The 288,358-nt window shown below is 39.8% G+C and overlaps 4 protein-coding genes and 1 long non-coding RNA gene across 26 annotated transcripts in view; 3 read left to right on the top strand and 2 right to left on the bottom strand.

Annotated features, from left to right (window-relative positions):
• Positions 1-79,900: 79,900 nt before the first annotated feature.
• Positions 79,901-101,737, bottom strand: LOC106036575 (uncharacterized). 5 transcript variants are annotated; one of them, XR_007168256.2, is made up of 8 exons: positions 101,597-101,737; positions 100,864-101,014; positions 100,536-100,773; positions 99,932-99,985; positions 94,223-94,352; positions 88,886-89,023; positions 84,441-84,641; positions 79,901-81,849 (listed from the first exon to the last, which is right to left on the bottom strand). It is a non-coding gene; the product is annotated as an uncharacterized lncRNA (long non-coding RNA). The 5 variants fall into 5 exon arrangements; XR_007168254.2 differs by lacking the exon at positions 88,886-89,023 and having other exon boundaries at positions 79,902-81,849; XR_007168253.2 differs by lacking the exon at positions 88,886-89,023 and having other exon boundaries at positions 79,902-81,849; positions 94,209-94,352.
• VWC2 (von Willebrand factor C domain containing 2) lies at positions 101,082-158,088 on the top strand. 6 transcript variants are annotated; one of them, XM_066992588.1, is made up of 4 exons: positions 101,082-101,405; positions 102,348-103,129; positions 110,488-110,617; positions 153,192-153,550. In XM_066992588.1, exons 2-4 carry the CDS (start codon positions 102,416-102,418, stop codon positions 153,410-153,412), a joined length of 1,065 nt encoding a protein of 354 aa, XP_066848689.1. In that variant the 5' UTR covers positions 101,082-101,405; positions 102,348-102,415; the 3' UTR covers positions 153,413-153,550. The 6 variants fall into 6 exon arrangements, with proteins under 6 accessions (XP_066848689.1, XP_047932363.1, XP_047932362.1 ...); XM_048076406.2 differs by lacking the exon at positions 153,192-153,550 and adding an exon at positions 136,724-138,313 and having other exon boundaries at positions 101,086-101,405; XM_048076405.2 differs by lacking the exon at positions 153,192-153,550 and adding an exon at positions 110,724-110,998 and having other exon boundaries at positions 101,086-101,405.
• A 5,160-nt stretch (positions 158,089-163,248) lies between these two features.
• Positions 163,249-195,371, bottom strand: ZPBP (zona pellucida binding protein). 2 transcript variants are annotated; one of them, XM_013182033.3, is made up of 8 exons: positions 195,235-195,371; positions 190,227-190,307; positions 185,804-185,929; positions 179,993-180,142; positions 177,613-177,831; positions 174,780-174,856; positions 171,854-172,031; positions 163,249-166,594 (listed from the first exon to the last, which is right to left on the bottom strand). In XM_013182033.3, the coding sequence occupies exons 1-8, from the start codon at positions 195,314-195,316 to the stop codon at positions 166,503-166,505; spliced, it is 1,005 nt and encodes a 334-aa protein (XP_013037487.3). In that variant the 5' UTR covers positions 195,317-195,371; the 3' UTR covers positions 163,249-166,502. The 2 variants fall into 2 exon arrangements, with proteins under 2 accessions (XP_013037487.3, XP_013037488.2); XM_013182034.3 differs by lacking the exon at positions 163,249-166,594 and adding an exon at positions 170,081-170,220.
• A 589-nt stretch (positions 195,372-195,960) lies between these two features.
• Positions 195,961-224,772, top strand: SPMIP7 (sperm microtubule inner protein 7). 3 transcript variants are annotated; one of them, XM_066992584.1, is made up of 11 exons: positions 195,961-196,098; positions 197,211-197,306; positions 197,504-198,093; positions 204,598-204,677; positions 206,387-206,457; positions 207,095-207,233; positions 207,727-207,794; positions 208,836-208,877; positions 209,420-209,527; positions 221,218-221,325; positions 224,512-224,771. In XM_066992584.1, the coding sequence occupies exons 3-11, from the start codon at positions 197,580-197,582 to the stop codon at positions 224,633-224,635; spliced, it is 1,254 nt and encodes a 417-aa protein (XP_066848685.1). In that variant the 5' UTR covers positions 195,961-196,098; positions 197,211-197,306; positions 197,504-197,579; the 3' UTR covers positions 224,636-224,771. The 3 variants fall into 3 exon arrangements, with proteins under 3 accessions (XP_066848685.1, XP_066848686.1, XP_066848688.1); XM_066992585.1 differs by lacking the exon at positions 208,836-208,877 and having other exon boundaries at positions 197,211-198,093; positions 224,512-224,772; XM_066992587.1 differs by lacking the exons at positions 221,218-221,325; positions 224,512-224,771 and adding an exon at positions 211,276-212,029 and having other exon boundaries at positions 197,211-198,093.
• A 52,899-nt stretch (positions 224,773-277,671) lies between these two features.
• Positions 277,672-288,358, top strand: part of IKZF1 (IKAROS family zinc finger 1) — a 74,507-nt gene continuing 63,820 nt past the window's right edge. For 2 of the 10 annotated variants that reach the window (XM_066992601.1, XM_048076395.2), the window contains exon 1: positions 278,209-278,516. The gene's annotated coding sequence lies outside the window, so the exon portion shown is untranslated. Of the gene's footprint in view, positions 277,688-278,208; positions 278,517-279,087; positions 279,301-282,977; positions 283,501-288,358 lie in introns of those variants that run through there. The other 8 variants (XM_048076389.2, XM_048076390.2, XM_048076394.2 and 5 more) reach the window with 8 other exon arrangements.

Raw genomic sequence — 288,358 nt, forward strand, 5'->3', positions numbered from 1 at the left:
TCTGGAAAAAATCTGTAGATGCTTAAGTGCAGTATATATACAGAAGAGAGGAAATGTGTCATCATTCCTGAGAGGAAACTCAGGAATGGACAGTTTGTTTAACTGAAAAATTACAATTTCTTTTTACTTCTTTTTGTTACCCTAGTGGCTGTTCCCTAGCGGCTTTAAAAATAAATAAATAAAATAAACAAACAAATAAATAAATAAATAAACAACTAATATTCTTGACAAGTGGTAGCTGAAGGAACAAAAATGTATTTTACAAATGAACATTGTTATTTTATGATTATTAATGTGAAATTATTTGCTGTCTATATAGAGAGTTGCATGTCTGGAATTGGCTGAATACACATTTTTTGAAGAAAATTCACATTCTCTGAAGATAAACCTCCTCAGTGTATCAGTTCAGTTACTTGTACATCAGTTTGAATTGTCTGTCAACAGCTATTTAAAAGTGTTTCTGAAAGTTGTTTTTTTTTTTTTTCCAAAATACAAAGCTAGATAGCAGTCAGATTTGTTAGATTAATCTGAGAGTTTAGATTATACTTTACTGTTTGTTTTGGTTACCCATAACTACCTTTGCATGACTTGAAATCTGTCTTTCCCAAAATCTGAGAGCAATTTTGCATCTTCTGCATCAGCCAGGAATTACCCTACTCCAGTCAGTTCATATTAAAAATATTTACAAAGTAATTACGCTGGGAGCTGGGGCTGTTATCACTGTCTTCATTCAATAATGAAAGGCACAGAAGTAACTAAATTCTGTTTACCTGGAATTTGTGATTCTAATTATCTGTCATTACTAGGTTCGGAATTCGGACTGCCCCAGAAGCTGTAGCAGTATTATTTTCTCTTTCTTTGAGATAATCTTCTACATTAAATAGCTTCTGTTTTCTTATTTTCCAGGTTCTGATTGAAATAAGATGTTATTTCACTGTACTCAGGAAAAGAACAGAGGTAGCCTTTCTGAGTTTGTGCTAAAAAGGAGTGGGAAAGCATTTAGTTCACAGCTTGCAAATGTAAAGAGCAATGTTTTTATTCTCTCCTCTCCTCTTTACTTTGTCATATGGCCAGCATAATTCTTGCATAACAGCAGTGAGACAAGGTAGCTAGAGCTGGTCTCATCTTTTCAGTTAAAGTTTATGTTCTCATTTTTGTTTTTGACAGGCATAGACAGAATCTCCACTGAACAGCTAAAATATACTTTCAAGCAATTTTGTGAAAAGAAAATACAAAGATTATGATAGTGATTTGACAAGATTTTTAATATTAGACCAGTCAATTTTGCTGTATAAATGAGCACAGGATAAGCTGCAAAGTTATTGCTTCAGGAAAGAGCATGATATGTTTTCATTACATGTGTAACGGCAGATCATCCAGGTTTTCCCCAGCTGCTCCTGGCATGGGAAACACTTGGCTCTGCATAGGCACTGAACAAAATACCTTAGTGCGCTTGCTTGAGTGGGCATAATACACTTAAGACAGTCTACTGATAGTGGCTCTCAGTGATTCCTCTTCTCTTCTATCATTAAAAGTTTCCAGGAGGTAAAGCTATTTGCGAAATTCCTGTGTGACTGACATTTATGCTTGTCCTTAAAATTGCATGGGTTATTATTTTTTCTTTCAGAGAGAGAGCTTGAATGTCACGTTATAGGGAGATGCTCATACCACATTCAGGAAAGGGTGTTGCAGATTTTGACATTTTTTAGTAAACAGGGAAAGGGTTCATCTGCTGGGAGAAGACAGAATAGAAAATATTGCATGTCAAATTCAGTTCACTGCTCTGTGATTTTAACACTGACACATCCTAGGGACCTTGGGATCAATAATATTCATAATCTGATTTCCCAGAATAATTTTTTCTCATATGCAAACATCACCAAATCGTTTGTCATTTACAATTCACCACTTCTGCATAATGCCAGAGAAGCTGAGCAATAATTAAGCAAACTCTCTCTCTCCTCATTTTTGACCTTGAGGACTGATGTGAGAGAATCTGGAATAGTGGATCTTTGTGGTGACTTCCTGTTTAGCAGCAAAAGAACAAATTGATCTCTGGTCTAAGGCTGTCAATCTCTCTCTTTGTTCAAGGACATTAACATTATTGGATCAGAACATCAGTGCAAGAGCAAATCTTGGTCTGGGGACATCGCAAAATCTGAATGATGATGCAGAAAAAGAAATAAAAAATCTGAGAAGAATGCAAGTTGATTGAAATAACCAAGGACTAAATCTGAGCACCATTCTCTGCCAAGAACACCTGCATTTTATTAGCTTTAAAAGGTTGTGATAATCTTCACTAGAGTAGTAACTGCATTTCAGACAAGTGCAAGATAGTGACATTGATATGTCTACTTATAAACTGTATAATAATACAAAATCACACTTATAAGTAGGCTAAAATGAATTCTAGACACATGCAAGGAGCAGATACTCTAACCTCTACTTTGACTTGACATTATCATTTTTAGATAATAATGTCATCCAAAGCAGTTTCCACATTTATGGGAAAATAAGGGTTTTCCAGTCTTTTAGAGACTTTTTTACTACCTTATATGTGATGTCCTATCTAGGTAATCTAGACAGAACTCAGAGCCTAACTAGGCTGCTTATTTGAGCTACCTTGACTTGCCAGGGCAGTAAGTTTTTTCAAGATGATGAAATAGTGCCTTCTGAAGATTGCTGCTGCTGCAGCTAAAGCTTCTCTAAACACAGAAGCCAACTTGTCTGCTTCTCTGCTGTTTTTATCTTGTTTTCTTCTGTCTGAAGGCTGTTCCTGAATCTCTTGCTTCTTAGAAAAGCTTTGTACAATTTCCAGAACTCAGAAATGACATCCTATTTAAAGCAAAACAAAACAAACAAGAAAACAACAACAACAAAAAACACTATGATCTAAAGAGTTCTATACCTGTCTTTTTTTGGCTTTAAACTCCATCTGTATCAATCAAAAAATAATAATAATAAAAATAGAACAAATACAGTCATGGAGAGCAGAAGCAGAGGGACAAATGTCTCTTGGCTTGACAAAGCTGAAATTATAAAAAAAATAAAAAAGTTGGATGTCAAATATATAATTGTTGCCCTGACAAAAGGAAGCAAAGAGGGAAAGTACTGTTCATTCAGTTTCATCTTGAGGTACTGCTAAGACATTAAGCAATATCTGGAGGTATGAAATACAAGTTACTTTAACAAGTACTGGGTTCACTACTATCATCCCATCCTCAAGAAAATGAGTCACTGTAGAATGTAATTGTTACCTTAGTCTGATTTCAGGCTGCAGAAAAGGACATTTGGTAGGGCAGTGGGAATTTTCAGCACCCGGATATCTAAGAAGAAAATACATTTTCTCCTTCTAGATCTTTAATTTGGAAATTAAAGCCAAGCCTGTAGAACAAGACTAAGGCTTAGCTTTCCAAAGCAATGACCTTTCTTGAAGGACAAATACCGTTTGTCTTTAGCGTATGTGTCTACATGGATCCCAACTTCAGACCAGCGAAGTTTTGAATACTTTCAGTCATTTCTTTTGAAGTAGTATGTGCATTCAGTCTGTATGCACCCTTCCAACAAGCATAAATCAGAGAATAATCTCTGTTGCTAATCAATTCATTTTTGTTGCCTCTGATGAGGAATTACTCACGGTCCATTAAATTACAAGACTTAGGTTTTATATGTATTTTTTCTCACTTATATTTATTTATTTATTTATTTATTTATTTATTTTTACTTCATATTCTATTTAGTTATTTGGTATGGTTTTTTTGTTTGGTTTTTTTTTTTGGTCTGTAACAATGGAGTATAAAATTATTTTTATCTAGGTAGCTACTGTTCAGGAATAATCCTTCAGCAAGTCTCTTGCTATCATGAAATCAAGATTTGTAAAGTGTATCTTATTTCAGAAGACGAGTAAGGAGAAATAAATCTTAAAAGAGCCCTCAGAAGGCAGTTTTCACTAGGAAAGCATACTGAAAAAGCAGGTTCTTGAGAATCTTACATCAGCAACTGATTAGTGACTGATTAATTTGGAAAAAGTTGTCACAGCTTCTTTTTGGGCAATACAGTCAGTTGCCAACTGTTTTCCTCAGCTGTTATCTAAGGAACTACAATAATAAATCCGATCTTATTTCGTCTCAGTCAGTGGAATTAACAGGAGTTTATTCTAGGCTCACAGGTGGCAAAAGCCACAGGAAAATTGTTTCATATCATCTTTCAGCTGAGAACAGAGCTTCAGAATTTGTATCTGGTCATTGGTCAAACTAAGCCTCAGGTTATTTGGACATTTGGTTCACAGATTTTCTCAACACTATTTATTCAAGAGGTCTGTAATGTGTTTACAAGCCCAGCTGGCAAAGGATGAGCCTTGGAGTGAGTTCTGGCAGGTATATTTTACCTCTCTTCGGTGGTGCACAGGTTTGTGAAATGCATGCCAAATAGTTCTATTCTCTATCCCAGTATCTAATGCTTCAAAGAACTAGTAGTCAGAGTGTGATTATGTGTGAAGAAAACATTGGATCACCATTAAGTACATACCTACTGATTTCACATGAATGCTGAAAATCACACAAAAGAGATATAGCACAGACTAAGAAAACAATGTTTAACATAAACTTACAGGGAAGAGTAAAATCAGACCATCTTGCCAAAAACTAAGTCTCAGTGTAGCTGCCAGTGATAGTCAAAGAATCAGTAGGCCAGCTAGGTACAAAGTCTGCATCTTTCTCATCATCTCATTTATGACCTCAAAAGAAGTCAGAGTTAATGCTTTCAGAAGTGGAAAGTTTCTAGGAACTCGCTGCACATGGTAAACACTAGCAAGAGGTTCAAGGACCACTCTGAAGGAGATATCAGTCAGAGCCCAGCACTGAAGTTTACTTAGTGATATACTAATGTTTACCTGCCATGTATTTTCCCACTGTTTTTAGCAATTCCAGTTAATACCAGACACTTCCATACCTAAAAGGATGAGCTATGTGATAAGCTCACAAGCCAATTCTTTCAGCTGAGGCATTTGTCCACCTTTAGCGACATGGTTTAGTTAGGGGCATGGTTTAGTGGTGGACTTGGTAGTGTTAGGTGACAGTTGGACTTCATCAAGATCTTATGGACCTTTTCCAACCTAAATGACTGTATGATTGTATGATGATTTGATAGCAGCTAGCACTTGTAAAAGAGGCCTATTCGTTACTGTAGTGCAACAGCTAAGAGTGTTTACTGATTCTGTGAAACCTATGCATCTGCATTAATTCCTCCAAAAGGGAAATTTCTTTGTAATAAGCTAAGGATCACAAAATGCTTTGCATGTAAAAACAGAGCTGTCTCTTTCCAAGAAATATTTCTTTGATTATGCTGTATTAATTGCATAATATGTGACAACTAGTACTAAATTAAACTATCAGTGTTACTGAAATCAGACTCCATTAGTCTCATCTGGCTCTGCTAGAACATAGCCCTCACTGTGTTAGAACACAAATGCAAAGAAACAGTCAGCTCCTCTTGTCAGTACCAGCAGCCTGATAAGTTGAGAATATAAGATTTTTCATTATGACTTTTAAAGTTGGTCTGAGCCTCGGGGTATGCAGACCAGAGATTTTCAGAAACATTTTCTGTATGACAAAATGAGCTCTGTGAAACTTCAGAAAGATGCTGTATCTGAGCGTGTCAGCAGGTAAAGAACCTATAGTTTGTCCAGTTCAGCAGCAAGATAGGCCTCTAATAGGTGTCCTGGAGAAACAGCAGAAAGGCTGGACAGACTTTATTTATTTATTTATTTTCAAAGGAGGGAGGAGCAAGGGACTTATTTCCAACCCCCCTACCTAATGTTCAAAAAAATTCCAAAAGAGATCAATGGTAAAATCAGTGGTGGAATGTGTGGATTAGGTCCTTATTAACTGTCTTTTTCTGTATAGGTGTGTACTTTACCTTAGAGAGGAACTTACCTAACCTGTTTTTCCGTTGTATAAATGGAGTTACCTGAGCTGTTTCAAGCCTTTTCCTAAAACAATTTTCAATCAATTTACTTGCATTTTATATCTACAGATGCAAAAGATTATACAGTAACTCTTTCTTATCTATTAGAAATCAGACAAATTTCAGATTATAGTTAGTATTTCTATAGACAAAAACACCCATACATGCAACATAATACATTTTGGTAGAGTTGTCGTTCAGTATCTGCATCAGTCTGGATCCCTGGAGAATCTGAACTACCTTTTGAAAGAAACAGGCTCATCAGTTCTGGAAGCACAGGATGAAAGTAATTGTCTGTTTGACAGTAAAGAGAATACCTTAGCTCTACACTACACCCTGAGAGCTGTCCTTCGAGAGAATTTAGATATTTGTTTCATCCAGAATTAAGAAGTCCCACCAGCAAGAATAAAAACTCTTATCTTTACAATCAACTGAATTATCACCAAGAAAATTAACAAGGAAAGTCTTACACCTGACTCATTAACTTCCTTTGTAGAATAATACAAAGCTTTTATTTACAACCTCATTGTGACTCTCAAAATATGCTTGTGTCTGCTTGGGAAAAGATGGTGTACTGTGTTGACATGAAAAGGTGTTGGCAGAGGGGCCATGAGGCGAGACAAAGCTCATCCGTCTAGGAGCATCGGTAATGTGAACAGAATTATTTCTTGCACTTGCTATGTGAAACACGGGAAAAGTTTTCTGTGATCTCTCACGACCTAGATTCATCCTTACTTAACATGAAGCACCTAATTGAGGTATCCAACTTAGAAACTTAGTCATCCTAGTCAATGAAAAGAAACAGGTGCCTTCAGAGGATGATTCAAATCTTAATTGGACGAAATGTCACTCTGGAGGTGTTGAGCTCTCACCATGGATTATAAAAGAAGCCAAGGACAAGTGCATGCTTAACAAGGTGGTTCCATTAAGTGTCTAAAGTTAAGTTGGATGGATCAGAGTATCTGTGGCTGAGGACTTAAAGCATTTGATCTTTCCTTTACAAAAGAACCTGGTAATAACATTTTATAATCTGTTTTTAATGTATTTCTGTGATTAGCCATGCAGTTTATTCTAACCTTTCATACATGATTGAAATGTCCCTTTCTCCTTAGTATATGACACTATTTTAACATTTGATATTTTTGCAGTCATGGTCTAATGTAGATACATATTTTATCGTTGCAGCTCTTTTTTACATGTGTGCCATGTTCTCCAAAATAATATTTCTTGCAGAAAAACATATTAACAAAGTGAACAAACGATCATTAAAAATGAACAGAAGATTTTCAGAGAATTAAGTGTAGGTGTGCATGGTAATAATAATAATAACAGTGTTCAAAATAAATAGTATACTACTGTGCAAGTATGTTACACTTAAAATCATCCATTTTGAATTTAACATTTATGTAAAATACCGATTTCATTTGTTTCCATGCCCTTTCTAGTAATTATTCCATAACACTAATCCAAAACTCAAAATTGATGGCAGAAAGTTGATTAATTTGTTTTTACAGTGATGTTAATCAAACTACAGATTTAATTATTTGTGAGTTCATAGAATCATTAAGGTTGAAAAAGACCTCCAAGAACATCTGGTCCAGCCATCATCCTACTAACAATGTCACCCACTAAACCATGCCCCTAAGCACCAGTCCAACCTTTCCTTAAGCACCCCCAGGGATGGTGAGTCCACCACCTTCCTGGGCAACCCCTTCCAGTGTCTAACTACTACTAATATCCTAATATCTTTCAAGAGTTTTCCTTCTGCCTTCCTAAACTGGTTGTTTCTGAGCTAACACTCTCCTTCTTGAGTGTACAACAAAGGAACACAATCAATTCCTGTTAGATAAAACTCTCCCTTCGGTTATTTTAGTGAATTGGTAAGTTGGTGAATTGTTAATTTGGTAATTTGTCTACCAATAAAAAATTGGTAGTTCTGACGAAGCTTAGCCATCATGCATGTTAGAGTCACTGCATAAATACAGTAATTGACATAATTGAGAAGAGAAATCTGGACAGCTGGAAAAATTTCTACAGGTCTCCAGTTAATTTGTAATGACATAGTTAACTGTATATGGGGTTTGGGTGGTCTAACACCCCCTCCCCCCCCCCCCCCAGCTATGTTTTTCATAAGCATTTTTTGGCTTTCTGTCTCCTGTTGCAAACTTCATTTCTCTACTTCTTGTTGAATTTCTCAGACACTTTATTTAGTTCTATTCCTGTGCATTCATACATTTTCTCCATCTTTGCCTGTTCTCAGTGTCATGCTAGAAGATGTTGCCTCAAGGTGCTGCATTTTCTGCATTTTCTTTAGTAGTAATATGTATTTTGAATTATCTTCATGCTATTTCAGTGTGCCAAGTTGATTTAACTGCTTAAATCTTCACATACAATCAATTTCTGCAGCAAATTATCTTGTGTGTGTTGTTTTTATTAATGGTGAAAACTGTATAAGAATATGTTAGAGGAAACAGTACAGTCTTTGTGACAGCTTGACCTCTTTCCAGTGGATGCTGTCTGTGGACTTGTCTCTAATTCATCTAAGATCTTTACAGGTTTTTCTCTAACCTAAACATTGGAATGGGAGATTTGCAACGGATATGCATAAGACAGACTTTGTACAAATACTGAAGAATCATCCCCTACCTGTCCTTCTCCAGAAAAAAAGAAATAAGGCTAGGTTGTCTGCTGGTAACTTTGTCAATATCTTTGACATATCAAAACTTCTACATGCAGCAAAGATAAAACCAAAAGATAGGATATCCAGAATGGTATTTCAAATTCAGTCTTACCGGGACCCATCTTTGTGCATGCCTATCAAGTGAAGAAAAGGATGTACTCAAAAAGAATCTGTAGTTATTAGTGCAGATAAATTTCTCAGTATGAGAAATATGAACTAAGACCTTTTTTGACACACAATCCTACCAAAAGTGCTCACATATTGTGGTTATATCTATCTGTTAATTGTGGGATTTACTTATATTTTGGCAACTTGGAAAACAATAGTGCTTATGAGCAGTCTCATTCTAATACAGTGAAGGAACAGATGGTAACTATCATTGCATTTTGTTTTACACTCTCACCAGGTGCTCACTTTGGACCATAAGTTCTTGAAAAAACTCCCTGTTCTGCTACCTGTGTTTAGTTCTAGTTGATAAAAAGAGGCAAATGGAATTGAGCTTATAAAGAAAGACATAATCACCTATTAGAAACATGCAAGTGTGTATGTTTGGCCTGCAAAATTCCTGTTCTCTGTTCTGTGTAACAGTTTTTTAATACCATTAAAGAACATAAAACCTGGTGACTTTTTTTACTTATTGACCTTTATGGAACTAAGATTTTTACACCATGCTTTGAGGATTATTTCTTTTGGCATCTTTACTGAATTGAGCTCCCCTGATTCTCTGATTCCATCCTTGATTAGCTGATATCTTGCAAAAAAGACCTTGGCTACATATTAAAGACAGGAGCCACAACTTGAAAAGAGCCACTTAATTCAGTTTGTGTCCCAGTTGTATACTCTGATAAAGTAATTTGCAATATGGATGATATTAAAATGAGTCAAATCAGCCCACTGAATCTGACAAACCAATATGTTGTTGAGAGCTGGTTGTGCCTCCAAAATTAGGTGCTAATCAGTTTTTCAGCAAATGTGCAAATGACGGTGGAATCCTGAGACCATTGAATCATTCTGATAGGTAAACAGCTGTGCAAGCAATTCTATACGAAGTTGCTCCAAACCATCAAAAGCTATAAACATGTCATGACAATGCCAAGACATTTCTGTCCTCTTGTTGCACAGGTACAAGACATTCATAATACTGCAGTGTGATCAGGCACATCTTATGAATGCTGCAGGTTGTTTGAAAAATGTATGTTTTCTTTTCCATGTTTTTTCTGATGTAGCTGTCTTGCACCAGGCAACATTGTGTTTTTACTCTACAGCTCACCTCTCAGTGAGGCTAATCAGCCACACACAATCTTCCAGCTGTCTGAAAACCCTTTCCTTCAGTATGTACTTGACTTATGCTGTTTACAGTTATTTTTTTTTTTAAACATTCATAAAATAAGAAGCAAAAATGAAAAAAAAAAAAGGCAAATTACAGCAGGAACAAGTTGTACCAGTACTAAAGCTTCATTGTAATATAATGAAATTCTATCATCAGACAAAGAAAAGCACAGGACTGACATGAAAAGCAGTTTAAAACTCATGTACCATCACTGCCCTTCCTCAAGTGATCACAGCATGAAAAGAGGTGTAAGAATAAATTTGCATTTTTTTGTGTGTTCTTATAACCAATTTCTGTTCTAAGAATGGCCTGATGAGGAACTAATAATTGACTTGGGGGCTTAAAGTAGCAAAACTTCTCTGCAGCTTCTCTCTCATCTTTAGATGAGGTTAAGGGTTAAGAATATCAATTACCTAATAAGGAGCAAAATTGTTACTGCTAAACTAGTTTCCTCCCTTCTGACACAAAGGAAGCTGAAAATGTTTAGGATCCTGTTAAGAGAAAATTCTCAACTATTTTAAAACACATTACTAACTCATGAAAATATCATGCGGTTTTCAACTTCTCATTGCACAGAACTGAGTTGTTCATGTTCATTTCATGCTGTACTTTCCCTCCTGGATGAGACCAACAGTCTACTTCTATCACTATGTTTCCTTTAACAGTGAAGAACAGATGTTTGGGGAGAAGTTTAAGATTCAGGCCTTTCCCCAGTGTAATATATTTCTAGCTTCTATGATGCAATGATATGAAGATCTCCTGAACCAGAGAATGTTACTGGATCACTGTGTTTAAAAGCATCAGTGACTTCACGTAATAATTTTCCAGCCTCGCTCTTTGAACCTTTTTGTATGTTTTCCCTCTAAAAAATTCTATGGCACAGTATATGTTGTATGAAAATATATGTCCCTCTGCCATAAATGCATAGTTTAAACCTGATAAGGTCACCATGTGCTTCCAACTGTCATATTATGTGTAATACTGAGTTACGAATATCGTAGGTAATCCCAGACTGTATAGACCTGTATTGTGTCCTTGCTCAGTTTATTTATTTCCAGAAGAGGTATCTTAATGTTTAGCTTCCCCTCATGTAAAGTGATTCCCTATAGGGGTCAAAGATGATCCCCTTCTATGCTTCTACCTTCATAGTGGAACAAAAGCAGCTAAAAAGAAAGACAATTCTGATATGACATTTACTTTAGTTTTCTGCTTACTTAAATAAAACAATGTTAACAAACAGTTATCAGCAATGACACTTCATCTTGAAATAGTAAAAAAAAATAATAAAATAAAATAAATTAAAAGATGAGCTTCTACTTGAAGCTGGTTCAATACTCCCAAAAATGTTTGCTACAAGCTTGACAGTAGGAGAACTTCATGGTCATGCTGTTGAAAGCAAGGTAAATAATGCAAGATGTTTGCTGTGAATATTCAGTAGAAATTCAAAGAAACTGCCCTCTACTTCATTTCGCCACCCATTGCTTCTTTGGTAGTCATTTAGCACAGTTATGCTAATTAATGTATTTGTTTCCTAAATCTTGTTAAAACAGGATGTGCCTAAGAAGAATTTGTGAAGTTTTGGAATGAAAATTTTGAATTCACATTTAAGAATTAACAACTGGATACATCGTGAAATAATTTCTGTCTGCTGACAGGTGGGATGATTTACTGAGGTTGGCTAATGTAATGTAATTCAACTATTTCATGTTCTTGGCAGGAATAAAGGAAGAAACCTTTTATTATTAATATCTCACACCTGCTAACTTACAAGTGATATTGGATTTTTTTCTTGGTGTTGGTGTTTCATTTTTGGCTCCTGTAAGCATGTGAGACTAGACTTAGCCAACAGGGAGAAGAGATTGTTACTGACTGAGTTGGAGCTATGCTATTCGTCTGTTCTTAAACGAAATTATGACATTTCATTAGAAGTATGGAAAATGTGAGAGTTGTGTATGAAGTTGCTCTTGTTTTGGCACATCAGCTACAACAAATGCAAAATTTTATTGAATGCTCTAAATTCACAATCACAGAGAAAGTAAATATCAGTGTTCAGCGAATATTAGCATCAAAATGTGAAGTACAGAGACAGAAAGGAGTCTGCAGAACGTCCTTTTGCAGAGGACAGGATGTTAATACCAATATATTCTTGCCATGGAAGGTTTTCTTGTTGCTGTCTCCCATCTGCTCCTTCTAATAACAATTCCGCAAGAAAACATTGTAGAAGCCATCCAGAAAGTGCTTATTGTGAGTATACTGATCACTCACGCAGGATCAATTGTAGGATGTATCAGACTTGCTGCTCGGGAACAATTGATGTGTTTTTGAATCCCTTTTTTTTTCTAGGTGTCTAAACAATGACAAAGCAAGAATGATATTTAAAAAACAAAACAAAACAAAAAAACAGTAACAAAGGCTACTCAAATAGATAGCCTAGCTGCCTCTGTTATCTGTTGGAGAGCAAATATTTGATCCTTTTATATGAGGATCCTACTCATTCGTTTCTTTTGTAGCTCTACAGTTCCTTCACTCTTTTTTCAAGTAAACATGATAAAGGAAAATGCACTTTGCTTCAGGGTACCTAAGTGGATGGATGAAAACCTTCATAGAAGCCAAGTTCTAAAAAAGATGTCAAAATTGGCTTTGTCCTGGCATGAAATGGGTCTTGTTTCTTTTGAAAGGATGTAAAATGTGATATGACATTTAATAAAATACTTGTGTCCTGTTGCATCTTTTTGTGTCTGAGACTAGCACCACCAATATAACTTAAAGGATTGTGGATATGTGAGCATCTCATGAAAGACTAAATCAGCATTCAAAGGAAATACAGCATTTGCTTTCCAGTCAGACATATAGCTTTGAGGATCGGACAGTCATGAGTCCAGAAGCTTGAGGAGCAGGAATAGCCATAAGACTATGACAAAGCAGAGTATAGAAATACTGCACGTCTTGAAATAATGTCTGAGAAGGGAGTTCTAAGCTAAAGATTACCATAAGAGAATTTCAACTTTGAAAAAAAGCGAGATGAATATGAAGGTTAAGAGCTTTTGCTTGTTGAGAATGTTTTGTTTGTTTATTATTTTTTTTTTCCCTTGGGTATGTTTTGGTTGTGGTTTCTGAAGTGAGACATAATCAAATACAGCTTAGAGCATTGCTGAGTTTGTTCGTCCTTGTTGGCTGGGAGGTAAAAATACATTTAGGAGTCTAAAATGCCTCCCTAGCTAAAAAGCAGAAGTCCTGTTAAAGTTTTTAGGGCTAATGCCCTGTTTTGAGTTGTTATTGAGTTGTTTGTTATTAAATAAACAAAATAATTCTATCAGAGACCTTGGGAAGATTTGTCCTTTTAAGAAAAACCGAAGTGTCTAGCTCATGATGCTTTACCAGCGCTGCAGTGGTTCCAGCTTCTTTGCAAGACGTGCACTATAACTTCCCACAGTTTTTTTACCAACAATTTCTCACTTGAAAAGCAGATTTCATTTTATTTTCCAGTAACCTGTCTTCTGTTTTTAGCTCTTCTTTTACCTACTTCTGTAGATCTCAAGAAAGACTGAAGCACATTTTGGCTGAATCTGAGGTCTATATACCAAGTGAGGTTGAGACCCTTTCTGTACTTTGAGGACAGATTAAATTCTGGTCATATTTTGGCAACACTTAGCTTATCAAAGAAATTGACATACAATTCATAAGTCCAAATGGCTAAAAAAAATCATGATTGCTATAGACCAGACCCCAAGATGAGGGGTCTGTTAATTGAAAGACTCTAATCTGCTTAGGATATGAGGTCTTAGATGCAGATTATTAAAAAAAAAAAAAAAAAAAAAAAAAAAGCTCAATGTTTTCTGAGCCAGTAAAACAGATTCTATATTTTTAAAAAAAAAAAAAAAAACAACCACCCCTGTCATTTCTCTTTCATCATTTACTACATTCAAATCTCCTTCCAAATTGTGGAGCATATGAGCAAGTAAAGGGCAAGAAAAAGCAAAAAATTCATTTGCCCAGTCTAGTATGTATGGTAGCTCAGGTCAGAGGGAGCATGTCTGCATTTGCTGATACATTTTTAAAATGCTTCAAAATCAACTAGAACAGCAATATAACATTCCAAAATGTTTTTTACGGAAGGTTCAAACACCATGTGTATTTTGTCAGAATTGCCTTGTTTTGTAGTCCCTCATGTTACTGGGTTACTAGTTTAAAAATTGTCAAAGAAATGAAAACTGGAAGAGCTGTCAAAATTCACAAAAATGCCTTGAGCAGAACTCTTTGTTTATCTGAAATACTATAACATAAAAAGTAGGAACTGCCAAAGAACTGCCAGCTTTTAAAGAAATTAAGGTGTCAGCAGAAATAAATGTTATCAATAAAATTTCCATACTAAAAACACAGAATATGTTTTCAAACAGTGTCACCTTAGATATTAATAAATTCAAGATAGTTCCTTCCTGAAAATATTGCCTGCTGTGGCTCATTTCATTGTCATAAACTCATTGATGTGCAGTCACTTCATTGTAGTTCTTGTCAGAAAGTTCAGCAGCTTACTGCTGCTCAGGTACCTGCTTGCCTGGCATCAGTGACAATTTCCACAGCCTCCTAAAAGTCCAATTAATAGCAGATAACTCAGCATCTTTGGCCCTAAACCAGAGGTTTACACCTCCGTAGTCAACAGAGAATTACAATTATGTGCAAAGATATTAGTTTAGTTTATCCAAAACTCTATATTTAACAATATGGTCACAAAAGACAAGCACTCATTAACTAAGTCGAAATCTTGGAAATAGGCAGTGATAGAATTAAGGTTGTTAGAGCAATAGAAATCTGTCTGCTTTTACATGGGCAATAAAAAGCTCTCTCTAATTGCATGATGGAGTCAACCTTCAGCTCATTCTGAAGGTTCTTCCAACAGGCTCCTAATCCAGCTTCCACATCCAGTCTTTTCCTGTGTAGGAAAGTTTTTTCAATGTCTAATATTCATGTGGCTTTTGCATTTCATTTCAGGGACTTCTTCCTCATTGACACTCAAACCAGGAAGAAAAATAGAGATTGAAAGAGGTACCTGATATGCCCACCACCAAACTCAGGAGCTGGAAGAAAAATCCTGATCTTCAGCAAAAGATGAGGCTTTCTTAATACAGATTTCATCTTTGATGAACTTGCCTGCCGAGTTTTGCTTCACTCCTGAGCTCTGGACAATCAAACATATTCCATGTTTATTTCTTGCAGGACATTTCTGTACCTGCATGTGATTTACATTTCTTTCCCTATTTCCCTTTCAGATCTACCAGTTTTACAGCTTTCTGTAATATTATCCTGTGAACTGAACACTAAAGTCGTTTTAATGCTTAAGACTGGTGTTTTGTGGTAGAGCACTACTCTGAAGAGCCAGATTTGGATGTTTTTTCCACATGTGGTATTTTTACTGACTCCAAAAACTTTCTTATTGAAATAAATATGCTATTCATGAGGTAAGCTATGATTCAGCAGCAGCTTTATAAACTAGCCTGTGTTTAAAAACCGTCACTTGTGCAGGTGCTAGTCTACCGCTTTTTCCTAGAGATCTGGCAACAGAGCACTCGAACAAGAGATATTTCTTACCAGTCCTACAAAGAAAGGCCAGCCTTAAACTTTGCCACCCTGAGGCAAAGGCTTCCATGAAGACAGAGTGGAGCAGGTGATTAAGTCTAGTCTCATTCTGGGACCTGCATAACCAGGCTCTCATATACATGGAGCTGTCAGAGGGTGGACTAAAAGTGTGCCAAGGAAACCTAACATAATAATGAAGTCAAGCGGACTGATAAGTTCTCATAAGCACAAAATTCCTTATAACTAAATATTTTCTGTTGAAATACCTGCTTCTTTTTTTCGTAACTTTTGTAATTTCCATTTTCATGCATTGAAATGTATGAATTATTCAAAAAAGAAAGAAAGAAGGAAAGAAATAGGAGGGAATTTATGATTTATATGATTATATCCACCTAGAAGATTATATTCAATCTCATAATCCTCAAAGGTAGTGTTCCCCCAAATGTACGCACACACTCAAAATACATAAAATATATAGAATAATCTGACGATCACCTTAGATGTTTTTTGGCAAATGATTCTATCAGCACATATGCAGCACTCCAAAGTTAGGAAAATGGCATTTTGGATTCTAGAAATAATTTCTGGAAATGTTTTGACCTGCAATACATAAATTTGATTAGAAAAGCAGATATTTTAGCAATTTCACTAACAGTGTATATTGAATATATTTCATCCATGCTGTGGAAAGTGATTTTTTTTGCCTTTTTGGGGGAGGTTTTACTTTTTTTTTTTTTTTTGCATAATTTTTGTTATGATACCAAAATGTTTTTTAATATGCCTTTTTTTAAAGGTCCAATGCATTTTGTCTTATTTATGAACAAACAGTTTTTCTGTATGTATTACACTCAGGGAAGTTTGGAAAGTTTACTGTACACCAGGTGCTCTTGAGAGTAGATAAGTCATTTCAGACTTATTTAAAATGTATCAAATAAGATGATTGCTTACCAACTGGAAATATTACAATTTCACTTCTAGGGCGCTGTACTTTTGTCAGGCCTGTCTGCCTGTCAACACTATACATCCTGATCACCACTTTCATTTTATCTTTGTAAGCACAACCAGCACTATCAGGTACTATGGCAGGGTCATGTAAAGAAAATTGGGAGAAAGTAAAAAGACCTGTCTTAAAAGCAGTAAAAGGCCTGTCTTAAAACCAGTATTTGATGTCACTTCAACAATAAATAAATAAGCAAACAAACAAACAAATGAATCTAGCTACTATCCTCATTTAACATTGTATTAGCAAGTTATTACTTGGTATAAAATCTATAGTGATTTTTACATCTTGCAATTTCCTCACTGTGAGTCCTCCAATAATATCTAGTTTTTCCTCTAGTTTAGTGTTAGTTACAGCCTTTCTGCTTTTTGCCAGTGATCATTACTAACTGAAGCAGGAAAAGAGAAGTGAATGCATAATGGTATGCTGTCCTAAACACTAAATATTCTGCATATTCCTTACTCTTTAAGTAATAAACAAAGTGTGCTATCAGTTCTTCTTGGTGTCTGTAATGGAAATGAATGGTTAAAGGAAAAATAAGGAACAACGATAGAAGGATGTTACACATGAGGTCTTGGATGTATCATAGAATCATAGAATGGCTCAGGTTGGAAGGGACCTTAAAGAACATCTAGTTCCAACCCCCCTGACATGGGCAGGGATACCATCCACTAGATCAGGTTGCCCGTGGCCTCATGTAACCTGGTCTTGAACACTTCCAGGGGTGGGGCATCCACAACTTCCAGTGCCTCACGGCACAGTTAAGTGAAGAATTTCCTCCTAACCTCTAATCTAAATCTCCCCTCTTTTGGTTTAAAACTATTTCCCCTTGTCCTGTCATTATCTGAATTAGCAAAAAGTCACTCTCCATCGTTTTTATAAGCCTTCTTTAAGTATTGAAAAGCTGCAATAAAGTCACTCCTGAGCCTTCTCTTCTCCAGGCTGAACAGCCCCAGTTCTTTCAGCCTTTCTTCATAGGAGAGGTGCTCCAGCCCTCTGATCAACTTTGTGGCCCTCCTCTGGACGTGTTCTAACAGATTCACATCTGTTCTTCTTTAAGATACTAGAGAAATTTATTGCCTAACAAGCTAGAGAAATGAGAAACAAAGAAAACAAACTGAAAACACCTTCCCCCCATCCACCTGCTTCCACCTCCTCCCCCTGCACAGTGCAGGGGAATGGGGAATGGAGGCTGCAGTCAGTCCATGGTGTTTCGTCTCCACTGCTCCTTCACAGTCACTCCCTGCCCCTGCTCCACGTGGGGTCCCTCCCACGGGATGCCGTCCTTCCTGAACTGAGCCTGCGGGGGCTGCCCACAGGCAGCAGCTCTTCCAGAACTGCTCCCACACGGCTCCGTACCACGGGGTCCATCCATCCCCCAGGAGAAAACTGCTCCAGCACGGGTCCCCCACGGGCGGCAGCTCCCCCCAGGCCCCCTGCTCCTGCGTGGGCTCCTCTCCACGGGCTGCAGCTCTGGCCCGGGGCCTGCTCCTGCGGGGGCTCTCCATGGGCCGCAGCCTCCTCCAGGCCACATCCACCTGCTCCACCGGGGGCTCCTCCACGGGCTGCAGCGTGGAGATCTGCTCCGTGTGGGACCCGTGGGCTGCAGGGGGACAGCCTGCTCCACCAGGGGCCTCTGCACAGCCCGCAGGGGAACTGCTGCTGCCTGCCTGGAGCACCTCCTGCCCTCCTGCTGCACTCACCTTGGGTTCTGCAGAGGTGTTTCTCCCTCCTCTCTCCCAGCTGCTGTTGCCCAGCATTATTTTTTCCCTTTCTAAAATATGCTCTCACGGAGCAAACAACATTGTTTATTGGCTCAGCTCTGGCCAGTGGTGGCTCCCTTTGGAGCTGGCTGAAACTGGCCCTTATCTAACATGGGGCAGCTGCTGGATTCTTCTCAAAGAAGCCACCCCTGCAACTCTCCCACTACCAAAACCTTGCCACGTAAACCCACTACAGTCAGACATGATTTGCCTTTGATGAAGCTATGTTGGCTGTCTTGGATCACCTCTTTGTCTTGCATGTGCCTTGACAATGCTGCAGGAGGATCTTTTCCATGATCTTGCCAAGCACAGAGGTGAGGCTCACTGGTCTGTAGTTCCCTGGGTCCTCTTTTCTACCCCTTTTAAAAATGGGAATGCTGTTTCCCTTTCTCCAGTCACTGGAGACTTTGCCTGACTGCCAGGACTTTTCAAATGTGATGGAGAGAGGCTTGGCTACTACATCAGCCAATTCCCTCAGGACCCTGGGGTGCATGTCATCAGGCCCCATAGACGTGTACTTGCTCAGTTCCATCAGGTGGTCTCAAACCTGTTCTTCACTTACAGTGGGAGGGACTTTGCTCACCCAGCCCTCATCTGCAGGTTCGGAGAAACAAAAGATGTGGGAAGCCTGACTGGCAGTGAAGACTAAGGCAAAGAAGTTGTTGAGTACCTCATCCTTCTTCATGTCTGCTGTTACCAGTTCACCCTTCTCATCCATCAGAAGGGGCACACTCTCCTTGGCCTTTCTTTTATGAGCAATGTACCTATAGAATCCCTTCTTGTTATTCTTTGCATCCCTTGCCAAGATCAATTTCATCCATGCCTGATCCCATCCTGATCCCATCCCTGCACATCCAGACATCATTCCGTACTCTTCCCAGGCCACATGTTCCTGCTTTCACTGCCTGTGCATTTCCTTCTTGTGCCTCAGTTTGACCAACAGGTATTTGCTCAGACATCCCAGTTTTCTGCCCTACCTGCCCGCTTTCTTACACAGGGGGATGGAGAGTTCTTGTGCTCTAAGGAAAACATCCTTAAAGAATTTCCAGCTCTGTCCAGGGGTTCTCATCTACTAGGTCTTTAAATAGCTTAAAGTTTGCTCTTTGGAAGGTGAGTGACCTGGCTTTGCTCTTCATCAGGCCCATATTCCTTGAATCATGAACTCAAACGGTGTAGTCGCTGCAGCCCAGACTGCCTCCAGTATTGACCTCTTTAATGAGTTTTTCCACACTGGTGAGCACCGTGTCCAATAACGCTTCCCCTCTGTTTGGTTTGTCTAATACCTGGACCAGGAAGATATCCTGAACACACTCTAGGAATCTCCTGGGTTGCTTAGTCTGCTGTGTAGCTTTTCCAGCAGATACCCATGTGTTTGAAGTCCCACATCAGGATGAGAGCCTGTAAATGTGATGCTTCTTGTAGTTGAAGCAAGAATGCCTCATCCACAGGCTCCCCTTGATCAGGTGGCCTGTAGTAGACCCCAGCCACAAGATGTCCTTCATTGGTGTGGTCCTTAACTTTCACTCACAAGCTTTCAACCTGCCCATGGTTGTTTCTCAGAGGCATCTCTTCACAATCAATCCCTTCCCTAACACAGATGGCAACACCCTCTCCCCTTCTTCCTTGCCTATCTCTTCTGAAGAGCTTGTAGCCCTCTGTTCCAGTGTTCTAGTAGTGTGATCCATCCCACCACATTTCCATTATAGCAATCAGGTCATATTTGTCTAATTGCAGCATGGGTTCCAACTCCTCCTTCTTGTGGAAGTGGTCAATTGTAGAAATGGTCAATTGTGGAACAGTGGTATGAAAGAGAAAAAATCCTTAAATCTGTAATCTTGAAGAAACTCTTGTATAGCTTATCTATAAGTTTTGCTGGTAGTGCTGCTTACAATAAACTTTACCTAGACTTCCTGTCTTTCATCTCATCACCGTCATTTGTTTTGTTTTCTGTAGCTATCACTTAGCCTTGTACTTCATGCACTACTGATCAATGGTTGGGATAAGTAATGTTTTACATTTAGTTTCTCTAATCAGGCCACTGTATTGATCTGTCTGTCATATCAATACAGTTTTAATCCTGAAAAAAAAGTGAGATATATCCCAAATAAGAAGACTAATTACAATACATACAATGAATAAAACTGGTTTTGTTCACTTCCTGGGCTATTAAGAATCTGAATGGTTCTGTTAAGCCACAAATTTTATTTATTTATTTATTTATTGTAATGTAGTTGTGGTTCTCTCACAAGAGGGTGTGAAGTGACCAGTTGAAAAGAAGCTGAAGAGCATTTCTTGTCCTTTCTACTAAACTAACTTGTGGCCTAAACCTTGTACTCTATACTGCAGCAAAATGTACCTTTTGTGATGATTTCTTCAAGTTTCTTTTAATTCTTTAGCTGTCTTTTAATTCTAATTCTTTTAATTGCCTTGCTTGCAATTGCTCTTATATATAGGTATACACACACACACGTGTGTATATTTATATACATATGTAGTACTTGTAGGGCTTATACAAGAGAAACTAGCAGAAGCTTCTCTCTGATGTCTGCTGTGTTTAATTCTTATTTTTTATTCCATTGTCTCCTGCTCTTAATGTATTACAGATTTCTGTTAGTCATGTATAACACCAACAAATAAGATTTTAAGAGACAAAGTTAGAGAGCAGTAGGGTTGTTCATAATATCTGACAAAACACAAGTTAATTTAGAAAGAACATAGATACTAATAGATAGAAAACAATGCATTGTACTCAATTCCTTCTGTAGTTAGTCAACAGTAGAGATATCTAAATTATCACGGGTGTAACTGCAGAGTTAACCACTTACTGAGATGAATGGTCACATTTTTCAGCTCAGCTTCTTCCAGGATGAAAATAATGTCATCATTTATACTTGATTCATATTTTTAAGGTTATCTATGTCATCATAAGGAGTAAGAACATTTTTTGCTTCAGTTAAAGTAATTTCTAGAGCATACTTAACATAGTAACATTTCCTGCTGGAGATTAAGGAGGTAGAAATGTACCACCACTTAGGTTTAGAAGAGATAATTTTAATAAGGATAATGTAACTGTGTATGAGTGCAAAATCAGAATTTAAGACCCTTTCCCTCAACAGATCTTTTTAGTGAATACTTTCAAAGGAAACAATAGAAATTCTATTTAAGGGTATTTCTTTACCATACAAAATAGTTGATATTATGCTGATTTCACTACTTTAAAGAAAAAAAAAAGTCAAATATTGGCATAATTTTCTGGTATAGACATCTGTCCAAACCAGTGGTAAGATTCTGGGTTCAGATATGTACGTAGTGAGTATGTTGTTTTAACTTGGTGTTAATCCTTAGATGACTGATCATTAACCGATACGTAAGATATGGTCACAACTAATATGATTTATATTATCTAATTAGTATTTTTTAATTTGAAATTCTCAGGCTTTTTTTCTGCATTACTTAACAGAGATGGTTTTGAGCTAAGACATATATATTTTTTTAACATATCATTTCTTTTTCAAGACATCTCTTTTCTCTAGTTAGTTCTTTTCAAAGCTTGTTATCTGGAAGGTTTGTGTGGTCCATGTCTATTTGTCGTATTAGATTCCCATAATCTCATCAGAACCATGTCAAATTACATCAATCCAAACAGTGTTCTGGGCTTCTAATAACATAATGCTAAAAGAAAAGCATGACTTGAAGGAATCTGAAAGACAAATAGTTTTATCATCATCAAAGAAATTCTCTAAGAGATGCAATAATTTATTGAATGTTCACAAAACATGATTTTGTTGTTGTTGTTCCAACATAGTAATCTGAAATTTTCACCTGACCTATGCTTTGCAAAAAAATGTACAGAAAACTGCACACATCCCACCACAGATATAGTAATGAGAGGAAAATTGTTGGTTAGAGTTATTTTTCCATTAAATTTTTCAAATATTTCCTTCAAATATTTCCTGTAATAAGAATGCTGTGCTTCATTTTATAGGGGTAGTTGTAAACTTTGCTAGTGGAAGGATTCTCTTTCTCCAGAGAAAGACAGTAATGAGGAAGAGATAGCTTTCATTCTGGCCCCAGAAAGGAGCCCAATGCTGAAATAGGAAATTAAAAGGGAGCTCCCTGAAGTTAAATATATTACAAGATATTGCTATCCTAGCTATAAAGGCTAGGAACATGGCAATTGCATCCTCAGGCTGGACGAGCTCTACCAGCAAAACTTCCATTACAGATGCAGATAGACCAGGCTGAGTACTTTTCCACTTCTACATTACGTACTACATGACAAACGATAGTCTATCAGAAAAAACAAAAAAAAGAAAAAAGTGAATTATCATAGGTTGCAGTGCCTCTAGGTTTTGGACAAGAACAGTCACACAGAGAATGAGCCTTTCTCATTTTATTCCTGGACTAGTGAAGTACAGAAACTAAGTCTGTTGGAACCAGAGAAGAATTGGCCTGTTTCTTGAAGAATGTTAAGGCTTTCTCTGGCACAGTTCATATCTTTCAGAGAAGACTGCTTAATTGTTTCAGTTATTTTTTATCCTTTTGTGGGTGATTGAAAAGATCTGGCAGGAGATTTCACACACTGCCCTAAATTTCTCTCCTGAGGAAGCAAGAGCTTTGAAGGGATGAGTCTATTTTTTCTGTCTACCCTCCCCCACCCCCCCCCCCCCCCACCCCTTTCTCCCTTACGGCCAGTTACTGTTGCACCAAGCTTAACTTGCATGAATCTCTTAAATCATCCTATATCCTTTTGGGACTGAGATTAGAGAAATTTTCAGGCTGCAATTAGCAGCTCATCGAGGGGCAGAAAAAAAGGAAAAAAAAAAGAAAAAGAAAAAGAAAAAGAAAAAGAAAAAAGAAAAACAGGACATGTTCCTGAAAGTTCTTTCACAGTGAAGGACAGCAATGCTATCTCCATCATTACTTTGCATTTGTTCAAGCAATTCCCTCTATGAGAATAGCGTTGTATCCACTGTGTATGGTCTTACTGTTCCTTTCCTGTTTGTATTGTCCTAATGAGGCAAAGAAATATCTAGAATTTATTGATTTTATTTTTAAATCATAAAACTTTTAGTCCAGTCATGATTTTAGTGGGGCATATTAATAGTTTCTGAAAAAATAAGTATCAACGATACTGGATTCCCAGCTAAGTGTTCTTTTGGACGAACACATTCCACTCTTAAATTTATCAAAGGGCCTCTGATTCCTGTGGATTTTGGCTTAGACGCATAAGGTAATGTGTATAATCATCGTGGAGCAAGAAACAACATATCATTCCTGGTTTGGGGCTCTGTCAGGTACAGCCTAGGTTTAACAAATCTATTCTTCCTATGTATCACCTATCTAGTGCCACCACTGCTGCCACATCTTTCAGTAAGGTTCGGCATTTCGGCTCTGGTCTCAAGCATCTTACAAGAAGTTGCAAACTCACTTGCTCCCGAGCCCTGTGGAATCAAAGAGCATAGAACAAACAGATGCCCAAACCCCAAAGTTTCCATAGAGCAGATCCTGTCCTAGAGCTGTGAATGACAATGGTGCACAAACTGGTGATGAATTCTTTGGGCACTTCAGCTTCTGAAGGGGAATGACATACCAGAGGTCTAGACTGGACAGCTGGGCCACCAGGTTCCCCCTTTGGCTACTTCTATAACAAGTGCAAATGACATTGTGCAGTGATGGGAGAATGGATGGGCACATCCTTCCGTCTCTCCTCTGAGTGCCCAAATCAGATTTATCATGCACACTGAAATGAACTTGGCTCTGTTCCCTAGAAGCCAGTAGTGTGAGCTGAATCACCTACTGCAAAACAAGCAAATAAGTACTCTCTCTAATCTGATGGCAAACATGAAAAACAGAAGCAAATTAAACTCAACCCACAGGGAGGATTTCTCACTTCTCAAATTATGTCTTTGAGGTTATGCCTTTTCTGACAAGTTAGCTTATGTTAACCACATTTAAGGTAATCTAGTCCAAATGGCTGCACCACTGTGAAATAATACTCGAACTACAATGTCCAAACTAGTGTCACTAGTTCACATACAGCTCTAAGACCTTTTGCTGACACATCTCATCATTTTTATTGCTGCAATAAGATGATTTACATTAGAAATTCATTTGTGCTAATATTGAGAAGAGGATTTTCTGTCCTGCTGGATACACATGGGAGGTGTGAGAGGGCACTAAGAATCTAACAGAATTTGATAATTTTAATCTGCATTGACACTGCATGGTGGTCTTTTTTAACTATGATGAGATCAAAATCTGCTGACCGTGGGACAGGCCAGCAGACTGAGGAGAACAGCAATAATATGTTAATGGTTTCAGGTGTGCATGGACTATAGCCAGAATCAGCCCCCAAGCTGTAACTTGGGTTGTTTTAAAGCAAAGACAAGACTTTGAGATGGGGATAGGTTGGTCAAGTTCTTCCTGTTCTGTTAGATTCCCGAAGTTTGCACGTTATTTCTGGCACACTGTATGTTATGCAATGTTGCCATCACATATACTGCATTGAGAAAGAAGGAAAAACATTGGGTGGGAAACAAACATGAGCATTTGGCTGATTCTGAGGAAACCCTAGATCTTTAGTGTGCACAGTGGGCTTTTTGTCAGTTGGTTATGATTTTGATTGCAAAGTGAAATCGTGAGGGACAGACTCCAGTGAAATCACTATCTCCAAATTGGCTCTGAAATAGCCAGAAACCCCTCAACCAGGGAACAAAATTCTCTTTCCCCAGTATAAATTTCAATAGCATGCTAAATAAATTATGAGCTGCATTGGCCCACAGTTTTCAGACTTCTGTGCAGCTTCTTCTGATACCAGGAAATTCATAAATAATTAGGAACTAGGGTTCCTCCCACTGTATGTTGGTGCCCAGATTTCTATTTATTTTACTGGGAACATAAGAAGGTCTTTTTCTCTCGACCTTGCTAGCTAGTGAGGAAAATCAAATTTCTTCTGAGGCCAAAAATGCACTAACAACTCCATAATTTTATGATAACAACAGTAAATAATGTTGCAGTTTTTCAATTTTGCAAAATTGTCATCTAAAGCAACAATAGGAATATAAGTCCAGTTTGTTCTGCCAACTTCTGAAGGTATCATAGAGGTTAAATAACAAATAACTAATGTTTCTGCTTTGGATGATGTTATAAAGGAAATTGGATAAACACAGGAACATAAATCAGGAAAAGGCACTAGAAAACGATGCCATCAGTTAGAAAAATGTGCCATACTAATACCTGATCTGTCCTCTTACTTGCTGAAAGTAGGAGAGAGAAAAACACTTAGTACCCTGAGTAGTCCAGGCACTGATTGATTGCATCCCATAACGCTTTCTGATGTATCTTCTAGAATACCTTATAAATCATATGTGTTTTTTTCCCATTAAATGCTCCTTTATCAATTCTAAATTGCTCAATTATCAAAACAAAGAAAGAAAATCAGTGTCTGAGTGGTTTGGGGTTTCTCTTCTTCCTGGGGGCCTTGATTCAGTTCTGTATTTAGGTGCACAGGTAGCCTGAATCAGGTGAGAAGTCCCATTAAAGTTGTGTGCTTAGGTACCTTCATGAATGAAGACCATTTTCAGTCTTGCAAAACACCATGACACATCATACCTGTTAGAAAATGGGTACAACAGGAAAAAAAAAAAAAAAAGGAAAAAAGAAATCATACAAATAAACACAGAAATATAGATGTTCTTTTCATGAATATAATTATGAGCTTGAGTTTCAAATCCATGATAGTTTTACATGGTTTTACATTTTGTGTGTGTGTGTTTTATACTTGTTCCTGTATGCAACTTGGCTAGAGTTGTAACCACCCTGATGAGCTCCAAATCACAAGAATGCTGTGAAACTCTTATCTGTGAAAATTGTGCATAGCACAAACTGGAGAAGGCAGTTGTGCATGTTTCACTGTGGTGGTTTTACTTGGGTGGGCGGCCAAGCTCCACCACAACTGCTCTCTCACTCCCCCTCCTCAAAGAGGAACGGGGAGAAAATACGATGAAAAGGGCTCAAGGGTTGAGATAAGGACAGGGAGATCGCACAGTAATTATCGTGATGGGCAAAACAGACTCAGCATAGGGAGACAGTAAGATTTATTGCCTATTACTAACAAGCTGGAGAAGCGAGAAACAAAGGAAAGAAACCAAAAGCACCTTCCCGCCCATCCACCCTCTTCCACCTCCTCCCCCCAAGTGGCGAAGGGGAACGGGGGAATGGGGGCTGTGGTCAGTCTATAGCGCTTCTTCTCCGCTGCTCCTTCTCGGTCACTCTCATCCCCTGTCCTGTGGGGTCGCTCCCACAGGATGCAGTCCTTGCTGAACTGATCCGGCGTGGGCTTCCCACAGGCAGCAGCTCTTCAAGAACTGCTCCCACATGGCTCCATACCACGGGGTCCATCCCCCAGGAGCAAACTGCTCCAGCATGGATCCCCCACAGGCAGCAGCTCCTGCCAGGTCACCTGCTCCTGCGTGGTCTCCTCTCCACGGGCTACAGGTCCGGCCCGGAATCTGCTCCAGCAGGGGTCTTCCACAGGCCGCAGCCTCCGTCGGTGGAGGTCCACCTGCTCCACCGTGGTCTCCTCCACGGGCTGCAGCGTGGAACCCTGCTCCACCGTGGTACTCCATGGGCTGCAGGGGGACAGCCTGCTTCACCATGGTCCTCACCACAGGCCACAGGGGACTTCTGCTCCGGTGCCTGGAGCACCTCTCCCCCTCCTTCTTCACTGACCTTGGCGCCTGCAAGGCTGTTCCTCACTCCTCTCACTCTCCCAGCTGCTGTGTGGCGCAGCGTTTTTTTTTTCCCCCGTCTTAAATATGCTCTCACAGAGGCGCAAAACAACATCACTTACTGGCTCAGCTCTGGTCAGCAGTGGGGCCCTTACCAAACATGGGGCAGCTTCTAGATCCTTCTCACAGAAGCCACCCCTATGGCCACCTGCTACCAAAACCTTGCCACGTAAACCCACTACATTCACCCTGCCTGTTTTACTCTTTGCAAATCCTTTGTTTGTCTAACTTAAGATGGGGTGATCCTGAGAGGTGTGGAAAGTAGATGCAGTGTTGGGGAGCACCTGAAGATCATGACAACCAGTGTCTGAATCTCTAATCGGTACTGATGAAAAATTCTTCATGGTAACAAATACGCCTAGAAGCATCCCGGTACAAATCTGATTTTCCTATCAAACAAACAAAAAATCAAGAAGTGAGAGAAGATGACAAAAGGTAGGTCACAGGAGAGAAAGAGGGAACACACTTAGAAAAAGATGAAAAGTAAATGGCATGGGTTTGGCTGCTCAAGCATTATCTACACTTCTAGGATGTTTGATTTATTTCAGGAACCTGGGCAATGCCATTCCTTCTCACAGCCATTAGTTGATTTCATTCCTATGTTTTCAGATCAGGAAGACTGTTCACACTTGGTTTTATTTCTAACTCCTTGTGGGGAATATCTTGTGAAGCCTTCTTTAGCTGAGAGTCACACCTTCTTTGAGCATCGATGCACATGGGGATTTTAAACAGATTTGGAAATATATAGTGACTGTGGAGAATGTTGTAAGTGGCAGAACGCGTGGTTCAGCAAAATGTTGATAATCATGGAGTTCTACTGAACCCATAAATCTCACTGAACAGAGATGAAATAACTGTGCTGGTTTTTTATTCACTCCTTTAACTGTCTTTTTAAAAGGATGTAGGAAATAAGGCCGAGGGGTTAGGTAAAACAACAATAGAGGAAGCCTGTATCTGAGCCAGGAAAGCAAGTTCAGGGTGCCTTCTACCATTACCTCCAACCTGCCAACGGAGGAAAACAGAGCACTACATTTAAGTTAGTACTTGATTCTATTTTAAATTGCAACTCTCTGATAAACTGTCTTTCTGAAATACACTAGTAGCAAAAAGTGCAGCTTTTTAAAGCACATCTGTCCAAAGTAAACTTCCCTGTGAAGTAACACCACCTTCCTGCTAAGTTATTATTGAAAGGATTTACATTTAATGGGAACAATGAATAATCCCTCTCGTTCTTCACTCATCCTGTCAATGAGCTCATGTACTATGCAGGACTTAAAGCTTATCACAAAATGCTAAGGATCAAGGGACTGCAGGGATAAAGTAACTGTCAAGTTCAGCTGAAATTAGAAAATAGCTGTACTAAGTTGCCAGGCCTGCTCCAATCTTATAGACTGAAGGCTGGTACCACACCTAGCACTGTGTCCTGTGTCCTCATAGCAAGACTCACCACCTCAGTTAGTATGTGTTCATGAGTGAGATCCTCATCTGAGAGTGAGGCTGGGAAGTGAGGGCGTAATTCCTTTTCAGATTAATCTGACATAAACCAAGATTTGTGGTTTATAAATCATTGGACTAACAATAATGTAAAATAGATTAGACCAAAAAAAAAAAAAAAAAAAGAGATCATTGCTTATTTTCTGTTATACAATGCTGTTCTCTCCTAACACTCCTCTGAAATGTCAACTTATTCGAGGATGAGGGTTACTGGACACATACAGTGCCAGTTTTCTCCAAGGTCAGAGCTGATGCATTATGTGGATATATTTTTCTTCTTCCAAAAACTGTTGGGTTAGCACCATGTGCCAGAAAGAAATACATGTGAAAATGTTAGGTAACAAAAAAGTGTTCTTTTTAGATGTTTCATAAAACAAATTAGTAAATACTTTTCATCAGGTACAGTAAAAGTACAGTGTGTTGATGCCTTGCTTTTTTCTCCAATAATTTGTTCCACATACAAGAATGATCGAAAGGACAGATTTCATTACTTTGTTAAACAAGGAGTTCAAGGAGCATGCACCAGTCTGCAAATCATTCCATCTGCACTGTTCTCATGACAGCATGCAATAGGAAATTTGTTATATAGTCAAAGCCACTTTTTGTTTTTCTTCAAGGACATTATGATCCATTACTTTTGCTATCCACATTTGGCCACAATGATATTAACCTCTGACATTGGCATACAAAATTGGATATACAAAGGTCTGTTGGCATTCTGGTAAAGAAACTGCCTTCTTTAAGGTCTGTGACTCAAATCACCCTCGCTGGGCAACATCTGACACATCTTTGCTGTTCTTGATGTTCTTGATGGTTTTCAGAGCAGTTCAGTGCAGGCAGATATCCTTGTGATAACTGACATGCTGGACAGCATGTTTAACAGAGAGACAAAAGATTACAAGAGCAGGACAGAGGATGAAATTCTGCCCCTTTTTCTGCTAGCTAACATTCTGCTGACATGAAATTCCAGATGAAATAATGGTGATGACTGATGATGATGATGATGATGATGATGATGATGATAAAATGAAGTGGTCTTTCCAAGAAAATTCTCCCATTGTGGACAGGAACCCAATGATCAGGGAACTACAGAGCCCTGTGAGAGCAGTAGCCCTCAGGGCTTCCTGGTGGTTACACGGACAGCACTCAGCTGCCCCACATTGCACAGTCAGCCTCTCCCACTGAGCATCAACACTAGGAGTGATTTACTGAACACAGCAGAATTACAGGAAGAAGTCAAGGAAAATAGAAATGAGGAAAGAGGACAAGAGAAATTTCAATAATCTCAGCAGCAATCCTCACTAAGAATCCTCAGTAAGAAGAATATCAGTTAGCTGTGAACACTAAGCTCTTCTGGAAGGAAAAAAAAAAAAGTCTTGTGAACTACTGTTCCAAAATGTCAGATCTTTCATACAGAAATGCTAAGTCTTATGAAGAAAAGTACTTCTAAAAATATGTTGGTTTGTGTAAACAGAAGAGCCTGAGAATCCCCTGCAAAGCAAATAAAAAATTTATAACTATAGTTCCACTTATGTATTAACTTCATCCATGAATTTAATCCTCTATGTATACACTTTATGTACAGAAAACTTAAAATTCTAAATGCATGTATTTATAATATTTTAAGCTCTGGAAAATGTTTGATATCTTTCAGCTAGAACATCCACTATATGTTCAGTTTGAAAAAATTGGTTTCCAATATTCAATCTCAAGATCTACATTTAAAACTTTCCTCAAGGATATGAAAAAAATTTCTAGTTTGAAAGAAACATTCTTCACAGAATGCACAGATTTTTTTCAAACAGGCATCTGATGTAAAGCAAGACTACAACACAAGAGTATTGTGATTTAGAAAATATATAGAAAAAAATCAAGTAAAATACACACAGAATTATCAAGTGACACAGAAAGAATTCAAAATATGGGTGACATCTCAGAAACAGAGATGAACAGATACCCAACTATAGATGTTACAAAAACCTTAACTACAGACAATTAACTTCTGGATTAATATTTTTAAGAAACATTACAAATTGTGTGTTATTAGAAGATTGAAGCATTTCAAGAATGAGGCACAGATATATTAAGTGTATTAGAAAAAAATAGCCCATGAGAATGTAAGTGGCTGGTTAAGAAAAAGTTAAATATGAGTCATTAAACTAGCAGAAAATATGAAGTGAAAAATTGTATGGACTCATGCTATTTTGAAATGGGAAAGCAACTTAACTTAGTTATTTTATTTTCCAGGTATTCTGAAAGACAGAATGAACCCTAAAGTAGAAAGCAAGAGAAATGCTGTAAGGCATGTAAGCGTGTAGGTTGTTTAAAATAGTAAATACGTATCACTTAGTTGTTTTCAGACCAGAGTCTGAAAGGTTAAAAGACTGCAAGATACCCCTCACTGCAGAGGATGAAGAGCAACACAGCTGTTCTGATCTACCAAGGTCCAGGTCGGCCTCCTCGGAGCTGGCGCAGTCACAGCACCCAACTACGAGTTACAGGGGGATCTCGGACCCTTGCTTTGCCAGGGGTCGCCCAGAACAGCAGTGCGACCAGGCAGCACCAGGCCTCCAGGAGGGCAGCAACACATGGTGCCCACCATGAGCAGGGAGGGGCCAGCAGTGTGTGCACACCGGTGTGCAGCTGGTGCGGCAGGGTGCGGGGCTCTGCACCAACTCTTGGCAGTCTGTGAGATCGCACACCTGCCGTGGTGTCCACTAGGCAGAGAGCTCACTCCAGAAAGACTGTGGTGACCCAGACAGAGGGCCTGCCCAGGGACGTGGCTGTTCAGGCCTCTGGTGCAGGGAGTGCCTGAGCCTGCTGCTGCCAGGGAAGGGCAGCAGGGCGACTGCCTGTTCTCAGGTGGAAGGTCTGCTCATCGTGGTGGCTGAGCTCAAGGAAGAAGTGGAGAGACTAAGGAGAATCAGAGTGTGTGAGCAGGAGATTGACTGGTGGAGTAACTCCCTGGCGTGCCAGTGAGAAGGGCGCCGGGGGATGCCCCCCCAGAGGGTGGTGGAGCCCCTGCCCTGTTGCCGTTGGGCAGAGAGAGGGGACCAAAAAGATGAGGAGGGTTGGAAGCGAATCCCAGTTCAGCGCTGCAGGCAACCCCCCTCCCTCCCTACCTTGCTTCCCCAGGTGCCCCTCCATAACACGTTTGAGGCCCTGGATCTTGAAGGAGAGGTAGGCAAGGATGTGGTGGAAGGCTCGTCTATGAGGTCACATCAGAAGAGGCAGCTGACACCATGTCTCAAGACTGCCTCCAAAAAGAAAGAAAGAAGGGTAACTGTAGTAGGAGATGCCCTTTTGAGAGGAACAGAGGGCCCAATATGCAGAGTTGACCCTCATCGAAGGGAAGTCTGTAGTCTACCTGCAGCCCAGATCAGGGATATCACCAGGACACTACCCAACCTAGTACGCTCGACAGACTGCTACCCGCTACTGATCTTCCAGATAGGTGGAGGAAGCTGCATCCCGTAGTCTGAGGGGAATGAAGAAAGACTTCAAGGCCTTGGGACAGTTGGTGAAAGAGTCTGGGGCACAAATCATTGTCTCTTCCCTCCTTCCATTCTGGGGTGATGATGTGGGGCAGAATAGAAGGATCCGGTCCATTAATGATTGGCTCTGTGACTGGTGCTACAGGCAGGGCTTTGGGTTCTTGGAAAATGGCTGGTTTTATTAGACACCAGGCCTGACAGTAATATGCAGGAAAGGTTTATCTCACAGGCGCAAAAGAGTTCTGGGACAGGAACTAGCAGAGCTCATTTGGAAAGCTTTAAACTAGATCTGAAGGGGGATGGGGTTGTAGCCAGGCTTGCACCGGTGGGGCAGTGCCCTAGTAGTGATTAAGACTGGGAGACCTCCCACCCCCCTAGGGTGAAATCATCATGCTCAGCTCGCTTCCTGAAGTACCTGTACACTAATGCACATACCATGGGGAATAAGCACGAGGAGTTAGAAATCCATGTTCGGTCAGGAGACTATGATCTGGTGGCAATTACAGAGATGTGGTGGGACAGCTTACATGACTGGAATGTGGTCGTGGATGGGTATGTCTTTCTCAGGACAGACAGGCCAGCAAGGCAAGGTGGCAGAGTTGCTCTTTACGTGAAAGAGCAACTACGTTGTATTGAGTACTGTCCGGGGTGAATGAGGAGCGAGTTGAGAGACTGTGGGTGAGGATTAAGGGGCAGGCTGGCATGGGGGATACTGTTGTGAGTGTCTATTACAGGCCGCCGGATCAGGATGAGGAAGTTGACGAGGCCATCTACAGGCAGCTGACAGCAGCGTCGCGATCACAGGCCCTGGTTATTGTGGGGGATTTCAACTACCCTGACATTTGCTGGAAGGCCTACTCAGCCAGCCATTCACAGTCCAGGAGGTTCCTTCAGTGTATTGATGATAACTTCCTGATGCAACTGGTGGATGTGTCAACTAGGAATGGAGCGCTGCTGGATCTTGTCCTCACTAACAAGGAGGGGCTGGTTGAAGCGGTGAAGGTTTAGGGCAGCCTTAGTTGCAGCGATGGTGGAGTTTAGGATCTCATGTGGCAGGAACAGAGTACCGAGCAGAACTGCAACCCTGGACTTCAGTAGGGCCGACTTTGGCCTTTTCAAGCTTTTTGCTAGGGGAAATCCCATGGAACAAGGTACTTGAAGGAAAAGGAGCCCAAGATAGCTGGTTAGCGTTTAAGCTCTTCTGAGCTCAAGAACAGAGCATCCCAAAGGCAGGAAGTCAGGAAAGAGAGCCAGGAGACCTGCATGGTTAAACAGGGAATTGCTGGGCAAACTCAAGTGGAATAGGAGAGTCTACACATCACAGAAGGAGGGAAACTGCAGAAATAAATAATTCTTTTGTTGATTGTTGAGGATTGTTGATTTTTGATTGTTGAGGGAGTCTGTTGGAGGGCCCACGACGTCCTCGGGGCCTGGAGAGGGGAGGCCCTCAGACTGAAGCTCCTTCCCATGGTAACACAGCCATGTTTGGCTACAGGTGTGGACCACCATCACAGTGGCCATCACAGTGGCCTGCTTATGTCACAACAGCCACCACCACCCCGCCTTTCCTTCTGGGCCCTATAAAAGCAGGAGCCTCGCAGCAGGCCCACCACTGCCAGGCTTCGAGGCTTTCGGACGCCAACCATGCGTGGAAGCAAGAGGAAGCAGAGCAGGGAGACGGAAGGCTGCCCATCTTGGATGGAGGTGATGAGGAGACTGGCGAGGTTGTCAGCATCCGACAGGACGAGGAGGCCACGTCAGAGGAAGACAAAGCAGAACGAGAGGAGCAAGAGACGCTTTGTCACAAGAGCGATGGCCAGCCTTCATGTCAGCAGTGGCATGCAGAGCACAGCTGTGTATCCTGGAGTGAGCAGCACAAGGCCGCGACATGTCCATTGGCAAAAGGGTGGTGTGAGACCATGGCATGTCAATCATCCTGCAAATGACCAGAGGCACAGGCATATCCACCTGCTGAACAACAGGGAGGAGCCCATGGAGGTGGATCCACCACGAGCTGAGGAACAACCCATGGAGCTGGATCCACCAGCAGCAGAGGAAGAACCCATGGAAGTGGATCCACTGCTGACAGGGCACCACTGACAGCTACCCTGGCATGTCTTTGCTGTCCACTATGAGGTCACAGCAAGTTTGTTGCAGGAATGCCCGGCCAGCTCCCTACGCGCAGCGTAGCCTCCACACCCACCATTTACTTGGGCAGAACCACCACACTGGACATCTTGTGGGCTTGCCTGCAAGACACTGCAGAAATAAATATTTCTTTTGTTGATTGTTGAGGGTTGTGCGAGCCTTTCTTTCCCAACCGCTGTTCCTCTTGAAGAAGTGGCATCTCTTCTTCGTGGAGCCCCAAGGGAGAGGGGAGGAGGGGACCTGGCTACTGTACTAGTGTCACAGGAGGAGTCCCTCAGAGGGCCACCATGGGCCTGGGGAGGGGGGGCGCTGGGAGGTGTCTTAGTCTGGGGATGAGAAGGCTAAAGAGAGGGTGCTTGAAGATGCAGCCAGAGCCTCTGTGGCAGTGCCCAAAGCATAGCAGCAGACTGAGCAAAGAAGAGAGAGGGGCAGCAGTTCCTCCGGAGAAGGAAAAGGCTTCAGGCCTGCCAGGAAGAAGTGCTGGAATTCAGTGTTGGGGTCCCTTTGAGATGCTTCATGAGGAGCTCTTCCCAAGACAGGGCAATAAACAAGAAAACAACCACCACCACTACCACCTGGTAAAAATGCTCTCCTCTCCTTTTGGCACTTTGGGGACTGTGTGCAGGCTCATCTCCCCTTCTGATTGTGGGAGCCCTGCTGTGCCATCTGCCAGCCCTCGTGAAGAAGTGCCATCTTGTCCTGGTTTTGGCTGGGATATCGGTAATTTTCTTCACAGTGGCTAGTGTGGTGCTGTGTTTCGGATGAGAATAATGCTGATAACACCCTGATGGCTTAGTTGTGGCAGAGCAGCACATACCCAGAGCCAAGGACTGTTCAGCTTCTCGTGCTGCCCTGCCAGCGAGGAGGTTTTGGGTGCAGCAGGAGCTGGGAGGGGACAGAGCCCGGACAGGTGACCCAGACTGGCCAAAGGGGTATACACTGCTAGGCCACTCTCCATCATCTTTGGTAAGTCATGGGCATTGGAAGAGGTGCCTGAGGAGTGCAGGAAAACAGATCCCACTCCGGTCTTCAAAAAGGGCAAGAAGAAGGACCCAGTTAACTATAGACTGGTCAGCCTCACCTCCATCCCTGGTAAGGTGATGGAACAACTTATCCTTGGCGTTGTCTCTAGTCATATCAAGGATGAGAGGGTCATTAGGGGCAGTCAACATGGCATCACCAAGGGGAAGTCGTGCTTGACCAAGCTGATAGCCTTTTAGGAGGATATAACCGGGTGGATAGATGATGGAAAAGCAGTGGAAGTGGTGTATCTTGATTTCAGTAAAGCCTTTGACACCGTCTCCCACAGCATCCTCACAGATAAACTGAGGAAGCGTGGTCTGGACAATTGGTTAGTGAGATGGACTGTAAACTGGCTGAAGGGAAGAAGCCAGAGGGTTGTGGTTAACGGGATGGAGTGGAATTGGTTTCCTCTATCTAGTGGAGTCCATCAAGGGTTGGTACGGGGACCAGTGTTGTTCAATATATTCATCGATGACTTGGATGAGGGAATGGATTGCACCATCAGCAAGTTTGCTGATGACACTCAACTGGGAGGAGTGGCTGACATGATGAACAAAATTTAACTTTCCTTAGGTATAAGTGAACTGTGATCTCCTGGATATAAAAACCAGCTTCTCATTTGTTTCTTATGTGGATGTACCCTTGAGCTCAGTTCAGCTGAAACTCTGCAATCCTGTCATAATTTACAGACCTGTGGTAGAGACACGTCTCTGCATTTTCAACTGTTATCAGGTATGATAGCAGCACCACTCTTGACAGCCTACTTTGGATATTCGCTTCCACTGTAGGTAGAGAGCTAAGATTAAGGAAAGCTATTGTTTGTGAGCTAGCAGTAATCAAATCCTTCATATGCCCTTAGTGAAGAAAAAATTGATTTTTAAATTCAAAGTTAGATAAGAAGAAATGAAAAAGGAACAAAAAATCATCCATGTTCACCGTCAGAAATTCAAATTTGTAATTGTTATTGTGTGTTTCCACTCTCCTAAGAAAGAGAAAAAACATAGTTATCATCAATAGCCACAACAGTAAATCCAAGGAATCATAGAATATCCTTCATCTAAAGACACAGAGCAGTTTATAATCACTAATTAATTAAGCCTTGCAGCATTTCTGGAAGGGATATGCAACTTGAACAATGCATTTCTCAAGGGACCTGCGTGGTAATCTTTTTACGTGACCCACAGGTTAGCAGGGAAATTCTGGATCCCACATTTTTCAAGACCTGAGATGTTAATATGTTTTTAAACTCTTTCAACTCCAGTAAAATAATCCCATTGTGATGCCTTCCCCACAGAGGAGGAGGAAGCAGAACACAAAGAAGGGTGTGCGATTATAAAGACTGCAAAATAATAGAGATGGAAAATGATGGGAATTTTGAACCAATTGCCCCTTACTCCATGTACTCAGAATTTCACTTAGGGTTTAGTGGTTGGGCATGTTCTTCTAGAGAATTTCTTATCATGCAAGGCATGCCTGTGAAAAAACGTACGATGATTGTATGTGTCCCACAATTATTAGTGCCTTCCATAGATACAAGATATAGCACAGCCACGTTTTATCTAAGTGCAACAAACACTTTTACAGATATGTTCCGCATATTGAAACCTAGTCTGTTGTAAAGTCATACTTACATGATCACTTACATGATCAGGAATGGGTTGCCAAGGGAAGTGGTGAAGTCACTGTTCTGGGGAGTGTTTAAGGAAAGATTGGACTTGGTACTTAGGGACATGGTTTAGTGGGTGACATTGGTAGCAGGATGGTGGTTGGATCAGATGATCTTGAAGGTCTTCTCCAAACTCAATGATTCTATGATCAGCGCTTATGAAGTCTAGTCAAAATATAAACTGACAATATCAAATAATAATGGTCTCTTAGAAAGGGGCAGAAAGAAAATATGAGTATTTGTGAATATTTGTACCAATGAAGGCTTTCAGTTAAGCACTTTCTAATGCCCACTCAACAATTGGATTTTTTGGTTTCAGACATATCCAAAGCACAAGACTGCCCCTAAGACTCCTCTAGTCTTTCAGTAAACCTAAATAATGGTGATGATTTCTAAAATACTTTCTTATAATTCACAGTACTTAAAGGATGATACATCCAAAAGTATAGGAAGAGGTTCTCTTAGCTGCTGTCCAGTAAAAGTAGACATCTCTTTTACTTAAAAAATTATCTGGTCTATCATCAGAATTTGCATTATAGAGCTAAATGTTATAATGATCAGTTTGTAGTATTGATTTATAAAAACGTGAACATCTCTCAGAGCGGACAGAAGGGAAGATTTATGTTGAAGTACTGATGCTCTAGTACAATGTGTACTAACTGAGAAGAAGAGAACCCACATTTTAAAGCATACATTGATTAATATAGTACAATTTAAAAAAGGGAAAAATACAGTAAGCAAGGAAACTACAGGAGTGATCGTGAATTCTTCTCAATCTAGAAACACGACACTTGAATGGGATTTTCTCCAGGTTAGGAGAAGAAAACTATTCTTATCTGTTTTAATAGCTGGACCTCACCAGAACTATTAACTTCAGGAGGGCTCTCGTATTCCAAGGAAATAGTGGAAAGTTTTGAGTGAAGTAAAAGTGAAGAAAAATAAAAGTACAGTCAAGCAAGGATAGTCCACCAGTATATAAGTAGGTCAGATAGATAATCAGTTGTATTTGTTCTGTTGCATATGTTCCCATTTTGCACTAATCCAGCCATGATCTGCAGATGTCTTGGATTCGCCTTGTGATAAAAGATTTGACTTTTTCTGTAATGCATGTGCTAGTTCATAATACATGACAATACTAGAAAGATTTGGCTGAAATTACCTTAATGCTAGCATGCATTCACATAAATTCATTTGAATACAATTACTGCATGCAGTCTGATCGCTCTGTTTAGCAATCTCCTTGTTGTCTTAGTTTTATTGTTCTCAAACCTCGATACCTTTCTCTGCATATCTACAATGATACCAGCAAGTCTTGGCAGGTGTTCAGTATGCTCCTGCTGCCCTCCTCAATTTTAAATTAAGAACAGGCAAAGAGACCCACACACATACATTTTGAAAAGGTCAAGTTCTGCTCTCAGTGACAGCGGCAAACCTGAAAATAGATGTAGGACCTAATGGCTGCTGTCTGTCAGGCTGTCAAAACTGAAAATGACAATAATTTTTCCTATTCTCTCTCCCTTTGAGTCGTTACTGAGTTATAGAAAATAAGATCAGAACAAGAAAAGTACTGTTGATGAATGAAGTTTTGATCTAAAGGACATTCTTCACTTATCGAAATATGAAAGTAGTAGAATAGTCATAGTGAGTATGTCAACAGAGATGGTAGCTATGGCTTGTATAGCAGATCTTCTGCAGGTATACCCTACAGCACTTTGGCATAAATAGAACAAATGCATAGCATTGTGGTACCAATTCATTCTGAAGTAGACCACTACAAGGGCAGCATGTTATGGCATGGCTATGACTGCTAAATCACCACCAACCTAAACCTGTGTAGGTCACTATGACTATCTCTGTGCAAATCTATTGACTGAATTGGTTGCAAAAAAATATGTATATGTGGTTTTTTTTTGGTGGTGGTGGTAGTTTGCAACTTTGAATATGATTTATTTATTTACCTCTCCTTAGCTGGTTGTCATCTTGCATTTTGAGACAGAATTAGGTTATTTTAATATCTTTGCTCTGAAGAAGTTTTCTTCTAAGCTAGTACATTTCCATAGGCCTCAGATCACGATCCAGACAAGAAAGTCAGCCATGCCCTCTGCTAAAATTAAATCATACAATTTGCCAGTGCTTTTTCAATTAAGGTCAAAATAAGCACAAAATAAAATTCGTGAATCCTTTCTTTCTAAAAAAAAATGAGACGATCCAGAGTATTGTTACAAGCTTCACAAGAATAGTGTAAGATTTTCACTGATCCTGGCATTTGTGCGAATTAGACTTGTAATCTGAAATTTAGAAGCTGTGAGATGAAACCAAGTGGAAAGAAGGGATGTACAGGTCTGATTTTGTTGGGGGTAAATTAATGAAGCTCCTTTGCTGTATACCTATAACAAAGGAGAGCAATGAGAAATGTAATGACAGGATGACATACAGGGTTTGTTATTTGAGTTCTTCCTATGCGTGCTTTTTCTATGGAATCTCTCTGTCACTTCGTATTCTTCTGTATTCTTCAAAAGAAATATACATATATTTTAAATGTGGTTTTGCCACTATTTATTTATTGACATTTTTGTCATTATTTGCATTATGTGCTACCACCAAGCCCCAAATGTGTTGGGACATCACTGGTTTCAGATACTTCAGGTGTCATAATCCTGAACTAATTGCCTTCATTCATAAGAGCTGAACAGACAAGAACTTTTTTGGGTTCTGGTAAAACTATTTAAGATCGAACAGAGTGAAAAGTATGGTGTCCTACAAGTCTAACACAAATGTCTTGATAGTGGATAGTTGTTATTTTAATTTCAGCTGAGACCAGACGTAAAGGACAGCAAAGGGTAAGTGACATAGACTGATGACAAGGGACCTTGGAGGAGAGAATTGAAATGAGACTGTTGACAGAACAAAGAATATCCAGAGTAAAAACTGCTTCTTGGCAATAGAAAGCGGACACTTCTTTCCTCATCTGATCCTTCCTGTTGCTATCCAGCCTCCTCACTTCTCTCTAATATTCTAACTGGCAGCTTCTATAAAGTTTTTTGGGCACGTGTAGAGTATCTGGAAAAGCAGACCGCACAGTTTGAAAGGGGGTTCTTGGATTTTTTTTTTCTGGTTCACTGAGAAGAACAGTACCACTTGTGATATCATAGTTATAAACACAGATTCCCAAGAGTATCTGTTTGTGATTAATGCCTTGTACTTTCCTCCTGACATCTATATGTTTCAAAACCATTGATTTCAAACAATCAGTGTTTCAAAGTTTCAAAATGCAGTCAGGATTCAGAAGTATATCAACCTGCAGGCAGTAGGATCAACCTGCCTGTGGATGCTCCTGCACCACTACGCCTTGACCCAGAGTGCACACACATGAGGCCACTGTACTGGCCTGTGTACTGTTGTAAGATTCTGAGGCATTGTTTACTAACAGGGGTTGTAAAATTCTTTAAAAATACGATTTTGAGAGTCTTCTAAAGTAAAAAAAAAAAAAAAAAAAAAAAAAAAAGAGATGTATCCTACTCATGAAGTCTTTGTTTCCTAATCTAAACGGGTATTTGAATTTGATACAAAAAGCTCTGGGAAAAAGAATGAATCTTGCTGCTTGAAATGGTGCATGATTTGGGCACCACATGTTCAAGGAACAAAGTGAATTCCATCCTTTAGAGCTTGTGTGTGCATCCTGGTGTGATTTTAGGTATTTCCAGTAAATCCACAGCACTGTTCAGATTCTCCTGTGTATTCACCAACAAGAATATTCTCCTGTTTCTGTTTTCATCAAACCTGGTGGGGTTTCTTCCACAGACTTCCACAGACCTTCACTGATCCTGGGACTTCCAATTTTTCAGACTACCTGACAACTCCTCTTTATATTGATACTGGAAAATTAAGAAGGATGTAGCCCCAGTATTAAAATGGCTTGGTGGTTCACACACTCTGCAAGACAGAGAGGAACTGCAACACACCCAGCGTCATGGCAAGATTCGGATTTTTTTTCAGAAAAAAATGATTGAGATTACTGAAATTGACAAAGCTGTGTTTTGTCACCCATAAGTAATTTAGCTTCTAGGAAAGTAGGATAGCTTTTGTTCAAACTTTGCTTGTGCTGAGAGCAACAGATAAAGATCAAACATGAAAAACTAAAATTATGCATGTATACTGTGATAAAGTTACAAGCAACTGAATGAAGGATAATAATGAAAAGTGTTGGTCCCTTAGCGAGTCTGTTGCTACCAGTTTCAGATACACACTGAAAAAAAACTATATAAACAGATAAAGGCACGCAGACAACTTTGGTGTCCATATGGGCTTCTTCCAAATTCTCTGAACTCTAATTGAGACAACATAGAGTGGTGCTCATTTCCAATGTGTCACTTATCTGAAGACACATTATCTTTACTCAGGAAAATGTGCTTTGCTTTTGAAAATCAGTTCACTGAACCAGACGACCTGCTGCTGGTAAAGCTATATGGAAAAGGATTTGATGTTCACAGTTTCTAGTTGTTTAAAATCACATATAAGCTCACTTATTTCTGTTGTTAAAACAGATGCAAATATTTCCAGTTCTCAGTAACAATTGAAATATGGAACAGAACACATAAAGCTTCAGCTTTTGCCAGTTTTTATAATTTTATGTAAATAAATATAATTTTATAATTTTATGTAAAACCCTGAATTGCTTTCCTCACTAAAAATAGAAAATACTGAAGTGATGTGCATAACAGCATCATGGATTTGTCAACAAGCCATGAAATCTTTCATTGACTTAAACACAGACAGATTATTTGGTATGTGTATCCTTTAGACACAGTACTATCTGCCTAAAATTGCACAAAGCCTGAAAAGCAATTCCAATAGAAACATAAAGAAGGAAAGTATTTTTAATCATGAAGATATGCCTCACAAGATGATCACTCCTTCAAGTGAGTTGCAAATTGGAAAAGGCAAATATAAGGATGTTATATGTGTTCTTTATTTATTTTCTTTAGAGTGATTATTAAGTCTTACATAAAATTGTTCCTTTAAAGTGTATTTGACAGTAGGAGATCATAGCTTTCATGGTTTCTTTTATAAACTAGTGTTTTTGACAAGGGATTGCCATAGCTGTTAAGAAGGAACATTGATAGGACCTTAGTATTCAAAGATAAATTTGACCCTGTTGTATGGAGTAACATAATCCATGTGAGAGAATGAGTAATCTATTTTTAGTTCAGCTATACTCCTAAGCAATACACCTTTTCTCCCACATTAAGAACTTATTGTACTTTCACACCTCAGTGGTCTGTTAGTAAAACATTTCAAGCAGAAAATCCAGTAAGATTCAGCCAAGTGTATTACAGACTTGAAAGTCACTCACTAAGATTTGCAAATGTTCTCTATGAGTTAGTTAAATCCAATTCCTCCTTGATTAGTACAAATACTCCGTCTCTTCCTGCTCATTGTTTGGTCGAATCCCTCATGTGCAGTATAAATCCCTTTTTAGTTTGTTTGTGTTTTGACTTGTTTATGACATATATAAAAAAAAAAATCATTGAAATTCTGATTATTTAGCAAGTTAAGCTTCCAACAGCATTCTGTAGATAATATGCTGCTTAAGCTAAGATTTCAAAAATCATGGTATATCTGATGAGTTTTATACAAAAGTTTTGCCACTGTTAGGAACAATATTCTGCCCACAGAATAAATAAGGTGGTTAGGCCTATCACTGGAAAAAATAAAAATTAAAAAAAATGACACGTCAAACACTTTTCATCACATAACCTCTTTCTCAGTTGTAATGGAATGATTAAACTATACTTGCAATATGCATAATGACTATCTAAAATGAAAATTTGTCATGATTGCATCAAGCTGATTTTTTGGGGGGATTGTATCACTGAAAGCAGTTAAGACATCCTGAAGTCTAAGTTTACAGGAATACAGCTCTGTCAAAACTTAAGATTTCCTTAGCTCTTTCTTTGAAGAAGAGAAATACTTTTGTGCTTTAGAAAATGTGTTTTTGAAGCCAGTACAAGCATAATCCTAGAGAGAGAGAGGTAACATAAACAAGATTTGGTCAGGTTGTACTTACAGGAAAAACATCCATTTGCACAAGTTTGTTACTTGCCAGTGTGTCCTTTTGTCCCTGCTAAAGTCTTCTGCAGGCCTACTCAAAGTCATCCAGTCTGAATGATTTTGCCTCTCCTGAAAATAACAACAGTACTAGAGTACATACCTGAGTACCAACATACAATCATCTGTGTTCTCTGATAACTCACACTCTTCTAACCAATTCCCAGGAATGGTTCAGAGTTTAGCACAGGTCAGGGATGAGTCATGGATATATAGATAAGTCATGGATGACCTTCCCCAGCCATACCCTGTCAGGCCTTGCCTATGCACATGCCCGTGCTATGCCCAATCGACCTGCAGGAACAGTGGAGCTGTACTTTCATTATTTTCTGTGACTTCCAAGGAGACAGGGAGCAGGTATAATGGAAGGACATCCCCTTCTCATCCTGGGGCATTTGCCACTGAGCTTGTTCCAGGAATTCACTGCCTGGCATGTACTGACTGGGGAGCTCAAAATGGCCTCACTCCTCCCTGCATGGTCTCACAAGGATCAAAAAGAGGTGAAGAATGAGCTCCCTCAAGTTTCTGTCTACACTGTAGATCTACACTGTGTCTGGGTATCCCTCATCATCACAGAGGTACACAGTTAATTTGCGATCAGCTGCTTCTCCACCAGGACCCAAAGATCTTTTTGCTGCAGAGCTAGTTTCTAATCAATCTGTCCCCAGCCCACGCTGTTGTATGAGATTTCTCCATGCCAGATGCAGGACACTGCTCTTGCCTTTGATAAATTTCATGAGGTTTCTGCTAGCCCATTTCTCCATTCTGTCAGAGCGCTTTTGAATGGCATCCCTGCCTCCAAATTATTCGCCACTGACCAACTTGTCACCCACAGACTTGCTAAGGGTTGCTAGTAGTGACATCACCCACAGTTGGTCCCAGTCTTGACCCATCAGGATACCACTAGTAACCACCTGTCAGTTTTGTACTGCTGATCACAGCCCTTAGTGTCTGGTGATCTCGCCAGCATTCAACCAACCTTGTACTCCATTTCTCCAGTCCATGTCTCACACATTTCTTCCAATATAAAGTCAAAGTAAACAACATTGTTTACCTTACTTACCTTACCCCCTTGTTCACCAAGCCAGTCTCACAAGTGCCAGGCAATGGAGGAAAAATCTTTTCCCTTTATCTGCTGACTACTTCTTGCCAACAGACACCATATATGATCAGCCTTCTTCCCTGTAGTGAAACACTGCTGATTCCTGTCCAGTCTTCCGTCCACAAGGACTTGTGGGAATTACTTTGCAAAACTGCTTTCTGAACAGCCAGCCCGCTGTTTATATTTTGTTGCTTGGACCCATAGCAGAAACCATTCATCCAGCACAGCTTGGTATAGATATCCTTTGAGCTACTTGTCTCCAGTAGAGGGCGTCTGGCCAAATGAGAAAGTATGGCCAAACTTCTCAAGTAGAGGATGTTTGGCCAAAGGGATCCTCTTTAGTGATCCATGTTCTGGAATTTCAATTTAGTGGATCCCCTGACCCACTTCAGAATTGGCCTCATTTGGCCCAGAACCATGGGATGAAGTGAGGATGCTGGGGAGAATTGTACTCTTGGCAACCTCTCTTCATTACTGTGATCACCTACGTCCATGGCAGAAGCAAGACCAATATTGGTAGTAATGGTTAAAGACAATGTTACACCTACTATGCATTTGAAGGTGATATGTGCTGTAGTAGAGTTTGTACTCCAGCCTCTTGATAAGAATGAGAGTTAGGAGCACAGGACAAAAGAGAATACTAAGCTCAATGTATCCAACATCCTGATATTTCTGGAAGCTGTGGTGATTATTTCCTTAATCTGTTGTTGATATCCATTAAATGAGTTTATCTCTTTTTTACTCTTGCTGGTTATCTAGCTTTGGTAATTTCCTGTGTCAGTAAGTTCCACAGTTCACAGAAGAGTTCACATTAATTTTCCAGTAATGAGTGGAACTCTTCTTGAATCAGTTTTTAAATCACAGCTTTTTATGTCATCATTTTTCTTTGCATTTGCATTACTAGACAAAGAGAACAGAAATATCTAATTTCTAATGCTTTTTTAATATAATGTACTTTTATCGTGCCAGTTTCTTCTGTTTCTTAAGTGATCAGTCCTAATTGCTCAGTCTCTTTTCATAAGCAAGCACTTCCAGTCCACTGATCATACTTTTCATCCTCCTAAGAGCTAATCTAAGTTCTGCAGTGTCACTTTCAAGGCAGGTGATATGCACTGCACACTCCAAATGAGGTCATATCATTGATTATAAAAAGGCATTATATGCCAACATTAATTACCCTATTAGTCTTCAAGTAACTTAACTTCTTGTTAGACTCCCATCTGCAGCTTCATATCAAACTACAGCAATTTCCAAGTCTGCTGTAAGAGTTACTTCCATAAACTCCTAGATGCTGGAGAAGTTTGAACTTTCCATTTCAATGTGAAATGCAACATTCATTACGTTGATGAATAAACTACTTGAATTAGGCCAAAGTTTCTTCAACACCTCCTAATTTAATGACGTAGTAATGTCTGCAAATTTTAATAAGCAGTACTATTCTACAGTACTTGTGAAACTACTGTTTTATGTCAAACAATAGAAGCTAGAATGCAGTAAGATGTTTGCTGTGTTTTTTTTTGTTTGGTTGGTTTGTTTTTAACTGAGCATTTCATTGTGCTCTTTGGCCTTTTTTTCATGACAATGTTGCCACTCCTCTCAAAATTATTTTCTTTTTTTCTATAGAGTCTTATGCGGAACCTTATCTAGGGCTATCTATTAGTTTTATTAAATTATGTTAACCAGTTTTCCATCACCCATCTCTTTATAGATACGTTCAAAGAAGTTTAAAAGAAAATAATTAAATGCAATTTTCCTTTGCAGAATCCATGTTAGTTATACTCTATCATGTGATATCCCAGATGCTTTATTTTTCTCCCTCAGTAACTGCAATTTCAACTAACTTGCTAGATACAGACTTAGTCATTATTTCTCTAAATATTTAAGAGCTTTTCAAGAAGTAAAATTCTTGCTATGACATGAGTCAGATGGCTAATCTAAGAATTCTTCTGAAAATAGCTCTACCAAAAGAAAAAAAAAATCTATTTTTTTCCTACAGAGTAGTATTAGTGATATGGCTTTACTTCATAATAAAAGACTAAATCTAATAGACTAGTAATAGTAGACGACTAGCGATAGCACTGTAAGTTTACTAACTCAGTTCTTACTCTGTCATATTGCTTGGAATAGTCATGCCCTAAGATTTTCACTACTTAAAATGTTATCTTTTTTCTGAAGAGGAAAAAATGGACATGTAACCCATTTTCTTGAAAACTGTTGATACCTTTTTCTGAAAATGAGAATGGATCATATCAAAGGTCTATTAAGCTGATCAGCTATGACCATGGTGAACAGAAAATATCCAAGGGAAAGTATGAGAACAGGACAGGTACAGTGGTATTTCCTGAAAATACTCTCCAGCCTTCAGAATTTGTTATTTAGAGTGGTGTTTTTTTCAGCTAGTTGCCATAACTACCTATTTAATGACACTTAAAGGAATTTTCTACAATATTGCCCAATCACTCTTGGTTTTAACTCTTCTCTCTGCTGGTGCGGCCTCACCTCGAGTGCTGTATGCAGTTTGGGCGCCACAGTATAAAAAGGGACATAAAATTAATTAGGGAGTGCCCAAAGGAGGGCTACTAAGATGGTGAAGGCTCTAGAGGCAAGACGTGTGAGGAGCAGCTGAGGTCCCTTGGTTTGCTCAGCCCAGAGCAGAGCAGGCTGAGGGGAGGCCTCATGGCGGCCTGCAGCTCCCTCACGAGGGGAGCGGAGGGGCAGGCGCTGAGCTCTGCTCTCTGGGGACAGCGACAGGACCCGAGGGAACGGCATCGAGCTGGAACAGGGGAGGGTCAGGCTGGGGTTAGGGAAAGGTTCTGCACCCAGAGGGTGGTCGGGCACTTGGACAGGCTCCCCAGGGCAGTGGTCACAGCACCGAGCCTGCAAGAGTTCAGGAAGCGTTTGGACAATGCTCTCAGACGTATGGCTTGATTTTGGGTGGTCCTGTGTAGAGCCAGGAGTTGGACTCAATGATCCTTTTGAGGGTCCCTTCTATGATTCTGTGATTCTGAAGCATTTTTCAGTTGTGTAATGAGAGCATTGATTGGCATCAAAGTTGGATTCCAGAATCTCTCCTTGTCCTTGCCTTTCAAGTAGACAAGCATATCAGGCAGTTCTAGATTTTCTGAAACTGAGCTCTGTGGAGTTCTGCCTGTTTGAGGACAAGAACATCAGCATGCAGCATGACTGGTGTGGTTGACCCCAGCAGACAGCTCAGCACCGCACAGCCATTTGCTCACACACCACTCCCCGCTAGTGGGATAGGGGAGAGAATCAGAAAAGAAAAAAAAAGTAAAAAAAGTAAAAAAAAAAAAAAATATGTAAAAGCCTGTGGGTTGAGATAAAGATAGTTTAATAGGACAGAAAAGGAAGAGATTAATAATAATAATAATAATAATAACAGTAACAGTAATAGTAATAGTAATAGTAATAACAATAACATCACAAAGCAAGTGAGACACAATGCAATTGCTCACCACCCACTGACTGATGCCCATCCCATCCCTGAGCAGTGATCCCCCGTCCCCAGCCAGCCACCCCATATAGTTGTTCAGCGAGACATATGTGGTATGGAATATTCCTTTGGACAGTTTTGGTCAGCTGTCCTAGTTCTGTCCCCTCCCAGCTCTTTGTGCACCCCCAGCCTCTTTGCTGGCAAGGTGGTGTGAAAAGCCGAAAAGCCCTTGGCTTAGTGTGAGCACTGCTCTGCAACAACTAAAACTTCAGCATGTTATCAACACTATTCTCATCCTAAACCCAAAACACAGCACCATACTGGCTGCTATGAGGAAAATTAACTATACCCTAGGTTAAACCAGGACAATGATATAAAAGATGTCAAACTTTAACCTAATATTTCTAAGATGGGACATGATTTTTGATAGAGAAAACAACAAAGGCAAACATTTATTTAAAAACAAAGTATTCTGACATGCGCTAGAGACGTGCTACCAACATGATGGCAAATCATTTCACTTCTTTTTCCTTTTAGTTAGAAACCTACAAATTGACCAAGCTGCTACTTAAGACATCTTTCCTTGTAAATTGCTTTAAGGTTTAAAACATTTAAAGATTCACAGAGAGATTAAATAGTAATTATCATTGCAGACGGCTCAAGCTGAAGAGAACTCTTCACTTCACAGCAGCAATTAAAGAAAGCAAACTTGGTAAGATGCATAATGAACAGGATATAAAGCACATAAGTATAATATTGGAAATCAATGGAACACTCCCTGCAGATTCGATCCCAAAAAGAATGAAGAAATAGAGCGTGTTCAGAAACAAGCAATGAGAATTATTTGGTGTATGGCATATAGAAAACTGTTTTATGAAGACATGTTATGAGATCAAGTTTGACTAATTTTGGAAGATGATTCATATAAGTTACAAGCTACCCATTTAAACACATACGGCAGAGAAACACAAAATAGTTTAGGGCTGAGGGGATCTTTGAAAATCGTCAGTCCAAACCCCCTGTTCAATCATAGTAACCATGACCATTGAGGGGAGGAGGGAGACATGTATAGATACAGTTCTGGTATGTAAATACATGCATATATACTTATCCTCATCCTACAATCCTGGTATGTGTGTACAGGTAAGATTAAGTTTATCTAGGAATTCCCACCTACTGAATTTTTGTTTCTTCCGTCATTTTATATGTGATATCAGGGAAACAGGTTATAAGCAGCTGTGCGTTAGCTAAGAAATTATTTTCAAGTTCCACTACCTATAAAGAAATATGATTTGTCAGAGGTGTATATTAATTAAATGAAAATATGATTGCTTGTTGAACTCATTCTCAGAAGATAACTGAGGTCAGAAGCATAGTAGGACACTAAGCAAAGTCATTGCTGATTTTATTATCATTTTGAATGGATGTTTAAATTGATAAAAGAACGTGTTTCAGAATCAGATTTAGAATTCTATTCTTTTAAGTTTGAAGATGAGTTCACATATTTTGAAGATAGTAGTAGTTTTTTCCTTAAAGCAGATCTCTCTGTGACTGATTACTGAAGGATTTCAGAATCTTCCCCTAAAATATCAGGTATACTTTACTACCAGAGGTTTGTCACTGGACTGTGAAAATGCTGTCTCTGCTCTGTTGCAGTCATTCCTAGAAAAGCACAAACATCATTGTTTTTTGTTGTGGTTTTTTTTTTTTCCAGAAAAATATTCTGAGATATGTTACCACTTCTCTTAATTTCTGTCTGTAAATAGTGAGTTTAAAAAATAAAACTATAAATTTTGCATAATGAGAAATGTCCAATGGCCACCTACCAGCATCTATTCTTAGTAAAGTATATGGAATTGGTTTAACAGAATAATAAAAAGTAAGTGTACCTTTTTCAGTATTAAAAAAAAAAATCTCTTGTTTTGTTTTATGTTTCTTATGTATCCAAATTTATCTGGCCCAAATTCATCTCTGCAACCTCTCCTATTATTCTCAGGTCCTCTTTCTGACTCAGGACACATGAACAGTTCCTTTAAAACAAATGTCCTGTTTGCAGTTCAGAAAGATGCAAAAGTATCCTGGGGTATTCCTTGCATATTAATTATACCTTTGGTTGGTTTCCAGGAACAGCTGTTTTAGAGACCTGCCTGTTGAAAATGACAATGGTGAAAGAATTTGTATTGAAAATACTACTTATAAAAAAAATCAGGTGGATTACTTTCTGAGAGAAAATAGAATAGTGGATGAAGGAATTCAGACATAATAGTAATGAAGAAAAAAGAAAGAAAGAAAGAAAGAAAGAAGAGAAGCACTTGATAAGTCTTTAGTGACATAACAGGAGATGGATAGATACAAAACATATACGTAAAAACACACATCCACTCACACAAACATATCCTTCTATTATTCTCTGGGTATTACTTATTATCTTGTCAAACATCACTGCAAAAATCATGCAATATATTGTGTAATAAACTATCCTCTAGTCTAGAACTGTGTCATCAAGCTTGGTTACATATTAAAATTTTTCCAGAACAGTCTCCAGTTTTTATGTTTGTCTCAGATTTTCAGTGTGCTCTTTGAATCTGATTTCAAAATATATATATATATTATTATCCGTGGGTAAAAAAAAAAAAAAAAAAAAAAAAAGTTGCAGAATCTTAGAAACAGACTTTTATTAGAGATCAAACACAGGCTGATAAGAGAAGAGCTTCTTGGCCCATGGAATCACCTTGCCATGCCAAGGTAACCCTAAAAACATAGACTCATCCAGAAGCTGTAGAGTGGATCTCAAGCAGTTTATGCTTCAGTCATGATTATTCAGGACTTCCCTCTGGGATTCAGAATAACCATAAGCCTTCATTTTAGGAAAAATTCCAAAACTACCACAACAGCTGGTTTCATCATTGTCAGACTAATGCTATTGGAGTGATTCTGCTGTAAGATCTTCATTAAGGAGTTCATGATACCACTGGTGACAGAAGGAGAATGACCACAAGTACAGTTATTGCAGCTTACTATAGTAGCTCTGCTGCAACAACATAACTATATGTTTTGGGTATGTGCACGTAGTGTGTATGTTCTTATGTTCTATATCTCCCATAGATTACAATGGAAATACCAACTTCCCAACACTTCTGTTTGATTTTTGTCTAATTTTTTTAAGAACGACAATCACCTTATGTAAGTAAAAAGTTATGTCCCTCTTTTGCTCAGTTTTCACGTCTGCTGTATGAAACAAAGAGCTCTTGTCTGCCTCTTTGAGGGAGGATGAAAAGTTATTTTAGTAATTAGTGTTTGCAAAGTTCAAAGAAGTGAGAGTCCTAAATTTCAGACACCATGATCAAAATAAAATTTTCTCTTCCAGAACTTCTTTAAATGTCCCCAAGTGTGCACAGCTTTTGATCAAACAGTCAAGATGGTTCTGACGCCTTTACTCATGTGCAGATTATTGCACAATATAAATAGTCCTGTAGAGATTCCACTGAAAGTACTTCTGGTTTGCAGTAGTATTTGATGCAAACAAGTTTCTACTACCAATTGATAATGAGTAAAGAGGGTCCACTTCAATTTTAATTAAATCAATAGGAGTGTTTTCATTTGTTTCAGTAGATAGACACTTCTCCATTTTTACAAGCTTTCTAATAGTCCATTTTAAAATATGTTTCTCTCTAGTGAGATTAAAATGCATCCTGTACTGCCATAACAGAGCACATTCCTACTGCCATTCTTTGGATCAAAAAGAATTTTCAATGCAGTAGCAGTCATTGTGCTATTTTACAGTGTAGCATTTACAGCGTTTGGCACTTCTTTGGTCATTTGTGTGCCACTCAAATAATGAGACAGCCACACAGTGTGACATGCAAATAGTAAAGAATGTTTTCCTAAGCTGTGGAACAGATAACAATATGGTCAACTCCCCTAAATAAAAAGCATCACCGTTTTTAACCATAAAAGAACAGGAAGAAGAAAAAAAATGTAATGATGTTAGGTAATGTAGAGGATGCAGTACCTCTACCCCCTAGAGAGTTCTTACAAACGGATAGCCCTTGTAGCTTGCCAGAGCTTCAAACTATTTCAGTACATGATGCTTTTTCTAACAACTGAAAAACCTTAGAACAGACTCATTAAAATTCATGCAAATATTCAAACAGAACCTTCACCTAGTAGAGCTTTCTCTTTAAAATGTAAATGCTTTGCTGCTCATGAGGTTAGCAGTTTAGAAAAACAAAACAAAACCCTTGAACATTTTTAATAAAGATCGATATTATCTGAAAGTGATTGAGATAGATAGTACTCAAAAGGAAAGACACTGATGGTGTGTATATATGCTAATACTTGTGCTATTTTAGCTCATACACATTCCTGCCAGCAAATCCTTATATTGTCTTTTCATATAATGCTTAAAATCATATTTAAAGGGAACTCATGTGTTGGCCTTTCAGACCCCATTGTGAAATACTGAACTCTATTAGGCCATCCGTGCAGCTTCATTCTGCTAGATAACAGCCTGGCAAACATTTTTAAAAATTACTATATTTTCATAGCCAACAGTTTCTCCATTTAAGGTTAATTATTTTGACCTAAAATTTGAGCTTGCAATATATGAAATACAAGTCTACTAGTAACCTACTATGGTTTGGACGTTTCCAATTTCAATAATGGCCTGATTTACTCTGCCACAAGTGCTGGAGTGAGTCACTCAGTGGCCCAGCGTCGCAAAAGTTGCATCCATGTAAAGAAAAGACAATCTGGCCTGACTTCTGGGCTTTGCAGCCTAGAGATATGCATGTTTTGTTAACACAAACCAATATTGCTTTCCTATTCCATAGCAGGCTACTTACTACTATAGTTATTCATTGTCTGTAGCAAGCAAATAATTTCCAGTTTCTTTAGAACAAATTCACACAGCAGACAGACTGCAGTTCTTCAGCATAAAATCTGAGGAGAAAGCTTGCAAATGAGTACATTTTGTATATGATCACTATGCAAGCAAAAATGCTGCAGGAAAGATGACTCTAGTTCCTTGAAAGTTACAGGAATTTTTCAGTATATTCCATGAATACTAGATTCAAGTTCTAAATCTGGCTGCCTGTATTATTTTGGTAATTTAATTTAAGGCTTTTTAGATAATATAAGACAAGATTCTACAAAGAGACAATCTTTAAGAATGTGAATACTTTGATTGAGCTCTAATGAAGTAGATTAGTGAAAATATTAACTACATATGTTTGCAGAACAAATAAAATAAAATAAAATAAATGAAATAAAAAAACCTCATTGACTAACTTGGTTATGAATGTACTTTTTCATAATTACAGCTCAAAAAATAGTCCTGATCACACACTCTAGCACTCTCATAAACTAATCCAGCATAGGTATTCCTTTAAAATGGACAGTGATAGTTCTCTTTTCTCAAGATAGAAAAGGTGAAGTCAATGTCAGCAATGTCACTGTAGAACTTCAGACCATTTATGAAATCCATTTGAAAACCCTGAGCAGACTCTCAGGTGAGTAATCCACACTGATCTCTGTTTTCTGCAAAAACACAGCTAACTGTTTTTAAGGTTAGTCCAGCTATATTTGCGTGTGCTGCAGGTGTGCAGTATAAAAATCTAGATCTAAAATATGTAAATGTGTGCGCAATATCATTTCAAATTACATGAAGAATTCTGAGATAGATTTTCAAAGCTACCCTGATTGATTTTGTGCAACTTAAACTACATCATTTACAAGAGAGCAGACAAGCACAACCCAAATTAATACAAACAGCTGTGGTAGTTTGGGGGGTTTGTAATATACCAAACCCTCTCCATAATTTGTGGGGCTTATAAAGAAGAACTCTCTTTCCTTAGACAGAGTGCTACTAACTCTTTCTTTTCCACTTCTCCTGGTAGTGACATTTGCTAGTTCTTGAAATTTAAAAGAGACTACCAGCTGCAGCCCACAGGGAGCTGCTACATACTCTTGCAATTTAGTGGTGGAGCCTGTGATTTCTTTTCTTTCTATCCCATAAATGCTTGGACTTTTGATTGTGGTGGGGGTTTCTTCTTGGTTCTTATTCCCAGCAGCTGGTAACTATTTATGTTTTGATATAGCTATTTGGAAGTTTTAGGAATGGATAAGATTTTCCCTAGGGTGGTTTGAAGGCTTCGTTACTCTGATACATTTGGGGTAAGTCTGATAGAGTCTTTGCTTCACTTCACTTCACTTTGCTATGCAGGGAATGTCTTCCTGACATTTATGCCTGTGGCTGTTCTTCTTAGAGGTGTTGGACACTTGCTCTTCATTTTAGTATGTGCATAATTTACGTTGGGTTAAAGTAAACCCCAGGTTACCTCATGTGTCTGCCTGTGGAGGGGGAAGCGTTTCACTGCTCACAGTTCTCTGCAAGACTTCCTACAGATTCAAACCAAGGAATAAACTGTATCTGGTCTTACTACTCAGCAAACTCTGTAGAAATCTTTATAGCCTTAAGGCTGAATATTTATGATTGAACTCCCTTTGTGCTGTACAAAAGTAAGAGTAGGATTAAAGGAGGCATGTTTAGTGTGATCGTTTCCTTCTACTGACTGCACCTCCTTTGTAGTTTCTCTTTCAGTTTAGTGTGGTTCCAGGTTGGCTTGGATTTTTGCTGTTGATTTTTTTGTCTTGATTTGGCAGGCACTTTTTTATTGTCTTAATTCTGTTGTGTAGGTTTGGGGGTTTTGATGTTACATGGTTTTGTTATTTTACTGATACCCTGCAATATATATAATATAAGCAGTCAAAAGAGAAAGAAAAACAGTAACATGGGCAGTAACAGAATATGCATATTTTATATTATCTTAACTTCTGTGGTAAATGCATAGAAGAAGGCTGTTTCATATATTCACTGATAAATAGCAGCAGCTACACAGGTTTAGGTTGTTTATAGAGCTTCTGAAAGGCCAGTTTGTTTGTTTATTTTCTGAAATTCATTGAAAAGTTATTTTTGAAATGAATGGGAATCTAATTTTTTAACACATATGAATAGGAATTTTAATTGATGGAGTTCTACTTACTACCTTCTGACAGGCCCAGCCATAGTCTTTTTTTTTTTTTCATCAAAGATGACATATTTATTAAGCCACTATAAATAATCAGAAAGCATCTGAAGACTTGATTTAAATTCCACGGTCACTTTAATCTGGCATCTGTTTGTGCTGCTGCTGAAAAGGTCATTCCTATTCTTCTCTTTATGATGGAGTTAATGTGAATGTGGCCACAACATAAACTGACTGAAACAGTGTAGGGTGAAAATTTAAGGGAGGGAGGGAGAAAAAAATGGAGCAGAAAAAAACCTGTTCAGAGTGAGCAGCAGTTTTCCAAAGTTTACTGTATGGCTGCACGAATGCTAGGCCTAGCACATGGGGGCGCAGAGAAAAAGTTGCAGGGCACAAAGGCTGTGACTGCTTGTTCAGGTACTCACTTTTCCAGGATGTAAACTGTAAAAATACTGAACCACTGAAAGGCTGCATTTAACCCTCAGTTTCTGTAGCCTGTGCTGTGTTACTCATTTACTCCTCTGCCTCAGAGATATGCCTAAGGTTCTTTACCACTTAAACATGAAAACAAACAGCAGCCTGCCAAGAAGCAATTTCTTTCAAAGAAACATAAAATGGAAGTTTTAATGTAGCACAGTATATTCCCCAAACCCTTAAGCTGGCTTTACTTGTGACCTACCAGACAGCACTCTGTGTAATTTTCATTAATTTATGTGGGTTTTGACCACATCAGTTTTGGTTCATGGTAATCTAAACATAATTTAACAGTCCTAAAAAGGGGAGGATCTGCAGAAACATAGCTGATACTGCTGTGAATCTTCATGAAACAGTGAAGATTATTTCTCCTAATGTATTTGGTACACTAATTTGAGATAACACCATCTCTGCCCTCTGTGCTTATTCTTCTTATAACAAGTATAACTGATTTTTTTAGCTCTAAACTATTTACAAATTACAGGAATCTTCCTTTATCTTCCTTTGACAAATGTGTTGTTGTTGTTTACATTTAGATGGAATGAATATGTGTTCTTTTTCTAAATCCTAATCCCACTCTTCTCTCCAAGACCCTGCATAGAAGTGGCATAGAAGTGTAGCGTTTCATACGTTAAGAAGTATTCCTTTATCTTTCGCCATGGTCTTCATAAGAATGAAGAAAAATGCCTGTTCTCTACACACTAAAATCCCTGGTGAGCTACATTTTTCCAGTTATAGTACAAATTTGGAATGATTTATGGTTTATGGTGCATGGGTGGAAACACACAAGCAAATGTGGCCCAAAAAAAAAAAAAAAAAAAAAACCAACACAGGCCTGTTCCAAAACCTGAGTAACATAAAAAGGACTCAATATGTATTGCATGTACCATGTGCTGTGGTCAATGTTTCATGTGATGTGTAACAAGAGCCATTAATTTATTACAGTCAACACAATGTGTCCTGACTCACAGAAGTAAGTTTGTGGATTTTTGTGCCCACTATTCCAATAAAAAATCTCTTTAAAGTCTTGCATCATGAACATACTTCTGGCTATGCTGGCAGTAGAGGCATCATCAATATAAATTTGTTTAAGCAGAATTTTTTGCATGATGAGGAAGCACATAGGTTTTTCTCCATGCCAGTGTCTCCCAGATGATCACTTACTCTTAGAGCCAACACAAGACACTGTAATGCCAGTGATGTAAAAACATGGTTCTGCTCCAGCATGTTTTGTGCTGCTCCTGTTAGCCATGGGAGAGCCTCTCACTGCTGTTTCTGAACAAACCAGCAACATGTTAAGTGCAACATTTTCATCACTTTCTTTTTCTTTAAAGCACTATGAATACTTAAATTTTTCTGATTATCTTTAAGAAACTGAAAGAGCCAAGCACGTGTACTTCCTTCTCTCACAGTTACTTATGACATATTCAATGAAAAGAAATGTATTTTGCACTTGGCTTGTAGAACTGATGGTTAAGGCTATGTCTGTGTTTTTAGTGTCAAAAGATAGTATGCCACATAGTCTTTCTTGCCTTACATGCTTTTTCTTTTTAATACAGTCTTGCTGAAAAGGACAAGTAGCACAATAGATGAATAACGAATCAATGACATCTGAAAGGTGTAAAAAGAAACAAACAGATCTTAATTCATCAATCAGTTTTAATCGATACTTATTCCCACAAAAGCTTGTTTACGTGATATATTAAAAAATAACAAATGACACATAGCCTCTGGATATTAACCACTTCTCCTAAAATACGGTGAAGTAGGATATACTGTAGTGCTGCAAGGCTAAAATCAGTGAGTACTTTTTAGTCTTCAAATAGGAGGTGCCATGCAAAAGCAGTATAGGATCTTAGATCTTATACCTTTGATGTACCTTTTAATGTTTATAATTTTGTGCTTCTATGGCCAATATAAGCAATCTGTGCTTACAGTTTGTTTCTGTGTCCACATACAGACACCTTGGGTCCAGTAGAAGCAATCTGTTGAAATGTACTCCTAAGAAATGGTAAGGAGCATTAATGAAGCTGGAGAATTCTGGTATTAAATACATGAACTGAACCTTCAGAGCTGTAGCTATTGCAAGCCTGTAATTGGTATTTCATTGATGATGCCATTTAGACAAGAGCTCAGAACAGAATGCACTTCCATACTGCTATCGGGAAACAGATTAAAGTGCCCATAGCTGAACCTTGATTTGGGCCCATTACAATTACATGTATCATTTGCTTTTGCTTTTTGAATACAGTTATCAAATTGCTCTGTACAGATGGGAGGGGTACGAGCGTGAGAAGGAATTACCCACATCATTCCAGCCCATGAAGATGATCTATATTAATTTAAAGGCAAACCATGCTCTCATATAAATGTTCTCAGAGCTTAGGAGTTTAACAGAGCCTCCGCACATACATCCAAGATTCACAGTTGGGTCCCTTGCTTCAAAATTATAGCCAGCTCATATGATTATAATTAAATTATTTTTATTTCTACATCAACAACAAAAAAAACCCTCCTGCCTTAACATATTTTTGATAAAGATTTCACTTCAGAAAAGCAGTGCTTCTTAAAGGCCTCAATGGCAGATGTTGCTGTTAATGAAATATCCCAAGGATACACGCGTTACGAAACAATCACCTGGAAAGGATATAAAATGAGCAAGGGAATTTCACTGCAGAGTCATAAATATCTCATTCTACATAGAATAGCTGCTTGTTACTGCTGTCTTTATAAAACTATGGCTGTAACACACAAAGAAAAACAAAAGTAAAACAAATTAGCCATAGACACCTCATCAATTAGAGGTATTGCTCTCAGGGCTAAAGCTAGTAAAGTAAAGCAGCAGGCAGGCCAAGAAACCTACCAACAGGCCAGACCAGACCTGACAAGCCTCGGTCTTGAGGCCTTGCAAGCTCAATACAAAGCTTTTGGCCTGCTACTAGCCTTGGCAATACCCTATTGCAGGGCTACCCAGTTACATATGTAAATTAATCATATTAATGGCTGATATTTAGAAGTGCGTCGGGAGACCATGGAAGGAGCACTGACTCTTTAATAAATTAAATGAACTGATGAATGTTTCAATACATAATTTTATTTCTTGTTAATGGTAAATGTGAGGTCTTAAACTGATGCACGGAATTCTGACTCTACCGTGATTATTACAGTTGATTAACTCCTTAATACAAGTCGTGGTCTTTCTTAAGTCTCTCTAGATGTGATTGAATGATTTTGCTCTTTTACATTTGCACTGCTAAAATATCTGGGGAGAAACAGAAGTCAACCCCATCTGTATTTCAGTGGATCTAAATAAATACATTGCAATTTTCTCCACTTGGCCTGTTTTATAGGTTTATATCCTGCAGAAAGAGTGGTGTTTCAAGGCCTTTACCAAGTCAGAGAGTACTGGGAAAGTAATAAAGAGACTAGTCCTAGTCAGCTGAAAGCAAATCATCTGAACAGGAACATTCATTTAATCTCATTAGCCTCCGTAAGCTCATGGGTCCTTCATGAGCTCGAGAGACTTCCTCTTATTCTGTAGAAATGAGTGACATTTATGTAAGGAAGCTCTACCTCTGTACAGTGTCTCCTTAAAAAGTGACTGAGTTGGCACTCTTGTGACACACCTTGTTGGCATGCAGTTGCAGGTTCATACCCTTCGTAGTTGGAATGAAGGAATTAAACTACGTAAAAGCTCTATGATGTGAGTTATTCTTTCACACCTGTCATTCTGCCTCTCTTTTCTGTACATGCTTCGTGGTCCAAGTTCATTAGCTTCTAATAAAAACCATTCTTATTAATTCTTTCAAAACTGCAGTTCAGTCAAATAGATACCAAATCTCCTCCTACATTTTGGCACATTGTAAGATACCAAGAAAATGCTATTGTTTTGGTGTTCTGTGGTCTGTTCTTCTGTATGAATAATTCCAGAGCTTAAATTAATTTTCTTAATAAACATCTAGTTCTTGGCCTCCATCTCTCACACCTCTCTGCTTTCAGGACTGTTTTTATTAATATTTCACCATCCCTTCCATTTGGATGTCAACACTCCAAATATAGAAGTGGCCCCAATTCTTGAGCATTCTTTTTTGCTGTGAGCTGAAAGTCTAAGTTCAGTATTACAGCAGAATCCCATACGCCAGAGCTATGATAGGTGCTTTAAAGTAACATGTTATGTCTCATGCATTAAGCAGGAGACTCACTCTTCCCCATACTGAGTTGTGCTCTCCCTCAGTGAGGCTTCCAGTGCAGTATCTCTGCCCATGCCTTCTCTGGGACTCCATGTGCTAGACGAAGTTAATCAGCAGATCTGTGAGGCACCAATCAAAGGAGGATGGTTCAGGGGACATGAAACAAAGCAGAAAAAAATGAAAGAATGTTTTAAAGAAAGCCACAGTAGCTTTACACAGTGAATCCTAGATGTGATGTACAAACTTTTTCTTTCTGTCTTTCTGCAGCAAGACACAGAACATTCCAAGGGAAGCCAGTTGATGTAATCTTTTTGGATTTCAGCAAAGCTTTCAATGCTGTTTCTCACAGTATCATTCTGGACAAAATGTCCAGCATACAGCTAGACAAAAACATAATGTGATGGGTAAACAATTAGCTGATGGATCAGGCCCAAAGGGTTATAGAAAATGGTGTTACATCAGGCTGGCAGCCAGTCACTAGTGGGGTTCCCCAAGGCTCCATTTTAGGGCAGTTATCTTTAATGTTTTCATAAATGACTTGGATACAGGACAAGAGCAAGTCCAGGATTCTGTACCTGGGATGGGGCAACCCAGGATATATATACAGACTAGGGGAAGAGAGGCAGGAGAGCAGCCCTGCAGAAAGAGAACTGGGGATTCTGGTTGTCAGCAAGTTGAACATGAGTCAGCCGTGTGCCCTGGCTGCCAAAAGGGCCAAACATACCCTGGGGTACATCAGACACAGCATGGCTAGCCGATCAAGGAAAGGGAATGTCCCTCTCTGCTCTGCACTGGTGTGGCCTTGCCTTGAGTGCTGTGTGCAGTTTGGGGCACCAGAATATAAGAACGACATAAAATTAATTAGAGAGTGCCCAAAGGAGGGCTACAAAGATCGTGAAGAGTCTAGAGGCAAGACGTATGAGGAGAGGCTGAGGTGCCTTGGTTTGTTCAGCCCAGAGCAGAGCAGGCTGAGGGGAGGCCTCATGGCGGCCTGCAGCTCCCTCACGAGGGGAGCGGAGGGGCAGGCGCTGAGCTCTGCTCTCTGGGGACAGCGACAGGACCCGAGGGAACGGCATGGAGCTGGGACAGGGGAGGGTCAGGGTGGGGGTTAGGGAAAGGTTCTGCACCCAGAGGGTGGTTGGGCTCTGGGACAAGCTCCCCAGGGCGGTAGTCTTAGCACTGAGCCTGCCAGAGTTCAGGAAGTGTTTGGACAACGCTCTCAGACATATGGTTTGATTTTGGGTGGTCCTGTGTGGAGCGAGGAGTTGGACTCAATGATCCCTGTTGGTCCCATGCAGCTGAAGATATTCTATGTTGATTCTGTGTTACTCTTCCAGTATTTCAAGAAGCATTGTCTTATATTCAATTCTGTAAATGGATCGGTAGTACCTTCATCACCATGAGAAATGATGAGTGCTTCTCTCATCTTTTATGAGACCAATTTAATCTCTCTTGTGTGGGGTTAACTCATCCTTTCTCCATATGAAGCTTTTGTGTTTGAAATAGGGAACTCCTCACTGAGCTCACTTGCAAAATAGAAAGATATGGAAAGTGGAAACAGGGACAATCTGCCCAGGAGCATTATGGAAACATTGCCTGAGCATGCTGAGGAGGTGGCATGAACCTATGTAACGTGGTCAATGTCATCATAAGGCTGCTGTCTGTCATCTTTCAAAAGTCCTGGCAACCAGGGAAAGATCCCAAAGACTGAAAGAAAACAGTTGTTACAAACATCTCCAAAAAGAACAAGAAAGATCCATGTCAGTTCCTGCAAAGAGCATGGAGTAAACCCTCCTTAAAGCCATTTTTAGCTATGTGAAGGACAAGATTGTTGTAAATGGCAATCATAGAATCTGTGAGAGTAAGTCATGTCTGACTAACCAGATTACCTTTTGCAATGAGTCCAGTGGCTCTGTGAAGAAGGGAAACAGTAGATATTGTATGCTTTGAATTTAGAAAGGCTATGGTTTTCCATATTGCCAAAGCTATGAACTATAGTTTGGATAAGTGCCAGTAAATGCCACTTGCATAAGTGGACAATAAGGCAGATGGAAAGTTGGCTGAACCATCAGGCTCAAAGGGTGTTCATTAGTGTCACAAAATTCAGCTGTGCCTTTTACAAGTGGCATCCCTCAGAGATCAATACTAATGCCAACACTGTTTAATGGCTTTATTAATGACTTGCATAATTTTGCAGATTTGTGAATTACATTAAAATGGGGGCGTCAGGTCGTTATCCTGAGGGCAGGACTGCTATTTAGTGTGTCCTCCAGAAGCTTGAAAAATACACTCATGAGAAGCTGTCAAAATTTGATAAAGGCAAGTGCAAAGTCCTGCCTTTGGAGATGAATGACTGCATACAATAGGATATGCTGAGGGCTGAATGGATAGAAAGCAGCTTTGCAGAAAATGACCTTTATGTCTTGGAGGACAAGTTAAGCCTGGGTCAGCAACATACTCTTTCAGCAAAGAAAGCCAACAATATCCTGGGCTGTGTTATGACAAGTGTAGTCAGTCTCGACCAGCAGGTCAGGGTGATTATTCCCCTTCAGTTTGGCACTTCTGAGACTGTGCTTGGTTGACTGTGTCCAGGTACTCAAATCCAACTCTATACAATCTGTTGTAATGGGATGTGCTTTGAGCAGGAGGTTGGACTGGATACCCCCCAACAGTCACTACCAGCCTATGTAAATCTCTAACCATAAGTCTGAGGTAATCTTTCTCTGCACATGTTAAAATGTGCTAACTGGAATATGCTTAGTCGAAATATAAAGTCCTTTGCACTTGTTTTTAATTTTCTAAAACATTTTGGCTGGGTCTTGATTTTCCAAAAGCAACTCACCAAAGAAGAGAAATTTGAGTATTTTACAGATAACAATAACAAGGGAAAACAGCACTGCAGTTTAGCAAGAGCTGACTCCAAAGTCAGCAGCAAAATCGATCCAGTTGTAATCCCTAAGGAACTGTAAGAAATTGTACCAGCAATTTTGGCCCTAGGAACGAAGAAAATATCCCCTACTTCCCTTCTTCTCTTGCAGACATGACTTACTATCTTTTCTTTACCTGATGATGTGATGGGAGAGAGAGGAGAGCAATAGTTTTCAAAGCTTCTTAATCCTGACCATTAGGGGAACTGGCTCAGCTCATTTCCTCCACTTCCCTACTCTTCTTCTTAGTCTCTGCTACCAATAATTTCTTAGACTGGGAAGACAAACAAAACAACAACAGCAACAAAAACAACAAAAACATAATGTCAGATGAAAAACCTCTGGAAAGACATGATCTACTATTAAGGCTCAGAATAACCAGTATTCCTGAGTTAAATTGGGGATGAGAATATGTTTTGCTACTTTTACCGTCTTATACATGATATCAGCTTTGCTTGGTTGCAATTAAATTTGATTATTTCTCTGATTATATTTATTCACAATGCAGGAAAAATACTTCTAAAAACTTTTGCTATAAAATTTAATCTTTAAACCAGAAGAAAACAGGTGCTATCATCCAGGGACTGTGTATTCATTTCTGTTCTAGGAGAAGAATGTCCAATTCATTACAGCATGTTTATGCAGATCTGAAACAATACCATTTGCAGCACAGTTTCATTACATGAATGATTTTGAGTAAATTATTATTTACTCTTGGAATGTGCCATTCAGCTGAAGGTTCTGAAGTCAGCCTCTGGAGAAATGCTGCCTCCATTCCACTTGCTTATGTTTAATTTAATCAGCTTGTAGCATGCACTGTGGTAAAAACAGCAGTAAAGGATTCATGACACACAATTGGGCAAAATTCCAGCAATGCTTAATATCAGCATAGTGATATATTTGGGGATCAGCATAGTCCCTGTGTACAGGGGACAAAGTCAACAAGTGATTAGTGGGATAAGTATACAAGGTCTGGGAGGAAAAGTTTTTAGATGTGAAAAGAATACATCTGCAGAAGAAAGAGAGTTATAGAGAATCTCTCTGAACTGATGATGACCATTGATTTAGAGATGGAGATTGCAATTTAAGAAATAAGTCTTAAGAGGAGTGGTTGAGAGAACTGGGGTTATTTAGCCTAGAGAAAAGGAGGCTCAGGGGAGACCTTATCACTCTCTACAACTACCTCAAAGGAGATTGTAACAGTGTGGGGGCCAGTCTCTTCTCCCAAGCAACAAGTGATAGGACAAGAGGAAATGGCCTCAATTTGTGCCAGGAGAGGTTTAGGTTGGATATTAGGAAAAACATCCTCACTGAAAGGGTTGTGAGGTATTGGAACAGGCTGCCCTGGGAAGTAGTTGAGTCACCATCCTTGGACATATTCAAAGGACATGTAGATGTGGTGCTTAAGGACATGGTCTAGTGGTAGACATGGCAGCGCTAGATTAATGGTTGGATTGATGATATTAGAGGTCTTTTCCAACCTAAATGGTAAATGAAATAAAAATAAAAATAAAGAAATTTAAAAAAAAAAAAGAAGAAGAAGAAGAAAAAAAGGAAATTAAATAGCAAACACAATGAGATTGTAAGGAAGATCCCCAAGGGACAGCATGGAGTAGTATACTTTTCCTAAGTAGTAGATGCAATTAGTATCATCCTAGCCAGAGCCTGCAGGTAAGCATGCGGTTACCAGGACAGTGTCAGTAGTGCAGCAGGACGATGCTCGTAGCAGCTAGAATGAATGTAGTTAGCTGTTCCTATAGACCTGGCTGTCGTGAACCTGTACAAAATGGTATGTGGTAAGAAAATATGGAACTCTTGGAGGTAGTAACTCCAGGGCTGTGCAGGTGCTTTGGCTCTGTCTTCATTCATGTGACTGTGTGTTGCAATGCAGTCTTCAGCTCTATGTGTGTATGTACTTGGAAAAATGTTAAACACTTTAAATTCAGAACAGCATTTGTCCTGTGTTGTACTTTTTCATTTACATCAATTTTGCTGTCATGGCATCATAGTGATTGAGTAATCTGACTTTCTCGATTCTTATGACCTAAACAGAAATTCAGTTACTCTTGTAAGTCAGGTTCTGTGTGGTATGGACACTTAGAGACCTCATTTACCTCAGCAGAAAACAAAAATGCTCATAATTTGTCAGAATTTGGACCTCTTATTGATTGTCTATATGGCTTTCTCCCTTCTGCCTTTGATTTTCTAGTATTTTTTAATGCATATTTGAACTCAAAAGGATACTTAATACACTTGGAAACATAATTTATGGAGTTAAAATTAAGGCACTGTCCCATTGTGCAATATGTATGTAGCGGGTAAACTTCAAGTATTTTCTATTTTAATGAATTCTTTTCATTCCGTCCAGACTTAGTTCAAAGTGCTAAATTTCTCCTCTTGGCTATGAGTACCTTCAGTCCTAATAGTTTCCCAACACTGATATAACATAGCAGTATTCAATTGCATTTTACTTAATTCAGCAAGCAGAATATATGTTTCATTATGTGAAAATGTTTGGGGGCAGAACACGCTCATATTTCTGTGATGACTGAGCTCAATAATATTTTCAGGTCAGGTATTCTTGATCTTTTGTCACCTTCTCAGAGATGTGCACTCCATACTCCTCGACCCTTTTCTATTAACAAGTGTTTACAGCGGCATGTTGTCAGGGACAGCGCCAAAGCTACTGTGGCTTGGAAGAGTCCCCATCACGCCTGTGTGTGCTTGTGCCTAAAAAACCTCCCTGAGAGCCAGGAGCTGCTGTCACACTCCCTGTAGCACACAGATAGCCCATGGGGAGCTCCTGCTGCAAGCTGCAATACAGACCGAGCATTTCTAGTAGAGCTGAATCATTCTGCAGATGATGAGAGCTCATCACTTCATGGGATGAGATTCCCTTTCCAGTGCTATCTTCTGCTTAAGTCGGAAACAGACTATGATGCTGTAAGCACTGAGCTGTGGTTGGAAGCACTTACCACATCTGTGCTCAAGGAGGAATGGCCAATATTTTAGAGCACGGTGCTGCTGTCCTGGGAAACAAACAGTGAGGAAGAGCAAGGAGCCTGGAACAGGTCCAAGGCAAAGAAGGTTGCAGTGGGCACAGCATTTCAAGGTGGAACAGGATGGACAATAGCAAGCTACTAGGAGTTAAATTAAAGAGGGGGAGGAAGATGAAGAGAAGGATGCCCAAAAACTGAAGAAAGGTGGAGAGTGTAAGTCAGCAGGGGATCTTCCTGGGAAATGCAAGCCCCCTTGGGGGGCTTTCTGACACAGAAAATATGTTAGTCACAATCCCAGTTCCACAGATCTGTATTACTCTGTTTTTTAAGGATTTGGCTAAACCTGCAAGGACATTAAGCAAGCTGAGAACAGTTCTTAAGATAAACACTGAGCGTGGAGATTAGAAAAATCAGTATTGACAGTAGCTGTGTTCCTGACACTCTCTAGTATGCTAAGTTATCTGTTCTCCCTCCCATCCCCCAGGCTTTAAACTTACTTCAACACTTATTGTAATGGGTTGAATTATATCAGAACAAGGAATATATGAAGATTTCAGGGATTTGGCTTTTTTTTTTTTTTTTGTTATCTTTCTTTAACAAGCCTCTCCTCATTGCTTGAAAATGTCATTCTAGCCAAAGATATTCTATAATTAAAGAGCAAAATTGTCTAACGAATTAGAAGTTTTCTCTTGCCCTGAGCATAGCTCTGGGCATAGAAACAGGGAATTTAAGGCAAACTGCACAGCAATAGCAGTAATTGAATTATTTAAAATGAATATCTACTTTCTGAACCATGTTCAGTGGGAAAAACAACAACAACAAAACAGGATCAGGAACAAGTGACAACATGGGATTTTCCTTAGCAAAGTTATCAAAGAAAAAAAGATACAAAAATCCTCCCAAAACTGCATTGATACAGTGGGATTTTGTCAAAGCCACTGGCTGTCATGCCCCTTGGGCTTCTGAGCTTGATTATGGAATTGCTGCACATGTGTGACTAGTTGCCAGCAGTGGCTTTCCTATGAAAATACTGCAATAAAATGCATCTTTAGGTGCTTTTAGTTCAAAAGATACTGCCTGTGGTAGAAATCCTTGAGTTCATCCTCGCTTTCTGTTGATGGAGGGAGAGAAGCACCTTGTCTAATTAGGTATATCTCATCCAAGATTCCTTCTTGCAAATCTCCCATCTCTGATAATGAGGTGTTCCTGCTCCCTCTGCAGGGGCTAAGCAGGCTGCAGTCATAAAGCAGGCAGCTTTTGCATGCCTGAGAACCAGGTGACTTCACAGCCTGGACCATAGCTGTCCTCTTGTTAGTGCAGCACTGAAAAATTTGTTCAACTGAATGTCTAGGGCAAGTATTATTCAGGGTTTTATAGTTGCTTTTTTTCAATGATTTTACAGTGTGGTAATGGTGAGAACATAATGTATTTTGTGTTTGTGCTGATTGCATTTTTGTTTTTTTCTAGGCTGGTTTTTAGGGTATGGGATGGTATGGCATCCTTGGGACCAGCAACCTACCTTCTCTCACTGCTGGAACATCAGTGCTATCAGTGCTGCTTGGTAGAAAGGATAATGTTAAATATTACAAGAACAAAGACAAGCAATATATAGGCACGTTTGTGCTAGCTGCAGCAAAATTTCCTCATAGCAAACTCCGAACAAAACTCTGCTTTGTGTGAAGAGTCCCGGACTACACCCATGCATTCCAATAGATTTTTGTTCCTATAATGAAGCTACACTTCAATTATTTACCTTAAGATGGCTGTCACCCAAGCGTTTGAGATAGAGGTAACACCTATTCCTCTTTCTTCTTCCTTGGAGAGAGAAGAAATGGCTCAATTAATTTATTACTGGTTTTTGTTTGCTTTATGTTTGTATGGAGGACTGGGCACAACGTGTTGGAGGCTGGTTATCATCAAATTATCAAAGGAGAGCTGTAGGAAAGCTGAAAAAAGGGGAGATCTGTGAATGTTCATTTCACCTGAGGATGCTTTCTGCAACCTGAAGTCCTTCTCCTAGTGAGTTCTGTTACTAACAGGATGTATTGCTGCATTTGCTAGCAATTTTGACTTTTCAGGCTCTCTGGCTTCAGGTCTAAATTTTGTTTCCTACCATCGGTCCTGGCACCCATCACGCATATTTTATTAGTTTATACTCTTCCTCACACTAATCACAATTTATTTGTTTTTTTGCCACTTTAATTCTTAGAGCAATCAATCATGTCGATATTCTCAGGGTTTTCATGAGAAAAGTCTTGCAATTAAATTCTTATTTTCTATGCTGTAAATATGGCTAAAAATGTGTCCTTTCTTGTAACACTTCAGCTGTAAGAATTGAAAGGGGAAAATAATTTCTTACTCTCCTTCATGGGAAAGGAAGAGGAGGTTTCCAGTAGAGAATGAAAATATGCCCATCTCCTAAGGGAATTTTTAGCTGGAAAAGGGAGATTTGAAACTGCTCGTTAAATGATACACCACAATTATTTGGACCCAAACTGGTAGAATTTAGTCAATAAACTCAGTGAAAACTTCAGCCATGGCTTTGAAGAAAACCTCTTCATCCAAATCTAATAAATCTCTTTCCAGTGGTGAACAGGCTGTAATGATGCCTCTAGGGCGAAGAGAAGTGTAAGCTGGCCAGAGAGGCCTTTCCGTATCGTTTTGGAATTGCAATGATAATGGGGGGAGATGGGCATGACCACAAACCACACTGCTGTGAGGGGGTATTCACTGCACTCAGAAAAAAAAAAAAATGTAAAAAATGGTTCTTGGCATTTCTGATGCCTTGTATGTGTGTACTGTTATCAGCCAGCTAGACACATGTGGCATGAGAGGCAAAAAGCCTAATCTGGCACTAGGAAGAGCCTGGAAGTGAATTTGTTAAAACACTGCTGAAAATTAATATTTGTGTCTCTTGGGGTTTCATAACGCTTTCACGTCCCAAAGAACATGCACCTAAATGTCTGCACTGGTGCAAGATTTTAATTGTTTTAATATTTTCCTAAAAGAAGAGGCAGAGAGAGGAACTGATAACTGTTCAATGAACTCTCTTGCCTGCTTTTTAAGATAGCAAAGATGAATGATTAGTATGAAATGGAATCCTGAAATCTTATTAAAAATTTAGGATTTTGTAGCATGGTTTATCTTTGTATTGCCCTTCAGATTAGCTTGTGAAATCCTTTAGTTCTATCCTGCATCATCGGTGTGCTTGTGTTCACTCTTGCTGTTGTTTTTTTTTCAACTCTCCTTGACCCTGATCCAATAGAATACAGAGCAATAAAACAAAAACTGTAAAATTTCAAAAATTACAAGACTAAGAAAAGAGGCAACCAATGAGTTAATGTGGAAGGATGAGGCAGAAAACAGTAAGACTGCAAAAAAGGAAGGAGAAACTAAAATCATATTTTATTGCTAAATATATATAACTCACCAGACAGAACTGGTTTTTTGTTTGTTTGTTTGTTTGTTTGTTTGTTTTACTTGGAAGCAAACAAACCTGCAGACTATGCTGGTAATTTTAGATGACCAACTGGAGACACCAGATAAGGACACAAGTTTTCAGAGACTATTGGCTAGGATCTTCTGAAAGGTTCAAATCTGATATCTGTATATAGAACCCCTAATTCGTTCTGAAAGTTTCAGGCCATGTATTTATGATAGGGTATTATTGCTATTATTTTTTCATGGGCTATAAGTGGATTGGGGAAAACTATTCTGGGACACATAAAGGTTCTGTGCTTTCTTTCAGCCTTTTGGAGCTCAGAGACACACTCCAAAATTCAGGATGCTCATTTAAACAGCCATATTGAAACAGCTTGTAGCAAAACAGTTGATGGAGTGAGAGAGAATGTGGCCAACAGCAGGTTTTGGAGAAGTCACTTTTCCTTATTTCTTTCACTGGGTCTGAAAGACATCATAACACAGCAAACTAGCCGAAGACATGACTGCATCAATCCTGAAGGATTATGAAAATGTAGATTCAGTTCCTCTTTTGTCTGTTTTACCTTTCCAGAGCAGTGTCTCCTTTGTGCTATGAATTGAATTCCCCTGAGAATACACTATGCACACCCCTATGAGGAGAAATTCCTGATTCTTAAATGCAGTTAATTTCCTAAAATTAATGTAGATTAGGCAGATAGCCTCCTGAAGTGCCTGTTTCTCTCTAGTGACTGCAAAGGGAACCTAAAGGAGAAGCTCTGATGTAGACCCATGTAACCTCATCTGTTCAACACTACGTGGGAGAATTCCCACCTGAGCAATTCATACATATCTCACATCAGATGACACCAAACCTGTTTGAGGTCAGTAAGTATTTGCACAATGGACCACCATTCTACCTTGTTTGTTAAGTATGCTGGAAATATTTTATTGTTGGTGGTGGTTTTAATCTTGTTCCATCTGTTGGCCTCATTTTGTTTCTTGATCTCAAAAAACTTGGGAATCTTGAGTAGCCTATGAGTTAGAGTTAGAGTTGCCTGTGATTTTCTGCCTGTGAGTTTTCAGATGTAATTCAGGCAGTAAGTGTTCAGTTAATCTTTCTCAAAGGAGTGGAGATCTGCATTAACTGTGCATTAGAACCCCTTTGTGGAGAATCGAGGCACTTTATTTCTGATACATTTATTTTTCCCCTTGAGGAGTCAAAAGAGATCTATAGATCTTTTGGAGAAGTGTCTGGATTTATAAATTACTGAGGCATAACTGCAATAATTAGCTGGCTTTTGTCAGCACCAGGCTCCATATATAGTAGACCTGCTAATCTCTTACTGTTTTTCAATGCTTTTGTCTCCTTATTAAATTACATCTCTATGATTGTTTTTGATCACTTTATAATGAATATTGTATTAGAGAGTGCTAAGTAGACTAGAATCAACATCTTACTTATTTCTTTAGGATTAAAATGTATTTTTTTTTTTCAGACACTCAAAGACTGGAAAAATCAAATGTTTTCCAAACAATTAGATTCTGCAGATTAGGACAGTCTTCGGTTTTACATGATACTACTCTGATGTTATTGGGCATAGTAGATCCGTGTGAAGCTGTTTCAGATCCAAATTTGCTCACAAAGACAATTCATCTCTGTCTTCTATCATCTATTGTTTGCTTCAGGGGATGGTAGCAAGTATTTTATTCCTGCTTTACAGATAAAGAAACTCAGCAATGAGAGTGGAACATATTTATCAGACATCATGGTACAGGCCAAGTGAAGCAAGAAATGTAGCTATAGGACACAGATATCATAACCATTAGAAGTGTGGAAAAAGTTGTGTAAAGGTGGATCTGCATTTTATTTAATTATCCAGACTTAGCTTTTGAGAACTTCTGGCTGAGAAACTAACCTTATTTTTGTCAGCATACGAATAGCTGCAAGTGTCTCACATGCAACTCACTACATCCACTCTCCTGGCTTTTCTCTGTTGCTTTTTGTGCTATTCAGTATTAGCTTGGTTTAGCATACTAAAAACTCCTAGGGCACGTGCAATTTCTTTTCTGTGGCAGATGGTGCTAGGTTTGCACGTTGCGGGGATGATCTTGCTGAGCATGGCTGTGTAACATTTTGGTGGTTTGTTCCTCCAGCCACCATGTTCCAACTGGCCTGAGGGTAAGCTGTGGGTAACCTGCTGGCCAACCCTCACGTGCTGAAGTATGGTAGAGGGTAAAGAGTCAAATGTCAGATATGATGCCCTGTAGCCCCCTAAAGCACCTGACAGATAAAGACGAGGCCCATGAAACATTGGTTAATGTGTGCTGAACTGATCCTCCAGCTTGGGTATCTGGTTTGGATGCTTTTCTACTGCGTTGAACAGACACTGAATCCCAAACAGCAGAGCCACTTGTCACTATCATCAGAGCCATTCTTTCAGTGCAGAAAGCCTGCAAAATGAATCAAAATGCTGCACTCAAACTCTTGAAAGCATTTCACACACCAAGCATTGCTCTGCTTAACACATTTCAAACTACAGTAACTGCTAATAGGATAAAAAGCAGTGACAAATCAGAGAGTATTGCCTCCAACAATCATGCATGACTTACCATGGCAAACAAATCCAATCTGAGGAAAGAGAAAGCTCAGCGTCCGTATTGGGCCTCCTGCTGCAGCCTTTTATGCTTTTTATTTTTATCCCGTTTGTCAAAATAACAGCCCTTTATCACCACTGATTGCAGAGATTTTGACTCCTTGCCTGCTGGGTTCTCCCTTTGCTCCATAGGGGTTTCCTAATTGAATATTTCCCCTGTGACTAGAAAAGCTTTGAATAGGAATAGGAAAGAAAATTATTAGCAGAGTCTTGAAAACTCCCCTGAACCTTCCACCCTGGTCTTGCTCACAAGTTGTTTTTCTCTCCCAAAAGTGCAGAGCATTCTTCTTTCAGTGAGCAGCCTCAGCTGTTTTTCTGAAGCTGGTTGCATCTGTTATACACTGAACATTGTAAATGAACTGCAGCAGATCCTAACGTGGTGGGGAGTGAAAAGAGAGACTCATTCCACGTAAGTTGTAGGAGGCTAGTGGCTTGGCTGGAATCACCAGTGCTTTCCTTCTCACCTTTTGGAGTCAAAAGCAAGGAACTGCTGACTGCCTGTGTTGAGATCTTGCATGAGCAACTTCTGCCCATGTATTTGTGGATAGCATGGGATTTGCTGGATGGCTCAGAAGTTTGAATGCATTGAAGGATGAATGGTAAACTCTTTTTCCTGGCACTGTTACTCCTATTAAGGCACCAGCAGGCTGCATGCCATGGTTTACTGAAGGAAGGACCAAAAACTTGTGTTTCGGCTCTCAGTGAGTGCGGGAGCTGGTGTTCTGGATTGAGACAGAAGGAGGAGTTTATTTGCCAAGGGTGTTCTGGATTGAGACAGAAGGAGGAGTTTATTTGCCAAGTTCTTATCCTGACTGTGCCAGCACAGCGCACAAGCTCACATTTTCTCCTGTCTCATCAGAAGCGACTGCTCAGGTGTTCTTACTGCACCCTTTAGCAGAGGGGTCACGAAAAGCTTCAAGACCAGCTATGCAAAGCAGAACCTGCCTGGCTTGCACATGAGCACACAAACAAAAGATGTCCATGGGGCTGTTGTGCACACCTGGCTTCTTCAAGTCAAGGCAGGCTTTTCTAGAAGAGGAAATATCTGCTGTATTGTTCCCTGAGATTTCTCAGCTAGGTGTTGCCAGAGTTTCAGAAAGCTCTCTACCCCTTTCCACACACACAAAAAAAAAAATAATTGTAAAATGGATGGGGAGGATGGGTGAACAAGGAGGGAATCAGAGGGGATAGATAAGCATGAGAAGGACTTAAATGGTCTGAAAGGAAATTCCCCTCTCTATGTCTGTACTTCCTCACTCTTTATACCATCATGGTTGTTTTTCTTAAAGAATTATTTTATTCTTCAGATGCTCATGGAACAGAAATAGTCACAGATGTTGCTTGTTATTTTTAAGTTGCATTAGCTTGCAGTAATGACAAAACTCGAGGTCAGGCCGGTAATATGCCATTGAGGAAGAGCAGACCGTACATTTTGTTCCGGCTTTCTGACTTTCAGGGTTGTACATCTTTTAGTGCTATTCCCATATAATTTTCCAAGCGTGTGCAGCAGGTTGGTGAATCCAGTTGTTACCCAGCTGCATGTGCTGCAAGAAGATTGTAGCTGGGAGTCATTTCTCTTTGTAAGACCAAGTAAAAGGGCACCCCTCAGTACCAGTCTTCTAAAATCAGCTGCTTCCTTACCAAGTGACCTGCTGCTGAATTTTAGCTTTGAAGTAAAAAGATCTTGAGAGGAATGCCTGTTAGGGATAGTCAGCTGGACTGCAGTGCTCCCCATAGATCCGTAACAGAAGGTTAATTTCTAATTCCTTGTACAAACTAGCTGTAAAAGATGTATTTCAGTAAGTTTTCTTCCGTGTGTACTTTAGTCTGCAAAGCCAATACTGGCAAAACAGAAAGGAAAGACCCAAACAAAATTGAATCGTCTCCAGAGCAGGCTCAGGTGTTTTCAGGTGGGTAGACAGCATGGGATTTTGAATGAGGGGTGGATTCAACCATCACCCAAGGAGGAGGATGTCCTGGGTGGGGGTGTCCTACAGCAGCAGGCTGAAGCTGCTGTTGACAGTCAGGTTTTGGGGGAACACCTGGAGAGAAGAGTCTGCGCCTATCCGCATGAGGGTAGGAGACAGGTCGTGATCGCTGCTGGGAAGCTGCCATCCTATTCCTCAGAACTGCTTCTGTCCCTTATCTGAGCAAGGCAGCAGTGCGTTTGGCTTTGTAAGGTGCTGTCATAAGCAATGGGAGAGAAGGAGGTCCTGGGTATTTAGCTGCTCCTGAGAGCTTGGTGCCAGCTTTCGTTGTGCCTGGAAACAGCCCTGGCTGTAGGCAGTAAAACATGAATCATTCTTTTGTAAGTGAAGCAGCTGTGACAGAGCTAGGTACAGAGACTAAAGGTGGGACAGGAGCTGCTTGAATTCCCACAGCTGCCCTTTAGGGTAGCGTGCGTCTTTTTATGAGGCCCCGTCAGGTCCGTGGAAGAGCACAGCAAAGATGTTTCGCACTGTGTGCTTGCATATGCTGAGTGGCAGAGAGATGGTTAAAGGCCATAACAGACGCGTGTGCAGCGCTGTGTCACTGCCGTTCAGTAAGCACAGCACTGGGCAGCGAGATATTAATAGTTGTGCTCATCATGGCTGCTCCTGGAGCCACCATAATCCCAGCATGAGCTAACAGGCGAGGCACGGACCACGAAGCAAAAACTTCAGGCCCAGAAGGCAGCAGGGAAACTATGAAATAATTAACAAAAGAGGGAAAATATATATATTTTAGTAGCTGTTATTTGTAAAAATGCTCCTGCATTAAACGCAATCTAAATGAAGCTTTGCACCTGAGCCAGAGAGCAGAGTGTTCCAGCTCACTCTGCAAACGCATGTTTTTGTGAACAGATCAATTAAAGTTTTTGGCATACGGGTGCCTAATAAATATTGTATGTGCTGGAACACGTTCATCTCTTTTTGATACAAATCCATGTCTTCATTAAGGTTCATGTGTGCTACAATTTAATTCTACAAGTCATGTTTTTAGAAATTGCTGGCAGACTGAATTTTTGTCAAAAGCGCTGATCAAAAATGCGTATGCATTTAGTTTGACAGAGTCCTCAGATAGTTAGTAATTTCCAGTGAAGTCGGTGATAAAATAGTATATCTCAATTATTTGCAGATGCCGAACACTTACATAAATACATATCTGATTTTAGTGCATAAAGTGTATTGACAGTTTCCTGAAATTACCAGTGCTACAATCATGGCTCTCATCAGATAGACAAGAAGAAGAAAACACTATTAGTGCATTCCCACAGAGAAAAATGGTACATTTTGAACTAAGTAGCTATCGAAGACCTTGAAGATAATCTATGTAGGACATAATATTTGAGTAAATATCACAATATTTGTATGTGAGTTTTATGCAGCATAACTATGAAGAAACCTTCTCTGTCAAATGCTTATATCTTCATTAGATCCTGTGAAAAGTCTTAAGTATATTTCCAGACATATCTCTATCACCACTTTACAACATTTGGATTACTTGTATTCAGAAGGTACATAAATAGCTTTAGCTGGTTCATCCTTAAGCTGGTATTTTTAACAAATATAATGCCATGGGGCATTCCTCTTGTCAGAACCCATTTAGTTCATCATCTCTTATTATGGCTGTATTATTTTCCTCAAATATTCCACCCTTATGATATGCTGAATTCTCAGATTTTCAACAAATGCTTATGATGTAATTGCTTATGATGCAACTTTTTATCAAAATTTACAAAATGGAAACAAATCAGTTATGGGTTACGATCCTTCTACATAGGTAGAACTATTATTGATGTTAGGCCAAAATATTGTCATAAGTGTTAAAAAAGTGTATAATAAAGCACGGAAATCTTCACATAGATGGTGGAGAAAAGATAAAGCCATAGGTTACTTATTGCAATATTTCCATTTTAATTAAGAATAACGATTCTAATTTATAGGAAATGTTATTGTTGATGTATTTGTTTTGATTCAAGGTGTAGAAGAAAATGGAAAAACAATTTCTACCTTAGAAAAAGGGGGCTTGAATGTGAGCTCTCACCCTCTCAAGATGTTTTATTAATCAAGCCCCAGTGCTATTTCTATTACTGCTTTAACCTGAACCGTCACTGGGAAAAAGAAAGAAGCAGGTACTTGAAATCCTGTCTCCCACATCCTAGCTTACCAGCACTTCAGCTGCAAGGGTAATAACTTATATTTAGAGTTTCTCATTTGTTTCCCATTCTCTCACCTTTCTAATAAGGATTTGTCAAAATTGTTCTTGTTTTTATTTTTGTTTTTTATTTTATTTCATTGTCTTCACTCTCTAAATACATCAACACTGCAGTTTGAAAAATAGCCAGACTAGGAAGGAAATACATCAGTAGTGCAGAATGTAAACTATCTTCGGTCTGGTTTATCAGAAGAGAAAGCACAGGATTATGAAAGAATGAAAATTAAGAAGCGGAGTCTTTCCGAGTCACCATGATCCTCTGGAAATAGCTTATTTGTAATGAACAGGAAAAGAAGTGTAATTTAAGTAATGAATATCAAATTCACTTAAATCTTGTGTCGATAACTTCATAATGTGATTAATATACTGTAAATGTTGTCATGGTTGTGAAAAAGACCATCAAGTAATTAATCCTTCCATGATGAGTGATAAGCACGATGAGCCAAATCTGCCTGGACCAAAACCTGGACAGCCTGGCTGCAGGAGAGGACCTGTCAGCAGGGCTGCTGTAGGTGCAGGTGTGGGAGATGCTCCAAATGGGCACCAAACAACCGCTGCCCTAATCCAGTGCTTGACCTTATAACCACGACAGGGGGTTATTGGTCTCCTGCATGGAAAATGTATTACATGCATATACTTAAACTTTGTCATTTTATGAGTACTTTGTCAGTTTGCTACAGGCAGTATGAAAATACTGGGAAAAGCAAAGTGTGCAATGATATCAGAGCCAGGTGAACAATGCAGAAATGGATCCTGGGTGCCTGGATCTCTAACCATGACTGCAAAGCATAAAGGCTCTGCGGATGGTACCGCAAGGCTACATTTCTGGGCAATCCAGTCTCTGGCCTCCGCTACTGAAAAACATTCCTATAAGCAAGAAGAGTTATTTTGAATGTGCTGTGCTTTTTTTCATGTTGGTGATACTGCCATCCTTTTACTTCCTGAGCACCTCGTGCTGTTGGATTCAGGAGGAGCGCAGAAGAGGACAAACGAGGATGTGTCCGTACAGGGCAGCACCTCTGTGGGTGGGGGACGATGCATGTGGCTGGCAGCACCTGGCTTTGTGCGGCTGCCCTGCATGGGCATGGTCCCCGGGAACTGACAGGAGAGGGGCTGTCACCTGGCTGTCACCAGGGGCAGGTCATCTGGCAAATACCTGCCCTCCTTCCTTCAGTTGCATTTCCTTTTTTTTTTCCAGAAGAAAACTTTCTCTAGAAGAATACACAAGCCCTAAATATTCACCTGTTAGCAATATAATCAACAACAAAAGAATTATTTTAATAGTGTAGACGTATTAATACCAGTAGCTTAGAGTGATATCAGTCCTTTCCACACTTTATGCAGGGGAGGGGAGGGGAGGGGAGGGGAGGGGAGGGGAGGGGAGGGGAGGGGAGGGGAGGGGAGGGGGAAGGGAAGGGAAGGGAAGGGAAGGGAAGGGAAGGGAAGGGAAGGGAAGGGAAGGGAAGGGAAGGGAAGGGAAGGGAAGGGAAGGGAAGGGAAGGGAAGGGAAGGGAAGGGAAGGGAAGGGAAGGGAAGGGAAGGGAAGGGAAAAATAGGCTATCAAGCTTGAGCCAATCCCTCTGAGCAAGGCTTGCTGTTACATGATGTTTGCCAACAAGGGAAGAACAGCCACAGAACTCCTTTAATTACTTGACCTATTCACCTAAAGCTCCAGAAAAAACGATGCTCCAAAGAGAAGGAAATCACTATTTTTTCTGCTACTGGAAAGGGAAATGTTGGGCTAAATAAAAAGTTCATTCTGGGTTTCTACCCAGATTTCCTCCCACAACAGTTGGATAGGAGAAGTGAATATACAAGAGGCACAAAAAAGGGATCCCATTTTTTGCAGGAAAGCTAATGCCAGCAGTACCTCATGTACTCCAGCCTTGATCTTCTGTCTTAAGGGGAGAAGAGATGTGAAGCTGGCACATCTGTGTGCTAACATGTAATACTGCTTTTTTTTTTTTTTGGTCATAACATTCCTGGATAGACTGCCCTACATGGCTGCTAAGGAAATTTGGAATCATGAGAGCAGGACTAGCCTTTTCCCAAGGGGCTGGAGAGACCTTTGCCTGAAGGCACCTGAGATCTCGAGAATAGTCTACCGTGGTCTTGGAGAATTGACAGAGGCCACCAGGGTGCCCTGCTTAGCTGCTTTGAGGTTAAAAAAAAAAAAAAAGCAGCCCAGCTGTTTCTGCTCTGCCTTTTATCTCTGACTACCTGGAGACTGCTCGTTCTCTGCTTGAGTCCATACCTTTGCTGCCTGCAGTCAGGTCATACTGTGTTTTCACAACTATTTCACTGCAAGCCGTAAACTTGGAAGAACAACACTCCTTTTCTGTGTAGCTGTGCAGCAGTTACCAGTTGATGAAGACATGTCAGCAGACTTCAGCAGACCAGGCAAGAGAGACATGATGTTGCAAGGAGACATTTATTTACTGTAAGATAAACTGTAAAAGGGGGAAAAGGAGTTAATTGCTGCTAAAACTGCTTCTGGTAAGCGGAGTGTTTTATTCCTCCTGTAACTCGTTACTACATTTCTGCAACTGAGGCTGCACCTGCCATAGCAGAGTATTCCTGGATACTCTAGAAACTAGTGCAGAATTAATTTCAAAGAAATAACAAGATGTGGGGAGCTGAAGGCTATTGCTGCCATTGTGAAATCCTGTTTTTGTGCAAAATTAATCAACGTGGCTCAGCCTTTGAGTATAAAGCTTCCAATTAACTTTTCTATCAGGAGATGCTAGAAAAGACATGTCACATTTTGGAAATCTGCTAAGTACGATGCACAGGAGAGACAAATTCAAATCAAATTCAAATCACAGAGAATCCTGACTCTGGGGCTGAAGGGTTATGCGAGGCAAACTGCTGAAGCCTACTGAGCCCCTTTGTCCCAAGGAGGCTGCCAGAGAGTTTCCTAGGCTGTCAAATGAAGCAGGGAAGAAAGTTGTGTTGTTGCCTCTTCAAGTTGATTGCTGCGAGAACAGGGGTAATTTTCTCACACTTGACAAAACAGACACAGAAGGGTAAGAGAAAGGGTAGCAAAAAGTAGGGAAGCATGTTTTTGCACTCATGTTTTCAAGGTACGTGGCAGCTGGTCAGTCACAGATGGATGCTCTGGGCTGGCAGGTTGACCATGACAGCTGTTGCTTTAAACCTTGGCGTGCTTCCCTGGTCTGCAGCCTCATCAGGACAGGCTGAATAAAGCTCTTAGGCTAGGCCACAATGAAGGTATGCTCTGGGCTACAGTGTTGGTGTGGTTCAACACAGTTCACTGGATAAGACAGGAATGACAAGAGAGGGAACAGGAGGAGGTGGGAGGAGTGCAGGATGACGTACAGCCATGGGATGATGGAGCAAGAGCTCGTGCAGCTCGGGGCATCCAAGCAGCTGAGACTTGTGCAAACAGGTCAGAGTTATCCAAGCCCTTCCAGTCTTATGCCAGTGCATCCTGCAGCAACTCCACACCTCTTTGTTCTGGTCCACGGTGTTGTGTTTCTTTTTGTATGTGTACATACAAAGCTCCTCAGACTCTAAACTGATGACTGGCATAATTAAAGAATCACATATTCAAGTCACCAATTATAGCTATTTTTCTTTTTCCTTCACATAAAGGTTTTGATAATACCACTGTCCTTAAAATTCAATAGCTTATTGTGTTTGAATTATCCTGTATTTTTCTCCTCTTTCTACTCCTTCTGTCAGTAGCTGTTAGAGACTGTCGTAGCATGTGATGAACTTTCACTGATTTCCTGCAAGTGAGCTAGCAGGTCAGTAGCATCAATTAATTCCAGTATTCTATTCTATAACACATTAGTGCTACTTAGAATCAACCATTTGTTCATAAAATTACAACCACAAAAGGAAGAGATAAGGAAAACGCAACCGATAGCTCTGTATTCCTCAGCCCAGACCCCCCCCCCCCCAAAAAAAAAGTTAATTACCAAAGCTCAATGAATGTCCATTTTCCCTCCGTCTTTTCAGCCTGGCACCCCTAGATCCAGCAGCTGCTGCCCGGATGCCACCAGGCAGGACTGGCTAAATGATCAGGGTTTTTAAGTCTCAGCTTAGAGGGGGCTAAGCACATGATATGCACCTTTGCAGTCTAATGGGGATGTTTGATGTGAAGCCATTGCTAAAAATATCAGCTAGCTGTGCTTCCTGAGTAGGAATTCTCATGAGGAGAAACTTGCTCCTGTAGATGTAGAGCTGCAGCTTCTTTATTGCTTTGGGACCACAAGAGCGACTGTGAGCACCTGTGGCAGGGAAGATGTAAGGCAGAGACAACTAAATGAACCTTCTCTTGGAGGTATAAGACATTGATGTCCCACGTGTCGACCCCTGCTGAACAGAATCAGGAGGTATCTGTGCAGACTGAGCTCAACATGTTTTATTCGGGATTTCTACTGATGTCTGAGAGCATGTGCTGCAGAACAGAAGGAACACTGTTGCCTCCAGGAAATTCCAAAAAACTTCTGGATCACAGTGAAATCATGACTGGGAAGTCTTGAAGGAGGTATGCTCCAGTATTCTGTGACAAGGGACGAATTCAACTGTGGCGTGCTTACTTCCTCCGCCTAAAAGGTCACCTGTCTTACTGCTCTGGTTGTACGAAATTGCTGGGGTATAGGTACAATCACAGTCAATGTCTTATAAAAAGATTACACAGATGCCAATCTGCATATGAAACGGTGTGACAACATGTTTAGTATTGAATGAAATAATGTTCACAGTCTCGTGCTGGTTTGGAATTGGAACATATTTATTAATTTATATTATTTAAAACATTCTTTTTTACACAAATGCACTCATTAAAGATAGAACATTCTGTATGGCTGAAAAAATAAAAGGATCCTTAGCAATTAATTTTTAAAATGGGATACATATGTATCTAATGCATGTATGCATAATATTTATATAAGTTCATGTGTATATCTTTATTATATATGCAGATTTTAGCATGGGTATTCAGCAATGACATAGTGGCTTCAGTTCAAATAGCATGAGCATATTACATCTGAAAGCACAGACTAGAGCAAAATACAGTATTTGGTCTTAAAAACCTGAGAAAATATTCCAGTTAAAAGGAAATGAGGAGCCAAAGCTTTTCAGCATTTGGAAAATGCAACATATCATGTAGCTAATTTACTCTGCACAAATGAGCAGCATTTCCTAGAGGGCAGGGCCTCTCTCTAGGCTAAAACATGCACAGATTAGACCAAACTTGCATTTATGAGAAGGCAAATTCATTTAGAAAAACATTATTTTTTGCTTGTATAAAGAAGACAACCCCTGGAATGCCTCTCACGGTGCTATTTGTTTACTGAATACAGGGATTTTCCTGGGCGCAAAGAAAGGATGTCTTCTGCTTTCATTATGCATGCTCTTTGCTGTGCTGGGAGTCAGGAGCTAAGCAGTGTATTTCACTGCTGCTCCGGCCCTGGCCTCCGAGGCACTCGAGGAGATCCTGAGAACCCGTCAGCTCCTTGGGGGATGCTGCCGAGATGAGGGGCCAGTTTTGCAGCCTAGCACGGATATAATAAAAATGGAACAGCAATGTGGAATTCTTTGGAGAGCAAATTGGATAAGCTGGCCCTGATGACAGCAGAGATTTGTGCCTCTAGCATGTGTTACAGCCATGCTGCCCTGCAGCGAGGAAGGCAGGGACCTGCTCTTCACCCAAATATGCATGAGTTGCTAGGCATGGCTGCCCTGAGGAGCTGCCCAAAAGAGGGGGTGCAGCTTCCACTTTGCCCTCTGTTGAGAAAAGCACACAAGGGATGATCAGCTCCTCCCTCCATGACTTCAGAGCTCTGCTGACAAGAAAAATAAGTCATCAGTGCTTCAGTTTGGCAAAGCTTTGGCTAGGCACCAGGACAACGATGCTTCCCACAAAGCAAGGCCTCCTTTACCCTTTCTCTGCAGGTTTTGTGTGGAAAAAGTGTTTCTTCATGTAAAAGTAAACCTAGATTAACTTTTGGGAAGAAAATGAGATTGTGCAGGGTTAATAGCAGTCTATTTCAGAGAGGAAGATGAACTGAAACATGCTGAAAGTGAACACATGTATAAGAATTTCTTCAGGGTATACAGCCCTCTATGGCAGATTGTTGTGCCAGGCTGTGTGTAAGACTGCGCCTGCTGAGGCTGTGCTTTTCTCAGTTTTATTTTCAGTAGCATCCATAGAAAATCTTTGCCAAACCAGCCTGTGGTGCCAACTGATTTGCTGTGTATGGCCTGAGGCGCTGGGCTATCGAGGGTTTTGTTTAGGCACAGGGAGGAGAAAAACTTTGTTTCGGGTCATGCACAGCATCCCTGGATCCTCTCATTTCTCTGAGCTTTCAGGAAATGAACCTCTTGGTCTTGGGTTGTGTCACCTGTAATGAGAAGAGCAGCTCAAAATGCAGGCAAGACATTCACATGCGTGTGCCTAGCACAGAAAGAATATTTTCAACATGAGCCAAAGGATTCAGGTATTTCATTCAGGAAGACAGAACTCAGATTTGGGTACCAGGCACTGCCAGCACCTTTTTGAAAGCCATGAAACAGCCTTGAGAGTAGAAAACAGCCATGAAATTGCTTTGTCAGTACTTCATGCAAGTTTAAACATGGAAGTGATAAGTGTAGGATGTGACAGATCGGCATCAAAGTATACAGTTTTAGGCCAAGTGCACATGGGGCCAAGTGCTACATGGGGCAGCACCAGGGAGATGACTGAAGATTAAACATCCTCAAAGTTGCCTAAATTGCATGGGCTCCAGAGTAGACTGAAACACCCAAGTATTTACGCCCCATGTTTATGACTTAATCTCAGTTTCAGAGCCTCAATGTTCTGCCTACCTATGGAAGCAGAATGAAACTCACTAAGATTTTTATTTTCCTATAGGGATTTTCTGGCTGGAAAAGGGAAAAAAAAATCAAATGTGCTGCAGTATATTATGTAACTTGTTTTTTCTTTTTTTTTTTTTTTTTTTTTTTTTTGTCCCAGATGAAAAAGTGTTGATTCTTTCCTTTTTCACAGGCTGGCTTCCCAGCTGCTGGCTTCCCCACTTTTATTACAAAGCTCTGCCACTTTAATTTGATTCTTTCTCTGTGCTACATAATTCTCTCACTTTGTGAAGTTTTTTCCAAGTTGACTTCATTCTCTTTAAATGAATCGACTGCTTTCAGCTTTAACCCGATCGAAGCTGTGATTGTGTGTAGTTTACCTGCAGCGTGAAGAGGAAAAAGTCAGTTTGCTTGGTAGAGATCTGAGGAGATCATTTAGCTTGGACTGTCTCTACTCCCAGGACTTCCTTAGGTAAGACTGCTGACAAGTGGAACATCACTTTATTTACTCATCTGCATCTTTTCTTCTGTCTGTTTTAATACTATCCTCCCCAAGTCTATCTGTCAAGGTTATAAACTACTATCCTGAGAAGTGCTTTGTTTGCTGCTGCAAACGGTTACAGGTTCTGCAACACCCTGCACTATTTCTTCATTCCTTGCAGACACAAGGTGGTACTTTTTTTTCCAACAGTTGTGCTGTTTTTTTAGCTGAGAGCTTTCCATCAACACAGCTGCTTTCTGTGCAGCTACAAACATTTGAAAGCATAAGGCTTATGTATAGCAGCCAGAGCCACTTGCGAGAGGTGCTTCATGGCCCATTAACAAAACTGTCATATATGGCTTCCCTTTAATTAAATATTGATAGGGATTTAGTCTTGGGGTAACATTTCAGGATAATATGGAAAAATCATTTTAATCTGCATAACAGATCAACGTGCCACTACACCCCTATACTTCTGGCTGGCTGAAGATGACATACACAAAATGAGAAGGCTGCTCAGCTTCCAGTGCCAGCTGAATCCCTACTGTCATCACTAACACCATAATTAAGGATGCCAGTTAATGTCAATGGCAGTTTATATGAATGGAGGCTTATCCAGTATGGGATTTTCATTCCCATGATGAAAATCACCAACCTGTTTCACAACAGTTTATCAATATAGTGTTTTTTTTTTCTGAGTTTGAATCTATTTTTGAAAAAATTAAGACATCTGCAAAAGTCTCACAGCTCAATATTGACCTTATGCAATTCAATAAATAAATAGTTTTCCAATTGAATGGTTATCATCCTGAGAATTTCACTGCATGCTGCCCACTCCCTTGTCTACCCAAAAGATTGCACATCTCTGGAATGCCTGCCTGTAAGTTGTCTTTGTGTGCAATCGCCAAAATTGCCGAAGGGTTTTAAATGCCTTAGATGGCCAATGCCATTGTGTATAAGAAAGACAGGTAACTACTTTTTTTAAGCTGTAGCCTTTGTATTTAGAGATTACTTCACTTTTAGCCCTGCCTTTTTCCATTAGCCTTTTAATAAGTACTTGTAACTAGTGAACTCTAAACTTCCTTTTATTGTTCAAATAAGAAAAAAAGAAAAAAAAAGATAATGTGCTGACTGTCAATTTGAGTGCAGTATTTAAGACTTCTTTTCAGTTTTTAAGAACACATTTCAGGCTCAGGAGACATTCCACAGAATCAGCAAATTCTGACAAGTATGAATGATTCACTTACACTGTGTTTTTCTATTGTGTGGTGCTCCTTTCTTCTGATACTCAATTTTACAGGCAAAATTGTCTTTGAAGAGTAAAAATGAGTGTCTACCTGGATATACAACAATCTTTGTATTGCAACATTGTGTGAATAGATTAGACTACTTCTAACATGGATTTCTTCTGAATTTAGTTTTCTTCACCGCATTCAATATTACTTAAATATCTTTTTTCTGAATTAATAGAGAATATAATGCAATAAAAACATTAACATACTTTATTCTATCACTTAGAGCATTTTTATTCCCTTCATACCTCATCCATAAGAACGGTATACTTTTCACACCTCCCTTCTTCCACCGAGGAGCCTAGTCTATTTAAAGAGACAATCTTTAATGCCATGGTCAATGGACTCTTTTTCTTTGTGCACTTACCATGGGGTTTTCAGTTGTATGGAATGAAAGAATCCTATAGCATTAGATCTTCTTCCAGGATCTAAGCACTGGCTGGAGTCAAATCCAGCTCTGAAGGTGTTTTCTTCTAGCCAGGTTTATATTGATAACAAGAGCACTTCAGTTATCAGGGAAACTTCTTCCAGCACTCAGTTCTGAGTTTTTAGTTTGTGGAATCCTGTCCTAAGATAGAAAAAGTCATTACTTTATTGTCAAATTCTTGAACAATGGGTAGTCTTTATAATTGTTTCCAAACCCTCTCACATTTGTGCTCTGGAGTTATACAGAAGGGAAAAAAAAATAGAAAACCAAACTGAAATTAAACTAATCCAAAGTAGAACCGCCATCACCAACATACAAGATGCTCCAAACAACAAAGAAAATGGAGCAAATGAATAAGTGGTAGTTAAGCGTTAGTTTTTATTGGAGAATGGTTTGAAGAACAAGCATGACATGAGCATATCTAATAATTCTGCAAGGCATAATGGTAAGGTTGGCCTATTTGGCAGCTATTGCAGAGCAGGAAAGCTGAAACTCATAGGAAGGAAACTAAGTGGTAGCAAATTTTCCAAGAATCACAGAATCCCGCCTATTCTACAAAAACAAACTCTATTCAGTGATGCTGAATTGTACCTTAAAGTAGAAGACTTTTCAGCAAGAAAGGATAAATGTTACAGCTTCAAGAATGTATTTATTACTGCAGCAACAAGAGAGGCTGTGCCAGTGGAACTCTGATATGTTCATTCTTCTGAAACCAAATAATGGGATCATGTACTGTGTCTTTGCAGAAGTATTTGAGCATATGTAACATTTACTAATCCGTCTTTGTCATCCTCAAACATATATGGGATAGATAAAAAAATTCCCTATTCTGTACGCATAGAATTGAAATGTAGGCTAGATTAAGAGACTTGCCCAAGGGCATAGAGGAAGTCTGAGTCTAACCATTGCTCTTGTCAACTGAAGCACCATTTATCAGGTTGCTGATTAAGTGGAGGCTCCTACATTCTATTATTGGTGATGCTGGTCTGACAAGAAGGATGCATTAGTCCTGGTAAGGTGGCATACAAATGAACCATGTTAATTTAAGTACTATTAGAAACACAAGACAGAAGGAAAAAAATCAATGCTTTGTTTTATAGTAAAGAAAAAATCAATAAGGAAAGAAATGCTTTTTTTTCTAGTATCTCAGAAAATGTGCTGGACAATAGGGAATAGTTAGAGCAGATTAAAACTATTTAATATAAGTTGGTGGTGTCCTTTTAGAAAACAGTGGTCTAGAGCTGACATTCTGTAATAAAAATCTGAGTAATATCCAAAAGTAAAAATCTGTGAGAAAGAAATAATATCAAGTACAGGCTGTTATTTTTTTAATTAAACTCGTAGCCAGCTGCAGTGAATCTGTGAAAATTGCAGAAAAGATGCTAACAAACAGAATTCAAAAATAAACATGTACAGCAAATGAGATGCCACATGTAATCCCCCAAACCATGAGGCAGGTTTACGTAAGAAACCTGACAGAGGTTCATTTCTAGTGCTGTGTTTCTGTCTCTGACAGTAGCTCATGGCAGATAGCAAGGGAAAAAAATGTAAAAACAGGACAGAAATGGAATAAAGTTTTCATGGTGTTCACTATTGCTCTTGGCAGTCTGCAGTTTAGAGACTTCCTAAACCAGAAGTTGCATCTGGGCCATCCTATTTAATAACCTTTGACATTTCTTTCATAATTTTTAACTGCTCTTTAAACACAAAATATTCTGTAGACATTGACTCCACCATATAGGTATGTATTATATTAAAAAACAGTGGTTTGGGTTCACTTTAAACTTGCTCAAACTTGCTTTAAACTTGATCATTGGGTATCCCTACTTCCTGTAGCACAACAAATGCAGAAAAATTGTTCCCTTACTCTTCCTCATATTGTTACATAGTTATCTAGCAGATTTCTGTTTCCCCTTGCTCTCTGTCATCTTTGATATTTACTTTCCCTCAAATTCAAATCATTCAATACCTTTAAATATCATTTTGCTCTTCTTTGCATCTTCACAGGTACTTTTGGTCAGAACCATACAAAACATTCAAGATGTAAATTTATGAAGTGCCATGATGATAGTCTCCTATTTGCTTTCTACTTTTCCCTAATAGTTCCTAATATTTCTTTTTGTTTTTCTTTTTGACTGTCAGTTAGCCTGGGGCACTAGATTTCAAACTATGTCTGTATACCTAATGTTAAGTCTGTCAGCTGTTTAACTTTTTTTTTTTCTAAACATTGATTGTCATATTATATGAAGCTTTGTTATTCCTCTTTTCACCCCTTTTCCAGATCCTTTCATAATATGGTTAAAAAAAAAAAAAAAAAGAAAAGAAGAAAAAAAGAAAAAAAAAGCTGACTGGGGAATTCTACCACTCCTATCTGTCCATGGAAAAAACAGGTTCTTTGTTTCCCACTTTCCAGATAGTTTTCTGTACATGAGGGGATCTTTCTCCTGAATCTCAACAATTCAATTTTTAGTGTCTTTTGGTGAAGGGCTTTGTCTAAAGTTTTACGTAAACTGCAATTTAGTCCATTTCACTAGCTGGGTCATTCTTCACCATATTTTCAGTGACTTAAGAATTTTAAGAAATTTGTGATGCATGGTTCATTCCTTGCTGTAACGTATTTGCCATGCATTTATAAATTTGTGTATGTTTTATGGCCTCACCAAATTTGCATGTCAGCCAAATGAAAGTTGTTGATTTACAAGTACTTATTATTTCATAAGAAATGCTTCCTTCTCAAACATATTCAAGTCTTCTAGGAAAGACTTTTATAAGATCTCTTTCCTCCTGATTAATGGGTCACATTTATCCCCACACTTGTTGATTTCCTCAAAGAACGCCAACAGGTTTGTGAAGCGTAAATGTCTTGCTTGACCCTCCTATAATATATTATTTTCTTCATATGCCTACTATTTTTATTCATCATCATTTTTTCAGCCAATATGTATAAGTCAGATTTTCTTCTATAGATTTTCGCACTACAGATGTCATACTTTTCTGTAACTACTATCTCTGGAACCCCATGAAACCCTTAAATCAGTTGATGTTACATTCTTCTGATAACAAGGCTGATGTGAGAAATTGTACATTACTGTTCTATTTCAGTATTAAGCTAGATATCTTGGAAGAATCCTGAGAAATCATTGCTGATTTTTATATCAATTTTGTTTTAAAACCTTCAGTTTGAGACACATGCTTTGATGCACCACTGTAAAGAAAGATTCTCCCAGAGCGAACAGACACAAAGAATTCATTTAGCTTCCCTGTTATGGCCTTGTTTCCTCCAAGAGCTCTTCATGTAGTTTGTTTCAAAGAGATGGTTAGGTTTCTTCTTCCCTTGCAAAACTAATGTTAGTATGTTATTCTTCAGTGACAGGAATCAAAGAACAGAATACGTTGGGTATTATTTTCTGGTCGGTACCAAGAACATATGTGTACTGACACACACACACGATCTTGGGCTGCATTTTGGATACTGTGGAAGAGAAGCCCAGACACTCAAAGAACAGTGGAAGAGAAAAGGTCTGGTAGGTCTATCCTGAGCAAGAAGTGAAAGCAAAAAGAAGTGACTTTTCTCCTCCAAATCAAAGCCTCATAAGAACATACCAGATATTTCAACAGTCTTAGCAGTTATGATACGTACCAGTTGTGACTATGCTTTACTGGTGTAGTCCTTTTGAAGGTGGAACAAAATAAGCATGCAAGGACAAGGCTGTGTTTGTGATGTACTTTATTTGAAGGCAGTCCTTTGGGAAACAGGTAAATTCTCTAACTTCCTGTTTGCTGTATAGCTTTTAAATAGTTTTGTACACAGGTAAAAAGTCTGACAGATTTTTGTTTTGTTTTTATTTTTCACCTGGGATTTTAAGATTGATACAGGCTGCCTGTACTCTGCACTCTGCCGGATGGAAATTTTTTGATGAGAGTTTCTGTTAAGCAGTACCCCTTGAGGGAGACTGGACATAGCTATGGGAGTGTAGCTGCTTCACTGGAATTTTCAAAGGGGGCAATTGGGCAGCAGGACAATAACTGTTATCCAGTGGCTGAGCCAATTCAATAGGATGCAGGAAACTTCCACGTCTATGCTTTTGCCACGTCTATGCCAGTGAGTCATTCCCATTGGGTGGTCTTTGATGGATGTATTTCTTTCTCCACACTTATGTAAATAATCCTTGATCTGGAGAGAGATGTTGAGATCTATAAATCATAGATACTGGGCTAGGCAATATAAGATGCAGCACTGAGAATGCTACTGGAATAACTGTGGCTTTGGGGAATGAAAGTTAGATATTCTGGGCTCTTTATCATCAAATACAATTTAATATGAATTATTTAATTTGAGCACAATTCACTTTCTACTCCTTAAAAAGAATGGAAAATCACTTTACTTATCATATGTCAGTGATCCAGAAACACTTCAAAAGTCTCTCTCAGATGTCTTCTCCCTCCTGAACACACCCGTTCATATTCTAACTCATAGTGTGATGATCTCAAACGTAAGTCTAAATCGAGAAAATCTAAAATCTCTGAAAGAAGATTGGGATAGTTCAGTAAATGTTCTAACCATACTTTACTATGGATCTGCAAACACAGTGTAATGATGTTGAAATTCCAACCCAACCCACCCCCAAAACCTGCCACTGACTCTCTGAATTCTTCCCTGCTGTTCTCCTTGGCAGGCCACTTACTGCACTGCCAGAGCAATTCTCCAGGCAGAGCTGAGATATCTTTTATTTTTCATTCCAATGAGCCTTTATTGTGAGGGGGCAGGAACAGATCAGACGAAGGAAGAGGATTTATTGGCTTGGGTTTTGTGTGTACTTTTTTATTTTATTTTTATAGTGTGCAGTTCTGGGATGACATATACCCCTTTAGGTCTATTTTCCAGATTCTTCTTAGATGCTTATAGTTAAAATGAATCATTATTTCTTTATGCTAGTTCTTTTCTGAGTATGTAAAATCCAAGTTTCGTCCCCCCCGAAAGTCGGACACAGTGTTCCAGTTTTGCCTGTGTCACTACTACATTCTGTCCCTGATGCAGCATCAGTGCTGTTTGCAATATATTGCATATATCTGTGACGAGAAATTTGACCTGAGGCTTGTCGTCAAGCTCCTACGGCCTTGATATAATCGACTGTTTGGCTTTTGACAGCCCTCTTCAGCAATTGTAATTAACCCTGTGGACTGAGGGATCCTCACTCCAGCACAACACTAAATTTCTCCCCTCTAGACAAAAAAATTAATGGATCATTTAAAGCAGGTTTCTTCCTGAATCACCTACTGAAACCTCTGTTGAAGATGAAGAAGAATTGTGGTACCTATTTGCCATAAACTCAACAACCAAATAATAAAACACTTCTAATACATCAAGAGCCCTTGACTGTCCAGCTGCCAACTGGCAAGTAAAAGAGTACCGTATCTATCCACGTGGCTTCTTTATCCTGTGGCATGTTTGGCAATCTTAAATTATTATAGTGGTTTCACACCAGTAGGTTGCTCAGCACCACCATGCCACTCTCTCACTCCCACTCCTCAAAAAGGCAGGGGGAGAAAATATGTTGAAAAAAGTCAAGGGTTGTGATAAGGGCAAGGAGATCCCTCACCAAGTACTGCAACAGGCAAAACAGACTTAGCATAGGGAGATTAATATACTTTCTTGCCTATCACTCACAGACTAGAACAGTGAGAAAATAAAAGCAAACTAAAAACACCTCCTCACCCCCCCCCCCACCCCCCATCCACCCTCTTCCACCTCCTCCCCACGAGTGGTGCAGGGGAACAGGGAATAGGGGCTATGGTCAGTCCCTGACCCTCCGTCTCTGCTGCTCCTTCTCGGTCACTCCCTGCCCCTGCTCCCCGTGGGGTCCCTCCCACGGGATGCCGTCCTGCCCGAACTGAGCCTGCGGGGGCTGCCCACAGGCAGCAGCTCTTCAAGAACTGCTCCCACATGGCTCCATACCATGGGGTCCATCCCCCAGGAGCAAACTGCTCCAGCACGGGTCCCCCACGGGCGGGCGGCAGCTCCCCCCAGACCCCCTGCTCCTGCGTGGGCTCCTCTCCAGGGGCTGCAGCTCCGGCCCGGGGCCTGCTCCTGCGGGGGCTCTCCATGGGCCGCAGCCTCCTCCAGGCCACATCCACCTGCTCCACCGGGGGCTCCTCCACGGGCTGCAGCGTGGAGATCTGCTCCGTGTGGGACCCATGGGCTGCAGGGGGACAGCCTGCTCCACCAGGGGCCTCTCCACAGCCCGCAGGGGAACTTCTGCTCTGTAGCACCTCCTGCCCTCCTACTGCACTGACCTTGAGGTCTGCAGTTTCTCCCTCCTCTCTCCCAGGTGCTGTGGTGCAGCAGTTTTTTTTCCCTTCCTTAAATCTGCTCTCCCAGAGGTCTAACAGGGTTGCTCCCTGGCTCAGCCCTGGCCAGCAGCAGGTCCCTTTTGGAGCCGGGCTGGAGCTGATTCTGATCTGACTGGGCTCTACTCACAGAAGCCACCCTGCAGACCCTTGCTACCAAAACCATGCCACGTAAAATTAATACAATCATAAAGCTTGAGGGCAAAATGGTATTCTTTAATTTGAACCCAAGTTCCTGGCAAATTAATATCTGTCAGGTACACATCAAAGTAGAGTAGGTTGATAGTGTAATCTGAGTATTGCAGCACAAAAGACTATAGAAATTAAATTACAGTTGTGATATGTGCAATCCAGACTCTAAAGAGCAATATGTAACACCAAACCTGGAAACCAATCGTATGAACTAAGGCAGCAAAGGAAGCAGTGAACATATTCTCATTAAATTTTGCTTCTATCAAAAGCCCAAGTCAACCTGTCAAAGAAATCCCATTAGAACCAAAGCAAGAGCCTAGATACAGACCCAGTGAACTACTACTGGAGTTTTGCCTCTGCTCCAGGGACTTTCTTCCATCTACAATTCACCACGGATTTGTTTAACAGCAGGAACTGTTTGTTTAAGACCTCAGGTGTGCTTGATATTTTCTTTTGCAAAAGCAGATATAACCTTCTCCATTTTTCTAAAGAAAAATTAATCCCAACTGAGAAAAAAAAGCACTGGAGAAAGAAGGATTTTTTTTTCCTTCCTTTATCTCATTCAATTCTGCTTAATTGAAAAAGTAAAAAAGTTCTGAGAGCCTATTCTTACACGTTTACTCCTTACTTACAGCATCACTAGGAAAAAAAAAAAAAAAAGTTTTAAAATAAACTCCAGGCAAAAGACTTTGAGGAAGAGAGTTGCAAGCCTGTGCCATAATCAGCCATGTCACTTCCGTGAAAGGACCAAAAGTGTTTTTCACTAGGCTTTTACCCAAAGACAGCTAGCTAATATTAATAACATTCGTACTCTGGGAGAAATGCAGCCTAGGGGTCTGAGCTATAAAGGCTCCGGTCACCTGCAGCTCTGATCAACTTCAATGGGAAGTAGATATCTCTGTAGATCAGAATTTACAGAAACAGAAATTCAGCCTGAGGATAAAATGAGATTTTTTAAAGAAATTTAACTTACAGAGAGAAATGTGACTGCTTAAGGTGGCTGCAGGTTGCGTGTCAGGGGGTCTCTCCAAAGGCCCCAGCTAGCGTTTGATGGAGTCGTGGCAAGGAATCTAACATTGTGACTACAAATCATCTCAATTATTCCTCTCCTTAATTTAAAAACAAACAAACAAACAAACAAACAAAAAAAAAAACAATCGTAAATGATTGATTTCCATCTGATATAGGGGAAAATGAAACCCCAACAGAATATCAGACATAAAAGAGTGAATGGTATGACAGCTTTATCTTTAAGGAATAACTGGTTCCCAGTTCTTTGAATGATCCTTATGTAGAAGTTAGTGGTGTGAAACAAAACCTAATTTCTTGAATAAAAGTTCTAGAATTCATCCCAATAGTCCATGAAAATTGTGAATGTGCAAATAAACATCTGTTCTCAAATCTGTCAGGAAAAGAAATTTAACTGGAGCCTTGTAATAAAAGGAAGACAAAAGATGACATGAGGATAAAGAACTCTAATTATTTAAGTTTCAGAAATCAAACAGCTAGTGGAACAAAGCTCATTTCAACGTCAACACCTAGATTGCTTTCTCAGCTGATAGCTATTTTGCAGAAAATAGTGATGGGGGCTGAACTGCAGTTAAGAACCAAGGAAAAGAACTGGACAGTGTGCTTTTAGTGTATGGTAAGGGCTAAATTTTCAGAAGTCCTGGACATTTGTTTGTTTCCCCTGTGACACTAATTGCCATTTTTTCAGAGCAGTTAAGTGCCCAGTAGGCTCAGGTCCTTTGACAATCTGGTTCACTGCTATCCTAGTTACCTGCTTGGCTAGGTAGGACTGTGGAAAGACTTCCCAAGTCTTATAGCCACCAGATTAACTGGTTTGCTTGTTCTTTTTCTCTGCTGCTGCTGCTGTTTTTAGGCAGACCCAGGCTACAGCTCTTTATGAAATTACTGCACTTGTTCTACAGCCTGCGTCTGCTTGAGGAGTCAGTAATTGTGCTAAAGCCTCATTTAATTTTACTAATGGGGAAAGGAAGGTTTTATTTTGAAAACCTTTGAAGTTAAGAATTGAATGTCCTATGAGGATGGCCAAGTTAGGAGTGGTTAGTTCAACCAAACCAATTTATGGCTGACTTGGTGTAATATTCTTAAAGGTCTTCAACAACTGTTTTACTGCTAGAGCAAGACTTGACTTTTAACTTTTTTTCAGCTAGCGCTTTGCTGGTTCGTGCTCTATGATAGCCTTTCCACAAACAAGTTAAATAGGCTTGCATTAGCAGGGGCTGACACCTTGGAGCACAAGGCCCTGTTTATGTGAAATTTTGTTGGGTCATGTTTAGGGAATACTTTCTAGTTAGGGTTAGATTTCACGGAACTATTAGGATTTGAGCCACGTTTTCTTCCATCTGTTTCTAAGCCCTGAACTGAGCTGTAGGGCAGTGTGAGACGAGGTTTGCTTAGTTTTTCTTGCTGGAGATGTTCTGCTTTGAAAGTAGTGATGGCTCCTTCTCCAACAAAATGTGTTATGTGTATTAAACAGAATGGTATCATGTGAGAAATTAATTGCAGGTAGACCAGTGGTCAGGGTATTTTAATGGGAAGATGGGACCATGGGGTTAAATAAGCTTAGGCAGGGGAGGGAGTGATCTTGTAGCTTGGCATGGAACATTCAATCCCTGATCTACTGGTCACGTGTCACAGAGGAGATCTTGGCAGCATCTAAGCTCTCCCCTTCTTCATGTATCTTATAACCACCTAATGCGAAGAGTCCATTATTTACAAGCCTCTGCCGGAAATAACTCTCCAGCACGACTGTGGATAGCCAGGGAAATTGCTTTGTTTCTTATCTTCTTCCAACAAACAGTAAACTAAAGCAGCACAACCAACTTTCATTATCAAAATTACACAACGTGTCCATTTCGTTCATGTCAAACGTGGTACCATTAGCACCCTGCTTGCTGCTGTTGTTCTAATGACATCAGTATAGCAAGGTCTGGTGATAACAACTGAACAAGGCATCAAGCTTTTGCATGAATGAACACCTAAATCTTGAATCCATAAAAGGGACCTAGTATATCAGCTATTCAGCTATGAACTCAGTATCTTACTAGGGAACAAAGGCAACGTGGAGCAAATGGAGTACTGAGAACGGAAGAAGAGAGAGAACCGGGAGCTTTGTATTTCCCTCTCAGCTCTGTTACTGACCTGCTGTTACTGACCTTCAGGATGCTCTCCCTTCCCTTCTTTCTTGGTCACTGGAGGATGTGCAGTTCTACGAATACTAATGCTTTAAGCATTTGTGCAGTGCCTACATGTGGGGGGTCCCAGTTTATTGGGGGTCTCTAGGCCCTGTATGCAAACACAGAAAAATAACTTTCATTTGTCTGTTTTCCAGCTCAAGTTTTAGCCCAAAGACTGCATACTCTGTTGTTTTTTTGTTGTTGTTAGTGGTGGTTTTCTTTTCCTCTGCTCTGATAGCTCATAGTCTAAATCATAATTTCTGAGCCATGTAACTTTTTTTCATTAAAAGCAGACAGAAAACTATATCAGCAGCCTCTGTGATTGCAGAACTTACTGAATGTAATCATCTCCAGTAATTAGATCTAAAGACAGAACACTTGGGAATGTGCAATTCATGAAAGTTTCAATGTTACAAATTGTAATTTGTGCAGTTTTTTTAAACTATGAAATTATCAAACTTATATGAATGACTTTAAAGGCCTTACTGGGCCTTTAATTTAAAAAAAGGACAACAAAATAATCCATTGCATACCTGGTACTGTATCAGAAGTACTTGCTAAGAGGTACAGAGAATTCTACAATAGTGTACAGAAGGGTGATGTTCATAGAATCATAGAATATCCCATGTTGAAAGGGACCCATAAGGATTATCCAGTCCAACTGCTGGCACCACACAGGTCTACCCAAAATTTTAGACCATGTGACTATGTGCGCAGTCCAAACGCTTCTTAAACTCCGACAAGCGTGGTGCGTGACTACTTCCCTGGGGAGCCTGTTCCAGTGTGTGACCACCCTCTTGGGAAAGCACATGGGTTTGAACAACAGAATTAGCAGAATTTTCTTATAGATTGATGTCTTAATAATAGGTTTAAGTTCTGATTGTGTCAAGCATACATTGGGCATTAATGCAGGTGCTGCGTCGTACAGAGTCGCGTCGCTGGTGTGCAGTAAGGGACAAGATCACCGCACACCTTCAGTACCAACCAGTAGAAGGCTGTTCTTCTCTACCGAGCCATTTTTGTGAAGCTTTAAGGATTCAATTCCTCTACCAAGCTTGGCTGAGCCTGACCAACAAGTTCAAAAGGAGAGCAACAGGACCCCATGCATGTGCATTATATAGTATATGTCATTGTAAAAGATTCATTCTTTACAAACTACATAGTAATGATGAAACAAAGGAAGGGCAGAAAATAGGAAAAGTTTGAAGATGCACTCTGGAAAGCATTTCACCAAAGCTTTTATATCTAGAGGTGCACGCTCAGTGAGTTTTGGGGATTATCCCCTAAGATGCATGATGTTCTCTGAGTTTGCAAATCATTACATTACAGGATCAGCTGGCTGGTGGTAATTTTAATTCTGTAAACTGTAGTGAGAAATGCAGGCTTTCACACACATTACTGTGAATCCCTAAACTTTCAAAGATTTGAATTTGCAATCTTCATTTCACCATATATTTCATTTGCTTCTCTGATACAAATGAAAAAAAAAAATCAGTTGTGATACAAAGCATTTTACATGTTTGATGAAGCAAATGCTGTAGAAGATCAATTTTTTAATTTTTTTTTTTCAGATTTTAAGGGCTTGTCTTTGTGGGACATGAGTTATAATTACCAACTATCCATGGTCTTATTATATATTAATAATGTTGTCATGAGTATTTGAGTAAGAAAAAACATCTTTTTAAAAGATTCTTTTTAATTTCAGATGCATATATATGTATGCATCATTCTGAAAATAACCTATGTTTTTTTACAAATAATTTAAAGAAAAACAAATACTAAACCGTATAATTCCTGTTATGGAAGTTTTAAAGAAAATTAAAGAATGAAATTAAATATTGGTTTGAGCTATAATACTAAATCAGTTTTGACAATAAGAGCCTTTATTTTTTGTTATCTTCGTGTAGGGTTGAGAAGATATTTTTTTTTATTTCCACTTATTCATTAAGCCTAGTTCAATGTTTAATACCATAACAGTTGAGAAATCCTGTGAAAACTGGAGAGGAAAGTTGTGTTTTTGTCTGGGGGGGCAGATGGTTGCTTCTTTTTCCTCCAGTAATATTAAAAAACTATGAAAGGATAAGATACTAATTTAAAATGTCAAACAATATGGAACAGTGTTTGTTTTTTTCCATGAAACCTGTGAAAGCTGATGATTCTTCTATTGAAATTTACTGTGAGCACAAATGTATCTAGAGCAACTTGAGTAACAAACAAAATAAGGTAATTATAAATAATAAAGGCAAAAGTTAACACTGATCTGTACTTTCAACTGAATTTCAGATTCCATCCGAATAGAGCTAGGCACAAGCTTTAGAAATACTTCATTCAGTTTTGTAACACAACAATAATGCAAAAACAAAAACCAAAGTGCATCCTTTGGTTTGCAAAGGGAAAGAATGAGGTATACTGTTAATACTATGTTTATAGAAAATACTCTATTTAAATGTTCCATGCTATTTTGTACATGCCCACACATATGTACATGCAAACATGCTTTGTTACCTCTTTTCAAGCAAAAATGCAGTAACGTCAAATAAGCTTGTGAGCTATTATTAAAATTAAATTTCCCCTGGGCAACTAAAATTGGGGTGAAAATATGCGCATGAAAACCCATTTATAATCACTCTTGTGTCCCGTAATTACAAGCACAAAATATTGTGCTTTGAATACACAATTATTTTTCCTCAGAATGAACCCATATGCACAGGTCATGGTTTCAGCTTCTCCTTCTCCCTCTCCAAAGGTTTCACTACTCAATTTTTAATATTATTTAGCTACTGTGACTAAGATGGTAATAACACTTCTCTAAAGTTTACATTTGCAAAACCTCCATCAGTTTTGCAACAGGCGTATAAAAGAAAAGTGATTTAAACCGGCAGAACTTGTACATGTTGTATAAAAAAAGTAGCATGTGTTTCCCTCTCTCTTTAATGTTGCATTAATGGGCATAAAGGGAATTGTTGCTGAGTTGGAATATATACATTAGCTTCCTCTGAGCTTAAAGGGGCAGAGAAATTGATCTCACCACAGAAAGTGAGCTTTTCTCTTCATGATTTTACTTGAGCCGTGAGTTGTTTTAAACAAAACCAATCTTCATTCCCACAGTTTAGAATAAGACTTTTTTTTTTTTTTTTAAATTAAGAATGTGTTTTATTTCTATTTTACCTAGATTTTGCTAAAGTTTACTAGAGACAAATCATAAGGTAAAGGCGGGCTTTTCAGAACTTAAGTCAGCAGCAGCAAAGACCTTTTTTAAAAGATGTTTCATAAACAGATGACATCCAAAGCTTAAATTTCCCATGGTCTATGGAGATGATTTTTGTATTGCAAGTAAAAATAATAATAAACAATATGTATCTCCAAGCATGTAAAAATTTGATTTGCAGAAGCATGAGGAAAGTCCTTGTACTGAAGAGCCCACAGTCTAAATGACAAAGGGATTTTTAAGTTTTGTATTCTTGCATGTTAAGCAGAAAAAATAATGTTGTAACATATCATTATATGATGAATAATTTAAAAACAATTAATGACAACAGACAATTGCAACTACAGCTTGTGTGATAATTCTTCAATAACTACTTATCAGTCAACTAAAGAGACGTCAGAGTAGTGAAAAACGAAAGAACTAGAGCAGTGTGTGCACAGTAGCCTTTGAGAAGTGGCATGGCATAAAGAAAATAGAAGAAATAAAAATGAAAAGATGAAAGCTAACCTAGTTTTAAAATAGTTATGGAAGCTTGCTTTTTTTTTCTTGAAGAGTTGTTTAAACTGCTTATTTATAATTCAGCCTCTCAAATATACATGAATTGTTAGAGTAATGTGTACCTTGGCTTTGTCTCTTTCTGTTTCCAGACTGACTGCTATTTGAAGGCCTTATTTTATACAGCTGGGCTAATACTATTCCACAAATTGCTACCTTTCTAAAGCTGTGATGTGAACCTGCCTGAACAACTGCCACTTTAGCACCACAATAAAAAATACCTTTCATATAACAACTCTCTTCCTTTCAGGAGGAATAATGAAACGAAGCAAAATAAAAAGGAATGATCATCCGTTTCCCCAAGTAGCAAATCTGACAGTGCACATAGCCGGAGGAGTCACTCTTTGAGGATATTTTCTCCCCTATAAAATTCTGGACATTCAGAGATGCTCAATGGCGTACACATCCTGCTGCACGATTCACACTGAGTATGCCCCATACTCACAGTGACACCACATCATCAAAGCCCACCCCGCCATTGCACGGGAACACCTCTCACTCCACAGGCTTGCAGAGGTTCCTCCTTTTTTGTCTCTATGTGTTCTCATTGAACACAGGGGGATACCAGGAGAAACTTCTTTTATTACAGTTGGAAAGATGGGGCATGCTGCCTGCATGAGAGCAGGTGAAGGAAAGCATGCGGTACATGCCCCCTGGTGCGTGGAAGCTGCAAGAGGCTGTATGCCTGCATTGGGGTGAGCATGCACATACTCCAGGCCTCACTCTACTCATGTGTTAGGCTAAAGATGGTTGTCTTCAGTGCTCTTAGATGTCCAGATGAAGTGCCTGAATAGCTGTGAGGTTTTGTTTTCATGTGGCTATTAACAGGCAGACAATTGGTTTTTAACTTGGTAAAAGGTATAGCCTATGTTTGGGGTCTATTTCTTCACACCAAGGCTACTCATTAAAAAAAAAAAAAAAAAAACAGTTTTCAAAATTTCAGTATCCCTAACCTTAGAGAGCAGATGTTTAATTAAGTTTCCTGTCTAACAGCCAGCTTTTGCACTCTCTCAAGCCTGGGCTAATGAAAACGGTCATCATACAAGTTTAACTTAAATCATTCCCTGACACCACCATTTCTATTTCAGCTACTGAAGCCTTTTTGTTTTACCTTTAACTGCTTCCTAGCAGAATTAAGATAAACTAGTATAGACTGTTTTAAAAGAAGTGTGATGACTGTATCATGACTGTTTTAGCTAATGCAAGAATCTCAGGCAGACGAACAGAAGGGAAAGTGCCTTGAACAGAGATGCAGAGTTTGATTCTCATCCAGAGATGCAGTTACTACTGCAGTTGCAGATGCTACTGTTGCCTAGTGGAAGAGCAGAATGGGGAAACCTGGACCTGCATTTCTTGTAACAAGAAGTTGTTACAAGTGGCCTTGAAGTAAGAGTCTCATGTTTCTCTTTTCTAGTTTAGAATTCACATTGAAGGAAACACCAAACATTTGGTCCACTAGCAGATATGGAAGATTTTGACTATAGTATTCTTAAATTTTATAGTACAACACTACAAAGTGGTCAGGTCTCAGTTCTGCAAAGGTCCTAGCACTAGGTACTATCCATCACTTGATGTATCTGTGAAGCAGAATGCACAGAGGCTGAAGTTCAATAAGAAATCTTTAAGATGAAGAGAACAGGATATTCACTTCTTACTTGGCCAAGGAGGCAAAGATGAGCTGCAGTTTGATCCTCTGAAAGCTCTAAGGGTTTGCCTTTCCTTTCACACAGCAGTATCTTGAACCTTCAGCCCTGGCTGATCTATGTGCTGAGTAGTTAGATCAGGGAGAGGCAGAGGTCTCCTACAGAGAGTTCTGAATGCTCAAGATCCTTTCAGCCTTCGTACCAGAGCTTCACATGGGAACACGTGAAAATGTCAGAACCATAAATTAGCTTTTCCCTCCTCTTCATCAAAGGCAGCCTTACCTTCCCAGGTCCTCTATTTCATTCTGTCTTGCTCTAGCCACCACTAACTTCTGCCTGAAAGCAAAGTTTACATACTTGTAAGTGCAAAGTTCAAGTTTTTCTTACAGTATAAGTGATGTTGCATACTGGTTGCTCAGCCCATGTCCTGGTTCAAGCTATATCAGGCATAAAGTTACTGTTTAAGAAAAAGCAAAGATTCAATTCATTATTCAGAAGTAATGATAGGATAATTAGAAGACAAATACTTCTTAATGATTATTAGTAGGAAATGAGAAAGGTCTAGCTTAGCTCTATGACATATAGTCTAGAAACTGTATAGCAATCTGGAATTTCATTCTGCTAGTGTAACTATTTGGCTTCCTTGCATCCTTCAAAACTTTAGTCTTGTATCTTGAAGTTTTAGAAGATTAAACCATTATTTGTCTGGTGAATATTCGACTCAGAGTTATGAGATGGTGTTAATGGAAATAATTTTGTAAGCTAGGCCAGACTCATAGATGTTCAGAGAACCCAGCTGACAAAGAGTTTAGCACCTGCATCCTCCCATGGAGCAGTTTAAGTGCCTGGGTTTTCACAAGTAACAGTCACTCGTGAAGGTACTTACCAGTGAAACATTAATATCCAGCAAATTTTCATTGCTCTCCTGAGTGCGGATACTGCAGTGCTACAGTTTTAATGAAAACATTTCTGAAAACATTGCCTAGCCTAAAAAATTCTTCTAGTGCCAAGGGGCACTCAGGGGAATCCAGCCCCAGCCACGAGCAGGAGGAGCAGGGCGCCGCAGGCTGCCAGGGATCCACTGCAGCAGCGGGGTCAGTGCACCTGGGACCGCTCTGGAACATCTATACAGCAAAACCCATAAATTATTGCACTGCTATGTCATCTAATGCAGGTTAACAGGGAATAAATAAGCGAGCAAATAAGCAAATAACCTTTTGGGTCCCAAGCCTTTGCCCGGCTCCAGAAGGAAAGCACCACGCTTACAGACCCCTCTCCAGCTTCTCTTTGGCGTTTCCGTCCCAGCAGCCGGACTGAAGGCGCTTCAGCCATTATTGCTAAAATAGCCGCTTCTGCCCATTTCCCCTGCAAAAGGGAGAAAACGTTGCCGTGCCGAAGCACCTGCCAGCCGCTGGGAAGCACAACCCCACTTCCCAACTCGCCCATCTCCCCCCCCGCACGGCCAGGGAAGGCTGCCGAGGCAGGGCGCCTCACAAAGCTCCCCGACCCCCTTCCATCCCTCTCCCTCCCGTTGCTGCGAGGCCCGGAGCCCCCCGGCCCCCCAAAAACCCCCCAGCCGCCATGTGAGGGAAGCGGGGCCGCGGCGAGCCCGCCCCCAGGGGCGGCGGGGCCTCGGCTCCGGCTGAGGGAGGGAGGGAGAGAGACGAGGAGGGAAGGAAGGAGGGTTGGAAGGAGGGCAGGCAGCCCGCAGCCCAGCCATGGCAGCCGGCCGGGGGGCCCGGAGCCGAGCCCGCAGGTAGGGAGCGAGGCGGCGGCCGGGCTGGGGGCTGCCCGGCGCCCAGCAGAGCCCCCCGAGGGGGCCGGGGCGGCGCTGCCCGGCCCGCCGGAAAGTTTGGGGCAGGGCCCGCGGGGCTCCGGAGGCGGGCGGGGAGGGAAGGAGGAAGGGGGGGGGGGGGGGGGCTCTTAAATGGCTCCGGGGAGCCCTACCTCGGCCGCGGGGCTGCGCCGGCAGCTGGCAGCGCCTTGGCTCCCCGTGGCCGGAGCAGGTATTTTGGTTTGCTTTGCCGGTTGGCGGTGCGGGAGCCGGGAGCGCCGCTAAAGTGCGGAAGGTGCGGGTGAAACGTGCCCCCCTGCAGGAGCTCCGTGGGGCTCCGCCTGGCCTCAGGAGCACGGGAGGAGGAGGAGGAGGAGGAGGAGGCGGCGGTGTGTGCTTGTGCGGGGAGTTGAGGAGCGGGGCGGCTCGGCTCTGCGCGCTTTAACGGGCTCGCTCTTAGTTGTCCGTTAAAACAGACGTCCTCCCCGGTGGGTATGAAGCCGAAAAAAAAGCAAACTTCACTCTGAATAAGAGGTTAGTGAAAACCATCGGGCATGCAGTCAGCAAGCAGGGCTCAACCGGCTGATCTCGGCTCCGGACCGCGCTGCGTTTCGGGGAGCTCCGCTTAATTCGGCGCGTGCCCCCCCGACGTGTGGCCGTAACCCCACGGCGCCCCGATCCTCGGCAGGCCGCCGCTGCCCCGAGCTGCGCCTCCTGCTTTTACCGAGCCGAAGACGTCCGTGCCCAGAGCCCTGCTATTTATGAGACATCGCGGAGCCGGGCTGGAGGAGGGATGCAGCACCAGGCTGTTGTTTGCCTCTGGCGCGAGGTGCCGAGGCAGGCTGCGTGTTGTTTGAGATGCTGGAGGCGCGAGGGGGGAGAGAGGCGCGCGAGCTGAAGTGTTGCTAATCGCTCTCTTCCTAGGGACCGTGGATCTGCGGAGCGCTTCCCTCCGATGTGAATGCAGTGTCCCCTGTGGGATGCAGTAGGTGATGCCCAGCTCTACTGCAATGGCAATTGGAGCTCTCTCTAGCTCGCTCCTCGTAACCTGCTGCCTCATGGTTGCCCTCTGTAGCTCCACCATACCCGTGCAAAAACTGGCCAAGGCTCAAGACAAACAGGAGATAAAAGCGAGCCAGGAAAAGAGGGATCACACATCGACAAGGGATAGCCAGACAGGCCCGGGGAAGATGAATGAGATCGGCAGGAGCGGGAGGGAGGAGGGCACCAGGGACTGGAAGAGCAAAGGAAGCAGGACCTACTCGAACAAGGAGTCGTGGACTAAGCAAAAGCAGGCTTGGAATAGCCAGGGCACGGGAGGTAAATCCGGGAGCGTTCAAGTCCAGGAGCAAAGGGACGCAGCTGCCGAGGACCCTCGGGTGGCTGAAGACTCGTCTCTCCCGGCTGCTGTGGCGAGCGCTACTCCCGAGCCTCCGGAGGAGTATGCCTACCCGGACTACCGCGGGAAGGGCTGCGTGGACGAGAGTGGCTTCGTCTACGCCATCGGGGAGAAGTTTGCACCGGGTCCCTCCGCCTGCCCCTGCCTTTGCACTGAAGAGGGACCACTGTGCATACAGCCCGAGTGCCCCAGGCTCCACCCTCGGTGCGTTCATGTGGACACCACGCAGTGCTGCCCGCAGTGCAAGGAGAGGAAGAACTACTGTGAGTTTCGGGGGAAAACCTACCAGACCCTGGAGGAGTTCATGGTAAGGGCTGAAGCAGAAAGTCGTTTCGTGGGTCCTTCTGTCACTTGAAGTGACGTGGTGGTGTCGAAATGCTTTCTCGGAGGGTGTTTTGGGCCTCCCCCTCCCCTTTTCATTTCTGTGTTAATGCAACTTCTGCAGTGCTGTAAAATATTCCCCTCAAACATGACCTTTCTTGTTCTGTGATACTGTAACATTTTTAAATGAGGGGGCTGATCTTTATTAATTCCTCTGGTATTTACAGTAAAAAATGCTACGGGAAGGGATGCTGCTTGGTGGTAAAGTAGATTTTATGAGAATTTCCAGCATTGCATGGGTTCCCTTAGTCTACCATTAACAGTGAAACTTCTGCCTTGCAGGGGTCAAGCAGGGTTTGGGGAGCTGACTCCCACTCCTAGTAATCGGACAGTGGTGATACCTTTTTCCTAAGTCATTACTTTTCTCCTTGTTATTTGCTGCTTGAATTGGGCTGCCAAGGTTGTGTAATACTTGGTTTCTGAGAATGGTTATGGGCCTTCTTTTTAGTAAGAGCATGGCTTACAATCTGGATTACAGTGATGCTTAAACAAAGGACTTGAAAAGCTTTGTTTAGAGAAAACCTTTCAGAGCAGGGCCTTTTAAGCATCACTGTGCAAGATCATTATTGTTGAAAACGCAACTTGTTTATTATGTTGTACTGAAAAGTTCAAGAGTTGGGGCCAATTTCCTGGTTGCTTATCTTGACTTTTTCCCTTTTGTATTTTATAGTGGCTGAGATCTGCAGGCAGGCTCTAAGAATATGCTTGGGAATGACTGTTAGATACGGGTCTGATTCAAAACCCCAGTGTGAACACACCTGAGATTTTAGAATTGAATAGGTTGAGGGGAGTGTGAAATCCAATTCAGAGCTCCGGCAGCTTGAGCCCCTTGCAAGGTGGAGAAAAAGAAAATGCATTTGTGAAGGCCGTAAATAAGTTACCACCTCTGTTCTCTGTGGTACTTACGTGTTCTTAGAAACTTAGTTCAATTTGTAATGTCTTTCCACATTCTTCAACTTACTGAGAAATAAATAAATAAAGGAGCAGAAAGACTCCCCTCAGAGTAAATTCCAGCATTTCCCCATGGCCTCTTCAGGTAGGCAAGTGCAGAGCCGTGGTTTTCAAAGCGTGGCAGGGAACATGGTGTCCTCCCTTTTGCCGTGTTGCCTTCAAGGACTGTGTTCAGCTCTGGGGCAGCAGTTTTCCAGTTTAAGAGGAAGAAGTTAGGTTTAACAGGGGCTGGTTGGTATGACGTGACATTTTCAGAGGTGGGTTTGGGGATCCTTTCCTTTCCAGCACAGCTAATTCGAGAGGGTGGCCAAAGCAGTCATGCTTCTGCACGTGCTCTCTGTAGGTCTCCTTATGGAAGTTTTAAAGGCTTTTCCTCACTGTTTGCTCATGCTTTTCTGACAAGTTGCACTTCTTTATCTGTATACAGTGCTGTTGTATTAATGGCTGTAATCTGAAATGCCTTGTTAAGTGTGTGCCAAGAGGATAAAACCTTAGGGCTTCCTGTTATACTTGAACGTGGCTGGCAGCCTCAGTAAAAAGGGAATGCCCAACAGTGACACTTACAGAAATGTTGTTCTGCACAGGCTTTGGCTTTCAACTTTCTTTTTAATCCTATTTGGCCTTTAGCAGCTAGCTGTGTTGATGCCCTTCTGTAATGGAATATCATTTTCCTTACTTCTTTGTGTTAGACAGCTTTGGGAAGCAGGGAGAATGGGTGCCTGCTCCAGAAATTCAAGGGAAGTTATTAGCACAGCTAGGCAGTGGGTTTGCAGCCTGCTTGTTTCGGCATGTGGGGTCATTGGTTTTTAGTTGGGTTCCCACCTTGGTTCCAATAATACGAGCACGAAAGTGTAAACGCAGGCATTTACCCCTGCCACTGCAATCAGCTGAGATGTCTGGCTAAGGGAAGTACCGATGTAGTCAGATTGCTGCTGAGTGGAAGCAATTGCAAATGCAAATAATCGCACTCAGTTTCAAAGGCCATTTTACACGTTTAAAGTTGACTGTCTTACAGAGCTTGCTAATATGCTACCTCTTGATTAAGGTCAGGGAAAGAGTTTTAAATGGGTAGCAGTCTGATTTTTCTCTCTCTGCCCGTTTATCTTCAGTTTGTGGCCAAGAGTGTCAGACACCACTGAAGGAAGAAAAAGGTGACCTCCTAACCTTCAAGTGAAGTTACTTGCACATGTATGTACAGATGTGTAAATATACGTGCAAGTTTGAGAGTTTGCTTATATAAAATTCGTATATGGCTTGACGTAGCAAACCATTTCCTCGACAGGAGCCAGTGCTAATTCACAGGCTGAGTTTGCCAGGGAATGGGAGGGTTTGATGCATTTCTTCTTTGATTGGCAGCTCTTCCCGCAGGCTTTGTGTGCGTGTGCACACGTGTTTTTCAGCTTTTTAAAAAGGGCATGGATGTCAATACAAAACCAGAACACAGGTGTAGCAGAAGGATGAGGTCTCATAAAGCTGTTTTCATCAGCACCACTCTGCTCTCCGGTGGGTATAGTGATGCAGTATGGCAAACGCATCGCAGGATCCGTACAGGTGAAACTGGAGCAAAAGCCTTAGCTGGCGAAATGCAATTAGGAAAAAATTGTGCACTAGAGCTAGGGATTGCTGAGCACATACCCCACGACGTGTTTTTCAGTCTTACAGTAACATTTGAAAATACAGACTGACTTATAAAATAATAGTCTTAAAGGACCATAAATTATCTTCAGAAGTGTATTATCATTTGGGAAAGACATACATTTTTGAAAGTTGTTGCTTTGTGTGTTTTGTTTAGAATTTCTGTGCTACCAAGAACTGTTTTTTTTTGTTTGTTTGTTTTGCGAATAACTTGGAAATCTGGAAGTCAACAAACCCAAGTGGATTTTGAAATGTCTGTGAAGAGATACAGAAATAAAAACAAGGCTGGTATGTTTATTCTTGTCAGCCTAATCCTGTTCATGTTCTCCTACATTGTATAAGTGGAAAGAAAATATTGATACATATCCCAGTAGAATAGTAAATCAGTTTGTGATTGTGGTTTTTTTTTGTTTTGTTTTATTTTGTTTTTTAAGCTTAGATGTTTTCAAAGCTCAAGGAGAAAATGTACGTTACAAATAATTTATAGGTTCTTTTTTATTCAGCTTTTTTTGTTGTTGTTTGGCATGTGGAAAGAGGGTAGACAAAGCTCAAATCACTTCAATGAGTGTAAATGACTTGTCACTTCTTAATTATGACAATTTATACTAAGTTGCTGAATAAACCTACTGCCCTTACTAAGATAAAGTTTTCTTCATGTCCCGGTAGTGGGAAATCTACCAGTTTACACATTTGTGTGCTTGCGTTTTCCCTACATCTGCAACTTCACAGTACAACAGTTATACATCTGTTTATAAATTTCCCTTTAAACAATTATAAAGAAGGGTGTTTGTTTTGTTTTGTTTTTCCATCTGTACTCTATTTTCTACAGGTTTTTACAGCTGTCTGGTGAATACTTAAGACTTCTGTGCCTCTTGTTGTCTTTGCATGGTTTTTGCCTAGGCGAAGCTACTTGTGTTGTGTAGTTAACGTTAATAACTTCATCTGTAGACCACGCTTCAGAGAGAGGTTGCTAGGTCATATTGCTTGCAGCCCAGCCTGGTTATGTCAAATGTGCTAAGTGTGAGTTCTGCTAAACTGGTAGCTTCCCAAATGAATGAGTGGGATGCTCATTGCATTGGCTGTCATTAGAAACTGTGCTGCAGGGAATGTTCTTGCATTATAGGAGTGGAGGAGAGAAAACGAAGGACCAAATGTGTCTTTTCATTCTGATTTATTTAACTGTTGTTACACATACGCTGTCTTATTGTCTCTAGTGATGATTATGTCTCCAAGTGTTAAGCTGCCATTAAGATGAGGAAAGAAATGGTGTTTTTTTCCAGTTCCCACTACATCATGATGATATATAAAAGGCAGTGCTCTACCATTTAGTCCGAAGATGAACAGATAAAGGTTTACACTAACACCATTTTAGCAGCTACATTTTCCTTACATGCCTGAAAAGAGCTATGTGAAAACAAACATATGCAGAACCTCCTCGACCCTGCTGCCATTACTTGTCCTGGAGGGCTGCACTTAGACGTGTGGTCCTGCTGACTTCAGGAAACCGCGCAGGAACTCCCTCAAGTATAAAAAGTGGCGAAGTAACAGTGGGGGGAAAACAGTGGTGTCAGACAAAATGGGATTTATGAGCATCAGAATCTGGTCTTTGGTTGTGGCTTGTACCTGGTTTGGGATAACACTGTGGCTGGAGGTTTTGCTGTGCATTTCCCATGGATTCTTACGTGAAGTAACCACACCAAGCGTACCTCTGGGTTTCGTTATGTTCCTAGATGAGTGGATGATGGGACCCTTGGGCCAACGAGTGGATAGAGTCACAAATTGCTGTTCGTACAGCAAGCATAACTGCCTGTGACAGAGAAGTCAGAGGAGAGTGTTTGTCTTGTCCAGTAAGAGAAAAGCTGGACAAAATAGTGCCTGACAGATGACAGTGCTTATTAAAGGTGTGCTATGTAAAGATGGACAAAGAGTCATTGCCAGGGCTTGTAGTGACAGGACAAGGGGCAACAGTTTTAAACTAAAAGAGGGGAGATTTAGATCAGATAGAAGGAAGAAATTCTTCACTGTGAGGGTGGTGAGGCACTGGCACAGGCTGCCCAGAGAAGCTGTGGATGCCCCATCCCTGGAGGTGTTCAAGGCCAGGCTGGATGGGGCTTTGGGCAACCTGGTCTGGTGGGAGGTGTCCCTGCCCATGGCAGGTGATCTTTAAGGTCCCTTCCAACCCAAACCATTTGATGATCCTGTGATTCTGTCTGCATTCCCCTGAAGCAGCCCTTCATCTATCACACAGGAAGGGTATTCATAACTACTGTATCACGTGGGTGGAGTGCTCAGTTCATGAAAGATGTAGTCTTCATCTATATGTGCTGTGTGAGAGGGAAGGCCATTGTTCCAAATTATCATTATTAGACAAAAATTTGATCTTTTTTTTCTCATTTTATAGCATTTTCAATGCTTTATTTAATGGCTTGTTGCTCTAGAAAATTTAGGCTTATCTCTGTTTGGAATTTTTGTAAACAACCTACTTAATTAGAATATTAAATATTACAGATGAGGAACTTTAGGAATGACATCTTTTTGCTGTTACTGTTTCCTGATTGTTAGTAGATGTTCTATTTTTTACATCATTTTCAGTACTGAACAGCGTAGCTACAAAGTGAAGTTGCGGGAGAGGGAATATCTGTTGTAGTTCCAGGCCTCACTGAACTGCGATTTGTCGCAAATTTGCATGTTTTTCAAGTGATGCCATGAAATTTTGAAACCAATTGAAAGCTATAGATTTGCCTTGTTGAGCCTTGTCTGTGAAATTGAGTTCTAGTAGCATTGGTCGAGAAGGTTTCCTAATTAAAAAACAAATGTGTTTTTATAATTTAGTAAGTATTTCTCTCTTCATGTAACTCCAGAGGGAAGGAGTCTTACCAGTGACTTGCAAATAACGAGGGGCTCAGGTTTGCTTACATTCAAGATTTCACGTGGAATTTAAGTGATTGCCTGAAATAGCTGACACTGAACACTGGGTCAGAAATCTCCTCATCTGCTGATACTCCAGCTCTGCAAGTGAACATGGCAGTTTATGAGCAATTACAAGACAAAGTTCTTGTCCTTAAGCCTGCAATAAAAATCTGCAGTACCGGGCTATCAGTCTGCTTGTAGCACTTTATAAATGCATGGTGTGTTTTTGTCCTGGGTAGAGTGCAAAGCAAAGAGAAATCTGGAAGCAACTAGCTAGCGAAGGAAGTCTGAAATAAATAATAGCAATAAAAGCAGAAAGCAACACAGCAACAGACCCTATTTAGGCATTCTACGCAGAGGGGCTGGCGTGAAAAGATACATGAGTGCATAAACAAATGACAGCCCTGGCAGGTGGGAAGAGAAGTGGCAAAGCATGGATGAGCATTTAGTTGGAGATGATGCTGCGCAAGCATCAGCATGTTTGGACTTTGGAAGTGAGAAAGATGTGAAAGTGGCGAGCAAGCGGAGAACGGACTTGAGGAAAAAATGTGACAGGCTGCTTCAGAGATAGGGAGAAGATAGCAGATGATCTGCAAGTTAGAAGTCTGCATGATTTTTCACAGCAAAGGATTTTTTTTAGGCTTGTGGCTACTCTGCTCGCGTTGGAGAAGTGCAGAGGGTGGTTGTTTGGCATCAGCTGGAATCTGGAATGGGAAGGAGTCCAAGCAAAATCAGCTTTGTCAAATTGTTGACCTTAAGTAAACCTAGAATGTGCACAGATTATGGATTTAGAGGATCATAGTAATAACATGCAGCCGCACTGTCATCCTGCACTCTGAGCGTGGATAGCAGCGTGGTTTTTGCAGTGCTGTGATGAGATTTACAGTATACCACTTGTTCCTCCTTAGCACCGTTGCTTCCCTTCACCTCCAGCTCCTCGAGTGGTAAAAGGATGTTACAGATGCCACGTGCAGCACCTTCTCAGGAACACTGAAGAGGACATCTAGCAAATACAGACGTTTTAAAGTCCATATTTTTCTTAAATATGGATTCTAATTTGTTTGGAATTAATTTCACTGAAGTAGGTCATTTAAGTAATTATCTCCTGGTAATTCTATTCTGTAGAAGTGTTCAAAACCCAGTAATGTTTCAGAAGGTAAAAAAGGGATGACCCTTTTCTGTGCTTCACCCCTTTCTTTGAATTGCAGTTTCTTTTCAGAAAGTTTCAAATATTGCAAAAAGAATAGGTAACTTCTGGGAAATAACATGAATTCACAGAATGTTTTTGCTGACCTCTCTATGAAAATGATCATTTTCAATAAAATGCAACTTCCTGCTACCAGAAACATTCAAAACTGGAAAAATTGCAATAAGGTTTTACATTAAGTTTCATATTTCATTTAGAAAAAAAAATCCTTTATTTTTAATACAATATTTTTTGCTAAATTAATTTTTGAACTTCTGATGGAATTTAACCAAATTTCATCTGAATTATGAACCTATTATGCTGGAATTTCATTTAAAAAGGGGTGGGGAATTTTTTGCTTTATTTGTGTTAAAGTGTAAAGACTTCCTGTACCCAACATCCCTTTGACTGATTTCTTTGGGGCACAGGTTCAGAGCAGAACCTCTGACTCATTCTGCAGCAGTCCCATAATTTTGCAGGAGCCTGGCCTTGCCCTTTGTGCTATTCAGGCCATAAAAAGCATTTGGTTTTTAAAAGGGAAGGAGAAAGAGATCGAGGAAAGAACAAGAGAGAATTAAAAGACGAGTGGATTTGTGTTTCAGGTTTCTCCGTGTGAGAAGTGTCGCTGTGAAGCCAATGGAGAAGTGCTGTGCACTGTGTCAGCTTGTCCCCAGACCGAGTGCGTGGATCCAGTGTATGAGCCTGATCAGTGCTGTCCCATCTGCAAAAATGGTGAGTGACTGCTGGAAAACTAGACGGGGGTTTCTCGCAGAGAGATCCAAATGGCTCTGTTCTGTTTTTGCAAAAAAAATTTCCATTGCTTCCTTCTTCCCCAAAGGGAGATGGAGAAGGATTGCGTGTGGGAGGTGCCTTCCCCGTTTGAGGAGGCAGATCTCCTCGTGACTGAGATGGACTCAGTTATGACCTACATGGATTTTTGTTACCCAGGAGACAATCAGAGTGTTAATGCCAGATATTCATGTGACTTCTGGATAGAAAATCTGCATAAACCCACTGTGAATACATTTTATGTATCCACACTAAAACGCATGCAGGCTGTTCATATTATCCACCTTTCAATCTGAGCAATAAAAGTTACTTTTGTTCTCCCTTCTTATTTGTTCCCCTTTCAGAGATTCTTCTCTTTTTTTTCTTTTTTTTTTCCCTGAGGCAAATCAAATGCACCTTATTGAGCTCATTTAATTTTCATAACTAAATGAATTAAACTCCCAAGTTTAATTGAATACTTTTCGTAACTAAATTAGACAGAAAGTCTCTCTACTCCCAGAAAGGGCTTGCATTAGATCAAAGTCTTGGTCTATTTAGAAGAAAAAATTACATGACACACTAGCTCATCACTTATAAAGAAGAAATGATAATTTATTAATAGAAATGAAAGCTGCAAAATCTCAAATGAAATTATATATTAACTATTTAAAAAAAAAAAAGACGTTTAAAAATATTGAGATAATTTGCAGACATACATTATTTCTCTAGAATAGGTAGGTTCCGTTACATTAGCTAAAATAAACGGATTAAAACGGTGGAAAGGCTAGGGGAGGAGAGAGTGTACAGCATGTGCTTTCCCACAAATTCAACAGCAGATGATAAGGGACAGTTAATTGCATTGGAGGAGTTTCGTTTGTATGGGTACAGAAGTAATTGCCTCCCATCCCTTAACTGGTTGTTACAACCCTGAAGGAATTTGTTCCTGGTGGTGCAGCTTAAGGGCACTCTGCTTTCAGAGGTGAAGAGAGGCGTTTTTTGAGGCATGGAGGACGGAGGGCACTCTTGGCAGGCAGGAGGTGTGGTTTCAATGCCGGGGATGGAGCTACAAGCACACCACGTTAAGTCTGCATAGTCTTTCCCACTGGAGGTCTCCAGGGGTGTTGCTGCTGTTTGGAGCTCCCCTGGCTTTCCTGTCAGTGCATGTGCTCCCGCACTGTGGTGGTGGCCATCTCCTGCAGTTGCTTGCCTTTGAATTAAGCTGGTACGCCAGTGTGGGGCTTGGCTTGGCTGTTCCCATAGATTCCCTGATGCATTTCCCAGAAAGGGGGCCTGTTCCAAAAACCATGCATAAAAATGCCTTAGTTATGACACGGCTGCCTGCTCTCAGAGCACAAAAGCTGAATAACCTGAGCCCTGCCTGCAAGAAAAGGGTGTTCTTGTCCTCAGCATCTGAGTCCCCCCCATTAATTGCATATTCCTTCAGTATACCCACAAGCTGGCATCACTGACCCAGTTTCAAACCAAGGTGACCAGAGCTGACTGTTTCCACTGAGCTGTCCTGTCACTTCTGTGCATGTCAGAGAACCAAGAGTGGTTTTCCTTGTTAGCTTTTCGACAAGGGAGAAAAAAAAAAGCCCATTAACAATAACAACAAAAACAAGATAGTTCAAAAGAAGCTTGGCTTTTCTGGTTCAGCAGCTTTGGTATAGTATAGTAAAGAAATTCCTGAGGAATCCTTTTCCATCTGAGGAGTTGTTTTTAAAAATACCAGGCTGTTTGCTTTCAGAGCTTATTTTAAAGCATTGGATCTGTGCAGTTTGCAAGGAACTTCAGTGAATTGCTAAATGTTTTAATTAGATTGGAGCAAAAGCCTATTGAGCAGGAAAACCTAGCCTGCCTCATCCTGTCATTTGCAAGCCTACTGGAACAAATGCACTGTGAATGTGAGTCAGGGGAAACAATCCCAGCACTGTGCTTCAGGGTTGATCGCAGCAGAGATGACCTCGACGACATCGTGTCAGTAACCCAAAAGAGTGTTAGAGATGCACAGTTTGCTCAGCCACATAATCTGCGTGGTGGGAAAGGTGGGGCCTGCCTTACAGGGAGGCCGTGGAAAGCATGCAAGGGAGATAGATGGCTGCTTTTGCACTCAGCATCCTGCCCTTGGTAGAGCAAGAAGAGGTAGGAGGTGAAGTTTGGATTCTATGTGTTTAGTAAAATCTGTGCACTAAAAATGGACAATTCTTGCTCTCAGATTTCCCTCCCATTCCTGGCACTTCATCACATGCAATGCTCTCCCAACTTGCCTGGGCTGTGGATTGCTGGTGGTGAACCAGCAAGAGCTAGGAAAGTGCCTCCGTCCCTAGCAGGACCACGGACAAATGCCCGATTAAGAATTGTAGACGAAGTCTCATGGAGGCCGGTCATTATTAGAAATGAGTGAATTCAGTCACTTGGCAGATGTGAGACACTGTGCGTTATCCCTTGTGGGAAGGAAGGGGTGTAGCTGACTTCTCTAACCTGATTCCACAAAAGTGCTGGCAACCCTTCAAAAGAGGGATGGATAGACTGTGGTGCAACAGTGCACGTGCATAGGTACTCACTCACTTTCAGCATTAGAAGTGAATAGAAAACTTGCAGAGTGAGGAACAGTCTTAGGTGTAGGATTTAATAACCTTCTGTATCACAGCCTGTCTGTCAAGAAGGAGCCTAGATACTTTCATAGCTGAAGATGTTTTCTTCTTTGTGAAGAGGGACAGGTAGTACTTTAAAGAAGTATCTGTTCAGAAAAGTAGCTTACAGAAGGGATAAAAGGTGCACTTCACTGAGAAAATCTTTGGGTAGGGGGAATTTTCATGCTTTTTATGTCACAAGTCACTACAAGTGAACCATTTTATGGTTATTTCATCTACGTGCCCTGCAAGGAAGCAGTGTGGGGACAGAGAGGAATGGAAGAGAGGATTTATTTGTGTGGGGATTGAGCTTCATGCTTCAGGTAACCAACAGCAGCAAAAACAAGAAAAATCCTCCTTAAACTTCAATCTGACTTTAGAGAGCTGCACGGAGTAACTAGTGCCACATGCCGATCTCCTTCCTGCTTTACAGTACTGGCAGTGTAGTTAGCTACTCCTGTGGAGGCAGGTCCTATTTACAGTGATACCGGTGTGTTCAGAATCTGGCACAAACATTTCTACAGTCCGTAGGGAGTGAAGAATAAAGATAATAAGCATAGTGCTCCCTCTCCATTAGAAAAAGGCTGGGCATTTGTTGCCAGTGATTCGTTTGGGTGTAAAGGGGAGTGGTTAGTACTGAAAGTGAATTATTTTCCTAAATTGAATTACCTTGGTTGTCCGTTCCACTTCTGTTTTCAGTGTCGGAGCCCCAGTAGGCGCGCGCAGCTGGATGCAGCCGTGCTTGCAGCCTGCTGCCACTGCAGAGCGGGCATGGGAGCTGCGTGTGTGTGTAGGTATGTTGGGTTAAGCCAAGAGCCAAGACGGAGCCTGGAGGGGAAGAACGGTTGCTAGACCAAAAAAAAAACACAACCAGATTGTTCCAAGGTCTCCAACAGGTTTTTGTTTCTCTATACGGCTGAAAGATTGCCCCAGATAAAGTGAAGTTGGTTCTGATGGCTTCTCAGCACTTACCTGTTTGGGCACTGGTGGTGTTTCTGCGTCTGCAACAGATGGAGCTACAGGTCTCCTGTCAGCGAAGGCTCAGAGATGCTCAGTCTAAAACATGACCACGTCATGGTTATTGCCAGGTCTGTGTAATCCACTGGGGATGTCCTGCCTGTTTTCAGTGACCATGCAGCGGGAGAGATGTTGCTCCAGATGGAGTCATCTCAGGTACCTTAGGTAGACTCCGTCAGGACCTCCTTTCATGTTTGGGGTCGTACTTAAATTGAAATATATGCGTCATGTGGCTGAAATAGCTGCTGCTAGTAAGGTGCAGGTCTAGCATCATCTGTGTGGGCAGAGGGAATAAGTGGTCCTGGTTTTGTATACCCTTACTGTGAGGCTGGACTTACTGAAATTTGCCCTAGTTCCTTTATGCAGTATTACAACTTTAATGTAAGGTGGTTTGGGAATGCTTCTGAATGGCAGGTGGGGAGCTCCATCTGTGTGAGGTGCTCTTAGGGGTACAACATGGCTTTGTCTTACTGTGGGGCTCAAATCTATTTTAAAATGGTGGAGAGAGGGTGTGTTGTTGGCTGAGGGACCTGTCCCACCATAATAAGGCCAAGGGCAGATCCAACGAAGCTTCACCTTGCAGTTCTCAAGTGAGCAGCGTGTTTGCTTTTCCTGCAGCCCCAGCCTTACTCAAGCACCATGGAGAATCTGACCTGTAAAATTTAATGTCCTTCTGCAGTGTGTTTAAATAAAATATGATATTCCCTCAACCGTATATAGCTTGGTCTCGGGAATGGAGAAAGTATCATAATGCTGTCCCAGTAGAGGTCGAGACAGGACTATTGCAAACATCAGAAATTTAACTGCTGTGAAATTTAAATAAGCAGTACCTTTGATTCTCCTCTCTTCTCTCTATTTACTTTCTTCAGTCACGCCTTGGCAGTTAATTTATATAAAGCAGAGGCGACACAGAAGTTTCAAAGTCTGAGGGTGGTTCTTCAGTCTGCATGAAGCAAGGTATCAAATCGGGTGGTTGTGGTGGTCTTCTATATGTAAAATATAGGAATCCTAAACTGATTGTAAAGTCCAGTTGTTAAGATTGTAATAGTATGTCATTTATAAAAAAGGAATTTTCATTAAAAAATAACATAGTGAACAAGAAATCCTTTAACCCTGATTCCTGTCCCATCTGTGCTCTATGCACCAACATGGTGTTTTCCTTTCTCATGTGTTCAGCTCAGGCATTCATATGCCTGTGTGTGGAAGGTAGTATTTGTTCCATGTTTCTGTGTGTATCAGTCACTTAGCAAAAACTTCTGCACAAAGTTTCTGCTTTAATTGGCTGTATTTCATAAAATGATTTATAATACAGGACTGTTAAACAGGAAATATTAATGTTTCAGTGGGAAAAACACCATTAAAGTTGCATGAACAGCTGTATGTGATTAAAATTGCCTAGAGAATATGTAGTTAGGTGAAAAACTGCAGCAGGTATTTTGGCAGCTATATATTGAAAACAAAGAAATATCAGACTTGCTCCTTTACGGCTGCCTTGGGCATTTAGAGTGGCTTCCAAATCTGGTAGGTGAAGTCAGTAAACTAATAATAGTAATTTTTGGTGTTGTTTGCTGCTGTTAACAAAGTCAAGATGAAGTTCAGTCTGCATCATCTTAATTTAAGGGACTCCTTTAACTCTATTGTATCTCTGTGCTTGCCTCTCATTTTCTCTCATTACTCTGGAAAGTTGGTGGCTACCCAAGCAACATGTGCTTCCAGCGCAGAAATCACAGGATTTTGTTCTTGGGCCACGTTTTCCTCTTAGATTGGATCTGATGTAATGTGCAACACTGCAAAGCAGGCCAAGCAAAAATGTATCCCAAAATCACAGTCTTTGTTGTTTCCAACTCACATATGTGTGCAGGAATGCGCATGCATTTGAGATACAGTGCTGACTTGTTTTCATGTTGAGCTGGCTAAGTAGTTGCAGGTGCTGTTGTTTCCTCTAAGGGCATTTCTTTAGTGTGTTTTGCTGACTTCCAAGTTATTTGGTTTATCTCATGATAAACAGCTATCAGAGGATGAGAAGGGTCTGCCTGAAGACATGGCAAAACTACCCGTTTATACTGAGCCTGAATCTGTTACAAGAACAATTCTCTCTACATACTGTATATATATTTATTGCATATATGTACAGTGTATATACATTTTTTTCCACTAAGAAGCCAAAATGCTTTCAGCAGGGAGTTCTGTTGTTGAAAGGCAGCAGTAACTGTCCCTGAGTACATAGCATGCTGTCGTTTTGCTCAGGCACGTGAGGGCAATCAGAAGTTATACTAGTGTTTAAAGTAGTACTTTTATATTAGGTAGGAGGATGCAGAAGAGCCTATTAAAATATAAAGGCAGTGTATCCTATAGGCATTCCAGAACTCTCTCTGCAATATTTTCTCATTACAGGCTGCTGCAGAGAGCCTGAGCAGCTTTTCTTCAGCAGCCAGTTTTTCTCTCTGCAGGCTTAGCTCATGTGTCACACCTAAACTCTGCCCTATCAGTCACTCATGGCAGCTGGTTGACAGGGCTGTTGCTTTGCTGTGGGTTGAAGCAAAAGACGGAGAGAACATGCCCCAAACAGTTGACTGGCAGGGTTGGCCTCAGGTGACCATGGAGAAACAAGCTGCCTGCTCCTCGCAGTACAGTCAGGACACTGCTTCAGTGTGTCATGGCTCCTTTGCTCTTCAGAGGTATTGAGCTTCAGCTCCAGGAGCAGAAAGATGGAAGCCAATTTAAAAATACAAAACAAAACAATAACGACAACAAAAAAACCACTGAAATTCTTGGGGATGTGGGGGAGAAGAATACAATTTCTGTCAACTTTCATGTATTACAAAAAAAAAAAAAAGTTCTGATTTACCTTATGTACCTTACATTGTTGCTCACCATGGCAGTTTCACACACCTGCCATCCTGTTTAGTCCTGGTTGGTGGTTCTGGTTCAGACAGGAAAGTGACTTCATGCTAATATCCACCAGGGTATTGCAGTGAACAGTGTGCTGTTGCTTGATTTGTCCTGCCTGACAGCTTCTGTTTTACAGAGAGGCATGTTTGGGGATTTGCTTATTTTCCAGTGAATTGGGTATCCCCTTAGTTTGTATTGCAGTTTATTTAATTTTTTTTTATATATATCTTATCTGTCTCTATATGTGTAAATCAAAGATATCCTGCAGTCATATTGTGTCCCCTTCGGTCTCCACATACTGCATCCAGTGTTGATTCTTTGGTGTTTGAAGAAAGTTCTGAAAATGAATATTAAGGGAGGTGAAGTTTTCCTATACTCAGTCTTACTCTTTACGCTGGTTCATTAGAGAAGAAATCCCAGTGTTAAGGTTGCTCCCATGTTTTGCTCTTGGATGTCTATTTTGATTCTGTATACGTCACTAAGTGAAATTGTGGCAAAGATTCAGAGGGCATATTTAAAATATTTGTGTGCGTCTCACTGTATTATCCTTGGAATAAAATTCTGTACCAGTGGAATACCATAGTATTTGATTAAATTATGATCTCTTAAATTCTAAAACTCTGTCTTGTTCAAGATTGAGTTACCATAGGTTAATATATTGCCTGATATTAGCTGAGCCACAGCATCTGTCCACGTGAGCTCTCAATTGCGTTCTCTCTGCAAATAATCCCATTTGTAAATAAAAGCTATTTACTAGCTAGGTGCTACAGCAACACAGTAATAGGAGTACATGGCTGATTAGTATTTTGCAGTGTGCTTAAAAGGAGCAATGAAGAAAGATGTACACTGTGTGTGTTGGCTTTATATTCACTTGGTTTCTTACATTTCTATTTTATTAAGTTAAATCAGGCATCCAAGAATTTGTGTGGCTTTCAAAGGAAGTGGAGTCTTACAGTAAAGTGTGGTGGTATGTTAGTATAGCTGCTTTCACACTCCTCCCCCCCCGCTTCCCCTCAGAGGAAGAATGGGAGAAAATATGATGGAAAGGGCTCTAGGGTTAAGATAAGGACAGGGAGATCGCTCAACAGTTATTGTCACAGGAAAAATAGACTCAGTGTAGGGAGATTAATATAATGTGTTACCTATCACTGGCAGACTAGAGCAGTGAGAACTAGGAGCAAAACTAATGACACCTTTCCCCACCCATTCACCCTCTTCTAGCTACTTTCCCCAAATGTCACAAGGGAACGGGGAATGGGGGCTGTGGTCAGTCCCTGATGCTTTGTCTCTGCTGCTCCTTCACGGTCACTCCCTGCCCCTGCTCCACGTGGGGTCCCTCCCACGGGATGCCGTCCTTCCTGAACTGATCCTGCGGGGGCTGCCCACAGGCAGCAGCTCTTCAAGAACTGCTCCCACATGGCTCCGTACCACAGGGTCCATCCATCCCCCAGGAGCAAACTGCTCCAGCACGGGTCCCCCACGGGCGGCAGCTCCCCCCAGACCCCCTGCTCCTGCGTGGGCTCCTCTCCACGGGCTGCAGCTCCGGCCCGGGGCCTGCTCCTGCGGGGGCTCTCCATGGGCCGCAGCCTCCTCCAGGCCACATCCACCTGCTCCACCGGGGGCTCCTCCACGGGCTGCAGCGTGGAGATCTGCTCCGTGTGGGACCCATGGGCTGCAGGGGGACAGCCTGCTCCACCAGGGGCCTCTCCACAGGCCGCAGGAGCAGCAGTTGTTTTATTTTTCCACTTTCCTAAATCTGCTCTCCCAGAGGCTCACCCAATGTCACTCCCTGTCTCAGCTCTGGCCAGCAGCAGGTCCCTTTTGGAGCCGGCTGGAGCTGGCTCTGATCTGACATGGGGCAGCTGCTGGGCCCTGCTCACAGAAGCCAACCCTGCAGCCCCCCTGCTACCACAACCTTGCCACGTAAAGCCAAGACAGTGATATGCTCAAAATCTCCCTTTACTTCTAAATGCAGTGCAATTTTCTGTGCTTATTTTTTCACAGAAAGTCAAGGTGTAACAGTTAAGGAAGATGTGAATTGATCCATGTGACTTACTGGTGAATGGAAGCAGAGAATTGGCTGATTTTGTTAAACCAAATTTTCCAAACTTCAGTTCTTAACACGTTGCTATTCCATAGTTTGTGCTGTTTAACCAAGGTGGCCTTTCCACACAATGCAGCACTAGTAATGCGAACACTGCCTTTACTCGTCATAACTTCTCCTCCCTTGGGATGTCTTCTATCTTAAATGAGCATGACAGCAATTTCAGAAGTTTTTTTTTCCAGTCCTGTTTAAACTGTACACTTTAAGTGAAGCACAGATGTGATGCAGAACAGGAAAATTTGTTCCCAACGTTATTTTAACTAGGGGATGACTTGTATGCCTCTTCATTAGTTTGGAAAAAGTCCCAGAAGGAATAGGAGTGACAGGCTCTTAGGGAAGAGGCTAAAAGACTGTTATTTTCATTAATATTTGTAAGATTGCAGTGCTTGTTAATTTTTGGCTTGTTGCTGTAAGTAGTGCCTTACTGTTTCAAACCACTGCACTGGGGAACTGCCCTATGTTGTGTGCTGTGAGAGTGCTGAATAAAGTCCCTGACGATTACCATTGCCCATCAGGTCAAACATCTTTATCAGCTAGAAACTCGAGTGCTTTCCCAATTTAAAACCTTGATTTTTAAGCTGGAAGCAGCTTTCACTTCATGAACCTTTGGATTGCTTCCATGAGGGTAATTATCTATGCAGTTTTGTTTCCTTGAGCATGTTCAGGTGTACAGATGTGATTCAAAAAATAAATAGAAAATAACAGTTCTAAAATAATTCCTTACCTTCACCAGCACAGTTATCATAATGATTAGCATTCCGAAGATGATAGACAACCAAAAACTTTGATTGCTGTTTTTATTTAGGAAAACCTTATAATGTTTTCTTGCTGCCTACACTGGCACTAGTTAAATTTTCAATAGGGGAATGACTTCCTAATGAAAAACACCACTTTCTTCTAAATGCCCTTTTCTCCTGCTGAGTCTTTAGCTCTCTTTGCTTCTGTGCTGGTAGCCCTTGGGTGAGAGTAATTCCAGCCTGTTCAAAATTCCATGCATAAAACCAGCTTACCTAATAGTCTTGCGGATGATGAGTATTTTTCTCCTCTTGGTTCTTGCAGTGTTAGGACACACTGCTGTGGCACGCTGGCTACTGACCACCTTCCTTTGAAGCACTTGCAAGCAGCCCATCCATAAGTCACACTCAGTTTAGCAAATGAAGCACAGGGGAAGCAGCTTTTCACTTCATGCTCACCCAACATGTGATTTATTTCTTTCATTTTCCAATGGAATTGATCAGATGGAGCAGTGGCAGGGAAAAAAAAAATAAAAAAAAATAAGCAGTGCATTGTAGCAGGACTCAAGATACTGTTGAGTGAATAGCATTGAGTAAAGATCTATATCCAAGCAATTGGCTTGGGGCCTCTTGTGTTTGAAATACTTACTCACCATGTGTCATGTCTTTTCTCAGAGGTAGTTCCACATGAGTGTGGTGTTAATTGCTTTTCCCAGAAAAAGTAAAGGTGTTGTCTCCTATGCTCCAAAATAGTTCCCATTCCGTTTTGATAATATGATCCCAAACCCTTGGTCTAAAGCCTGCTGGAACATTTTGAGTTCAAAATGGAAATCACAGGTTAAGCTGGGCAATTTGGGGGGGGGGAGATACGCAGTTTACTGAGTTCAATTAAAGATAGAACATAAAGAGATTCATGACTGTTAGTGATATCTTATGAAGCCAAGCAGCAAGACAGCACAATGGTAAATGTAATTCACCATACCCATATGTCAGGTAGTGAAAGAAATTGCTTGGATATTTTGATGACCTCTTGTTAAGATTTCTGCCAAGGGGTTTTAGTTAAATATCAATGTGAAATGCTTTCTGTAAACATCTGTCAGGCTTCATTAAGAAAGGCGTGCATTTATTAGAAGTGTGCTATTATATAAAGACTGGTTCCTCCCACCTGATTTGTATAATGTTGTGTGTTTGCTGAGCACTCAGCAAAGAGAGGTTGCAGAAGTACAGAGAAGAGAAGCAAGAAAGCTCTGAACACTGCTGAATATTCTCCTGAGAGAACAAATTAGGGCTCTAGTATTCATAGCACTTGAATCAGAAATCACTGGGTAATGTGTTTTACTGGGGGAGAGGGATAGTGCCAATAAACATTGTCCCTGTACTCATAAGGCAAAATCAAGGGAAAAGCAAGAAAATCAAAAGTCATGATGCATAAGAAGGTTTTTAATGCACCGTGTAATTAACCCATGTAACACACTGTACAAGATAGCACTGATACGTATTTTCCCAGGATTAAAATAAAGATTGGATCTTTGATAGGGGGAATAAAATACCAGCCTAAATGTAGCTACAGTGAAACTGCTTGGAGTGACATGCTGTAGCCTGGAAGAAATCTGTCTACAGGAGTTCTTTTTTGCATGAGCAGAAATTCAGCATTACTGTTTCATACCGTCCACATCTTAGAATTTCCTTTTTGAACTGCCTCTTTGTAAAGGACTTTGCAGAAAAAGGGCTAGGCTACCTTGACTTTAGTCCAGCCAGACACATCCTGGAAGTACACATATCTTCTAGTTAAGCCAGACCTAATTAAGAAATCTCTAAAACAGCAGCAATCCTTTTCCCGCGCAACCACTGCACAATCATTTTGATGTTTGCTGGGACACAATAGTACCATCAAAAATTATGCTTTCAGGTTACTCAGTGCATGCAGATGATGGAGGAAAGAGCTAATGAGGATGCCTTTTGGCATGTTCTGCTTTCAGCTATTCTATGAAGCTGTATTTAAATGACCTAAAGGTAGGTCACCCATAAATTGCTTGTATAATAGCTATTCATGCTGGCTAAGGCAGCTGTGGTTGGTCAAAGGGCTCTCTGTAGTTATAGTTCGCGTGTGTTGAAAGCAATCTACTAAAGGGTTAATTAAAAAAAGAGGCCTCAGAAGCAAAGAAATGATAGCAGTTTATGGAGTTAGTTGTTATGTCAATGCAATAGAGAAATGTGCCACCCCACAATGGAAAGCTAATTATTTTCTTGCCATGGCAGCTTGCTAACCTGATATATTGCTAATGAACGGATTAGACAGAGGTTTGGCAGCCACTAACATGAGCGAATGATTGTTTTTAAGACCAGTTCACCAATGCTGAAGTCCAAGCAGGTAATGATTATGACAACTTTCTGAGACAATTCTGCAACCGTTTTTTAGTGTATCACTCTCTCTCTCTCTTTTCCCATAGGTATTTATATCTAATTACCCGTATACATGCCTAAGCATTCATGCATACATCTGGAATACGTCAGAAGATCTCATTACCTAGTTTGTAGCCTAAGCATTCAGTCCACAGGCTGAGTTTTCATTTCAGTGTGCTTAAATAAGGCATGTTCCCCTTGTGGTGTGGCTGTTGCGTTCTGTTGTGATCAGGTAAGCTGCTAAAACACACAAGACCACCAAAGTCTGAGCACTAGGGGAAGCAGGGTCTGTGTGCCTGCCTTGCTGGCAAGCATGCCTTTCCTAGAGCGAACCGCTTGTGTGCCTGTGATGCTGAAAAATAACTCGTCTTGATGTTCTTGCTGGCAGCTCGTTCAGCAGAGGACTTTTATCCATTGCGCAGTTTTCATTACGGGAAGGCGAAGCATTTGTCAGTATGAGAGGACTTGTTAATTTCACATCAGTGGAGGGTGTACTCTTTAGTCTTTTTAGTTAAGTTCATTTTGACAGCTGATTATTTCCAGGGAAGATGACTGGAGAGTCATGTCAATTATCTTGAAATATATGCGCTTGTATTGGTGCATATCTAACTGATTCGGTTTTGGCTCTGAGGTCTGCTGTGGTGTCTGCTCCTTCACAGGGCTGTGGTGCTCTCCTTCCTACAGTGCTGCTGTTTGTGCAGTCCCTTGGCTAAAACCATACACCAGCAGTAACTTCCATTAAAAAAAAAACATGATGTCAGCCAAGTAGAGGAGCAGTCTGGAACCCTTTGCTGTCCTTGAAACAAGTTTCAAGGTACTGAGGAGGAGAGTGAATCTGCACTCTGATTTTGCAGACTGCTGCCAGAGATGAATGTTCTGGATGGATAGGTAAAAGAAAGTGAAAACCACCCTTGACACAAGTCATGTTAGTGTCAATGAGATACATGGATTACAAAATCCAGACCATGCAAAATGTATAGATTCAGATGACATAAAAACCTGCTCATATTTATCATATTTACCCCAAGCTGGGATTAGCTTCAAAGGTTCATCTTCCCCTTTGAGGTCCAGCTGGGAGATTTCCAGGGTGTATCTGTGCATATACACATACATGCACATACGCTACAGGGGCTCATCAGACACCATGTTTAGTGAAAAGCATTTGCAGCTTGAAGCTCCCTCTTGAAACACTTCCCTGCAGGGGTAAAAAGCCGTCATCCCCTTAATTCAACTCCCAGAAATGCAAAGCCAGTAAGGTGGGTTGTGTGCTGGAGCAGCAGCTGTGCATTCCTCACAGGCTTTCTTGAGACAAGTTGGTTGGCAGCTGACTCTGATAGGCTAATTCTTCCATCTGGACTATATTGAAATGAATACAGGGGCAAAATAGCTGCTCCTGTAGGTGCATGGACCATTGCACCCTTGTTATGCAGAGAAAGCCCCAGGAGTACTGTACCAAGAGCTACAAAGCCACTTCTGCTACAGAGCATTAGAGGAGAAGAGTTTGCCTTGGTATTACAGTCCCTGAGATGAGAGAGAGTGTTTTGTCTGGCTGCCTGAAAATGTGGGCAGCTGCCATATCATCGGGTGTGCTTAGCTTATGTTGCAATTCATTTGTTAGGAGTGTTGAAATCTACCTTCTTTTCTTTCCCATTTCCTCTATTTAATAAGTGAAAACAGAGGTCTGGATTTAATCATGAAATTGCTCCAGGGAATGGTGCATCACCACCCATAATTCACCCATGACTGTACCTGATGTACCTGAGTTGGAGGTGCATCTGTAGCTGCTTGGTGTTGGGAAGGGGAGTAGAATTGTAGAATCATAGAATCATCTAGGTTGGAAAAGACCTTCAGGATCATCAAGTCCAAACCGCAACTTGACCTACTGAGTCCCTATGGACAGGAGGTTCAACTCTGCCCAGTCGGGCAGCCCCATTAAAAAGTAGATTCCCACCTCTTGTCTCTAGATGTCAGTGTTAAAGTAATTTTAAGGTCAAATCTCTTCTTACCATGTAGTGGATTGTCTGTAAATTCAGAAGGACTTGCATGTGCCACAGCTGTGCACAGATTCAGAATAGCAGTAGGGAAGCTTTTCTACGAACGTGCTTTTCAGGAAGTTTAGCATCAAGAAAGAACTTTGTAAATGTTTTAATCCTGTGACTTCTGTGTCTGTGTAGTGTGATGTGACTGGTCTATATGCTGTGAAGTCTGTGGTAATGTTAAGTGTCTTCCAGCAAGTAAGAATGGATGGATACTGCTGCTAAGAGAAGAACAGTGCACTAATGAGATCATGGAAGTCGTGTGAAATGGGTAAAACAGCGAGTTTAAATAGTGAGGTCGAGTCATTTCATACGTTCTTATAATCCCTCTTCTTCTAATGGAGTGACTTCTGATTTACCTCTATGTAAATCGCAAGATGATTTGATCTATTATCTTCTTTTTCCCTCCCTGCTTGTTTGTTTGCTTTATAATTAAAAATCTGTGTTCATTAGCAGCAATCCAATTGAATAGCCGTTAAAAACATTTTCAGCCAGCGGGTTGATAAGAGAAGTTAGATACGGATACTGTTGTGATACTGTTGAGATTTGCTGTTCTTTACACGATGGGTGTATAGAGGGTGGTGTCCACACGTGTGAGTGCGTGTTGTGTGGAGCAGAAGGCATAAACCTTCCTTACCAATGCCCTGGCCCTAACTTGGGCATAGGTCACTTTTGAAGATCCCAGACAAAAAAGAACTGTATTTCAAAGTCAGAGCTTGCTATGAGTTGAAATTTTCTGTTTAGCTTTTTATTTTGATTTATTTAAATACGTGTGTTTTGTTAAAATAAGGACTAGTTTTTGATGCCCCATGTCCCTTGTGGATGTAGCTTATGTGGATATGTCTCAAATAACAAGATGGATCTGTTAATGCAGGAATGTCCAGTGAATGGCCAAGTGGAGCTGCATGTTTTTGTTGGGATATGTAATATGTTTGCAGTCGGTACACTTAAAGTGTCTGGATAATATTAATTTCTGGCTCCCTGAGAATGCCACGCCACAGGGGTACGGGAAAAGACGCTACCAGTCACTGCAGCTCACCGAGCCAGCCCCAATCTCTACAGGAAGGATGGGACTCTTGAGAAGTTGCTCTTACCTTCTGCCTGTGAACTCCTCCTGGAGTTGCTTGTCTTTGGGGTTGCGGTATGTGCTTAGTTCATAGCAGGTCGTGCTTCTGATCCTTTCTGTTTTGTTTTTTTTTTTTTTGGCTAGGAAAAGAATTACAAGACATGGAAACGCCTGGAAAATAGCAGAGTAGCCTCCTGTGAAAGTATTTCTTAATCAGTGTGGGTCTGAACATGGAGGTCCACATTGAGGAAGGAAAACTAGACTTGGTGCAGAAAGGAAAAGAAAGCTTCCCTTGATTTCAGGGAGACCATGTGGCCTTTGTAACTCTAAAATAATGAACTTATTTTCAAATAGAAGATTATTTGATTATATTTGCCTTTATAATTCAAGATAGAATAATATGATTTAAATGGGTGTCATGCCTTCCATTTAGGGAAGGTGAAATTATATTTGCATTTTGTGCTGTCTCAAAGCCTTGACTTCCCCAAAATTGTTTTACTGTGACAAACCAGCCTCAGTGATAATTAAAGAGAGAATTGTTTAGCATAAATGCATATATATGTGCTTTCAACATTTTCATAGAAAGACAGCTGAGTAGTTCCCAGCCGTGAACTCTCGGTACTCTTTTCCATAGAGAAGATTTAAGAAATCCTGAATAATACCCAAACCCCAATGTTCCAGCCCTCATGAGATGCACCCGCAGGAACACCATGAGTCAGTACAGATGGGTTTCCATGGATTGTCTGGGAGTTTCATAACGTGACACAGATTTATTCAGTCAACCTCCATTTCTGAGGTATTTTTCCTAGGAAGGTCAATGATCTGTCTGAGCCTAATTATCCCATCTGGCTAGTGTGCTTAAGGCACACAAGTTTCCTGCGGTTCATGTGCACAAAGAAATGATGTAGTTAGCATGTTATTTATTTAGCTCTGACTCCTCAGCTGAACTGAAAGGTATCTGCTGGCAGCTGCATTGCACAGGTAGCCTTGGCTATGGCTCTGGAAAAGGACACAAGTTTGCACCTCCCGCTTTATGGGGAGGGCTTCCTCTGCTGCTCTGCTGTTGTGACTCATTTTCATCATGGCTTTTTTACTCATTTGTTGGTGGTCTCAGAAGACAAGCTGTGAGTTGATTTGGATCTTTTTTTTTCAAATTTCCAGAAGTTTCTTATATTCTTCTGGTAGCAGTGAAATACTGGGTGGGATTTTCAGAAAGACCTTCAAGCTGCAGCATTGTGCAGTTAGCCTTGTCTATTTTAAGCTTTTATATGGACCTCCACGAGCTCAGTATGTAGTCGACTTACAATCTCCAAGGCAGTCCATCCTCACAGTGCCTTTGTAACATGTAGAATGGTACTGGAGAACACACGTAGAGGAGGTAGCATGTCCATGGTCACACACACACAGAGGATGTGGATGAAAAGGGAAATGATTGTGTTAGCTTTCAGGATACTTTATTAGCATGCAAACTGCTGAAACCCTCCATTCTTTCCTAGGGCATCCATTCAGAAGGCCTGCCAAAATATATATGGATTACAGACAGGCAGTTTATTTAAAGTTCCACCAAGTCTACGTGCAGAACTGAAATCTTCTGAGACAGCGTTATTAATGAAGCTGCTCAGTCATATGCAATAATATATATTTTAAGACATCCATTTCCATGCTTTGTAATCCTATTTCAGCTCTGAAAAGCATGGAATATAATTCTCGCTGTAAAATATTTTAGTAAATCTATGGATTCAGTCAAAGCCACATGTCCTTTATCTGCTGCTAAGCTCTTTCATTAGTGGCTCTTGACGAAACAGTGCTATGTAAAAGGTGACAGTCAAACTGATAAAAATCCAATTTTCTTTGTTTAACCAGGAACAGGTGTTCAGTCTTTGTGTTTTCTCTGGGAGCTTTGAGACTGCTGGCAGGATTGAGATAGGTCTTTAGGTATCAGGTTTGTACCTTGAGTTCCATCACTGGCTATTTTCCCACTGGTATGAACTATTATCTATTAGCAAAGGAACAGAAGACAAGTGTGCTAAACAGTGATAGAGATTATATGTGCTAGAACTATAAAAGAAAACAAAATATTATTGTATCCCACGTATGTGCTGATATGTAGAGGTTATGAGATACTGCAGTAAGGGAGAGGAAACTCAGAGGAAAAGCTTGCTTTTTTTTTTCTTTTCGCCACCTCTCTGTAGAATAATTTGCTAAGAGTAAAACAGCAGTTTTAGAGATCCAGAGAGTGCTAGCCCTTGTCATGTCTGTGTCTGTAAACATAGATGTGCATGTAGAAACTGTGAGCCCATCTCTTTTGATGCTGGAATAAAAACCAGGGTGCATTTCTAATATAATCATTGAAAAGTAAAATTTGTAAATTTGTCAACAAAAAGCTTCTCATCCATTTGTTTGGAAGATGATTCAGAGGAAAAAAAAAAAAAAAAAAAGGATACCTTAGTTATACGTGACATTGTTTTCGTTCCCCATAAATTTGGTTTGGCACATTGGTCCAGTAGATTGGAGCAATTGTAACTCCAGATATTTCTAGTTCATCTTTGCTGATCTTTTATTCTGCCAACATCTTAGTTGAAATAGTGATTAAGTAATTTAAGGAAAAGAGATGGAAGGTATGAGAATGAGGAAAAAAATGAGAAGAATGAAGAGGAAGAAAGGGCAGAGAACGAGTCAAGAAAGATGGGAGAGGGAAAACCAGGCTCTGCCACACTGAAGAAAAAAGTTGTGACCTGTAGTGAGGTAAGCAAGAGGCGTTCTTAACTTAGTCTGATGTATTTTCTTGTTTTCTACGTGTGAGGCTGGAGAGTATACCCAGCCACAGGGTCACTTTGAAACGTCTGCAAGTCAAGAATTAGGGAGTGTGAGGCATGGAAAGCAGGGCAGTGGTGCCCATATGTTGTGCATAGCCCCTGTGCCTTCTTGGCTGGCTCTACCCTGCAGAGCACATTGCCTGGTAGCTGTTTTGCTGTCTTCCCTGAATTACTCCCGTGAGCACCGTATCCAGTTCATTGTTTTCATCATCATCAACAAAGTCATCCATCAGCATCTTAAAACTTTCTTCCTTGGATAGGAGTTAAGCTGGCATTTTATTGATGAGCTTATTGAGATTGTATATGCGTCTGACAGTGGCTTCCATCACAGCATGGTTCTGTTGCTTTGGCAGGAGAATTTTATCTAAAAAGTAGGAAACAAAGTGGGGGCTTGGCACAGCTAAATGTTTATTTAAAAAAAAAAAAAAAAAGGAAGTTGATGGTAGAAATCTGTAATCAGTAGAGGCATTGGAGTATTCCAGAAATAGAGCTATTAGCTGAAAATCCATTTATATATATATTTTTTTTTAATTAGTTATTGCCTTTAGTCATCATAGATTTTTCATGAAGTTGGAACTAATTGTGAGTAGCAGAGGAATTTAAGGAACTTAGAAGTGAAATTATTCAATCTTAAGTTGTTTTTCCTGGGTACACAGACATTATGTTTTTTGTTGTTGGCATAAGGTGTCAGTGCTAAAGGTTGTGAAGACACCATTTTGTCTTTTGCAAGTACAAAAGCCACGTGGAAATTGTTCTTTGTTAGGAGAGTGGAGGAAGGAGAAAGGGAAGCTGCAAGATGCAGTCCTACATGTAAAGTAAAATATCCTCTATCATACTGAAATTCAGTGATATATTTTATGCACCCTTAGGCTTTTGGTGTCTAGGACAGGCATGCTGAACATGACAAACCCAGGCAATGGTGACCTAAGGCTATGTCATCCAGTAGGAGTCAGTGACATCCCTGTGCTCCGTAGTTTGAGGGAAGACTGAGATGCCTAATTCTGTTTGCCACTATCAAAGCTGGTGTCAGCTGGAAAAAAAAATATTTGAGGTTTGGGGAATGGTTTGCTTTTTCTTCCTCTTTAATTTTAAGGAAACTTTGCTGTCTTTGAAGAGAAGTGCTGAAATAATAATTTCTGATCTGTCTTGTGACACCTGTAGCTAATGTGAAGCTTTGGCTGTGGTAATGGACTCATTGTTTGGATAAAAGAACTCCTAGCTGTATTTGCATGGTTTTAAATTTGCTTATGTAAGTACATCAAGAAGGATTTGCAGCAAAGATTTCTTGACCAGATCTGGCAATGATTCATGACTTCGCAGTGCCTCCTTCCTCAATAAATGTGGTCAAAAAAGTTTCTTGCTTAAGGAAAGACTTGCAGTTTGGGCAGCTTTCATTATGTTTGTGATTGTATTGTTTGCTTGTCAATAGTACTAAATACACTGAGTCCAGAAACTAGGACTAGATTAGGTCGCAACAACTAAGTGAGTGAAGAACAAAAACCAAAGCCCCGCTTTTACAAGTTTATAGTCAAAATACATCAAAATACTTGCCATAAGAAGTGTGTTGCTATTTTTGTGAATAAAATTCTCAGTTCCACGGTGCCCAAATCATTAATCCCTAAACTATCAGTTGCATATCTTGTAGACATAGTGGTTTTCTCACCCTGACATGTCACCTTTTATTGCCACAAAACAAAAGGAATTTGGCTACCTCTGGCAAATGTTTATCAAGATGGAAGGAAAATATCTGATTATTATTCATGAATGGGACAATTCAGTACAGTATGTTAGTATTCCTGCACCAACATAAAGCTTAAAAGTACTGCAAAAAATAGAGAATACCATCAATCATTAATCTGGAAGCTTGACCGGTAAATGAAGCAAGGAATCTTCAGGACACCTTTAAACGCAATTATTATTCATTAAAATGCTTACTTCAGCTTAATAAGTTTGCTTATTTGACCCTTACTTGACTTTCTTTAATTGATTTCATTAAAGCAATAAAGAAGCTGTAGATGTTTAAGTAAATCAGGAACTTTCCACTTCTTTGTCCAATCTATTTAATGAGGATATGTGTACTCAGGCATGTATTAGTGACATCTATATTGCCTGTCTGGTTTATTTGAAGGGAAAAAGAATAGAGGAAAAAAAGTGTAAGAGCTATTGTTAGATGAGGATTTACATCCAAATAAAGGTGAACTATTTCTTGGGTTGTTTTGTCTTTTTATATAACATTAATTGCCAACCTTCTGACTCCCTGGCTTGGACTGTAGCCAGGTTAGATTTGGGTCATTGCCTATTTATAGTGTTTTCAAAATAGATAGAGCAGGTGTTAAGTTGTGTGTACAATTATAAGTGGTTACTGTGGGCTTCTGCTATGTGAAATGAGGAAGTTCTGGAGAATTCAGATTGCCACTGTCATAATCTTACAGATTTTCTGCAGCACAACTGTAAGGAAGGATTTTCTTGATATATATATTGACATGTAGATAGAATAAAAAAGCCTAGAGTTATCAAGTCTGATTTGATTGTGTTTCACAGTCTGTGGGCATGCAGTCCTAACACACTGAAATTAGGATAGACTGTTTTCTAAAGTTAATCTCTGGAGAAAGAGGAAAGAAAAGGAAAAAAAAAAAAGAAAACATCAAGACAGCAGAACTGCACTGAATCGGGATCCTGATCTAGGAAATGGTCTTCTGTTGCTACCCAAAATAAGCGTCAGCAGTTGCATTTCACCATAGAAAAACAATGAAATTACTCGCGTCAATGTATATATTACACCCACTTTACAGAGAAGAAAAAGTTGTGTTATTTTGTGTTTATTGGTGATGTGGATGGCTCTGAAGGGCTTAATGAAGAAGCCCCCGCTCCCTTTAAGCAAGGCTTCAGGTTCCCTCTGTTGCTGCCCATTCTTCTCTGAGATGTTCAAGCCTCTTAGTTTCTTAACTTTGGCCTGCAGTTCTCTGCATTTTTCAAGCTCCTGCTCGCCCTCAGAGATGCAGTGGGTTGGCAGGGCAGGAAACCCCTTCCCTTCAGCCCCTCACATGTGGATTGCTGCTCCCTCCTCCGCCTTTCAGGTGTCCTGGCTAGCAAATAGGGTGAACCTCAGTCTCTGTAGCTCATGTAGCTTGAAAGAATTGACGTTGGAGAAGCAACACCCAAGAGAAATCTAAATGGACTGTAGACAGTATTTGCATATGTGGCTGGAGCTGAAGAGCTGTGAGGTTTAAGGACCTTGGGATACAGAAAGATGGGCGATGCCCAAAGTGAGCACTTGTCAAGGAAAGCTCGGTCACTGAGATGCTCCCATGGGACTGTGCATAAGCTGTCGATCAGCTTTGGGATATTTTATTTTAAAACAAGCTGCCAAACGTTTTGAAGCTTCCCTACCAACTGCTCCCTATTGTCCCCTCGTGAGCCGAACCCAAAGAGCACACTCAGTACCTAACGTTTTCCTGGCTCGATCCCTGGTGCTGTTGAGTTGATAAAAAGCAGGCCGCCCCTGAAAATGAGCATGGCAGGATTTCAGGGAGGAAAGCCAACCTCACCCACGGCGCCCATTTGCCAGGTGCGGGAAGTAAGTGATCTGCTGCCGTGCTGGGGCTGAGCCAGCCTGGCTGGCTGTGCTTGGTAAGACACGGCTGCAGCGCCGGGAAGCCTCGTGCACTTGCAGAAGTGTATCATCTTTAAAATGTCTTGCAATTTAAAGAATATATGTTAGCACGTTACAGGGTGACAGTCAGCTGTGGCATCAAGCCAGCTGGTACTTCAGTCAGTGGAAGCTTTGCTAACATCGGGTGGAAGTCCAACAGGACCAAAGTGACAGTGGGATCATAGAATGATTTAGGCTGGAAAAGGCCTTCAAGATCTTCAAGTCTAACCATTAACTGCTGAGACACTTAGAGCCTGAATTGCTGCTCTGCAAGCATGAATGTGCACCTGAAGTACATGCCTCTCCATTGCCCTCCCTAGATGTCTGTTATTCCTTTCTTACCAATACAGTGCTACCAGAGGACGCGTACTAAGTGGAAAACTTCCTTGCAGTTACTGTCCTCCAAAAGCTCAACAACAACATACTGTTTGAGCTGAGGACATCAGTTCTCATGTCTGCAGGCTTCTCCATTCACATTCGGCATCCTTTGTAATATCTGAGCAATGTTTTCTCCACTTGTAGCATATAAGGCTAGGAGAATTGGCATGCCAGGTTTGTCTGTCATTTTCTCTGCAAATGGAAGTCATCTTTGGATTACTGATAATTAGAGGATTAGTTGAATCACTTTTCCTCACTGCAAAGCTAATGGCTATTTGAAAAGGAAATAAAGTGGCCTCTGAGTGAAGCTGAATGGGAGGGAGTTACCACGGCAGGAACTGTGCCCCCAGCAGTAGGTTTAGGATTTCACATCTTTCTTTGCTGCATGTTCAATATAATTTAAAATAAATGGGAAAGTTGAATGGAGGGGGACAAAGGGGAAAATGGAATGGAAAAGTGGATGTCATTAAAGTGAAAAATCCTCTGTTAAAAAGTGTGCAGTCTTTGATGTCTTGGTTGTTTAGATCACATAGCATTAAAAATTGGATTAAAAACATGTTCATTTTATACATCATATCTCAACCATTCCCAACACTTTCAAGTTGAAGTCAGTTAAGGAACTTTAATTATAATGACCCAGTTATTTTTAAGACTTGGTAGTAAACATATTGTGTCGACATTTTAAGGGTTTCAATTAATGATTTCAAATTTAAAACTTGATAAAAGCTACTGTAAGAAATAAGTATGCAGTATGAAACTCAATTGGCCAGGCATACTTTAATCATACTTTATTGTTACATCAGGAAGCATTAATTAAAATTGGAAGCCTGTGAGTAATTATGTCTTTCTTTGCAGCTGTCTTTGAATGGCATTGCTATGTTCAAATCCTGTGTGAAGGTAATGGTTACAGTGATTTGAGTGTCAGTAAATAGTTTTTAGAGCTGAGGAACCACTAACGTGTTTCCCTACATGGCATGTACAGTTGCACTGTTTATTTTTTTAATTTAATTATTAAACTGCTTCTTTATCTCCCTTAAAAGGAGATGAGGGAATTAAACTGTACACTTTATAATTAGCATAAGATGACCATAGACTCTTCTTTGTCTTCTGGGGATGATAGTGATTCTGGGTAGGTGGTATTAAGATATCATCTCTTCCGTATTAGTTGCCCATGAGTCCACGCCCAACTGTAATAGTGCTCTGGACCAGTTCATTGCTTTTCTTGATTTTGAAGAGCAAGCATCTCCACTGGTTGCAGGGAACAGACCCCACTCTTGCTTGGCAGCTCAAGAAAATCCTGAACCTATCAGACCCATAAGATGCCGTCTTGAACCAGACGGAATTGCTGCTCCTTGAAAAAGCTGTCAAAGCTGCAGGTTTTTTTCTCTTCTAGGCAAATGCTCAAGAGAAGGAGCTAAAGAACTAAGAACAGGTTTATCTAAGTTGCCCTTCTGTTATGCACTCAAGTGCAGTCAGTTTAGTTCCAGTATGGGGGTAGCCAACATGGTGTGCTAGTCTAGCATAGTCTCCTCTAAACAAAAAATTAAAACAAGCCATGATAAAACCTGTAATTTTAAATTTCATTTTGCAGAATAAAGATTTTGTCATTCTTTCTCTGACTTTCCTTTGCTCTGAGTTTTCATCCAAGATGAAGCAAGGCTGTTTGCTGCTGGTACCAAGTGTTCACCTTGCAGTGTGGACAGGTGCCTTCTGGCAGAGCTGAGCTCTCTTACAGTAATGACTTTACAGTGAACCGTGGAGAGCTGGTGGCCTGGAGCGACCTTTCCAGGGAGTCTGGTGTTCCTCTTCTCTGCCTGATTAGTGGGCAGCTACAGCACGTGTACGTCCCCTGCAACTTGCACACTGCTGTCGCATTAGAAAATGTTCCCGTTGTTTCTAAAGAAGAACAGTACACCACACCTGGATCTTGGCAAGCACGTAAAAGAAGAAATTATTTTCATTGACAGTGATTTTCTGACTGATTTTCTACTGTACTGTAATATTTTAACTGTATACATAGGTTTTATCTCTGATTCAGAAAATTAAGAAGACTTGGGACTTAATTAATTGGGACTACAATGCTGTCTTTCTCCTAATACTTTCCGCAGTGTAGTCATAATATATAACGTACAGTATGTGATATGTAGTAATGTACTATATAATACACACATGTATATGTGTATATATATGTAGATGTGTGCATACACATATTACTAGTTTTGAAAACCCTGCTCCTGCAGTGACTTTTGGTGTAATTTCAATATCTCTTTGACAAGGTGAATAAAATCACCTGCTTATAACAAGCAAATGGCAGGATCAAAGCTTAGTCCCTTTAGTAATGTCGCATGGTATGTACTCCATAGTTGCTTTAAATGCTCTGTCTTCCAGCTTTCCTGAGCACAGAAAATGCCACCGAAAGGCTGCCATAATACATGGGGTGTGTATTTCAGTCCATGGTTATAAAGGGCAGACGTCTTCCACCACTATTTTAGTCATTGAAATGTGGTCAGAAATTTCAGCTGTTGTTACATCCTGAGGTGACCGACTTACATGGTTTGTTAGGATTTTTGGAAAATGCCTGTTTGTATGTTCTGGTTTGGCTTTGATGACCAGCTCTTGGTGGTAGCCTAGGACTGATGAATGCTTTCTTGGTGATGGCACCCACTAATATACATACCAGAGACATTAAACAGAAGTTTAATATAAGTCTTTAAAAAAAAAAAAAATCAATATAGGTATCCATGGACGACAACTTTGAAATACCAGGGGAGAACTAAATAATTCTGTAATGGATTTGGCAAGAGTGTATGCAGACTTCATTTCAAAAGTTTCAGGCTACTTTGGTATCCACTGAATTTCCATTCTTCCTTTTAGTATATAGCTATCCATCCATCCATCCACAACTTGTCAGTTGGTCCTGGAGGAGAAGCTTGCATTACAGTAGGTGTCTCCGACTGATACTTTCTGTTTCCTGTATGCTGGATGAGGCAATCTTTGTATGGTAAAGAGTCACTTGTTGTTTTGGCACAGCAGAGTTTGTAGCAGTTTTATTGGAAACAGTTTTACTTTTAGGGACCTGGAGGTGGCATATGAATTTCTGAATTTTCTGGAAATTAACAGTAAAAGTACTGTGTGCATTCACATACATAAAAAGGAGTCTATTCACCAACAAACATCTGTCCAGATATTTTGAGTTCCCATTTTTCTTTGCCTGCAAGTGCACAAATCAAGTAGCACACAAAGAAGGTACTTGTCAGTGCTTTGCAAGTTTTGAGCCCATACGTTAACAACTTGATCAATCTTTGGTTAATTTGTGTTGCATGCTCTAAATTTTTTTTGCACTGGAAAAGTTAAATGTTTCTGAGCCTGAGTAGAATGTCATGTGTTTGTGGATTGAGCTCTAAATTACTGACCAGCGTCCGCTGCGCATAGGATGAAGAACAAGCCAAGTGATTCGTTCATTTGTGGTGGAGAGGTGATTTGAGAAGCTGGATTTTCTTGCGGTGTCTTTGGATTTCTGGGAGCAAAGGAACTAACCGAAGGCATGGAAATCTTGTTTTCCAGCATCTCTCTACTGGTAGATTGATCAGGATACCTTTCATTGACCCACACATTTATGAGCCTCCAGTAAATGTTGATGATATATTTTTTTTCCTCTGTTGTAACCAGCAGCTATTTGCTCCATGTGAATGTTTTTGCTCCATCCTGTATTTTATGTCGTGTCATTTTACCAAATCTCCTTTTAACATCATGCAAGCTCAAAGAATTTTTGCACTTTCATTTAGAGCTGATAATTGGATGCATTCTGCAAACTTTATAAATGTTTTGTTAACACCATTAATTCTTTGGATCTGATTCATTTTATCAATAATTGAGATAGATGGCCTTGGAAGGTTTTCAGTAGGGCTCATACAGTACTATTATTCTAAATAAAATTGCTCATTTTGTGTTTTTTTTTTTCTTTTTTTTTTTAATTAAGTCCCATTTGTTGTTACCAGCACTGTAAGAAAAGGTCCAAGGTGAGTGTCAGAGACTCTGTTATGTTCAGTTCTTTCTGTTTTGAGCATTATAAATTGGTCTGAATTAATTTCTTTAGATCTTTGAAGAGCTCTTTCTGTGGTGCTTCGAACATGTATTTTCTGTTGGGACACATGATCATGACATTTAAGTGAAGGAAAATTGCTTTCAAAGTGATTTTTAGCAAAGTCACTGCATGTTTGCTTTTCTAGTTTGTGCAGTCAGTGTATCACTGGCGACATCTGGCAGGGTTAACAGATGATTCAGCAGACTAACACTGTTCAAGCAGTGCTTGTTGGTTTTTGTTTCTGTTCTTTTACAGATTTCTTAAGAACTATAAGGAAAGTGCCTCAATATCTGAGTGGTCTTCTTGGATCTTAAAATATCTGCCCAACTTGCACCTGTCCTTCGAGATTGTTCAGATACAGCATGTCCTTCACCAGTTTTGGACAAGTGTTTTGACATCCAAAAAAACTATGGTATATCTGTGTAAATCCCTGAGATAGTCAATAATTGTTCACTAATAATTATTCACTAATAATTCACAGCAAGAATTGCACTGTGTATGCAGATCTGGGCAATTTACGGAAGAATATTCCACAAAGATATGTCCTGTGGTGACATTAGCAGAAATTTGCATTTTCTGTAGCTTGCGTTTTAATGTCTTGCACGTCTGTTTGGAAAAATGGTTGTATGATCCACTTCAAACAGGTCTCTTCTTTATTTCTTGACACAAAGACTTCCCTGCACCTGTGGGCTGGTAGTAACCAAAGTACAACAAAACTGAAGTGATGCTATGGCATTCAACCTTCATCTCAGTGACATCTTGTGGCACCAAGTCCCTTTGTGGCAAGTAGAAGAGCGTGAGACCTAGGGATGCTGGCTTTCAGTAAAAGCTTTTTCCACGGCAAGGACCTTCACTGTGTACTTTGCTTTGTGCGTGTCTGTTGTGAGAGCACGATCCAGCACAGAGACGTGGTTCAGGAAATTACAAGCTAGCACCTTGAGAAGATCTGCGAGTACCTGCTGTGCCTGCAGAGCACACTTTCTGCCTTTTGCCTTCTTCTGGAAGCGAATGGATGGCTTCCATGCTTTGAGCAAGACGGACAAAACTCATACAGCCAAGAGCAGTCCTTGAGGTGCTTTTAAAATGTTTTTTTCAGACGTGTTTAATTACACATCCAGCTGAGTAAAACTTTCCTCAAGTTTTAAAAGTCCCTGGCCTGTACTTTGACTCATGCAGCTTAAGGGAGGTGACATTATTTCAGTCATGCTAGTGTTTCTCTTCTAATCCTCCAGACAGTCTTTTCTCTTTTAATCCTTTGAGCAGACATATTTTCAAAGGACTTCTTTTCGTTTGTAGTCAACCGCTAGAACTGCCTGGCATCTGTGCCTATTTGCATCATCAGAGCAAGCAGGAACTGAAAATCAAATGCCACTGTGGTTCAGCATGTCCAGAGATGATGTCCTGAGTGATTACTGTATTTTCCTCTAAATTCCCATCCACTTTTGTAGAAGCTAGTGCTAATGTAGTTTCTACAGACACTGCAAACCTCTGATGGGGAGAGGGGAATGATTTTTGGGGAAAAAAAAGTCAGAAAAGTTTGTTTCTGCAATAAATTGTTCTAATAATAAAGGTAGAGCCTCAGAGGTTTAACAGCTCGAAATGTGTAAGTGCTAGTGAGACAAACATCCCAGTCCACACACATACATGATAAAAAGTTGTCAACTGTAGATCCTAGAAGAATTTTTTGCAACTCATGTCTGCATCTGCTGTGGATAGAGCTGAGGTGAATCAGCCTGTGAGCTTCTCTGGCTTCTGCAGGTGGTCCAAAGTGTCTGAAAGCTTGACTCTGAGACTTTACAGGCTCTTGGTACCCAAAGCTCATCCCCCGCCTTTCTTCTGTTTTCTTAAGGAAATACTTAAATTCTAGCTCACGTTTTTGATCATAAGTTATAAACTAACCGTTCCCTTCCCAGTTTCTGTGGGCTGCAGCTTTGCAACAATGGTTGATATTCACTCTTTGCTCCTAGAGGTAACTGATAGTGAAGTCTCATCTCAAGCCCTTACCAAAAAAAAAAATCATCCTGGTGCTACTGCCTCACTTTCAGAAGCTATTGCAGACTTCTTTGCAATCATCTAGTTCCTGCTAAAAGTTGTGGAGCTACTCAACACAGAGCATCCATAGTTCTCTTAGCCGGCCACAGCGGGAAGCTCCCCGTTGCTGTGTGCACTTGGTTTACCTCAGACTGGCTCTGCCTCCGTCCAGCCCACAGCAGTTGTTCCTATTTTGCAGACTTCAGGCATAAAGCTGATGTCCCTGGTCTAACTCATACAAACCCATGGTGAAGGAAAGGAGTCAGTTTTGCTCACGTATCTAGCTCCTCTGCTTGCACATCATTGCTTTTTACAGTAAAAACAATGGCTTGGCTGCACAAACCTTCATTCTTTAAATCTCTGAAATGGAAATAGTCTGAAAACCTGGGTTGGTTTTTTGTTTGTTTGTTTGTTTGTTTGTTTGTTTTTATTAGAGAACTTTCCAAATCTTTCACCAGATCAGTAAAGCTTTTGCAAACCAAAAATCAGGAAAATATCCAGGCAGGTTCTTCCTAGCTATAAGAGCTTGCTAATAAGTATGTCCTGAAGTATTTCTCTGCACAGGAGAGCAATCCTTATCACACATTCAGACAGCTTTGTGACAGTTCTGAAAGACCTTTGCAGCATGTGGCAGTTTGGGATATTGGCAAAGGAAACACAGGTAAAGTGCATCCTGTCATTGCTAGAGAAGAGTTACCAGAAAAAGTAATCTTCTCATCCCCTGATCATATTGGAAGGAAAGAGAGCCTCTGCTGCATCCTGCAGCTGCATTAGGAAAGGCCCTCCAAACAGCAAGAGGGTTCCCTGTCCAGATTCACATGGGCAAAGTTTGTTCTTACTTGAGTTCATCCTTCAGTGTTCTTTGTGCTCACACACATCCTGCAGTCTGAGGTGTATTAAATTTATACCGAAAGAAACTTGATGTACTTCTTTTAGAAGATTGCACGTATCTGAAAGATGTTTTACAATCTGCTTGGTCAATCAATTGTGCAAGTATACCATTACTCTATAAGAATGAATTAGGAAAACATCCAAAATATTTTAAAATCATAGATCAGCAATGACCAAATGCCCGTAATTAATTACGGTGTTTTTTGTTCAGTGTCGTTTTGTCTGGGAGAATAGACTGGAGTCCTCCTCAGTTGGTTAAACTCAGTTGGCTGAACTTGTTTGGAGTTAATATTTTAGTTTATACGAGTGTGTCCACATGTGCATGGATATAGCAGTTCCCAGCAGCACAACATCAACATTTTGGTTTGGAAGTTGCATGTATAGTCTTAGGAAATCCATGGGGAACCTTCAGATTGTTTAGAAAAGTCTCTCCAAAGACAGCAAAAATATGAGCAAAAATGTGAAGGGTCACAAGACACTTAGTGCCTAAACTAGTTGAGCTCATTCTGGAAAACTGTAATAACTACAGGCAAAAAGTCAACAAGCAAGGGACACCAGCAACTATGAAGTTACATAGTATGTTGGATAGAGAAAAAATATATATTTTTTAAAGATATTCAGTTGGGTAATCCTTTAAAACAAAATGACAAAAAAAATGGCATGAAGAAATGCCGAATTATTCCAGGGCTATCGAATGTCTAGCCCGAATTGGAAACATGGAAATTTCAAGAACCGAAAGGTTTTCTGGAAAAAAAAAAAAACAGTACATAATATATACTGTGTGTTTTTCTAGATTTCCAGTAATAGAATTCTAATACGACAATTTGTTTTGTGCTGGAGGAAAAAAAAAATAAAAAAAAACAAAAGAGAAAGACACTTCCATGTTTTACATATTGCTGTTGGAAAGTACCAAAGTGGCAGCAGTGTTTCTGAGTCTGCATTAAACATACACGGATATGTTAGGGACAGCTAAAACTTTGGAACTAGCATTTTTATCAATATCCTGCAGGAGTCCGGGAGATGTGTAAGTGAATTCATGCAATATGCACTCCTCTGATGAAAAAATGCAGCACCCATGGTGAGATAGCAGATTTCCTAGCTAAGACACAGTACCTCTGAAATTGGTTTGCTGCTTGGTATGCTTGCATACAAGATGGTATTTCTTGTATGCATGTGGTGGGCAGGGAATTTATGTAGCCAGAAAAATAATGCAGGTAAAATAAAATGTATGCACGGGGTGACACTGAGGACTGTGATGCATATAGACCTGGGTCTGTTTTGCAAACCACAAAGGAAGTGGATTTGAGAAAACTCACTTAGATGTGAGGTGTTCCTGCCCTAATATCTGGAGGAAGAAAGGGCGTTCTTCAGTTTGTTTGATTTATATTATATGAACTTCTTTGAAATGTCTGTAATGCCCTGGGCTGGGTTTGGGAGCATGCAGACATGCGGGTTTCGGCGTGGGAGCCTTGCTGCTCGTGCTCCTGGCAGGTCATACAGCCCAGGCTCCAAGCCTTGATGGGCTGGGTGTCCCAAAGGGGGTTGGGCGAGACCCCCCCAGGAAGGTCAACCTTTTGTCTCCCCAAGCCTGTGCAACAGTAACTCCACAGGAAAATGCAGCACTTGTTTTGCTGTGCTGACTGCATTCAGGATGATTTTCTAATGGGAACACGTGGCTTTGCTCTATTTCCTAGATGCAGCATCCCAGGTATTTTCTTCATCATTAAAGGAAAGGGCTTGTTGGAAAGTTCTTTCATACCTTGAGCATATGGGAAAGTTATTTGTGTTTCAAACTGATACCCCATAGTTCTGTTGTTTAATTTCTTCACTCATTCATTTTTCCACAATTTCTTTTAACATTCCCATTCCTCCTCTTGCCACATGGCCAAGGTGCATACTCTTCTCTCTAAATCTAGATGGTTGAATATCCTGCACAATCTTCTTGCAATTTGGCTATCCTTTTGTGGATCTCACATTTGAAATCCAAACACAGGGCAGAGGAGCATCTTAAACCTAGACTTACACTTGAGGGAAGACTCCTTGATGTATTTTACTCCTTGCTGTAATTTGCCAGAACTGATATAAATACCCATAAACACCAGGGGTGAGGTGGGGAGCCTCTCTTAAAATCTATTTAATAAAAAACAAACAATTAGGAAACCTAGGCTTAGTAAGTCTGTCCATAATGGGAGATGAATGTTGTGAAATGTGGGTAGGCAGGCTAGTTGTTTCCCTTAGACATTTTTTCTCACTTTTTAACCGCTTGGAAGTGGAATCTGACTTCTCACCAGAATCCTTTGTTAGAAATGTTCTTTTAAAAGCAACGTCTTGTGCAGGAAGAACTTGTGATAGATGAGCTATTGCGAAAAAATAAGTGGCTGAGTGTGGCTTTTAAAAGTTCCACTTTGAAAAGAAATGAAGGCTGAGAAAAGGAAGTACCAAAGAAATAAAAAACCAGTTTTCCTGCTGCCTTCCATTGTATCTGACATTTTATCCTGTTTTAGGAGTTTGCCTCTTTCTGACAGTATCTGCACTCAGTCATTACTTGTCAACATAGTTTTATTTAGCATGAATAAATAAGACATAATTAGCTAAAATATGGGTCTTGTAATTACAGGTGTAGAGTTGTTTTATTTATTAAGGCTTTCTGCCCAGGGAAAATGACACAACGTGCCAGGAAGACTTAAAGTCTGGAATCTAAATCTATCAATTTGATTATTTAACTGTGGTTAGGGTATTTTCATTTTGTTGCAGTATCCTTTGACAAGTCTAGTGTTTACAGCATTAGCTGAAGATGAAGATGCATTTAAGAGTAGCTTTTATGGCAGGCATTTTGAAGAGCAGTTGCTTCTGTTTGCATACAATTCCCTCAGAGAATCTTATCTTTCCAACTGGATTATTTAGTCTTGCTGATGGTATGGTTTTACCTGGAGCAGTGTTCCTAATACAGTAGAAATCAACACACTCACGCTTCAGGGAAGGCTGCTTGATGTATTTTACTCCTTGATGTAATTTCCCAAGAACTATACAAATTCTAAGTTTCCATTCCAAAGTGCTTTAGCTTGTTTTAAAGCATTTAAGTGATCTTGTTTACAGCGTTATAGCCAGGGCTTCCTTTAAAAATTATTCTTTTTGGGTTTTTTTTGTGATTGCAATTTAGAAACAAAATGATGCCTTGTTAGCCTGTAAAATAATAATAGAGGAAACATTATTTCCACTTGCACGTTAGACAGCAAGCATATATTGAATGCTTGTTAGAAATCGGCTGGTGTCTCTACACTGCAATTTTAAGGAAAACTCACTTTCTTCTAAAGGACATAGGCGATTTTCCCTTTTTCATAGTAAAAGGGGAGAAACGTATTAAAAATCATTGGTATTCTTGTGCTTAAGAAAGTGTACAGATCCTCAAAATATAAATTCATAGAACTCTGGCTAATCTTACAGCGTGTAAGTCCTGAGATATGGTTTGAAATCCTTGGCTAGAAGGCATTGTAAAGGAGAAAATCCTTATTATCGAGAACTTTGGTTGCTCATCCTCTGAATATCACCTCTGCTGTCTCTCACATTGTAAGAGCTAGTCTAGCTCGATGAAATTATTAGGTGAAGGCTCAAAGGAAGCAAAGGGCTGTAGGTGCCTTTTCATACAAAGCACGATGAAACTGTGGAACTCATTGCCACAGTTTCCTGTGACAGCCAAGAGCCTGCACAGATTTAAAAAATAGAGAAATTCATGCAAAGAAAATCTAAGGAAAATGTAAGGATCCTGTGGGTCAAAACATTCTTGTGTTGATTCCTGGGGTACTCAGTGTCTCCATCAGTGACCCAGTAAAAGGGAGCATGCAGCTGATTTCCAGCATTTTAGTTGGAGCTAAGCCCTTTTGGATAGTCACATGGAGCTGGCTAACAAGAAGTGACTGAAAAGGCTTCCTTTTGGAAAGGAAACAGAAGGGAAATATAATGAAAGTCCCTAGAGTCACGGAGTCTGTGAGGAAGCTCAAGTCCTAGCCATTATTTGCCAGATCCCACAGCACTGCAACCAGTGGCTTTTTAGTGTTTGGTGGGTAGAGATACCTCTGCAACTCCATCTCTGCAGAGCCACCTTCCTGTTACAGAGAGTTACCACGTGTGGGTGTGTTTGTATTGTTCATGGTAGAGCCCTGAGTCTTCTTAGAGTCTTCTGACTGTAGTCATCCTTTGTTTCCTTCATCTCTAATGTGACAGAATTCATTTATGTTTTAACTTTTCCTCACTGTTTAATTAGATTTGTTACTTCACGATTTAATGGACGTGTCAAATAATTAGCCTTTAGTATTTGGACTGCGGAGCAAACTCCTAAATGCTCCGATAGATAGAAAATTGTTGATTGTAATTATTATGATTAATTTCCAAATTAGGATTGGGGCTCTGATATGCAAGGTCCTGTGCAAAAAATAAAAAATAAAAATGCAAGAAACAGCCTCAGACTTGAGGAGTTTACAATGCAATAAGCAAGAAAAGGTAAAAAGAAAAAGGGAAGGAAATCAGAAGATACCATATGGCTCTTAAACTGTTTGGTACTTGCAGGCTGAATCATTTTTCCTCCAGTCTTCATGCATTTGCTGATGAAATGAGATTCCCCTTAAAAATCCTCCTGTCCTGACCACTTCTCAATTCTCTCTCAAAAACATATCCAAAGCTTTCATTTTGCAAAGATTTCTTACCAAACAGATTTTCATGCAATGTAATACACAGATTTCAGTGGCACATGCATACGTTGAAAAGTTGGAATAAAGAATTAGAGAAGAAATTACTGATCCATTAATGTTTGCAGACTTTCAAGTACATATTGGGCTACTAAAGCTTCTTGTATCAAGTGCAAAGGGAATATTTACAAGCTAAGTTCCTGAGCAAGACAGGGATAAATCACATGGTGCAAAAGGGAATGAGTCAGAGGAGCTGGTTGTTTATTCCTCTTGGACTGATATTTATTCTCCCTGCAGTAGGACATTCCTTCTCCAGAAAGCATTCCTTTTCCACATCTCAGAATCTCACGTATTTTACAACACTTTGATCCGCTCTGTAATTAAGAGCTCCAGCTTTTAATTTAGTTTTGCCTTCTAGGGGGGTTATGTAAACTAATAACTTGTATTCCACACGAGCTTCGCTGGTTTTCCTTCTGATTGCACTGTGTATGCTACAGGTGAGAAGTAATCGTTTTTATTACCACAGAGTAGAAGAATACCCTAAAGACAAATAGGGTGGCTAACATTATAATCATAAATTGAGCTCTTAATTGTTGTTTGTGGGATTTTTAGGAGCAATAGCTTCGGTAGAAAAGTAAAATGTAATTTCTAGTTTTGCCACTTCCATTTTATTTACTACTCTTTTTCTAGTGCACTAATCAGAGTTTTATGAAAATCAGTTCAAAGAGTCTTGGGAATCATTTACGATTTCCTAAGGCTCTGGTTTTGCCTAGAAGAAAACAAACATAGCTTTCAGATAAACATAAAAGCACCAGCTGTTTTTCCTCCAGAATTTTTACATCCATAATACTTGCCTTTAGAGATAATTTTACAAGAAGAAACATATAATATGTGGAAATATTTAAGAATAGGTTTACAGTAATTCTGTTACTGTAAATACAAAGACTAGCTTTCATGCCTCAGTAACTGCTCCTGAGGTCTGATGAACTGGGGGAAAAAAAAGAAGAGAAATCTTGGAAGCAGACCAGCTTGACCCTATGCCAGCTTGACCATCTTTGGGGTCCATTGCCTAGAAGCCAGTTTTTTTTTGCCAGGACAGTTTTCTGGACTATCACTTCAATAAAAGGCCTGATCTGATTTGTTATTTTTTCCAGAGCATCTTTGCTGGAGCTTGCTGACTACTCCTGTAAACAGTAGCTTCAGTAATACTCGTAATGCCAGCTCATGGCTTAGTGCTAGGACATATAAATGGTTCAGCCACTGACAGGGAGTACCCTGTTTCTTACCACTTAGAGGAAAAGACAGCTTTGCAACCTTCATATCTGAATTTCTGCTGCTTATATTGTGAGCTTGCATTTACTAAATGAGCCCTGATTTCTTTTGAAGGTATGTTTGTGTCCTGCTGTTGACTGGTCTGCACTGTTGCCTCTCTCTAGCCAAGCAGCCCTCCCTGAGATGTTAGGGTTGATGGCTAAATATGCAAACTAGATTCATTGATATCTCTTAAAAAGTTGCAGTGGGAATGTTGATGGTAACTTTTGGTTTAACATCATCATCTTCAGTTTCCTTCACTTGACCCAGATTAAATGTATTCATGTACACACAAATGTGGCTACTCCAAAGGGATTCACTCCTTTGCTGTTTCCTTCCCAGTTTCAGACACCTGTATAATGGAGAGAAAAAGTATGCACTAATGATGGGAGAAGAGAGCTGCAATATCAAATTGTGGTCTTAACTTTGCAGCACATGGAAGAATCACTGCTGAACTCAGACACCAAAAATGAAGAAGTTGAGCAATATTATGTAGAAGAATTCTTTTGGGTAGTGCACAACCTTTTATGTCTGCCCCTGTGAATGACATGCAATTTCTGTGCTGCAGCACTTCTCTAAGATGAAAGGGTTTGTATAACTCACAGAGACAATCTTTGCATTTAACAAAACCGGTTCCTGAATCTTTCATAATTCATGTCTCTCACTTCAAATCACCTGTCTTTCCATCTCCACAAAGAGACGATCTCTTAATATCATTTTACCAGTCATCCTGCCTGCTTCCCTGCCTTTTTCCTTACTGCTTGCACTCCCACTAATTTGGTTTCTTCCAACACCAGTGGATTCTGACTGTTTTACCTTTGCAGTGAATCATCCTTATATCTTCTGGTTTCCCCCTCTTCCTATGCCAAAGCATCCCCTTTGGGTAGTTATTGATTCACGAATTGTGTAAGGGTGATACGAAAAGAAACAGGAGAAAATTAACTTGTGTAAGACAGTGATGGATTTCTAAACATCCACCACTGGATTAAGTTGCAGTTTAATATGTTTAGATTAATTTAGCAGTTGGTTGCATTTCTAAGTAGCTGTCTTGAGACATGGTCCTAAGTTAAGAGAAGTCTTGTCAGGAATGAGGCCTTAAATTTGCAGCACTGAATTGCTGACAGTTTCTGATTGACAGAATAATAGCTATTATTTGGTGCACCCCTTCCTGTCCTTCAGAGGAGGTTTAGGTTGGACATTAGGAAGAATTTCTTCACAGAGAGGGTGGTCAAGCATTGGAGCTGGCTGCCCGGGGAAGTGGTGGAGTCCCCATGCCTGGAGGTATTTAAGAGACGTGTGGATGTGGCACTAAGGGAAGAAAGAAAATGATTCGAGGCCATGTCAGAAATCGAAGGCTGATACACGAGGAGCAGCTCTGTGTGCCAGGGAAGGGGACAAGCTGTGGACCAGATTGGCGAACCGCCATGGCAGCACCCGCCGGTGGCCTGAGGCTGCGGGCAGCCATTTTACCCCTGCTGTGGCACGCTGGCTGGCACCACAGTCTGCGGGCATGGCTGGTGTGTGGGACGGTCACCCCTGAGGGGATGGAGGGCGAGGTGGCACACACAGCTCCCCTGAGCTGGCCTAGCAAGGCTGTGAGCCGCGGGGTGGGCAGGCTGAGCTGCCACCGGTCCGGATGAAGCCATCACTGCTTCTCTCCATGTCTGAAGGCTGTGAGATGAGTGTCCCTCTGGAGTCACCTCTTCCTTTCCTTCGGCACACAGAGGGACAGGGGATGGCTGCCTTGGACTAGATCCCTCAATTTTAGGAAGCTAAAGCTGGGTGCCAAGCCGCATAGAGCCAGGCTGTCCAGCAGGGGGGATCCACGCCAGGCTTCCCCCAGGTTGCATCCTGGCCTCCTGTGGATGCAGAGCTGCTCAGGGGCACCCCTGGAAAGGAGGGTGCCCTTTCAGAGCATCGTGTTTGTTCGGTCCATGGTATTTTCTCTTCATCTTCCTGAGCGGGTACAAAATACAGTCTTTCCGAAGTAAACTGTCTTAGCGCTGTGTTTCATAACCACCAGGGGAAAATCATTAAAGTGGAAGAAAAGGTAGAATTATTGATTTAGCAGCATGGAAGCGTAGCATAACTTCTCCTTTGCTCATAAAAATACTGTGTTTTTTCTCAGCTGTGAAGTAATTTAGGTAGGTGCATCTTAAATTTCCCAAAGAATCTTTTCTTGGGAAAACCTAACATCTCTGTTAGTTACAGATACACATAATGTTGGCATCAAGTTAAAATGACCCACAATTACAACTGTACACCTTGAAAATTATCACAACTAAAGACAGTGGTAATTCACTAGGACTGGCGAGTAAACAGGTTCTTCATTTTCCATTCTGAATCCCATGCACTAGAACTGTTTTTCCAGTAGATTTTTGTTTGAGAAATACGGCTTTTTATTTCAGTGAATGAAGCTAAAAATGCATGGCAAAGGATGTTGTTAGAATCCATTATGTTTTAAATTGATGTATGACTTGCCAACAACTGTAAATATTTTTTTGGCATAGATCCATGTTGCTTCTCTCCCTGTAATAAAGGGTATTCTTTTTATCTATTCTTAGGAGGCAGATTTTTGGAAATACTGTAAATGAGAAAACTGGAAGTGGGAGAAAAAGTGGTCATCCTTCAGTATATATTAAAGGAAGCCTTTTGTGAAACTGTTTTGTTATGCTTTAAATAAATCTTAGTCTACTTTGCTTTAGGACAGTTTTACACCAGCGCCTTCTCTTTGCTTAAACTCATTCACTGCCTCCTGCACCACCTACTAGGAAAATTATGTAGTGTTAGCATTAACGTTACAGCTCTTGTCTCAAGAAGGCGGTGGCAGAGGCAGAGAAGGCTGGTGGATGTCTGTCTGGAGTAAGACACGATGGGGAAATGCATGGTGGGCAGGGCCAGAATGTGTTTAGGAGTGTTTGTGGAGCACAGACAGAAGTGGAGTAACTGGGTCATGGAGAGAAGCTGCTGAGGGAAATACTGACAATGACTGAGATTACAGGTGCTTGAGGGGGTGATGAGTAAAGTACAATGGTGTCCTGAGTGGGGAGGTTTGGGTGGTAGAAGGTGACTGTGTTGTTTCGGCAGGGAATCTGTTGTGCAACTCCTGCTCCAGTCACACAGGCGTCTTTTCAAAGAGATCATCACGGGCTAAAACAGTGCTTCATCATACAAGTGTCCACAACTGAGCGATGACATGCGTGTGCTGGAGTCAGTCTCAAAAGGGCTCTCACCTTTTGACATGCAACTCAAAGGAAATTGTTTAAGTGCGCACAACTCCATACATATATTCTAGAAGCTGCCACAGGACAAGTCTCTGGGTATGAAGTTGACACTTCTGATGCTTCAGACCATTTATTTCTGTTATTACACAAACTTTATTCCCTTTAAGAATCTGAATTTCTAATCCCTGTGTCTACAGCTAACCAAGTTTTGCACAGCTTGTCTGTGTGAGGTTACACCGCGAGTGGCATCTGTGACACCAAACTGCTGGTCCTCTGGTACAGCTGCCCTTTTCTAGTTTAGTCTGTGTCACTTCAGTAGATTAACTGGAGACAGCCACCTCTGGGGAAACCGGACGCGGGACTAGAAATCTGTATGTGGAGACAAGCCCCTAAAAAAAAAAAAAAAAAAAGTAACAAAAAAAGGCAAACCAAACCCTTATAAAACACCTCATTTTGCAAGAGGACTAGGTGATTGGGAAAATTGACACAATCTGCTGTGACAGTCTTTCTGGAATTGAATACTCCAGACTCAGTATTTAGATGTAAATACTTCTCAGTAAGGAAAAACAACCTCAGATTTAACATTCAGGGTGTTTACTCTAAAGTAGGATTAAAAAACGTCTGACTCTTGACCAATAAAGTTTTGGTTTTGCTTTGATTAAATAATTCCTTGAAGCAATCAGTAGCCATTGGTCATCCTTGTGTACATATTCTTACTCTTCAGTGGTTTATAGTGACTGGAAAAATACACTGATTTATATTCCACTTGATTGCCAAAGCAGCATTACACTGTACTTCACTTCCATTTTAGCTTTCGATTTAGTTGTAGTCTTTGGGGATTTTTCCGTAATAATTCTCAAGCGCCCATTAGCATTCTGCATTTAGTACATTTGTCAGGATGCCTGCAGTCCTGCGCCTTACCAGCTGGTTACTGTACACCTCTCGGTGACCTGACGAACCAGGCTGGTAGACTGTACGGCGAGCAGTGCTGCAGAGGTTTGTCTAATTAAAAGTGCTTTTAGTTCCAGCGTTTGCAACAGCGTTAAATTACTGGCCTGTAGCACACGCTTTTGGAAGTGCAAAGCCTATTTCAATCTGCATAATAGTTTTTTAGGATAACTTGCTCAGGATCTCTTGACAACGGCATTTCACACGGCTCTCTGAGTCTGAGGAACAGGCTGACGTGTCCCAGCGAGGCTGACAAGGTTTGGCTGTGCAGCAGGGTGCACGGTCTTTCATCAGACCCCTGAACCTCACCAAGTCACTGGGGTGAAGGAACAGGTGAGATGGGGAAGGATTTGCCCCGTTAACACCACTGCTCCCAGCAGCCCCGAGCCTTTCCGTGTCAAAAGCATCAGTCATGCGTTTTCCCAGCACGCCTCTGATTTTCTCATCGCCTGGGTGGTGACTGAGTTGCAAGAAAGCTGAGAGCAAAATTGATATGCTGCTTGCTGGCTTCTAAGCGCTGATATAATTTGCTGTGAGATAGACACAATGTTCAGCTCATGTCTAATTGGCGCTGGTGTTGGGTGGAACACAATATCCCTTTACAAGCCGTAGGACTTCTGAAAATCATTGTAACCAGTGTTAAAGTCCTTCCATATTTTCTCTGATAAAGGAAGTTGTTTGATGTAGTTTATTTTTGTGGCACTCAAACCCCCTATTTAATTGGGCACTTTTATGCTCTGAGGCTTTCTGTTTGCCTCGTGCAGTATTTGATTGCGGAGTGTTCGATGTGCCTGAGCTGCTTTTTGTTCCATACACAAAAAGCCGATATCTAAATTCCCTTTCTCTGAATACACATGAAGATCCACGGGGACGGCACTGTTGTCAGGATTATGGACTGTTCCCTTCCTGCAAGCCATTTCTGTCTGTGCAAGAGTAATTGCACAGCCCTGTTCGCGGCAGCATTTTGCATTTTGCTTCCGTAGGTGCTAATGTCACTGCAAAGGGCAAGGCAGTGGAGAATCGGACTTGGGAAGGGTCGCTGGTGGAAAGGATTGTCCCAGCGGCTGTGATTGCTGTGCTTCATGATCTGTTGAATTTTTGGGCACTTCTCCCATTTCTAGGATTGGAGCCGGACCAAAGCATGATTCAGTAGTGCTCAGACATATGATAAATTAAAAAGTAAACCAACAGAACGTGATCATATGCAGGGTTTGTGAGTCTCATAAGCAGAATATTAAAACCTAGCTCTAAACAAGATCGTAGCTTTTTTGCCTTCTGTATTAAACCGCCTGCACACAGACTGCAGCAAGTGCCCTGGCTGTGTTACCCCTTTTGTGGCAGGAGTGCCACTGAGGACACGGTCAGCCCGTTTTGTTACACAAGAACTTCATTCAGCTTCTTCTGGCTGTCCCCTTTCCGCAGATGCTGTTGCACCCACCCTTCTAAATTATGTGGCAAAATGCTGTTTTTAATTGTTTTGCCTTTGGCAGATTTTCTTGCAATCTGTCAGTTCCCTGTGCATCTAACAAAACATGACCCTAGAAAAGGGAGGGGGGTTATTATTCTTAAAAGCACAAAGGCTCTGTCTAGCATGAACAAAACACTGCTTTTATGAAAGATAGCACAATATTCCCTGTCGCAGCTAGGTAAAATTGCAAATGGATGAATACCTTTATTTTTATTCTCCCTGTCATACATACACACTTACTGGGAGTCTATTAAGATATTTGCCATGGTTCTCTGGCTGTCCGTATCTTAAGGCGCTGATAAGCCACAAGAAACAGTTCATGGTTCTTCGGGGTCCCAAATTGCTCTTAAAATTGGGTCTACCCGAATCCTTCTTCTGTAATTGAAAACTCTCTTTTGGATTTGGTTCAGTAGCGTCCAAAGGTACCGAGGCAAGTAAAAGGTTGCGCTGGACTGGGAGCCGTCAGCACGCTGACAGCAGCAGGGGTGATGAACTTATTTTTGCCAGGGAATGAGAGGCACTGTCCACAGACTGCTTTTGCCAGCTGCTTTTTGTGCTTTATCTTCCAAGCTGACGTTTCGCGGGAGATAGAGGCATTATATATATCCACACAAGAGGGAAACAAAATCAAGTCGGGGAGATACGGACCCTTTAGAAGAGATTAGAGCTTGGAAGGGCACAAAGTACGTGCAGATACCGTCTGCAGAGGAAGCGATTAGATGTGAGAGGGATGAGGGAGGGAACGCCGGCACTTCAAAACCGGGCTGCTTCAGCACACTGCCGTGGATGGAGCAGCCGGGTTTTGGGGTGCTGCGCTGTGCTGGCACGCCTTGAAACCCGGCTGGAATAGCAGTGGGAGGCAGTCAAGTATTACTGCTGGAAAATGAAAGTTTTCCGTAACACAGAAAGGCAACAGGACAATTTCTCTGAAAATAATGAAGCATTTGTTTCTAGAAGTTTTATGTCTGATGTAAAACTGATAGTTTAATTAAAATACCAGCTCAACTTTGTCATCAGTTGATGGGATGATCAGGGAGATGGGAACAGAACAGGGAGCACCTCTGGGACTGTAAAAGCCCATGGTGCTTCTGCCACTCGCTTGGGGTGGGCAGGGCTGGTCCTCAGAGCCCAAAAATAATGCAGGGGAACTGGCAGAGGGCTAGGGGAGGTCAGCAGGGGCGGCAGGGGGCAGGACTGGCCTCCTTGGTCTGCAGGCCTGCTGGTGGGACGGGTGGGAAGCCTGACGAAGGTCTACAAGGTGAGGAGTGGCACAGCGGGTTGGGGATGGCTGTCATTGCCTCTCCCACTGTGGCAATTTGGGGAACCAAAACCCAAGTAGCAGGCAGAAAGCATCAGGCAGTAAAAGAAAACTGTCTTACCCCGTGCGCAAGAGCTGTGGGCCTCCTTGCTACCGAGTGCAGTAGAAGGCTTTACAGTTTCACCAGGATTTTGGAGAGGCTGATCACAAAAAAGTCCAGTAATGACTACGAAGCACAGAGCAGCCTTTTACAAAGTCTCTGATTCAAAGAACTAGAAGCTGGGCGTGTATTTTAGGAGCTGTGTTTGCTCTGTTCCCATGTACTGCCCTGCGCATCTTTTGGCTGCTGCGGTGTGGGTGAACCTCTGATCTCTCACAGCACAGCTATTTCTTCTGTGATGTTGTGGTTCTCAAGACTTCCCGGGCAAAGTGTAGGATCTGCCTTTTCATGTTGTAACTGTGGGAAATCTCTCTGTGAAATGTGAAAAAACAAACATACAAAAAAAAAATATATAGAAATAGTCACTAAGCTAAATGTTGAGGTTATGTCCCTTACAAAGTGCTCTAATCCCACAGTGATGAATGTAATATAACTATCAGGTCTTCTATCAGATATCTTAAAAGTGACCTATTTGACTGCTGCAAGGAGCTATTAAAAGGGCAGCTATTAGGGAGTTTAGTAAAAAACCTGAGCCCAGAGCAGTCTTACATCAAAGTGTTACATTGCAGAGGTTGTCACTGCACTTCTAATTGGCTAAAATTTGCCATGACTTATTCTCCAGGCAAACACATTAACTTGCAGTTGAACAGATTCCTTTGTCCATAATTTGGTTTAATGCCCGATGAAAACAGTTGATTAAAATGTGATTTACTGAGTCACTGTATCTGACTTGTATTTTTGAACTAATAGGAAGATGGGCCTATGCAAAAGCAGGGGCAAGCTGCAGAGGGGCTAGGCACAGCTCTGCAGAGTACAGCTGTGCTTTTGAGGAAGGAGAGGAGGAGGAGGAGGAGAAGCCTCCGACAGTCTCTTGCAAGGTTGTCAAGGTTACAGGTACTGTTGCTTCTGTAGGTGAGTGGCTTGGGCATTCTCTGTTGATAATTTGGATTGGCTGTTTTCTTCTGAGATAACAGAATTTGCATTTTAATTAAATTGTTGCATTTATCAACACTGAAGCGTAGAACACAAGTCACTGGAAGCTTGTCACAGTATCGGTATAAGGACTTTGGGAAAAAAAAAAAAAAAAACAAGACTCACAGTTGTTGCATTTACCCCCCTAATATTTTTGAACTTTTTAAAATATTTAAGAGATGAGAATCCGTTTACAAATAAACTCTTGGTGCGTTCACCACCGAATAGGCTCGCTCTCCTAGCTGCTTCGATCCCAATACAAACGTTGCTTTGGAAGCTAGGATTCGCCGTTTCAAGCAGGGGAAACCCAGAGCCTCATTCCAATCTGGTGCTCAGTGTGATAACGGAGGATTTGCACTGAACCCGCTGCTTCAAGGCATCGCTGAAGCAGCAGCAGTTATGCCTTAGCCCTAGGAAAGAAATCTCTGTTGATACCAGCGTGGTGTAGCTCGAGCAGAGCCTGACAGCGCCAGGATATACTTTAGGAAAACAAATGATGTCGTGGTAGATTTCAAACTGTGCTTGGAATTGGTACAATATGTCATATTGAATTTTCTGCCAGATTTAAGAGTGATGCGGCAAGATCTTAATCTACTGCGAAGATGTGCGGCACCACTGACTTCCTCAGAGCTGTATACGCATATGCAGCTGGGGATGTGGCCCGGGAGGTTTATACTATAGATCAAATGATCTCTAATAAGCTGCCGCTGCACGGAAGGAGGACCAGATGCGAAATTCGGGCAGAGAGGTGGTACCAAGGACCAGCTCAGAAAGCAGGCAGCCCGCTTTGTAGACTAGGGAGGAGAATCACTCTTCACTGCCCTTCCACCCCTAACATCTAGTCAGAAAATCCACTGCTGCTTTGGCATTAGAGCAGCCCCCCTTTACTTCGAAATGCTTTTCATGTGCTAAGTGAGATAGTTTTGTAGACTAAAACTCACAAAATGTCTTGCCCTTTGTGATGGGAAGCTGTAACTCTTGCTAAATCAATATAAACTGCCCAGTTTTAACTAAAGCAGAAGTTTCGGCAAATGCCATGCCTTCGGGGCAGCTTATCCACTTGGATAAGAGTTTGGAGAAGACACCTGCTTCTGTCTCTTCTGTCTCTCCCTCCTAAAGGAGAGTGAGCAAATGGCACTTTTTGGTCTAAAACTAGCCCTCTTGTGCGCACTCTGCCTCCTCATCCCACTGCCTGCTTAAAATCTTCAATTTCTCAGCTTCCCCACAGTCCTCTTAGGCAGATGGAGAATGGCATCGTTAGCTGCTTCATTGATGTTGTCCCTCTGACTGGCAGCTCCTGCCTGGCCCTGCTGCCTTTCCCAGGACGGAGTCAGGGAAGGGCTGAGGCAGGCACTGGAACAGCTGGGGCAGAAGAAGAAGTCTTCGGATTTGGAGGAATGGTACAAGGAGAGCTGTGGAATTCTGTTTCAGTGTTTGGGCACTATGTTGTACTGGCATTATGTGCATGGGGTTGCTGTAACACGGTTGGTTCAGCCTCTTCGTTGATGCCCTTTTCTGTAACGTTAACCACAACATCATGCATGCACAATATTGCAAAGAAAGAGATGAGGCAAGGATGCCAGTTGACTATTGCCAATCTGAGCACTAGACAGGATTTGGAGGTACAGTAATGATGGGTGCAAGTGAAGAACCAGAAAATTGCCAGTTTTCTGTGGAACAGTTGCATGAGACTAAAAAATCCAGTTTGCTGGATTTAATGTACTTTGTTGCTGTCGTTTGGCTTTGTAGGGTCCCCTTCTCAAGTAGGTAGTTATTGCCCTTCTGTACATTTCCAAACACATTTCCCAACACATATTAAATAGTTTAGCAGTTTAGGGCTAACTTGTTTTATCTTTACATTTAATAACTTTTTGATTTAGGAAAGACTGTCACGCACAGCATTAAAGTACTGCTAGTAGTGAGTGGAGGCATTTGCATTCTGAATCCTCGTGAATTATATTACGTGTGTTGCACAGTTTTTACTTCATTCCCTGTCTGATTTTTATAACCAAGTATAGCCTGTAACATTTACTTTCCCAGAATGAAATAAATCCTGCACATGGCATTGACATCACTTACGTTCCTCTTGTGCCTTTTAAATAGTGTTTAAATTTCAAGTGGTCTTGTAGGTCTCGGACAAATTCTCCATGGAAAATGGATTCCACTTTTAGTGTTTTAACTCTTTGTGCTGTACAGCTTTGTCCACCAGGAGGCTATTGCAGGCCAGTTTGCAAAACACTCAGGTATCTTTTTCTAATGGGAGGGCGAACCCATCTGCGGATGGAAGAAAGCTCATTATGCACAAGAAGGTACCGTAGTTAGCTGAAACAGCATTATATAGATTAGATTAGAGTAAGATTAGAGTAGGATCTCATTAAACTCCACTGAGGACAGTGTAGTTAATTAATAGTTCTGCTTTACCTCAGTTGAAGGATTCGGCACCTCCTGGTGCGCAGAGGGGCCCAGACATGTGTCTTTCCCCCTGCCCTGCTGAAGTCCTCCTCCCTGTTTTGTCCAGCCCAGTGACGCTTTGCACGGGCAGACTGAGGGGCCACAAACAGAAAAGCACCACAGTAAGGTTAAGGGAGTAAAGCAGGTAACTTTACCTGAGATGTGCTGTGTTGAAATCTGTATTTGCTATCCGTTCTGCTTCCAAAACCTCGAATAGATGAAAAGCCACCCAAAATTGCAGGACAAGCCGCATGTTAGAGATATTCCTCAACATTCAGTTCTAAAACTAAATGCTGCCTTAAATATTCAGATAATTCTTGGGTACAACCAGGCGAACCAAACTTCTGCAAGCCATACAGGTCTCTTCCGTAGAGGGGTAACTCTTCAGTACGGAAGGGCCTTCGCTGCTGTCAGTTCACATCTGCCTCTCAGGCAGCTTCGTCAGTGCACAAACACGCCATCTGATCCGAAGAGAAAACTATTAAAATTGATTTGTGAGCTGTGTAGTTTCTGCTTTAAAATGTGCTGCTTGCACCTACCTTTGGTTTTCAGAGAAAACACTTAAAAACAAAAAAGCTTTAGAAGCTGCAACCACGCTGTTTGGCTTAGTTCTGACAGCAGATCCCTGGCAGCGGAAGGCTGAACCTCATCTATGATTTATTTACTAGCGTGGCAAGCAGCTAGACAGTTGACAGGCTTTTGGCACACCCATATTCTGTCAAGAGTTTCAGCTGTATCACGTCAGTATACGCTAGCCCATGCAGCGTGTCCTGTCCTGGTGGTTGGTGGTGCCAAAGTGCTGCTAGATAGCCAGGCTCTGCCCAAGCCTGATCTGTATTTGGGGAACAGCAGGACCAGTTCCTCTGAGAACATGCATGGATACAAGGCAATTTATGGGGTTTAGTTATGCTTTACAAACGTGTGTTGATATTCAAGGCAGAAATACTTTTTTTTTTAGAACTGTAGGTAATACAGCATGTGCAGCCGTCAGCAGCGATGTGAGGATGTCACCTTTTGAAGGAATCAGATTTGTCTTGTGAACACTGTGCTGGTGGCTTGTTCTCCCTCCTGGTCCTTGGAAATGAAGTTATTTTGGTGTACCATGAAAATAAGAGTTTGTAGACTTGCTGACTTATATAAAATGAATGCTTCATTTTATACCTGAAAAGAGACTTTATTCAGAAGAGGCTGGAGCTATTCAGTTCTGGTGGAAAAAAAGCCAATTTTCTCATGAAATGGAAAATAAACTAATCTGATACTTTGACTACTACATGAAATGCAATGTATGTTTTGAATGGGGAAAAAGTAATAACATTTATAATCCACTCCCTAATAGCCTACAGTAGCACTACTTCATTGTTGACAGCCAGATTTTTCTCTTGCTTAAACCTGTATTCAGCTATCTGGCCAGTCTGTGCCCAGGTGCTGTCATAGATGGGTGTTTTGTACAAGGGATTTATTGCACCTTCACTTGCAGAATGCAGGACAGCCCGTGCTGAAAACCAGAGGAAAATCAGAATGTAGCCAACTCAGAAGGCAGGGTTTCCTTATTCGCTGTGCACGATGCTCACATTTGTTTAAGGTGTCCAGTGTTACTGACTTTGTGTTAAGATTTTCAGGACTTGAGACAAACTAAACTGGGCTGGATTTGCTGGATTGCAGTATGCTATGGGCATCACATAATAAACTCTTTCCTTTTTTTAGGCCCGAACTGCTTTGCAGAAACCATTGTCATTCCAGCAGGCCGAGAGGTGAAAACTGATGAATGCACGATATGTCACTGTACTTACGAAGAAGGCACTTGGAGAATTGAACGACAAGCTATGTGCACTAGACATGAATGCAAACAAATATAGGAAATCTACCAGTCAAAGTACTTTCGTGGTTTTTATAAACTGTCTCACAGCAGTGAGCACCCTAAGCGACCCAGGGAAATCTGAATGAGAAGATTCTGGTGAGGAACAAAGATTAGACTATTGATATTTTGCTTTTCAAAGTAACATAATACTGCAAGAGAAAGAAGTGCATATATTTAAAAAGTTTGGACATAAGAATACTTGTCTTAATAAATGTGTTATTTTCACAGTGAGTACACTAAAATACACTCTATAAATTATTCTATGTATTTCTATAATGCCATTATAGAGCTTAAAAATAAATGTTTTATATAGACAATACAGATTAAAGTACTGTATCATTGCCTGTCCTGTTGTATACATGCACCATGGCTAAAACATTACACTTCTGTTCTAGTTTTATAATTTTTTTTCTTTTCTCATTTTGTTTTGGTTTTTGTTTGCTTGTTTCAGTGGGCCAGGAAAGAGCCAGTTTGCAACAAAGTTCTGACATTCTCACTCTTGAAAAAAATGTCTTAAAATATGCTTTTAGAGAATGTATGCTCACATATGAGTACTGCTGTAGTATGAAAGCTGGCCGGCCTTGTTCAAGTGGTACGTATCTCCTGATCCACAGCTGAGATAACCCGGAGCAGTGGGTTATATGAACTGGTTTCTTATAGCTGTTGCTATAAAAATTTAATCAGACAAAATCATTTTCTAATACTAAGTTCAGACATAAGACATTACAGCAGGGCACATTGCTCTGTGACATAAACAATACAGCCTCGCCGAGCTGGTGGAAATGAGGTAAGTAAGCAGGTGGCATCGTTAATGTCATGCATAATGGATGTGGCAAAGTGCAGCTTGGATGGGCTATGGCAGCCAAGCACTGGCATGGCTGCACATTGCAAATCCTTGGATTTGCAGGAGAGCTGGTTCGGAGTCGCACCATCCCCTAGACCCTGCTCTTGATACCTTGCTGGTGCTTCTTCAGTTTTTTGATTCAATGTCAGTCTGTCTGTCCGTCTGTACAGGGTGTGTGACACTGTATGTTGAAGAGAGAGGTTTTGAGCCAGCTCTTTGAATCCATTACAGGATTTATAGCACAGAGGCTGACCCTGACGACATGTGAAGTGAATCACATCTCCCTGCTTCAGCCATTAACAGCCCTTGTTTGGATTCATGTTGGTTTTAATTTAGTTTATCTCCAACTCCTGGACTGCATCTGCTTTGAATACCTGTTAAGACAATGGCTCAAGAAAACACAAGCATGGGTGCTTACTTTTAAGCTTTTGCTAGAGGGAAGACTTAATGATTCAATACTGTAAAATGAATAATGTTACTTGAATTCCCATTTACCCCTTGCGACTTACTGCCGTGCTGTAACTTATTTTCCATGTTTGCATCCATACCCAGTGTCAATTTCTGATGCTACTGAAGACCATAGGAGCATTGCCAGGGACTTCAGTTGATCCCAGTTCTCTCCTCAAGTCTGTGTTCTTAGCGTGTGTCTAACATGTCTTCATCGCCTACTGAAGTCGAGTATCCGCACGGCGCTGAGAAGGTGCCAAGAGCAATGATTTTCTTCCATGGAGATCTCCTTGAGACGAGCGGAGGTACACATGTAGGAAGCCACAGTGCAACATGAGTGAGAGCAGAGGTGGACTTGCAGCTCAGGGTGGGATTCCTTTCCGAAGTAGGCTGGTTTGTGTCTCCTTAAGAGACACGTGTTTTCAGTAAAACTATGAGAAACTTGAAATTGCCTGTCTTTCAATGTATAGCCAATAATGTTTAACTTTTTATTAATCTCACCTTGGACTAGTTATACTTTGCTTCTCTTTCACTGAAGCTCTTCTTAGGCTTTATACTGTGCCTCTGGGCTTGAATTGATGTCCTTTTGGGAAGTTCTGTCTTTACTGAAGTAGTGAGTACAAGGTTAAAGGATGTGTGTGTGTGTTTCTCATGTAACTTTTACAACTTTTCTATTGCATATTTTTCCAAAGGATTTTTCCATCTTTCAGTCGTGATACCAGCATATTCATATCATCTTTAGTGTTGATCCTTTCCCATTTGATACGGAATTTCTTAGGTAAATTCATGTTCAGAGCCAGCTCTGTGGGTGATTTCTTGAAGAGATATTTTGAGATATAATCAATCAATCTTTCTTTTTAAGGTACAATCTTCAAGTCTTTTGAGATTCAGATTTTTTTATTTTTTTTAAGATGTAGCAAGATAAAAGCTGCAATGAGCTTTGGACCTGCTTTATAATAAGGTCATTGGCCACATCCCGCTTTGGCCTGTAGTATTACAACAAGAGCCTTTTGGCCATTCCTGATGATGAAGAAATGGGCTGAGTGACTCTTCTTGGGCAGATGTGACCAGGCTCACCCAAATGTGGAACCAGAGTTTGCATGCAGTAAGCTCAGTGAGTAACCCACTCCGTGCTACAGGTTAACCGCGGCAGGCAGGTAAGCACCACACAGCCGCCCACCCACTGCCCCCAGTGGGATGGGGGAAGAGGAAAGCAAGAGCAAAAACAAGGCACGTCATGGAGCAAGATAAAAATAATTTAATAAGTGAAGGAGAAGTAGAAGAAAAAAAGACAGAAAACAAAGCAAGTGATGCAAAGGCAATCACTCACCACCTCCCAGAGGCAGACTGATGCCCAACCAGCTCCTGAACAAAACCTGTCTAAACCTCGCTCCTCCCCTTTTTCATTGCCCAGTGTGGTGTTGTATGGCATGGAATATCTCTTTGGTTATTTTGGGTACCTGCCTGGCTGCGACCCTTCACAAACTCTTGCGCGCTCCCGATCTCATTCACTGGGGGAGCAGAGTGAGAAACAGAGCAGGCCCTGACACTCTGCAAGATCTTTTCAGTAATACCTAAAACATAGCGTGTTACCAACATTATTTTGGTCACATATCTAAAACACAGCACCATACAAGCTACTGTGCAGGATAACTCCATCCCAGCCAGACCGGTGATACTGTCAGCAACCCCAGCACACAGACCCCAAATGACCCAAAGAGCCAAGCTCCCAACAGGTGGCTGCACCAAGCAGCTTGTGGGCCTTTGGCCATGGTGTTGGAGAGTGATTTGCAACCCATTTCATACTGTTACTTCACACAGACAGACACTTGAAACAGAAACCTGCCTCTCTCTTTATAGGAGTGGAAAGTGAAAATATGGAAAAGATTTAAAATTGAAAAATAGCCAATATAGCCAATAGCCAGTTAGAGACCATCCACCTTTAAACTCATTTAATCTCCAAGTGAAAAAAATAGATGTTGTGGTGGCCATGTGTATTTATCTAAATGTTATGGCTTGGTCAACTAATATAGCTACTCATATTTAACCCTAAAAAATGAGTAAAGCCATCTGCATCAGAACACTGTTTCCAGTGAGCCAAATTGCAGACAACACTGGCTGACCTACTGAGACATTCCTCTGACAACAGAGTAAAATGAAAAAAAAAATCAAAATGAAAATAATTATTGGAAATTTTACATTTATTTATAAAGTTAAGCAAGTAAGGTGCATGTTAGTGAAGTAAAAAGCTGTTATAAATAAACAGTTGTTACAAAATAAAGCTAAGTTTTCTGGCTTTTGAGTATATTGTCCAAAAGGAGCCACACCTGAAGCCCAGGAACTCTGTCATTTTTTTGTTTCAGTGCAAACATACGAGGATTATGTATCTGAATTTTTCCACTTTGCAGGTGGTTGTGTCCATAAAAGCTGAATTCCAGGACACACTGATAGCTCATGAATAATTTTGTATTTGAAGGTCTGTTGCCTGAAAAATGAATATTCTTCTCAGATGTACTTATGTAGCTGCATTGGCACGAGTATGAGATTTCTGCTTCCACTTCACTTGTTTCTGCTTATTTCCCAGTTGAAATCATGCCAAAGTATTCTTTTTTGGCTCTGTCCATTTTTGTAGGAGTGCACTAAACATGAATTTGGCTTCAAACCTGAGTAAGTAGGTGCCTGAAGAGATGATATTCTAGATGGTTTCAAGTAATTATAAAATTGCAAGTAGTGTGCAACGATAGTATTTATACTACTCATTTAAACCGCAAAACGGAAGTGCAGGTAATCACCTAAAAACTTGGGCAAGATTTTATAGGGAAAATGAGAAAAGACATGAGATATGAAACAGAGAAACTGTACATGACAGTGGGAATGTAAAAGAGGGAAAAACCTAACTACAATGTCATAAACGTGTTTTACAGGGAGATTTTCAAAGCATATCTTAAGGAAAGTAAATAAGAAATGTAGTTGGGCATAAATTGAAATATAGGAAATTCAATTTGGAAATGAGAAAGAAAATCTTAGCGTAAAGGAGCCTGATACTGAATGATGTTGCACAGATGGGTTGTGGAGTCTCCATCTATGAAAATGTTCAAAACCCAAGTGGACGCAGCCCTGAGCAGCCTGCTGTAGCTGGTCCTTCACTGAGAAAAGAATTGGAGCAGGTGATCTCCAGAGGTGCAAAATTGAAAGCCAGATTAAAATGAAATTTAATTTAGCTCTTTAATACAAAAAAAAAAAAAAAGGTATGATGAAAGGTTCCACCTTGGAAAACAGTCTCTTCTGTTCACATATGGCCTAATAGAACCATAGAACCATTAAAGTTGGAGAAGACCTCCAAAATCATCTGGTCCAACCATCACCCTCCCACCATTGTCACCCACTAAACCATGTCCCTAAGCACCACATCCAACCTTTCCTTGAACACCCCCAGGAACGATGACTCCACCACCTCCCTGGGCAACCCGTTCAATGCCTGACTGCTCTTTCTGAGAAGAAATGTCTCCTCACTTCCAACCTGAACCTCCCCTGGCGCAACTTGAGGCCATTCCCTCTAGTCCTATCACTAGTTACCTGTGAGAAGAGGCCGACCCCCAGCTCCCCACACCTTCCTTTCAGGTATTTGTAGAGAGCAATAAGGTCTCCACTGAGCCTCCTCTTCTCCAGACTAAACAACCCCAGTTCCCTCAGCTGCTCCTCACTGGACTTGTGTTCCAGGCCCTTCACTATCTTCGTAGCCCTGCTCTGGACACGCTCCAGGGCTAAACTATACTGTCAAGATTTGTAAAGTATTTGATATTACTTTTTATAGTAACTTTTGTATCTAAACTATAATACATATAATCCATAATACATAGGAGGCTTTTAAAGACACATATTATTTAATGATCTAATACAATCCAGCTGAACACCCCATTTATTTCCCTTATCAGCCAATGAATTTTTTTTCACAGCCTACATTACCACAGGATTTGTGCCTACAAAAATACACATTCTGCCCTGTATTCCTGCTGCATTTAGAAACAAAATACAAACTGGGGAGACAGCATTGAACTGAGTATCACAGACTATTTTCCTGGCTATCCAAGAATTCAAATTATTCATCACTTTTTGAATTTGTTCAGTTTTTAGGAGACAGGCACTCCTCAGAGCCCCCCTTCCTCTCAGGAATCATAACAGAGAGAAAATAAATACAACCTACTATGTCTTTCCAATCGCTTGTATATTTTATGACTCTTTCATTTTATATCCTTTTAAAAATATGTAGAGGAAAAATCCAAACATGCATGTCATTTATCAGTTACAGAGAAGTCAAAAAATTTTATTAATTAATCAGTAATAGAAAAACATTTACATAATTAGCAGCACAAAAGCTAATGTTTAAAAACAATCAACTGTCAACTTACCAGAAATGTTGTTATATTCATATTAGGTTATTTTTGTGCTATTACCTAATAGTAATGCTATTTCTGTAACATAAGTTTTCTGCTTTTAAAAAGGCCTTTATTTTTAAGAAATACACTGCATAAAAAAGCTATTGTTGAAAAGAATAGGCAGAATATAGTAATGGAATAGCAAGTTAGTCTTCTTGAAGTAAATGTCCACAATGTATCCATGGTAAATGTTAAGTTTGCCGCTTATATCGGGTCAGTAATCTTCTTGTCAATTTAGAGCTCAGGATGATAGCTCACTTCATGTTTCTTTGGCAAAAGGGGAAAAATATCACGTATAACAGTAAACACCCCAGTTTCCGCAAATTATAGAGCACTGCTGCAGATTTTGTACAAACTGCAGGAACATCTCCAAAAGTGGACTATGCCAAGTATTTCTGCATGCACGGATTTTACCTTGTTGGAAAGAGGTGAATTAATGGAAAGCTTTGAAAATAGGAATGCATATATCAGTTCATAGACAGTATGGAAAAACAGCAAACACATAGCAGATGTAACGTGATGAAATGAAAGTAGGTTTTACATTCACTAATTTTGAGAATAGAAAAACAAATACAACTTTTTTTCCATGACTTTATATGCAAAGAAATTTCTTTCTTCTGTCTCCAACCATACAGGAGGGTAAACCTAAGATCTTTTAGCAATGAGAGATGTATATTTGTATATATACAGCATGTATACATTGACAAATGAAAATTCTTTTCTTAAGACAGCATAAATCAAGAGTAATTTAGACATCTGGGTCAATACTGTTAACTGAGATCAGGATTTGTTCCACAGAATACAGGTATAATAAAGCATCTGAACTTGACTGCAATCAGTGAATGAGAGAGAACATTCACGAAGATCATTTCAAGTGCTTTTCTTTGTAACAGGCAGAGTTAAAGGCAAACCCATATCACCACTTATTTTACTTTTTCCAGCAAGTCATAAAGGGTGTGTGAACTTTGGGAATTAAAGTGAATTTCACTTATTGGGAGGACCAAAAGATATTGTTTCTGTGCTCTGCTAAATTGCATAAATGTATGCTTAGTGAAGAAAGTCAAATTTAGTATGTATATTGCCCCAATTAAAAAGCACATCATTTTTACTATTCTCCCTCAAAGTACAGATACAATTCTATGAATGCCTTTAATTGTTGGAATGGTTGAAGATTGCTGGAAAGCCAACCAGAGCTTTCTGTTTCTGATGTGCAATAGAAAGGTAAATATATAAAAATGTCAAAATGCTGCTTAATTTATATTTCTGTTGCCTTAAAAAATCTGCATTCATTTGAGAAGGTAGTTCTCAAATTAATTTGCTGCCCATACTGTAGGAAGCTCCATGTGCTTTTATTACTTGTTATGTTGTGGGGTTTTTTTTTATGAAAACAAAGTCCATATTTTTGCAAAGACAATACTGCATAACATGCTTTCTCTCTAGCCATTAATAATTCAAACTAATGCTAACTAATTTAGTGCTGTCATGATTGGGAAATTATGGAGATAACATACGGATGGATGTGCAGTGCTTCAATCTAATGTAATGACCCTTCCCATTTGCAGTCTGTTTATTTCTAATTACCAAATGAAAATAAGGAATGGGCGGCCTTCAGTCATTCTGTGGATTACAGTTAAATAGAGTTTAATTTCCTAACTGCTAAATGTTTTTTTAACGTGCTCTTTCCCAGCTATTCGTTTTCAAATGACATTTGATAAAAATAGCTATTTTATATATTCTGCTAGTTGTGCTGTTTATACTAATGTTCAAGCATTAAACAGTGTCACTGTAGAATCCTAGTAATGTTTTTTTCCATTTTTCCAAATGCCTTAGTTGTGTCTGTTTTTATATAAAATTTACTCTAGTTCACTCAAACTGGAAAAGCAAATCATAGTCGTATTAGTTACTTTAAATGTGTTGGTTTAGTTTTTCATGTCCACATCAAAATATATGTGGAGCTTCACACTGTCACATAAACAGTTTATTAGTGGGATGCTTTACATCTTTAATATCTTTATATTATATCTTTTTAGCATCTTTACATGATGCCATATTTAAAAATTACTTCTTAATAGTAGAACGGAATTTTTTTAGTCCTTTTTTGAGAATACAATACCTGAAGATGTACATATTTAAACCTGTGGTTCATACTTGTTCTTGAAAACACGAATACCTGCAAATCTCATTTTTTAGATGACCAAGAGCTAAAAATGACCTACAGATCTAACTCATTGTCAGACATAAAGGGAAACAGGTATAAATGGGATTTTTAACAGAGTTCTGTTACAGAATACCAATTTAAATGAAGCTACTAATGAATGACAATGACAAGAAACGCATTGAGTGAACCACTTACTAATTCTTGACAATCATGCAAAAGTAATGAATGAGTGTCATAAAAAAAGCATCGTGGTATTTTACGTTACTGTTTGTTTTCTTCAGGTCAGAGCGAAAGTGTCATGCTCAGAGTGGTGCCCTTGAAGGCAGAACAGATGAATGACCTAAGTAAAAATTTACTTTCTTTGGGGTGAAGTCACCAAGAGGTCACTACTAATATTATATATCAGATGGAAAGAAAGTCTGGGGGATGTTTTTGCACTTCGGGCTACACTGCAACTTTCCTGACCTCTGAGTGTGAATGCACACCCTGAGCTGTTCACTACAATCCTGCTAACCAAAAACTGAATGGATGGACAGACAAAGCTGCAGCACAGAATCCTTACGCTAGGCTGTGTCAAAAGGAGATGAGGCTTACCAGCAAAGGACTAACTATGAAAAATAGCTCTACTTTTTATATTTTCCTCTTGTGATTTAAATAGTTAATTGTCTTTACTGATATTAAGCTGGTAGATAATTACAACAACCTTAAAAATGAAGTAGACTTAAGTGATATGACCAAAAATATTTTAACAATATGCAGATTAATCATTATTTCTTAAAAACAAGTGTATCCTATTGATGTAACCATGACAAACTCTACACATGTAAAAATATTTATTAATATTACCACATTAAAATACATAAGAGCTATTGCAACACTGCAAATCCCTCAACCACTAGCACTTTGTTGCTCCATATTTCAAACTGCTGTTGCACTGAAGACAGTGAATTCCATTACTAGGATTGTACGATCCTGGGCTGCAGATAACTATATGGACACACAAAAAAATGAAGGAATTTAAATGGCATTAATACAAAATTGTTTACATTTGAAATGATAAATTAAAGATGTATCTTTATCTATTTGAAAGAAAATATTTTTATTTATTTTTTTACCCAGCATTCTGCTAGTGGATGAAAACAGAATTTGAGCTATTTGGCTACAACTATCTTGAATCATAGGTCAATTTAGCAATGTTAACCTTTCTTCAGGAAGGATCTTAAATGAACAGCATTAGTATTCAGTATGCAAAGGTATTTTAAGACCTTCCTTCCTTTTGCAGAGTCTGTGTTTACCTGAGTATTTGGTTTTGCCTGGCTTAATAATGAATTCTTAGTCACTAATGCACAAACCTTCAGCAGGATTTTCAGTATTTGGTTTACCTTCGTTTGTTGAGGCTGGCAGGATTCACTTGATCCTCAGTGGGCTGTTAGTATCTTGCCTAGCATTCTTTGCCACTGTTATTGCCTGGAGAGGGCTTTAGAGGTCTTACGAAATGTAAGCAAGAAAGGTTCCTTTGCAAATGACATCAACACCTTGCATCTTTAGTACATGAGGACAGACAGACCAAGATGGCTTTACAGCAAAGAGAAAGCTTTACAAATACATGTAAGCACATTCCTCTGCTTGTGTACCAGAGGAATAACTATATGCTTTTTATTTAAGATTATAAGTACGCTTATAGTAAATTCTCCCAAATTTTCAGTTTAATGGGAGCAAGGTGGAATTCTATTGCAGTTACTATTACTTCTATAATGTCTCAGTACTGTAACCTGCTACCTAGGGGAAAGCATGAAAAGGAGAAAGGAACCTTAGCAAGGTCGTCTGTAGCTTACTTAGCCAGCTGCTGAAAACTAATTGGTAAACTTTCAATCATCTTTTTCAGTGACAAAAAAACTCCTATCAGTATACCATTGCTTTGAAAGTATAAACATCCGAGCAAACTATTCTATCCTTACAGCATAATTTATATACTTGCCATTTCACACAAACTGAGAAACCCGTAACATCCAAATTTGTTCTTGTATCCTATAAACTGATACCTCATGTATCTGATAACTAAATATTTAATTCAATTGTCCTGCAATACTGTGGAACATTTAATATAAAATGGGCTCTAAAAGCAGAAAAACAGTAAAATCAAGATGAAATTATATGAAAATTTCTAAGGTGTTTGTATTCACCAATTCTGTATATTCAAAGCACTTTTACAAAGGCAGGAGACTAAATGGAATTAGTAATCAGTAGAAACTCCTCTCTAAGTCATTGCCTCTACAAAATCACTTGTTTGGTACCTGATGAGCAAGGTTTTGATATGTTTCACCACCAGTGTGTTTTGCCAAACAGATTTCTCTAGAGATAGATACATCACCCAGTGACTAATCAGGTTAACATGTTTGATTCACTAAATCAGAATGAGATTTAGACTAGAAAAACGGTACAGAAGGTAAAGCAATATCTTGATTTAATGTCATTTTAACATAAAAGCAAATGGAAAAAAAAAACGAATGATGACAATGTTGTATAAAAGACTGTTAGAGTGGAGTATGGAGAAGAAAATGAAAGCAAGTTCTAATACAGGAGATTTGGATTGGTAGATGATGCAGTTAAGTGAAAGGGTTATGTTTAGTGCATAAATTCTGTGATGGCAGTGTAAAATAAATGATGCATTGTGCACAGAGCACTACGCAGCGACATGGAGGAACCAGGACTAGCAAAGCATAACATGAAATTAGGTGTTATAAAAATAATAGAGGCTACAGAACAGTGAAACTAAAATCCAGTTATTTTGATGTATCAGAACTCGAGTAGGTTTTTCCTTATGAATCCTGCAGAGGATAAAAAAATATATATGTATATTTCTCCATGTTCATGAGCCTATGCCATAATGTTTCCAATTCTGTCACATCCATATTGAGACCAGGAAACTGGAAACATCTGTTTTCATATTCCAAAACAGAATTGGCATATGAAAGGGTAACACAATTATCTGAGGTTTTCAATGTATCTGTGGTGGTAAAATATCACTGGTGCTAACCTATGACTGGTAAGTAAGAAAGTATTATAAAATTGTCAGAAAGGGGAAAAAGAATCATAGAAACTATAGAGTAGCTGATCAGACTTAAATGTGATGTAAAGACTTCATGAACTCTGAAATACATGCAAGTAAGCAGAAAATAATACAATCTGAGATTGTTTTACCATGAAGATAAATACCTAATTAATTTGAAAGCACCTGATATGGCAGCACATGTAAATTCAATAAACTGCAGAAAACTACGATTCGAAGGAAAATTAAAAAAAGGAGTACTGAATGATGCTTAAAAGGGAAATAAGAGTTGGAGAGGAACTGGTAAAGGGATTACTCATTAGCTTGCTCTTAGACAAATTTTACTATTTTTTTCACTAAAAAGGTTATCAGAAGTTCTTTGGACCAAATAAAAGCACTGATGACGTAAAAGGCACTCGGGAGAGCTCATATGAAATACCCTGTTAAATTCTAGTCATCCCTGTGCAAGAAAATTAAACTTAAAATGGGGCATGGGAGATGAAGGTTTGTCAAATGCAGATTCTTACAAAAGCAGATAGAAAGTGGTTGACATGTTCCAATTACAAAACAGGAGAAGAAAAAAAAAATCTATGTAAACTAAAGGGCAGTCTCTACATCAGAGCAAATGAATATAAACTTTCCATGAATGTAGATTAAAAACTGAATCTTCTTAACTACAAAGCAAGAGTAACAACAGAGATTAAAGCTCCAAAAATGTTCTAAAATGGATCTTAAAACTGTTTTAACTGGATTATATAAGCTGGTCCCTGCAACAACACAGGAAATTACTGGATAACTCTGCTGTGTTTTTTTTTTCATGAAAATGTATTTATTAAAATGTTTCCATAAGTAAGTGCATGTTTTTGAAAAAGCTTTCCCACTAAGAAAAATAATGGGAAAATATTTTGTTTTCTCTTTTTGTAACAGATTTAGGGATTGTAGCAAATCACAGTTGATTATGAATCCATTTCATATTGCTGAAAAAAAAAGCCAGTCACAATGAGTAGTACTATCCATGTATGTAAGATACACAAAGTAATTCTCCCATGTTAGCATGGTCTTTAGAGAACTACTCATGAAGTCTGAGGTATAGAAAAGAAACGTAGAGAACCTGTAGTAGATAATAATATTGTTGAACAGAGGTCATGATCCAAAACATGACCCAAAATATGACCCAAGAGACTGAACTTAGTTCAGTGAAGACAGTATCAGAAAAAGAAAACGGTCAATCTTCTAAGGATGTACAAAAGCTGTTGCAAAGATAGAATTGACGGAATTGTTTCCAGAGTCACTGAGACATAACAAGAAGTAGCAGGTATAAATTATATCAAGGGAAACTACAAACATTTCTGAGAGAAAAGCTTTCCAGTAGCGATGATTTTGAGTACTGAGTTGTATGTCCTTTGGAGTCTGTGAAGTCTGTCCTCTGAGGTTTTCAAGATCATGCAGGACACATCTGTCAGGAATAATTGAAGCTGGTATCTTGCTTTGAGGTAGAATGATAGACTGGTCAATAGCAGAGGACCCTTTCAGTTATATTGCCTATGATAGGGTGTTTTGGATTCTGGGAAAGGAAAAGATGAATTTTACCAAGAGGTCAACAAAGGAAAAGAATATATGCTTGAGTATGCTGGTAGAATGACATCTGCAGCTATGGGAAGTAGTAAGTAGACATGTTTCAGGACTGGCTGTTTCAGATTCTTGTGTACCTCAGATGTGAAATCTTGCCTCTGTATCAGCCAAAGATACGTCTGTTATGATCCCAGCTGAACAGGAGTCAGCTTCTTGGGCTAAAATTGGTGTAGAGCTATGTAATGTTTCTGTCTAGTGCAGGGGGGTATAAAAAAGGATGTCAGCTAGGAAAACACTTATTTTTCACTGCTGGTGTTAAACGGCCATCAGAGATAGGACAAAAATTCCATTTTGAAGAAAAAAGAAATATAAATTAGTTTAGTATGGACTAAAGAAAGAATGGACTTAGAAAGCCCAAAACAAAACTGCAGTCTGTACATAACAAATCATCCTAAAAAGAAGATATGCTTTTCTAAAATTGATTCTCATGTACCTTTCCTTGAAATCAATGGTGCCTTGTGCAACAGGACCTTGTATTGTAATAAATGTACTAAATTGATATATATCTTGCCCTTCCATATATATATATATTTATATTTTTTTTCTGGAATAAGTGGGCTAAGAATTCGTCTCTCTCATGAAGACAACAAACTGGAAAAAACAATAGCACATGGAAGCATTTGCTATATCCTGCAATTTTAGAATTGTCTCCTTCTGTTTTCTAATTCCTTCCATGTTCTTAATATTTCTTTTTAAAGTGTAGTCCATACTGTAAACTGTCTTTGATATGTAATCCAGTGTTTCTTTCACTATTTCTAGCTCTGTAGGGAATTATCCGTGTCAGAAGCCTGACAACAGATTTATTCTCTACATGTCTGTCTTCCGATGTTCCCTTGAGACTTCAGTCTCAATATCTGGGAATCATATGAATAACCTTTTGCCAGGGGAAATGTAATCTGGCAAAGCCACTTTTCAAAACAATGATCCTGAGCATCTAGGATAAAGGTTTATCACTTGTTTTAATATGAGGACTCCTATGAATAAAATCAACAGAATTCAATCAGTCCTCCCTTTTCTTTATACCAAATGGATCACAGATATTTACTAATTCATTATTTTATTCTCACTGAGATGTCCACATCTCAGATCTGGAACAAAACATTTAAGTTTGTAATTACGTTAAAGCATTAACTAATATTTCTGCTTTTATAAATTTAAGGATAGACGTAATTGTCTTCTTTGCCTGACCTGAAAAACAATACTTGAAACATACCTTGTAAGATTGCAGATTCTCTACACTAACTCATAAAAAAAAAAAAAAAAGAAAAGAAAAAGCCACTGGTATCTAGAGGTCTGAAATTAATTTAATTATTTTTAATTTAAATCAGTCTACAGAAATTGTGAGTCTGTCTTAAAGTCTAAATTCATAAGATTTTACAAATGTTTTACCCAAGTACCAATCTGACCCAGTATTGGCTACCTTGACAGACTTGTCAGGATCGCAGCCCAAAACAATTGGGCAGAACAATTTTATAAAATTACATAGCAAAATATTCTGTTCAATCAGAGCAAAAAGCATTGTAACTGTATTTAATGTTTGTATGATAAATGAATTTGTCACTTACCACAACACTCTGGACAGCCTGGATGTCTTAGAGCATTCATTCCATATCCTGGATAGCAGCGATCAATCCACACCATTTGCAGAGTACCTTCAATGTAGTATATTTCAGGCAATGGTTTAGCAGTCTTCTTCCTAACTTCTACTTCTTGCTTAAAAAATCTCTCTATGAGGTATTTTGCCTAAATTGAAACAAATAATATTTTTTCAGAGTCTTTGATGCGAAGAGGCAAGAATAGAAAGACTGAGGAATGTGGGTAAGATTTAGGATTTAAAGGACATATTACTATTGTTACTATATATTACTTTGTTTGCAGCAGGTAGATGGAATGGTAACGAGGATAATCCGATATTCTTGAATACATTGTTTTTAATTTAGGTAAACCTTGATCAATTAATGCAATATCTCTAAAAGTTTTCAGGATTATATAAATACAACTTTTAAAGCTAATCCATGGCAATTTTGCCAGCATTAAACATCTGTAGCTCAGCATCAATAGTTTTGCAGCTTTCCTTCCTACACAAGTACTAGTATTTAGGTCCAATTAGATTTCATACTTTCCATCCATATTAGATATCTCTCTTCAATTAAAAAAAAAAATGCCAAAGGTCTCCTGCAACCGAGTTAGATAAAGAGATTATTAAATCAATCAAACATAACCATACAAGAATAATTCTGTTACTCAAAAAGATTTGCACAAATAGAATCCTATATAGCATAAATATTTGTTTCAATCAGTGCAGAACCAGCAGCATAGAGTCACAGAAATATTAGGATACAAGAGAGCTCGGTTATGTCTCATCTACTCCAACTCCCTAGACAAAAGAAATGTGTATTTTTAAAAAATCCTTATTTTCTCTCATTTTTTTTACTTTCTTACTAGGTGCATGACATTGGAATATCAAAGATTTTAGTTCATAGTAGTTAAACTAAAAATGTGACTTTTAAACTGAATAAATGATATAAAATCTGTAACAAAAAATAGACTGATTAGCAACCTGACAAAGTAAGAAGTCTCAATGTTTCACGTCCAGACAGCAATTCATTTGTATACAGGGATTAATCATATATATAGAAAGCTAAACAGAAAAAGTGAAAAAACTTTAATAGACTTGCAAAGTTCAGTACACACACAGATTACAAAAAAGGCAAAACCAAATTTATTTATACAGTCTTATTTTGATCTTCTTGTCTGCACAAAAAAGATTAGCTTTGACCATGAGCTTTCCCCACAGATTCATTTTTTTTTTCTTCCAGTGGAAAAAGCTGCTTAACGAGGACTGCATATTTTAGCCTCCCTTGCCCCTCTAGTGGAATCCCAAAGGACGATTTGCATGCATATTCTTGACAATGGGGAGGAAGAGGGAGATGCTTCAGAACAACATTCAAATCAACACTATACTGAATAGAGGGAGCACCTATAATTGACATACTGTGAAGGATTTGCTTAGAAGAAGGCCACAGAAAAACACTGGTCAAGATTGCCTTGAGCTCTCCTTTATATGTCCCGACAGTACTTTAATCCACGTTGTAGGTGAATATACTCATGATCCGCAAAATTTTCTTCAAAATGTGGGCAAATAAAAAAGCTCTTTTATCCACCCCATCATTTCTTTGAAAACATGACCTATCAGACCCTAAATCCATAAACAGTAGGGGACTTCATCAGCATGTTTCTGACATGAAACCAGTATCAAATTTCTATGGATGGGTGTTATGGAGCAGCTAAATATGGAAACGACACAGGAAAATGACTGCCAGTACAAAGATGCAGCAGCCTAAGTACTGCCACAGAAGCTCAGTGTGACAACATCAGTGTTTATCTCCTATGTTCCAACAGGTTCCTCACAGCATGAGTTGTTAGTTTCCTAACAACTCATTTCTCCTCTCCAAGATACCTTCAGCAAACAAACACCTTTTCATGCCCTTCCTTCCAACTCCTTTCTCTTTGCTTGTCGTAGAACCACAGAACCATAGAATGGCTTGGATTAGAAGGGCCCTTAAAGACCAGCCAGTTCCAACTCACCCGCCATGGGCAGGGACACCTCCCACCAGACCAGATTGCCCAAGCCCCATCCAGCCTGGCCTTGAGCACCTCCGGGGATGGGGCATTCATCCACGGTTTCCCTGGGCATCTTGTTCCAGTGCCTCAACACCCTCTGAGTGAAGAATTTCTTCCTTATATCTAATATAAAACTACCCTCTTTTAGTTTAAAGCCATTGCCCCTTGTCCTATCACTATACTCCCTGACAAAGAGTCCCTTCCCCGTTTTCCTGTAGGCCCGCTTTAGGTACTGGAAGGCTGGTATGGTGTCTCCCTGGAGCCTTCTCTTCTCCAGGCTGAACAACCCCAACTCCCCCAGCCTGTCTTCATAGGAGAGGTGCTCCCTTACCCTCCTATGGCAGAAGGCATATCTTCCTCCTGTACTTCCCTTTCTCTTTTTCCTTTCCCCATTAAGAACCTCTGAATTAACAGTTAACCTAGCAAGCAAAAGACTGGCTTCTGGTTCACTGCTGGAAGAGACAAAATTCTTTAAAAAACAAAACAAAACAAAAAAACTAGAATAAAATCTGCAAGCAGCTAAAATTTTACCAGATTAGTGATAAGATCACTTTGAAGAAGTTATGGAAAGGCACTCCATTACAAATAACATGTTCAGTATTTATAAGACAGCATATGTTCAAAGGTTCCTGATTGTCTTGCTACTTTTCATACTCTGTTTAACAGACTTAATACAGACCAATAGTGTGATCTGCCTTAGCCACAAGGGCAACAGAATATTGACAATTTTAACCAAATTTATATCCACTAAAACTTTTATATAGATTCTTCATTAAACAAATTATGCTTCATATTTTATGTTGATATTATACTTTATTAGAGTAGCTTATTATGTTAGTTGCCATTTTATTCCTCCATCTACTGTACCTTGTTTAATCTATGAGATGCATCACAAGCACTTCGCTGACATAGTCTGTTGTTTTCTTCTCTGTCTAAGCAAGTAACTGTAACGAAATACAATCTATTTACAGAAGAACAGTAAATGAAATCAACATTTTTTTTTTACTGGTTTAAAATTCTAGTAATTTCTGATGCAAGAATGTTGAAACACATCCACATTTCAGATGTCTGACTTGCAACATTTTAGAGAAACCATACAGTCTTTCCTCTTCCAGACATTATCAATATGTCTATGTCTAGTTTTCCATATACTTAAATATTTCACGGGAACTGCCATTTATTTGTGAATTCTGATGGCAAGGAAATGTGTAATCCTAGATGCTTCCCAGATTTATATGTATCTGAATCATTTCAGAAGAAATAATCTACTTCTTCCCTAATTACTTAGCTATTATTATGCATTTATGAAGACAAGTTTTGAAACAGTCAGCCAGGAACCCTAACAGTTCAAGCTTCTGACTGTCCAAACAATGGACTCAAGTTTTATCTCAAGAACAACTACAGCAATATCTAGTGTTTTAAAGATTCCCCCCACTGGTCTCCTCCCCTGCACACATCTTAATTCCATATCTTCACCCACTCAACCCTGTCCATCCTCATAGGAATCCCTATGGGACATTGAACAGAAGGAAAACTTGAAGTATAGACTGAATGAAAACTGTAGTTACATTTTAGTAATCCATTTGCATGGGTCCACGTTCCTTGTCAACTGACTATTACTAACATGTTACAGTAAAGGCCCAAGAAATAGTTTAGAAGCTGCTAGCCTACTCTCCATAACTCACATTAGATTAAACCGCCATAGTAAGAAGAAAATTATCTGTTAACATGTTAATTTCACTCCTTATATTATAAGCTTTACCTACCTCTGTCACAGAAGTAATTCTGAATGCCAAAAGCAGCTTAGAAATCAAAAAGTGCTAATACCTCAAGCTAATAAAGAATGTGTAGTTTACCACTGGGTTGTATCAAAGTTTAAATCCACCAAAATCTCTAACTGGAGAATTTCTCCTCCTTGATTGTAGAAATGTTTCAAAGTATTGCGCAAACATTCTATAAAGCTTGCACATTGTTTAAATCTCACTTATGTCATCTCAATAATAATTAACCTAAACTAGCTACACTCTTCACGTCAGTGCTATTTACTACAAATACAGTCTTCAGACAAACACAGCTAACTAATAGTTTCATTATTTTTGTAAGTAGTTATATTTAATTTTTGAGGGAATTTAAATCGTAAAGTGGAAAGTGGAAAACATGCAATTGGTATTCTTTTTCAGAAAGGTATCTTCTCAAACTGCATGTCTGCAGTCCACATAGTGACTAATCTAATACGATATATGAAAACAATGAAAGAATAGCCTTTTTAGAGTTGAAATAATTAGAGTAAGCTCACAAAAATTTTACATATGTTCTTACATATATTCAGCTCAGCAATTACCAACTGTATCTCTTTGGGTTTTAGAGATCTCTTTTAATAAAATAAAGTAATTCAAGTGAACTACACATATATAGGGACTGCATCACATGTTCTTTCAGACCTCATTCACAGCATAAAGGAGCTGAGACTTTCTTTTCATATGGTTTCAGTGTTCGGAAGGAATATTCTGAAAACAAACCTCAATAAAAAAAGTTTATATTAAAGTGAAAATGTATTTTTAATACATGAACTTTATGCAGGGATGATAAGTAGCTAACACACTGTAAGGTCATTTATGTATAAAGACACTCAAATATCAGTTATAACATTTTATAATTATTAAAATATATAATGACACTCAGTAAGAAGCCTTAAATATTCCATAATTTAGTGACATCTGCCCTCCCCAACTCGGGGGGGGGGGGGGTGGGGGGCGGGGTGCTCTTTGTTATGGAGTGTAGCGACAGCACAAGAAGTAATGGCTTTGAACTAAAAGAGGGGAGATTAAAATTAGATGTAAGGAGAAAATTATTTACTATGCGTATTATTTACTATAATAAGAAAATTATTTACAATATTTACCACCTCCAGTCGTGAGGCACTGGAGCAGGTTGCCCAGAGAAGCTGTGGATGCCCCATCCCTGGAGGTGTTCAAGGCCAGGTTCAATGGGGCTTTGGGCAATGTGATCTGGTGGGAGGTGTCCCTGCCCACGGTGGGGGCGGGGAAGGGATTTTTCAAGTGCTTTTCAACCCAAACCATTCAGTGATTCTGATTCTAAGCCACCTAATTATTTGCTTTGAATCATGACTAAAGGAAACCGAAAATACCAAAGTCAACCCAGTATATTTGGTAACTTATTCTTACCTGGATCTCCTTTACACTCCTACTGTTTGTTTGTTTGTTTTAAAAAAAAAAAACAACAACACTAAATTTTGCACTTGTATTATTGCCACTTAAAGAAGGAAAGATACTGAGATTCATCTCATTTAACCCCACAGCACATCCATGGAAGGATTTATATACCTATAATAGGTGCCTAGAGGAAGGTCATCTAGGGAGTTATGGAATACACTGTATCACTTTTCTTCCCATGTTAGTGTGCATTAAGGAATATGATAAAGTTTTATGATAAAAAATAAAAAACATATTGATCTATCCAGAACCATAAAAAGTTCTGAAGCTGTTATGAAGTAATGTAAAAGACATATTTTTGAGTACATAACTATCTTTTTGCTATTGACATCAATTTCACATGCAATACTTTGAAGAATCGAAAAACTTTAGTTTTAAATACTTACAATACTTTTGGCATATAAGCAGTAAATTCCACTAGCTATAAAAAAATCTAACCATTATTTAAAAGTAAGGCAGATTTTTACCTGAAAATGTAAAGAACATTTCATTCTGTAGACCTCCTCTCTGCATTTTTACATGATGGCATTCTGACTTAATTAACATAACCTCACAAGAAAGTTCAGCAACAAGCTTGTTTAGTATCTGAATCAAGGCCTTCTCGAAAGAAATATTATAAAAACTATTGCAGGGGGCTGCGTGATACCGTACTGTCAATTCATAGTAATATTGAGGATCAGAGTAAGCTGCAGGAAAAAAATACAAAAGATGATGAGGAAAATGTCTGAAGAAGAAAGAAAAGTAATTTATATACTTGAAAATAAAATTATTAATTGAAATCCTTAATTTATAAGCAAAACCTACTTTGAACTCCCAAAGATTTTTTAATGATACATAACATATACTGGGCTACTTAGAAACACTTGAGAGAGTTATACTAGTCCACATTCTTAATTATATCCATAGGTAAGTCTTACTGTTTATTACTGTAATTTTTTTTAAACCAACAGGAAACTACAGTAAAGGCATCAAGAATATGAAAGTTAAGGTTAAGAAGCATGTTACAAACTATCCAGTAGTTTGTTGTGCAGTATTTCATCTCATCCATTATCATTAGTTATAGTAACGTATCTTACATTTCTTAGTCAGCTATCACATAAGTATATTAAAAGGAGTAAAAACTGAACAGAAATTCCTTCTCTATCAATGTAAGTACCTGAACAAGCTACCATACAGGTATGAAATTTACTTTTAAGGAAGAATCAGTTATTTCAACTTTACTGTGAAGCTAAATGCATACCTGGACATCTTTTACAAATATATTGATGTGTCATAAAATGCATATTTTATTCATGGTAACCACTCTACTTACACAAACCTTAAGACCAACAGAACAAAATGCTAAGTTGTTAAATTAAAAACAGGAGTGAAAGAATGAAGAAGAGAGGTCAAGGTGCGGGTAGAATCATAGAAATTAGAAAGCAGGGAGAGGTGCAAGGAAGAAAGAATGGAGGAAGAGAAACCAAACCAGCCGAAAGAAAAGAGAAAATCACAGGATGGCTTGGGTTGGAAGGGACCTTAAGGATCATCTAGTTCCAATCCCACTGCCATGGGCAGGGATGCCACCCACCAGATCAGGTTGCCCAAAGCCCCATCCAACCTGGCCTTGAACACTTCCAGGAATGAGGCATCCACAGCCTCTCTGGACAATCTCTTCCAGTGCGTCATCACCTTCATCATGAAGAATTCCTTCCTTACATCTAATCTACATCTCCCCTCTTTTAGTTAAAAGCCATTACTCCTTCTCCTATCGCTACACTCCCTGACAAAGAGTCCCTCCCCAGCTTTCCTACAGAATCCCTTCGAATAGTAGGATAGCTGCAGAACATCCAATTAAGACAGCTCAGAAGATCCTCCAACTTGCTTTTGCGTCCTCCTTTTCCTTTGCTTTGCTGCTGCATGTTCTAGACTTTTTTGTATTTGTATGAAACTTGAGTTTTGTATGCTAATATTTAGATTGGATCCTTATTGAAAAATGTAAGACTGCATTACTGAAAACAGTAAACTTTTCCATCAAAACTGCTTCAGATAAATTGCTTTCTATCCAATTCTATCAAGCAAGCTAATTGCTAAAAGACATAGGTATTCTACATTAAGGCTACTGAGGCCAAACTCAAATTATTTTACATTGGAGGTTAATTTAGGTTATTGTGCTCTACCAAGCCTTTAAATGAGCACTGGTATGCATTTCAAATTTAAGATCAGACGCCATTCTGTTTAAGGCAATAGGAACTCTTGCCTACATCTCCACAAGAATAAATTTCTATACTTTAGGGAAGAAAGAGAGAGCTAGTAATGAATGACATTGCCTTTATAATATTTCACTTTGACTTCATCAAAGATTTTACCTCCTGACAGACAACTATGTAATCAGAACAAGAAAGAATGAGCTACAAATATTATATAATTAAATGATACATACTTTATATTTTAAAAACACAATCGGGTAATAATTAAGGCATTAATCTGGTGTGAAATAAATCCATATGTCTGTGCTAAAGTTAATCTCCTAAAGAATATTTCAATTTAAAATCAGAGTATTTTTATGTTGTTAAGGATTACTGCCTGTTCAATTTGTTGCATTTCATTATGTTTTATGTTTCTTTTTTAAAAAGAACTGTGTTCATAAATTTCTCAGTACACCAGTGAGCTTCATGTAAGGCTCTGTATATGTCATTAAATGAACCGCTTGGTAGCAAACGCTAATAAAAACAGTTTATCCAAAGAAACAGAACGTCTTTACCTCCCCAAGTTCTAAGTAAGCACTACTTATTTATAAATAGCAACACATTTTAAAATAAAATCTTTTTCAATGTAAAAGCACACTTACCAAGGTTGATAACTTACCATAAATAAGATATTTTAATATGAGTTTTTTATCAGGTTGCGTTGCTGTTAACTTATAAAGAAGAGAACAATTGTAAACTCCACTCAGATGAGATTTGAAGCGTCTCAATATTAAAGTTCCCGTTGGTGATATTTGCACACTGCTATTTTCTAGTAAACATAGTAATAAAATAACTTTAGCTGTCATGATGAGAAAATGCAGAAAGTAACAGTCCAAATGGTTATTTACTTTTAAACTGTATAATAATATGGATTCAGCTGAAGGCACGGGAATCAGAAACTGAAGCTTTGAGGGTGTCACTTAGTTCAGCTTTACACAAATATTCCTTATTGCTACTGTGTTTTTAAGTATTGGTTCATGAAGCAGCCCTAGAAACGTGTTTTTATTTGACCTACAGCATCTATTATATTCTCTACAATATCCACTTCCAAGAGCAAAAAACTCCCAGATTAAAGAAAAAAAAAAAAAAAAAAGACAAAGCGGTCAAATAAAGGTGTTTTTTGTTGTTGTGTTTTTTTTTGTTGTTTGTTTTTTTTTTTAGTAATTTTACCTTTATATAGTTAAAGGGAGTAGTAGCCTCTCAGTCTTCAGTCTCAACCAATCAACTAATTACCAGCTGGCAATGTTTAGCATGCAGTAAACTTGAAAGTAAGCAAGCAGGACAGGAAGTTCAAGTTAGGCAAGTAGTGTATGACAGACATTCCAAAAAAACATCGTATTTATATGCCAAAATTAGAATAATGTATGCTTAAGATTGTAGAATAATCCTTCTGTACGGAAAGATATGCACTGTTATAGTGTCCTAAGTCTAAACACCACTCCTTAGCTCAAGACAGAGAAGAAGTGGAATCCTACTTTAAAGGGCATATTACAAACATGGCTTTTATAATTTTTTAAGGAAAAAGAAAAGCAATATTTGAGGTCAGACTTTGGGTACTGATGTTGAGCCATGCACTTGTCCTATGTAGTCGGCTTGTAGGTTACATGATGACAGCTGATGAGCCCTTTCCTGACTTAAGAGTCCTCAGGTAGTGCCAATACAGATAAGGGTTTCTCAAATAGTAGCATGCAGCCTATCTTGCTGGCAGCTATCAAAGTAAACCTTGGGATTAGAGCAGATTAGAATAGACTTAAAGGTAAAATACTCACTTTAATAAAATACTTTGAGAATGGATTTTTTGTTCTATTTTTGGAGTAAAAAACAAACAGACAAACAAACAAACAAACAAACAAAACCACTATATTTAGTATCCTGAATAACTTAGACCTTTGTCTAGTGCATGGAATTAGTGTGGTATGAAAAACATATTTTTAGACTGAAAAAATCAATGCTAAGGACTTGAGATCTATACTACAGACATCTTAGCTTTTTTGCTTCAGATCAGTCCTACTCTGATTTTACAAACTGACCACGCGTTATCACTCAAAGCAAACCTTTCCAATTAGCTTCATCCAAAAGGAATACAGTCTGTGCAATCAACCACCAGTCCACAATCCAAACAAAATGTAAGAGGGTAGGGTCAAGCAATTCACTTCAAAGCCACATTCCTGTTCAAACTAACATGTTAGTGTGGATGCACACTGATTTTCCTGGGATGCAATGTTAAGAAAGATAATGAGGTAAAAAAAAAAAAAAAAAAAAAAAAAAAGTGAGAGAGAGAAAAAAAAAAAAAAGCAACCCTGATCTTTTTACACACTTGGCAGCAGGCTGTGGGACAACTTTGTTCCTCAAGAATCTATTTAAGCTTTTAATCAACTTAGTTTTGCCACATATATAACTATGTTTAAAATAAAATTTAAGCACTGGTAAAAAAAAAAAGAGTACTATTAAAAAGACTGGAAGTGCAAATTCTTTGACACGAAAGGTTTGGGATTCCATATTAGGTTTTCACACTAATGAGACACTGTCTTTCATTTTTTTGGGTGATGAAGAGGTTTTTAATCCTCTGATGAATTACTCAGGATGTAGTTGATGTGTCTCTAAACTAGGATAACATTTGCTCCTGTAGGCTGAAATAGATAACAGATTAACATTGTCAGAAAACCATCACAGATTTAAGAACTGTAGTTCTAATTATTGGCATGTTCACCTGCCCTGTGTGGGCCAAAAGCAGCATCACCTTTAATTGACTGGATAGCAGGAGCACTTTTAAGATATATCACAGTTTTACTATACTTACAAAATCTATTACTAAATTAAAAAGACTACAAGAAGTCCACAAAAGACAAAGTTTGGAAATTCAGTGAAGAGATTTGGTCACAAGTATTTTTTGAAAATGCATCAGCAGAAATAGTAAAGACTTCTTAGAATTCTTCACTGATTTTATTTTAGAATTTTATTGTACCTTGAACAATGAATGCTTCCCATAACAGAAAAAAAAAAAAAAAGATTTTTAAAATATTAATCGTTAATTATTTTAATTGTATGTCTGTGTGTAGAGGATCTCCTATTGGATCACAAAATCAAAAGCCTGTGGTTTTGTTTGTTTGTTTGTTTGTTTTTGTTGTTTTTGCTTTTGTGTTTTTTTTGGGGGGGGGGTTGCTTTTGACGTTCTCTGTTTTACAAAACCACAGTACACACTTTTTTTTTTCCTTTTTTTTTGGCCTGTCAAAGGACATAGTCGCAGTCTTCCCAAACTTCTTTGAGTACATTAGGTAGCAATGCATATAAAAAACTGTCCTTTAAGTCCAAATTCCTAGGTTCATTTTCATGAAACTAGAACAAGCTTTCAGTGCTAATTTGCATTGGCAAATAGTCTAAGAATGAGATGCTTCCTCATCTTTTCTGTTCTATTTAATTGTTCAGGACACCACCAAAAGTGATGTTTTATGCAGTGAAACTTTAGGATGCAGAACATAAGAAGCAATTATTTTTAATCTTTTTATCCACTTAAAGTGTATTTTGAAATACTCTTAATGTCAGCCAGCCCAACAGCTGATGTTTAAAAACTTCAAAGTACAATTTCCAGATCTTAACACAGAGGAGTCACTATACTAATTGAAAAAAAAAAAAGCATGTTAATTTTAAAATTGTAATGATTTTAAATTACACATCATGTAGTATTTAATTTTTCATTACTGTTTCAACAACACATAACTAGACTAGAACTATCTGTGACCAAAGCGACTTGTTCAAAAAATAGAACTGTTTGTTAATGGCCACAGAAAAAAAAGAGTGTTTACTGCTCTTTGTGAGTTTTTTATTGTAGTCATGATGTTCGATTTATATAGTCAGACAAACTTTTGGGGCACAAAACACCTTCTTAGGGTGTGTGTCAAGGGCTTGTCTGCCTGAAAAAGAATCTTTTAGTTAGAATTTTTCTAACTATGACAGTTAGTACAATGAAAAATAGGCTCTCTGCCTGCAGATTTTATGCTTAAATAATTGTATTTATTTTGAAGCATTCTGAAAAGCATGATTTTGTTAGTCTTTCCTAAGACTGGATTCACAATTCCATATTCCCACTTTTCTGTGGACACACTGAAAAATTATGAAATAAAATGTCATGCAATGTTTATGAATCCTAATTTCCTACTATTATGGACATTCACTATGCTAGATACTAGAAGACTAACTAGTCACACCAAAACCCATATAATTTTCACCACTTAGTGGGATTGGACCTATTCTAAAAGGCATCCAAGCAATCAAATTATTTTATACAACAAACACTTCATAAGCTAGAAACTGAAGATAGCTTTTTGTCTGTTTAAACTTTCCTTGAATTGAAAGAAAATGAATGTGACATCCCTAGGAGACTAAGAACTGTCTTTGGGACATTTACCCAAAATTGTGGTGGCTGAAGGCTAAATTCTCTCATTATCACTTTTTTAAACACTTTTTTTCTAAAACCTCTCCCACCTCTATAGAAAGCTATGTCAGGAAAACACAAGTTTTCTTCTCTTATAGAAATGTTTTTTGCCCTCCTGCTGCTGATTCTAGTACACCTAAAGTTTCTGCTGAGCCGAGAACCCCTGTCACTGTAACTTTTTTACTAGTCAACCAGGGTTGGCACAGCAACTTGGGATATTACTGAAGCAATCTGCAGAAAGAGATTTAAATCTGTCCAATGAAAGTCTGAGGTTTCCATGGTTTAAACATTTTCTACATAGTTAATGCTGTTGAAATTGTGGTTTGGGTAAGCCAAAGGAGTCAAAAGGGCAATTTTTGTTAATTGTGAATCAGGAGGCTGCCCTCTGGTCAGAGACAGTAAGCTCAGTACTTATACATGACAATATACCTGATACTGTGTCTGCCATGCATCACAGACTGGGCATCAAGATATATCATTTACAATGCAGGACACAGCTAACCAGGATATATCTATCCCAAGGGAGATGGACAGTTCCACTTAAAATGACATAGACCACAGGCTTAATTATAAGCAAAAACATCTATACCTCACTGAGAAAAAGAATGCTAGAAATTAATACTGAAGGCTAAGCCTGTTGTCATATTCAGAGCAAAAACACAGTGTAGTATCAGATGTTACAAAATGTGAAATGCTCAGCTATGAAGGCTGGCATGTAGAGGATTAAGAATGAACAATATGGTACAAACGGTACTTCAGATTGTGTAACACGAAAAGTTACTTGAAAACATACGAAAAACAAGGACAGAGTTCTGATAGACACCAATATAGACTAACAGGAAAGCAAACAGGATTTGGTAGCACTGCCATTGTAAAAGAGTGAATAGTTCATAACCTAAACAATAAACTAAGCTAGGAGATTAAACAGATTTATAAATTCATCATAATGTACAATATACTTTAAAACTACAGGTATGGAATTTGTACTAAAGAATAAATGAGATATATATGGAAAGAAATAAAAAACATAACTCAGACCAGGTCATAACCTCTAAGGAATCATTATTATGTGAGAAAAGCAGTAAATGTACAAGTAGCCCAGCACACTCCATGGAGAAACAGTGATTAGTAGTTTTCATGCCATACTAGCAGATTAGGACAATGACTTCATTAGATGCATCAGCAAGAGTATAATCAGCAGTTTAAATTAAGTGATTATTCTCTCCCTACTCAGCACTTATTTGGGCACTACCGAACACTGTATCTTGTTTGGACTCCTCAAGACAAGACAGATACTAACAAAGTGGAGCAAGTCAAGCAGAAAGACCAGGACATTGTTAAGGAATTAGAGGACAAGAGGCAGAGGAAACTGGGATTTTTATCCTAGAGAAGTATAAGAAGGCAATTGCAGTGCTTCACCACCTAAGGGGAGTTACAAGAAAAATAAGCTGTACCTTTTAAGAGGTACATCACAAAAGGATAAGCAGCAATGATGACAAGTTGCAATACAGGAAATTATGAGTGAAAATAAGAAAAAATGGAACAAGTTGCACAGGAAGGACAAAAGTCTCCACGGATAGAGGTCAAGCCCATAAGCAACTTCATATCTGAAGGCAGCCTGTCATTGAGCAGGAGGTCGGGCTCAGTCTCACAGGCCATGGCCCTATTGCTATGTCCTTACAGAACACTCCCAGCTGTCTCTCAAGGCAGTAAAGGATGTCTTCCACAGCATCTGTTGTATCCAGCATGCCCTGCTCTGCCTTGTACTCTTTAGAGAAGGCAACATCTTCTACAGAGATCTGCAGATCTGTTTTATTTTGGTTATCCTGAATTCTGAAAATAGAAAGTTAATGTATCATACACATACAAGCACCAAGTATCCTCAGTTAGGTCTCCTCCATTTACATTCCCACTTTTGTAGACATCATGCTTCTTTCCAGGTGAAGAGGAAGAGAAGAGAGAGGGTGCAGGGGGCCACGTAAGAACATAAGAACTTACCCGAAGAAAGATAACCACTTGGTCCATTCCACCGGAATATCGGATCAATCAATTCTGAGTTTCTCAAATGATTTGTAACACATAAAATACGTGGACTGTTGTGATCCAGCTTGACATAAACTTTCACTGAAAGAAGTTTATCATTAGCATCAGATATTTACCAATGCTATCCTAACAGTGAGCTATACAATTTTAACACAGTAGTTCACAGATGATCTTGAATGGAGTTCTAATTTTGGCACTGGTCCTGTTATATCTACATCAAAATAATATACAAAAATAGAAAGCAGTTTTTTGTTGGTTTTTTTTTTTTTTTTTTTCCCCTCCGGACAATAACATTAAGATAATTATTTCTAGCTCTAGGTTTATATGGTTGTGTAAACAAGAACCACAGTGCACTGTAACATCCTCCTGAGTGGAGTATGTCTCTTAGCAGGCTCTCATAATCATGGGCTTCTGCAGTTTACTGTCTCACTTGGTGTCTAACACACACATGGAGAGAGTAGAGATGCAGCATGTTAATCCAGAACTCTCAGACTTGGAAGCTTGCTGTTTACTTTCTATTCTCAATTGCCTTTTACCAATGCGCTACATACATACATATATATATGTTTATGTACTAAAAAAAAAAAAAAAAAAAAAGGTTTTAGTGCTGTACCTCAATAAATGATGAGCTATTTTTCAATTCAGAGATGACAATTTAGGAAGAAAACTGAGTAAAGTAAGGATGCACTTAGTCTTTTCCCCCAGTAAAGCAGGTGTGCATGTCGCCTGAGATTTGCAGTGTACAGGTGCTTCCAGATCTTTAATTGCTGCTAAAAATTTCAAGATCGGTGTGGTCATAATCACTCCCATAATATACATGATTTCAGTGTACAATTTGTTTTATCCCTTCCTACTGACATTCTGCAAAGCATTTGTGTTCTTCAGAAGCATGGGATGCTAGATATTTATGCTCTATAGTATTCTGAACTTGAATGTATCAAGCTATCCTAAAGCCATTGAAAAGCTACAGTTAGTATAAAACCACCACCATTTTCTCCACTGTGGTTTAGAGAATCTGACTAATAAGTGAAACAGAATCAAATAAACAAATTACTGCTATTTTACCACTGACTATTTCAGATTCCCCGCAGGTGGAAAGCAGTTTAGCTATTTGTTGCAGGAAGGGATTAACGTTCAGAAAAACAGTTTCCACTTTTCCATTATGGCAAGTGGCAGCGATGGCACCAGTTTTCTCTCCCCTTCAAGTATGGTTGTTTCCTTTCATTGAAGAATGAAAAGCCACTTACATTCACAACATTAAGTTGCTTAAACAGAATACAGACTTAGATATTAACATTTAATATAGAAAAAAATAAATTTAGAATTTTGATAGTCTTAAGAACAGGAGGTATATCCATCCCAGCTAATAATTCATTTGTTACAGTAGCTTCTGTTGCAGAAAACAGAAGAATATCTTTTTAATTTCCAATAGCATATCATGGAAATAAATGTCATTTACAGGTGCAATTTCAGTTTTTAACCCAGAAGCATGTAAATTAATATGAACTCTACATATCAATGCAATTGCAGGTGTGGTGAGCATTTTTCATTGTAAATCCTTAATACTTTTTCTCAAAATTTACTAACAGACTGCAGAAAAATTATACAGATTGCGTATCTCTCCCACCTTGTATTTTGTTTTTGATTTCCTCATGTTCATTTTGCTTTGTCTTATAGCAATCTAAAAAATATTTATATATCCATAATAAAAAGTAACAAAATTGTGGTGTCATTATTACTGTGACTTGCCAAATGGTAAATTTTTTCCCCACCACTATAAATTTCCATGACAGCTTTGTAAACATATGTTGTAGGAACAATATAGCAGCAGGGGATCTGATAGAAAACAATGACTGATAAAATATCTACCAGGTATAAATTTAGTCTTCTTGCTTTTAAAATAAATCTTATATTTTTAATTAAAGTTCTTTGCTTTTTTTCTTAGTTGGTCATATTCTTTCTGTTATAAAAATAGAAATAGATCACTTTAGAAACTGATCAAAAAAAAGAGCATTTATGTCAGGTATTTCCACAGTTCAGGATTTGAACAGTGTAGCACTGTATTTAACCACATTTTGGTAGTCAAAACTCAAAATACGAGATAATGCCAAGTATCTCATAGCAACACTGGAGCCAAGTCACATGTACTCACAATGGGTATCAAAGGGAAGGTGTAAACAGTCTTTATTCATACAAAATGGTTTAGAAACAGTGTTAAGAAAAACATTTTAATCTTGCTTCCTAACTTTCAAATTTCCCTTTTGCAGTCACATTATAGCCAAGTTTACAGACCTAAGTCAGAATCAGAAGACAGAAAAACTAGACAAAAAGGATGAAATCTTCAGACCACTCAGAAAAATACTATTTAATATTAATCTTTAATATTAATCTTTAAATAATTTCATAACATAAGCTACTATCAGAAACCTTTAACAAGAAATTATTTTCCAGAAACCTTTTACCTTTTGACAAAAGCTAATACATCTAAGAATCTGCACCTCCAAAACAACATCAAAAAATGTAATCTTTTACATTCTCCTTATACAACAAAAGTTTTGGAGATTATTTGTGGGTATTCACACTGCTGAACTTGTTTAAAAAACAGGCACAGAACTCCAAGAGCTAGCCAGAGGTACAGGTACAAAGATGTTATCTCAGTCAGGTAAGTTTGATTATCCAGTATGTTGCTGCCCAGCTATAGTACAACATCTCCCTGATACTAATATATTGTCTTTCGTTCTGGTGCTAGTTCAAATAGAAGAAACTTGACCCTTTCTCCATCTGGAATTTAAATGCAATAGTGGAAAAAGAGGGAAGGATGGAGGAAGGAGATGGAGAAGGAGAGGGAATCGGAGAGGGAGAGGGAGAGCAGAAGCTAATTTTTCTGGCTCTAAATACATGAAAAATGCTTTGCCTTACAGTACATTTTATTTTGTTTACCTTTGAAAGGCTTGCTTTCATTTGTTTTTGACATGTTTGTTCCAGATATGAGAAAGGAACAGAAATTAGGAAAATATTCCAGAAACTATGCATGTTTCCTAACTGCCAGCAGTATGATGAAAGAAACAGGTGGGAAATTAAAGGACTATACTTTCTGTAGGTGGAACTCACAGAGAGGAAAAAAAATACACAGGTTTCTGAGTTTGTCTACATTTGCATTGAGTGAGAACAAGAATTTTCAACGTTTTAACCACCAGTTTGAAAATGTATTTCTCAATTTACATTTGAGCGCTATAATCACCAGGCAACTGCCTCCATTAAGGATAGCTTTTTCTCCATCCAGAAGTTCTTTCCTGAATCTGAAGAAATAGACACAGAAGTTTGCTTTTCAAAAAAGGGAAAAAAAAAAAAAGTATTTGTCTAAAGACACTTCATCGCTAAATTCCCAATTGGAAGTTTGTTTGATCTCCCTGTCTGACAAAAGTTATTCTGCTTTTTTTTGTATGGCTCGGTCTGAAAAAATTACTTGTGTTAACTTCCTGTATGATAGTCAAGTTTGGAGGAATGTCCTGCAAAGTCCAATGTACATTTTCTAGAATTGGACTTTGTTTTGTCTCAGTTTTTTTCTTCTTTCTTATACAGTAATAGCCCTGTTGAAACAAACATATTACTATTCTCATACTCACAGTAGAAAAATGTTTTGTTGGTGGTGGTGGGGTTTTTTGTTACTTTTTTATGTATTTTATACTGACTAGAGCTCATAATTTCTTGGTATGCTACTAGTAAAGCTGTAACTGTAAAACACAGATAGAGAAAACTACGGGGAAGAGCCTTATTAAAATCAGGCAATGTGCATTACAGAGACAGCAACACAAATAAGCATATGGCATGAGGAACTGCCTCTTTAATCTAATTTTCATATTTTCCAATAATTGTTTAATTTATTAAGAAAAGAAAGTGATTATACTATATTCTGGAGTTAGATGGATTTAATTTAATGAACAATTAATTCTTAATACTTCTTCATTTTTATTGTAACATAACATAAGTTTCAAGTCTCAGGTTCTGTGCACAGAAAAAGTAAAATGAAGTGGGAATGCATACAGTGGAAGAAAGAAGTATTTCAGGGCAAAAGCCTTACAGCCAGGATGAAGAATACGAAGAACATTGTTATTTTTATAACAATTATGGAAAATAATTATCTATCTTGGTCTCATAAAATTATAAAATGACTATAATAAAAATACATTTCAATGGTAGAAATATGTGCTTTTATGACCTATTATTAAATATATATGTCAGTTCAGAATTGTAAATAATCAAAACATTTAAAACAATTAAACAACAAGTAATATGATGGAGAAGGGCATTTCTGTGGTAAAAACAAAACTGGTATATTTTAATTGAAATTTGTTACATTATGTTTAAAGAAAAGTACCTGGAAATATGATGGATCCCACTATTTTTAAGCTATTGTGTCTTGGCCCTGCACTTCTTAAAAATCCCTGTGAGGGTTGAACTGTTAAAAGATAAAACAGTGACATTAATACAACACAATTTCTCTGAAAAAGCCAACAGCATACTTCAGGCAATCTAAACCCTTTATTAGACTTGTTCTTCAACAGATATAGTAACTGTCTAATGTCTTATGCAAGGCCTGTTCCTCACAAAGGCAACAAAAAGAAATTACCAAAGTTTGATATAGAAAAGCATTCTGAACAACACTTAAGTTTAGGCTTAGCTTTAACCATATTTGTAAGTTTTACAAAAGAACTATCATGATTTAAATTAAGGCTGTCCATAATGAGGATAGTGTGGTTAGGTGCTGTCCAAAATGGGGATAAAACTTAACTGCGTTGTTATCATGCACACCATCAGGATGTCAATCAATCTGTATACTGACCATTAATGAAGTAATGAGCTTGGGTTTTGATATTATTGTGATTTTCCTAATTTCCCCATGAAATTAAAATACAAGGGGTTTTATGGCTACTTTAATTTGCATTTCTTCTATTTTAAATAGAGATTTCAAAAACTTTCATAACAATTGAAAAGCTTTACAAGGCACACAAGGCTTCCAAAAGAAAACTGTGAAGAAGGATCTTTCAGTGGGCATTGTCAGGTGGATGTTCTCGTGCAAGTCAGATCTGAGTTTCTTTTACAGATTTTCCAGATACACAGAATTTAAGGCAGCCGAAAGAGACCAGTGGCTAGCAAACATCTCAACATTTTGCGTTCTTTGTCTCCACCTCCCGTTTGGAAAGAACATGGGTTACTGTAAATTAAGGTATGCTTGTGGTTTCTAGTTCTTTAGAAATCTGTGAAAGAAAGTAAATAACATAGGACTCTAAAGTCTTGAACACAAAAAATGGCAATAAAATACCGAACATGTAATTAGGAGCCACTATTTTACAAAGATGGGCTAACTAGTTATGTGGCACCAAATCAGTGCTTGCTGCTAACTTAGTTTCAACAGTCACCAGGCAATAAATAGTCAGGTAAACTCATTTTAGATTAAGGCATTTGTTGAGGCACAAGAAAGATGTTTTGATTTACTTTGATTTGAGCAATAACAGGAAATTATCGATTCACCCCATCTATTATAAAGCTGGTAATTCTACCCCTCTACCATACAGTGTTGCTATAGAAAACAGAAGCAAGGCAGGCTCTCTAGCTGGCACGTAGAGATAATCAAGGTAAGTTAAAAGAACTGCCTATACTCATTCTTTGAGAATATAAGCAGAATATTCTATTCAAAAAACTTAGGGATCAGGAAGAAATAAAACCTTGCTGGAGAAAAAAAAAATCGAGAGAAGATCATCATGAGTAGTCTCATATATGATGGATTACTGCGATTAACGGTTTAATTTACTTCATAATATTTCTTCACTAAGTACCACTTTTCAAGTTTTTTGAGGAGCAAAAAAATTTTAATTAACTTCATTTTCTCCAAAGACCTCCAAGAAAGGTTAGAGGAGTTTTTGTTAAAAAACAAAGTGGATTAAAATTTTCTCACTGGAATATTTATACTGTCTTCCTGAATTCTGCTACATTGGCAAAAGCTAAACTAAGTTTTCACTAAAATTCAGCTCACAAAAGAACATGATCTGATTCCCCATGGGCAAATATCAGCAGGTGCTTTTATTTCAATAAAAGCATACTGATTTATATCCATTTATAAATCCTACCTGAAACACAGCCTGCTTTTAAATTCTGCCACTATTAACTGTCCACATGATCGCTACGTATCTAGAAAAGTTAAGTCAAGCACTGCAAACTGACAACGCTTTTTATGGGATGTTTAGGCACTAAGCAGAAGAGGCAAGTCGTATATTTTTTTTTTACAATAATAATTTACACCCAAAGATGGAGCTCTTGAACTGCTTGTATGAGAAGAACTAGAAAAAGCTGAAGGAACAGAGTTAGTTACCTGAGGAAGATAATGTAAAACTACTGAAATAACTTTTTTGGTATCTTTAATGACATCACATGCTAGATTCTGAGACAGTCAACTTACCTGCTCTTGAATGTGTATATGTTTCATTTGCAGAACAGTCCTTTCAGTCAATAAATGTTTCTGTCCACATATGAATCTGAATCCTCAAACATCCTTTCCCTCGCTTTCTGATACTTAAAATGCCTTTAAACATTTTTCAAACCGTTTTTCAGGTTAACCTGCTTGAATTCCTTTGCTCTTCTCCTAATCACTTTGGTTTAAATGGCACTTCCTGCACCACTCTCTAGCTCAAAAGATCTTCTCATTCTCACTCTATTTTAAGAGTGCTATGATCAGTTTAAACAGATGCTTATCATAGAAAAGAAGTATTGAGAGGTCATTATGTTCCACAGAAAAAGCAGCAAAAACAATCAAGGACAAAAGAAGTGTTTCTACTGCATTTTACAGACATTAAATGCACAACCAAATCTCTTCAAATTGCAGCTGCACTTAACAAGCAGTGGGAAAAGCTAAGGTTTGGGGGTTTTGTTTTTTGGGGGCTTTTCAAGAGAGAAAAATAAATGTGGCTTCTTAATTAATTCCCCATGTAAGTTTTTTAAGCATCCCAATACGCTAGAAATGCCTAGCATAGCATGTGATTCTTCCTTGTACTTTACTTCTTAGAGGCGTGTACAATGAGCGAGCAATGGATCCTTTTGCAGATGAAAACAGATGATGAAAAATAGTTTTCTGTCACTATCTGACACAGGGAAATGGGACAATTCACCCACAAGTCCGGGGTGATTAAAGCCTCTCAGCTGCCTGAAGAGCCATTCCAAATGACTGGTTATTACTGGAATTCAAGGATGTATTTGCCACATGAAGTATCTATGTTACTTGAGGATTCATCGGGCAATTTTAAGATCTTCTGGAGTTAAATTCAACAGCTTTACTGCTAATTTATGCCACGGAAGTAGGCCAAAGAGTCTGCAGGGAGTTCAATTTAAATGTAAAATGCTAACCTGTTCTGATGCATTTAAAATCTCCTTGGCTAGAGTATGAAGTCGACCCAAAGAAGTAGCTACTACCCAAAGGAAGAGAGAAATGAAGCTCATGTATTGCTAAGGGGGAAATAGCAATAAAGCCTATAGGGGGAAAATTCTCTGCACCGGGTTGGAAGCAGTGGGCGACTGCACTTGCAGACCCCCAGCCCCTGCCCCAGGGGCATTACAGAGGCTGGTTTGGTTAACACTGACTGCACGGGCAAGAATTCATACGCCCAGCGTGCCCAAAGAGAATGCCGCTCCCCCGCGCTGAGTGTCACATAAAGTAATTCTGCGTTCTGTGACATATTTTATTCCAAACCTTTTAGTCTTCAAATGAATGCTACGGAATCAAAATTTGTCATCTTCAAAGTTAATTTGTCAGAAAATTCAATTTGGTCTGAAAAGCGCAGGAATTAGAGTTTAAAATGAGCCTTAAGGAATTAATTAATCAATTTGCTAATGAATAAAAGACTGTATTGCTAGAATGTTCAATTGGCATATTTTCAATTCATTTATTTAGAAATGAAAATTCTACAATGTGTTAGAAAAAAAAGATTTATTTAAGTTATGGTAATTGCTAAAAGTTTTTTCAAAGTAATTATGTTTTAAGATAATTTTTGTAAAGAGGTTTCTGCACCAAAAGACTATATAAATAGCAGTGCTACTTACTTAAGTTATTTTTGCTCAATCATGCTAACACTCAAGTGTTTTCCTATATCCAAGTATTTTAATTACAGCTGGCATTTCCAAGCAGCCTATTGATGGTGAGTGCTATGCAGAAATATCACCATTTCTGTTACTAGAAATATGAAAGTTATATAGGAAAAACTGAACTTCGGTTTTCAGTCTGTCTCAGTGTGTTGAAACCTTTTGAAAAAAAAGCCTGTAATACATAAAGTATACTATGTTTTTGCATGAACTATACTAAGTTTTTCAAGTTGGCCATTATATTTCCCCTCTGACAGTTACACCACTAAAACATTTTATAATTTAGAACAAAAAGTTATTTTTTAACTAATTTTAAGTGAAGTTTCCCTTATTGTGGAGCTAGCGAAAGTTAAATATTCTGTCTCTTCAGAAGACTCAGGCAAGTCAAATGTAATTTAGGCATTTTAGGAAACGTGCTCCATGTTGTCCTCCAAGATTATTCACTTATGGAAAAACACACCAGCCCAAACTGCAAGCATTAGCAAACAAAACAAAAGAAAAACAGTTGAAAAGGTATATATTCTTTACATCAAACTATACTCAAACTGTATTAATAACTCCCCAATGCAACAAAATTAAACGTCTGTTTTGGAGTTGATAATATCTGTTATGCTTATTAAAGCCATGGGCAGAAGAAATAATATGACAGCAGTGTTTCAGTGATCTAGGATAGAAGAAATAATATGACAACAATGTTGCAGTGAGTATATACTGAAATCCTGCAAATGGTTTCCCCCCACCCCTTTTTTTTTTTTTTTGAGCACAACTTTGAACTTCACCCTTAATCTTGCTTATGGAAAAGGCCTTATAAAGGCATTAGAGAAACTTGATCATAACTAGATTGGCAAATAAAAAGATCTGGCATGTATGCGTAATAATGTACAAATTAAATAAGCTAATGTAATACTACCAGGAAGCCTAAGTGATTCACTACATTCAAATTTCCAAACCTCATGAAGAACCAGAGACTGGCATTTTGGGGCAATCCCAGCCCTAGGGTCGAGGCTGTGCAACCCAATGTCCCCGTCTGCACCAGCTGACAGCTGCAGTATTACACCAGAGATGTGCCGCCTCGGCATCCCACTGCAGAGCTGTTTCAGTTCCTCAGAGCCTTCGGCACGGAGATGCAGCTCTCTCGGCTCGGTACCGAGGCTACCAACTATTCGCCGCCTTGCCAGCTTGCCTATGGTGTTGCCTATGGCTATGGCACCCGTAACCCGCACCGCCTCCCCACACGGGGCCGGGCCCCGCGGTACCTGCGAGGGCCGCCTGCAGCAGGACGAGGAGGAGCCCGAGGCGGAGGCGGCCCCGGGCCCCCGGGCGCCCCTCGCCGCCCATGGCCGCTGCCCCGGTGCCGCTGCCCGGCGGCCGTTAGCGGCCCCCAACGGCCGCGCGGCCTCCGCCTCCCCCGGGCCCTTCCTCCCCTGCCGTGGCGGCGGGGGCTTCCCCGGGGGCCCCCCGAGCTCCGTCGAGGCGAGGGAAGGGGGGAGGCTTTCACATCCTCAAAGCCCGGGGAAACATCTGCCGCGGCTGCAGCTCCAGCGCCAAGCGCCGGGGTGTGCAGGATGAACCCCGGGCGGCGCTGGCCTAGGCGGTGTGGTGGGCGTCGGTAGCGGTGCTGTGACAGGACTGCCTCGTTGTGGGGGTTACCTAGGAAGGAGGTGAAGTCTGGCAGGAAAATGTCACTGGACTGGGAAATTTGGCATGTTGGTACTGTGCCAGAGAAGAAATACAGCTGTTCACGTCAAAGAAAGAAAGAAAAAGATGCTCCATAGGAATCTTTACGTACGGTAAAAGGCAGACAGCCAGTAAAGAACATCTGCACAAACATCTCACCACCTCCTACATGTCCTTTCTTCCATCACGGATTACTCCTGAAAATGTACAGTAGAAATCATTCAGCCTCCTTACTTGTCAAATTGGTTTCCCAGGACAATCTGGACAGAAACTCTGTCATCAAAATCCAGAGTAAAGCTTTAATTGCACTTCACTCTGCAACAAAACATGAGGTATCCTTGGAATGGCTTCCATCCTGTGCCTTCCCTGGGTCCTGTGTCTTCACCTCTCCTGCCATCTCTTGCTAAACTTTCCAGGAAAAAAAGGAAGCAGTAGGGAAACAGGTCAGTTTGCAACCCTGCGTGTTATCTCTAGTGTATAAACTAAATATATGTGGTACAGAGATTACAAAGTATCAGTAAATACAGACAGTAGTATGGCATTTTAAAGGCTGTTACAGGAAAAGTCGACTTTTGGAAGTATCATGCCACTAACTGGAATGTACAATTATTATAGAAAATGGACACAAGTTGGGTCAGACCAAGAGTTCTGTTTTTTTTTTTTTTTTTTTTCCATAGTTATCTGAGCCTTACAATGCCACTGCAGCTCATAGAATGATCTCAGCTGTGACTTTTTACCCATTTTAGTTCTTGTGATCAGTACATGAAAGCTGTCATAAGCTGTCATAGTCAAGAAGCAGCCTTTTTTTTTTTTTTTTTTCCCTCCATCAGCAAAAAAATTCAAAAGAAAACTACCTTAATTCTGCATTACGGAACACAACTTCTTATTGCTATAAACTTGTAGCATAGTAAATGTTAGGCCCATTTCTGATTTCATGTTAATCAAGAGCAAGTTAGGAATTCCAGGAAGTTATATCCTCGGGACACTAATATAAATGAGAGAGTGATCAGAGTCTGTGCCCTAATTTATCCTGACAAGCCCATAAAATAAAGGCTCCATAGTGTGAAAGGAGCTGTCCAAATAAACGTAGTTTGATCTCTCTTAAGTGCCAGACCTTTGCGGAGAGCATTGAATTTATGCAGAGAGGGCCCCTATAAATCATACTGCTTTATTTTGATTGCTAGATGAAGACTATTGAGTTTGGGATTATGCAATGAGTGCTGCATTTTCTGACCTGGAACATTAGTGGGTTTGACAAATGATGGAACAACTGGCAAAACTGCAAGAAATTAAGCTGCACAGAATATCGTGATGTCCATCTGACTTATTCTAAGTTATAATTATGTTTCCTGTATTTGCATTTATCTGCAGTAGCATTTGATAAATTTTGTGTTAAATCTGTGTTTCAGTGTAATTCATATTTGTGGTCTAGATACGGACAGAACAGTTTATTTTAAAATAAATCCATGAAAATGCCAGCTAATATGTAGTAAAATTGAAAGCTCCTTAATTTTGTCTCTCCTAGATGAATAAGTGATTGGTATTGTCATTTCAGGTTGCTATCTGCATCTCCGTGAGGGACGGGGTAGCTGTGGGACACCTGAGCCACGTTACACCAGGAGCCACGTTACACACCAGGAGACATTTCATTGTGAGTCTGTTTCTGTTGTTACCGAGCAACAAGAGGACTCGCTGCTAATTCAGCAGCTCCATTCTTTTTGCACCTTACTTGATAAATCCCTTTCCAGGAAAGAATTCCCTACTTAAGCCACTGCCTTGCTCTTTGCAGTTGTTTTGCGCTGATACACTGGATGATAACCTCTAGTTTTACTGTGGTTTGTTGGCTAGGACTTGAGAAACTTAGAGAAACAGGAGCAAGTGGAGTCTGTTAAACTTACTGCCACATAAAGGGAGATAGAGGAGAATGACCATGGTGTCCCATGGAGCTGAAAGACAGGCAACTGTCTTTAAGAATTTCGCCATGTCAGCTGAACCACTTCACAGGATAGGTCACCAACAGTACCAAAACTTGTCAAAGAAGACGTGCATGCCTCTTGTGAGAGGTCCTGAGAACAGACATGGCTTTGCCAGCTTCGAAGAGAAAGACAGCAATTCCTTCCTTAAATTCCATCCACACGCCCCTCCAGTCGGGCCAAATTACCCTTTATTCCCACACCGAGATGATGTGCCTTTAGTAGATCCCTGCTCAGGTTTTGTGAGTGCGGGAGGGGATGCTGATCTGCAGCCCCATACTGGAAGAGCTATTGAATCCCTGGTGGACTACAGCGATGTGAAACCTCAGCAGCGTGTTCCCATCGCAGGAAAGGGGGCACAGACTGCCCACAGGAGGCACATGATCCTCCAGGAGGAAACCAGCCAGGACAGACGGTGGAACTCCAGGGCTGTGCCAGCTGCTTCGGTCAGGGCACGACTTGAAGGTAAAGCAGGCTGCTATTTTTATTTCTTAATCACTAAAAAAATTGGTGATTTAACAAATAAATAAAATTAGTTTCTGGACACCATCCCTGAGGTTCTGAAAGAACACCATTATGAAATATATTTGTGCTGGATATTTGAACTGAATGCAGTAACTGCTGTAGAATGCTTGATTCGCTGTCCTGGCTGTAGCAAAGAGGTACAAGTCAGCAAATTCTAATGAGCGTTTCCAGAAAAAAAATCTTTGAAGCTATATAATGTTTTAAAGAATGTGTGGAAATTGTGAAGCTAGGCACAGTAGCCATAATGAGTTTTAACCTGAAATAACAAGTCGCTGCAAATTGTCAGGAAATCCCCTGAATTCTTCCGGCATTTCCTGACAAATAGCAGTGCAGAGTATTTAAGACATTGTTCAATGTCTAGTTGATGGGAGAATAGAAATCCTTTAGGACTTCTTTGACCATCACAACTTGGTCAAAGTACATATTACCTTCTTACTTTATTTCAATGTCAAGGTGGATCTGATCATTTCTTATTAACTACAACATCAACGTGGACATTTACTGTTTCTAATGTGAAACAAAATTGGGTTGATGGTTAATACTCAAAACCATGGTCTGATGAAAATTCTGGAAAGCATGAATATCTATCCAGGGCTTCTAAAGGCAGACATCAGTAGTAGTAAGCAATGTGGTTGAATTTTTCTGAAGATTGGGCCAATTCCCAGAGTTTTCACAGAGAAATGGTTATTACAGCTAGAAAAAAAGTTTAAGAGAACTCAGACAGCATGCTTACGTCTCATAGATGGGGGAGGCATTTCTTAGAACATGACAAAGAAATGTAAATAAACTGCTTGGCTCCATTTTACCATACAGAAATAACACACAAACTTCATAGTTAACTGTACTTTGTTCCTATTATTGTCACTATGAAGTCTCTAAATACAATAAATTCAGGCACTGTTTTTGGTTTCTTGTTTCTGTCTAAGAAGTTTTCACTTTAAATTGCTTGAAGCCTATTGCAGTCCAGTAACAGAACCCAAAAGCACAGAGGATAAAAAAATAAGAGCCTGTAACTTTCCTTCTTTTTTCTTGTTCTTTTTTTTTTTTTTTTTTCTTGATCATTCCATGTCATTTTTGCTCTGGTTTCCCAGTTTCTGTGATTTCTATTTACTTAAGAAATTAGATCTCAGACATCAATCAGAACTGATCAGGCCTTTTTTTCTTCAAGCCTCTGGAAAAGTGAAGTGGAAGGAAGGTTTGAGGTCTGTGTTTCTATCTGGTCATTAATTTTTCCAATTCAAAGAAAAGCAGACAGACACAGAGGTAGAGATACTGTGGCAGATGTAGAGACACTCCTGAAATGAACACAGACAAAATCTGAAACTGAATGTCATCAAACCAGTGACATGGGTTACTATCAAGAAAGTGGCCCAGAATGTAGAGTAGTTCCAGAAAACAGATAGAAACTGCCTGTGACTTTCTGTTGATTTGCCATTGGGTAAAGTTAACTATTAGAGTGAAATACTGACTGCACTGAAGTTGTCTACAAAAGTCAAACTTAACTCAGGTACAAAACATTGAAACAGATAGAGTCCACCATAAATGTTTTAGCGAAAGCTCTGCAAATGTTCTACCAAAGCTAATATTCATTTACAAGTTTTCCTGTGATGCTGAGGTATTGACTACAAATGTGTAAATAGAGATTAAAAAGTAGATGAGTTTTAAATTACTATTCCTAATGATACTGCATAAAAAAATTCCAGATTTCAGCTATACAATTCAAAGCCTAGCTACCAACCCACAGGCACGTGATGCTTTAAAAGTTGCTAATCTCTCTAGACATCAGTCCTGAGACATTCCACTGCTAAGTCATTTAGGGAAGTTGCACTGAAAGAGAGATCAGTCAGGCATTTTGCAAACAAATTGTATAGTCAGTTTCTGCACTGTCTTGGTGATGAAAGGAAAAAAAAAAAAAAAAAAAAAAAACAGGGACAGAAGCAGCCTTTGGGACAGATGAGCTGAGGTTTATAGAACATCTGCAACATGCAGGAGGTTTTCTATAGTGAGAGAATGTAGAGCTTTGACTTTGGCAGTCAGCACTGTTACTTTGAATTTCCCCACCAGCCTTTTTGCATCTACTGAGCAAAGCAAGTTTATGGAGCAGTGAAGCTCTGTAATATCTGTATTATTTATCTGTATAATTATCTGTATAATTATCTGTAATAAGCATGAAGAGAAGCTGGCAAAGAAGGTCATTTTAAGACCTAAGCCTACCAATGAAAGGAAATAACTTAAGAACCCAGGACCCATTCCTGGAGGTGCTCAAGGCCAGGTTGGATGGGTCTTTGAGCAACCTGGTCTAGTGGGAGGTGTCCCTGCCCTTGGCAGGGGGGGTTGCAACTGGGTGATCTTTAAGGTCCCTTCCAACCCAAACCATTCTGTGATTCTATAACCAAGCAAGCATGCCATTGTTCTTCCCTGCTGTATTTTCCTATCATGATGATTTGTGAACCAGGAATTCCTGACCAGGAGGTGGTGTCCTTGTAGTTAGTAGTTGTGGATTCATAATTTGTCTTCATTGATTTATCCAGTTGCTTTTTGAATCCATAACTTAACTCCCAACCCTCTATTTCCAGATAATTTGTGATTATGTTAAGCAACAGAGTCCTAAGACTAGATGGGTTACCTCCAGGTCTCTCTACCAGGTATCTCCATCCCCCTCGAAAACTGGCCATTTACCTGTTCCCTCTTTCTCTGGTCTAAAGAATTATCTTCATTCTAGTGTTGCTTTAAGAGGCTCTGTTCGAGAATTTTATGCAGAGCTTGTTGAAATAATTGTGGTCACGTTAAACTCCTTCCCAATGGCCTTTTACTAGAAAGAGTTCACTTCACAGTGCTTCCAACCCAGAAGCAAGAAGCATTTTCTCCAGGGCACTGATCATCCAAGACTAAGCCACGCATTGAGTATGAGGCACATCAGCCTCGCCTACCTTTCAAATGATGTTAAAAAATGACTGTAAGCAATGTTGGTGCTGCCTTAGTGTGTAACGTAGGTACTTAGTGAGACAGGACCTTTTACCTGCCTGCAGAAGGAAGAAGAGTTAGTCAGAGGCTACAACATGATAAGCAAAGAGCAAAAAAAAAGTGCAACATAAAAACCATAAAAGTGACAATTCAGAGTACTCATAACCAACATGCATATCTCATAACTACTGCGGCATATAAACAAAGTCAACTAAGAATGCAAACTGGCCTGCAAGTAGGCTGAAAAATATCTGCCTGTGGTAAGAAGTTCTATTAAATAATTATCCATAACACAGCCAAATAATAGCATACTGCCTAATAAACTGGTAGGTTATCCAGAAAATACTGCATAAAAACCCCAAACAAACTCTTGAGGACTGACCGCCATTGCGTAAATGGTAACTTTGGTCTTGCTAAGGATTTGATTACTTACTGTCTCTGCAATCACGTATTTCACTGCACATTTGTTTTTCACATGCCCAGTAGCAGAGATGTTTATTTAACAACTTTTTTCTTTATCTCTTGCTTCTTTTGTCTTTCCAATCTACACTGTTGTTTTTATGCTTACATAAAATCAGTTTTCAGTGGGTGGTTTGAGCCTTTTCTTTCACAGGAGTAAAAGAAAAGAGAAGAAGTGATGTTAATTGGTCATATTTATTTTTCATACATAAACAGAAGTAGAATAATTCACCAAAGAATTTAGCAAAAGCATCTGCAAGAGTTATCTGTACATCCTTCAGATGGCATTATTGTCTCTTGCTAGACCCTCTGAAGTCATTATTACTACTAATTTTAAAATACAAAAAGTCAAAAAGTGAACAGTTTTCAATTGACAGTGAAGTGCAAAGAAGCTTTTCCTTTAACAAACAAGAAAAAAAAATCTAGTTTTCATGGTTTGGGGGAAATGGCTTAGAAAAGTGAATGAGTATATCTTCAGTTCACTCAGAATCACTCAGAATCACTCAGAATCCAAACCAGAAAATACCGACATTCTTTATCCATCACTGAATCCTTCTTTGCCAGATTAGAGACTAGTCTAAGTAATAAATTGACACTGGCAACATTGTTATGATCGTGATAGTTGAAAGTGACAAAGCCAAGAAATTGATGGCCCAATTTGGACAAGAACAGATTATGCTGTTTTCAATCTAAAAACTAAAAATGTGGACTAAAAATCTAAAATGTGGACTAAGGAAATCACTAGGGGCACAGAAACCTTCTGAAAGTTAACTTAAAGAAAATAACTATTGCAGCTTTTATGCTAGAGTTTTCCACTGAAAGCAAAAAGAGAAGTAAATGTCAGACAACTAATCATCTCAGCAGCAGGACAGTGGAATCAAGACAGCTAATTACAGTATACAGTGCCAAGAGCAGAACTCTGTAGAAATTCATATGTACAATTACCAAAGCAAATGTAAAAATATATACAGATCCTCCTAAGGACACTATAGCTGAAATCAGTTTTAAACATACAGCACAAGGAACAACAGTTGCAACCTTTAGCTCTTTAATCAATGAACAAGAGGAAGACTACTTTTATGGAATTACTAAAATATACGCATATATGTGAGCAATCTATCTATTTACTGTAGAGAGCACTAATACACACATATCCATGAAGTAATTACAAAATTTCAGACATAAAACTTAACGGAAGCATTCCCATATGAGTGCAAGTCATATATTTGCAGATAACATTTAAAGTTTACATCAGGCCAATGCAGTGAAGATGCAGACGCCATCTTTACTGCAAGCACTTTGCCTAATTAAGAGACATTTTTCAATTGAATTGTTTTAATTGGAGAGGATTTCAGTTCGAAAGCTCTCTTCACAGTACAAATATCCATAAATTCTTTCAAGCTTCTCAAAAACAGCAACTTAAATTTATAGCATACTGTGCAAAAAGCTCTTTCAAAAAGCAGGTTGTATTATTTCGCTATCTACATACAGCATTTTGACACTAAACCTAGTGACTTTTGCCTGCGACTGTGATTTTCTTTTATACTTTTAGTGACTAGTTCTGCAAGAGCTAACTTTTCATTCTGTACAGTGGTTTCCAACTTTTAGTCTTTAAACAACCTTCTCTAAAGTATACCTTTATAGGAGAAGTATCTATTACGGTTTAGCTTACACTTGCTACTTAGAGCTTCACATGCATCAGAAATTTTTAGGGGGTCTGGAAGTGAAAAGCAAGTTGAAAAGGAAGGCATAAGTAAGTGTTCCTCTTAAGGGAGCTGAAACTAGGGCATTATACCATCTTTCTGTTTGGCTGCAACTCTCTTGGTTTCCAGCAAGTGTATGCTGGCTTACTAGTCAGTACATATGTGACTCAACACTAACTGCTAACTGCAGACTATAGCCTCTTGATGAGTAAGCCTAATTTACAGGACCTGGTCAGGGAGAGCTCAGGTTATTGGAATATGAAGCTCGGAGGATGATGGAGGGAGAGAAATACCTTCAGGAAATCATTCACCTACTGCTAATGGAATAGCTTGTCTATTACTAACAAGGTTGGCAAACACTATGTAATTGTAGAAATGCAATATGTAATTACTAGTTTGGGTTGCATTAGCAAGCTTTTATTATAATGGTTGTGAGTTTGGATATTTTTCTCTATACATTTCATAGAACCATAGAACCACCAGGGTTTGAAAAGAGCTCCAAGATCATCTGGTCCAACCATCCCACAAATTTAATTCTGTACATTTAATTCTGTACAAGACAATATGTGAAGTTGGCCAAACCACAGCAAAGTATGTTGTGATCTTATCTATCTTTTACTTTCAGCTTCCATGTAATTAATTTAATGTAGAATCATAGAATCATGTAAGATCCTGAATTGGAAGGAACCCACAAGGATCATCGAGTCCAACTCCTGGCTCCACACAGGACCACCCACAAATCAGACCATGTGTCTGAGAGCATTGTCCAAACACTTCCTGAACTCCATCAGGTTTGGTGCCGTGACCACTGCCTGTCCCAGTGCCCGACCACCCTCTGGGTGCAGACCCTTTCCCTAACCCCCAGCCTGACCCTCCCCTGTCCCAGCTCCATGCCGTTCCCTCGGGTCCTGTCGCTGTCCCCAGAGAGCAGAGCTCAGCGCCTGCCCCTCCGCTCCCCTCGTGAGGGAGCTGCAGGCCGCCATGAGGCCTCCCCTCAGCCAGCTCTGCTCTGGGCTGAACAAACCAAGGTGCTTCAGCCACTCCTCAAACATCTTTTCCTCTAGACTCTTCACCATCTTTGTAGCCCTCCTTTGAACACTCCCTAATAGTTTTATGTCTTACATGTATTAAGAATGTAGAATATGTATACATGAAAATGCATTTTTATGGACATTTGTAATTCATTTCAGAGCACTAACAGGTAGCTGAACATCGGTGCACCAATTTTTATGGGAAATTGTTTGAGTTATTTTCATCCAGTTTAAAACAATAGGATTGCTGCAAAGGGATTAACACAAGAGGAAGCCCTTTCTTTCAGGTTGGACAACTCCAGTGAAAGTTCCTGCTTTACCTGACCAAAACCATATATTTGCATTTTGTATGGATCCCAATCTCAAGGCAAGTATCTGGTGCTCTTGTTTTAATAAAGGAAAACATAGCCAAATCATTTCATTTCTAACCCTGATTTCCATGTGACATACTTTTAGCAGTAATTATAGTGTAGTGAAACTGGACTTATTCATTTCTTCATCTAATTAGAGCAAATAAGTGCATGCCTGTAGCATGATCAAATTTTAATGGGAGCCAATAATATTCATTTTTGTATGTAACTATTCATTTAGACTGTAATGTGAGACTGATATTACTCATGTCATATGTGTGTAACTAAAGACAGACTGAGAGCAAAAATACCAGAACATACAAAAGATACCAAAACTACAATTGAAATTATATTATTACTTTAAAAATTAGGCCAGCTCATATTTGCTATAAATACTCATATATTTAATACATAAGCACTACCTATGAGTGCAGCCCTGAGGAGAAGGGCCTGGGGGTGTTGGTGGATGAGAAGATCAACATGCGCTGGCAATGTGCACTCGCTGCCCAGAAAGCCAACCATACCCTGGGCTGTATCAGAAGCAGCATGGCCAGCAGGTTGAGGGAGGTGATTCTCTCCCTCTACTCTGCTCTCCTGAGACCCCACCTGGAGCACTGCGTTCAGCTCCAGGACCCCCAGCCTAGGCAGGACATCAACCCCCATCAACCTATTAGAGTGAGACCTGAGAATGGCCACAAGGATGATCAGAGGGCTGGAGCACCTCTCCTATGAAGACAGCCTGGGGGAGTTGGGGTTGTTCAGTCTTGACAAGAGAAGGCTCTGGGGAGACCTTATAGCAGCCATTCACTACCTAAATGGGAGCTACAGGAAAGGTGGGGGGGGAGGGGAGGGTACTCTGTGTCAGGGATTGTAGTGACAGGACAAAGAGGAATGGCTTTTAACTAAAAGAGGGGAGATTTAGGTAAGATATAAGGAACACCTCTCCATGAGGTGGTGACACACTGGAACCAGTTGCCCAGAAAAGTTGTGGATGCCCAATCCTTGGAAGTGTTCAAGGCCGGGTTGGATGGGGCTTTGAGCAACCAGATCTAGTGGAAGGTGTCCCTGCCCACAGCAGGGGGGTTGGAACTGGGTGATCTTTGAGGTCCCTTCCAACCGAAACCATTTGATGATTCTGTGATTCTATGATTCTACCTTATTTGGTGCAAGACCCAAAGAAAAAAGTAAATAAAAAGACATCAATCTGTCCATAGCACAAGTCTAATTAAGTCTTTCCTGTACTGAAAATGTAATGGTATCTTTCATCCTTCTACACTGATAAGAGTATTCATAGCCCTTCAAGTGTTGCACATGCTTAAATAGGTCTTTAAGTTGGACCCCCTCTAATAGCTATGAATATCATACGAATATATCAGGCATGTATGAGGGACTACAAAGTACATTCACTATGCCATTTTATAAATAAAATAACAAATGGAAAGCTACATTCCTGAGGGGTAGAGAGGCAAGGACATTCTACTAGTTTTTAAGCTTACATCCACTTTATTAAATTTTCCTTCCTAAGTAAAACTTTTCAGAAGTATATCCACTCTCCAAATAAATCTCCAGTGCTGGCTGGTGAAGAATATGAGATTGCATGTTTCACTTTCTTACATGAAAGAAAATATTAAACTAGGAAAATACAGATACATTCAAATCACTCTTTAAACAAGAAATCATACTATCATATACTTTTGCTTTCTGCCATTTCTTTGATTTCTCCTAGGAATTAAATGATCCTGTGAGCTGGAGAGAAGAAAAAGCAAGGAATTATTTCTACAGGTCACATACTCAAAAGTGAGGCACCATTTCTTTTAAAAATATTTTTTGTTTGTGCTTTGCTTCATTTTTTTCATGTTCTTTTTGCTTTGATGCACCTTTAGGTAGCAGAGCCTATGAGACGACAAACAATTTTTCCATCACTCAGGACTTCTTGTCTTGCAACAGCAATTGCTTAGCATAGGACTCATCTCATTACCTGTAGTTATCTAAAAGTTTGCGCCCAGACTGCCATTCATTTCCAGTTCCTCTATAGGCAGTGAAGGGAAACTGGAGCTTCCTAAAGCACATGCTGTACATCTGTCTTGAGCAACAGCCACAGGCATGGTGTCTAATCTCTGTTTATATCACTTAACTGATTTTTCAAGCTTAGACAAAATAAATCCTATCATCACCGTAAGCTTTTTGGAAGATAAACATTTTCTTTCAATTAGTAAATGAGAAATCTTTAAAGAACAGAAGCCTGCCATAGCTACATGTTCCCCAACAGGCGACACAGAATTCCAGTCTTTACATGTCCCTTTAAAATAGAAATATACACCTTTGTTTTTTTCCACATCCTTCTTTGTCACAGAATTCCTTATTATCTAGCTACAGATTTCATTCAGTAATGATTATATTGGAGCATTTTTACCTCCTTTTTATTGTTATCCAGAGCATATGAAGAAGTTCCTTGGGATAATATGTTACCATCCAAAATCCAGCTTCTGGAATCAACAGTGGAAGTGATGGCTGATCCTGTTTCCCAGTGTTTCACAAAAAGGAGATACAATCCTGAATCTGAAATAAGCCAAGTCAGTGAACAACTTCTTGCCAATTCTTTTTTTGGTTTTGCTGGTGAAATGTAGCCTATATATTGTATAGGTCATGCAGTCAAACCTACAGTAATGATTTCAAGTAAAAACAGTCCCAAGTGAGCATTTATGGTCAATATCACTCTCGAGTAATTTCCTCAAATTGTTTCACGTTTTCCCTTTTTCCCTCTGTAAATTGGCACAGAAGAAGATACTCATACATATTACCAAAAGAGAGGACAAAGGTATTGATGATAAATTGGTTGATAGGAATGATGCTGTAGCATAGGAAGTCTTAAGTTAGATTATTTGTAATTACTATCTGTAATAATTATTATTTTTACTAAATTAAAATTCAGTCCTGCAATTGGTTCTGCACAGGTCATCCTTTCCCTAACAGTTTATTTCACTGGTGTATTGCTGCATAAGCATTTATTAAGCCAAATTAATTAGGTAATGATGCCTTACAAGAAGCCTCTATTTATGATTTTAGGTTATTGGAAACCTTTGGGACAGATTTCAGACAAGATCTTTTACCTCTCCACAGAAACCAGTTTGTTTGTAAGTTTCTTTTTGTTCTGTGTGTGTGAATATCAGTGTCCTCTGAACACTTCCTTTAGGAAGTCTGTGTAGAGTTAATTAATTCTTAAGACTAAATTCAGCAGCATTCTATAACTAGAGAAGTAAAGATATTCAGTCAATACCTATATTAAATGTACCCTCCAACATGCTTTTCCTGTGAGTTAAGTATAAAAAGCAGAACAGAAGAATTCTGTAATGTAAATGAGTGTCATGATTGCATACATCTGATGTTTTCATCGAGATTTGACATTTACGAAAATCCCACAGTAATCATACACATTTACTAACCTGAAGTTTTATCTGCTGAGTAGAATCCCAAACAACCTCAGAGTTTTAAATGAGGCCAATAAAAGGCTGACAGGAAGTTCAGAAGGGCTTACTCAGATAGTGAGCCAAGTAGAGATGGGGATGAAAAGCGTGGTCAAAGCAAGGTGGGAAAGCTAGAACTTGCCTGCTTTCAAGGCCGTGGCCAGCAGTTTTGCTTGGCCAAACTCAATGGATGGGTGCAATGCTGGGCAGTCAGGCGTACAAAGTCAAGCAGGCACCTCTCCAGAGTGGAAAAGAGATAGCATACTATCACTGGCTTCTTGGAAGTTGCTCTTTGAGAGAGCATAGATGTGGCCAGTGAGAGCAGCTTTCAGAGACAAAGCAAGAGAGGAATTCAGACCTGATGTTAAGTTTTCCCATGTTCTCAAGAACTGATTAAAGTGTTACAAGTAGAAAAGCAATTCATGTTTAAATAAAACTTGCATATACAGATGTAGGAAATTGCCTGAAGCCCCAGCATCTGAGGATGAGGGTTAAAAGGCAAAATTCTGCATGCTAAACTAAGTCGTTTGGCATATATGCCAACATAATCATTTACCACAGTCTTTTACCACAATTCAAATGAGCATTGCATCACTCCAAGAGCAAAACTTTGACTTGTCACCACATCTCTTTTGGGACCTCATAAACATTCTGTCAGAATATTCTGCCTGGTGTAAAAAAAAGTTATCGATGTATTTTGTCTTTTAACAGTGTAAGCCGAAGCTCTCGAATCTGTCATATCCCTTTGTATACGTGAGTACAATGTCCTCGGGTTCTTTCTACTTTCTACATTTTTGATTTAGCCCAAGCAACAATTGTAGATGATGCAAGAAGCAAGATATAGACTATGGGTTCTATTCTTAAGGTGTTTTCTGGTGCCAAGGGGGAGGGTGTGCTGAGTCTCCTCTGCTTGTGGGCGACTCCAGCCTTTTACCTGTAAAGTGTGAAGTAGGACCCATTATGTCCTCTTTGAAAGAATATCCCAGTCTGATCATTGGCATAGCCAAAAGCACAGGGAATGACAGATTTCAATGTTGTTTCTGCTCTTCACAATCCTCTTCTCTGCACATATGTACTATGTGCTGTCATTTGTTATGTGCTGCAAATTCAGCAAATGATTGCTTTCATCTTGGGATATGCCAAACACACAGGGCAATTCATCTCCACATTTTTTTCTTGTGGACCATTTTAATAAATAACTAGAATTTTGGAGTATGCAGTATAAGGTTCAGCTGCCTCCACCATCTGTTTTATGAATAATGTACATGTCTTTGATTTCCTTTCTATCCAAACAGTGGCTGTGTTGGTGCAGTAAATTTTGAAGACATTGACAATGCCAACGTAGACTTAATCATGTTTAACTGTGTGCGAACTTCAAAGCCTCGCTACACAAGCACTGCACAGTATGTTTCTCTTATTATCATGATTTTGATACTGCATCTTGAGTTCTTGTTACTTGGGAAAGGTAAAGAAAGTATTAAAGATCTAGCCTGGGTCCAAAAGAATTTAAAAACTTGGGAGGAACACTCCTTATAGTTTTGAATAATTTGAATGAGGTTCTGTTAACGCAGGAAGCACAGTGGATTTTCAGGTTCAAGACTGAGCTTGAAAGTCCTTTTTAATAACTGAGTCAATAGTAAATGGCCTACAGTGGCAACTTCTTACGGTGATCAATGTAGGTCTATATAAATCTAAGGGACCTATTCAGTCTAGATACACAAAATTGCCCAAGGCAGCTCTTACAAAATGAGCAGAGAGATGTCTACTGAAATGATGATATAACCAGTTTTATACATCTACTTTTATTATGGTAAACTTAAATGCAACCTATTCTGACTCTATATGAATTTTTCATAGAACATTACGATCTGATTCTGTACTGCATTGCATTAGTGTTACAGTTTCAAGGAAATCACAATCCTAACACTCAACATCATGCTTTTTAACCAAAAATGTTGATTAGGTTTTTCTTCCATTTTTTCAGAAATTCAAAACTTTTTTTTTTTGTCTCCCCCCAGCTTTCAGGGAAATGTCCTTGTCACAGGAACATATTGGCAGTAGTTAACGAAACTTGTATGTTCACATATCCTTCCATCAGTGCTATTTTTCTGATGTTGAGGCTAGAGTTTCAAAATCTGGGAGCTGCGCTGTGGCCCAAGTGACCCTGACATCCATCTAGTACAGCATGGTCATAATGGCCCGACAGTAATTGACTGCCAGATGAAAATCTGTCCTCAGTCTGCATTATCCTGGGAAGTACAGGCTATCTGTGGTAACACCAGTGCAATATACTGTCTTGGTCAAATGAAGTCATGATCAGCAGGCTCTGACGTAGGCTGGGATGAAAACTGGAGTATTCTCTCACTTTTGCTGTTAACCTTGATAGACTAATTGCACAATCAAGGTTTAAGAACTGGGCAGGTATCTTTCCCTTGTTCTCATTCTAGAAAGGTTGTATGTGAAGCTACTCTGAACAGGTCTTCTAGATCACACCCCAAAACACCCAACCTGTGTTTCCTACTGATGCTCAGACAACTGAACACAGGCATTCCTATAACTGCCCAGCAGCAAAAAAGAGATTTGTGTTACATCCAAGGCTCACGTGCTGAGGACATGGAAGAGAATGTTCTGAGCTCAGTGGGTCCCAGGAACTTCTGCTGACACCATTATGAACAGAGTTCTTACTTCCAAAAAGCTGTGTTTATTTTCAAACTATGGAATATTTTGATACTTCAAACACCTTTTTTTTTTTTTTTTTTTTTTAAGTATTTATGAACAAGGGACTACAGCATTCTTTGATGTGCAGTATGACTTTTGGAACGATAAAAATGTGATTTTTAACTTCAGCCACTAGATGGCCTTCTAGTTTGCAAAAGTTCTGTGAATGCCATTAGGAACACCACATTAGTATTAGTTATATCACAAACTTTGATATTGAAAGGTTTTCACTTTAAGCCTTTCCTAAAGTATTCTTAGTAGCTTGAGATGATATGAAGCATTTATTTGCAAACTTTTGAGGCAGCAAAATGTTGAAAGTAACAACATAATGGTAAGAGCTAAATATGGTGAAACAAAAGAGGAAAGAGACTGTTATGTTTACCTCATCAGATTTTCTCTTTGCATAGGACTTTCCTTTTTTTTTTCCTTTCAGTGATCTTGCATAGCCCACATTTGTGTGAAAACAACAAAGGAGATATGTCATTGGAGAAAGCAGAGGGAGAGAAGCTGCAAAAATATTTCCCTCAGTTCTGAAGAAAAGGCATAATGCTGGGGCCTTACTCACATATGGCATTGTATGTGCTAAACGTCCCAGTTGCTGGGAACTGGCTTGGATGTGACTGCAATTTCTGAGCTCCATCTTGGGTCTGTTCACTTCCGTCTCACATCAGTTTCAAGGAGAATACCTATCCTTTTGCAATGCCTTACATGCTGCCACACTTTTTGGGAAAAGAACGTCATCATCCTTCATACAGCCATACACATTATGGCAGTAGGTTCACAGACAATGTAAGGTGTTGAGCATTGTAAGGTAGCCAAATTTGACCCATATTACTGCAACCAAACCTATTAATACCAAGCTGTGAATGTACCTAATGCACTCTTCTGATTGTTTTATCTCACCTCCTGCACGAGGCATGGTTTCTCACAGTCTTCATCTAACTTGCAAGTTCTGCTTGAACTAGAACAGAAAATAGTAGAAAATGATTACTGAGAAATGTGCTTTAAAATACAGCACACATAGCACACACCATAGTACTGAACAGAGATTTCTGAAGTGAGCAGCGATATTAACCCTTAGTTCTGCCAGATCATGTAGCTGTTGCTGTTGATCTTTGGAGAATAGAAGCTGATGTATATGCTGGGCTGCAAACAGACAGACATCTTGGCTGGAGCTATTTTCAGCATATAGTATCATAATGGATCTATAAGTTTGAGCAACAGGTTCTGTATTACTATTTTCAGTATTCTCCATGTCATTTTCTTGGTTTTTAGTGAGTAAGGCAATGAGTTTCATTGATTTCTGGCAAGAAGGAGACCAAGAGCACTGAGACCTTAAAGATTCAGAAACCTCAAAGGTGTGAAAAACTCAACTCCACCTGAAAAATTCTATTCCTGAAAGGTCTTCGTAAAGTATATTTGTTCACTACGTCTATGACTGTAAGATATCAAGACTGCTATGATTTTAAGCAGAAGGAAGAAAAAAGTTAGAAAGAAGACATAAAAGTGATTCCTGTAATATATATTTATATTGTTTTGCTTTTTGTGTTTGACAGTAGTTCTGGACGGATATATAAAAGGCTTAAAGGCTACTAGACTCCCACTGAAATCTTAGAGATATGTTAGATACATGATTTGGATTTAGAAGCATAAGTATGCTTTGTAAATCTGTGAAATGTAAAAATCTCTTTGCAGATAGTCACTTTCGCTCTTTCATGGACTAGCAGTTGCACTTCCTGCATCTAGCACTTAGGCAACAGCACTCAGGCAGTACTCAGGAGGGAGACACTCTTCTTCCTCAGACCATGCAAGAAAGTGGTTGCCAGCCAAATAATTAGCAAAGCTGAAACTTGCTAAGAGTCATCTGTCATGTTATTTTGCACAGACAAACAGGAAGAGTGGTGAACCTGGGCATGTTTTGTATGTTACCCTTGTGCCCACCCTCTCTTCCTTTTGGCAGAACAGGAAACCATCTTCTGTTTTTCTTCTTTTTTTTTTCTTTTTTTTTTTTAAGGAATTAGAAAAAAAGATAAAAGTCATGACTTATGCCACAGTTGAGCCTAAAAGCCTCCAGGATAAGATCATCCCTGTTTAAAGGCCCTGTGCATATACACAGTGCTCCAGATAATACACTGAAGTCCTTACTGTATAATTTGGAACTTTTACAGATGGGAATCTAGGTGGGATTAACTGGCTTGCCAAATCGCACTTAGATTTTATAGCACACTTAGGATTTAAACTTCATATATCCAGAGTCCCAGCCTGTGCCTTTTTTTGTTGTTGTTTGGTTGTGGCTTTTTTTTTTTTTTTCAAACTCTGATCTTTAAACTGAAACCGTGCTTTGCTTAAACTTCATTAGAAAAAATAATAATTAGCAGAAAATATTGGCCACACTTCTTAAAAGTTAGACTGAGACACAAGTGAAGACTTAGGAATTTAAATTGTCTCTTATCCAGCCTTTTATCTCTGTGATTCAGAAACAGAATGGCTGGAGCCTTTATCACATGTAAAAAGCCATGTCATAAGTGTTGTGACTCAGTTGGAAGGGCTAAATTTATAACTCTGGACTTATTAATCAAAACTGTTTATGATCTGGTGGCAGTCTAGGGTGATCAGTGGGAATTTCCATAAGGGAGCTGTGGAAATACATTTCTCAGGTCAGGCTCATCATCTTCATACTTAATCAAAGATCCTGGATGGTAATTTATTTCTTCTCATTCTTTCCCAGGCTTTCATTAAAGCCTGTCTTGGGGAAAGGGATTGATTGTATCATCTCTTGAGGTTTGTTCCAGCTCTGGAATGCAGCATCATTCTTAATATCTTTGGTTTGTGTATTGACTCCTAAATTTGCATTAGAATGAACTTGTCTGTCTCTTCCATCCTTCATAATCTTGTAATGCATGTCTAAAAGCTGCAATCATTCACAATCACAATTCATAATCATAGGACAGCTTGGGTTGGAAGGGACCTTAAAGATCACCTAGCAACAATCCCCCTGCCATGGGCAGGGATGCCACCCACCAGATCAGGTTGCTCAGGGCCTCATCCAACCTGGCCTTGAACACCTCCAGGGACAGGGCATCCGTAGCTTCTCTGGGCAACCTGTGCCAGTGCCTCAACACCCTCTGAGTGACGAATTTCCCCCTAACATTTGATCTAAATCTCCCCTCTTTTAAATAAAACCATTCCTCGTTGTCCTAGCATTATCTGACCAAGTAAAAAGCTGCTCTCCGTCTTTTTTATAAGCACCCTTTAAGTATTGAAAAGCTGCAATGGGGTCTCTCTGGAGCCTCCTCTTCTCCAGTCTGAATATCCCCAGCTCTCTCAGCCTTTCTCCATAAGAGAGGTGCTCCAGCCCTCTGATCAACCTTGTGGCCCTCCTCTGGACCCTCTCTAACAGCCCCACATCTTTCTTGTGCTGGAGGCCCCAGACCTTGATGCAGGACTCCAAGTGGGGCCTCACAAGGGCAGAGCAGAGGGGCACAATCACCTCAGTTGACCTCCACATTTCTATAGCAGCACATGGATCTGGCTTTATTACCACAAAAATAAATAAATAAATAAATAAATAAATTCAAATACATACTTTACTGGTTTTCATCTTTATTTCACATTTTTGATAGTTTTATTAAATCTCCAGTTCTGTTTCACTTCTTTGCCAAGGATGTCATACAAACATTTTAAATAAAAAGCTAGTCAAAAAAAATATGGAAATTGTTAAGAAGGAATACTCTGAAAATATCTTTTAAACATATTCCTACTCTAATAAAGTCTTTTTCACCAGTAGATCTCCAAAAATCTCTTATAAAGCATATCATGATCTCATTTTACTGCTCAAAGCTGCATCAACTGATCTACATTGGTAAAGGACATGAGTCGCAGGCTTGAATCTTGTCTTTTCATGCCGTTAACTAGTAAGCTTTCAAAATTAATACTTCTATACTTTCATGTATTTGCATTGAATGTTCCTTGTGTAATTTTTTACAGGCATACTAGCCAACATACTTCCAGAGGCTCAAGTGGCATGTTTTGTTGTTGTATTTTTGAACTCACTATTTTTTTTGTATAGTTTCTTTTTCTCACATGTTTTTGATTTCCTACTTTCTCATCTTGTCTGCCCACTTTAAACTCTCTCCTTGTATTTGCTTTCTTTTCCTTGAAACCCCTGAAGTACAAATTCCACTGGAATTAATGAGTTGAAGATATTTGCTTAACAAGATTTCCTGAACAGGATGGAATTAAGTATGTGTTCATATATTTTGCAGTACTGAGACCTCTGCTATTTTGTTTTAGAAGACTCTGGAATCTGAAATGATTATTCCTATTTCCCTTGGTCTGTTGTTGTTTCTTACTGATTTGATTATTAATTATTTGCTTATACTATTTGTTCATTTGTAAGAAATGAAAAGCACACTTGATTTTGTATGTCACATAGCTAACCATATACCAGGTAGGGAAGCAACTGAGAGCTAAAGAGTATGTTTTGTGCAGCCAGGCTTTTGAAAATAGCTCAGCAACCACACTTGAAAACCAGAATTCAGAAGGAGCTCACATTCTGGGTGTATGCTGATTGCTAAGCTCCTGTGTAAATCTGGCCACAAACACCACAATGAAACTTTTAGATACTGAGCACTTGAAAAATCTGGTATGTAACTGCTGCTTCAACCCAAATTTGTATCAAGGAAGAGGCGGATAGTCAGAATTCAGAGGAAACACTGTATTTTCAGCTCCCTTGGGCAAGTTGCACAGGAGAGGAGACTTTGCAGCACGGCTACAGTGACTTTCAGGAAGGCTCAGATGGCTAAATTCTCTGCACACTTTTGACTTCATCTTATTAATAAGTGAAAATAAGCAGTGACCCAATCATTCTTTCTTGTTATTAACAAATACTTTGAAAAAAAAAAAAAAAAACCTTTCTTATTCAGAAGTGCATTTTTAAATCAGTAATTTTGAAAACCACACAGAACTTGGGTTTACTGCATCATATGGATTCCCAACGTAATCATCTGCTCTTCTCTTTTTCTTAAATATCCTCATCAGTATGTAATTTTGTATAATCCTCCTCCAGTCCATAGTCACCAGCTTTTTCCTTCAGTTGACCTCTTCCCCATTCAACTGCTGAAGCAAGGTTATGCTCGATGTGGTATTTTAGTTCTGCAGGTGTTTTAAGGGTCAATGGAAAAAAAGCCTCCCACGCTGGTGATGGGGATTTCCTCTGTAGCATTCATGGGCAGGGCTCTGGTAAGTGCTCAGCCTGACAGACGCAAATAACTCTCCTTCTTGGCGTTGTTAGTACTCCCTTACACCCTCTATGTGTTAGCAGTACTTAGTATAGTAATAGTGCAGTACACGTAGTGCATTCCAGCATACACAGCAACAGTTCCTATCAATCATTATATCTGCCTCGTCCTCTTCTCTTTTGTGTGTCTCTTCTATTACAGTACAGCCACTGCTTGGTTTCCCACTGTGGTACTTACTGCAACCTCTTGAAATGTGACAGAAGTTAGAACAGAGATTACATTTTCTTGTTCCACATTAAAAGCCTCTGCCTCCGGAGTTAAACAAAAATCTGGCCGTCATTTGCATTTTAAAACTTGCTACTTATAATTCATCGGCTTTCATAATACTCAGTAGAGGGCAGTGCTTACACAATACATGTGCGATCTACCAGAGTGCTGTTTTCTCAGCAGTACTTTTGAAGCATCAGCTGGTTCATGCTTTTAACACTGATAAAGCAGATTATGCCACTTACTTCTGAAAGATGAAGGCTGAGGAAGCTGAAGTGACTTGGCCAAGGCCGTGGAGGTTCTCTATATTGGAGAGAGACTAGGATCTCACCAAAGTCCATTTCTGGGAGCGGTTGTTTGAAATGGGTACTTAATACACACAGTTTCCAGGAAGGTAAAGTCCTAAGTGTTTCAAGTCCTGGTTCTTGCGCAAAGCTGTTCTCTGAAACTATCCTTTATTCTCAGTTTCCCAAGCACATTGGGCAAAATGCTACTATCACACCAGTGTATCTGTAGTGACTTCAGTCATATTTCTTCAGTGTACAGTCAGCTTCCAACTGACTGTGTGCATGCATCCCTTATCATTTCAAGTTACCACAGAAACCTCACAGGCCACAATTAGCTGGGGACAGGACCCTCTGCTGCCTTGCACCTTGCACAGTCATTTACATGGACTGCCTAAGAGCTTTCCCACAATGTGTCTGTTCTTCAGAAACTGACAGCTTGTCCACCATGTACGTATTTTTAGTGGTTTTCCAATTTGAGTCATTCGGGGGTGGCAGGAACGGGGCGGGGGGGGGGGGGGGGGGGATGGGGGCAAGGGCGGGATGCTTAAATATCCTAATTTGACGTTTTCCAAATTAGATTTTATTGCTGTCTTGAATTGATTTCTTGTTTCTGAAAAATAGATACATTTATACTAAAAAAAGGGCTTGAAAATGTTGAAAAACAATTAAAATTGTCTGAAATTGTAGAAACAAAATGGTCTATCTCAACCTGATCCAAAATATTTCTGGGAAATCACCATTTGGGTGTTTTAATCTTTTTAGAAATCTCAAATCCTTTTGTAAATTCCCTATACTGCTTTGATGGCTGAGGGAGAAGGGTACGAAATGCAGCCAAGAGTGCTCTGTTCAAAAATCCTGTTGGTACCATTCTTCACTCTACGTGGATCACCTTGTTTTGACTTCACAAATTCTCTCAGGTATATTTTTTCCCAACACTGGGTCTGTATGCATTGAGTTTCTTGACATAACATCACATCAGAGGTATTTTTACCATGGGTTATTCTACTTGGCAAATAGGATCATGGAGAGAAAGAGGAACCTCAAATGAGTGACATGTAGGTCTTCCTGCCAGGGAATTTGAGGTGGAAACCAGTTGCAAGTCTTACGTATTGTGAGTGAGACTTACCCGTTTTGTAATTGCACTGACCAGAAAAGCTAATCAATGATTTTATCTGGTGATTTTGTTCTTTAGGATTTATGAAGCAATGTTTCTAAGAAAGAGTAGGATGTTAGGAACTCTTTGCTCTTGAGTGCAAGATACGAATCTTCAGGGCTGCTTTCATGAGACAAATTTTGCACAACAAATTTGCATGCCTCACTCAGTTGCTCAGGTTGAAGTTCTAGATCCAAGGTTTTCAAGAATTAAAAAATGATTTGAGGCAATCTTGATTTTGCTCCCCTAAAGATATCTGGGTTGCAATTTATGTGGCAAACCTGGGCATCCAAACCCCGTGGACCTTACAGCATCTCTTTCAGCTGCTGCTTCATAACAGTATGGATCTTCTGTGCGTCCTGTACTGTAGAGGGATATCTCAGATACCCTAAGGCATCTCAAGTGTTTCTGTCAGTGTAAGCAGGTAACTAAATTAGATCAACAATGTTTTTCCTAAAGACTACCAGGAAATAATCTTCAAAGACATCCAGAGTTGGACATACAAAACAGAAATACACCAAAGCAGAGGACATTCAGAATCACTACATTTCACTTGAAAAGTCTTACAGCTTATTCAGCTGTTAGCATAGTATGTTTCCTACCATTAGGACTAAGCTGCTAGGATGATAACAAGGAAGTATATGAACAAGAGAGATGTCATGGTTACAGAAAGAAAGCTTGATGACGACAGCATAACCACAGAGGAGTTTTATATGTTGCCCAGTGGTAGCCTGGCACTTAGTTGTTTTCTTTAGCAGCAACAATCTAGTTTAGCAGCTCACCGGAGAAGACACACAAGAGCTAGACAGCATGATCCAAAAACAAAAAACCAAAGGGGTATTTTTTTAACCTCAGTTTCTTCTGCTTTATCACATACATAACCGCAGCACATTTTTGCATCTTCTTTGCAGGTTCCCAGGAGAGCAGCTGCTTTACTGTAGTCTAAGCTTTCTTACTATCCTGGTACTTTTGGCTTCTCTCCGCACATCTCTCTTCTCTTTCAGAGCTACATCCTTTCCACATGTTGTGAAGCCAACAACTTCTGTGAAACCTTTCTAACAGAGAGTCTAGAACAAACCTTCCCCTTTGGTCATCTCTCAGGCTTGATTTTTGGGTCACATTTTGTCATTTATTATACTTTTCTCTATTCTTCTTGTTTTTCAAGCTTTAAACATCAGAAGATTTTATCAATCAGATGCCTCACAGTGCTTAATGTATTTGAATATCTCCGCAGTTGTATAGTTATTATGTGAGTTAACTCCTAATAGGCTCATAAAATGTTGCAAGATAATATGGGACTTCTTGTTGCGACCTCTTCTCTGCAATGCTCACACAATTTCAAAGAAATCAATGGAATTTCTTTATTACATGTGAGAGATATATCTTTATTATAATGCATTGCCAGAGTAGTAAAACTATTTACAGCCTGACTCCCTCAGAATGATACCACATTTTCAAGTTTGGTTTGGCTGAATGCATGGCCTTATACTCACGCACACTAAATGTCTATTGAGTACCTCAGTGGGATCCCTGTGTATGGAAATGAATTTTTCTACACAACGTTACTTCATCTGCACATAACCTGTCTACTTTGACATGAAAAGGCAACTCTGTCTGCAAGCCATTTTGGCTAATTCTGAAAACATGTTTCACTTCTGTACCAGATTTTCAGGCCTGTTTTTTGCCACTGTGTGGCTGCTGTCAAGACAGACAGCAGGTCTGTTACTTGCTCAGCCAACTACTTGGGGATTCCCTATAGGGAACAGTTTCCTAAGTGCTACAGAACTGCTGTACTGATACTACAAAGCCATCTTCTCCAGAGGGTCACACACAGTATGCACACATGCAGTGTGATGCAGGGAATGTAGCAGTGTGTGGATATATGGGCTTGTGTAAGGTTACTCCAAAATTATTATTATTATTATTATTATTATTATTATTATTATTATTATTATTAAAATTAGATTGTCCTTCTGCCAGCTGTGGGTGCAGACTACAACATCTACTGCCAATGCTCCTGTGACAAGCGTAGTCCCTTGTAACTGTGGTAGGTCAATACAGCATTTTGTCATTACCTCCGCTATTCTGGTGAGGAATTTCAAAGCCAGGTTTTGTAGTACACAAGTCAAAGAAGTATCTGATAAACTGCATCTCCCACATATGTCCAGTTTTGCATCCTGTGCTGAATTTAGTTGCAGAGAAGCAGATAATCAGCTGTACTGGAACAAATAGCTCTATGCACTTTATAATTAAACAAACTGTTTATTTTTGCTCAGAATACAGCAGAAACAAAAAATATCTAAGATTATTTACCATTCACGTAGTCAAATAACCCACGAAAAGTAATACAGGTGAGGTTTACAATCTCAACTATTTTCTTGATTCAGTGGATGAAACAGCTTGCCATGGGCACTTACCCCCATATGGGGAGGCTGAATGTGTTTATAATTCAGTGGAGTCCTATTTTGAGCTGTCAGTATAGAACAGTACTAATGGTACTCTCTGAATAACTGTGCTGCAAAAAAAGCTGTCGTACTGGAGTATTAGATTGTTTTATTTTTAATCTTCATGGATTATCATTCTGTATTTATACCTATTTATTTATTTATTTATTTGGTATTGGTCTATCTCTGTTTCATCTTCCAATTTCTAGTAAAATTTTCTGTTGTTATACCTCAGATAAGTAGAACACTTTCCTTAGCCTCTTTAAGAAACTTTCTTTTTAGATTTCACATTAAAACTTAGGTTCAGAATTAACAAAAGGGTTTAGTTTTCCAGAATTTTGAACATACTGTCTTAGTCTTCTAGTGCACTCAAGCTAAATTTTAAGTTGATGTGTCTTAGCAGTGTTAGTAATGTTGCACATACATGTAAATAAATTCTAGAGGAAATTTAGAATCACTTTAGAATCTTTAGAATCATTGGGGAAATCACAAGAAATCACACCTGTTGGCCTAAAGCCTACTACCTCAATTCCTTTTTTAATGGGGAATGTAATATCAGCTAAATCTATATCACATTAAAATATATATATATATATTTCCTTGCTTTTTTGTGAACCACATGACTCCATATTTTCTTTGACATGAAGTGATGAAATGTGGCTTATGATAATGAATGATCATACAGATACTCCAAGTACTTAAAAAATTTGAAAAAAAAAAAAAGAGATATTGCCATATCTAACACAAGGGTTTGGGATCAATCAATGAGATAAGTATAATGTTGTTTTACTTATCTTGAAGAACCTATGCCAGTTTATACATTTTAAGGATTACTCATATTACGATGAATTTTTACCCTGTCCATCTTTGATAGAGAAACACTAGTTATTTCAAAACTGATCTGTAAGTCATATTCCAAGCCTGTAGTCATTTAATTTACTCTTCCTTGCCCCACTCTCTTTAACTTTTTTTTTTTTTCTTTAGCACTCCAAATATCCCTGGATACACTGGCAAGGTTCATTGGTCAGCAACCCACCCAGCAAATTCTAATCTTCCATCAACATCCCCATCAATAATTGCACAAATGCATGGGTAGGTATGAGGTATATTTCTCAGCTTGTTCATAAAGATTACAGGGAAAATCCTAATTACATTTATTTAGTTAAAGAACAATTAAGTGTTAAGAATGACATTCCCTTGGCTTAAAAAATGCAGAACAGTTGGCATTGGATCCCACCACATTATTGACGTGGTAATCTGAAAGCATCTTGAGATTTTTTAATTTTTATGGAATGTCATAAAGTATGTATGGGGAAGGTATCTTAATAAGGTAAATCATGGTTTCTAAATGTTTCTACATTGAGATGTATTTTGCCTACCTATGGTGGCTAAGTCATGGCTTAAGGGACCTTTTATTTATTTATTTTTTTTTTGATAGATCTGTGTGTTCTGGAAGATGCCCATGAATGCCAAATTAAAAAGTCCCAAAATAAAACTGTGTGGTATGGCACTTCCACAACGGTGTCACCATACTCTCATGAAATGGGCATTTGCTATACAAAAATAGTTGTTAAAAATGGGTGGATTTACTCAGAAGGCAGTGAGATGCCATCATGCCATACCCCCACATTTAGGCAGCCCAGGACCCTGTGGCTATAAAATCATTGTTCCCTCACATCACTTTTGTGACTACTTCATGAACTGAATTAATAATCTTTACTCTTTCTTGGCCTGCTCAAGGCCTGTTAAAACTATGGGCCACATTTCCGAAGTATGTAAGTGTTTAACTCCTCTTAATTTAAACAGAGATGGACACTTCAGAACAGGTGAAAAACCCCAATCCTTTGGTGAGAACAAAGAACTCCTAACATAGTCATAGGTCCAAACCAGCTTTTCTCCCAGCTTCAGAATAGCTTAGTAACTATTTGTGTCCCCTCCTTCTTTTACGATATTGTGTTTTCTCTTTAGATTCTGATTTCTTATTTTCCAGAATGATCTAGGACATGGTGACACTATCCAAGTTTCCATGTATTCCTGATAAATTTATCTTCCATTAAATGGTTTAATTGGTCTTAGGATTCTGTTCACAACACGTTTCAATTCTTTTTAACACTGCCAGTGAAAAGTGTCCAGAAAAGGCTTGAGAAGCTTTAGGAAGCTGCCTGGCTTTTGAAGAATTTCACCCTGTCAACTATTTCATTGTTGTGCAAAATGCAATGCACTGACTTCCATTTCTGCTATCCACCATGCATTCACTTCAGCTCTTTTTCTCTTGTGGTTAGACTTAGAAAATAGGTAGTCACCTGTAGTCACAGTCCCTGTTGACAGGGAATGAAAATACGCAAGAGTCTCGAGGCTGTATAGCCTAATAAAGCTGAACTCAGAGCAGCTCAATGCAAGAGTAACTTGCTTGTAAATGTCAGACAATAAAAAGGCAAAGGCATCTCAGCAAGGATCATCGACAGGCTTCAGACAGATACCAGATTTCAAGAGCAAAAAGACAGATGCCAGTGCGATCTAAGAAAGGAAAACACATCTGTTACTTCATTTTACTTTCTACAGGTGTTACTGTGGGTGTAGTTCAAAGTGGATGAATTTTGTTAGTTTTTGGTGGAGAGGAAGAGTAGGGTTCTTGTTTTGTGCTAATGGAGTCTTTCTAGAACCAGGACAGAATCCTCTGACTTTTTTGAAGGTCACACGCAGAAACTGCAGACCAGCTTTTACCACACTCTTTCTGAGCTGAATGGCACCTTCTCCTGAGATTAGTACCCCTGGCTGGAAAATTGCAACAGACATTTTTTACTTTCTCTGCAGCTACTTTGGGAGTACGATAGTGTTCACTGACTTAAGGTGGAGGATTATATCACTCTGTGAAACTGCTTTGTAAAAGTATTACAGATGCTGGGAATCTCCCTCCCTCTCCCCACCCCAACATTATTTAGTGATGCCCATAAAACAGAGATACTTAACATTTGATATTTTCCCTTTGTAAAATAAGTGATAAAAATCCTGTTAATTTTAGTGGTCACAGGTCAAGCTAGGCTATAGTGGAAAGGTGAAGGGCAGAGAGGTTATTCCTGGAAATTGGGGTCAGACTATACCAATTCACTTCTATATGGGACATTCATGTGGGACATCATGTCATTCTTACTGTTTTTTAAAATGGCAACCCCTTATTTTCTCACTTTGATAATTCTCCAGTCATGACCGTAATAATCCCTCAGAAAGTAGCAAGTGATTGTATGTGGCAGATATTTATATAGCTGCTTTATTTGATATGTCTACAATATATGGTCAGTCTCCTGGAGACAGTTATGGGTATCATTGAGATTTGCTTTTCTACTGCTAAAGTCTAATAAATGTTCCTGTGAAAAGTATCAGTGATATCACTTACAACAGGCAGCATGCAACCACTTTTGTGCTGCATTTCTATTGCATGGACCTTCCATGCTATGTGGTACAAAGTTGTTTATACTTGTTTTAAACATTCTGAACTCAATGGTGTTGCATAGGATATAGAAATAGAACATCAGAAATACGGTTTCTTCAAATTGGAATATTAATGGTATTTTTATATGCCAAGCTTTATTGCTGTATTGTGTTTTTATTTCTAGGTAATCCCCAGATGAAGTCAGAAAATAAGGTTGCAAAGTTTTTTAGTGCAGTTAAATTCTGACATCGCTGTTTAGCTTTTTCATAGGAAGGAATATTTTATGTGCACCACCAGTTGTATGACCATGTCTTGGGCTTGCAGTAGTTAATGTAAGATAGCACTGCATTTCATTTGACTTTAGAGAGGAGGGCTGCACCTTTTCAACAAGTTGTTTTGGAGTTCAAGAGTAATTTTTAGGTTAAAATATCTCTATATTTATTTATTTATGTATTTATTGGAGACTGAATGAACACAAGGTTCTGTGGTCAGTTCTGTGTCAGCCCTACTTCTGATTAGAGGTTTTTCAGCTGAGGAGATACACTACATAATGATGTAGTTATAAGACTATTTATAGTGCTTCTTCCTGTAAAAAAATTAGAAGAGCACAGAAGTCTAGTGTAAATTGTTCCTTCTCAGACTGTCCCCAGCATATTTTCTAAACCCCACCCCAGTACTCTGTATCATGGTGACTGGGCATCTAGAACAGGCTTTGCCCCGCCATCTCTGGGGCAAATGGGCATAAGTCTTTATGAAGAATGGAGTGAGGGGGAAGAAGAGGGAGTGTTCAGCAATATGAGAATGTGTTTTAAAAGTCTTTCTTTTTCTCTGTCTTTTTGTAACTACAGGTACATAGCAAAACATGGAAGCTCATCTCAGTATAATCACCAGGGACCTTTTTCACAAATGATGACTCCAGTTAGTCCTCAGAATTCTTTCAACAAGACTCAGCGAGAAACTGTTAGAGTTTAAAAAGTGTCAGTCTTTTTTACCAGCCTAAGTGAGCCTTAGTGCCCAATACTGAGGAAATGTGTGAAGAGGTGTGGATGCTTTAAATACAGAACAAAAATAAAATAGCAAAGAAGTGTGTGTTTGTGGTAGTCCTTATTACATTATTCTCATAATTATGACTTACTAGTGTTGACAGTTAAGATCTTATTAAAAACACGGGAAGTTTAAGTCAAAGGCTTGAAACTTGCTCTCTGTATTGGATCACCTTGCTAACTAAAATAGAAAATGATGTTGTAAAGGTTCTATCAATTGACACATATATGTATGTGGAGAGACCCATACAAACACATGTAGAGACATCTATATACATGCATTATTAACTAAAAAAATATTACAGAGCAGGAGCCCCTCTCACCAGATGTCCTAAGTGTGCCTTGCAAAGATTCTTAAATGTTACAGAACGAGATTTTAATTTTTAAAAAAATTAAATACTGCTCTGTGTGTAGTAGTAAACAAAAGGAGCCAGGTTATGTTCATTGGTCTGGAAGCTAATTAAAGACTGTGTGACCTGCATCCATGCATAAACTCTCTCATGCTTAAACTGAAAGCGATTAAATAGGGAGGATGGAGTGCCAGTACTCAGGCCTGTGTTTTGATACTATTTTATTTTCTGGTGTTGGTGTAGCCAACAGGAGGGAGTTGCACCCCTGAGAAAGAGAAGACCAAATGCAACTTTGTAGTTGGGGAAGTTCTAATGCGCTCCTGGGGCCAAAATATTCTAAACAGTTTACTGTAATTTGAACAGCCTGGCAGCTTGCTCAGCAGTTTCTGTCTTGAGGTCTCTGGTGAGTTGTATTATCCAAATCATCTATATATCTATATATACGTATATATCTATACCTATATCTATCTATCTACCTATCTATCTATCTATCTGTCTGTCTGTCTGTTTGTCTATCTAATCTACTCAGTTACCTCTCCTGCTTGTTTTTTCTCCAGAGGGCTTATGAGGGACATATGTGTGCAACAGATTTGTAAGAAATAGCTTTTTCCACAGTTAAGGGCTTTCTGTGAATGGTTATAAAATGTACCTATGGCAAAAGGCCTTTTCAAGAGCAGAATGAAGACTCAGAGGGAATACTGAAAGGTAGGGAATATAAGCCACAGAGCTAGAAGACAGCAAATCCACAGAAAAGAACTAACATCCATCAGTAAAAAGGCTAGATCCTCGACAAAAACAGTGGAAACTGAGCACCCAAATACCTGATGTTGCTATGCAAATCTGAGTCATACGGGATATACAGGCCCCTAGGGAAAGGAAGCTGGCAGCTAAGCAAGGAAAGCACTGACACTAAGGTATACCATTTCTCCTAATAAGACTGAAGCAGATTGTTTATCCGAAAGTAGAGCAGAAAAACTCCAGTTCTTGAAGTGTCTGACCCAACACAGATACTCTGTCACTTCTGGCTGCCTGCATTTCCATTGTGCAGAAATCACTGATACCAGAATTTTTTAAGGAGAGGCTCTCATCCAATCCAAGTTTCTGTATGCATTAAATTAGAACTTGCTTGTACACATACAAAAGTAAAGCATATGTACAGGTACAGGAAGGATGCAACCTGCTTTGGCTTTTTGTGCTTGTCTGTTCTGGAGCTGCACATGTAATATAAGTCAGTGAGCATTTTAGGTGACAACGTAGTCTTTTCTGCAAATTTGGTTTACTATGTCCTATTAAATTGTTATGTACCACATAAAAATAATTGCATTTTTTTTACTGGATACAATGGCTATGTTATATGCTTGAGAAGCACTCAAATCTTTCAGAGCCCTAACTGCAGCACAGAGTGATCTGACTTTGGGTAAGAATCTAGGAACTGTCTTTGTGCAATGTGATGCAGCATCACAGCTATATCTTGAACAGAAACTTACATTCCATTCAAACTAGCAGATGAAAACTGATTACATTTTAAGCCAGCAGTGGGCCGAGAACATTGACTGCAAAGAGAGATGCCATCGCTTGAGTAAGTTCAGATTGGATGCTTTGTATAAAAACATTTTACACATGGCGTAATTAAAGAATAATAATCTAAAGATATAGGAGTTATATTTAAAATGGGACGGGTTTTCAGCCGGATAGCTCAGCATAGTTTGCTCTGAATTTAAAGATTGGGCAAGAGTCAGAATCTCTACATTTTATGAGTGAAAGATGTGTGTTAGAACTCCATTACATAAATCAAAATTGTAAAAAAACACTTCTCCATATCTCCATACTGCTAGATCAAGCTGAGGAAATTCTAAAAAATAAACAGAGGGGAGGAAAGGCATTTTTAAAAGTTAGTATCTAGTTACTTTCAGTTTCTCTGAGGCTTGAACAAAGAGCAACAAGCTCTTGGGCTTAAACAGCACATGGAAGGGAAATGCTTGTATCCAAACTACAAAGTCCCTCACTTCACTTAAAATAAACCAATTAAAGCCATAAAAAGCATGTTTTCAAACTGTGTTTTTTTTTTCCCCTGAAGAAGTTCTTATGATTTTAACAAATATATATTTTCATCCTAATTGTGTAACCAGGTATTGAAACAGAGGATCTTACAAAAGTAGCAGTTAAAAAGTTATGTGACATTTTCAGTATAAGGCCGGTTCCTGCTTCTACTGGCTGCAGTGGCATTGCTTCTCTTAGTAAAGATGGTGACTTTTGACACTATGTCAATCCTACGAATAGCACAACTTGATTTAATCTTAACCCTTCTGGATTCATGTGATTCATAGTATCGTGGACTGACTGTTGTTATCTTTAAGCTTTATGCCTTTTCTAAACTATCCTAGAGAGAAATAAAAATAAAAATAATAAAAAATAAATAAAATAATAATAATAATTTAAAAAAAAAAAACAACAACACCTAGAATATCCTTTCACTTGAGGCTCTGGCATAGGGTATAAAGTAAATGAAAGAAAATTGCTACTAAAGAATCTCAGATTTTCCTCCAACTGGAAACCATAGAACAAATAGTTTAGTTCATGGGACAGCTGCTTCACATATTTTAAACACCTTGCTGGATCATAGATGTTGTTAATCTATATACGGTCCTCATAAAGCAGACAAATTTCAAGTCACTAAAAATCATTTTTGGATCTATTCCTTTGAGTTATAGCATCGACACCTAGATGAACAGGAACAGACGTGGCTTCCGCTGTGTAGTAAAACCACTGAAAAACAATGCTGCCGTGAGAGAACTGGTTTCCTGGGTAGAATTTATTTGGTTTTCCTTCTACAGTCTTCTAAAGACTTGTAAAGGTATAGTCTTCTAGAGCAGATCATTTACACCACACAAAAAGTCACTACATCTGCAGCTTGTTTCACAGAATTTCTCCTCACATCAAGCAAGCTTTGGAAGTGAATTGATTTGAAGTTGTTTTGTGTAAAGTAGTCGTTAGCATAGTGACTGCTTTTAATATGATAACTTCAATGCGCATAGTAAATAAACTTGTCAAACTATTCTTTTTCTTTCTAAATATCTTTAAATAAAGTCTATATAATGTCTATATATTTTCTATATGCATATCTATTAAAAACATTCAAATGCATTTTTGCATTATGGTGAATGGAATAATCACCAAAAAATATGACAACGTTTTGACATGGAAAAATAAGCTACATTAAAAAATTATCATAACTCTAACTGAAGTTTATATTCTTTTAAAACTAGATCCTTTTCCCTCTTACTCCTTTCCAGTAAAGGAGCAGAAATACACATTCTGAAAAATTGGTTTCCTTTGGTTTGTTTGTTATTTTATTCCTAATGCTTCTCATCTGCCATCTAGTAAAGGTCATAGAAATATTAATGTACTTCCAAAGCAAGAGGACCAAAAAGCTTAGCTTTCAACATAGCTTAGAGTATGGTGATGCAAATTGCAAAAAATCAGTGGCCTGTATCTTCTCACAGAATTATTTAGTAATGAATATACCAAGTGAAAGAGAAATGTCTGTTGGGTAAACAATACACATAAACAACTTCATGGTAGGAAAATAATATAATATAAAAAGGCTGTGGTGATCCTAGCCTGAAATCTTGAAAATGACTGGAGAAAATAAGTACTTACAGAAGAAACAGAAAACAAAAGCCTGTAATAACTGTAAACTTTGTTTTGTTTCACTGTAGATAGAAGCATTTTTTTGTTGTTTAATAAAATACAATTAAAAACAGAAAAACATCATGACCAAGTAGAAAATTTGAGCTGCTTTAAGTAATTGTTTAAGAGATTAAGTGATTTACTTGGAGAAGTTTTGTGGAGCAGAGGAGAAAACAAAGTTTAAGTGGGGTATTGCTCTCTGATTGTGGCTAAAAGCCCCTTGTTGTGGGTCTCAACATCTCTCAGCTTCTTCCATCTTTTCTCTCCGCACAGCAATGCCAGGCTCAAGGACCTTGTCGTATGCTTTAGGACTGCATTTTCCACAATGTAAGAGAATATAAAGCAGTGGTGCAAAATGCGTATCGAGGCATTCTAGATGTGATTGTCCCCAAAATACTTACCTATCCTATCCTGTGAAGCAGGACAGTTGTTTATCAGCTAAAGCACTGCCCCTTTGTACTTAAAAAATTAATTGCTGGTTTTGCAGTAAGGACTGAGGACACTCCTTCCCCTGTGAATACTCCTACTCCTGTTGAATACTGTGAATACTTCTTACCATCTATTGATAATAAGTTAAGACTGCGTCTCATATCTTCTTCAAGTAACAGCAGCTCTGAGGTCAGTCTAAGGCAATGTGTCTCAGCAAAGTCTGAGAAGGAAAATAACCACCCAAATCACCCCTTCATTTATTAAATCTGATTTTCATGATTTTTGTTGGTGGTTTCTCAGAGAAATAGAAACCAGGCCTAAGTGTAGTTGCTTATGGGACCTGACAAAGCCATTGCTGCTGCTGTGTGCATATTACTAAGTCTAGTAATGAGCATATGTATTATATTTATGGCATCTCTATACATATAGGCCCTTAAAGTCAAAGACACCCACTTTGCAGTGACCCATGGCCCTCTCTCTGCTACCATTAAAAAGATAATCAGGTTCTATCTCTAAATAAAAGGTATTGTACACCTCCCTGTTGTCATTCTGCCTGAAACAATTCTGCATGTGTAAATGGTATGTAAACTCATTAATTTTGAATTTTGCCATGTATTCCTTCAGCATTCTCACAATTGGAATACAAAATTAAATTTCCAAGACTTTCTAATAAAGGTCTGAAATACACAAGTAGCAGTAAGAAGAAATTCAATGGAACTATTCACATGAACAAAATTACATTTGTGTTTCTCCTGCCTTTGATGTGGCCTTTGATTCAAGAAATTATCCCTATATAACAAAGTACTTACAGACAAAGCAGAGCACAAAAACTTTGCTGGTTCTGTTTTAAAACAACATACACCTTGCTGAATCCTCTGGTATAAACCTCTTCATTTATGTCAATGACCACTGAAAAAACTATAGATCAGTTCAGCTCACTTAACACCACTTAAACTAGTTAACCGTTTTGTTGCTGACAGGAAATCTAATAAAATGCACATGTAGTAGTTACGCACAGATGTGCCTATTAAATCTGGACATTTTGTTCAACAAGAACTTCTGAGTATGGTTCATGTCCAGTATATTCTGCACAGAGTGAAAGTAAAGTTCTCGAGTGATAAAATTGTTTGCAGCTTTCTATCATGTTCAGTTCATCAGTCCATTCAGGATAAAAAGCCTACCCAAAATAGGAAAGAAGTCTAGCCTAGTCAACCAGACACAGACCTAATAGGGCTTTCCAATTTACCTACATCACGCTCTCAGTTCTTTACACTCATCTTCCCTTCACACACACACAGTTTTTACTATGGGGATTTGTAAAGAACTAAGAAAATAGAGGGAGAGGTATAGACAAGACCTAAGTGATCGTACATTTATTCTCTATTGAAATTAAAATCGAACTAATTTATTTTCTTGCAGGCTACACATTCTTCCCACTATTTCTCTGTTTTTCTAATTCCAGCGCTAACCTGAAGGGCTGTTCATATGAAATCTCAAAGAGCTTTGTACACTTATTTCCATTTTTCTATTTTTTTTATTTTTGCTGACAGCCTTGTGTGGGACAATTAAATAATTTGGGTAAGCAGTCACCCCAATCAAAATATTTTCCAGTTAATTAGCAGATCAGATATCAGTGAAAAAAGCATATAATTGTATTATCCACCATCAGTTTGACACAGTAAATACGCTAGTATGTACACTTCTCAATAATGACACAGGCTGTAAATCTGACTAATTTATACTTAAAATAATTACAGAATAAAGGAGAAATGACTTGAATGACTGAAGATTTCTTAAAAGGCAAGTCACATCATGAATGCAAGTAATTAAAAAGAAAAGTCTTAATTAAAGCCTTGATAAAGCTGCCTAAATACAAGGTAACTTGAAGTAAACTATTTACTTTGTTGGTAAACTGGACAAGTGCCAAGAAAAACGAAACAAAACAAAACAAAAAAGCAAAATTGTCCACTGACTTCAGTGTTATGTAGATCAGGGTGCAGCTTCGTAATGGCTAAGAATTAGGCGCATGGAGGAGCATATATACCTAACGCAGAAGTCAGGTGGGATGTAATTATTCAAATCAAAAACTGGGATTAACTTTCCTCCCCACAATACACACCAGTCTGCACAACTGACAGTGCATCCTGAAGTTGACTCTTTGGCCTGCAAGTTCCTTAGACACTGAGGCTGTCCCCATCCTGTTGAATTAAAACATATCAAGGATCGCTTGACGGCACTTGGGCCAAGGGTCAAGGAAAAGCAAAACTCCTTACTATTACCTCTAGAAGACTCCAAAACAAGGAGACCACATGTAAGAGGAATCTATGACTCTTTTCAATTTCCAAATTTATGCCTGAGATGTTTTTGGTTGGATGGAGGGGGACACTGTTGGGCATGAACTGAAAATATGCCAGCGACTATGCTAAACATTTAGCTGGACCAGCTGTACAGCCAGGAACATTCCCCAACAGTGTTTTGTTTGCTTATGCAGACATAACTAGAGAAATTTGCCTCAGAGATTGCACATAATTAGATAGAAAAGATACAGTACCTACATAAACAAACAAACAAAAGATAGAAAAAGATAGAAAGATACAGTACATACATAATCCAGATCAAGTTCCAGAAACCAATAAGAACAGTAAAGAAACGGTTGCCCAAAACAGCCTGTCCTCTGGGAAATTAGGATATGTCCTCAGGAAGAAGAAAGATTGGGTAGGATTCACAACTGGGAATGAGAGGGCCATAAACCTCAGAAAATAATAATGTAGTCATAGAAAAATGTAGTTTGGAGTGTGGGTCTGGAGATCATCTATACAATCCCTGGTGCAAAATGAGGCCAATAGTAAAGGAAAAGCTAGTTGCTCAGAACCTTGCACAGCTGTAGTTTGAAAAATCTCCAGGAATGAAATTTCCACAACCTCTATGGGCAACGTCTTCCAATTCTTCCTAACTCCTCCTGTGAACTCCTTCTCCTTGTACTTTGTTGTAGTTTGTGACTATCACCTGTTGTCCTTTGGCTTTGCACCTCACAGAAAAGTCTGGCACTGGCTCTTCTATAACCTTTCTTTGGTTGGTTGAAGACTGCAGTTACACCCTCTCTTCTGATTCATTTTCTTCAAGCTGAATTAAACCAGGTTCTTAGTCCTCAGATGATGTCCTCCAGGCCCCCAAACACCTCTGTGGCCCTCCTCTGGATCTTCTCCTGTTTGTTGTTAGTAGCCTCCTGTATCCTCAGGTAGCTTATGGTTTGTCCTACTGAATCCTTTTAGCCAGGAGACTAACAAAATTTCCTACCACATAAGATGGAGGTGGGAAAGAGGGAGGGAAGAGGGAAAAGTTGCTTCCCCAGGTTGTTTTTAATTGGAAAGTCTCTTGTTTTATTCTTTTGTCTTAAAGGCTACACTCCTTGGTAAACAACAGGGTTTTATTCAGACATGTATGTGTATATATCTATACATATATACACACATATATGTGTGCTTGTGTGTGTTTATATATATGTATATATATGTGTGTGTATCTCCTACTGACTTGGTTAAAGTGACTACACACTATAAGATGGGTTACCTCAAAATTTGACCCTGAAACTTAAGGCACTTACACTCTTTTTTTCTGATTTGGCCCAGAGTGCTCATTATAAGAGAAATTATTTACATACTCATCTTCGTACTGCCCCAGGAGCAATACGTTCTTCACAACCCTAAACCCCTCTCCCGAGAGGCAGTTCTGTTGCATGGTTGCTAGTTTTCAGCCCATGACAGAGTATCAGTTGACTTGCAACAACTAACCTACATCCATACACCACTCACTGGCAATGTGCCATGAATTTCCTTCATATCAGCTGCACCTCAACCTGATTTATCTTTGAAAGGGGTTAATGAAATGCAGTGCTACAGTCCAGCTTTATTAAACAAACAAAAACCAAAACAAAAAAGGAAATGAACAAAAGAAAAAACAAGCAAACAAACAAAAAGCAACAAGAAAAACCACCCCAAATCTAGAGTAATGAATAGCAGAGAAAAAGAATCTCATGTGACAGAGACAGGCTTCTGTCATATCTGTGAAACTTTCCCAGGAAGAAAATCCTGTCAACTTTCAAAAGTTCCTCATCTATCCAGACATTTCAGTTAGAGCTGTGTTTTTGTGTATAATAAATTGCTTCTAGTTGGCTGAAAATCATTTTTTAAGCTCTTATCTCTGTGATCAGTTACCTCTGCTGTTCTTTAATGGCCTTCACCTCATTATGCAACTAGTCATTAAAAGCTTAGTATCCAGTACAATGGTAGCTTATGTAAAGTGATCTATGAGAGCTTTATATAGGCTTACCAGCCGCAGCCTTAATTTTACTCATTCGTCTTAATTTTTTGTAATCATTTTTTGTAAAGAGGGTATAATGTCAGGCATGCTTCCCTGCTACTGACAGATCCAATCTAGCAGATAATTACCATAAGGAAATTGATGCTTTAGTGTGCAGGGGAGAATTTAATTTACTCAGACATCCTACAGTACAATGCATTCCAAAAGATATGAGGATTTAAGTTTTTAAGAAATTAAATTTCACTATTTAACATGATTACTTATGTTGAACATCATTAACTAGCTTTTTTTTTAACTGTTTGATATAATTACAAGAACAGTTATTTGGTCTAAAATCCAAAGTCATCTTTAAATAAGGGTTAAGGATCCATGAAGTATAAAAAAGAGGGTTGCGTTCTTTCTCTCCCCCTCTCCAACACCAGCCTTCCAGTAACAGCATTAAAAAATCTATAGAGATTAACTGAGCCAATGCTTGAACTATAAAGCTTTTTCCAATGATGTTTTAATAGATCCTTTGTTATCAGCCTATTCCACTTCACCTCCATTGGTCAGGAAAGCTTCTTTAGTCCTATTCACAAACACAAATTGCTTAGAACATTTCAAAAATGATAGAACCATGAAGGAGTTGCTGAGATCCCAATTACGCAAGATGAGTAACTTAGGTTTAATTTGTGTCCTTTAATTACTTCCAGAGAAATCCAGGTGATTTAGCGTTAGATTAATTCATTTAATCTCTCTAAAACTGTTTACTCTCCATGAGAAAACCTTCCTTCTAACCTACAGAATATATGTCTTGAAAGCAGGCAGCATAGAGCACAACAAAGAAGGCCCAAAAGGTTGAGTCTTTTGAAAAACAAAATTTTAAAGTCCTGAAAAGCCTTCTTCTATGAAGTCTAGCATCTTTGCCTTGATCGCTGAACTTGCTCTTTGATACTTCAGCCAGAAAATTAAAGCAATTGAATTTTGCAAGCCTGCTCCTTTTTCTTCTTCTCTGAAGTTTTGCTAAACATTTTAATACATTTTTTTTCCTTTTTTCCATTTGTTATCAGTTTGTACAGACAGAGAACAAAAAATACAAAACTGTCAGGTGTTTGACAAGTACCTGCAAGTTGCATGATCTGTTACAAGAATTTAACTACCATCTGTGGCTACCAAATCCTCATAATTGTTGCACAAACAGAGCTAATACCGATTTAAAATATTTTTATGTATATTTTCATGTAATATTATGTAATATTTTTATGTAATATTTTTAAATATATTTAAAATATATTTTCCATTCTGGATTCAAGTGCTCTCTCAAAGGATAGGAGGCCCTCAACACATGGTAATTTAGATTTTATGCTGGTCAGAATCTTGACTGACACACCAAGAGCAGCACTGTCAGCATCAGAGTCTTTGCTTTAGTCTCCAACTGTATAAAGCCCATAGACTGGATAAAGCCCATGGACTCCTGATCACAACTAGTCTGACTACAAAGTTTTTCTAGGTGGCCCACAGAGGACTTCTGATCAGGCAGTGTTTTCTCTTATTCTTTATTATTTAAATAAATAAAAATATAAAATATATATGTAAAAAAAAATATTTACTTCAGTAGGGATAGAGTAAGTCCAGCAGTTGGTGCCCCGGATAATCAACTCTAAAATAGCTTCTGTCCTTTCTTAAAACAGCTTTGTCAGAGGTGCACTTTTCATATCTGCAGAAGAGAAGGTAAGAAACTGTAAATAGGAGGAGGGAATTATATGACTCAGTATTATTTCTAAAAAAAGGGTAAAGCCATGCCATATCATAATGTCAGCAATGACATCAGTGCTCGCTTCGAAGTAGTCGTTTTTTAGAACTGCATTATAAGAATGCCCCAGAATGTAGAAAAGGGCCAGTAAATAACAGCGGAAGCACAGAGTGTGTGAAGCTGTGCTCTTACATGGTCTGAAGGGACTGCACATCACTTGAGTCAACATCCCTCACAGGTCACAGTTTACCATAAGGGGACAATGAACCAAGAAAGAGAAGGAAAGAGGAAGGGTGCATGGCTATAACAGACACTGCCTGCTGCAATGCTTTCCTTAGGTTCTTTCCTTTCAAAGTAAGTAGGTCCATTTACACTGGAAAGTATTTTCTCCTCAGTTCTGGAGTCCCCAGCACAAGAAGGACATTGACCTCCATTAACCTCTTTGAGCAGATCCAGAGGAGGGCCACAAAAATGAGCAGAGGGCTGGAGCACCTGTCTTGTGAAAAAAAGGTTGAGAGAGTTGGAGATCTTCAGTGTGGAGAAGAGAAGGCTCTGGGGAGACTTTGTTGCAGCCTTCAAATGCAAAGATGACTTATAAGAAAGACAGAAAGACTTTTTTACCAGGGTGATAGGACAAGGGCCAAATGTTGTAAGCTGAAAGAGGGTAGATTTAGATTGGATATAAGGAAAAAATTTTCATGATGACAGTGGTGAGGCACTGGCACAGGTTGCACAGAGAAGGTGTGGATGCCCCATCCCTGGAGGTGTTCAAGGCCAGGCTGGATGGGGCTTCACTTTCCGAAGCTTGCCAAAAGTCCAGTACCTTGCACAAAAATCCCTTGCTCTGAGGAGAGATCCTACCTAATAACTAAGTCTAACACTGAGTTTGGCTTGTCTGTACTTCAGAAGGGGGCCTTAGCAGCTGAAGGAGTTTAGTGACTGGGGGAGGTACATTTATGATCTGTGCAAGTACACCAAGGCTTCTCTACCACAGGTGTTTGCAGCTTTTTAAAAAAATCCCAGTTCTAAAACTTTCAAAATAAGTAGGAAGAAAATTATAAAATTCAACAGGCTCTAAATCAGTAGTCATAACCGTACTTTCTGAATCATGTTCCACCTTAGACAGTCTGGACATAAATTTGCCTAGCCCATGACATCCTAGCTGTGCCTTTGCTGGGCATTGCCCCCTCTCAAACCTGTAATTCATCCTAGGCACTTAATAAACTTGTGTATAAAGTATCTATATGGAACACAGTGTATATTTATACATAATAACACTCATTTTAACTACATATGTATAAGCATATATATCATATATACAATATAAAATATAGATACTTAATACAATAAATACATAAAAGTATATAACTACAGACACTCGTTTCAGTTGTTTACTAAAGCCTGCTCAGAGGTATGTTACTGTCAAATCTAAACCAGTAACCTTGGAACATAGGAAATATTCTGCTCTTTTATGAGACCTCCTTTTATGATGATTTTTTTTATCTTACACCAACCCCATAGCTGTGAAAAAAAAAAAAAAAGTGAGTTCTTTTTTATTCTTTTTTTTTTTTTTTTAACACAGAGAAATGTGTTTTCCTTTCCCCTTATACTCAGAAGACAGTTTTACCACACATTTCCAAAAAGTTGAAGCTTCATATAGAGGCCAGGTGTGGAAATTTTTAACCTGAATGGTAAAAGTTTAAGAGAGTGGTTTAGGTGGGTGACTGACTGAGAAGAGTGGGTTAGGATGGAAATTATTACGCAACATTAACAGAGACATGTAGGGGGATACCACTGAAGTAATAGACGGATTTATTAATGAGAATATGTAACGGAGCATGCCATACCCTTTTAGCAGCTAACAAAAACTCTAACTTTGACTGAATAGTAATCACAGGTCATTTTTTAACCTGGTGAGTGCCCTTGCCTTCTTTCTTCTCTTTTCTTTCTTTTCTTTCATTTCTTTCTTTTCTTTTGTTTCTTTCTTTTCTTTCTCTCTCTTTCTTTCTTCCTTTCTTTGTCTTTCCTTCTTCACTTCTCTCTTCCTGAAGGTACAAGTAGTTCAATGTTCCTTTTTTTCAGTAAGAGAAGGAAAGCCCACATCCCCTGCACAGGGCACAGGTCCTGGGAGAACCAGGACAGGAGATGGCATTGTCCTGGGACAGTCTGGGTCTCGTCTCACTGCCTGAGGCCTTTGAGATACTGGTGTTCAGGTTATCATGCATGAAACAATAAAATAAAGTAAAAAACAGCAACCTTTTTGCCACTATGCCATCAGAACACCACAAAAAAATAGGGGGAAACAGTAAATGAAAATAAGAGATTAGCCTAAGGCTTCTCCTGGGTTTAACTGGTTGTGAACAAAAACTGTTGTCACACCCCTGGAGAAAGTGATGTGAAGGTCATCCTTCCCCAGAGAGGGCTAGACATATTTTGACTGTGAGCATTTGAAAGACCATAGTCCAGGATGCTGTCTACTTAGAGCCATGTGAGGGAGATGGTATCACTGCACACCACCAGCAGCCAGGGGACATCCAGAGAAAGCTCTATTTCAGGTGGACCATGGGTTTGAAAGGCAGATTTGGAAACTGTAAGAGAGTTGTCTCCTGCTCAGGGGAAAGGGCAAATAGCTTGTGATCTTGGTTTTGAACAAGGCAGCAAACGTGCTGGCTGTAGGATGAGCTGCCTCCCTCTGGGGCATTAGCAAACCTTCCTCCAGCTGTTCCACCAGGCTGCAGCCATACACCTCACCCAGCCCCACGGAGGTGTCAGGGCCGAGGGCACTGCTGTGTCAGTGGCATTTCAACCAGAGACACCACACAACCACTCCTGCCATGGCGGTGGGGGGGGGGGGGGGGGGGGGAGAAGGTGGCATTTGGCAGTGCTTGCAAACCCCTTGCTTACATTCACCCCTTGGGGCAGTCTCTGTAAAATGGTGTCTGCACACTGAGAGCACTAATGGGGCCTCCTAAACACCTCAGTTTTAGGCAAAGGAAAGAGACAGGGAAGGGAAGGTTTTCTTCTCTGCAGCTTTCTTTCTTTTTTGACCTATGAATCATAGAGGATGACCATAATTTTTATTTACTTCAGCCAAATTCCACCTTTGAGACTTCGGAAAGAAGACAAAAATTGAGAACCGCCTTGGGGGTCCCCTCGTTCCTGCATGTCGTCTTGTCACCAAGTCAGGTCGAGGGCACAGCACAGGGAGAGGCAGCCCTGGCCTAGGTCTGTGCCTAGCTGCCAGGTCTGTGTCGAGGGATCAGGGGGCCGGGACTTGGCCTGCGGCCTCCTCCTCCCCAGCTGGGCAAAGCAGGGCATGGTACGGGTGCAGCAAGTGAGGCCCTGCAGGTCTGGCTCAGGTGTCAAGCAGAGAGAGGGTGGAGGGCTTCTTCCACCAGGTAAACACTGCAGATGGCACAGATCTTCATGCTCTCTGAATGTATGTGTTTTATATTGTTTTAAGTATCAGCCTGTAAAAATCTTGCTTAAAAGTTAATATTAAGTTAGTCCTGGAAAAAAAAAAATAAAAAATTAGCCTATAACAGATTTATCCTTAAGGCTTTCTCTAAGTTAAATTCGTATTTCGATTCTGTTTTTCGTGTCATTAAGTAAATGAATTTGCAGTTTTTATTTTAATAATTGTTTTATTATAGCTGAGGCTGTCTAGAATGATAGAGGATGAGATTTTTTTTTTTTTTTTAAATTCCTCCCAGAAGTTCAACTGGGAAATCCGAATTTCTTCCCAGAGCCTTCTGCTGTCAGTATTTCAGCAGTGATGGTGCTGGAGAAGCACAGGATAACACAGGATAAGCACAGTGGTCCTTTTCCAAAACAATTGCAGTCACTGGCCCTAACTCCACAAATAACTCCACAAATAATTATACATATGCTAAGCTTCACCACATTAGATGTTTCTGTTAATTGTGATAATGTTACTCACTGGGAACCATTGCTGCTTTCCTCCATGACATTATCAGCACAGCCAGGCTGACAAGCCTTCTCATGCCCCACAGTTGCTCCAGGAAAACCCTCAGAGGGGGGGAATTCGGCCATGCCCAACATTTGACATGGCCTTCCTCCCCAATTTGTAATTAATTGTCTGCAAATTCCCTACTCCAGGAAGAAGCAGTAAGGGAAGATCAAGGTTTGGGGCAGGACAGGAAATGAGCATGCTGACATTGTGGGAGAGATTGTAACCAAAACTGGGGACCTTGACAACTTTGAGAAAGATGCAGATGCGGTTGGAAAGTATAATGACTGGAGGAAGAAGTGGAGATGAGGATAAAAGGGCTGGTGACAGCAGTGGAACGGTAAAGGAAGGGGATGTAAAGGTGCTTGTGAATTAAGGGACAGAGCGCAAACGTACCTTCCTCAAAGAGGAACAAGTGTCTGGGTGTATAAATGGGTAGGAGAAGATGGGTGTATGGGGGTATAAGGTATAAGTTTTATTCTGCTAAGGTCAAAGACAAAAATTCCATGGTTTTATCAGTAGATGGTCTTGGAATTGCGGGGGGGGGAAAAAAAAAAAGAAAATGTACTTAGAAACTTTGCTACTACTGAATACGTTGATAATCAATGAGTGCAGAGCTGGGTAAATACTAACCACCTGAAAATCCCACATATGTTATCTAGAGACAACTACCAAAAAAATGGAGGGGAGAAAAAAAAAATCACTAAGCTATCTGAAATGTAGTGCAGCTAGGCACAGAAACTGGTCTGAGAGTTTGGTTTCTTTTTGTCTTTGGATATTAGTCTCAAGAAGTGGAGGAAAGGAATATCTAGGAACTAAAACTAAAGAAGACTGCTTCCGTCCCAGTAGCCACCATACTCTTTGGTATGAACACCTATAGTAAACTGTATGCATAGTGTTTTGAACTCCAGCAGACGATACAAGCAGTGGGTTATTTGATTACTGCCTTGCTATTTTTAAGCTGTGTAGGTAGGAGCTGGAAAAAGAATTGCTCAGATAAAGTGTATGACTAATACTTTGATGTAATGTAGGCTTACATTGTTGTGGCCTAAAGCCTTACCTCATCCAAAGACATGATCAAGATCAGGCTGAAAAAAAGTTCCTGAAGAGAGAGATGCCTGTCCTTATTTAGCATTCTGATGTCTGGTTATATATTCTGGTTTATTTAAGTTAGGACTTGATCTAATTGTGATGTGGCCAACCAATAGAAAGGCTGTTGCTGCTTTTATTGGGCTTGGAACAGGCCCATTCACTAGCATGCAAGTCTGCACTGAAATTGGAGCCAAAGGTATAATATCATGCTATGACACCGATTGATAAGGAAGACTGCCCAATTAGTTTCTCACTAAAGTTACTGAATTCAAGCAGTGAAATCACTGGAGCAGTCATTCTGTTGCAAGCTGTGCAAATAAGTGCAGTCGTTTGATACTGGGAAAGGAAAAAAAAATCAAGCAAGTGATTGATAGTTAGATGTTAGGTAACAGAGAACTGCTTGGAATAGTTCTTCCATGGAAAACTCAGTTATTTTTTGAAGTTAGTATGCCTTCATAGCTAAATAAATTCAAGGGAAAAGATACCAAATGTGCTAAAATCTCCTTGCTTTCTATTTATCCTACTACTCTTCGGAAGAGGAAGAAAGTGAATATGAATATGTGAGTGAATTGTCATACTGAAATTTGATGTCCTAGTGATCTTAGATGTCTTTTATTTTCAAAGAAATGCCCTGCAAGTAAAGATGTTAAAGTGAAACATTGTCTTCTGTTTGCAGATATCTAAAAGCACACAGAAAGGTTTCTCGTGTGAACTCAAGCAGATAGCTTAGAGCTTGACAAGAAAGATCATGTCAATGAATGTATATTGAGTAGCCATTGACATCTCTCTCTTTAGTCCACCAGTATTTCCCTAGCCCATTGAAAATGAAGCATGTGATTAAGACAGCTTTTGATGCAAATAAGAGACTGATCATTAAGGGACTTTAACCTGGGAAGTGGAATCTAGTCCTCACAGGTAGAAGAAAAGTTTTATGTTCTGGCAGAGTCCTGTAAGTATTTAGTTATCAAGAAGGTCGCTCAAATTCTGCAGAGAAGCTTCACTAAGACCCCTGATTTGGAGCTAGGGAGTGCACTCTAGAGGGCAGGGAAGGGGGTTGGCCAGGAGAGTGGTTTCTCCTTGTAGGTAAAATGCCTTACGCTCTCCTACCTTGAGGTTGTAGCTGAACTCCCCTCCTTGGCAGTTTTTACATGTTCTAGACAGCTTCTGCTTTCTGTGGAGTCCTGTGCAAAAGCACCTTATTTCTCTGCATGAATGGTGTAGTGATTTTGGGTGGTTAAGTCAGAACAGTAAACTCTGCTAGACTGAAATATGAGCATTGCAGCACCATTGTTCTGTAATTCTGTCGGTTCATCTGTGTGTCCTAATTCTCCATCTGGTGATAGAAGTACTTCCTGGTATTGGATGTTTTTTGCAGAGATCCTAATTCCTTCCTGGGGGCTTGCAAACCAAAACTAGACTACAGATGTTGGATAAATGTCCTAGATAGTGACTCATTTCAGTTGGGTACACAATAAGGAGTAGCATGAAATTTTAAAGATCAGTCATTTGTGTCTAGTAATGAATACATCTAGTTTCAAGATTACTGACATAAGGGCATCTGTGTTTCATTCTAGAGCAGAGAGAATCAAAGTAATATAAAAGAACAAGAGAAAAAAAAAAGATATATTTAGCAGTAACTCATTTCTCTTAATTTGACTACGAAAAAATTACATATTTATGCAAAGCACAAATACCCAGGGCCACCCAGCTTCACTACTGACCTAAACAGCTGGGGCTTCCCATGAAGCTGTTTTGATATGCACTTTGCCTTCCCGTATGATCCATTCTTGTCTTGATCCATCCCATGTGATCAAGCTGGTTTGCATCCCTCTGAACCAGAGTGCCAAAGAAAGCCCAAAATCTTTACATCAGAGGAGACTTAGGTTGCAGTGGATCAGCCAGGGAAAGCAGGCTGGGAAGTACTGTGTAGAGTAGGTTTCTTCCTACTAGTAGAGTGAGTCAAGCCTGGTGCAAGCTGAATGGACCCTGTGCACGGCACTTGGGATGCGCTGTGCATGACTACAGCCCTAGCTGTCCCTTGATTCAGTCACCCAGTACCAACAAAACCAAGTCAGCATGAGCTTCATTTGACATGGGCTGTACAGCTCTGCCTCGAGTGCCAGAGGCAGCCAAAGGAAGCCTGTGCTGGAGTCCAGCCATTGTTGCTGCACTGCTGAGCTGAAGGTGCTTTGGTTGGCTCAGCCCATGCTAGAGGGCTGTGTCTCCACCTGCAAATGCTAACATACCCTGTGAGTTGTTAGAAGGGCTGATGAGCCCCCGTATAACAGCAGATCTGGCTTACTGTCAGTCATTCCTCCTAGGCATACTCTAGCGTGATCAGACCCAAGTCCAGAGCCCGTATTACAGAATGTCAGCTGAGTTGGAAACATACTGCTGTATCAGAATGAGGTGTGCTTATTATATATTTGTTTTATCTCTGAGATCTGACTTCTTTTTGTCGTAATGCTTGTTCTGGGTAAATCACATGAATAGAAGCTCTTGATGATGAATTTTCCTAGTCCTATTTCTAGTTTTTAAATACAAATTACCTCAAACTGCCTCTCTTTTTAAGATAACTAGACACAAGTTTGGAGTTGATAGTGAGTAGTGTAGTGTTTTGTCTCTATATATATTGAAAAGGAGAGAATTAATGAGGAAAGGCATAGTTAAGAGGTTCCTAGGACATTTATCTGAGCCCTGTCTACATTTTGATAGCAGAAATCTTTCAAAATCCTGCTACTTACTGAGATTCTCACTACTTCCTTCTTTCAGACAGCCTGATATATTTCTAGAAAAATCTTTCCCACCATATTTTTCACATATACTTCCTATTCCAAACCACGAAGAATGCAGCACAGATTACTTCTTGATAAGTTTGTGTACAGGAAAGCTCTTTGGCCTTTCTTTTCAGGGAAATCCCTGCCTTTGTTAAAAAGCAAATGCTCTTCGAGCAGATAGTCATTTACACTTTCAGGGTACCATTGACACTTTATCTAATAACTCCAGGAAGTGACAAGGTACACATAAATGTTAGTATTAAACTTGCAAATTTTTAATATATGAGTGGCAGGCTGTTCTGTCAGTGCAAATTTGAGTGTGGTTTTTTTTTCCCTTCCACAAACCAATAAAACTGCATTTTACCCTGGAGGTATGTAATCAAGTTTGATTATTATTATTTTACATCATGTAGATAAGTATTACTGATAAGCAGAAGTAGAACTGAACAAAGAAAAAGATTCATCTTGGTACTCAGTGTACTTGATCTTAATCTAGCAGATTCAAACCCTGCAATCAAACTTTTGTCTTTGGTTAGATTTACATTTCATCCAGTATCCAGTATTTAAAGAAGGCTTTGTTGAACGTAAATATTGTATATACACTTGTTATAACTACCATAAATACTACTACTAGAGTAGTAGTATACTATAGTAACTACTATAGATGAAGTTTCACAGCATTTCAGTTTGTGTACAACAATACATTTGTTGACTTTAATGTGTTGAAAAGGTGATCTAATTCAAAAGCTTTTTCTGTTTATGAAAGAGTCATATTTCCCTCTTCCATGTGTTTTAACATCCAGCCTTAGCAGCACACAAAGTTCAATATTGTGATTTTCCTGTTCTTAGCTCTCTCAACAAAACTGCTACATGTGAGAACACTTACCGTAAAACAGAGGTTACTGTGCTGAGCATCATCACATTCAAGAATTAGACATAGCTATATAACAAATGGCTTTTAGTGATCGTTACTGTTGCAATGGAGGAAATTACTATATTCCTTACTCAAAACATTCCTACAAAGTCAAACTTGACTACCAACCATACATTTATTCATACAAAAGAAGTCTACAGAATGTAGGTGTTCCCCTTACATCAGCTTATATCCTGTTGACAACTCAAATGACACTAGGCCCATTTATTAGTTTCTGGTGGTTTAACTGACAACTTTTGGCCTCATAAAATGTACTATAAATACTATCTGTAGTACAGCTTTGCTGTTCAGTGGTACACCAAGTGTTCAGATGGCTGAAAATGCTGTTTCCCAATGGGAAATGTGGCATTTGGCGATCGTTTGTTCCAGTTTCCTTTGAGGACATGAAGGAAAGGTTTTACCGATGTAATCCCTGAGTAAAAACAGGCAAAACGATGATTAATACCAAAGCATTGGATTACAGAATGAATGCTAAAGTACAAACTTTATTATACCTGAAAAGAAGATAGGGTGATTGCATACTTTTACCTCTACAGGGAAATGTTTGTTCTTTCCACACACAAGGATGGTGGGAAAATTACATGGGATTGATTTCATGAGTTTGGAAATGGGCCCTAATGTTGAGAATCACTTCACAGCCCGAACTCTGGACGTATTTGGCAGTGTGGATTTAAGAACCTCTTGCTCCCAGCGAAGTCAGTTCTGCCAGTGGTTTCAACACAGAGGGGGTTTGGCTTGGAAAGGACAAGTTATGATATAATGAAGTCCCACCGTGGGGTGAAAAAAAGTGGACTTGTTTTCCTCTGGAACAGGATAGTTTGTAGGGAGAAAAGAAAAAACAGCCTGTGCAATTATTCCTCTTGATTCCTCTGCAGAGCTATTCAGAAAGATTATAAAATGCAAGGGTTATAGAAAATACTCTCTTCAGCCCAGAGAAGGGGAGACTGAGGGGAGGCCTCATGGCAGCCTGCAGCTCCCTCACGAGGGGAGCGGAGGGGCAGGCGCTGAGCTCTGCTCTCTGGGGACAGCGACAGGACCCGAGGGAACGGCATGGAGCTGGGACAGGGGAGGGTCAGGCTGGGGGTTAGGGAAAGGTTCTGCACCCAGAGGGTGGTCGGGCACTGGGACAGGCAGTGGTCATGGCACCGAACCTGATGGAGTTCAGGAAGTGTTTGGACAATGCTCTCAGATGTTTGGTTTAATTTTGGTGTGGTCCTGTGTGGAGCCAGGAGTTGGACTGGATGATCCTTGTGGGTCCCTTCCGACTCGGGGTATTGCATGTTTCTAGGAGCCTATGATTCTAAGTTTAGCCAACGTAAGATTAACACTTTGCTGCACATTAATATCACTTTTCCAGTACCTACATTCACCATCTTCCTCATCTGTAGAGATTTTATAATTGGTCTTTTGTTCTTCTCACCCTTCTCAAGGACAGGAAGATTCTAGAGCTGTGCTCTTATAGGACCTTAGGCAGCGTGTAGACCACTTGGTGACTATCAGCTAAACTTGACATGATGTAGGAATCACAATTATATTGAGTTCCTCCAGGCCTTTCTAGAGAGTTCGTGCCTGCATAGAGAAAAGAGTTCCAGATTAGAGCCTGAACCAAAAGCAGAGAAAAGGAGGCCATAACCTCGCCTGGTGGCAGCGGGCAGACAACCACCTGGCATTGGTGGGCCGCAGATGCTGGTCACCCAGAGGCAGCCACCACACGCGCCGCCTCCCCTTGGAGTTTCTTTTTTGTGTGACCTTTCCCTGCCTGCACGTATTAACCAGGCATGTGACAATGTGGAGGTAGCAGCTTGGGTGGGCTCTATGTTTTCCTTGGGAAGATTTAACCATCATTTGGAAAAATAAGTTTAAACTCTCATGTCTAGATGCAACGAACTGAAACAGTTAAATGCTGGTCTCAGAATAAGACATGAGACCACAAAACCTTTTTTTTTAAAGCCTCAGAGTAATAGCCTCACTGCTGAAGCAAACAGAAAATGTGTTGCCTGTGCAGATAAGAGAACCTCAGAGTACCTTTGAAACTGTGACTCAGCACATTGAAGTTACTACTGATTTACAAGAAGGTGCTGACTCATTTACTAATTGTATGTCAATGGCAATCAAAAAGTGTCACTCTTTTTCTCTGGAAAGACTTAGACGTTACTATTGGTAGTGATCATGAGCAAAGAAAGGTCAGAAAAGTTTTTTAGGAAGGCAAATGATTCTGCTCTCTCCAACACTGGTTGGCCCATGTTGGGAATTACAGACAGCTTTCAGTAACAAAACTAATCATTAACAAGAGGGGTGCTGGAGAATATTTGTTTGATTCTGGATGCTTGGGTTTTTGCAGGGTGGTAAGGAAAGTCTTTAATTTGAGCTTGATCAAACCTTGGATGTCATCCTGAGGCACCATTAGAGAAAAGGAAAGAAAGGAGTCAGAGACAGATTTGAATTATTATTCCTGCTGCTGGTTTTTTTTTTTTTTTTTTTTTTTTTAGGTACACTGACTGTTTAGATCAACAATCAGCTTTTTTTCTTCTTCACAGCAGCAAAAAGGTAATGTATGTCCCTGAAGAGATCTACTGAATTCAGTAAATGTCTATTCCAATGCATTTGTTAAGGTTTTTATGTGAGGTTAATGCTTTTCCATCAAAAGTAACTTGCTAAATATGAGTTATTTTGTTCAGATTTCCTAACAGTGCATGCACTAAAAAGGCAGGGAAATGCAAATTAAGCAGCCATTAGTATCCAGACAGTCAGTCCCAGTTGATGTAATATTCAGCATTGTGCTCTGATTCTATCCAGGACAAGTGATGCTGCACTTCCAGCCACCCATAGTGCAAACCTCCAGTTACTTCCACACGCCCAAACTGACTCCAGCTTCAGTAATACGAAATGGCATATGGCTGATGCTGTGTGAACACAGTGTTCCTGGGAGTTTTGAGTTCAGCATTCAAATTGGAAAGCAATTCTAGGGAATCCTCCGTCACCTATGCCTTGCTTCCTAATTTCATGTGTCCTTACAGCTTAAATACCTGTTCAGTAATTTTGGAGTCTTTGTGTGGTTTCCTCATCTTTTAGTAGAGAATTCAATAGGATGGATGCCAGAGAAGCATTGCACAGAAATGTTGGCTAAACGTTTTGAGCTTTGTAGGACTGGTAAGGGCACTTCTTAAGATCAACATTGTGTCTACATGAGATCTGCTATTCACTTCATGTACAAGAATGTCACCCTAACCAGCTCTTAAAAATGCCTTGAAGAGAGATAAGCTTGTTTCAGCCAAAGGGTTACCTGTAAAAGCACTCCAGGAATCTGGAGTGCAGACACAGGTTGAACTAGTATTGATACAACCTTCTCAGATCTCTCAAGATGGGAACAGATGGTGCAGCTGCCCAATGCTCCCTCACCAAGAGTCTCTAAAAGATATTTACATCAAAATCACGTATATTTCTCATCAATTAAACCAAGGCAGGGCAGGTATGGAAACCATGAGCAATGAGCAATTTGCAAACATTGCATTCCTCTGGGCCAATGTATGTGCCTCACACATGGGGAAACTGTCTCCTCAGCAGAGTTGGGTAGCAGATTCAAAGTACTTGCTTTGCACCTCACAGAGTAGGGCTCAACCCTGAGTTTCCCATATTCTAGCTGAGCATTTTATTTAATATGTGTAAAAGGATCTTACTACCTTCATTTTTTTCTTTTGTTTAGGCCTCACTGTGCTAAGAGCTGTTGACAGAAGTAATATAAATACTGTCATGACTTGGCAGGAGTGAAGTGCTCAGCTGCTCAGAGGAATCAGGACCCTAGCAGTTGTATGGTATGCCTGGAGGACTGGGGTTTTTCTGGAAGAATCAGAAGTACCCATAGGTTTAGGCAGCTGCTGGGTGGATTGGATGCCACTGGCACCTAAATACAGGATTCACGTGCACCTCTTGTGAGAGTAGTCCAGAGTTTTTCTACGTTGCCCTGCCAAAATGCCTCAAGTCTAACCAACTGAGAGATAAGAAGCTAGGTCACTTTTTATGACTTTTTCTTACTGTTCCCTGAAGGGTTAATTAGTATATAGCAATAATAACTGCTTGGTCTGTTTACAGTACTTTTTGACGATAAAGCCCAACATTAGTTTTACAAATAGGGAAACTAAGGAAAAAGGCAGATATTTGCCCAAATTCACACATTTAGTGAGGCTTAACACTAAAGGCAGCTCTGCGTTGCCTATTGACTTTTCTTTCCACATGCCCCCAAAGTCCTTCTTTGGAACCCAATACTTAAATTAAAGTTGCCTGTACTGCACATTCCCAAAGACTTGTACTAACTAAAAATGAGGAACATCACTGGAAGAAAAGAAAAACAAAAGAAAACAAAAAAAACACTTTCCATTGAAATCGGAAGGAACTTGGACAGCAAATGCACTGGAGCATCAATTTTATCCAAAATAAATGTAATTATTAAATAAAATAAATAAAATAAATTTATTTATCAATTTTATCCAAAATAAGATAAATAAAAATGCACTTTCCCATGAGTACTATATATGTGCTATATAACTGTAGTTGTATAACTGCATGGAATTACACAGCCACACAATACAAAATATAATCAACTAATCCACTATGAGAGATATATATAGCAGAAGACAGTCTCTCATTGAAAGTCTTTCATGCTCACGTATATGATAAGTCCCAGATGCTGTGATCTTCTCTGCATTTGGTTTTCATGGGATTTTTTAGGAGGCAAGAAAAAGGGGAATCATAGCCTGCCTCCAAGTCCTTAGAAGAGTCACAGATATACTAATAAATTTAGTATTAAAATTAATTCTATATTAAATTCAGAGCATAAAAATTTATTCTGAGGAAAGGGAAAAAAAGAAGATCAATTTAGAGGTGTACCAATGTCCTCTTTCCAGAAGTTATTCTGAGAAAACTTATTAAGCACTGATTTTTGGATCTGACCTGTAACGTATTGCTCAGGTGTCTGGCAATAACAAAGTTTATGCCATCATGCCCCTGGCTGTCTCTTCCTATGGCAAATTTACTCTTTTTTTTTTTTTTTTCCTTTGTTGCCCATCATGCAGTATTTCAATATTGTCTCTTTAAATATGTGAGTTCTGCTGTGGCTCTTGCAGTGCTTTTAACTCTGCTAGTTGTCAGGAACTGCTCTACACAGCAGCTAAAGCCTAAAACTTTCATATGTGCTTTGAAAGCAGTTAGTTACAGCCCTGTGGCTTCTGCACATTGTTTTTGTCATAGGAAGACCTAAAGGCACAGCATATTTTCTCCTCTAGTGGTCTGCTACTCAGCCTTTTCATTCTCTCTTCTTTTGAAAATCTTCTGCCTCTGCTTCCTCCTCAAGGTGTTTCCTCCCCACGTCCCTTGCCCATATTTTCCCACTGCGTCTTGCAGCATTGGATCCAGTGCAGGAGGCAGTAAAGCTGCTGTGGGAACAGGAGAAACTACCACCAGTACCCCAGTCATGGAGGGTCCCTGCAGAGAGGGGGATTCTCTGGGGAGGATCCGCAAGCACTCATGGCTCCCTCATGCTGCGCATGTGGTATCAGGGGTTGCAGATGTCTTGTTGGAGGAACATCTGCTTGAGGAATAATGTGGTGGCAATTCAGAGCTTACCTTGCTCTACTGAGCTTGTTTGGCTGATGCCTTGCTGCTGAATTTTGCTTTCCCTACTCTTTCACATGGTCTTTATGTGACACTTACGCAGGCAAAAATGAGGTGTAGCTCGCAAAGAGTTTCCAGAGTAAGAGTAACGGGGGGGTGCACGAGGGGAGGTGTTTCCTGGAGATTAGTTTATAGCTGGTATGACTCAGTGCTGATAAGATCAGCTTATAACAGGGTAGCTGATCATGATTTCTGAAAAAAAAAAAAAAAAAGTGCAATTTTATGTCTTGCATTTTTTCTTAGAGAAGCCATAACACTGTTGCAGTCAGCAGCTGATGATTTTAAAGAATGAGTCTTCAGCATCCATGTATTGCCTTGCCTTTGTCACCCAGGTCACTGAGGTGACATGGTTAACGTGCTTACATACGTAGCATATCTATGCTTCTGAGAACGTCTGCGCCCTCGCTCTGGTCTGCAGGTCACCGGAAAGGCTTTTGCTTTCTACCTCAAGAAAATGAGTTATGTTCAGAGACAAGGGTGCAAACTCAGGCTGCCTCGGAGCAGGGCAGGGTCCTCTGCAGATCCAGGCCAGGCCTCCTTCTCCCTCAGCATCACTTCCCCTAGCACTGTGCATATGAAGTGAGTGGTTAAAGCTCTCTGTGTAACACTGACAGAAGGAAGCTCAGACTGGGAAAGGATTTGGTGAAGTTGGTGGCAAAATTCACTTAGTTTCAATGGGAGCACATCTGGACCGTGAGAGCAGTCACCACCACATTTTGCTGGTATTGCTACATTAGTTAAGGGTGAGAAACTAACCACAGCACTGCCACAGATATATGCCAGGGTGCTGCAGACAGCCACCACCATCCCTCTTCTGGCGACGTCTGTGGCGTTTGAGGAAGGTGGTTTAGAAGTGCTAGCACAAGGACTCCGTCAGCAGAGGCTGTTTGTTGTACAGCTGAAGTATTTACAAAGTGATCAAAGGAATTTTGGAGAAAGTGGCAGCTAAAAAGAAAAATGTGAATTTCTGTTGCTGAGAGAAAATACCTCTGCAAAATGTCAGTTTCTGGTAAATACCTGGGAGCACGGAGGAGGTGGGACAAAGATGGCTGAAAAAGGAAAAACAGAAAATATGAAACACTCCAAATTTTGCAATCTGTTATTAAAAACCTTTTGGGTTGTGCATGTGTGTGTCTTCTCACTAGTTCCTCAGGAGAAAAACAGTGTTCCCACTAAGATCTGTACTTGCGTGGTACTGAGAGAATTAGTATTATGTGATATGTATAGCAAATACTGGTGAAGATACGCTCTAAACAACAACTTCAAATTTAGGGCAATGCATGGCACACATAGGTACCTTTTCCCTTTGGAGGCCATAAAACATTGAGTTCATAATTAAAGGCCATATGGAGAAGCATAATGGTTACAGCTTAACAGTAGCTCAGCAGACAGGTGAACTCAGAAGTATTTACGGTAAGACTACCAGTGCTTTGGAAGGGCAGCTGTGCTCATGAGGCACATCTGAATGCACTTCCTACCCGCTGGGGAGGAATGTTCTCAGCTCCCACTCGCTGCCCACCCCGGTGATGCGAGAACCGCTTGGGCACTTTGATATATTTAGCCAAGGCTCGGTTCTCTCCTGCCCAGGTCAGTGGGAGGTGCTGAAACCAAGGTGGGGGAGGAAATGAGGCATGTGGGAGTAAGGTGGTGCATCCTAAAGCTGGGAGGCACTGGGAAGAGGTGGGTCAGCCTCCTCCTGCAAACCTCACGGTGGGAGTGGAAGGCAAGGAGGTGATGCAAAGAAAAACCAGCTAGTGCTCGTGTGGAGGTGGAGTGGGGCATTTGCTTTGGGTGGGAAGCTCGATCTGTGTGAATGAAGCTGCAGGGGGAAGGTGGGACTGAAGGAGGCGGGTTAGAGGAAACTGTGAATACGTTGCAGCTCCGCTTTGTGAGCTGGCAGGGCGCGCGCTGGGACCAGCTCCATACGGGCCGTGCGGGAATGACGTAGAAAAGAGTCACAAATTCCGCTAGCCATATGTGATAGAAAAGTTCCCATGCCTGAAAGCTTTCTCATAGCTTGGTTAATATTTCACTTGTAATAAGTGTTATTATTGTCATCTTAAGAGTTGATCGGACAATATTCCTCAGCTCTAAGAACTTCCCTCCCTTCAAGCTGAAATCTGATAGTGGAGAAGGACACATTTCAAATGAATGCTTTTCTTTCTGAACAGGTTTTTTGTTTGGGGTTTTGTTTGTGGTTGTTGGTTGTGGTTGTTCGCTTTTTTTTTAACAAAGTAAAAGTTTTAAATTGAAAGTTTTCTACCTGCATTAATGGTTGATTCTTATTTGAACTGGGTATCTCCTAGTTTGAAGGGACAAATGCTTCACAAACAGGTACAGAGAAAGAATCCCTGCTCCAAGAATCTCTCTGCCTTTGAGGATCAGAGAAACCATGCATCTATTCCAGGGGAAAATGAGTGGTGTGTTAATACTTTTTAAATAAGGATTTTGAATTAAAGACGCATTAAACAGTGAAGCTGGAGGGGAAAGCTAGCACAGTTTGAATGGGAACTGCAATTTATTCTCACTGTAGATAAGTTTGATGGATAATCATGACCACTGAACAAGGAACTTCTATGTAGCCTGGCATGTGGTATTCAGAAATAAATTCTTTTTCTTAGGTAGATGAGATTCCTTCTGTGGGGAAGGAATGTGTATCATTGTAATTTTACAATGGGAAAATGCTTGTGATCACAGAAGAAAAGCTAAGTGAGGAATGACACAGGTTTTATTAGCTGAAAAATGTTTCTTTGCTGGTTTCTTTTAGCATTCAAGGAATGTTTGTGAGCTGATATTTCAGCCAGGCTCCATGGGGTTGGATAGCACCCACTTTGAACTCAAGGAACCTTAAGTATCTTTAAGATGGAGAACAGGCAAAATGTGGGTATCGTATTTCAGAAGGATATCTGTGTCTTAATTACATGATTTTTTCTTTCATATCCAATGAATGAAAAAAAAAAAAAAAAGAGTTGGTATACTGGACAAAACATTATGTTTTGGAATTACGAGAAAAAAAGGAAAAAATAGGGTGGAAAAGAGGAACTATTTTATTAGGTTGCAACTTGCATTCTTTATTTGGCATCTATTTCATTACCTCCTATTTCCTGCCTATAGCGTAATGTCCTCTCTTTTCCTGTTGCCCAAGCATTTTACAGAACATGTCTTGCATGTCTGTTGGCAATCAGGGACAATTTGACATTCTCTGCTATTTACATGACAGGTCTTTTTCAGAATAGCCCACCCCATGAGCAGAATGCGTCTCCCCCTTTCCATCACTGCATTATGCGTTTAAGAGCAGCATAAGTTGTCTGCAACTAATTTTAAGGCTACGGATCCATTTGTGTGCACTCAGACCAAGCTACCATCCTTGGCCATTTTCCTTTTGGGAGTCACCAGGTGCACTTGACAGCCTGTGCCACTCCCAGTACCACAAGGATATGACTTTGTGCCAACATCTTCCAATTGTGAGTTTTAATCACCAAAATTTCAACAAGCTGTAAGGTCTCCTGCAATTGCTCTGCATATTTCAGAGTGTTTCAGGAGCAGTCTGAACAGATTGCTTATGCGAGACCAAGGGACATGTCCTCTAGCTCATGCCTGACACATTTCCAGACGTAAAGATAAACTGTAGTCAGTTTTTGACATCCTCTCTCAAACCTGCGGGGGTGGCTTTGTCTCCCCTTGCAGACCCAGTGCCCTCTTGGGCACAGCTCCGTGCCCGGCAGGCAGCAGGGCACGCTTTCTGTCCTGCAGATGCTTTGCCACCTCGGTTCTCCTCTCCCACCTGGCACTTGCTTGCTCTTTCCTGGCCCCTACGTGAGACACAGACGCTGTCGCAAGATAATACACCCACTCTCCTTTTCCACAGTCCTCTGTTTCTTAACCTGGAAGGCGTGCCCTGCTCGGTATCTGCCGTCACTACTGGCTTAGCTAGGCATGGCCTCAACCGTGTATCAGAGCACTTCTGTTTCAAACCCATGCATTGATGCTGTTTGGGTCTATGCAGCAGGGATTTCTTCATGATCCTTTCTCATAGGCAGTGACCTGGCAGACACACCACTTCTGAGCTCAAAGGAAGGATGATCTTCTTTTCCTTCCAAAGGAAGGATCTCCTTCTCTGGAGGTATTCAAGGCCCGTCTGTACGCCTACCTGGGCAGCCTGCTCTAAGGAATCTGCTTTGGCAGGGGAGTTGGACCCGATGATCTTTCGAGGTCCCTTCCAACCCCTACAATTCTGTGATTCTGTGACTGAAACTATTGCCCAAATCTATCCCTTCTCTATCTATTTTTCAGGTGTCACCAAGCAGGTGCTCAGTATCTCACCCTCTCATCTCAGCTTGTCATCTTCTTTGGCATTACAGAGAAGATACAAGTATCTTATCATGGGTAACAATCAGTGACTTCTTTTTGATAATCAGTGGGTTTGGGTCAATGCAGCTCCATAACGAACATAATATTTACTGACTGACAGAAGTTTTCTGAGTTCAGTGACGCATTTCTTGACAGCTTTGGCAGTTTGTTCTGCAGGAGCTCCAGTTAAGGCCATGAAGTGAAATATTTCCTTTGTCATTTCCACTCCTGCCTTATGTCGGCATTTTTCCTTCCATTTTTCACCATTTGTTCCACAGTACATGCACACGACTGTCACACACACTGTCTTTGCCAGTCTCCATTTGCCTTGGTACCAGGGCCTCCTTTTTTTTTTTTTTTTAATCTGGACTGAGTTAATCCCTATTAGGGTTTGTTTTGTGTCTTCTTGATCAGTAACGATAAACTTGTTAATTGGAATTCATCTAGAGTAAGGCTCGTTTCTTGTACGACTAAAAATTAAGAAGAGTCTCTTTAATGTCTCTGTGTGAATGGTAGCGTGCTTAGGCACCTAACATAAGGATCTAGTCTGCTATTTTGGCTTTGGTTTTCAGGTAATAATAACAAAACCCAAATCCTGTGACTCAGATGTCTAATTCTGCCCATGGTCACTGTAGTGGTCAAACGGAGCTACGAGGATTTCCTGCTTTTCAGGCACTAATCCTGGCAGTGCTCACTACAAAACTGCTGTGCTGATTATTTAAGTAACAGCCCATAGGCCCTGAGCTGTAAGAATATTTTAAAGAATTAATATAGGGCTTTCAGGTGTTACTACAGAGAACAAGAAGCTGTGGTACCCATAGCTAGAGAAAATGATATTTTTTGTAATGTACAGAACATCTGTTAATCACCAAAGATTCACGAATTACTAGGAGGTGGAACTTAAAAATAATATATAGTGGGTTCTACTAAAGCCCCCAAGTTCTCCCTCTTTAAAGCTACTTTCTGGGGAAGGAGAGATGCAGTATACACTCACATGGGTAAGTCCATACTTTTATTTTGCTTACATAGATGTTAATAGATACCTTCTCACTTACTTTTCTTGTTAAATAAAGTGATTAGATGGGAGAAGTGCTCGTGTGAGGATGTGCAGAGTGACTTATTATCATGACCGTTTTCCAGGCAGAATCCTAGCGAAAAAAAATCTTATATTCCATAGATCCATAGATGATATCACTTTACATATCAGCTAAACTATCAAATGCCACTTTAACATGGCTTACCTGTGTAAACTTTTTATTATTTATTTTTTTAACACCATCTTGGATAAAAATTTTGTAAAGAAACAATTCTGCCACCTTATGATCATACAATTTTTAAGATTACTTTCATAATCCTGTCATGCATGAAATGTGCAGAACTTGAATACATGGACTTTAGCTGAGTGAGATTTATGCCCAGACAGTAAGGGTGATGGAAATGGCCCTCTAAGCGTATGCCCAGCCCTTGCAGCTGGGCAGCTTTCAGGGGTGAATCCTCCTGCCTTTGACCCCTATTGGTGCTAGAAGGAACATGCAGGCGTGAGTTCGAAATGATCGGGCCTGAGAATAGAGACTGAAGAACAAGAAATTCCCGTTCATCGTTCACCGGAGGATTCTGTCTCTTTGGCTCCTGTTCACCTGGAACATCAAGTACCTTGGAGGGAGAGAAATACCATGGCAATAAAGGGTGGAGGAGGAGGGCTGTAGCTATATATGCTTTTTTTTTCCATAAAAGTACACCAGCTGAGTGCAACGATAGGAATGCAGGGGTCCTGAATAAAACAACCTCCCTTGTCCCTTTTGAACTGTATAAGCATGGATCTTTGGGTAGAGCACCTATTGTATTGAACAGTGAGCAGCTGCTGCTGACATACAATTGAGAACTGAAAGCTATTTAGAGAAATAATTGCTTTAGTTTCCAAGATGCTCCTGGAAATGAGATATAAATTTCTCATTATAGTCTTACCTGGCAAAATACAGTATGTTCTAAACAATAATTAAAAATTCTTAAATTAAAAATTCTTAAAGAAGGTGAGTTTGTCTTCCAGGTTTGTAATGGAGAAAAAAAAAAAAGTAGGAACAAACAATCCTCTTGTACAGGGGAGAATAGTAATCGCGTCCTGTTCTCTCACTGGAGTGCGAAATGGAACACCTGTGCTCGTCTTCTCTGGAATAATGCTTGGGAGCATATTCATCACCTGGGGTATTTTTCCTTGAAAAAAGGCAGCTGAAAAAGGAAGAGCGAGAATCTGGATACCTTTATTTTTACAGTCTGTCCCACAGGATATGATGTAGAGTGTTTTATTGCTTAAATTTCCTGATTAACTAGTGCATTTAAGTAATTCTTCTGTAAGTTTTCTCTTCTCAAATTGCTTTTAAGGGATAGTGCTTTTAAAATGCACCCAAAAGTACAAGTTTTGTTCAAAAGTGTAGGCAGCTAGCATATTTCTTGCATCTTGCTATTAAAATCCCTTCTTTCTTTCTAATGCTGATGATCTTCAGGTTACTTTTTCAGAATGCCAAAACTGACAGCAAACACTGTAGAGGAACACAGGTAAACACACAAAAAGTCATCATATAAATATTGACTTAGAGTCACTTCCTAAATACTATCTAATACTGGGAATCAGGACATTGGTTAAGAGGTTACTAATTCTGAGAATTCATCTCCTGCATTTTATAGTTAAGAATTTCTTCCCTTTTTTTGTACTTCACAACAAAGATTGTAACACTTGCAATCTCCCTTCTAAGTGTGGTTGCAGGACTAATAATCTTCTCTAAGGTAGTTCAGTTAAAAAACAAACTTTCCTTACATGCAACCAAATTCTGAACTAACCTTATACATGCTACCATTTCTATATCAAACAAGCATTGTAGGACTTCACCTTCTACCTTTTCTTTTTCTTATTTCCCCTTTTCCTACTACTCAAGATACATAAAAATTGAGAACTGTGGGATTAAACCATGAGCAACAAGATTTATATCCAGAATTTTAACTTGCTCACACAGCTGTCCTTTTAAAAGTCCTTATCTTAAAATGAAAATCCCACAGTGACTTCCTAGCAATCCTGTCTTACACTGAGCGTTCACCCATTTTTTTTCCAGAAGTATGTCTCAATGACAGGCCTCATGGTTCTCAGCTGAAATGAAACCTTGTGAGTGAAAAACACCAGTTTTGTCCAGTAAAATGAGGAACGTTCAGCCTTAACCTCATCTCTTAACCTGCAGTCTGAAAGCCATGCAGAGCTGGGAACATCCTTGTGCCACATGGAGCACAACCATTGCCCCCAGTGTTTAGCATACAGGAGTCATAAGAACTGCTGTGTTGTCTTCCTCCATACAGTGAGCCTTTTGCGTGGTAATGGCCAAACACTGGAGCTGGCAGAGGCCTTCAGAGGCTCCTCTAGGGTGAGGACTGGCTGGGGAGGAAGCCTTAATGTGTCCTGTCTGGATTCAGTTCTTTGAGATTCCTTTAAGTGCAAATCCTGCAACATTGTTCAAATGAACCAAACCTAAAGACAAACAAGAGGCAGAAAATCTCCATGTAGTCTAGGTAAGGTGAATATACACTTTAAAAATGTCATCAGAAAAGCCATCTCCCACTGCAATGCATCCTGTTTCTGTGATGCTGTTTTGGAGAAGAGCAGCAACTACTCCTGTTTAGGAGTACAGCATCGATATCAGTAGATCTTAAGAGCTGTTGCTCCCCTGTGTCATATATCAAAGCATAAGTAAGTTCCTGGAAAAAAAAAAAAAAAAAAAGAAAAAAAAAAAACAGACGATAATAATACATTTCTATTGGTCGTCTGAGTTATGAGATCTCTTTTGATAGCTGAAATTGAACTCGTTTCCACCAATGCAGACAAATGAGATGGATGTCTCACTCATAGCCTATCTCAAAAATTTCTGGAGAATTATTTCCTTCTGTAAGTAAAGTCAGTCTCCTCAGCGACTCCAAGTCTAGATAGGACAAGCAAGGTAGAAAATGTTTTGGAGTCCTGGTAAGTCTCCTTTGCCAGAGCTTGATGCAAGCTATGTGATGAAAGAAAACTAAGAGAAACGTGTGCAGACAGTTATGGGAGGTTGGTCCTGAACAGGGAAAATTGAAAGGAAACTTGGTCTTAATCTAGTGACAGGAAGTTAACCTAGCAGCTCTGTGAGCTCTGGTTAGCTTGAAAATCTGTTAGCTTACCACCTGTCAATCCTGTTCTGTAATTTCTTTGTAATTTTTTATTTTTAATCTCTCATAGTGTTGGGACATATTGCAGGGGTGCCTGTAGGGGTGGTGAGTTGCATTAGCTAACAGTGAAAAGTGTGGGTGACCAGCACCTCATAGTTTGGGGCTCTTCTACCAAGGCTTTAATGACTGGAGACAGTGAGCAGGTGGAGACTGTTTTCACTACAACCTGACTAGGAGTGCGGAGTGCTTTGAGTGATGTTGATAGGAGGAAGAAAGCTATAAATCCACCCCTGTACCTCACAACCCTAGTAGCAAAACGGCATCGATTTTCTTGGAACTAAAGAAGGCTCAGGAGCAATTAATGTATTAGCAAGCTGGTCTATAATTACCCTAAGAACTAGTTTGAGGTCATTATTACTGTTACAAAATGTAATAGCCATATTACATAAGCATAATAACAATAGTACATCTCTGAATGGTTACAGATTGCTTCTTTTGACAGCTGTGGTAGAAAATGGATCACTGGATGGTCATGAAATGAATATTTTCCCTAATCAGAATGGAGAGCTTTATTACCCTTATAATTACTTGTTTAGCAGTCACTTATTAATTTTTTTTTAGGTCCATGAGTAATAAAATAGGCCTGTTTATTAAATAACATTTTAATTAGGAATCATTTTTAACATGTGCCAAGTTCTTAATGTTTTCTCCCATGCAATTACGTAGATGAATGCTTGTATTTCTGATAACTTCATTGACACCATCAGCCAAACTAAGTCTTCCCTGGTAGGGAGCTCATATAAAATAACAGGCTCCATATGCCTTAGCTTCTCCAAAACAAGTAATTTTCAACATATGTGATAGAATATTGCTTATTCTATTTAATAGCTTTTGCAGCCTCCCCCTAGGTACTGTGTATTTACAGTTTGTTTGAATTCAAATGTACTGGGTATGCTTAGGTAAATTTCTTATTGACCGCACTGGAAAGCTTGCATTTAAACTTTTTTAAACGAAATTTCGCATTTTCATGAAAATGCACTTCAGATACAATGTTGACAGATTGTTTTGCAAATGTATACATACTATTTGGCCATGCATAAAACCCGTTAAAACATTATTAATGTTGATATAACATTGAGTAAATATTTTAAGTGTTGATCTAAGAATGAAATAGTAATGATCATTCTGATTAAAAGAAAATGTCTTTCTTTTGTGTCTTTCACAAGCTTTTTTTTTTTTTTTCCATATGAAGTTTGAATGAGAGTCAGCATCTTCAGAGTGCCTGCTTGTTCACAAACCAGATATTGGCATGGTTTCTCCTCTTATCCTGAGACTGAAACTCACATTCAGGTCAAGAACAGAGACAGCTGTCTTTTCACTAACGTGGAACATGAACAAATGAAATCCTCTATTACGTCAGCTACTATGACTAATTTTGGCATAGGAATTAGGCTAGAGAAGCATGAATTCTGGCGATAGCATGGGACCTAGAGATTCCTTGACCAGTGCCAGCTGCTTTAGTGAGCCTTTGCTAATATATGCTCACCAGTAATTTTGTTCTGTAAATACATACATCTTCCATGTGCTTATCTACTGCTTCCCTAGCTCTTCTGTACAGGTTGGAGGCCATAACAAATGGCAATACAAATTGTCTCATGAGACTCTATTTCAAACATGAGCTTATATTTTAGTCCATTGCCACTTTTAGGAATTTCAGTTATATGTCCCAGAGATATCTGAAATTCTAGCCGTTCAAGAGTCAATGCAATTTCACCAGGACAATTTAGCCCCTGAGAGGCATCCCTAAATAAGGGATGTCATGTGGTCCCAGCTTTTCCTTAAAACCTATGGAATTATTCTAGTGTGTAACAGTTGACATTTCTCAGTGAACAGTTGTGTGTAATTCCTTGTTTATAAGTTTAAACTCAGTTTTGAAAGAAGTTTGAGGTGGGCTAAGTGTGCAAACTTGATTGTAAATAAGAAGTGCATTCTGTTCTGAAGTGAATGTTTTCATTCACACGCAGGAGTGAAGGAAAGAAAAGAAGAAATTATTCTTCCTTCTGGAAAAATTCTAAAATATTTTTTCACTATATGACATTTTCAGGGATAAGATCTCCAGTTTGTGAAAAATCTACACTTAGGTCTTTTTATTTATGGATCTTACAGGGCTCAAAAGAGAGCAAACTTAGCTCACCTGTATTCCTTATTCTATACTATGAGAACAAAAGCAAACAAACAAAAACTCCACGGTCACTTCTCCAGGTAGTAGAAGTTGGAGAATGAAGCTTTTCAAAAACGTGGGAACTAGATGAATCTGGCTGGGAACTGGTCTGGCTTGTGGCTGCCAGTTGGGTGGCTTGTCAATACATCAGAGAAATTAAGCAATTTGCAAAATGGAGACGTTTTCCTTGACTTTGTGCTGCAGATTTTCCTTTTTCCTGGGGCTTGATTCCTTTCTCATTTGACTTGGGATGCATTGTAGCTAGTCTTGGGTGGTCAGACTCACCAACCCATATAACTTTGCTCAAGTCATCTCTGCTTCAGTTGCATAACTTACATGGGAGAATCTCTGGAGTCACAACATTTTGTCTGGCCACAAATACAGTTTTCCCTTACCTTTTGCTTTGGTGCTTCTTTGACTTCTTAATCAATCTCTTATTTCCCCAACTATGGATCTTGTTTCAAATTTCTGTGCCTGATTCCAGCCTTAACCCAAGTTATCAGGCCTATTCCTTCTCATCAAATTGGATCTTGCATGCATATTTAAGAAGAGTACATCAAAGCATGTAACCTGCTTTGCTAAAGGAAGGAAAAATACTCCCTTGCTCATCAGTAATGACAACAGTAGATCAGGTCAGATGGAGTCAGGGAAGCAACAGTGGAAATAAGCTGATCCTCATACCATGTAAGGACCTGACCCTCTGCAACACTTAGGCCCAAATTCAAATAAGCAAAGCCACATTAATATATAAAGTCTGTTATAGGAGTTACTCACTGGTATCAAAGCTCTGGTCTGCATATTGATTCTATGATACTTTATTCTTTAACGTCTACATGCATTGATAATGCCTGGGGTTACACTTATTCCATTGATTTACTTTGTTAGCACCTAAGTTTCATGACTTAAAATTTGATTTGCCCCATGGAACTCAATGAAAATTTTATTGCCTTTACAAGAATTAATTTGATCTTGTAATGAATTATTCCATTGTTAAACTATCTTCCCTCCCTGTAATTAGGCAAATCATACAAACATTTGAATGCCTGTTTGTATTCATAAACTTTGATTGTTTGTGCTGCTTTTTCCTCCCAGTTTGGTGACCAGTGTAACTCTAGCTGTGCAATTGGTACTGCTCTGACAGCAAGTGGACTTGATGACTTCCCGAGACCTTCCAGCCTAAGCTGTTCTGTTGTTTGGTGGCTCTCTGTCACAAGTTTTGACTAGCAGCAAACAGTTTTGAAGAAAATATGGAACTTCAGGAGAGTACTGCTTAGAAATTAATTTTCAGTGAGAATTTGTTACTATATGGAAAAGTGTGAGAATATGAAAGGAAAGGACCTCAGTCTACTTGCAGTTCAAGATGTGAGAGAATTCCACTACTTGTTAATTTACATACATGTAAAACATATGTGCATTGCTACTTACATGTGCATGAAAGAATGATTAAAAAATAGCTAACAAGAGTTTGTGCTGGTTTAGAGTTTGTGCTGTTTTTTCCTCCCGAGAGCCGACAGGCAGGGTGCTTTTAGTCTTCCAGTGCAAAAGTGCATGCCTTGCAGCTTCTTGGCACTCAGCGAGTACCTCCCATCTGTGAGGTGGCTGGGACGTGTGCACTTGCAGCATTTCCAGCGAAACTGTTTTTAGGGTGGTCAGCAGCAGAAAGGAACTGCCTCTTTGCCCTTTACTGGTACTCAAGGTTTGGCAGTTGAGATGATAAAAAGATGGAAGGATGGGGAGGTGAGATAACACAAGGCAGGTAGTTGCTGAGATAATAAAATACAGTGTAATTTAACGATGAAAACTGAGAGTCTTCACTGGCCCAGCCTCTTATTTGACTTTTATCTTTGTAATGTAAACTCGGAGTGCGAATCCATCACTGTTTGCTTGTGTGCCCAATAGCATTTCCATGTCCTAACTCAACTGAAACATGTAGTGGTAATAGAAGCATGTAGTAATAATTACTGGTTTGAAATAATGGAATGATAGAGGAGAAATTCAAAGTCTTGTCTTTGCTCTCCATAGTGGAAGTTACAGGACTTGTACAGAATCACAGACTTTCTTTCCAACCCACCCGATATAATTACCTTTGGTTCTCACAAAAGGATAATCCTTTGACTGGCACCACTTACCAGTGAAGACTTGATTATGTTGGTATTTCTGTGTAGATTCTCCAGTTTATCTCATGGTAAAGGACAGTAGAATTGAGTGTGTGACTTTCATGTAGTTAGAAGCTGGATTTGAGATCCACATCTGGTTCCTGGGCTTTCTGTGGCCTCACTGGAAATTCTCTCCTGGACAAAGATATTGCAGCATTGAATTGAAATGACTATTTGGAATTTTCTTAGACTGTTGCATGGTAGAGAAATTATTGTTGTCCCTGGGCAATGCTTCTTAGTTCCCAGGAGTAGGGAAAACTCCACCATGTTCTGGTATCAGCAGGGCTCTTTGAAGGCTGAACAAGGTGGGGAAGGTGGGGAACACAAGCTGGTGCTTGATAGTCACAGCACTTGAAATCTCCTTTGATAGTTTAGTTTTACATTATGATGTCTGCTTTTTTTTTTTTTTTTTTTTCTGTCAAAACACAGCAGAAGTTCCTCCTCTCAGCCTGCTTCCTGCTCTCCCACGCAACCTTTTATCTGACAGTCCTTGTTACAGCCAGCTATAGGAGACCTGGGCTCAAATTCCCCATCTGCCTGTAGGATGGAGCCCATACTTGCTATAAAAGGACCTTGCCAGTTGATTGAACGGCAGGTATATTGACCATGCAGGGCAATGCTGTCTGTCTTGCCTGTTAAAACAGCTTTATGCAAGTGGGAAAGAGGCTTGAAGCTAGGTTCTGTAACTGAGTGCTTTTCATGACTTTTTCATGGTAGTGCATGGGTGTTGCAAGCATTCAGCCAGCAGGGTGCACAAGTAAATTTGAGTTTGCTCAGGCAGAGGAGGGATGTGGATGTGGATGCATGGTCTGTGTGCACACTCTGACTCCTGGCTTCTGGGATAAAAGGAGGGTGCTGACTTCTCTGGGGGAAGCACAAACTGAGGGGCTGCCAGATTTAGGTGGCAGGTGAGGCTCGGTTTGAGACTCCAGGTTGTCCTACTGAGATACCTAAGCATGTAACTTCTTCATAAATGTCAGTTTAAGACCTTTTGTGCATCAGCTTCCTTGACAGTTGGATCTGAGGCTTGGACCCTGCTTGTATCTGTGCTACTTCTTCCTCTCTGAAAAAGCCTCCTGATGTGAAGATTGCCTTATCACGACAACCTCAACTCAACTGAGTGTTTGGAAATGTTCTTTAGGCGAGATAAGTTTCCTTTTTACAAGGAAAAAAAAAAAAAAAAAAAAAAGGAACATTGGTGCTCTAAGGATTAATAGAAGATTTTCTACCTAATCAAGTCTAAAGGGCTGCTACCGTGTCTAGCCGTTCTGGTTTCAAGGACAGAGGCAAACAATGCTTGTCAAACTTGACTCTCTGAAAAGACACTAGCTTTTTCTGTGGTGGTGCCCCTCAGTTTCTATTGCACTGGCTTGTCCTATTTTAAATTTGTAATGAAAGAAAAAAAATTCTAAAGCTGGTAATCATGTGCCTTCCTTGTATAAAAACACATCTTGTTTTTATCATCAGTAACCTGTACTACACAAGAGCTCTGACACATACATTTCAGGATAGATTAGGAATTGCCTGCTGCATTTACATAACATTAAAATCACTGTCTAGATACACAAAATAAAATGAATACCTTCCTGATTCTCTAGCATGGGCTTGCATAAAAACGATTTTACCTTGCTTTTTTTTTTTTTTTTTTTTTTTTTTTTCATGAATGCAACAGCCCCTCTCTTTATTTAGTAGGTTGGAAGAGAAGGATTTGATAGCTGAGTGAGGGGACACCTAGGTAATTCATTTTTCTGGCAGACTTGGACAGCATGCTTACTGCATTTAAAAAAAAAAAATGGGGGGAAAAAGTGTTATGAAAAAGCGTATGGAGTGTGTGACAGCTGGGCTCTATCTGACTCTCCATCATTCCTTGCAGCTGCCGGAAGCCAACCGCTCGTCTTTCCAAACCACAGGCTCATGTGGGTAATGATATGATTTCCTCTCTCTTGTGTTTTGTGTGTGTGCTTCAAGAAGACTAACCCCCAAAACTCTACACACCCAGTTAATCAGGACAGTAGTGGCTCTTCTCGTCCTCCTGAAGTGATTCTTGCAGTGCTGGGACAAGTGGTTGGAGGCTACATCTTCTGGCCCAAGTAGGATGGTTGTCCTCATTTGCATTTTTCTTGCTTGCTTTGGGTTTTACCCTTCATCTCAATACTAAGTAGTGCCCTTACTAACTGAAAAAAGGAAGTGGAATCCATATAATCTGTTTTCAGGCTAGTATAAGATCTTTGCTATTTGACTTTTGGAGGAAAAGCATTCCCATGCCACAAGAAAAAAAATGCAAAATCTAGAGTTCTGTTTCATTTATCATCACTGTTCTCTACCGAGGACCTCTAAAATGCTACCTGTATGTCTATAAGTGTTGTAAATAATAGCTGTTATACCAAGGGAACTAAGGTTACACTAATCACACTGGAAGTATCCATATACCTATTTCTTATGATCAGAAGTCTCATATAGTTTACTCTTCAGGTAACCATCTTGTAGTTCACATGAAGCCTTTCCTATGATAACTATAAATTCTAGTGCTTTTGTGCCTATTACAAACAGGTTGTTGGTTTTAACTTTAAGAAACAATAATTAAAATCTCACACAAAGCTGTAGCTGAGAACCTGGAAGCAGTGAAGGAAAGGGCAGAAACCCCATTGGCTTCTCGGGGGCAAGGATTTCACTTTAGCCCTGATTTGGTTTTGCCTGCTTAAGGTATTTCAGTGTTTGTAAACCTTCCAGTATTTGAAACTAGATGCTCGGAGTGTGGCAATAAGTGTTTGCAAACATGCCGTTATCTGGTTTTATACTGAAGAATGTATTTTGTGAATATAAGTAGCTATATGAGTAGTAACTTGCTCATACTCATTCTGCCTTGACCCATGAGGTCTGTTTTAAAATGTGGCTTGTTGTTCCTAACCCTCTGATAAACAGCTTTATTAAATACTGTACCTAGCATTAAATGAGTTATGTTTGTTATATAAGATTGATATGGAATGTAGCAGACGACATTGCTGTTTTTAACAAAAGTTAAAACTTTTTAATATTTAGAAGAACATCTTCATCAACAGCATGTCTTTAACACACATTAATTTTTCTCATTTAGATTCTATCCATTATAGACTCTGAGGGCTACCTCAAACTTAAATTTCTTAGAAAGGAAGGCCTTTTCCTCAGATGTTTTGTGATCTAAGTTTGGGCATTTGGGACTATTTATTTATTTATTTATCTATTAGAGTCCAAGAGGTAAGGGTGCACTGGGAAGGGATAAAACAGTAACTGTTTAGTGCAGTATCACTCTCAGCCTGTTCACAGCATATAACTATTGTCAAACCACCTGTCAAGGTGAGCACAAATCCCTGTTGGCGGAGTTAAAAGGAACATGGAGGATTTTAGGATCCGTTCTCAGTGAGAGAAGAAATGTTCTTGTTCAAAAAATGAAACTGCGGGGTGGTGGAGGCATATTGCAAAGGTCCATTGAATGTCAGGGCTTATATTTTAATAGATTGAGAGTTTGTAGGCCAGAAGAGACTCAAACAAAAAGTAAGTTTATTTATTTATTAATTTATTATTAACTGATTGATAGAATGAATAGCTAGTGGAGGTATCTAGGAAAATATTTAATTTGGTCAAAGGGGCGGGCAAGGATGATGAGCTCTGAAGCCATATTCTCAACGAATATGACCGAACCTAGATGTCTTTTCTCATGGTTAGAAGAAAGAATATTGCAGTAATCAAGATACAAGGGGAGAGATTGAATTCAGCTGTTTTATAAGTTGGATGTATAGCAAAGGTCTTTTTTAGCGATGTTCTAAAATAGGAGTTTTCAAGGATTGTCAGTAGTCTAAATGTGAAAAACACAAGAGAGTTTTGAGTTGAGGGAGAGGTTTCATGGTGACAGCCTGAGTAAAGAGGCAGGATGCTGGTTTTGTCTACTGTGATTCAGAGGAAGGAATGGCACCTGTTTTGGCACTGTTGAACTTGGGCTTAGAGAAATATCCACAAAGACATGTTAGACAAGGCTGAAATTTCATTTTGGACAGAAAATTACTAGCCTTACGTAGTCTGTCAATGACCAACATGGAAATAATTGGTAGCTGAACTTGTAATTGCAAGAATACCTTCCATCTTCACACTCGGGAGGGGAAAAAAAAAAAAAAAAAAGAGGCCTAGGACTGAGACCAGCAGCATCGCCAGAGAAAGAGGGGCTTCCAAAAAGTGTGATGAAGCTAGTAGGAGAACCAAGAATCAGCACTGATTCTGAAGTCATCAAGAAAAACTAGTTTATGTAAAGGATGCAGACAGAACAAGAAGGATAAGTAAGTTCTGGCTCTGAAACTTGGCTGGGAAATGATCATTAGAGATTTTGACCAGAATAGCTGGGGGTGGTGGGAAGAATATCACTGTATCCTTGCCTATACTGATAGCACTTCATCTGGTTTTGGCCACTGTGGAAGACAGAATATTGGGTTAGAGGATCCTTTGGTCTGACCAAGTTCATCTGTTCTTAATTTCAGTGGGAGTAAAAGGTGCAGAAACTAGATTAGATGTTCTGGGGTGCAAATGGAATACAGGAAATGTTATCAGTGCTTGCAGACAGTACGCTCAGCGTGCTCAGATATGAAAGGGAAATGTAGGAGGTAGCTGGACAGGCAAGGGAAGCCAAGGGTGGGAGAGAACTGCAGAACTGGCATGGGAACCATGGGGTAGATAGTTTGTACAGAAAAGTAAAGAAGGGAGTGAAAATGGGGGTGAGGGAGATCAAGAGATGATAGGGTGGATGGAGCTACAGAGGCAACTGGAAGTGTTAGAGGAAAATAATTGAAAAAATCCTGTGCCTGTGGGAGTGGTGAAGGGGAGTTGCACGACACAAAGGAGACAAAGTGGTGCTGTTGGGATTGTAGAGGTCATGTTGGGCCAAGTTGCAGTTGTTACATCTGTGTAAATTGTGAACTAGAAAAGCACAGTGAAGTGCAATAAATGTCAGCTGTTAGTCCTCACCCTTTTTGTTCATATAATAACAGTGAAATTATATGTGCAATATGAGGAATGTTACCGCACTTACACTGCAAGCAACTTACAGTGCTTTGGCCAAACAGCAACACACGGAGGTGGCTGAGTACTTGCAGCCATCCAAATAGATACAGAAAATGTGATTCCCTCAGTGTTTTCCCACTTATCTCTGGAGACTGCTGGGTGGTTCCCTTTTACAAAACCCTTCCTGCAACAGCAGCAGCAGCAGCCAAAGCAGCCAGCTTTCCCTCCACTCTGTCTCCACCTGCCTGGTCAGTGGGAGACTGGGCGCACAGTTTGCTTAGTCCTGCAGAGCCTAAGAGCTCAAAAACCCAGGGTATAACAGGGAAGAGGTGTCAAATCAAGAAAATTTTATGGGATCACAGAGTGATCACAGGAAGCAATGTGGTCTGGGCAATAAGGCATCTGGCAAGGGCTGGAAGGCATGTGTTATATTTAGCTCTTCCATGGAGCAGCTTCCCGTTGTTGGTAAAACAAACAAAAAAACAACCAACCAACAAACTTATGAAAATTGTGGGGGCTATTTTCCCCAAAATGACCTAAGGAATTTAGTAATTGTATGCCACTGTACACTGGCATTGCTTTACATGGTCTGAAAATTCCTTCCTGGCAAAAAGCTGCAGCTTAGTAATGCACTGGTCCTAACAAGAGTACCTTAATTTGCCATGCAGCAGTCTATCAAAACTATGCAAAATCCATCCAGTTCTAAACTCACTCAGGGAATACAAATTGTGTTGTAGCAGCATGCATACACCATGTGTACCTGGCAGCAGTGGAAACTGAAAATCCAGCATTCCCCCCAAGAGCCAAACTCAGCAGACAGCTTCTCACTTTGGTTGCATTTTGCTGTAATAGGAGAAAAATGAGAACTTTAATTTCGGTTCTTAAGAGAGTAAAAAGAGTTTTTGATTATTTTACTTAGTTATGCATTTACTTATAAGGTATATTACAAGGTGTGTATGTTCAAGAATCTTTTTACTCCCCTTCCTTAATGTAGTTAATAATCTCAAATTACTTCGTCTGTAAAGCACTTCTGCTCTTTAATTTATAGAAATGGCAAAATGTGGCAATGCTTCTAATACATGTTTATCTTCCTGAATCTTCATGGAACAAGAAGAAGAAGAAGCTGGCAGAATAAACATAAGAGGTTTCGTTAGCTAGTTTTTGTGTTAGTTAGTTTTTGTATATTTAAACAGTATTCTTGACTCTGTTTCCCTATGTGCTCTTCCATTAAATATTACATTTTTTTTCAGACTGAGATCTACTGGGCCAAATTCTCACTTGGGGTAGATCATACTTGCACTTTTACAACTGGTTAGTTTACCTCAACTGAACTGTGGATTTTATTTTATGTGATGGAGCTTGCGAGTGATGAGTTTGGTGGTGGTGGTTTTTACTAACAAGCTGTAGCAGCAACCACTTTTTACTAACAAGCTGTAGCAGCAACCACAAGAACAACAAAGTGGCAGGAAAATATTTTGTAGTAAATAAAATTTGGAATGTGGGATTTCTGCATGCGTTTGGAATGATATAAAAGTCAAAAATTCCCGGGTTCTGAAAATGCTGAGGTTCTGAAATAATAGCCAAATTCAAATGTCTCTTATTTCAAAATCAGTCACAATCAAGCAACAGTTAGGAAGCATGAGAGCAAAGATGTATAATCATAGAGCAGATCCCATGATTCTTTGAATGTTCATGCCTATTATTTTAACTTATGCACAAAAGAATACTCCAATAAGTTAAAAGTAACCAAAGAGCGGAGAGATGTAAGTGGAATATTGCCTGCTTTGGCTGAGTTCAGAGAGCACCATTGTCCTCTGATTAGAAACTTGGGTCATATATGTGGATGTTTACTCTGTTAGCTCAGCAGTTATGAGTGATAGTATTTTCTGAACTTCAGACACAACATTCTATATGTTCAGTCTGTTGTTTTTTTTAAAACTCTGAGCCCTGCAACTGTTGGAGGGAAGCAAGAAAAATGTTCTCATTTACTACATGCCTACTTTTATCCAATTATAAGCCAAACTTTTACTCTATGTAACAATAAGTAGTTATTGATTTAAGAACAAACAGACGTATCGATCCAAAGGGAAAATACACTGTACATGTTGATCAATACTTAACTTGTAGGACAAAAAATCTTGATATTCACTTCAGGGCATCAATATATACATATTACTGCATGTTTGTGTCATTAAGTCAGGTAACTGGGCTAGATTTCCATCTAACAGTATAAACTCTCTTAATGATTATTTTTCTAGTCAAATATTAGTCTCTAAAGGGAAGAAGGAGTTAGAGGACCAGAAAAAGAATAATTGTTCACCTCCCTTGAGATAAATAATACTTTTCATTAAGCTCAGCTAATGCCTATCAAGAGCCACCAGATTGATTATTTAATATAAACTGTTATAATTCTGCCAAGCCCTATAACAGTATTTACCTGTACCAAGGTAAAATTGGAAATTTAAGTATACACCTGTGAAGATATTTTGGTGCCTAACTTGTAATTAGTTTGATGTCAATGTCAGCTTGTATGGAAAGGAAATGTTTCCTTTTAATTTTCGAAGATAGAGCACATCTAGGTTCCCTGAATACCTTTAAACACTCTGAGCAATCCGGGCATCACTGCTTCATTTCTTTCAGCCTCGTCATAAACCAGGAGTTTCTTCTTGCTGGAATTCATTGGCATAGAACTAACCATAAATTATACAAAGATAAACTAATTATGGAGTAATGGGGCAGTTGCAGTACACATTTTTTTTCTCTGACATTTCTTTTCTGTCCCATAATAGCTCTAACACTGGGTTAATCATTTTTATTTAAATGTTTTCTTTATGGCTAATTTCACCCCGATATCACCCGTCTCCATCTTGAGTCTCCTGAGGCACTTGCTATGAAGGACACACCCAGGGAAGGGGTAGGCTTGGGACAAAGAGAAGCTGTGACAGCTACACAGTTAATATTTATTCTTGACATGATCAACTCCATAATAAAAATGTATAATATATGTTGCTTCAGAGCGGAATAAATTACATGGCACTGTCTTTAAACCACCTTTACAGTCTCCTCCTGTAAAGAATAAGTCTGAAAGCTGTGGGTTTTTTCTGCACGACTTCACCCATGTGGGGCCTTTCTTAAGCCTCCACATAGCTGAAATTCATGTGTAAATTCTCATCGCCTTGTGTCTCAGTCACCTCTGCCTCATTTCTTGCTCTTGACAGATCCAAGCCTGTCTTGCCCTCCTCATAACCATTCGTAGTGCTGGAAACATCATTGCCTTAGCACATGGTCTGGGGGGTTGTATCTGTTCCTGGCTCTCACTCCTCAGGTTAATTTAATATGTTCTTTACTTACCCATACTTCTCCTGGAAGCCCTTATATCCCTGACTGCTCCCTGCAGCCTGCTTGTTCTCTTTTCAAATCAGCACTTTCTCTTTCCTCACTGGTTACCTGTGGGAGTGGGAAGGAGGTGTCTGTGTGTACCACCCAGGCTACTTCATTTTATTCCTTGAACCTGTTCATAGCTGTTATTCCTAGAAAACTTGATAACAACTGCAGTGACATTGCACTTCAAGCCCAGGCCTATTGGTTTGCCTGATAATATCTCACATTTTCCTCTAGTCCCCTGAGCTGTGCGCAGCTTTTGGTTCTCACTTGCCTGATCTATAGGTTGTGAGTTGTCTGCACACTGTCCCACATGATGGAGTCCTAATCCCTGGGTGGTACCTGCCTATTTTCAGGTTGTGCAAAAAATATAAATAATCCTAAGTACAGCTCTTTAGAAGCCCAAGTTGTAAAAGGTTGCTTGCCTGTCAAACAGACAAGTGTGAACCTAGATGAAGGGAATAGGTATGGCGTGAATCCACAGGGGTAAGGAGCTGCACAGCAAGAGTCAGATAACCACATTGGTGTCCTCAGGCTGGCATCCATGTGGCTATGGGCTTCCAGCTCACAGCCGGCTGGTCAGTGGGCAGCAAAATATGACAGCAGAGAAGCTTGAGCCTGCCTTGTAGACATGCCTTTATAATGGACTACTTTAACACGCTTCATGAACTCTTCAAAATGTTTGTGGTGTCCTGTGAACCCCTTTGTGAAATAAGGAAAGTGTTAACATTGCCGTTTTCTCCAGGGAGCTATGGTTCACCCAAAACTGCACAGCAAACACTGTCCAAGCCTCTTGCTTGCAAACCGATCTCTAGGGCTCTCCTTATCACTCTTGTTTGTTATAGAAGAAAGCTCCCCCTTGGATCCCTTAACAGAAAATTTTAACTGCTATTAAACAAAAAAAAAGGTTTCCAACAAGTGATAGAGATCACAACGGCAGTCTGACCACAACGGCAGTCTGACCACATACCTGTCTTCATTAGCTATACACAAGATAACCAGGAGAGGAGACGTATACTCTCAGCTATGTTGAAATACTTTGGAACAGAAAGGCCCAAAGGTGGGTCTGTTTCCCCAGACTCAGGATATTTGGCACATCTGTGCTGCAAGGATCCAAAGCCATAATCCCTCACTAACTATACACAGGGAGCATAGTGGACAGTCTTCTGAGCAAGTGGGGCCTGTAAAAGATGGCAGACCTCATAGACACAAGTTTTGTTTCCTAGGGCCAAACGTGTGTGCCTGTTGTAAACCTGAATTAAACTTCAGTAATAAAAAGGTTCAGTGAAAGCAGATCTCTCACAGAATGAATACTAGATTCACACATGGATATTCTTGCCACTTTCAGGCAGTTCGGAAGTGGTGTTACATGATTTATATAATCAAAAAAAGCAACTGAGTGTTGAACCACCATGCAGTGCAACTGTTCAGAGAGATTCACTGAATAATAATCTGTAATAAATTAACTTGAAACAATCAGGATTTGATATTGAGGCTTTCTTCATCAGTAAAGTTGGATCAATCCTTCAAGTACTAGCAATCCCATTAGTTTACTCTTTCTAGAAGTCAAACACAATGTGTTTTTGGATCTTCCTAATCTGACTTCATTAGAATTTTGTGATGCAAAGACATAGCCAGGAGATTCTAAGAGATGGATTTAAAAAATAACAATGAAAAAGCAAACCTCTATGGCCAATACATTTGTTCATTAACGCAACTTTCCATTGCTGTCTGCCTGCTCCTTACTAGACAGCAATGAAATGACAGTAGGCTTGTCTCATTTCACAATTGTCAGAAAATCCAACAGCTATATACTTTTAAGTTTTTAAATCTGTCCATATGAATTTTTAGGTAGTAATCATAAAAGTAATTGAGGAAGAGGATGAACTCTCCATTTGCCAGTCAACTATCATTCTGAATTTCCAATATCTTCCTTATTAAATCAAGATTAAAGCAATACAAAAAAATGGACCTTTATCTTTTTCCTACTTCCAGCTAATTTCTCAGGTAGGATTAAATTTTGTCAGCAGTCTCTCAAGAGAAACAGTTGCAAACTCTTTTACAACTCTGTTACTGAAGAAATGCCTGATGAACAATGTGGATCTTGGAATAGATTGAGAGTCTGACTAAGCTCAGGGTCGTCTTCATCTCTGCCTGGGTACCATCGTCCCTAGCCACTGTAGCCACTGTGATCTTCCACTGTATATGGTTGTAGACAGAAAACCAGAGCGCCTGCATCATCTTCCATGATACAATATACATGGGAAAAAAAATAACAAATTAGTTGAACATCAGATGCAGTGGATAATGCAAAGGCAGTGTGATAATCCCTCTTAGCCCCTTTTGTGTATGTTTTATACCTCCTTTGAAAAAGGACAATGACTTAAGAAATTTTAACTGAAGTTCAGCTATAGCTATACTTTAAGAATTCACAGGTTTGGAAGGGATCGGTAACAGCAGACCTAACATGATAAGTCATTTCTTTTCTAAAATTTATACATAGGCTTAGTGATCTCTGGAAAGCAGGTGATTGCCCTTTTGTAACCACAGAATCATTGAAGCTCTTGAGATCATCTAGTCTGACCACCCCTGTTCAGCTAGAGCAGGTTGCCCTGGATCACGTACAGCTGGGTTTTGTATATCTCTGCGGATGGAGACTCCACAACCTCTCTGGTAAACCTGTTCCAGTGTTTGACCACCTTCACAGTAAAAAAATAAAAATGAATAAATATATTGTCTTGTGTTTAGGCCAAATTTTCTGTGCCCATTGCTTCTTGTCCTGTCAGTGAGCACCACTGAGGAGAACCTGGCTCTGTCTCCTTTGCGCCCTCCTTTAAGGTATTTGCACTCACTGATGAGTTTCCCCCTGAGCCTCCTCTGCTCCAGGCTGAACAGACCCAGCGCTCCCAGCTTCTCCTTGTGTGAAAGATTCTCCAGCTTTTAATCATCTTTGTCGCTCTGCACTGGATGGGGCATGTTTTCCTTCATGTCGGGTCACAGACTTCTGGAAACGGAGCTGATACGTATTAGTACAGGAATGATTGCAGTCCTGTTCTAAGGCATTTCTGTTCTCACTTTTAACCTTGGAAATCTCACTTTTAACCCTGGCAGCTACTCAGGTTCAGTAGCTGTCTCCAGGTGAAACTGTAAGTAGAATTGTTTGTATATTCTATGTAAAATGAACTACAGAAAAGAAGTATAAACTTGATCTATCATTAAAAATAGCTGAAGCGGGAAAACTTTTTTTTCTTCTTTTTTTTTTTTTTTTCCATAGGCCATAGGGGGCATTTCAGAACAGAGAGTCAGAATTTTGGTTTCAGTTACATTAGATTAAACCCTACGTGCCATGGCTTTATATGCAGAGTAACTTTGAAGCAGTAAGAGTGGTTTGGGCAACTCTTCACCTGTATCCTAGCTGAGATTGCTGTTGGTAACAGTATTGCCGACTGCTTCTACTTCTGGAGTCAGCACTTTCTTACTGTATAAGTAAATCAAGTCCTCCTCTCTTGCCCCAGCACGCGGGTATTAGAGCTGTAAGCAAGTCCCTGGCAGGACTGGTAGGAATGTAATCGAGGGTGACTGTAAGTGAGGATGTCCCATTTTGCTAGATAGGCTAGGTAGTTCACATTGCCTGAGAAGACAGCAAATTCCTTGGAACAGAATGTAGGAAAGCGACACCTGTTAACCAGTGCCTCTGGGTACTACCTGGATGTAGCCAGCCGTAATTCCTGAGTGCCTGTCTGAGGAAATGGAGTGGTGCTGTGTTTGGCTCCTATCTCCACCATAGACAGGCCCACTGGCCACTTGTTCCAGAGACAGGCTGTTCAACTTGCCCAGGCTGTTCTGCATGGAAATGCCAGAGTTCGGCCTGTAAAAGGAGAAGAAAACAGGCTGGATGCTAGTGGGAGTTTGAAGAGAGGTACTGGGTCTGTGTTAACTGTGGTCCAGATGTGACTACAAGCAGCAAGTTTTAGAGAGAAAGCCTTTCAACCAGTGGTGTGATACAATGTGTGGAGCCGATGATGTCCTGTGTATGCTCCCTCTCAAGTGTTCTGTGTGTGTGTGTGCATGTGTACACACATAAAGCATTTAATTCCAGTACAATCGTAAATGTATGTAAACATGAGACTCTCTGCTGAACAGCAAACATCATTCAACTTCATGGTTCCACTTCATTCATTCACTCAGCAGTCATACAACATGTAGCTGTCCTTGACGCCAGAATATGTGTGCAGTCATATTTAGCCTGGTACATTCCCTTGCTGTAACACATTCTTCAACCTTTTTTAAAATAGAAAAACTCATTTATTAGCATATCATATTCTTAAAATGGAAAGAATTTAACAAGGCCAGTGATGACAAAGTGTTAATTTTTCTCTCTTTTCACCTTCTAATTCATGCAGATTAAAATCTCACCTATCTGATCAACTGTCATCCACATTTCCCTTGCGTTATTGCAACAATTATTTATTCTGTGTTTGTGGTGGTGTCCATAAGGCACTAAGAGTTCCTCTGTCCTCTAGATGAGAAGCTTGAAGAGAACGAATTGAAAGAGAAGCCCAGGTACAACAGTAGGGGGACTTTCTAATTGTAGACAGATGATTCAAAAAAATCGTTACGGTAGAAGTCAGTGGAAAATACAGAGACAGGGACTTGTAGCTGAGTTTAGGAAGTCAGTGAAGAACAGGTTTTGTGGAAAAAAGCCTAGAGGCAATTGCCCAAAATGCCTATATGTACATAATAAAACCAGAATGATGGGACAGATCAAGAAAAGGACAGGTGGAATCCAATATAAGGTGGCTTAAGAGCAAGGTGAGTAAGCAATACAGTGAGGAATCGGCATAGCAATGCAAGGAGGAAAATGACACAATCAAATTAATGCAAAAGGAAGAAGACTTTGGTTCTGACACTTCATATTTACGTGTTAGTAGCAGAGGTGGTATTTCCCCTGGTGTGTAAGGAGAGGAAATCATGGACCTTTGAGATGCTAGTGAGGTAAAAGCATTACAGCTTTGCTAAAAGGTGAAGGAGTACTTTGCTGAACTCAAAAAATATGAGACTGTGGTATAATGGATCAAAAATCTATAAACAAAGGAAGATCCATGAAATGTTAGACATTATGCGGAATGGAAACAGTGACACCTATTAACTAGAGCCTCTGGGCACTACGTACAGTAAAGATTGTGGAACAAAGCTGGTCACACTTAGTGTTACCGTAGAATTCATTGTTTGGGGGAGATTTCTGACTGTAAAAATCACCATCCATTACCCATTTGTGCCTCCGGAAATTTAGCACCTTTCAGGTGATAAACCTTCACCATCCTCATATTGACCAGAATTTCTGTTTTCCGAACTGAACGAGAACTACTCACACAACAAATTTACAATCCCACAAGCAAATCCCATGGACATTGTGCCCAGGCCATCCTCTGAAAAATTAGGGCTGGAACATAAATCTTGCAGTGGAGCAGCAACAGGAGCAGGAGCACCTGTCCGCTGCATTCCAGTTGTTGTAAAGAATGTGAATGATCTGTGCATAAAGCCTCTCTGCTGATTCTCTGTTTATAACACTTCTCTGGTTTATTTTTCTGCTTCCTCCTCCTCGTCATTGGCCTGACAGTGGACTGAAGAAGCATGAATGCAACACACTGTCCATTTTGAGGACTGTTTGGTAAGACTGCTATAAGAAAGCAATGGATGGAGAATGGTAATACACTTCAATAGAAACATTGTACCTCCTGCAATAAAAATTACTGTTTGTTATTAGGAAAGAATCTGAAGAAAAGCTTTGACTGTACAACCATGTTAGATGCTTCCCACAATAGATCTGATAGCAATGGGAAAATATCTGTAGTAGGTTTGGTCTGAGAAGTTTTAGCTGGTAACACATTAGATGACTGTAAGGCCAGTTGTCCTTTTCCCTGTGCATTGCCCTACCTTATATCTTTTGCAACCCGCTTTGGCTCATACAAAATTCCCAGTGATGTCAGTGGAAATACTGCAGGAAAAAGGACCGCAGGAAAGATGACTGGCTCCTAAGGCAAGGGTCTGAGTATATGTCTGCACCTACAGCTTAGCAGACCTGCTTGAACTGGCATCACTGGGACATTGTGGTTCTCCTCAGGCATCCACTGCTGCTGTCCCTGCAAGGAGCCTGCCAGCAGCTGTTAACTCCCATGGGCTTCAGCCATAAAGGGATCCTCACAAGATCTTCTGAGTCCCGAGGGCTCCTATGAGCCGATAACAAACCTCAGCGCAGCGACGTGCGGAAGATGCTAGACATCTCACAAGATATAAATTCAGCAGGATCAGCTCGCCTGTGTCCAGCAACTTGATTCTGACCTTAAATACTCTTATCAAACGCTTAACGAGAAATTGTGGCTTGTGTAGTGTGAAATCTGCCTTTAAGAGTGCGTGCCGAATCGGCTTCCCCCCATCAGCTGGGGCAGGCTCAGAACCGCTGACCTGCGGGCTCTGTGGGAGCTGGAAGGCAGAAAAGCCTCAAACAGCTTCTGAAAGCACGGCTCTCCTGCGAGATGTCAGCCCTTCCACTTCAGAATATCCGGGCAGGACACGTGCATCTGGGGAAAGCTGCCGCGTCCTCGAGTTAACCAGCTTCCACTTTCCAAGAGGGCGGTCAGCCAAGTTCTCCTTGCCCGTGTTCCCCAATCTCGCTGAGGCAGAGCCCCCTGGATTTCCTGGAGAAAGGTACTAACTGCTTAGGGCACGGTGGCACCTTTTCCTGAATTTGTATGTTTCTTTCTTTCTTCCTTTTAAATGTCTGTTTCCCTATACGCAAACCTGCTGAAACATGTGGGGGTCTTCTGGAATAAATAAGAGGAAAATTTGGCTCTGGGTTTAGACCCGGTGAGACCCGTAAGGTGTGCTCACGAGCGGTGACAAAAGGAGGGCTCTGCGTTTTGGCCAAGATGCACTGAGGAAAACCACTGCTTATAAAACTCAGAAGCACCCGAGCATACCTGGCTCTCCTGGAGTGCACCCAGGTATCACCCGCTCCGTGCGCACACGGCAGTGGTGTCTGCCGAGCTTCCTAGGGGGAAGGAGTGCTTGCGGTAAACCCCCAGGTGCAGCCCTGCCGCTGCTGTCCTGAAAGCAGCCCGGCTTTGCGTTGGAGACCTTATTTTGTCACACAGTATAAAATTTTAGTAAGGGAGCTGTTAGGAGAAGCTTACATTGCAGGGCCCTCATCTTTCAGATGCTTACACGCTGCCTCACTTTGCGTCTCCGACCTGTCCCTTGCAAGTCACCGAGGTTACTCACACGCGTAGTTACCCACACGCCGATGGGTTCTGTACCATGAGAGCGCAGATGAGGATAGGATGTGAGAAAGGAAGTATTATTGTCCTCTTCTCGCAGATGAGGAACTGAGGCACGGCCAAAACGAGGGCCCGATCCTGCACGGCCGCTAACTGCGCTCAGCCGCCGAGCATGTGAGCCGCTTCCCCCGGGCTCGCCGTGCCCCCCGAGCGCCCTGCAGGGTCTGCATCGCGGCGCCCGGCTCTCGCACCGCTTTTCGGTGAGTTACTTCGGATCCGGCGCCGGAGCCACTCCCCGCTGCCTCCCGCAGCCCCGACCCGGCCGGGGGGAGCGGGGACCCCAAAGGTGCCGGGGAGAAGTTGGTGGGAGGGTGAAGGCGGGGGGGTGGAGGCTGGGGGCCAGCGGTAGGCAGGTCCGTCCGTCCGTCCGTCTGTCCTCCCTCCCTCCCTCCGCTTTCCTTCCTTGCCTCCCCCATCCCGTTTTTTTTTTTTTTTTTTTTTTTTTTTTCTTTTTTTGGCTTAAAACGCCGTCGGGGAGCGGAGGCGCTGGCTCCGGGAGCGCTGCCTTCACGGAGCCGAGCGGAGGTGCCCCTGTTCCCATCATCTCCCATCATCTCCCATCACCTCCCCATCTCCCATCATCTCCCCATCTCCATCTCCCACCATCTCCCATCATCACCCCATCCTCTCCCCTCTCCCCGCCTTTCAGCCCCCGTGGCTCTGCTCCGGCAGCCTCATCCCGGGGACCTGCCAAATTAGCGGGGCGTTTCAGGGAAGCGCAGCTGCCGGGGGAGCCGCTGACTGCCACAAGTTTTGTCCCTTGTCACCCAGCCGGGGGGCTCCGCCGCGGGGTGTCCCCCCCCCCCCCCCCCCCATCCCCGTGCAGCGGCTGCCCCGCTCTGCCGGCGCTGCCGGAGAAGATGCGCGCGGGCACCCGGTGTGCGAGCCCTGTCCGCCGCGGCACTTGCTTCCGAGGAAACTTTTAATTTTGCGCCTCAAGAGACGGACTGCTTCTTGGATTACTTTCCTGCCGTGGTCCAGAAGGTAGGGTAGCGCTGCCAGGCGCTCTGCGCCCACGGTTCTTACATGTTGGGATGGCGAGAGTACTGTGTCGGGAAACATTTGTGCCTTAGGTTTGCAAGTGTTCTCAGGAAAGGGATGTTTTGTGGAATGCAACAGTTCCTGGACTAGCATGGCCACTAGCTTCAACTCTGTGAATGACTGTAAAGGACGGTAGTGTTGGTTTTTCTTTTTCTTTTCCTTTCCCTTTTTCTTCTTTTTTTTTCTTTTTTTCTTTTTCTTTTTTTCTTTTTCTTTTTCTTTTTCTTTTTCTTTTTCTTTTTCTTTTTCTTTTTCTTTTTCTTTTTCTTTTTCTTTTTCTTTTTCTTTTTCTTTTTCTTTTTCTTTTTCTTTTTCTTTTTCTTTTTCTTTTTCTTTTTCTTTTTCTTTTTCTTTTTCTTTTTCTTTTTCTTTTTCTTTTTTTCTTTTTCTTTTTCTTTTTTTTCTTTTTCTTTTTTTTCTTTTTTTTTTCTTTTTTTTCTTTTTTTTCTTTTTCTTTTTTTTTTTTCTTTTTCTGTCTTTTTCTTTTCTTTTTTCTTTCTTTTTTTTCTTTCTTTTTTCTTTTCTTCTCTTTTTTCTCTTCCTTACATTAGGTCTTCTTACACATAGAAGCGCAAATAGCATTTTCACAGGATTTTGTGCAAGGATAAGAAGTTAGAAGGAGAGACCTTCCTGACCAGATAGTTTTCTTTTCAATAAGTAGACGCCACAGAGGTTGTGTGCATATGCATTTATTGTCCAGCAGTTCAAAACAAAAAGGTATCTAATCCTGATTATAATTCATGCCTTCACCTTTACAACCCATTTGCTAGACTTTAATAATCCAGTTTTAAAATTAAAGGCTGCAGTGCATTGTAAGGGTCAAATCCTTTAAAAGACGCACTCTGCTAGCTTTCAGTTGACTGCTCACATCAGTAGTTACTCGCGTGAACAAGGGAGTACCAAATAGTATGTCTGTCTGTTAAACATTATAAATGATCATTGAAATGTAGTGAAAACTGTTAATATATTGCAGTGAGAATCCTTCCAAATACTTTGAAAGACTTTATCTGAATCACCTCTACAGGCGGATGTCGTGACCAGCTTGCTGCGCTGCTCTCGCCTTGCTGTTGAATCACATAGTTTAAGGGGCTGGGAGTTTTCCTGAAATTGAGAAATTTGAGGATGGAGTGCCTTGCTTATATTAAAGGGTAGTTTCTTCTGAATTTCACAGATCACAGTTTTACCCTTAACTAATTTTATTTATACTTACTCTTCTTCTATTCTCTAATGAGAGAAAATTTAAGACAAAAAAAAGTGAAAATAGATTTGTTACCATGCAAAGGCCCAATATTCCTATTCATGGGTTAATATAACAGTAGCAAACAGTAGTTCATCCTATGTGCCTTTTCCAAAAGGTGTCATCTCTCCCATGTAGAAGACTCTTTTTAATACTGACAAGCTTTCCTTTGATTTTTAACTCATAAATGTTTGTTTTAAAACTGAGTGGAACTATACTGCTGAGACTGCAATATATCCCCACTTGCTCCTTTCCTCCCTGCCCACCCACCCCAAAGGACACCTCAATTCTGAACAAAGCTCTTCCAAGCTGCAGTATGATGGGCTTTTTGCCTTATTGCTGTATCAAAGCCTTTGAAACTGCTGCATGTGGACATGAGAAACCAAGCGTAGACCATGTGCAAGTACTCTTAAAATGATAGCTGTCCTTAGCAGAACTGCATGGGGAAGCGTCCAAAATACTGCAGAGCTCTGCACTTTCCTTAGTTCATGTTTCTATTATCCCAGACTTGCTTCCAACCCTAAAACCCTAAAGATTTTCTCACAAATATTAAAATTGGTGACTATCCATATGTTTGGGGGGGGGGGGGGGGGGGGGGGGAGATAGGGTGAGTACATTAACCTAAACCCAGAACTCAATATACTGCAAGTATAAAAACAATAAGAAATAGAAATGATGTGCCTTAAGAGGAGGTGAATTTAAGATAAAAAGCCAGGAGAAAGCAGGCTTATCCACTGAGAATATCCAAGCGATCCATACAGAGGTCGGTGGCAGCCCAGTGCTGGTCATCCTCAGGAGCCAGGGTTTCAAAGCTAATGCTCTCTGTTTATCCGCGAGAGTCACCCACCTTCTGGGTATGACTTCCAGGGGAAGTAGCAGGCAGGCAGAGGCATAACGTTGGATTTTGTTACTGTCCTAACTCAGCCCAGAAGGACCTGTGGACCCCGGTGAGGAACGAGTGATCACGGATCTCTCTGACCCAACACAGTGATGGGAAGACAGGGCATGGGGCTAGCTTATCTCCTTGCCCTTTGTGCCCACGATAACTTGGAGGAGCTTAGGCATTGCTCCTATACACATCGTTTGTCCGGGCCGAGGACATCTCAGGCTGGCTGCCCAAGTCCCCGTGAGCATCATGAGCTTACGGGTTTTTGTAGGTCACACGCGCAGGGGTGGCAGCGGAGAGAAGCTGGTCGTACACCTGTGACTTCCCACCTGCACTCCTGGCTGCCCGTGCTCACTCTGGGAATAGTCTGGTGGCATGTCCCATTATGCAAGCACGAATGATGCCTTTGTCATTTGTGTTACACGCAGCGCGCAATAAAAAGGTGATAGTCTCCATCCCTCCATTACCGTAGCAGTTTTTCTTTCCCTTGTGGAGGTTAATACTGAAAATCTGGTTTGCTTGCCACTTCCACCACATAGCTATGCAGAAATGTAAGTGCAGAATCAATCCACAGAGTTTTACAACAATACAAAACTTGTTTCTCATAGTTAAAATTAGATAACTGCAAAACAAAGCCAAAAAAAATTCCAGACATTTTATTTGAGCTTAGGTACTTCTCACACTAACAGTGCAACCTTACAGAAAACAAGGAAATGTGTCCAGTTTGTATTTAAGCAACAGAAAATGAGGAAGGGCATAATGAATTGTATGCTAGATCTGGCAGATCATTTTTGGCAGCTTTTTTTTTTCTTAAAGTCCAGAGGATATCAAAAGTCATGGATCACAGCCTAATTGTGTGGCTCCTCGTCAGGAAAAACTTCCACCGAGGACTTGTGGGATTTTATTTATATGTTTTATGTGTAAAAAGAGCTGGGTCCACAGTGGATTTTATTGTTTTACAGTCAAGATTCACATATGTATTTGATTACATTTTGACCAGTCATTATGTTCTACTATTATTAAAAGTAATAGAATTAGACCAAAGAAAACATAATAAAGTAGTAAAATGCAGTGTAGCAACAATGGGGTCTTTAGAAAAAGTTGTCATCTTTATGCGTGTAGAGAGGGATATGTTGCCGACATTGTAATGGACTCCCATGGAATTCCCCTTTCAAATCGACAAACCCCACTTTTCTAGGAAGTATAAGATCACCCAGATGAAAGGTTTGGGACCGTTTTCTTCACAGAATCAAAAAAGAAGGGGGAGTGGAGGAGGTTGCACTGCTGGAAAAACATCAGATGGTTAAATGCGTTTGCTAGATACATTCGGAAGAATACCAGGAATCTATTGTATCAGTTGAACAGTGTGAGGTGAGGACTCTTTTCAGTTTTTCTGGGAATATGATTCTTTGGGATTTTTATTTTTTTTTAATGCCTGCCACACAACGCAGGAGTCAAAAGAAGAAAAATTTACTCCTCACTGGCATTTTTTCTTTAATCCAAAGATTTATATAAATTTTTTTATCTATTTTCAAGTTGGAGAGCTACAGCATTTAGAGAAAAGTTTGAATTCCATCTGAAGCAAGACAGGCAGCCTTGGACTTCTCGGTTTTATGTCAGTTTTTAAACAGGAGGCTACTTTAAGTACCTTCCACTCATCCAAGGAGGCTGCACAAGTTTCACCTCCCTAGTGGCTATCCAGCAAAACTGACTTCAGCTGGGAAACTCCCCGCTTCCAAGGTCAGCCACGGTGCGTTGTCCCTAAGACTGTAATCTATACATAAACATAACATCAGCTCGGAGTCAGCAAGAGTTTTGTTTGCTCCCTAAACTTAAACAGCATTATGATAGCCCCAGAGGCTGTGCTGTGATGAATCTTTATTAAAAACCCAACAACGTTTGCCTCACCCTTTTCCTTTAAGACCCACCTTCCTCGATGCTTTAAACTCGTGGACAAGAAGAGGCTGCAGGTTTTTTGCACTGGGCAGGTCACTGCCAAGGCAGTGTGGTGACTGCAAAGGTAGGTCCTAGTCCTGGAAAGATACGTGCATGTTCTTAACTTTATTTGTACCACTGAAAATTCACGTGGATGGGACAATGCAGGTTTGGGACCTTCATGGCACACTTGTGCTTCTGGTATAAATGCCTCAAAGGGCTCAGATTGCAGTTTTGAAGAGCATTCACACTGGAATTGTCTTTTTTTTTTTTTTTTTTTTTTTTTTAATATGGGAAGTGTCTACTACTTCTTTAGCTTATTTTGAAATATATTACATCCGAATGATTTAAATTTCTTCTTCTGATCCCAGTTGCTCTAGCTTTCTCAGTAAAAGAAAAACTTGTTCTGTATGATAGGTTTGATTCCCTGCTGCATTGCTTCATTTTTCTGCTTGTGTCAACTCACTGAGAACAGTGGAGTAATTGCAATATAAAGCTGGAATTGTCAGTAGTGGATTGGGTCCAAAATATTTGCAAAAGCAAAATGAGTTAACTGAAAAATGTAGTGTGGAGAAACTTGCTAATTCATTTCAATTATAGTAATTTTAGGAGTTATTTTTAGGTTTATTTGGAAAAAAAAAAAATCACACAGATCTTTAATATGCTTATTCAGGCTGATAATGTCCTTTAATAATCCGTAACAGCTTGAACAGTTTGGAGAGAAATTAGGAAGCAATTCTGAGATCGTGAAGCAGAGTTATTGAAACCTCCTATAATTTGGACAAATCGACTACTGATATATTGTTGGGGATACTTGGCAATAACAATTCGAGACATAAAGAGGCCCTTTTATTTTTTCTCAGTTGCATATTTAGATATGCATTGCTAAAGACATCCTCTGCTTTTAAGCCGTACGTATGTATATACATGAATACAAAAAGTTCAGTTTTGCATCTGTTACTTGCTTTCTTTCGAGTGAGAGCTCTGGAAGAATATCCAAGAGCTCCGTTTGGTCACTGGAAAATGTGCAGTGTTCTTAGATTGAGTGCCTCAATTTACACATCTCACCTTTTTTAGTCAGTTTATTTGTATGATGGAAATGTGTGCATTTTCCCTGTCATGGCAAATTTATTTCTCTTTTCTTCACTAAAAATCAAGCAAAAAGGTGACAGAGTTTAATGAGTTAATAAAACGTGGCCTTAATTAGGAAAATTACCTTCATATTTTTCTCATATTGTGCAACTAATTTTAATGATTGGTTACAGTTCAAAAACTAGAAGGAAGAACCTTTTTCATATTTGCAAGGATTTCGAGTCCAGCCATTTGCACACAGTCACTAAAAGACCTTTTAAAAATCCCCTTTAACTACAAATTGTTACAAAAATATGGGTCAGTACAGTAGAATGTTAGAAGGAGTACATATGGAAAACACATACATGCATACAAGATACACTCTCTATCATTTGTCAGTGCTTGTACAAAGAATTCCCAAAGAACTGAGAATTATGTAGGATCTCTGAGACAACTTTTTTTACACCCTCACAATTGTTCACTAACATGGAAATTAATTTTACATGTGCCAGACATACAAATGTTTCAAATCTGTACTGTTAGCAGAGTTCTTTTCTTAATCTTGTGTGTTGAATTACAGAGCTTCCTTCATTTTGCAGACAGGAGCTCTCCATTGAAATTTGACTGTATGCTTATAATTGTATTGTCAGTTCGTGTAGTTAACCAGAATTTACACTAGGCAGGAATGGAGAAGTGATTGAATAAACTAAACATCTCCCTAGACTTCATAGAAAACTCTGAATATGGAATTAATGGAGAGGGAGAAGAATAAAGGGAGAAAAAATGATCCACTTGGTTTTAACCTTTTTTATTTTTAATGCAATCTTTTAAAAGACCTGGGGGGTGTTTTTAAAACAGCATTGGAAGGACACTGAAGTGCTAATTGTGATTCTCTGTTTTTAGTTTTCAGAAAAGGACCACCCCCCATCTTTGTAGTTATTATTTACATTGAGCAGTGTGATGAGGCGGAAATTAAAAATAGAATTAAAATGGTTCTAAAGTAGAGTCATTCACAGAGATTGTGAAGTCTAGCATATTAAATTACAATAATAAAGCTAATTATCAGCTGCTTGCTGAGATATTGAACACTTTTAATTAAAACTAGTTTGTAGGATTCTAGCAATTTTCTTCAAGTATTTCCACTGGTTGTGCAATACATACTACTTTTTACCCACATTTGACAGCCTTCCTGTTTTGTGCTCAGTCATTTGTAGTAGGTAAAAGTCATATGTGAAGGTAAAAGTCTATGGAAAAAAAAGTTACATTATTTCTTTTTTTTTTTTTTAAAAAAAAAAAAGGAAGCTCAAGATTAAATACTTCTACAGGGCTGTCCTTGTGCATCCTCTCTCTTGGTTATCACTTCAAACCCATCAACTCCAGTGGATCAAAGGGGCTTGTTTCAAGGCCATCTGGCCATGCAATGAGAAATGCAGCTGTATTACAGGTCTGTAGGTAGATGCAACTCCCAGCTTAAAAACAAAAAGGCTGATGACGCAGTGTATATAGCCCTTATCACCTGTTGTTAATGTGCAAATTCTCCCACGGGGTACACTGTGTGCTATAGGTGTTCAGCTGGTGCTGTGTTTTCCAGGCTGCAGCCTGGTTTTGCTTTATTTACTTATTTATTCAACTTCTTCACCTGCCATGGGAGGTTGAATCTAGGACCCGTCTTCGGTGCTTTGCTTCAGTTTAGGCTGTAAAGTGGGTTGGGGTTTTACGTTTTTGCTTGCTGTTTTGGATTTTGTTTGCCAAAGCCATGGCCTACATGACTAGGAGCCAATGAGACGCGTCAGAGACCACAAAGAGGAGACACGCTCTCACACGAGCACTCGGCCAGGGCCAGCCGCTCCAGCGACCTGTGCAAGCGGTCCCTTTTCCTGCTGCCAGGCTGCTTGCACAAGTTGGGGTTGCGAAATCGGCCATTTCCGCACCGGGGCTGTGGAAGCAAGGCTGGGGTTGGCCAGGTTGCTCTTTTGTTTTATCACAGTTAACCCAGAGCTAGCGCAGCTGGAGAGTGCGTGTTCCACGCTCATTCTGTGCTTTCAAAGGCACCTGCAGAACACAGGTCCTCAGCACAAAGTTCTCACCCCCCTCCAAACTTCTCAAAAGCTCCTGTTCTCTGCTCTAAGGCTTTGTGGAAAATCGTGCGTGCGCTCGAAGGGTGTACGCAGAACAGAATTGTTCCTTCAGGGACCTTTCTGTTTACTCAAAGGCTACACCTACAAGTAGGAAACATGCAACAGGACGTGCTGTGCATTTATGTACTCCTTGCAGCACCAGAAGTAGAGCTACATATAGATGGAAGGACAGCTCTGAGTTTAGGTGTGCTGATATAAGTCCAAACGAACTCCACAAATGACTAAATTGGTGACTTCATGTCCATACCGTAATGCCACTGGGCTGAGTGTCAAGCACATCTTTTTGCAGAGAAGTCAGTAACTACATAGCTGGTAAACAAAGAAGAAAACATAATAGTTAGTCTTTGGCATTGGATTAGGTCATCTCATTGAATTATTTCGTTGGCCTTAAGACAGTAGGGTTTGTAGAAGGACTGATGTGCTTATATATTTGTTTGGATTGATAATGCATTGCATAAATGCTAAACATTCGTTTTCCCAGAAAGGTTTACTTTTGAATTTGCATCATAAAGCAGGAGATGAAATAATAAACTAAGACTTGCAAGTAATTAATTTGCTGTATTCTGATAGATTGGAAAATCTTGACCTTGCAATGACTTTATCCTATTTACACACAGAATCCTAAAAGATCCCAAATTCATTTCCAGCTGTAGTTTACATTTGGAGTAAGCGAAGCAGTGCCTCAGTGATTCATGGGACCTTCTCTGACATATACTTAAGACATAGCACAAGTTGTCTTGCAGAGAGTTGCAAGGAGGGAAATCAGTCAAGTGTAAATTTTCTTTTGGGCTCAGGATGCTGCAAAATCTGGACAAATACTGGCTAATTTAAATCCAAAACTTTTGTGTGATCGTGGTCAGTAAGGTGCTTCCTTTTTTTAAAACAAAATCAGCATAGCCTTTCAGCTTTAGTGTGTGTTTATTATTAATTAGCTCAATAGCTTACGACTGCAACATTTGATTCTTTTTCCAAAACATTAGAGTAGCTTTATCTGTGATCTGGTATTTGAATTGTGGAGAGGAAAACACACAGGTTTGAGTTCTGTGCCTGAAAAGACTTCGAGAAATGGTTATATATATTTTTGGTGGGAACTTGGGAGCTCTTTCAGTAAGGGAGCAAACTTTGAAGCTCTTTGGATTCCTAAACACAAAGATCTGGTATCACCTAGGTGCTGGTCCATTTCCTGCTATAAATGAGAGCTATACGTATTCACTGTTTGTGAGTAAGACAGCTTTGGTGAGCTGCCCACCCATCTTTTGATTTCTAATGTGGGCTTCTAATGTGGGCTCCTAAGTTACCTGCTAATGCAAGCAGATGAAAGTGCATTGAAGACAGTGAAGTCGAACATGCTTCTTATGCTAGTGATAAACTTGATTCTGTAGATACAACTTGCAATGAAAAGTTGTAAAACATTTTTTTGCATGACAAAACAAAGAGAGTCCCATGTCATAAACACTTCTTAAAAAAAAAATAAAAATAAAAATGTTTGTAAAGGTCTGTTAATTGACAAATTTATATCAAATAGATACTTTGGTATAAATCCTGATATCCATACGTAAGGCTGTCTTGTGCTTTCCTGGAACCTGGTGTCAATATTTCTGCTAGAGCAGAGGAGGAAAGGGAGGCAAACATAGGTCATAGCTTCCTATTCATAGATTTACTATGCCAAAGCCAAAGAGGTGAATTCCACTTTTAGCACTTAAAATTTAGCCCAGGCCACGTTATGCCCAAGTC

Source organism: Anser cygnoides, chromosome 2, assembly GCF_040182565.1.
Source record: "Anser cygnoides isolate HZ-2024a breed goose chromosome 2, Taihu_goose_T2T_genome, whole genome shotgun sequence".
Lineage (NCBI taxonomy): Eukaryota > Metazoa > Chordata > Aves > Anseriformes > Anatidae > Anser > Anser cygnoides.

Excerpts from the sequence above, each read along its gene's own strand:
- VWC2 (XM_066992588.1), top strand. The coding sequence starts at position 102,416 with ATGCCCAGCTCTACTGCAATGGCAATTGGAGCTCTCTCTAGCTCGCTC. Across the intron at positions 103,130-110,487 it reads AGACCCTGGAGGAGTTCATG|GTTTCTCCGTGTGAGAAGTG; the intron begins GTAAGGGCTGAA and ends TTTGTGTTTCAG. Across the intron at positions 110,618-153,191 it reads CTGTCCCATCTGCAAAAATG|GAAGATGGGCCTATGCAAAA; the intron begins GTGAGTGACTGC and ends TTGAACTAATAG.
- ZPBP (XM_013182033.3), bottom strand. The coding sequence starts at position 195,316 with ATGGGCGGCGAGGGGCGCCCGGGGGCCCGGGGCCGCCTCCGCCTCGGG. Across the intron at positions 185,930-190,226 it reads GGGATCCATCATATTTCCAG|TGAAAGTTTATGTCAAGCTG; the intron begins GTACTTTTCTTT and ends AACTTCTTTCAG. Across the intron at positions 174,857-177,612 it reads AATGTTCTTTACATTTTCAG|TTACTTGCTTAGACAGAGAA; the intron begins GTAAAAATCTGC and ends ATTTCGTTACAG.
- SPMIP7 (XM_066992584.1), top strand. The coding sequence starts at position 197,580 with ATGACCATGGTGTCCCATGGAGCTGAAAGACAGGCAACTGTCTTTAAG. Across the intron at positions 198,094-204,597 it reads GGTCAGGGCACGACTTGAAG|GTTGGACAACTCCAGTGAAA; the intron begins GTAAAGCAGGCT and ends CCTTTCTTTCAG. Across the intron at positions 206,458-207,094 it reads TACAGGTCACATACTCAAAA|AGCATATGAAGAAGTTCCTT; the intron begins GTGAGGCACCAT and ends ATTGTTATCCAG.